The sequence below is a fragment of the Falco rusticolus genome, chromosome 8 (assembly GCF_015220075.1).
Source record: "Falco rusticolus isolate bFalRus1 chromosome 8, bFalRus1.pri, whole genome shotgun sequence".
In the NCBI taxonomy this organism is placed as follows: domain Eukaryota; kingdom Metazoa; phylum Chordata; class Aves; order Falconiformes; family Falconidae; genus Falco; species Falco rusticolus.
This window is the reverse complement of record NC_051194.1, coordinates 51,001,227-51,216,185: the sequence shown is the minus strand read 5'-3', so window position 1 is coordinate 51,216,185 and position 214,959 is coordinate 51,001,227. Positions and strand designations below refer to the sequence as shown.

The 214,959-nt window shown below is 39.5% G+C and overlaps 6 protein-coding genes across 21 annotated transcripts; 2 read left to right on the top strand and 4 right to left on the bottom strand.

The window, feature by feature from the left end:
• Positions 1–31,724: 31,724 nt before the first annotated feature.
• Positions 31,725–46,577, bottom strand: CPO (carboxypeptidase O). The gene is made up of 11 exons (XM_037397624.1): positions 46,455–46,577; positions 43,115–43,190; positions 42,570–42,694; positions 39,921–40,035; positions 38,047–38,148; positions 37,166–37,270; positions 36,400–36,510; positions 35,139–35,229; positions 34,360–34,562; positions 33,340–33,424; positions 31,725–32,121 (listed from the first exon to the last, which is right to left on the bottom strand). Exons 1-11 carry the CDS (start codon positions 46,535–46,537, stop codon positions 31,853–31,855), a joined length of 1,365 nt encoding a protein of 454 aa, XP_037253521.1. The 5' UTR covers positions 46,538–46,577; the 3' UTR covers positions 31,725–31,852.
• A 12,016-nt stretch (positions 46,578–58,593) lies between these two features.
• On the bottom strand, positions 58,594–71,119 carry FASTKD2 (FAST kinase domains 2). 2 transcript variants are annotated; one of them, XM_037397503.1, is made up of 12 exons: positions 70,728–71,024; positions 69,728–70,468; positions 69,215–69,318; positions 67,633–67,741; positions 66,035–66,158; positions 63,663–63,802; positions 63,183–63,355; positions 62,653–62,816; positions 61,484–61,705; positions 60,499–60,583; positions 59,302–59,416; positions 58,594–58,865 (listed from the first exon to the last, which is right to left on the bottom strand). In XM_037397503.1, the coding sequence occupies exons 2-12, from the start codon at positions 70,370–70,372 to the stop codon at positions 58,746–58,748; spliced, it is 2,001 nt and encodes a 666-aa protein (XP_037253400.1). In that variant the 5' UTR covers positions 70,373–70,468; positions 70,728–71,024; the 3' UTR covers positions 58,594–58,745. The 2 variants fall into 2 exon arrangements, with proteins under 2 accessions (XP_037253400.1, XP_037253401.1); XM_037397504.1 differs by lacking the exon at positions 70,728–71,024 and adding an exon at positions 71,056–71,119 and having other exon boundaries at positions 58,746–58,865.
• A 14-nt stretch (positions 71,120–71,133) lies between these two features.
• Positions 71,134–85,021, top strand: MDH1B (malate dehydrogenase 1B). Its single transcript, XM_037397507.1, has 11 exons — positions 71,134–71,229; positions 71,640–71,752; positions 72,696–72,830; positions 72,994–73,136; positions 73,796–74,298; positions 75,366–75,507; positions 76,426–76,589; positions 77,675–77,814; positions 78,530–78,614; positions 80,349–83,959; positions 84,915–85,021. The coding sequence occupies exons 1-10, from the start codon at positions 71,208–71,210 to the stop codon at positions 80,378–80,380; spliced, it is 1,479 nt and encodes a 492-aa protein (XP_037253404.1). The 5' UTR covers positions 71,134–71,207; the 3' UTR covers positions 80,381–83,959; positions 84,915–85,021.
• A 380-nt stretch (positions 85,022–85,401) lies between these two features.
• DYTN (dystrotelin) lies at positions 85,402–109,212 on the top strand. Of its 2 annotated transcripts, XM_037397505.1 has the most exons (14): positions 85,402–85,442; positions 87,576–89,478; positions 92,151–92,236; positions 93,130–93,218; positions 93,900–93,971; positions 94,319–94,482; positions 95,377–95,488; positions 97,783–97,928; positions 99,574–99,742; positions 101,464–101,534; positions 103,635–103,788; positions 105,037–105,517; positions 106,082–106,228; positions 109,105–109,212. In XM_037397505.1, the coding sequence occupies exons 2-13, from the start codon at positions 89,252–89,254 to the stop codon at positions 106,183–106,185; spliced, it is 1,875 nt and encodes a 624-aa protein (XP_037253402.1). In that variant the 5' UTR covers positions 85,402–85,442; positions 87,576–89,251; the 3' UTR covers positions 106,186–106,228; positions 109,105–109,212. The 2 variants fall into 2 exon arrangements, with proteins under 2 accessions (XP_037253402.1, XP_037253403.1); XM_037397506.1 differs by lacking the exons at positions 85,402–85,442; positions 92,151–92,236 and having other exon boundaries at positions 89,382–89,478.
• FAM237A (family with sequence similarity 237 member A) lies at positions 108,736–116,042 on the bottom strand. The gene is made up of 3 exons (XM_037397508.1): positions 115,977–116,042; positions 113,385–113,800; positions 108,736–109,223 (listed from the first exon to the last, which is right to left on the bottom strand). Exons 2-3 carry the CDS (start codon positions 113,791–113,793, stop codon positions 109,084–109,086), a joined length of 549 nt encoding a protein of 182 aa, XP_037253405.1. The 5' UTR covers positions 113,794–113,800; positions 115,977–116,042; the 3' UTR covers positions 108,736–109,083.
• An 11,706-nt stretch (positions 116,043–127,748) lies between these two features.
• ADAM23 (ADAM metallopeptidase domain 23) lies at positions 127,749–203,607 on the bottom strand. 14 transcript variants are annotated; one of them, XM_037397468.1, is made up of 26 exons: positions 203,250–203,604; positions 201,924–202,150; positions 192,308–192,384; positions 180,194–180,257; positions 175,660–175,742; positions 174,900–174,963; positions 172,510–172,582; positions 171,913–171,986; positions 170,941–171,006; positions 167,042–167,113; positions 165,270–165,436; positions 163,164–163,248; positions 162,271–162,361; positions 160,608–160,656; positions 158,506–158,605; positions 155,825–155,896; positions 154,965–155,057; positions 154,745–154,825; positions 152,762–152,812; positions 152,233–152,296; positions 150,518–150,623; positions 148,974–149,093; positions 147,864–148,032; positions 145,897–146,008; positions 142,633–142,723; positions 127,749–131,032 (listed from the first exon to the last, which is right to left on the bottom strand). In XM_037397468.1, exons 1-26 carry the CDS (start codon positions 203,428–203,430, stop codon positions 130,984–130,986), a joined length of 2,481 nt encoding a protein of 826 aa, XP_037253365.1. In that variant the 5' UTR covers positions 203,431–203,604; the 3' UTR covers positions 127,749–130,983. The 14 variants fall into 14 exon arrangements, with proteins under 14 accessions (XP_037253365.1, XP_037253364.1, XP_037253369.1 ...); XM_037397467.1 differs by lacking the exon at positions 142,633–142,723 and adding an exon at positions 137,354–137,444 and having other exon boundaries at positions 203,250–203,603; XM_037397472.1 differs by lacking the exon at positions 142,633–142,723 and adding an exon at positions 137,354–137,444 and having other exon boundaries at positions 203,265–203,601.
• Between the last annotated feature and the right edge of the window lie 11,352 nt (positions 203,608–214,959).

The following is a 214,959-nucleotide window of genomic DNA, read 5'->3' as shown; positions in this document are numbered from 1 at the left end:
GTTTTTCATTAACAGTTTCTGACCACCTGGCTGGAAGTCTTTCCAGAAGCCCAGTTGTAAGCCATCTCTGCTGATGGAGAGCTTGTGTACCTCATCAGCTGACAAGTGCTGATAGCTGACAAGGGTTATCAGAACTATGGCTTCTAGGGGCCTTCTTGTCCGTGGCTTATCCATTGACTTCAGTTTTCTGGAGATCTTCTGTCTGAAACCATAACAGGCACATGCTGTTTTCAGAGATCCTTCCTCATGTTCCCCTGCAGCATGGTTTCAGATTCATTGTCTGCTTATATTCTGGTTGGTTAATGTTCAGTGATGGAGAGGCAATAAAACTGAGCAAGATGAAGTTGTGCTATACCTAGTTAGTCTTGAGTTTAAAATTCCTCAGGACACTCTTCCAAATTCAGTCAAATTTACCTCTATCTGCTGGATTTCTGGTGGACTTTTTGGGGGTGCAGACTGAACAAAAGCATCCCAAACAGCTGGAAGGGTTACCTCAAATTCAACTTGAGTGCCTCAAATAATATGGAGTGTGGGGACTAGAAATGAAACTTCCAATCCAGGCAAACACCTTCTGATCCAAGGCTCCTATCTGATATTTTGATTTTACTGAGGTAATCGGAAGGCACTTTTCCCCTCAGGATCCAGTCTATCTGGTGTTAGCAAAACTAGGACCAGAACCAATCCTGTAAGTAGACAGAAGTATGGTTGAGTGATACCATTTTAAAAGTATTTGGGGATATTCAGGAAGGTTCTTCGAGAAATAGGAAATTTCCTGCCCTTCAACAAAAGCCTTTTTACCCTTTCAACAGAAAACCGCAAAATAAATACAAGTTCCTAAAAGTCAGTGATGAGAACCCTGGCCTTCTGAGATGAATGTTTTGGTCCCTGAAGTGTATGCTTCTTTCGATCTCTTTCCTGTGACCCTAAAATACTGTGGCTAGCTGATGGTGGCAGGAGGAGCTGCTACAAGGAAGCTAATTTGGAAGAGGAAGGAGGGCACAGCCCTCAGGATCAGAGCAACGCCTAATGCTCTGGGAAACAGCAAGAGCTGCCAGGCTATAATCTAAATGCACTTCATGAGCTCTGGCACCAAATGGAAGGTCTCAGCTACAGATCTTTTATCTCCATGTGAAATCACGTGAGTAGCTCCAAAGCATTGCCAGAAACACCCTGAAATCCCAAGTAACCATCATTAATAAATCTGTTTCTATGCTTTTTCTTTTCTGATGTTTATCTTATAAACATTTCCCTAAAACCTCTCGGGTCACTCTGAACCTCCTCATCTCTCTCCTTTTTCAGGTTTTCATGCTGCCAGATGACAGTTTCCCTCCTTAGCCCAAGACTATAACCACCCCTTTACGTTTAACTGATTAATTGATATTTAATGATTAAATTATTATTTAATGATAAACCCAGTTTTCTTCATTGCTAAGGATGAGTTACAGGCAGCTAAAGTGATCACTGTTTAGAGACCTGAGAAATAAAATTGTGGCTGGGTCGCCATGCACCTCAGAGAATATAACTTATGTACTGGTGAGTCAGTGGTGTGACACCCAAGGAATGTATGTGCTTGTCCAGTGTAGTCCTCCCTCGCTCAGAGACCCCATTCCTAAAAGGTTAGTTAGGTGTTCCCCCGGGCTACAGCACAGCCTGGATCAGGGGAGAGGGGCTCAGCGATACCCCCTACCCCCAGGAGGCAGACGGCCGCCATTTTGAGAGGCAGGGCCTGAGGCGGGGCCTCTCTGGCCCCTGCGGTGTGGAGGCGCTGAGGAGAGGCACCTCAAAATGGCGCCGCTCTCCCCTCAGGTGTCCTAGCAGCAGCCGGCCTGTCCCCTCGCGCACCTTTGGGTATTGATGGCGAGCACTAGGCTTGCTCAGTGCCTCAGCAACTGGAAATTGTCGCAGCAACAGCAGGAGCATTAAGGTTGAAGGGAAGTGTAGGGTGAAATGTTCTTCTGTCAGGTGGGTATTTTCCCGGCATGTGGAAGCGATGGCACCCTTTTTCCGTGCAGTGGTTCTGTCACCCTTCTGTCCCCATCCCATACTTCACTGTTTTGGCGTCCCTCCTGCAAAGCTAGCCAGGCTTTCTGCTGAGCCGTGAGGGTTTTCTTTTCACAGTGCTGGTAACCAAAGAACTATAAAATGCCACTGTGTTCTTCATAGTGAGGATTGCTATTAACCACTCATTTGCTTTTCTCTCAGCATTTGTGATGTTGGGTGCCTGCCCTCCCAAGCCACGACACGGATAAAAGCCAGCCACCTAGGCATCCACGGGTCACATTTTCATTACTAAATCCTACAGGGCTATAGCCTAGTTATTTGTACTGTTAAGTTGCTGGGATGGCCCTGTCAGCCAGACCCCACAACACCGCCCAGGGGGTGGTTCAGGGCTAGCAGGTGCCCAAAGGCAGCCCAGGTGTGGGCACTGTTTTGGGAGATTTTGTGGGGAAAGGTAAGAGATTTCAGTGGTGTGAGACATAAGCCATGTGGAGCCAGTCAGCCTCAGGGCCAGAGAAGGCCCCAGGTGTGTTTACTTGTCTGTGTGAATGCCACCAGCACTCCCACACAGTGCCATTCTCTCCAGCAGCTGCTGTTGGCCTCTTTCAATGACTGCAGCTGTCTGTGAGGACAGGGGGACAGGCTCACAGGAGGTGTGTCACTGTGATCAGGTGTTGCCTGAAATCAATTGATCTGTGGGGGGAGAAGATAGCTGTGCTGCTCTCGGAACACAGCCTCTGGCAGCCAGGCTGCTCTGGCTTGGTGCCTCAGATGTCTGCCACTGCGAAGAAGCTTCAAGATGGTGGCTGTGCCAGCAGTAGCTGGGATGGCCGCCAGGCTGGGCAGACCTCCTCCTTCCACTGCATGTGCTTGGTGGTGCCAGGCAGTGGGAGGTAAGCACATGCTCCAGAAGGAAGCTGGCCCACCATCGTGGGCAGGTGAAAAACACATCCATAGGCTGAACAATCTTGTTCAACCCCTGGGTAGTTACTGCCTGACAAACTTAAGGAGGGCAGTTTTCCCTTTGATGTTAGTGAGAATCCCACTGTACGCATACAAAGGGGAGAATGTACCCCTAATTAATCAGAAATCACTGGCAGCAGGTCACTGTGTCAAAAGAGTTTTGGCTGCACGTTCCTCACGGTTCAGAAGGGCCCCATTTCCACACAGGGAAGGACTTGCTTGGAAGCCGTATGAAAAGATGAAAAATAGTCAACAACTCTGAGAAAATTGCCTGTATGTTTATGTCAATTTAATGAAGAAATATACACTCCATTTTAAATGCCTTCTTCGTTTATTTTTTTTACAGAAGAGAAAAGGATGAAGAGGACACTGAAGACAAAACATGCAAAGAAAACCTCAACTCAAGTTTGGTTTTAAGTAGAGCAAGATGTTAGTGGAGCTGTATGGCAAGGAACTGTACCAGAATTTGGAAGTGCCAGACCGTACCTATACCACAGCAGATATTTTAGGTAAATTTAACTAAATATTATCGTCTTGTATTGGCTCAATTTTAGTGATGAGTTTAGTGAGGTTTTGTCCTGTGTATGCTCCTATATAGCACAAGTGTAGTATGCCCATGGAATTCACTTGCTCTATGGCTCTAGCAAACACACAGCAAGGTGTTAATATCTGCGTAAGACATTTTGCCTGAGGGATTCTGCTGTGAAAGGCTAATACTGGTTTCTTCTTTCGATGAGGCAAGTTCAATAATTAGCAGTAAGCAGTGGGGAGAGGGTTTTACTGACAGTAGCCAAGCCCAAGGAGGACAGTTTGAACTAACATTTGCTGTTACTGAATTCTTGCTAAATCCAGATTCTAGGAATTTACAATGTAGTCTGCAGAGTGTTTGAGTTGACTTTGACGCCAAGTTAGGAAAGGCACCTCTCCTTGAACAAAACCATATCCACACAACTGTATCCATTGGTTACAATACCCTTTATTATAAGTAAAGCCACCAATTTTCTCCAAGGCATGGAGTGCCTTCATTACTCCTTGTGTTGATTTTTTTCTGAAAAAAATGTGTAAATAGTTTCAGAAAAATCCATTATTCCAGTAGAAGGATATGACCCTCAGACAGCTCCATAATTTTAATTTGTCTGATTATGGTGACATGCAGTGGCATGCCTTACAGTGTGATGGGACTGCAAACAAGAAGAGTCTGATGCCAAAATCACTTTCTGCTCATGATATTTTTGGGTTTGGTTTGTTTGGGGGAAAATTATGGCTGGTGAAAATATTAGATAAATCAAGGAAGTTTATGGTTCTTCCTTCAAATGCTATGTGCTTCACACCTGACCCAGAAGAACTATTTGAAATGAAGGACTAAAACCATCTCTGCACCACTTAAATTCAAGGCTTATTAATTCTAACTGCCTTAGCTGTGCCAAGCATCGCCAGCTGTGGAGGTGGATACACATCTGTTAAGAACCAGACTAACATCTATTTTGTGTGCTGGCAACTGTCAGAGTGAACAGTAATCATCAGCAGCATGATTACCACTTTATGTGTTGTCCCCCACATATGTGTATGTATTTATGGAATCATAGAATCAAAATCGTTTAGGTTGGAAAAGACCTTTAAGATCATTGAGTCCAACTGTCGTATTTACACATGTATTTAGGGATATATTTAGGATTATAACACATGGTTTAACCTCCTGACCTTCCTGGTGGTACCATAACACAATCCTTGAGAACATTCTCCTACCCCCACCCCTGTACTTAATCGATGTGAGAGGAGAGGAACAAAGATCTTCTGAGTGTAATAATAGTATGGTGTTAAGAGGCCTTGTCTGCCAAGACAGATAATCCTATGACAATGTAAATCTGCTACTTCAGTCCAAATTCACAGGTGGAATTCAATGCCTAAGTATCTTTAGCCTCCAAGCAACTTCCTAAACCAGGAATAATAGCATTCCTCTACCAGACAGGTATACCTGCATTAATGAGAATATCAGATCTCAAAGAGACAGAAGCCCCAGACTGACTTCCCTGGCCTCACCTGTCTGTGCTAATCTGTTTATAACACCATGCTGTTCCTGGCTAATATTGCCTTCAATCAAATAATATCCTGTTAAACACTAACTTCTCCTTAGTTGACTGCTAAACCACGAAGTGGTAGCTTCAGTGGCCACACCATGGTACTCAAACACAGTAGGTGAAAGTACTGCGTTACCACAGTTCTCCTCCTTCTGTGCCTTGTGTTCTCTATTGTATTCATTACTGGATTTCTGTGATGCATCACACAGTGGTTGTGTGTATTCTGGGAAGGGCCAAGCATGTGCTTGTGAGCTGGTTGAGCTCTCCATCTCAGCGGGAGTTGTTTCTTTTCACACAAAGACATGTAAATTTAAGGAAGCGTGTGCATTTGAGTCTTGGCTGAGGCCATAACTGATGTATGCTGTGTGATACTGATACATATTTTGTGATGCCAGTGCACTATTACTCTCACCTGGGAACTGGAAGCAATACCAAGAATTCCTTGTCAAGGGTGACTGTGAGGATCAAATGTTTTGAGGGGGGCAAGTAACTGCTGGAATATTATTTGTTTGGTACTAAGCAGATTTTTTTGTTGTTGTTGTACCCATGAATTTCTGTTGCCATAAAAGACAAAAATATACCATGGCTTTCTAAGAAACTCTGACATCAGTGCTAATACACTGTGACCTGCTTGGGGAAAAGAAAGAAGATAGATATGGAAGGGGTTGTATGCTGTATATCCATGGGAGTGTTTGAGGGCATCAGTGCATACCCCAGTCTCATCCTTTCTTGGAGAATTGTAGGGTGCAGACATTAAAGTTAATGGTCCATAGATATATAGGGGAGCAAAGAAGGAAATTAGGGTAGCAATTATTCAATCTGATGTTTTCGGAAAGGGAGATCATCTCCAAAGAGAGGAAGATGTTACATTCCAGTGTGTCTGAGTAGATAGATTTTTATGGATCACTCTTCAGGGCTGAATACAGAAAAAAATACCTTTTTCTGAAAAGTTAACCCTAGCCTGGTATCTGATCTAAAGACCATTAAAGCTACTAGGCATGTTTTTAACTTAAATAGAGGTTAGGTTGCAACCTTAATTCTGTCCTGAATATGGAGATTTTTTGATTCATGCAAAACTTTCTTTATTTTGTCATACAATAAAATAGATTTTTTTAACAAACACCAACAAAAGTGCTAAAAGACAGCCAATCTAATTATAATATTTCTGTCAGCACCCATTCTTTTAGCCCCAGAAGGAGCAGACTCCTGCCACGGTTCTGCTCTTCCACATAGTTCTGATTTTAATAAGAACAGGAGGAGGCCTATAGAGAGCGTAACATTTTCTGCAGGGGACCAGTCCATGCCTCAGCATTAATAATGCAGCAAATTAATGGTCTTCTCAAAGAACTGCTCTTTTGTATGATGACAGCCCAGTGTGCCATATTTCTTACAAAGCTATAGTTTATGACTAAGATGCTGATCAGATGTTATACATACATTCATGTCACAGATTACCAAATGGCAGTAACAATGGAGATATCTTCCAAGTTTTACACAGACTTTTTCTTTGTTTCTCTTTTTTTTTTTAATGAAAAGTTAATTCTCAATCCATCTCAAGCACTCTTTTTTTTTTTCTTTCTTTTCCTCATCTAACCACCCCCAACCCCCTCCCCCACCATCAATCTGTGTGAAATCTTTCCAGCAAGACCTAAAAAGATGTGATATCCTCTTGGATTCATGTTTCATGTGGAATCTCAAGCTGAGAGAGGCCTCAGGATAGAGCACTAACTGACAGGGGGACGGCAAGGCAGTTGGGATTGTGTAGGCGTGCAGAACTGAGGAACCAGGGCTGCTCAATATGTTTTTAATGAAACTAATAAATACAGCCATTGAATGAATAGAGCTGATTGACACGGGGAGTTCCTAGTTCCCCCCTTCCATCTGCAGCCTTTTCAGTAGCAGAACAGAATAAAGAAATTTAAAAAGAAACTGGGACATGTTTTTTCAAAGAAATGTTATACAAAATTGCAAGCAAAATGCTGGATAAAAGAAAATTGTTCTTTTTCTACAAAAAGCCTAACATGGTTTTTCCCATGTTCTTTCCACAGAAAAGAATCAAACCCTCTCTCACAGTTTCCAGTGAGCCAATGGAAAGATCAGTAATGGAATAGCTGAAAAAAATTCAAAGTAGAAATTGTTTTTCATTATCCTTTTCATGACAGGGGAAAAATTGCTAGGAAAAATCAGCTCTCCCACTGCTTTATAAAAAAAAAAAAAAAGAAAAAAAAAAGAAAAGAAAAAAGTAGAAGTGAGCTTTGAAATGTCTTGATGATAAAGACTGAGCATTTCCAAGGGAAAATGCAGCCCTGATCTAATTATGGAAAGGGGCTTGCAGCCACACAGCTCTGACCTCATCACACCATGCAGGATCAGGCAGCGCATTGTCTGCACTGGGTAGGATGTGGGTAGTCAAGTCTTTGAGTAGAAGAGTGCCTGCATTTCCACATACGTTCTTTTTCCCCCATTAGCATGTTGACTGTGTTTTCAGTTCTAAAAGATGGGAACAGGGATGATGAATGACCTTGAGGACAGCTAAACTCATATCACAGTGGTGTATTCCAAAGTGGGGAGACAGGCAGAGGAGTTGTTTAAAAATAGGTAGATAGCCAAAAATAAATACTATCAATGTCTGCATACCACAAGCTTAAAAATAATAACAGGTGAAAGCAGAGTGTATGACAGTGGAAGGAGAACTTGACGTAATGGGTATTTCTGAAGAATGGGGGAGTGTCAAAAATCAATGGGATACTGTAATACTTACTATAATCTCTAGAGCAAGGACAGCAGGTTAGGTCACAGAGTGAGGGGGAGGAAAGGGACTCGGCAGTTGCAAGACACCATTGGATCTATAGAGATAAGATTTTAGTAGCTGAAGAAAACCAGATAGTAAAAAATCTATGAATTTATCTATTAATGGCTGACAAGAAGCAACTATATATTAGGAGTAAATAAAAGGGACCACAGTGTAATTCTGAGCAACATCCTCTGGGTAAGAAGCATACCAAAGAGTAGCTTTTAAAAATTTGGAAAGGGGAATTTTCTTATAAAAAATACACAATCAAATAGAGAAGCTAGTGAACAAGCCATGGAATTGCGAGTAAGGATATTCAGATCTTTAGGCTGAGCAATGAGTTATTTTCTGAGAAACTCACAGTAGATTTTAAAGACTAGATTATCTAATGCTTGTTTTTCTACCTTCCCACCTCACACCCTATTACACTGAAATATTTTCCAAGATATTCTTTCTTCTGCTGTTCCCTTTTATATCTTCCTCCCACAGAACTGTTATAGCAATATTCCAGCTGTTTTCTTGCTGCTGTGGATATGCACAGAAGACTCCCATGCCGTTGTATAGATGATAGACCACAATGCCTCAAAGTATCCCTGAGCTGCTTAACCTTATACAGTGCACATTGCAGAATTCAAGAAATTAAAGTTGTCTGGGGGGGGTGGGGAGAGATGGGGGGGCAGGGGGCTAGGGGCTACTCCACAGAGGTTTAGGTCAAAAATATGCACAAGGCTTTGTAGGAACAGAACCTCCAAAAGTCGTGCAAAAGTGAAAAAAAACCCCACCTGTATATTCATAGTCACAACAAGATTATTTGTATTTGAAAAATAATTTAGCCAGAGCCTGACTTGCAATGGCTAATATTCTTATTCCGTAACTAGGTTAGTCTTGCTGGCACTCTATTGAATCCCACAAATATCCAAATTAAACTGGAGCAGTTCAGAAGAGGTTTTCTGTAACTCTCACTTCTCCTTCTGGGTCCTAAGTAAATAGGTGCATGGTGTGCATCATGCCAAGTGGCCAGCAAAGCTGAGCTCTGACAAGTCAACTACCAATGCATGTTCCAGGGTCAAGCTCACTGGTATTAATGGAATTTTTGTCTTAACAGTGAAAGTGGATCAGAGTCCCCTCTGGGCTGATCTGTTGTGAATGCCTGTGCTATTGATAGACTATTCTACGAGGATTAGTATTTTTTAAAGGTACAGAAAAAGGAGTCGGGAAGAAAAGAAATAGTAGTAGCATGAAAAAATATTTAATTAATTAACCTGCCTTCCCCAGTTCTTAGTTCTTTTCTTTTTTCTAGGGAACCATCTATTTAATTAGGGAGTTTTAATCAAATGAGTGTTTTTTGAAGATGCAGACAATTAGTACGCTGCTTGTCACAAGTTTAGCTATCAAGTGATACTTTTCAGGACTTATGCCTCCTATAGACTATCAAGCTGGAAACTTTGCAATGAAATGAACTTTCATGAGTAACCATTATAAGCACATGAGATTATCTCTAAGGAATTGATTAGATTTCTTTCAAATATTTCAAGTGAAATACACCTGAGATACTCCAATTCATGAATCACTCTTCTAGAATTTTGTTCTCTGGAGCTCAGATCCAAAATCACAACTTCTGCCAACCCCAGGGCTGGATCACGTTTCTGTGAAAATCAGAATCATTGCATTGGCTTTACAGGCAATACATTCAGGCTCTAAATGTCTAATTAAAATGTGAAACTTATTTGTCAAAATATTTTAGAAGTATTGGCAACGTTTTTCTACATGTGGGAACACTTTTTGCCATGGTCACAAAATTAGATGGGTATTCAAAAGATGTCCTGAAGACTTAGGAAAGATAGTTTTGCGTGGTAGTTTTATTTCTTCCTCTTTTATTTTGTTTTGTTTTACTTGCAATTTGTATGGCTCCTTGGGGCTAATTTATGATTTTCAAAAATGTGGTTAAGTAGTTCATTTACAGAAGACAAACATCAATAAAAAAGCCAGGTTCAGTCTTATGTGTACTTTGTCCTCAGGCTTCCAGAGAAACTGAAATGGTTCAGAAGTACAAATTCCTGTTAAAAAGTTGGGAATGTGTGCTATTTTTATAACTTGTTCCTCCACCTTGTTATTTAAATAACTGCCTCCTTGCCTACCCACCATATTTAGGAAAAAGAACTTTGCACAGACACATTGTATATGACAGGGGGGAAAAAGGGGGGGGGGGGGGGAGGATATAAAAAAAGAAAGAAAAAGAAAACACACAAAAAGATTCCCATCTACAGAGCTGCAGAAGAGAAGACATAGCCTCCAGTTCAGGAAATACTTCCTGTTCCTAAAAAGGTGATTAATCATGTGCTTTAAGTGCACACTTATGTGCCTTGCAAATTTGGGGTAAAGGAGGAAATTGTGTGCTGAGTAGAACATCCTGGTTTTATTTCCTAAAATGTCTTCTTGTCTTTAAGATCTTGTTCTGTCTGACCAGACAACTGATAATCACAGGACAAAAATCGATCTAGGGCCTGGAGCAACTGATTGCCAGCAGGTCAGCTGAAGCGCATCCTGTGCTGGGGACTAATTGCTGGAGTTTTACAGTTGTTAGGGAATCTGCTGGGGAAGACTGTGAAACCCAGCATATGTATTTCTGATTTTATTAGTACAGGGAGAGAAATTGGGAACAGATCGTCATTCTTTACATTCATCCTCACTTGGAAGAATCTGGGTGCTAGAAAAAAAATATTAATGTACAAATTCTTATTTATATAGTGGTACCTTTGTATAGCTGGGTAGAAGAGCCTTCATTTGAGAATCAAGAAAAAAAATGGTACTGACTTTATAAAGTCATATAAATAGCTTTTCTGTAAATGTGAATCTGACCTCAAGTATTAGGAGCTCCAGAGTGAAAGTATAGCATTGTTAAAAAATAAAGGGGCAGAGAGGCTTAAGTTCAGGCATGTAATTGCTTTGCAGACATTCCGCATGCAAAAATAGAAGGCAAAAACTTCTTAGGAAAAGTAAGACAGTGTGATACATAAAGACATTTACCCCTAGGTAAATCGGGAGTAATTCTCCTGAAGTCAACAGATTGGTGTAAATTGAGTCTGGAGCAAAGCAGGAGTCTGAGATAATATTTGCCTAAGTTACTTCCCTTGTTATTGGGAGGATTGTCAGCTGCTGCCGCATGTATTTGGAGCTGCAGCACAAGAGGATAAAGGGAGAATGCTTGAGAACTAATTAACAAGTTACCAGCTGAACGTGTCTCATTATTTTGAAATGTAAATGTTTTTCTTGATTAAATGTAGACCATTAGCTCTACTCTATGATAGAGGAAGTTTCATCAGAAGTGAAAGAAGAGGAAGCAAGGAGCTTTGTGGTGTTGTGATGGACATTGAAATAGCTGATCCATTGGGAAGTGTCACAAGAATGTACAGAGAGCTGTTAGCATGAGCTTTTATATTTGAACTTATCCTCTGCAACTGGAGTTGAGAGGCTTTTACTCTCTTCAGGTTATGCAGAAAGGAAAAACATGACTTACACTGACCAGCAGTTACCAATCAGTTTAATGACAAGACAAACTCCTATTCAGCAGGATCTTGGTAACATTTCATATAAATATAAGTTCTAGTGTAGAACAGGCAAAAGTTTCTCCTCGGATCCTTACCATAGATTTTTATCTACTCCAGATGCCTGGAGTTCCTATTCATGAAAACAAATTTCTGTATGTGTAAAAAACCATGTGTAGTGGATTTAGACACATTCCCAATTGACTTGCACAAGAATAACCACCTATTTTAAACACCCACTGAAAGGCACATTTTTTTATATACAAGGTCAAATTCTATCCTGATTATAGAGCAGGATGAATGAAAAACATTGAAGTTAGCAAAACAACTATGGATAACAAAGCTGTCCTTTCAAAACTTCTGGTCCTGTGGTGTGGATTTCTAGATCTGAAATATGCAGTCAGCTTCCAAACAACCTCCTCTTGACCTATGTCAGGGAGCCAAGACCATAGCATTTGGATTTTGCAATCCACTTTTCTTCTGTCTTCTTTCCAAGTGCAGCAGGAGACTCCCCAGGTGTTTCATTACCAGAAGTCACAGTGATCTTCTGTCTACCTTGGGAGAGTGTTATATGAAATGCAGTTACCTATATATTGAATGACCAAAGGGCCAATAGAATAATCTGAAGTGTTACTCCATAGCTGTGCAGCTCAGTCACCCTGACAAAAGTACCATACTCTGTGTACTGCAACTTTCATGTAAATAGCAAGCAATATTTTTCATAAAGTTTGTGGTGAAGGCTTTGGGTAAGCTGGCCAAACTCGCAATGATGGGGTTATGTCCAGCTCCACTACAGTGGTTATTGCTCAAGTTCTTGGGCTACAGAGAAAATCTATGTGATTTTTGAAAAGATGAGCCCCCAGAACAACTGGAAGGTGTCATTATATATTGGCTAGAGCAGAAAATAATTCCTCTTCCTTGTTTAACAAGAAACCACCATCTACTTTTCTCCTCATTCTGTCCAGACACACAGTCAGGCTTCATTTTACCCATTCAACAAATAGAACCTTCACCACTAACATGAAAACATAGGCTTGTGTCATGCTAGCACCAAGAAGTAACTAGGGGCAGGGTGCCCATTATGCTAGGTGCTGCACAAACTTCTAAAGGAAACTATCTGTGATAAAGATGTTGACTTCTTGTTTAAGACAAAGCATCACTACCCTGGGTAGGAGGAGGTGGGGAGTTAGGGGAATGCATGGTTATAGAGACGAGCTTTGAGAATGTAAAATTGGTAAAGATTTTGAATTCCTGCCGTTTCTGAACCTAAGGCTCCAGTAATGGGATACCAATAGGATAGGTAAAATCGCATTCCTCTGAAATACCTTGTCTTGTATTCTGGCTTTATCAACTGGCTAGCAGTTGTTTTCACTGCAAAGTGAAACAAAAAGTGAAAAAAACCCACAGTGAGCATACCAGATGATTTTCATACGTGTTTAATAGAGCACGAGTAAAGCATTATCCAAAATGACTTATACCCTCTCAAACAATGATAGCTCTAGGAAAAAGCAAATATTGACACTTCAATAATGTTTGCCCAGCAATCAGTGAGCGGTATACAGCACTCAGGGTGTCTTTGTTACAGGAATCAATTATGAAAATGGAGAGCTGAGGTCCTCCAATTAGAAGTATATAATAAATGCTGACATTATTGAAAATGTGCACTCTGAATCTTTCTGAGGCTATGCATTTATCCACATCTCAGTCAGTACCACTTGAAACTTCCACTCCAGTTGGCTACCTCCCAGTATCCATACCTTTAATTTTAATGTTATCTCCTATGTGTGAAAATAGATGTTTGTCATGCTAGATCCACACAGCATCCACCTGTTCTGCCTTCAAAAATGATCAGTACCAGCTTTATCAGAGGACATAGTCCTGCAGCTGAGGAGATATTGAAAATATGCTCCCAGAGAATGTTTCCTCCTATTCACATTAACTGCATAGTGTCCTGACATAGACTTCATACACATTGGTTACATGACATCTGTCTTCTTCCTACAAACACTTGTTTCCTTCTCTCTGCTTGACTGATGCTAAGGTTAGCCTTCCCGTGTACCAAAACATTGAGATATGAAAATAAAGGGCTGGAGTCTTGATTAAATTTGCCTTTGCCACTTCATACCACCAGTGAGGCAAGGGGGTCAGCAGTCCCTCTACACACAGTGAGGACTGGAGTCGCAGCTCTTCTGTGTCACTGAAGCACTCGAAGCAGTTAAGAGATTAGTGACTTGAACCCTTAATGTTCAGTGAATGAAAGCTGGTTCCAGTTGTTTGTGTCAGCAATGCGTGGGATAGAACTTCTTACAGGAGAGATTCAGTGACCACTCTAAACGACTCCACTGGGGACAGATTGTTGTAACGTCTGTTTCTTGGTGCTATTTTCTGATTCTGTTAGCATTCACGAATGTCTCAACATCTAGCATTTTTCCATTACAGCCTCTATAATTTGTCACTGCTTCTCCCAGGACAAATATTTGCTGTGGAAAGATGAATCTGATTGGCTTGTTTTTAAGATCATAGCCTTTTCTTTTCCTTCTTTTCTGATAGCTTCATGATTGTTTTTGGCAGCTGAGTCACAAGAAGATGTTACACAAAGGGTATTTAAAGTATAATGAGGTTCAATGGAGTTGAAAGCTAAAGTTCATTAGCCTCACATTTAAGACTGTTAGAGCAGAGAGTCTGTAGTGAAGCATTGTGTTTGTCATTTGCACAGTGTTTCTGAAGAGCAAACAGCATAGATTCTCTGGACACTTACTGGCTTCCTTTCTGGCCTCGCAGCTGATTTTCATTTGCAACAGAGTCCAATATTGCAGAATGGAGATTGATGGAACCGTTCAGCACAGTGTCAGCAAGTGTATGTAACCTCTGCTCTGACCATCACCAAAGTTACCAGGAGAATGAATCAGAAAGGATTTGAGCAAAAGACAGTCTCGGTACCATAGTGACCATGCAGTTGCTAAGGATGTGATTAGCACTCTGATTGCAGGAACGGGAGAGTTAATTGCTATGTCCTCGTTCCATTTCTCCGGGGGAATACCTGTTTGCCAATTCTGCAAGACAAAAAAAGAAACAAACCACCCTCCTTTTGATTTTACAGCATCTGAGGCCAGCACCTGTTTGACAGTAAACATCTCCATTATGAAACTAGAATACAAAACTTTTATCAGCTAAGTGCAGCACATGCAATGCTAGCAATTTTTTTTTCTTTTTTCATTTCTTGCTATATTTTCTCCTCCCATGCACAACGCACTCTTGCTCACTTCCCTTTGGAAGTTTGAGAGCCTTTTTTTCCCCCCTGTAAATCTGAAATTCAGCTATTAAGCTGAAGAAGGCTCAGGGAAATGAACTGAAATGTCTAGTGAGAAGAAAAATGGCACTGTAAGGATGGGATAAAAAAAAAAAAGCTCAGGGTAATAGAGATTGATCACTCAATCTGTCCGTGGCCTCAAATAAAACTGAGTGAATTTAACACGTTAAGTTACAGTTAAGAAGCTGAGTTGTTTCTGTGGATATAATATAGTTTCAGATTATCATGGGGAGCCATTTATTTATTTCTGCATTTGTGAGTCATTTAGGCAGTCTCTTTATGTGAGTGAAAATATGTTTATTTTCCCACTCCCTGCTGTTGTGTGTTCTATTAATATCACACTAGTTGAAATAGATGGGCACAGTAGAAACTATTTGGTGTTGAATTTGTTTTTCAGATTTCTTTTTCTTCTCTTTCTCTTCTTCAGGCAGCTATTTTTATAAACCAGTTCAAAAGCCCCCAGGCACTTATAATACAAGTTTTCCTCCATTTTTAAAACACAAGGCTTAACCCTGCAATAACAATCCATGAGGATTCAGGAGCCTGTGTAAGGTCTATGATGTCTTTTATCCCTTTCAGACAAGATGGAGAAGATACTGTGTTTCCCTAGCTTTCCAAAACAAAGCATTGGGTACTCAGAAGTGGCTATAGTTCTGACTGCTTCTGTTTGATAAAATATTGTAAAATATATCAAATATTATAAAATATTTCCCTTATTTGATAAAAGATAAAAAGCTAGAAACTGTCCAAAGAGAAGCTAGAGTAAATAGAAAAAGAATGTTGCTGTGATATATACTGGTCCCTGTAGTTTACCAGAAACCACAATTAACATCTCCCCCTCCCTCACCAAGGTCATTCCTGGTAGATGCTGCCATAGATGCTGTTGCCCCTTTCCTCATGGCAGAAGCTAACAGGATGCTGGGATATATGCCCCTTTTCATACTCCCCATAACCTCTTCAGAATTGTTTCTCTTCTCTCTGCCCTTCCTATGGCTCCATTTGGATTTTACTCAAGTGTGGACATGCCAAGCAGTGATCTGGTGGCATGCCATGCTTGGCAGTGTAAGCAGAGACTATAATGAGGATGCTGAAGAGCTTGTTATGAGGTGAAGCACAACAGGTTTACAAAGGAAATCAGTGGAGAAAATTAATGTGAAGTGTTCCTAGCTGAGCCAAGCAGTTTCCAGCTGAGGGAGGTTACAGATGAGAGCTCAAAGTCCAGGAGCTGGTGCTGGAAGACCTGACTGTCAAATCTGACTCGGCAGTTCTTGCCTATGTTGAAATGGTGGGGGATTATAGCACCTGTACTTGATGGAGGTGCTCTCCAATTGGTGGAGGCAAGAAGATTGTACTGGGAGCTCCAGGCAGTTACCTGGGGGCTCCTGAACTCATATAAGCTGAACTGTGCTATTACTGCTGTCTGTAGCAGAAGCAGGATGGCACTGAAAATGAGATCGTCTTCACACCCTCAGCCAGCATGACCCAGTTAGCTTGCAGCAGGCATCAATCAGGATGTTTGCCTCTGCCTGTGACTGAGCAGTGAGTGTGACCTAGTGCCCCTGGCTAGGCTCTTGCTTTGCCCCCCATTTGTCTCCCCGTTATGTGTCACTCTCTCCTTTGTGCTGCATTCTGTCTAGGTAGCAAGGTATGTGCACTGTGGAAGAGGCACTGTCTTGGTTTTAAATGTCACTATCACATCCTGTCCAGCATGGCCCTGACCTCTTGGTGTTGGTCTTAAGAGCTACAGAAATAGAAATTAATACATAAATCCTCCCACCTTAACCATAAAGGAGGGGTGGGCTGGTCATGACCCCATGATGCATATTCCTACCTTCCCTAGGAGTCTGCAACCCTAGGTCATCATCCCATGATGGAACACACATTACCATCTTCTGAATGAAACCTCACCAGCTTTCTCCTTGTGGGAAAGTGCCTCTGTCTCTTTGTTCTTTCTTAATCGTATATTGTGGTTCACATACAACCCTTCTTATGTCCTTGCCGCTGCCAGTGGAAGGGCAGTAATTCTGAAAGGACATTAACATCTGTCATTTTGTACATGCTTCAGATAGATCAATGAAAGTGCCAGCTCTTTCAAAGATACCGCTGGACAGTAAGCAAATATTATGTAAAGTTGAAGAGCTACATAGACTGCTCTGCTGGCTTAGGCAAACAGATAAGAAGGCTTGAACAAGCTCCTGGAGAGGGTATCTAAAAAGACCAGTCATAGGGAACAAGAGATAGGAACAACAGACTGGAGGAGAAAGCAGGAAATTAAGGACAGCTATATTGGTGTCACTACTACTTTCCAAAAGTCCAAGGGAGATGTGTCAGCATCTACAAATAAGAGCAAGATCAAGACATGAGAACTTACCCCCTCATTGCCTCCCCCTTGCATTGAATGTGCTGGTATTATCTACATTCTCAGTCACTTTATTCAGCTGAGGAAACAAGCTTGGTGAAGCATGTCATGTCTTCCCCAGGAACAAATCCACAACATCTGAGTGTTTTTGATCTAGGACATAATTTTCCTTTGGTGTTACTAGCAAAATTGGTGGTATCACCTTATGAGTCATCTTGTACAGCAGCAGTTTTTGAAAGTGTTCTGCTTTCTAATGCTGCATATTTTTTAGTAAGTCTTTTGCCAAAGTCCTCAGGCCCTAGGAAGCCAATTTATAACACATTTCTTTTAAAATACATGTGCCAGAAACCCACACATTCAACATGTCAAGCACAGGAGCCTGACATTAAGTTCTTAAACCTGTGGCTGAGATCCTAAAAATAAGCACCAGAAATTTTAACTGGGATGAAATCTAAAGAGCTTCAATGCCACACCAAGAAATTATGTATTTAGTCCTTTTCAAAAGCCAGAAAATAACAAGAGACAGGGCTTGTAATGCAGGACTAATTTTCTAGCCTGTGTGAAATGCTTTACAGCATTTTACACTGGTTTCTCTTCAGAGTGATATCCATCCATTAGAGGACTGGACCAGGGTCCAGAAATTTTCAGCACTTCTTACTGTTGACCTGTTCTCTTGGCTGCAGTTTCACCTTCCTTCACAGCAAGGAGAGGTAGTGGAGTTGCTTTTTATGAGAGGGAGCAACTGGAATGTATCAAGCTCTTCCTAGGGGTGGATGCTGAATGAGTTGAGAGCTTATGGGGCAGGCCAACATGGGGGGCGCTGCTGTGTTTACTACAGGCCACCTGATCAGGAAGAGGAAGTTGATAAGGCCTTCTACAGACAATTGGAGGTAGCCTCACAATCACAGGCCCGGGTTCTCATGGGGGATGTCAACCTCCCTGATATCTGCTGGAAAGACAACACAGCTAGGCTCACACAGTGCAGAAAGTTCCTGCAGAGCGTTGATGATAACTTTTTGATGCAGGTGGTGGAGGAGCCAATGAGTCAAGGTACTTGTACTCACAAACTAAGAAGGACAGGCTGGGGATGTGAAGGTTGAGGGCAGCCTTGGCTGCAGTGACCATAAGATGGTGGAGTTTGGGATCCTGCGTGGAGGAAGCAGAGCAACAAGTAGGATTGCAGCCCTGGACTTCAAGAGAGCTAACTTTGGCCTCTTCAAGGACCTACTTGGAGGAATCCCATGGGCTAGGGCTTTAGAAAGTAGCAGGGTCCAAGAGAGCTGGCCAATACTCAAACATCACTTCCTCTGAGCTCAAGATAGCTGCAGCCCCATGAGTACAAAATCAAGCAAAGAGGGCAAGAGGCCTGCATGAATAAGCAAGGAGCTTCTGGCTAACCTCAAACAGAGGAAGAAAGTTTATGGGATGTGGAAAAAAGGAAAAGGCCACTTGGGAGGAATATAGGGATGTGGTCAGAACATGCACGGAGGTGATGGGGAAGCCTAAGGTCCATTTGGAATTAAATCTGGTGAGGGAAGTCGAGGACAACAAGAAAGGCTTCTTCATATACATTAGCAAGAAAAGGATGACTTGGGAAAATGTGGGCCCTCAGCTAAATGAGGTGGGTGCCCTGCTCATGAAGGACACAGAGAAGGCAGAATTATTGAATGCTTTCTTTACTTGCAGTCTTCACTGCCATGGTCGGCCCTCCAGTTTTCCAGACTCTGGAGGTAAGAGAAGGAGTCTGGAGAAAGACTTTCCCTTGGTTGAGAATGATCATGTTAAAGACACTTAAGCAAAACTGAAACCCACAAATCCATGGGCCCTGATGGAATGCACCTCCAAGTAATGAGGGAGCTGGCAGATCTTGTTGCAAAGCCACACTCCATCATCTTTGGAAGGTCATGGAGAACAGAAAAGGTGTCTGAGGACTGGAGGAAAGCCAATATCACTCCAGTCTTCAAAAATGGCAAGAAGGAGGACCCTGGAAACCACAGGCCCGTCAGCCTTACCTCCATCCCTGGAAAAGTGATAGAACAGCTCATCCTGGAGGTCATCTCAAAGCACGTGAAGGAAAAGAAGATCATCAAGAACAGTCAACATGGATTCACTAAGGGGGAATCATGCCTGATCAGCCTAATAGCTTTCTATGATGGAATGACTGGCTGGGTAGAAGAAGGAAGAGCAGTGGATGGTGTCTACCTTGACCTCAGCAAGGCTTTTGACACTGTCTCCCATAGCATCCTCATAGGCAAGCTCAGGCAGTGTGGGTTAGAGAGTGGACAATGAGGTGGATTGAGAACTGGCTGAATGGCAGAGCTCAGAGGGTTGTGCTCAATGGAGCAAAGTCCAGCTGGAGGCCTGTAGCTCGTGGTGTTCCCCAGGGATCAGTACTCGGTTCAGTCCTGTTCAACTTCTTCATCAATGACCTGGATGAAGGGACTGAGCACACCCTTGGCAAGTTTGCTGATGATACAGGACCGGGAGGAGCGGCTGATGCACCAGAGGCTGCGCTGCCGGCCAGCGAGGCTTGGGCAGGCTGGAGAGCTGGGTGGAGGGAACCCCATGGAGTTCAATAAAACCAAATGTCAGGTCCTGGACCTGAGGAGGAGCAACCCCAGGCACCAGCCCAGGCTGGGGCTGACCTGCTGGAAGGCAGCTTGGCAGAGAAGGACCTGGGCATGCTGGTGCACAGCAAGGTGCCCATGAGCCAGCAGTGTGCCCTTGGGGCCAAGAAGGCCGATGGCACCCTGAGGGGCATGAGGAGGAGCGAGGCCAGCAGGGCGAGGGAGGTGATCCTCCCCCTCTGCCCTGCCCTGGTGAGGCTCATCTGGAGCGCTGTGCCCGGTGCTGGGCTCCCCGGTTCGGGAGAGACAGGGAACTGCTGCAGAGGGGCCGGCAGAGGCTACAGAGATGGCGGGGGGAGCGGGGCATCTCCCTGGTGAGGAAAGGCTGAGGGAGCCGGGCCTGTTCAGCCTGGAGAAGAGAAGGCTGAGAAGGATCTTACCAATGTACACAAATATCTTAAGGGCGAGTGTCAGGGGGATGGGGCCGGGCTCTTTTCAGCAGTGCCCAGCGACAGGACAAGGTGCAACGGGCACAAACTGCAACACAAGAAGTTCTTTCTGAATATGAGGAAGAACTTAAGGGTGACAGCACTGGGACAAGCTGCCCAGAGATCTTGTAGAGTTTCCTTCTCTGGAGACATTCAAAACCCACCTGGATGCAACTGTGCAGCCTGCTGTAGATGAATGTGCTTTAGCAGGGGGTTGGACTAGATGATCTCCAGAGGTCCCTTACATCCATGACCATTCTGTGATTTTATAAAATTAAAGGTGGGGAGGGAGGATAAAAATGTAAGGGGAAAAGAGGAAATTAATGGTAACAAGATTTATGAAGCAGACTGAGGTCTCCTGCTGAAAATGAGGTAGAATAGCCAGCAGTTATTATGGGGCACCATATTCATACTGGATTAGGATATGTACAAATAGGCTTGGCAGAGCCTCCCCAGGAAAAGGAATCCCTGAATTTGTTCCTATATTTAGACAGGGATGCAAGTATAATTATTATAGGACTGCACAGTCCTGATGTAATGACAGGGAAATTGTGCTGTTCTATGATTCTGTCATATAACCAACCCTCTGCCCCATAAATCATTGCCCAGTTACATTGTTCTGCTGGAAAAACTCCTGTTACTGCCCTGAAAAAATTAAAAATAAATCTATACTGCCTGGCTTTTGGGGAGCAAACAGTGGCTGTGCTTGGAGAGCTACTTCCCTGGCAACTCTTTATACTAGCAAAGCATGTTCCTTCTCTGTGGGCAGATCCCAGGAGGCAGAAGCATTCAGCATTCCATAACTTGGGATCACAGTGGCAGGGCTGGGCCTTGGCTTTTTAAATTTTGTTTTGTTTGGGATGGGGGGGGGGGGTGGGGGGTGGGGGGTTGCATGACTAGCAGTCTCCTAAGCAACAAAATGGGTAGCAAGAAAAATAGCAACTAGGCTAATTACAAAACTAGGGGAAATCCCAGCCTGAGTCATTGTAGGAAAGGGAATTAGCAGTCCCCTTGAGCCTTGTGATACTTATTCAACAGAAAAAGTTGCTCAAGATTTTCATCCTGTCACCTAATGAAAATGCGGGGTATGTGCTTAATGGGTCTTCCTAATTGTAGAGCAAAACTCCCTCCTTGCCTTGCCTTCTGCTTGCTTTTAAAAAAGCAGTATTTTAACAATTAAAGAGTGAGACAGTCCTCTTTTCAGCAAGAGCTAAATTCACATAGAAACCAGATTTTTTCCCCAGATTGGCTTTAAATGGGAAAAAAAGCCTGGCATTTGTACAGGCTGGCTCTTGCTTTTCAAGCCACAAATGGGAGCAGAATCTGACTCTAGTCACTTCCATAAGGACAGCTCCTGCATAGCTTACATCTTCCTCATTCCTCTACACAGGCCTCACCTGAGATCTGTCCTAAGGCTGACACTGCTTTATCGCTAAGCTTTTATGCTGATGTTCTAAGCATATTCCTACAAAACAGAAAGTTGTTCAGGTGTGTTTCTAGAGAGTGCAGTCATCAGTTCTGAATTAACACTTCCACATGAAGCTTCAGTGCAATAATAAGGTGTTTTGGTTTGTCTGACTTCCCAAAGAATCAAAGAACTCCCAGAAGAACCTTTGGCTGAACTCAGGTACGTCCAAAAAACAATACTGATTTATGTTGATGCCACCCTTGCTCTAAATGCCCTGCAGGTTCCTTCGTATTTTTGAGGGTTTTCAGCACATACATGACTTTAATTAACATGCATATGTTATATGTTGATATTGGCTTTTATTGTGTATGACTACATATTACATGGCTTCTCAGCATTTGAGCTTCTTTTCTCATCATCCTCATGGTTTGGTTCAGGCCTTTTCATGTTGGTAATGCAATTGAGCCAGCTATGTCTAATAATCCTCATCATTTTCACAGAAAACAGTAATACAACCAAGCAGCAGAATTAACGAAGTCTAGTTTCCTCTGAAATTGTGTCCCAGCCCACACACAGTCTGTAACACACTTCTCCTCAATTTCCACCATAAGTGTGCCAAAAAACACCCTTGATTTCCTCCGCTTTCCTCTTGGAGGGGCCCCCTCCTGCTCTTTTCAAACTAGACCTAATTACTGACCTCATCGCACACCCCTTTCCCTTTTAAAGGCACTAACATGGGGTCTGTACTCCACACAGCCACCTTCTTTTACAGAGCTTGTAGAAACTTCTTACTTTTGTGACCTCTTTCACATTGCCAGTTTGGTTGAAGGCAGCTAGCTGGTTCACAAGTCATTAAGGAGAGGCTGAGAGATAGATAACATGATCTCTCAGGCCTTACACCTTCTGGGAAAGAGGATAAAACCACAAGGTATTAGAGCCCAAGTCTTTATGTATATGGACCTGGGTTTTTAGAAGTGTCTGTCCCACAGAGCTGATGATTTTGTTGAGGAGTTATGTATGCTCCTGTGTATTATCTAATCATTACATTTTACCATCATCTACTGAGGACAACAGAAATATTTTAGTATAATGGTTAATTTGTCTAGTTGGCTGTGAGAGACTGAGGACTGCATTTAAACAAGATAACAATTCCCTTCATTTTTCAAACAGCTTGGAAGTTTCCAGGGACCTTGTCTGACTCCTGATTCCCCTCCCTTACTGTTCCCTGTCTTCTAAATTGGCACATGTTGCCAGAAGTGCCTGCTGCCCAAGGAGTGGATGGCATGGCTTCCTGTTGAGCTGTCAACATAGTTCTTTTAATCAGTCAGGGATTTGTTGCTGAATGAAAGAAATCTCCCCCAGACATCTTTCAAGTGAATGGTCTTCACAGAATTCCCAACCCAAGTTGCCGTGGGAAACTGGGTAAAAAGATTTTAGAAATCAAACTCTGGTCTCAAGCATGTTCGGATTTACAGGGTCAGATCCAGAATTGCTAAGGCCAGGAGAAGTTTGACCATGGACTCAGAGAGTGCAGAATTAAGCCCATTGCCACTTAGCTACCATGGTGACAGAAACCTGAGAAATTTCTGAGACACTGCTGGTCTGCTGGACTAATTTCAAACTTAAATTTGGAATAGTCTGTGTAGCAAGTTTAACATGGCCATTTAAATTATAGTCAACTATCTTTTCTCCTAAAATTTATTAAATAAAATATATATTTACATCTCGGAGGTACATTGTGGCTTTGCAAATTCTCTTCCTTTTCATCTAGAAAAAAAATGACTGCTCAACAAAGAGGATTATTTCCCTTTAAGCAGCTTCTGTTTCCACTCTCATGTTTGGAAAATGCTGCTGTTCTTCAGCGAAAAGCCCTCTGAGACACTCTGGCTTTTTGTGAGGTCAGAACTCACCTGCTTGCTGCAGTCTGCTCCTGACACATCATCATATTAATGTTCCTGGTGGGTTTCTCTAAAGCATCTGTATGTTTTGAAGCTGAGGAAGAGGTGGAGTCAGTAATTTCACAGAGTACTATAGCACCATGTCAACATTTGAGTTTAGTCCTCTTAAGTAAAACCTGCTGTAATTCATATATAAATCTAAGGTCTCTCAAAAAGTGAACTTTAAGCAGGGTGTATTTCACTAGAATACCTGTTAAACATACTATCAAATGCTTTTAATTATTTTTCTGTAGAAAGGCAAAATGAGAAATTTGCACTACATTGCTAAAAATACTATGTAAGAGAAATGTGATAGGCACAAAATATTGATTAGCTCTAGGATGCTATGTGTTTTTAAAGTAGACCTGTGCTTAAAAACAATTTATTTTCCTTTGAAGCCATTTTTCATTTTAAAGCTCTGTGGATCAGTTTGAATGCTACAGGGTAGTGAGTAGGTCACTGACTGAGACTCCAAAGATACAGGCCCATTCTGTGTTCTGCAGTCCATCTTGCTAGGTACTCTTACCCAAGCTGGTTTTCTTTTGCCTCAGTTCACATGTGCTTTGTTGAGTAGTTTCTCGTGCTACTAAGAGTAAGACTTTCAATAGCCATGTGGGCCTCACTGTGTTAGCCTCACTGGAGGTATTATGGTCACATAAAAGGTAATATTTTTGTGTTCAAAAACACAGAACTCCAAAAGAGTTCTGCAGTAAATGTCATTGTATTTGATTGTACAGGGAGGTGAAATAAATGGTGTCTGTCCCTGGAAGTTTACAGTATGGGAAAGTGCCATTTTAGCCTATTCAGAGAAGAAATAGCTTATTCTTTCCTGGTCACTTTTGGATCAACATGGCCCTTCTGAGAGGACCTTGACCTGGCAGAGGACTGAAGAATAACATAGCTACATCAGTGGGACTGACCAGATTGCCTAATTTGAGTGATCCTGACCATGGAGTAGGTATAGAGTTAGAACAAGTTTTGTCTCAATGCAATCTTAGGCTAGAGCATTCAGCTGAAGTTCCTGATTTTCCTTGGAAGGTAGTCAGGGAAGCCAATCTTCTGCTGATATTGTAAAGGAAACATTTAATAGATACAACATCAGATTCCTGGTAACCTGGTCAAAATCCACACGTTACAGCTGAAAAAAGCTTCGCAACGATCTTATCCTTACAGTCTGAAGGAAGCGACAATTTCTGGAACTCACTCTTTTGCAGTCCCTGGGACATTGTGGGTCACAAGACAGATAATTAATGGGTGAAGCCAGTTGCTGTCTGGATCCCTGAGAGTCCATGGGATCCACAGTAGTAACTAAGACCAGTAACACTTGCTAAACAAAACAAGTATGTATACAAAAAAATACATATATATGAAAGATGTATTTCCTGTGTTGAACAGAGTCATACATACTGGAAAAGGTTAAAAACTGAAGGTAAAGAACTCCACAGTGTGAAACTGGAGATGAGAGCTGGAGACTTTAATGACGCAACTAGGCAACCACCCCCAAGAAATGTACCCCGGAGAACAATCCTAGAAGGTAGATAGTCTTTCATTGGCCTTTTTGTAATTTCTGACTTCTTTGATTCCACACATTTCCATGTCTTTTAAATAGAACAGGGCTTCTATCAATCTCTTGATCTGTTCTCCTGGCACACACAATGACAGTCCTATGTGCAGATGGAGCCAGGGGAGTTTTACTGCCTTTTTTTCTAAAAAACATGTCCAAACTGCTTTTGGATTCACTGCTTCTCCACCCCCATCATTCTGCTACCTCTTCCCATTTCTTTGCTGCTTACATTGCATGACTTTTCTCCCACTTGTAAGATATATGCTTTATTTTATAATGTTTCTCATGCACTAAAAAAAGTGCTAAGTCAAGCAGTTACCAGAGCTGGAAGTTCTAACCTTCCTCCAATTGGCAGAGCCGTCATGTAATAGCCATCATGTTAACTTTAAGTATAGATTATTATTATTGAGCTTGTATTACCTTGGCCGTTTGCCCAGCATGTCCTTGATAACTCAGGGTCACAAAAAATGACTAATACTCTGGTCCTACTCAATAAGACACAGGATCACTGTGATGAAAATGGCCTTAGCATTCAAGAATCCTCTAAATTTGGCACTCCAAATTAAATTAAAAAATGGTTTAGATTGCTTTTCATGAATGATTGCTATTAACCCTAATTTCCCTTCTTGCCCCTTCCCAAGACTATTGTTGATTCCCAGTTGCTTGGATGCTAAAAATATCCTTGGATAGTATTTTGGGAATTTAAGGCAGTGACAAGTCTATGAAATTAATGGGATTCTGTAGGTAGCAGACAAAAGACAGCTGGATAGATTTCTTCATGCAGAAGTAGCTTGATACCTGCCTCTGAGGTGGGAGCAATGCCAAGTGATGCGTTTTGGCTGTGGACTCTTGTGCAGTCATTTCCCTAATAGAATTACATTCTCCTGGTGTGGGATGGTTTGTCATCCCTAAGCATGACCCTTTTATAATATTTCCTCCTCAACCGTTTGACACAGAGCTGTCTTTCCCAGATTTCTACCTCTAGGTAATGATCCCCTTAAGTGTTTTCAAAATCACACCATAATTGGTTAAGGTCAATGTCACAGGTAACTGGTGATGCAAACAACAGCAAATTCAGAGACAGTTCCAGCATCACAAGTGTTCAACCACAAGGGACATTGCTTCTCCCAAGGAAGATTCATTTTTCAAGTAAAAGCTAAAGCATAAACTCCCTAAAACTAAATTATATATATATATAAAAAGTTAATTTGTTTCTAACTAGGTAGCTCGAGGGGAAAGAAAAGACAATTTGTAACATGCAAATTAAAGAATATGCAGAAACAGCGACTGAAGTGATAAAGAGAGAACTTGGAGTAAAGTGGTGTTTCTCATAGATTCATGTGTTTCTGTTTTGTGTTTAGAAACTAGGAACACAGATATTAAATACAAACTTTGGGTTTTTTGTGTTAGATGATGGCAGTGGATCCTTGTAATCAGTTGATTACCTGCCCTGGCACTAGCCTTTAAAATATATAAAAAACTATAGTTCAGTCTCAGGCTGGAAACCTCTGTTATGTGACATTGGCAAATAGACTATTACACCTAATTGTCAGAGTGTTCTGCCTACTCATGTGTTCCTTGCTGCCTGGTTATGCTTGTGTTCAGTATCTCCCTCGTTAGTTTTAGTCCTTCTTCCGCTCTGTGCCTCACTAATCAGAGCTAAGTAACGTTCATCAGTAATCCTCTTCCTCCTCAGCCCTCACCCAGGTAAAGCTGTATGGGTGTTTGAGAACAGGAGGAGATTGCATTTTCAAAATAAGGGCTGTTTCTTTTAGACACATGCAGAAGAAGCTAAAGCTAGAAAAAATGGCATTATTAGTCCATCTGTGACCTACCCATTTTTTCTTTCCCACTCTAAAGCCGGTGTAACTTACACCTTTGTCAGCACAATAAATTTCCATCATTTTTGCAAATGCTCTCCCTCCTCTAGGGATTTTCCGTTGCAGTTGGTACTATGCAATCCTAACCACCTCTCCCTAGATTACGTTGCCTTAATTTGAGGCATTCCCACACAATAGAGTGCAGCTGAAATGAGGATATACCTTGGGTCAGTATTCCAAGGTGAATTAAAAGGTGTGAGCATGACACTGCATTTACTCTTTCTGCTTGCCACTGGCTGTCTTGTGAATAGCACACTCATATTGTTTGCCAACTTGCAGAACAGAAGCTGGTTTTATGAATGCCTACCATGCGCATAAACAGACACCATGAGATCTGGCAGACAGAAGCAAGTGATGACAGGCTGTCATCAAATTATTCTTTTATATTTTATACTAACAAGGATCATCCAGGTTTGTTGGAAGGAGGATGCAGGAAATATGAAATGCATTTTAGATGAGATTTTCATTAAGAGTACCCGAGTATGGTAATTCTAATGCTTAATCGTAACCTCTGTTTACGTTTTCTTATTATTGGACCCCTCTCAGCTTAGTGGTAATGAAAACAAAGTAGCCTTGACCAGCCATTTATGTGGCAGGAAATTGTGAGCACAGCATGTCTCATCAAAGCAGTAGGTTCTTCTGTGGGTTTTGTGTATGACATACCTGGACATTGCATCTAGTCAAGAAAACCCAGCTGTGGATGAAGCCAAAAGAAGACACAGGGAATGAGACAAAGCTTACCAGGACCATGAATATCTACAGATTGTAAGCTGAGGGAACCCAAGACCAGCTCAGGATACTTTGATTTCCATTCAGAGCCTGACCCTTCTGTCTGAAGTAGTCCCAGGCTACTTTGGAAAAAGGGGAGTTTTGGCTAGGGGGATTTGGGACACAAATGGTTAGGTCTTCAGTTGTCATAAATCAATACGTTCCCATCTACAATAAAGTCTGGAACACACTGAGAACATCTTTCTGTGTTTCTGAGCAGGTTTGTTCCACTGAAGATGGCTTCCAATTTTCATACACAGTCTAAGATGTTGAAGTCCAAGAGTTTTTCGCTTGGAATAGAATCTGCACGAAAGAGTAATGTTTCAGTGGATTTTGGAGCATAAGCAGTTTATCAGGAAGTAACAACCTGCATTACAAGTGCTTCCCCAGAAAGGTCAACTGACAGAGGTGTTTTGCACACTTCCCTCAAAATTGTAGGTCTTTGCTCTTCCATCATGTGATGCTCTAAGAAATGAGGCTACACACGTTCATTTAATATTATAGTTCCCTCGTGATATCTTCACTTTCCTTAATGAGGGCAGTGTTGCTAACGTGTTAGGAGCCTGAGGACTGTATCAAATTAACATAGCATGGAGGAGAAATTAAAGAGAGAGAAGTTCCTTACATGAAATGGAATGAGATCACTGATGGCCCTTGCGTCAATCTTTATTTTTGTATTATAGACAAAATGTTAACAAGGATAATATAGAACACTGTTACTCAGAACAGGGATGCCTTTGTTTTTATTCAATAACCTGAATGACCAAAAGTAATTAATCCTTCAAAATACCAATTATATAATAAAGCATGCATGATTTGGGTGTCTTAACTGTGAGAAAGAAAGGGAAGGGGCATGGGTCTTGGTAAAATTATTGGGGAGAAACAATAATGAATAAAAGAATCTTTTAGTTTTGCATGATAACTTTTAGTTTTGCATGTGTTTACACATGAGTAAATTTTACACTGTTGTCTTAGTAGGATAATGCTATGCTGCTGCTAAGATGCAAGAAATCAGAATGCGGCTCTTTCCATACTTCATCATAAAGCAAAACCTAGCAAGGGTCAGAGAAAGCAATGTAGGAAAGCAGGAGAGAGAAAGGCAGACAATGGATTAATGAAGTAAGGGGAGATTCAATAGAGACATCCATACTATGTTTTTATTTAAAATTATCCTTTGCAAAACATGGTTGATAAATACACCCTCTGCAGTGATTTTTATCAGCCGTACATATCACTCCTCTACAAGCACAAAAGGTACACAGAGAAGTCAGCAAACTGGGAGGGTGTGTGAAATATAGAGCCTGTGTAATGTTTGTAAAGATCAATTTGCTGCAGCCTTGGCCTTTTAGTGGTTGTGGCTTGCTTGTGCTATCATAGCTCCTAAAAGGGGATGTAAGCACTCATTGCAGGACATCTTGTTCTGCAGTGGCAATGGGGGCAAGGTGCTGCTTCCACACAACCTTCATTTGTGGTTTCACTATGCAAAGTGGGTGAATCATTGCTGACATCCAAGGAGCCGTAAGCCCAGGCATGCTCAGTGTACTGACAGCAGCAGACTCTTCTAGATAATGACTGTTGCCAAATATCTCATTTTTTTCTGGCAAAATCTTCTCCACTTCTATGATTCTTGGATGCTGGAGGCAAAATCTACCCTCATCCCCCTGCCTAGGTGCATGTACAGGGGCATCTTCCCCTGCCTGATGGTAGTTATTACAAGAAGAGGAGCTAATGAGGGACTGAGCCAGTCCAGAGAAAACTGCTAATTAACTTTGGGGCACACCTGGTTGTATCTCTTAGTGATAAATAATTCTATCAAAAGATACCCAAGATCAGCAAAACCAGCTCCCTTCCTCTCTGGATCTAGGCATACAGGCTGTGCAATGCCCCTGAATCCAGTAAAGAAGCCCTGACCACAACATTTTTATACCAGTACAGTCATGGATTAGGTTTGGAAAGCACTTTGTGGCAGCCCAAGCTTGGGTGGCTTTGGCAAGGTGAGCGTGTGGCTATCAGTCCCCAGAGGGCACTGCCATCTGCTGCTGGTGGCGATGAGGAGCTTCTCTGCTCTGCGTGCAAATGGCTATGAAATGCTTGTGGTCAAAACCCACTTGCTTAAGGACAGCTCATAGTCATAGGCCAGATGGACTTGTCTTGTCTCTTACAGTTCCAAAGACACAGTATACAAGTGGCATCCTAAACTAAACATAAGTTTGGGGAGTGATGCTCCTGTAGGGAGAAGTGCTAATTAGTGATACCTTCTGCTACAGACCCCTGCAACAGACGGGTCTTACTGTAAATGAGTGGTTGGTCTGGAAGGACTATGCTCTGGGGATCCTGCAGGAGTCAAACAGATTTAGCTATATCAGTTGGTAATAATCTGTGAACAATGAACACAGGAGCTAAGATTTGTCAACTAACAGTACAGACAAAATGACAATAAGATGTGCTTTGGAAAAATGACAGCAAGGTTTTATCTTTTTTTTTTTAAAAATCATTTTTAACAGTACCATGGTCAAGTGATTTGCATCCTTCTCTTGGCAGCATTGGAAGAGAATTGGACAAAACAATTTTCCAGGTTCTGCCACAGAGTCTTTATGAAGGGGTCTCTGAGTCAAGTCACTGAATCTTGCTGTACTTTATAACTTGAGGACAGTAATATTTCAGTCCTCTCAATGTCCTTTATCTGTGAGTTTTCTGGCAGAAGCTCTTGCTCTGCATTTGCTTTCACTGGCCTTCAAACACTCAAGGTGGAAAAAAAGCATTCTCTTCCCCAAAGTTGGAAAGATTTTGTTGAAAATCTCTAGTTAGAATACTTTTAATTTTCAAGTGAGATCTTGAAGTTTACTAGGAAAGTCAGATCTCTCATACCTATTTTTTTACTTTACACACACTCCCCCCACCCTGCCCTGAACTCTTCATTTTCTAAGAGGGAAAAAAAATATCTATCCTATTACCTGTAATAGCCAAGCCTAGTGGGCATATTTCTGGGATGCAGGTCTCCAGGATTCAAAAGCAGACGGAGTACGGATTAAAATAGGTCGTCTCTATGTTAGTGAATGCCCTGCACCCTCTGGTGTTGGCTGTAATAACACAGAAGCTCTTTGCTTGGTGTTTCCTTTCAAATGGCTCAGGCAGAGGGTCCCTTGCTCAATGGGCTGGAATGTTTCCTTTCCTCTGGCACTCCACTGAGTTTCCAGCTTCACATGAGGATCCCAGGCAGATTTCTGCAGGCTGCAAGCTCTCCCAAGTGCTGGAGAGCCATGCAACTGGGCCCCAGTCCTTCTGCAGAGTCAGCTGGAAAGGATTAAGGTGGTTTGTAAGAAAGGCACCCCTCTGTAAATAGGCTTTCTTTATGTACCATCTGTAATGAAACCCCTTAGGATTGTAACTTTAGGAGAGTATTTGTTGCCATCAGTCATTTTTGGAAGCTGAGGATGCAAAGAAATTATTCTCTGATCTGCTCTATAGGAATAGCACCCTGTCCTCATCTTCCCTCCTTTTCCCTTTCCCTTTTGTAGTTTTGAAGGATTTGGGCAGTTTCTATCTTCACTAATCTGACTGCTTCTAAGTGACAGGGGCCACACCTCTTGCCTGTCCCCCACACGCTTGCACCAGCTCAACTCTTCTGCTTGTTTCAGGCTGCTGTTGATTGTTGTCTGATTATGACTTTTCACCAGCTTTCAAGGCTCTGTATTTTCTGGTAAATCCCAGTGTGGTAGTTTGGAGAAGGAAGGTGGATGTCAATGAAGCTGTCCAATTTTCTGTAGTGGGAATTGGGAACATTTAAGTCTCACAGGCATCCTGCTAATGCCAGCAAAACCCAGGAGTCAGTGGGGTCAGGCAGTGCGGAGAATTGTGACAGAGCAGGACTGTGGCTGACAGAAGGGCTGCATAGGCTCAGGTGAGCCCCTGAAAATATGCTCAAGAACCAGGAAGTAATAGTGCTCTCTCCCTACATGTACTCAGGCTGGCTTCTTGCAGAGCCAGCAAGTGAAGGTTGGGAAATTGCCACAGCTCTTCATCCTTCCCCTTCCCTAAAACACAGCTATTAAAACCACAAGTAGATGCTTGTATTTTGTGTGATGAGCCTTTATTGAAATACTTGACATTTAGTTCCTCTGCTTGCATAATTTTGTCTTTTCAAAGGGACATTATACTTTCCATGGGAGTCTCTTGCTGGGTTGTCTAAGCTGTTTTTAAGAAACAGTCCATTTAAGTGCAACAGTCAGGCAAAGACTCAGGCCTAAGCTGCTGGAGGTCAGCATCACAGCCCCACCTGGGAAGTACTTCTGACCAACACAGTCTATGATAGTTGTCACAGCCAACATAGTCTCCTCACATGTGGGCTGGATCTGCTCAGGGGGTAGAACAAATCCATAAGTACCATTGTCTCGCAGTTCAAATGTGTAGGAGAAAGGAATGCCAATCATGTGAGCCCAGTCCCGTGAGGAGCCTGAGTTATTGTCTGTGAATTCAAAAATAGAGGGGAGATATTTGTATTAAGCATGGTTCTTTGAAAATACTTCTTTCTATAGTTAGTGCAAGATTATACTAGAATCCCTGAACTAAGCAGTAACTGTATATCACTGTGACATGGAAAGCAGAGCTTCTAGGTGCTGCAGTTCTTAGTTATACTAAAGGTCTTCCATGGACTTTCCTAAGGGAAACAATTATTCATAAGATAGTATTGTACAATAACAGGAGATGAGTTCCAGGGATTCTGTTTGTAGCATTTTACTGTGATTAGTGTAGGGTACAAGACAGACTGGCCATTTGTCTGTCCTGGTACTTAATTTCCTATATTGATGCTGCCTGCAATTTCTTTGTGTATTTGTGTTTAAGCCTAATTATGGTCCAGTCTGAAAGATTTCTAGCAATTCCCTGTATCATTGTTCATCTGCCTCCTGGATTTTTTTCTTACCTATTCAATGTAAGTACAAACCCTGGCTCAATGTAGTCATGGGCATGGACAAGTTACTTTATGCTTACACTGCATTGCTCATGCAGTAGGTGACTCATGCAACTCGGAGACTGGCACAGACAGATGCTGTGAACAGGCAAAACCGTATGGGTACTGGAGCCACCTGCTTACTGTTCTGAGTGACTAGCATGACTTATTGCTTACTGGGAAAATATTGGGTTTACCAGGCAGTCTCTAGGGCCCTCTAGTCCTCTATGTAAAAGGCTGTCAACTAGTATCAGCTGTGATGGTGTGTTTGTGACATGGCTAACCAGTCTATTAGGAACAAGGCTGAAACCAACATACTTCACACAAAACTGCAGGCAGCTGCCATGTGATAGTGTCTGATAGAGTAACTATAGACCTGATTGGGATTTTAATTTTTGCTTGACTCCAGTGAAGACAAATAGGAGTTTTGCTGCTGACCTCAGCAGGATCAGGATGATTTATCACCAATCTCGTTCTGTCCCCTGTGATGTATCTGTGAGGAATTCATGTAGGAACTAGCTTCTGATCAATGCTTCCTTCATTCCTGCAGTCAGCTTTATAACGTACAGTGTTATCTTGTATTCAAATGACTGCTGCTTAGATGTTGCACTGAACCAGCCCATTAAATATTACTCAAAGAGGAAACTCAGCAAAACAGTACTTACTGATGCCTGTGACACAAGAATGACTCTTCTTTGAAAAACAGCAATCAAAGGGAAACATAAAGAAACTTACATAAAATTAAAGAGGTTGGTCCTACTTTATAGCTGGTCCCATACTTTTCCATCAGGGCAGCAGCTGCTTTCTCTGCAACATGCATCTGTAAGTTCAAAATAAGAACAGCATTGTCATCAGTGCCAGTACATTTGGCAATTTAGTTCGAGTGGACCAAAATTTCTGTCTCTTCCAGCTTTACATTTACATATGATCAGCTTTAAGTTTTGATATTAATTAAGGACTTTAGAGAAACCCATTAAAAATTTGGGCAAATTGTTCTTTATTTTTTTAATGTAAATTATGTTAAAATTTTACAAGTTACTCTGCTATTAGGTAGAGAACATATTTGCTTTGTTGTAAAGCTAGAGGGCTGTATTTTGGAGAATTAGAGTCTATGCTGTATAGCATATTGATACTGACTACAGCAGTGATTGATCTCTTACACTTGTTAAATTGTCATAGACTGTATCCCACCATCTTTAGAAACTGAGCCACAGACAGACTAAATGACTTCTCCAATGACTTATATGAAGTCCAAACCCAAGTCCCTCATGCTCTTGATTAATGCTTCCACTACTGGAATATTTATAAACATACATGTTAATGAACTCAAATTAGAACACTCAGAAACTGAGGGGAGAAGTTATCAAGTAGGCACCTACTTTGCTCCCATTCTCCTAGTAAGCACATTTCCAGACACAGTCATGACAGCTGTGTGTGTATAATGTGCTGGCATCCAAAAGTGCAAACGCATTCTTTTATGCAGCAAGAACTTGGTGCTCTTCTCTACTTTACCTTGCATTGCAGTAACCCTATCTGTAATAGTTCAGTTTTCCTGATTTAAGATGAAGGATTAAGATTAATTCTGAGGCAAATAAACCTTGCTGATATTGCATGGAGCAGCAGTAATTCTGGGAGCCAAGCCCCTGAATAAGCCCAGCTCCTCTGAAGGAAAGGCAAGAGTCAAATCACATTGTGCCACATGCTACTGCCTGTACTTGTTTTCTAGAAGTGTAGAAGATGAATGTTTTGCCCTACCAGTTCTTCACTGTTACTTGGAGGTTTTGTTGTGGAACCGTATGGAGTGAGGATGCACTGTCCATAGGAGTGAATTGTTAAATAGCACAAAATGTCATTCTTCTTCCTTTTGATAAACTGAGCCACAACTCTTGTCTCAGGCTCTGATTCTGGTCCAGATCCACAGAAGATTTCACTGTTGCAGTTATAAGAAACACCAACACCTGGAGCAGAATACGAAGAGTGAATCAAAGGAGAGATGTAGAAACACCAGTTCAGAGGGAACAGGGAAATTTACATTGGAGTGTTAAGGTGTGTGTTTATATGGGCAGGGAGACTAGACAGCTCAGTGGGACTTCAACATTTTACTGTGTCGGTAGCAACTAAAATTTGCTACAAGACTGAAATATTTAACACATATTTACAGGCTGGCTGCAACAAAACCACTCTGACACCACCACAGTGTACCACCTGCCAGGGAAGCTTTGGAGACTCCTTGAAATTCATGACAAACGTAAATACTGGCTGTTAAGTGACTAACTCCTAACATTGCTGCCTAGAGCTGACGCTTGCTCCTGCAGTCAATTAGGAGTGTAGTTATATAAGCAGCAATTTTCTTCTCACAAAGAGAAAGCTAGTTCAAAGTCAGTGACTTAATATTGTTACAAACCAGGTTTTTATTTTTACATATGTCTTGATGACAACAAGATTCCTTTCTTAAGGACTTCATCTTATTTCAGGGACTAGTTATTACTCTTGCTTTACACTTGTGTTGTCAATCTGAAATACTTGGAACTTACTGCCCCAGGAGGAATTGAAGTTCCGGTTCAGATCTGTCCCGTAGCAGGTGCCATTCATATATGGAGCACGGTTTTTCCTCCAGAAACGATCCTAAACAGAAGTATCTTCAGTTACATAACAACTCAATGATCCATAGGACCCAGTGATAGTACAGTGTAAAATCTCCTTTATTTTAGACTTCTGCCTTCTGACTAACTCTTGCATTGTAAGAGTGCAACTTTCTGTACAAGGGTGATAAAGCTTAGTGACAGAACATTTTATCTACTACAGCCAGGCTGTCATCTTCCCCAAGCCTGCATGCACCTTGAAATGAGCCTCCTGAGCTTTAAAGAAAAAAGTGTGCTTTTTCTGTAGTACTCAACTGCTTCCATGTGGTGTTGCACTCCTAAGAAATCCTTGGCACTGTGAGGGATACCTCTGTGTCCAAGAGACAGCAGCTGAACTTACGTTTGTTTCAGTATCAAGAGGACGAATGTTTTTTTTTGTTAGCTAATCTTGCTGCTGCTCCTTGTTTCCCTGCTATACTCACTGTTATACTTGGTTCTCTGCAGACCTTACTGCACTGCCTGTATGAGCTTCCCAGCTGAATTACCTGTGCATCTCAACTGCAATATGTGGTATGCCCCAAACCTGCCAGGGAATAAGCTGGGTGACAGCAGGATCCACATGGCGATAGGCTGAGCCTGTTGGACCATGCTGTGGTCCTGCATTAAAATGTGTTTTGACTGGGCCCAAGAGCCTGGAAACGTGATGAGAGTTGCTGAAGACCAACATTTTACATTATCCTCCGTATCAGAGAAGCAAGATTACTTGGGAGGGCACACGTATTTCAAAACCAAATAGCCCAATATTTGGCCAATTCTCCTCCTGTCCCAAGCTGAAAAGGTGCTTAGACTCATTTGCTGGTTGAGATCTCTTGCGAAGAATGACTCCTCCAGACATGCTTAACTCCATCAACCAAGCCTTGATCTGTTAGCAGGGAAGTAAGTACATCCCCCAACATGCAAAAGCAATTGATCCTGTGGTTTTGTCCTCTCTCCCCAAGGCTTATGACATTTGCTAGGAATTTTTAGCCCTGTAATCTCAAGTAACAGCTGATTTATAGAAAAAACAAAACCTCTTTGCCGTGAGATGTTTTGTGTGAGTAATAATTCTGTCCTGTTCTCTGTTTAAATATGATTGCTATGATTGTATCTAAAATTAATAAAACATGCTGTACACATGTAACTTTTGATCTAGACCTGGATTTTCACTACTTACTTTTTCCCAGGAATAGATGTAGCCATCAATATTGAGGACTGGCAAGATGTAGAGGTCCAAATTCTGCAGAAATCTGTTTATCTTTGGATCAGATTTGTAATTCTGAAGAATCTGAAAAGAAAAAATACAGAGGACTGAGCAGAGAATCTAATGGTAATAATGGGAAAGAGCTAGTTTAACCATCATCAGCAGGGAGTCACTCAGTCCTGGATATCACCATGATATCCAAGGTCTACTTGGTCCCCAGATACATTGAGATATCTACCTTTTGCCATCAACAAAGTGACAATGTTTTCAGTTACAGTGTACTTTGTATGGATACAGTCTTGCAGCTATGAAAGCTGCATGATGGCATACTTGCACACCAGGCACTTTCAGTACACATGGAACATTGCTATTTCCATGTGTACTGATTGTAAATTGTACACATGTCCATTGCTAGGGTTGATTTATTCCAAGGGGACTGGCTCTGTGATGCAGAGTGGCTTGATCCTAATGTCACTGTGGGAAACTGAGAGATTGCTATCAAGATCAGTGGCTTTGGAATCAGTTCAGGTGGAGCAAACAATGTGCTAGCAAATATTGTCCCATATCTCATCTCAAATTGTGACTTGGACTTAGGTCTCCACAGGTATCCATACTATGTACTAATTTTGAAATTCATATTTTAACAGAAAAAGCCTAATTCTTGAAGGCACAATAGAGAACTGAAATATCCAAAGTTATATGTCTTTTTTATTGTCTAAGTGGAAGAGTGAGGACTCACTTCTTTCACAAACCACTGGCAGAAGGCTGGAGAGATCCATTCTCTGGCATGAATCCCACAGTCCATCCAAATGATCTTTTTGGTTTTATCTGATGGTTGACTGATCTGAGGAAGTGTAAAAATGATCATTTGGAAAATTGTTACATTACAATAAAATAGCCTACCATAATACAGAAAGAAAAGGATGTGCCTTGATATGCCATTGAGCCATCTGAGATTATTATTCTTACAGACATCATTGTGAGAAGCTCTCCTTCCTAATAACCCCATCTCTGTAATATCACAGGGCAAGAGTTTTAAAGTGTCTGTTGAGCAGGAGTGTCAGTAAAACAGTTTCTTTTCATTTATATTAGTCAGTCATAGTACTGGTTGTTCTTACTTTGAGAATTTATTTATTTTTTTTCAGAAGAGGAAGCAAAAAGAGGTAGGGAATCTAATGTTACTCAGTGATAGGGACAGATTAGATAATAACTAACCCAATTATTAAGACTACGGTTTTTACTAGAGCCTCTGATAAAAAATGTCATAGAATACTCCTAGCAGAAAGGCTATATGCTGTAAAAAGTAAGAAAAACAACAAAACAGAAGTCTTTACCCTCACACACAGCTGTTGCCAAGCTAGTTTCAGCTTGATTTGTGTTTCTAAACAAGACTGCAGTTAAATTTGTTGTTTTCACTGGATAATAGCAATAGCAATGTTATGGTGATAGTGTATATGAAAGTTGGCAAATCTTACTGTACTGTAGAGGAGTAAAACCATCTCCTGTTATTTCGGTGAACTGGAATAAGCACTATCTTAGGAAAGATCTGAAACCTGTCTTCTCCTATGTACTTTTTTGTGAAGACACCTTTTATTCATTTTAAGAAAGTTCCTACCTTACCTGCAGATAATACATTGTTCGATTCTCAGTTGTCTTCCCCAGGTAGTGCTGAGTCACTAGCTCACTGTTGCTCTTCTGGATCTGACTCATCCATTGATAAATCTGAAACAGTGACAGAGAATTTTTGGTCCAAAGTGGGAGTTTTCTTCTCCTTCCCACCTCCATTTCCAGATTAAAGCATTTCCTTTCCGTTAGGCAAGCAACATTTTCCTCAGAGCTTATTTCAATCTGTAATCACTTAACACTCATGGAAGGCCTTCCACTTGCCTCTGAGCAAAGGCATGGTTATATCTCACTGGATGTTAAAGATAACATCACTGCAATACAGCACTGACACTCTATTCTGCCATCATATTGGGCATCTTTTTGTTGACTTTATGAGACATGGAGCCACACCATCAAATCTTCAAAACAGTATTACAGTCTCTTCCCTATTAGTACTGATTTTCCACATCTGAGTTCAGCAGCAGTCATCGTAGAATCATAAAATGGTTTGGATTGGAAGGGATCTTAAAGATCATCTAGTTCCAACCTCCCTGCCATGGGCAGGGACACCTTCCACGTGACCAGGTTTCTCAAAGCCCCATCTGACCTGGCCTTGAACACTTCCAGGGATGGGGCATCCACAAGTTCTTTGGGGAACCTGTGGCAGTGCCTCACCACCCTCACAGTAAATAGTTTCTTCCTAATATCTAACCTAAGTCTACCCTCTTTTAGTTTAAAACCATTACCTCTTGTCCTATCACTACATGCTCTTGTAAAAAGTGCCTCTCCTGATTTCTTGTAAGTCCCCTTTAGGTACTGGATGACTGCTATAAGGTCTCCCTGGAGCCTTCTCTAGATTGAACCACCCCAACTCTCTCAGACTGTCTTCATAGCAGAGGTGCTCCAGCACTCTTGATCATCTTCATGGCCCTCCTCTAGACTGTTTCCAACAGCTCCATGTCCTTTTTATGTTGGGGGCTCCAGAGCTGAATGTGGTACTGCAGATGGGGTCTCACCAGAGCAGAGTAAAGGGGGAGAATCACCTCCCTTGACCTGCTGGCCATGCTGCTTTTGATGCAGCCCAGGATTCAGTTGGCTTTCTGGGCTGCAAGCGCACATTGTCGGGCCATGTTGAGCTTTTCATCCACCAGCACCCTCAAGTCCTTCTCCTCAGGGCTGCTCTCAATCCATTCTCTGCCCAGCCTGTATTGATACTGGGGGTCATCCCCAATGGATAGGTCAAACAAATTATACATGAATATTGACTCTGCTCTCTCACTCTTATGATGTGGGTATGAGGAAGAGTATAGCTATGCCTTTGTCCAGTATAGCTATGCCTTTGTCCAGGCTTACCCACTAGTCTGTGAAACATGTCTACACACCCTGATGACATTATTCTCTCCTGAAGTGCCAAAAACCTATCCTTAAATTACTTCTTTCTACAGGTCTCCCACTGTTCACCTCATCTTCCTCCCTGGGATTCCAGAGACTACAATAGTCATTGCACTTCACATTTGGCTCAGCATCAAACATCCTGGGGCTCAAATGAATAAATGCTAGAGATAATAAGTCATAATAGGGTAGAAAGGTAGCAAAAAAATCAACTGAACCCCAGAATATTATTTGCAAAACAATATGGCTGCTTCACACAGAGCGTTTATTTTAGCCAGGGAGGAATTGGGTATTTAATCAAAATCAATGACAAATTCATGTTCAATTCAACCAGGCCAAGGTTCTAGTCAAAGAGTAAGGACTAATTCTGCAAAGAAGAAAGCCAGAAGGAGCTCCACTGACTTCAACTGAGCTTTCTGCAAGCACAGAGTTGCTCGCTATGCCATTTACATAATAGCAGCATCAAAGAAAGAAAGCAGACTTGGGTTCCTCTTTACCTCTTCCATTGGATGGTACTGGGTGTAGACATAACTTTCTGGGACCTGTCTGTGGTTGCTCCTCTCCCTTGGCATGCTCTGATCCACAAGTTTGTGCACATCAGGTATTAGGACTCTGAGCAGGGAGGGCAAAGGGGAGACAGAAAAGAAAACAATCCCAAACAGTTACTGTAGAACTATCACGGTGGGTACATTGCTTACATCAACAAGTGACAGGATTTAGCCTCTTTTGTTGTGGACTGTCTAGCAAATAAGTCACCATCAGCATAATGGTTGCTTTTATGTAAGACAAATTTCAAAGTACTGAGATTTTCACTGATTTTAAAAATAAAATAATAATTTTACCAGATTTTAAAAAAAATATTGACAATTTTCTAAAAAAAAAAAAGAAGTTCAATATCTTTCTTTTCTTTATAACTTCTACTTCTGGAAAAAACTCCAAAATAACCACCTTTTGGGAACAGGAGAAAAAGTGAAAACTTTTACATTAGTGTTTCATTGTATTTTATGGAGATATTTTCAATTTGCAAGGACTTCACAGAAGTATTCATTGCAATTTGCAAAAATTGGAACAAACCCCCTCTTCCCTTCAAAAAGCTCTTGCTTTTTAGCTACAAATTAATTCAGAAATGAGTATAGCATAGGCGCGATTCCATGATCAAGGGAGTCAATAAAACCTTCTCCTTGGCTTCAGAGTGCTTTGGATCATGCACTGCTTTCTCACTGTAATCAGCCCCTTGTAACACTGTTACAAATCTGTGCCCATTGTAAATGATTGCGATAAGACAATTGCAAAGCCAGCTTAAACACTGTTGATTTCAAACACTCTAAGTGCTAATAGGCTATTCTGCTGACAGTAGCACTGATCCGCATTTCTGGAAACTGCACATAAGAAACTTTTAAGACTGGTTACAGCTGACTTTCACTCTGAGCTTTGATGTTTATTCACATCTGAACATCAAACTAAAATTCAGGCAGGGCAAATTCCCATGAACTGAAACCACACACGCAAAATGCCTTATCAGAGCTCTGGAGAATTGAAATCCTAGAGTTTGACACAGTCAGAATATTAATGTCCTGATTATAATTTGTCATTTATGTCTCTATCATTATATACCTAACTGTCATGTTACCTTCCTTGCATGTCAACTGCCTTCTAAAAAGTGATTCCTGCTTTGAATCAGTTATAGGAACTTTAACTCTAACTTTGCCATACTTATCTCAACCCATTTGCAATACAAAGCCAAAATTTCAGCTTGACTTTAAATTACCCACCTCTTTCTTCTGTACCCTACACAAGGTAGATACAGTTCTGGCCCCAGTCCAAGGGGGGGTAGTGGTGGAGGAGCAAACAGCTAACTTCAGTTTAGACTTTTAAGTTTCCACAAGAATCAATCGAAGCCATTAGAAAATGAAGAGCCTTGATATAAATAAGAGGTTAAATATCTTCTGGAATGTTGTCTAAGTCCTGGATACCTAAACCTGATGCTAGATCATTTGTACTGGCTCCCACCTCATCTCTCTCCATCTCTGGTTGTCAGGGTATCACACTTACTAAAAAGAATTTGTCAGGCAAGATTCAGGATGTCAAGATCAGCTTTAACTCTAAACAGCTTTGAAGTGGCACCAATCCTCCTTTAACTGATCTTTGATTGCTGAATGTCAGTGTATGTCCATAGGCCGTTTGTCACCAGCCCGGAATGACTACAGGATTGTTTGTATGAAATATAGCTAGCTACTTGTTACCTGAAAAAGTCAGTTCCAAATGGGAATGGGACTGTGTGAGGAATAGATTTTATTTAATCCTATTTGGCTTTATAAACACTGTATTTGGATTAGGTCTTCAGGTTGGAAGTAAAAGCATGGCAGTTAGTGAAGATGTGTGGCTGGGTAGGTGTGATAAAGCATCATGGGCCATTTGCAGCTCATGGCTCCTAATTGTGTGTGCAGTGGGGACTTGCCACTCCAACCTTTGTCCCAGACTGGGATATCTCTGGCTGGCTGGTGGCAGAAAATTCTCACCAGCCTGGTGGGGGGGCGATAGGGATAGGAAATAGCAGCTTTGAAGAAACTGGCTGAACATTCACTTTGAAAGGGCTCTTCTCCAAACCAGAAGAGCAATAAGAGACAGGGAAGGGAAAAGGGAAAAGGAGAGCTACAGAGGCTGTTTCTCTGCACTGACACTGATTAAAACTTTGGGCTCTCCAAAATAGGGAGGACCCTGTGTTCAAGTATCCATGCTTTCCAAGAGCAAAGCATGCTTCTATAAGTCGTGTTTGTACCAAGTCTGGCTTCCTGACTTCAGGCCAACAAACTGAGTCATACATCTGAGCACCATCCTCTGTCACTGAGAAGGCAAGAGTAGGGAACAAGACAGATTGGGCTGTCTCAGATCCTGGCTCCAAATTCACAGTCCAGGCCAGTGGGAAGGTGAATAATCAGGGCATAGGGGAATGTGTTTTTAAAACTCTAAGAAATATATAGTGTCTGTGCATTGGGTAGGTCAAAGTAAGTTGGAGGCACTGGGAACAAAGGTTGGGTCCTATCATCAGTACTTGCTGATGGTTCACTGGAAAGGCCAGGTCCTTCTGTGATAACAAGGAAGATTGTTAGAGCCAGCCTTTCCCATTAAGAAATTAGAGGTTGTACCTGTAAGAGATCATATGCTGAGCTAAGCTGTCTTTCACCTCCTGCACCAGAGGGGCTGGGACCCTTATGTGCAAGTCTTCTCCAGCCCAGATGTCTTCAGGCTGAAGGGGCTTCCACAAATCCAGCTGTGCAGAGAAGAAAGAAATGCACAAATCAAGCTCTGTTTCCAGAATGAGAAAGTATTATTTAAGATAGAGTAGCTGCATATTAATAAATGGAAGTTTTCCTTCAAATTCTCCCCTTAACTATTCTCCAGCCATCTGTTCATAGAGCATACAGCACAAGCTTTAATGCTTCCATTTATTCAGACACCACTGAGAAGGAGCAGCATCTTCACAGAGCCATGCAAGGAAACTTAACTTCTTCCCATACATTCCTTCAGGTAGTGGAAGGGCAATTCTACCCTACGCTAAGAAAAAAAAAGTTAGGTAAAGCTTCTTCAAGTTTATGTTAACCTTCATTCCTGTCCAAAGTTACATGTAAATCTTTTTTGCAGCCCAAGACCCCACTCTGCTCTTTGGGCACACATGATTATTCTTACTCACCAGTAAAGTGCTGCAAAGATGCTGAAGATGCTGGACTTGCTGAAATGTTTCTGGCACAATATGCAAAACCTGATCCCTGGAAATTCACCAGAGAAACAAGATCAGTTTTAATGCCTGTTAGAGTACTCATGATTTCATGAGTCAAAAGGAGGTATTTTGTTATGTAGAAGGAAGACAGAGCATATAACTGAGTGCTGTTCCAACAAAAACATGTCTGAGTGATGAATACCTGGAATGTTTTAGCTACAAATAGGACTAAGTGATGCAAGTTTTCTGTTGCTAGAGCGTTAGGTTAACTCTGGTTCCTTGCCAGAGGCAATTCTTTATTTACCATACCAGCTTCACAGAAGCCAACTGCTCACATGAGCCTTGGTGTGTGTTTCTGCCTTTGCAGGACCAGGGCCAAAACAAGATCATTGGTAGTATATAATAAACTATATATTTGATAAGATGTCACTTTTTCTTCCCCCTGTTTGGGAATTATTCAGTTATTCCAGATAGACTTGATGCTTTCCTGATCTACTTAGGCATGCAAAAACGTAAGATAGCCATGATAAGTGAACATTGCTAGAGCTTGAGATGTTCACAAACCACTTTCCATGAGAACAGCAAGTTTATTCTGCAAATAGTGAAACGGTGGTCTCTAGAACTGTGTATTCTTAGGAAACAAATATTTCTAGTACAACATCTATCATTTTATATTTCTAGAAAAGACACACAGATCCAGTATCTGAGTATATATTTTCATGAGACCCCATGAAACTTTCATTTACTATAGGCTTAATCTAAAAAAAATATTGAAAGTTTACAAAGGACAAATTAAAATGGTTGGAAATGCAGAAAAAATAAATCTGTATGTTCTATTAAAACCCTTTTGTAATTATTTTTCTTAAATTTTTTTCAGTGTTCTTTCAGATCGGCTTTCCAGGACTGATAGCAAGTGTGACATTTCTAATGAAAGGGTTTCATAATGAAGAGAGGATTTTCACAACTACATTACATTACCGGAAGGTGAGATAGCAGTTATCCACTACTGATGTGATAAAATGGGGAACCCAGGAAATGTTCAGATTTGTTAGTAACCAATAACTACTGCTTCACGGTCTCCTTTAGTGACTTCAACAGGCCTTGGAGCCTTTACAGGACAAGTACAAAAAAAGAACGTTAAAGCTTTTGTAACAGAAATTCTTGTTGCAAAAGCCTTTCATTGCTTTTTATTAAAGCCATGGTCATTATGGCCATCAATATAATATGCTTTCATCATCTGAACTGCAACTGCTATCATTTGTGCTTCCATACACAAATATACAATTATCAGCTTAATACACATGCAAATATAATTCACTATTCATTCACATTATCCAATGAAAAATAGGGAGATTTGGGGTTTTTTGTATCTCTCTTGAAAATATCACCTTTGCTGATAGAGAAACGTAGAACTTGATAGTTAAAAAGGACATTTACAACTGGTTCAGGAGACTGTTAACATACAGGACACTCATCTGTGGGGCAAAATGATTATATTTGCTAACAATTTGGTACAGCAGCCGTAATATCTTTGTAACAAACCTTGTAGATGCAGGATAAACATCTTTGCTAGGAGAATAAACATCTCAGCTGCAGTTCAGAGTTTATTCTCTCTAAATGCCTGGGCTTGCTTTGCTCTTTGTCTGTCAGGAAGGGAAACAATATCCTGTAATATCTTTCTATCCTCATTGACATTATGTCTTAATTACACCAAATGAAAGAAATGCCAGACAGTCAGATTGCTGCCAGATGGCCAGCTCTTATTTACTGATAAACCTTTTACAATAGCCAGTGTGGAGACAAATCATTTTTAACAGTGAACTAAGATTGGAAAGCACACACTTGTTTTTGATTATGTACTAGGATTCTCAGTGGAGAAGTGCAAAGTCAGCCCATGTGACCACATGAGAATAACAGTTTTTTAAATGCTACAGTTAAGCTTTCTTACCAAATTAAAGGACTGTTCTCAGCACAAGTTGCATTTCCTTGAATGCTCATACATTAGATACTTCATTTAAGATGTTGAACAGAGTAAATGACAACAAAAATGGGCTTTACTAGTCATTTCATCTTTGTGCAGGTGCTGCCCACCCAAAGTCACACTGACCATTTGATAAGTGTGTTTTTAAATCTCATGCAAGTACTCAACAGGTTCAGTCTCAGGCAAGAATTAGAAACAAAAATGAACACTGCATTACCAAGGGTCTATTGCATTCTATTCAGTGAAATTGACAGGTTCTGACTGCAACTCTGATACTAATCTAAAGACTGAACATTATCCAAGGGAAATAACACGTTCTAAAGAGAGAAGTAGTGACTCTGTAAGCTTTGCCAGGAGCTTTGCTGGGAGAGTTGTTGAATGGGTATGCTATGAAGGAACTTACTTGCAGTAGGTATTCCTTGGTTTTCTCTCCTTTTTAAAAATCAAATTCTGGGGATATAATTAGTCTAGAGGCATTGAGCACTGGACTGCTTTCACTGTATACTTTAGAAAATTCTGTGTATAAAGTTTTATATGTGGATAGCTGGCCTCCACACTGTATTTGTGCCCCTCCTGCAAATCCCAGCTGCTAGAAAGGCAGAGTGACCTATCATTCCTTGTAAAGTTGAGGGTGAATGAAACAAAATAGATTAGATAAGCAAACAGCATAATTTTATATCATTCATTTTCTTGCAAAGCAGAACCACGAAAGGAGAATACAGCCAAACTAGACATTTCATACTTTACGAAAACATTAATCAATAATAAAAAATGTGATAATCTAATTCTCTGAACACTTAGGGGTGAATATTTTCTGGACCAACTCCACTAGCTTGTTTGTTTGTTTGTTTGTTACTGTTACAGATTGCCAACAGGGGTTCTGTATCTGAGCTGCTTTTGAGACAGCATCTTTTTCACATAACCTCAGCTGGCTTTTATTAACGGATAAAAATTTTGTCAATCACACACCCCCACCCCCCACCCCCCGCTTTATACTCAGAAAAGGCATTTTATTCCTACAGCATCTGATTTCAAAGTTCAATATGAAAGAGGCTAAGCCAAATGAATTTCAGCTAATGGAAGCAGAGCATCCTGAGGTGCATTTGAGGGGCTTTCTGTGTCTCCTATGGCTGCAGCCATATCTTTGCTGGCTTGGATATAGTTCACTCTTTCTTCATTTCCCATCTTTATGTTTTCTTTCCAAATTTTACAAAGCTTACAGCTTAGTAACCCTGTCTCCAGGTTTTCGGTTCATAATTATTATTATTCTTACACAGTTCCTGAGAATTTCACTGCATGCACAATTTTTCCTGATACTCCATTCACACTCACCCGTCATATTGCAACTTCAAGCTGAGTTTTCCAGGAATTAACGTCCCCACAGAAAAGATGATCCCAAGAAAAAGCCACATCATTGTGCAAAGAACCCAGCCCTGACAGTGCAGGACTACAGAGGAGGAGGATGGATTTGGACTGAACACTTTATTTGTACAATTCTAATATATAACCAGAGTTATCCTGGAAGAGAACCTGCCCTTGTTGAATCATTAACTTCACTTTTAAATAGTTCTACTTTTTCTTAATTCTCCAAGCTCTCTTCCACACCCCAAAACACAAAAATATACAAATAGCAACATTCCTACTGAAGCAATTCTTCTAAGAAGTGAGAAGGTTTTTCTATATGTCACCTTCAAATCTTTGAAAATGTTACATGACAAAGTTGGTAGTCATTGGAGAGAGTGTTACCTGCAAGCTCCATGGCAACTAGTGAAGATTAGCTTATAAAAATCACAGGGATGGGAAGAACAAGAGAAGAGTGGTAAAACAAGCTCCATCCTTGCTGTCCTCCTCCCTGTGTTTGTGTCTTTGTGGATCACTTCTTTGACCTCTTAACTGCAATTCTGTCACTTGCCAACCCAAAAAGAGGACATGAAAGAACCAAACAACATTCCTGTAAAAAGGAAAGATGAGGACGTCAGAGTCTTATCTAAACCACTTTCAGTTGGACCAGATCAGTCTCTGACCACAGACTATCAACTTTACACTATCATAAAAGGTGGTTTTGTTATATACTCAAAACAGTGGGCTGGTTACTATCCAAAATATTTAGTTTCTTGCTTAGTTCATACATTGAGAGTGAACAGTTGAATTCCTCCCTTAATAGACTACAGTTAGACATACAGCACAGTTCTTCAGAAAGAAATTGTTTCGCTCAGCTTCTCTTTTGCATTACCACTATCTCGTGGCGATTTAATGCAGAAAACTGCATGGATTTTGGGTGAAGAGAGTGCACTAAGTCAGTTTGTTTGTGTACATATGCAATGGACATTAACTGTAATTATGGTATCTTTGTAAATCTTTCTCAGCAAAGTATGAAGTCCTCTTGCATTACTACCAAGGCTGTCATCAAGGAAACAGGCAGCAGAACTATCCCACTATAAAAGAAGAACAGCTTAACTCAAAAATGTGTTCTTACAAAGCCAGGCTTCATGCAAGAGAATACATTCCTCTTCATAAACCGCACCAGACCCTTCCCATTTTATTTCCAGACACTATAACTTGCTCAACAGCCTGAACCTGAAAATGGCAACAGTTTCCCTCCATGTAGATATCCAACCCACAGTGACTTCCAGAAGAGCTGAAGGAAGTCCAGTTTACAGGATTAGAGGCAGCTCCATATGTGAGGAATCAGAAAAACAAACTCATGTTGGAAGACCACATTCCATATTGACACTCAGGACACCTGCTCAGATAACCTTTGCTTTTGCCTCATTTATCTCTTCTGCTGCTATGAGGTGGACTAATGTTTTGAAGTCTTCTGCAGTGTTGTGTGTGCCCTTTTAGCAAAGCTGGCTTTGAACTGGGGTTCAGTCCCTTGACAGGGACTCAGAATCTAGGAACAGGAAAAGTGGAGGCATAGAGGAAAAAAACAAAAGGCTTAATCTTTTTTTTTTTTCTTTTTTTTTTCTCTTGCCTAAAAGATGCGCACAAATGGAGCAAATCATGATTTGCACTAACATTCAACTCCAGCCCAAAGCTTACACCTCCACGCTGAAAGCGGAAGCTATTTATTCTGTGGTGAAAACATAACTCCTATGATGCCAAACAGTTACAAAGATAAGTAGGGTCAATTTTCTTAATGGGCATAGGATTCAGAAGAAATGACAGTTGCTTGCTAGGTCTTTGATTCAGATTCCTTTGAAGTCTAGTTGATTTTAATGGGCTTCAGATGAAAGTCCTGTGCAAATAATCATGGACATTTCTCACTGATTTAAAAAATGGACTTGTTTGGGGACTTCAGCAGATTTGTTCATAAGAGACAATACTTAAGTATGTACTTAACATTCAGCTTGCAAGCAGCACTGCTGAATGCAGAATAAAAGCCATTAGAGACATTATTCTGCCACCAATGCAAAAATATCTTGGGATGAGCGGTTAACTTCAACAAGCCTATTGCCCTCTTAGGCATAAATAATATCTCTCTCAGTAATAAAGTCTGTTCTTTGGTCAGGTTCTTACTGGCAGCTGCTTATCTTTCTAGCAAATGTGGAAGGCAGCTTAATCCATTTATTCCCTCCTTGAAAACTGTGTGCAAAAAGGCATGGGATGTTCCGGGGAGAGGAAAGGTCATAAACATATGGTACAAACATGCCATATGAAACCATGTGGTGTCCTTTCTTCCAAACAAGTCTACTTTTCCTTTCTTCCATACATTCTTCTTAGAGTTTCAGAGCATTTTTTTCAGCATTAGTTTAGCCTCTCAACTGCCCTGTGAGGCAAGCAAATATTATTTCCACTACTTAAAAGATTAAGAAAAAAGGGGGAAAAAGTGACTCCCCAAGGTGACATAGGAACACTGCTGCAGAGCCAGGAATAGAATTCAGATCTCCTGACTCCCTGTCTGGTGCTTCCTTAAATATATGACCATCTGCTCTCCTGCTGGAAGTATAGATACTATATGCTGACTCCAACAAGCTGGCTGCTAAGCCTGTTAGTTTATCCTCTTTTTATCCCATACTGATATCATCTCAAGCTAAGCTTTTGGCCTGGAGTCAAAGTGATTTCCAGTGTTTGAGTGATTCGACCTGCTTGTTATTGTTTTAACCTTGCACCACACATATGCTCAGTTATTTGTGACTTATCTGCATACAGTCTGTGTAGCAACAACTGCAAGCTAGAATTGATTTTTTTAAAGATTCCATACTGAAGCATATCACATGTTTTAAACAACTATCATCTAGCAGTGAGTTTGATCCTGGTAGGTGCCTGCACCCGGATTTCCTACTGAGCTGCATGTAACTTTCAAGGACAAAGAGCTTATTAAAAACGCAAAAATCTAACACACTTGTGTGTCTCCACAAACATCAGTTCATCATGTTAAGCTTTCCCAGTTCCACAGCTAAATCCCACGCTGACTCCATCTGAACTAAAAACCAAACTAGAACTAGATGGAATTCAACAAGATTGACGTTTTTTTAAATCATCACCTCGATTCTGAAAAAAACATCCTCCAGTAAATCTCCTCTCATTGCTGCAGAAAACTCACAGTATGTGTCCAAGACAGAATCATCACTCAGTAGGATCAATACAGTAGCATGCTGACTAATGTGCCTTAAATCCTAGTCTTCTGCTCCACTGAAGACGGTGGCTGGGTAATTCAGCTGTTTTACTGAAATATCCTTTGGTTATCACTGTAGCTTTACTTGGAGGAAGCACACAATGAATTGACAGTTCTGTTTCCCATTGACTTGTCATAGGAGATAGCTTATTCTGTATGCATTTTCTTTTTCTATGAGTGCTAAAAGATATTTCTGTCTTTCTGAGCAATTTTCAAAATACTCCAATTCATTCTACGATATTAAGTATATGGACTTAATTCTGTAGCATGTCAATATTCAGCAGTACATTGTGTGGTCCGCAATGTGAATCATTGCTCCCCTCAGTATACCAAGTCTTCATGTTTCACAGCTTTGTCAGAGAAAGGGTTTTCTGAAATTCTCTGGACTCCATTGTGATTTGACAGTGCTAACTGTTCTCAAGCTTCATTAGCTCCAGCAACAATTGTAGTGTAAGTGGGAATATACTGGAAGTTATGCTAAGTTATGACAATTCTCTCCTAGAGTCATTGTGCTGAGTTTTCCCTCTCTCTTTCTCTCAGGTTACACTGAAAACACCCCGTTAACCTTACATTTGAAATTTTAACATAATCTTAAACCAGAAAGAATTCCAGCCAACATACACTAGATTAGCATGACATTACTAGCAAATCTTAAAATTAGTTCCATTAAGCCAACCTTAAAAGTCCTTCAGATCACCCAGCTTTAGCTTGGTGGAACTAATTTGACAATTCGTACATGATCTGGTAATTTCAAGAGACACACATTTACAGATACTTTCAAAGGTTTCTCCATAGTTTTTACAGCATTTATACACATGTATACTGATGTATTTTGAGCCAAAACTGGAAATATCAGTGTGTTGTGTCAGTGTGGGAAATAGCACCTGCCTTTTTTCTACAAGTCCCGTAATGCAGTTTTTAGACAGCATTCTAAAGTACCCATTCAGTAAGCAGTTCCTTATGGAAGTGGGCTGAAGCAGGCTGACAAAATCTGTATTGGTTTAATTAGGCTGGCTTCCTCAGACACGATTTTCTTTAACCAGGAAAGGAGAATGTCATTAGTGTATTGTCTTTCCTTAATTAATTGCAGGTGGCCTGGGTGTTTATTTTTTCTTCATCCTTTAGACAGCAAAATGTCACTGCTAAGAAGCCTTGAGCCGGTCCTTTAATATACAGTCTGAATTTGAGAGGATATTTACTACCTGTTACTGAAAGGTAACAAACACTATTGGCTTAGTTCTAGGAGTTAAGGGTGATCACCTTTACAAGGAGTTGTGCCCCAAACCCTGCAGTAGTATACTAGTAGTATATTTCAGGTGCAACAGTAAACTTCTGAACCCAAAGTCCATAAACACAAGCTGGCTTAAAAATAGCATTATTTGTAGTTTGATCAAAGGCAAGATTTAATTTGCTGACAGTTTTTAATGTGCCTGAATCCACTGTCAGAAAGACCAGTTAGATTTTCACAGTCACCCTCTCCAGTCCTGAAAACTTTCCCTCATAAGAATACCTTCTGATGACATAATTAGAACTTATGGTTTCAAAGGTATTGCTCTGGGGGAAAAGGATTTTCCTAAGTGTTTGATGCTATATTGATGTTCTGAGTGGGCAAGTATTAGGCAAGAATTCTTGATTCTGTGAAGAAACAAAACTTCTTATAAACCTTTAGCTGTCAAAGCAATATGTTGTTTGTTTTAATTAGGCATTTTTAAAGATGTTATATAACATTAAAAGCCTATCTTGTATTTTAAAATAAAATAATTACCTTTGTAAGTAAATAAACTCATATTATTTTATTGCTACTAGCAGAACTGTAAAGGACAGCAAGCAGATAAGTCTTTATTATTGCTTAATGGTTAAAAAACAAGCTTACTGCACTGTATTCTAGCATAACCAACAATATTTTTAATGAATTCTATTACAAGCATTAAAATACTTCATGATTAGATGCAAATATGTTTGTATACGATTTCTTAGACCCAAACAATATACACTATATTAACTTTAACTTAAGTAATTAACTTTTGCAGCTATAAAACATGTTCATATTAAACTTTGGTCTCCATTCTATCAACAACGATACACATACTTTGCTTTCTGTTTAATACCAGCACTACTGAGCATAACAGTATTGCTTGCATTATGCATTTCTGTTTGTACATCTATGCAAGTTAGTCAGTACTCCAAACACCTCAACCAGCATGAGGATCTGTTAAAAATGGTTATGATGTCCCTGAGGAATCTCAGTGATTATTATATGAAACAAATAGTACCTGACAAAAGATCTCAAAGCAGATCTTGTCTGAGCCAAACAAGTCCATTCTATGTAACTTACACTCAGTAGCCAAATTTTTGGTGTATTTTTGCAAATGAACCTTAAAGAATTTATGAGCCAGTTTTGAAGTCTTCTCTGTACATATAGGTGTGTCATACAGTACAAACAGCTTGTATTTTGGTGTCTTGATTTTGTAAAAAGTCATTGCTACTAGTAGTATATTGGGAAGGGACTGGGTAGGATAACTTTGAAGTGCTTGCAGTAAGGCTATTGACCAGGCTTGCCTTGGTCACAATTTTGGGGTTCTTCAGCAAAGGGAGCTTCTATTACAATTAGCCAAGACTTTCTCCGCTCTCATGGCTGAAGTATTACCATTCCTTGTACAAGGAGCAGATCTGACACATCAGCCAGCTCTGTCTGAGAGAGCTTACAAATACAAGCAACTCAGCATGGGGACATCCCCATTATACAGACAGGGAACACAGACACGTGGCTGTACTGGGACTGCATCTGCTTCCAAGCAGGGAATTTCTTTGACTCATGGCACTACCAAGATGGGTGCGAACACCAGGACTCAGGGTGCACCATGGGGACTTCCTGAGTGACTTGCCAGTGAGCAGACAGATAAATGGTGGCAAGCAGAGAGCTGAACTCAAATTCCCCATGTCTCTGCTAATACCTTAGTGTCCAATCATCTTAGCCTCTGTTCGAAGAGTAGCTTTGGTACCCTCATTGTTGTTTGTTTTTTCCCTCCCTTCAAATACTGAGTTACTAGATTCAGCAAATGAGTATCAAACCTACCACAAGCAGTGTAAAGTCTGGAAAGTTTTCTTTTTATTCTGCATCAGCAGAAATCAAACCAACCTTCATCCTTCTCAGTACTACCTTTTGTGGGGAGTACTGCCTACTGAGAAGGAAGTCTTCTTGCTTGACATCAGTGAAGCATTCACCATTTTGTACTGTTCCTTGAGCATAGACTGATACAGAGCAAATCTCCAAACATACATGCACAAACATTTTTTTGCCTGCTTAACTTTTCTGGTGTCCATCATTTTCCTTACATTTATACAGAAGTGACCCAGACTGAAGATTCATTTAGAAAATGGTGTGACCTGGGACAAATTGTTCATTAGCAAAATGGAGCATATTCTAAAACAGCAGAGACAAATCCAGCAGCAGTCTTTGCCCTCTTCTTGCCTCATACACCACAGCTTACAAGGGATTTGTCTTCAGATTTTCCATAGAATTCTCAGTGTCAAGGAACTGTCCGTTGTTCTACTAAAGCTGATACCTAACTGCTGAGCCAACACAAAGGGCAAGTAACAACCCAGTATTGGTCTTCAGTATATATATTTTAAAATATTAAATAGTATTTTATGTCTCTCCTCCCTCCTTAGCTATTGTGTGCAATAATGTCTTAACATACAAATCTATAACCTCCTCCACAACAAGCTGCTGTATATTTCCTGAATCTCATCTCATCTGTGTCAGTAAACATCAACACTTTAGTGGCAATTCTTACCATTTACACCAGCCTCTTTGCAGTCAGAGTCCAATCCACCAGCTGTTCCCTACTGCTGAAGGATAAAACTGGACTCCGTAACAGTTCAAATTTTCTCCTTTGAAGTTGTGGAGCCTCAGCTGGCGTATATTGCTGTAATGCCCCTTTTTTTTTTTTAATTTTTTTAAATGACTTTAATTTAAACCAGTTGAATGAGCCACTCCTCCTTTCCCCACACTCCCCACACATTTCCCCACCTTTCTAAAGGGTGGTCAAGTATAGATGACATCTTATGTGCAGCAGAATCTGTACCATGAAAATCAAACAGGCAAATACCAAAAATTTAGCAAGTGCCCTTTGTGGATCGAACTGATAAGAGTAAACTATCGCACACACTTGGGAGTGACAAAGAGTGTACAGTAAATGGCCTCTCTCTGGAGGCATGGATAGAGTCCCTTACTTAATAGCAGTGAAAAGTGAAAAATTCTCCTGTTTACAAAAATTTGCATCTTGCTGCATAAAGCAAGAGCATATCTGGGTTTTGATGGGTGCCATGGCAACAATGTTACTGGTGTATAGCATAGGAGCATTTTTAGAGGGCGGGAATAGGATGAAACAAAAAGCTCACTGGTTATTTGTGGACACCAGGACTTTTGCTGCAGACCCAAAGACAGATTCTCCTTCTTCTTATTCCTGGGTGGCTATTTACAGTTACCACCACATTCATACTTTCACTTTATACTGCGATTGTCCAGAAATAATGAAAAAAAGGAAAAACCTGCTAAAACGAGAAGGACAGATCCTAAACATAGTTCAGAGTTCCGTTAGATTTGCATCACTTAAAAGAGAAGAACAATGCTACTAAAACCACTATGGTTACTAGCAAAGAGCAAAACTACAGGATTATGTGTTCAGTAAAACCTATTCTTAAATACCATAATTGCTTTAAAAATATGCATGTAGAGAACAACAGATAACCATGGCTCTGCTTTTGTTCTGAAATAACTAATTTCAGCAGATATTACCTAGGAGTGAATGCTCCACCTTTTTTGAAATCTACAAAACACCTGCAGTTCTTTTTTAATTTGTATATTCTAGTGTCACTAAAGAGGTATTGAAACTGGAACCTCATGCATGCAAGCTCATGTGCTCTGAGATTTGTGTGCAAAGAGAACAGCATTAACAAATGGCAATATGAAATAACACCTACTGCAATGACTGGGGGTGTGTGGGGTGGCGAGAATTAGAGGGAAGTCATAGTGTTTTCTTCTTCAGCAATTGCCCAGAGCCATATCTCTAGGTCACTGCATACAAAGCATTATCCAAACTCTTGCCTATGCACAAACAGTTGCAATACCTGAGAAACAGACTTTGATTCTTTAATTCCAAGCTCCAGTTTATTTCGATTCTGGTATCTTAACAAAAATCTTGTGCAGTGTACTTTTAGTCTCTCTTTTGTAGTCACTTTTGAACATCTTGGCCAATTTGAGAGCAAGGTGGAAGTTTTAAAGAGAGTTCCTGGGTGTATCTTGTGAATGAGTGGCTGGAATATTTCATACCCGGAGAAGGCTGGAGTTAGGGCTCAAAAGTATTTTTAGACATAAGCAAATCCAAGCAGGAGAGAACTACAGGCAATCAGGGTCTGCAAATCCAGCTGCTTACACTGTGTTTTTCCAAACATTCACTGTTCTCACTCTGCATTGCTTCACAAACTTTGTTTCATTTTTGCTCAGATGGTACTAGTTTATTTTCTGTTCACGCAAAAGCCTTCTTGACTCTTGCAGCCCACATCTTCTGCCTTCCTGTTTCTTGCTCTCATTTTAGATCTGTTCACACAAGAGCCTTCTTGACCCTTGCAGCCCACATCTTCTGCCTTCCCATTTCTTGCTCTCATTTTAGATCTGTTCACACATCCTGCAATGCTTAACATCATCCTTGGGCCAGTGAAATTTGCTATATAACTTACATTTGTAAATCCTTCTCACAGTGTTCGTGTGATACACAATTGATTGTGTGATACATGACAGTGATCTGAGTTTGTCACCCTTTTGTATGTTGATATCCTTCAGATGACCTGGACAATTAAAAGGATGAACAGTATATGCATTATTCTCAAGGAAAAATTTACTAGATAAGCCAACTTTATCATGGCATCTTACTGTTTTGTAATAAGATTTTATGAACCAAAAAATGTCTAACAGCAAGCTGCATGTAAAAACCAGGAATCATAAAAGGCAGTATCTGTTTCTTTAAGATTAGCAGGACAAACTTAAGTCCAGTATTGCATAGCTTAGAACGAAGAAAAGATTTGTATGACTCTGCGTTTCAGACTTCTTTGTGGCCCAGGAATAAAATATGCTGCCTTCATACAAGAATCTGGTCAAATATATGGTTGCTTTGCGCAGCTGGGTCCACTGTCTTTGAGTCATAGCTATGTAATTACTCTAAGATCTATACTTGTTTTATCTTCTTTAACAAGCCTTCAGTTCCTTGAAGATCCTCCCCTCCCTTAGCAATTTAGTTTACTTAATAGATTACTTATTTTCACTTTACACAGGGTTGAGAACCATGGCCTTGCTACAGATAGGGTAGATATACCTTTATTGAGTCAAACACCACAGCAAATGCCTGTGTTCCATCCATTAATAAGTTACATCCATAAGCTGTATGAAATAAAAGTCATATTCACCTTCCTGGTTCCTCACTCCTTGTTCAGAAAAAAATTCCAACTACTGCACTTACAAAGTGTTCCAAGTGTGAATAAAGGTTAGAAACACATGTTCTTGAGTCTGTAGGCAGACTGAAAATGCTAGAGAAAAGTGCTGCTTGCACTTGTTAGCTTCACTGGCAGGTCAGCTAAAAACACGTTCAGTATCTGTTTCACTTAAAAAGGGGGATTTTGCATCTTTTGCACTGAGCAATCCATGTGGTGACAAAACTCACAATTACAGGAGCAAAATTATTATTATTGATCTTCATTGGGAGTCTCCCACTAATTTTAATAAGCATGATTCAGGAGAGAGAGGAGAATGGTATTCTAAATACAGATTGTCATGCACAAAACAGGGGATTAGATCTCCCTTACTACATGAATCGGACACCTGAGAAACCTGGGTTTATTTCAGACATTGCAGCAGAGTAGCATTTCAACAGATGTAGATTTGAGAAATGCACAGTTCTGAAGTCTCTCTTGGCAGCAGCTACATATTGCTTGGAACTATGAATCAGTGTAGGTGACATAGTAACGACTTAAATTATTGAGTGTAAAGCAAGATATTTTAATAAGCAAGGTGATCATTATGGCAGCCTACTACACTTCCATACTGCTTGTAGAAGTTTCCACCTACTCATAAGGTGTTTAAAAAAAGAAAGAAGAGGTGGTGATCAGCTAATTTAATGTAACATACTATGCCATTTTTTTGCCTACCGGTGGCTAATTCTGTCCAGACTGCTGGCACACGAGAGGACAGTATACTTCCCTGCTTGCTGTTTTGTCCCTGAAGAGATGGGAGCTACGTTCTTGCTACAGAGGACCTGACTAAAAAGCTCGAAGCAGAGGAAGCAGGTCCCCAGCTCAGGCAAGAGCCACAACTGACACTGCATCGGCTTGATTTGCAGGGCTTCAGCTTTGAACAGCACCAAATACTTTCTCAAACACAGCTCTGAGCACTACCCGGCTCTCCAGCAGTAGTTCAGACCTCCTCCAGCACAGGCTGGGACTATGAGTCAGTCAGCCAACTCAGAATATCTGAATGGCTCTGACCAGTCTGCCTCACAGATGTAGTTGTACAATGCTTTCTTAAATCAGCAGATCCAAAAAGGGGGCACAACAAACTTCACATCAAGTCAAGCAGACGAACTCTGCTCTGGCTGTTAAGCTTTACAATTACATGAACTCTGTTTTTCTGCACGTGCTGTGTTTCAGACTGAAATGCTTAAAGGGTCTGCTTTTTACACCAGACTGCTCTGACAATGCTTCTTCGGTTGCAGTTTCCTTCATAAATGCACACCATATTCTATCTACACGTTCCGCAAGAAGTTGGGCAGTGAATTTTAAGCGCATTGTTTCTTTTCACCTTAACTCATCATTGTAATACCTTAAGCATGTGTCCATGCTACCTCTGAAAGACAAAGAACGTAGTGCTCATAGCTTATCAAGTGAAGCAAGGGCACCACGGTTAGGTAGCACACAGTCACTGTAGAAAGTATTCTGTTTCCCTTCATGCTGATTGGGCTGTGGCGATGGTACAGCAAAACTGTGACTGAAGATCTGATTATTGCACAGAAACAAGCAAGCTGTTGTTGGCAAACGTATGTATTTTGAGCATCCCAATGCTTTCACTAAGTACTTCAGCAACTCCAGCACAACAAATGGATTTTATGAGTAAATGTTACCAAGACCGGGAAAAGTCTACCAGTTCTCTCTGCTCCTTCAGCTCAAAGGCCCAAAGCTGCTTTGAAATTCTAGAACTTCACCAAGTTAATCAATTCCACCACTATATAACAGGCCAGTGGAGATGCATCACAGTATGCAGTGAACAAATCTGAGTATTGCAACACCTCTTTAAATAGCTGGCGAGACGCTAATATCAGAAACAGAGAGCAAGGGTCAGTTTATAAATACATGCCAGACCTGTGTTTTTGTAGTAAGAAGTCTCAAAATCTAGTACAGGAGCAGTGAAGCAAAAGGTTCAAAAGAAAAAGCATACAGCTAACAACCATTATTGGCCTGAACTTATGAAAACCGGGCGAGACTGATTTCTTCTCACATAACTTTGGATATTTTAATATACCCTTCAGCTGAGTTATTTAACTGCTTTACCATCTATAGTTCTGCATAAAGAACACAGGGGATGGTGGGGGGAATCCTTCTAGTGCATATTTGCAGGACAGATTCCAACAGCACTTTAAAGTCACTTCTTTTCCCTGTGAAAGTGAAGATAAAATTTCTTTTCCCTTCCTAAAGCGAAGATAAAATTAAGAAATTTCAAAAGCAATAGATGTCAGGATGCTTTTTGGATTAAGTAGTTCCTTCCACTACAGAAAACTCAGTCAAACACACATACACACACCCCTCAGCAGACATTGTTCACTATACAAACTTTTCTCAATCTGTAATACTTTGGAGTAGGCAGTTATGTATAAAACTGCTTATCTCTTCTGTTAAAACCTTACATTAATTACACAGCGAAAAAGAGAGAACAGGAGATCCAAAGTTGTTAGTTTATTTTAATTATTGTCCTGCACAGTCACTTCAGAAAAAGGGAAAGCATCTTCTGAATAAATTTTTCCTTTCAAAAACTCAACTGCATCTTCATTTGTCATTTCCTGAAACTTCTTGTTCAAGACCTGGAAGAAAGGAAAAGGAAAGGGTACATTAATTCTGTTGTCTTTAGCAAACTACTCTGTTCCACAAACCAAGTGCTCAGTGATGGGAAGGACATAGGGAGTCTCTGTATTTTGAAAACAAGTTGACTTAAATCATTCATTCTATAAATATCAGGGAAATAAGCCAAAGTCACATAGGTTTTTTAGCTACAAAGCAATTCAGTGGCTTGATTTTTTCTTTCCCCGCTGAACTATGATTATATTTATTTTGCTGATAATCGTAAGTGGTAGCTTGCCTTTCTCCCCAGTGACACCATTACTACCTTCTAAGTAGAGGTGATATACAATTACCACTCTGGAGAAGGCTCACCATTCCCTGCAAGGCCTGTTCTACCAAACATACTCATTACTGTGCAGGTAACAGGACCAAAACAAAGAGTAACAGGACTCTTCTTACCAGAATCACATGATAGCCCAGTCTATTTAGATGTCGCTTCTTCACTGCCAGCTTCCCTTGGGGGTGCGTTGTGCCCACACAGAAGGCAGACAGAGGAACAAAGAGAAAAGCCAATCTACAACCAAGAAAAGCAGGGAAGACTCCACTGTACAAATGCAGAATACGCGTTTTTAAGACTGATTCAATGATGTCCTTTAACACTGCAGAATATATAGCTGTCTTTCTGACAGGCAAAAACGTCAAGACTGCACAAATTTCATTATTCTTTTCCTTTTCCAGACTTAAGTAATTTACCCTCTCTTCCATGAGCTTCACACAAGTACCAGCATCTACCAATCAAACCAATACAGCAGAATTAAGCCCTTAGATCTCCGCTTCTCCCACAATGAGAAGGAAGCAGCTCATTCAAAACTCTACATTATTTTGACAGCTTCTGCATTTACTATGATCCTTTGCTAATATTCAGGATCAGCTACTTCCTGCCATAAAAACCTACTTGGAAGGGAGAGGAAAGCTGAATGCCTTGGAAGCCTGACAATGAGTTTCTGTTAAGACAATCACTAGTTCTCCTTTTCCCAAAAAGCAAACCATACAAAATACTTTGCTGTGCAGTGATCCAGCACACAAATGTTACATATTACCCAATTCTACTTAAGCATTACTTAAATGATATATGTCCCACTTCAGTAACTGAGAGGTCATTCTTCTACACAAGATTAAATTAATCACCTAAAATGTGGATATGATGATCATTTTTATTCAAATTATGTCTCAGCAGCTGAATTAATAGCCATAACATACCATTGAGATGCATATTTTAGAGACTTAAGAGAATAACTGAATGTTTAATTGGACACACAATACTTGGAATTTAAAAACCGTAACGTTGCAATTTTTTTGAAAGGATTTCAGTTGTACTTCAAAACCTGTACCCATTACAAAAGTATCAGATTACTGTGACATTTCCTGACTCTTTCTCTGAAATGTTAAGTTTTAGCCTCTGTTAGAAGAAGGTAGTCAGCTGCATGAGGTGTTGCTCTGAAATGGCATGGCCATTTTTGTATACTGCAGTGATTACAAATAACAAGTCAGTTATCTACTTTGCTTCTGCAAATCAGTGAACCAAAGTAGTAACTGGATGGAGTATATACAAGTAAAACTACCCTGCTAGAAAAAATACACAGTCAAAAAAGACACCTTTGAACCCTTGAGTCAGCATGATCATCTGTTGCAGCTATTGGGAGCACTTTCTTTCTGTCTGAATCCATTCTGATTTCAAAATCTGAAACAAAATAACAAAATACTTAATACTGCAAGAGGATTATTTTCAACTGCTTTAAAATGAACACCTCATTTGCAAAAGTTAACAGACACTGTCACTGCTCTGTTTCTAATTGCTGTTCTCTAATAATTTACATATTATTGATGGCATTATTGATGGCCTCCCTGCAACAAATATAAACACCTATAGTCTGCACAACTCCAGAAAAAAAACATTTATTTTTGGAAACTGCAGATGTAACTTTATGGGAATGAAATCATCATTTCAAGAAACTAGTCTTGATCACAGTCTGCCCTACCTACTCAGATCTCCCCGTAGTATGATTCCTCATTAGAAGTATTTGGGAAGAAAAGTATTACAAATAAAAGAAAAATCTGTAATCTGGGTAGCTGGCAAAAAAATAAGTAATATAAAAATAGAAAAGAAAGCAAGTGTTACGAAATGATCACCTGTGAAAGGTTATATCCCATTTAATAAATGAAAGCAGAACCCAAACCTTAGCCAGAATTTCAGAGAAGAAACAAGTCAGAGAACAAAAGCAGGCTGCTGTTTGGCTTCATTTCTAATGTGACTTTGTACTAACATGTCGAGTCTCTCAAACACAGCTGGCCATATTGCAATTATGTACAATTAACATCTGCTTGCTGTTGCTTAACAAAAAGTCCAAAGCAATTTTGTAAATAAGAGCAATCATAAATTTTTAGTAAATTGACTTAAATACTTTAACAGAAGCATCCCAGAAAGTAGATTCACCAATCAAGGGCATCATTTGTTAAACGACTGTCTTCAAAGTGTTACACTTTTAATCACTTGCACCCTACACAAATTTATTATCACCTTATTATTTTGGGGATTATAAATCTACATTTAAAAGAATATGACAGTAATTTGGCTTCATACCAATATGATATTTATATGGCAGGTGAACATTTTGCTGAAACATGTTCTCATCTCCCAGAAGTTCTATCAGTGCCTCCCGAGCCTTTCTGAGATTAAAAGATACCAATGAGGGGAAATTATCAGTCAGCACAAATGCAGGCTTTGTGAAGGAAGGGCTATCAAGTTCCATACATGCTTTCACACAGCGAAGCATCACTTCCTTTTGTTCTTTGTAAAGATCATCTGAAAAAGACACAAAAAAAATATTACATCCGATGTAGCATCTCAGATTTTTTATTATCATTTATAGTCTGTTCTGGCAGAGGAAATGAATTGCAATATAGGAATCAAAACCCAGTATTTTTTTTCACTGAATATTATTGAGTATCTTCAATATATTGTTAAATATACACCATTAATTCTCTAATTATAATAATAAAGTCCATGGCTGGGACCTGCCCATTCATCCAGTCTTTCTCTCTACTGTACACAGCTCTGCGCATGAAAACCATTTATAAAATCCAGACCACTAGAAACCTATTTATAAAACAAAGAAGAGATATCAGACTTGGCCTGTCTGTACTATACTCTGTTTGAAACTGTACTTTAAGATTACTAAACTGCGCTGACTCTAAGCAGTTACAGCTTTACAGCTTTCAGGCTCAGTCACAGCAGGCTCACAGCAAGACAGTGTTTTACTGTAAACTGGATTTCTGCTCCACTGAACTACTCTACTGGTTGTACAGAATTGTAATGTGGAAACCGAATTCTACTACAAGTTCTTCACTGTAACTCAGAGCAGTCAAAAAAACCCCAACCCTTTTACTCTAGTGATTCCAGGTACTGTTGGTTCACAAAGGTTAGGACTTCCTTTGTTTTTAAAAATGCCTGAACATCTGGCTCTTACATTTCTACCATTTCCACAAATCTCATATCCACCTCTCTCCATGTGCACATCTACTATTAAACTGTTGCTATCATGGGTCTCAAGACAATAAGCCTGATGCCCTAGTGCAGAAACAGATCACTTAGATCACCATAACTATGTTAGTTTAGTCTTGAGGACTTCAAATTTAGTATTAATCATGTTTGCATTCTTCAATTTCTAAACTTTAACACAATTACAATAACTAACGTACAGAGGCAGACTATCACTTTTAAAACAAGAACATGACAAAATAATGCCTGACCTGACAGTATAAGTTCACCCCTGTTGTCCTTTTGCAGCAGCTTATCAAGTGCACGATGAGGAAGATATCCCAAGATGCAAAGTGAATACACTGCCTTCAGCAGTTCTGTGTTGGAAATCTGAGGGAGGTATTTATTCAAGCAGCTATGAAGAGTCTCAAAAAACCTTTTCCAAAAGGAGAAGAAAAGTATCTTAATACACAAATAAGGCTATATAAAAAACAGATTTCAAACAAAAATGCAAGGCAGAAATCTTTATTGTCTTGTATAATCATAAATTCTGTAATGTCTTTGAGGATACAGCTACTATCAACAGATTTAGTAACCTGGTCAGACTAGAACCAAGGTCTCCATTTTCGATTACAAAGAAAAATTTCTATGTAGAAAAAACATGAAAAGGCACAGCAAATCTGCCTTACAGATTACTAAACCAAGATGATGATCTCTTTCACAACTGAAATCAAATACTTTGGTCAAATCTAACGACTACATGAAGAGAATGTATTACCAGGCATTCTAAGATAAAACCTACAGATGCTTTTGGCTTCTGGGAACATAGTTGAGTCGTGAATACACTCGAAGAACAATCAAAAGGTTTTTCAAGTTGAGAAATTCAGGATCTTCTGTCACCTTCTCCGCAAAAATACCCATCAGTTCACTAGGCTGAAAGCCAAGTGTCTCAAAGGCAGAAAGAAGAAGGATAATCTAAAAGAAAAGACAGTTTTATAAAGTCCAGAAAGCCAGTGAAGTGGATCCTACCTGTTGATTTCATAAAAGACATTTTTAATGAAAGAAAATTTTTCAAACTGTAACAGCCCATTTATTTCTTATTGCTGTATTTATCAATAAATATAAAAGCATTTCAAAAATTCAATGATATCAGCTTCATCAGATTGGTATTCCTAAAAAAAATCTGTTCTGCAAAGTTCAAACACAAACATGAAAGGTAAGATGGAAAGTACCCAATGATATTCTGCTAGTAGCACTACAAATTATTTGGTCTCAAACTCACCTGTCTTTTGTCCCAAAGGCAGGCAGCAGAAGTAACATAGTCTGCTAATGCTGAGAACAGTTTTACATTACGGTACTGGAGACTGCTGCAACCTTCCAGAATGAGAATTAACTGCCAAAACGGAATATCATGGACATTCTCTGTAACAGAAGAGCATAAAATGGACAAATGATACAAAGCAATGGGAGTTGTAGGTTGGAGACATTGTGGGAACAGTTTGGCTAAGGGATGGAGGAGCAGAGAAAAAAAAATCAGAAAAGGAACTGCAGAACAGACTGAGAATAGTTGGGCAAAGTCAGCTGAGGTAGAACACACTTAGAAACAAAGGCAGAGGAAACCAAGTGAGCCAGGATCAGGTTAGAAGGGATGAATCAGCAAAAGGGGGCAAATTAACAGAAGCAGCAAGAAGATTGTGTTCTCAGATTCTTGATTTTAAGGACCTCCCTCCACTCAGCATGGAAACCCTGAAACTGGTCCCTTTAGTACTGATTGAGCCTTTGGGCTGTCCACCATGTCAGCTGAGGGAGTAACAGAAAGGTGGATTCTAAAGCTGCTGATAAATCAGAAACAAGCACATGACAAAATTTACATTTTTCCCCCATTTCATTTTACAAAATGGAAAGAAGCCACGAACATGAATCTATGTCTAAAAGGCACTAAAGCATTACTGTATACCAAACTGGAAAACATGGAACCATAACACAACCTCTCGGCATATGAATGTGATGCCGATGAAGCACCAGGTGACAACAGACTTCTGCAAAAGACTGCTGCTTCATTTACTACACAAGACAGACCTACTCTTGAGATGAAAAAGATTAAGTACTGAAGAACAATGCTCTCTCCCGAACATTGCACTGTTTGCTGCAATGAGGGGCATACATGTCATAAAAGACAGTGACTGCAAGAGAACACAACAGTTACAGCAGCAAGAGCAGCAGCCATCAAAACTAGACTTTATCTTTCCCTCTGACAGAGGACTCAAGAGGATAGCAGGAGAATAACTGAATTTAACTCCTCTAAGTTGTGCTTAGTGACTTTCTAGGCTCAGCATAAATGCTGTTACTTCATTTCTTCAAGTGCAGAGTGCTGACAACTGCAATTGAAGCCAGTGAGATCTGTGCATCACAAAGTGACTTGTAATGCTAGGTACTCTTAAAGAAGGCAGGCTAACAGAATCTCGTATTACTGGACACTTTGACCTTAACCTATCTCTTCTGCATAATCAGGAAATGAATACCACCACTACTGGGTCACTCGTTTGCTGCTGCAAAAAATTAACTCAATTAGTATCTATGAAGTACACAGTTAATACAATTCTGGTCAGGTCCCCAGATACAGGAGAGGGGGCTACTTTCTTGAGAGACCCATCAACAGCATAGGACCTGGAAAACCTGATGGAGAATTCCTTTGCCCCATGGGCCTCAAAGCATGGCCCTCCCTCTTCTTTCTATTCCATGTCCAGCCTCTGATAGGGGTCACTTCTGCCCAGAAATTAATCACTCTGTCCCCAGAGCATCATTTGCATGATGTCTGGCATATAAGTCCTGAGAATATGCACTAAAAAATGCAGAAAGAACTATTGAGTAGTTCCTCACTCCGTATATCCATCTAGCCTACATACTAAGTGTGGTGAAAGTCGTATGGGAGAAGCCAGTATGTGTAATTAAAGACTGTGTCCTAACACATATGAGCAACCACGACAAATAAAGGCTGTACAAGCAACCCAAACACTCCTGGTTCATTTATGTTAAGAATGCTATTTTGCTATCTTAATGTTTTTTAGACACAAATTCAAATGTCTTTTAAGTGTGAATCAATACATACTGACCACATATACTTAAGAAATGTATTGTAAAGGTATGGGGAGAGGTGAAACCATTAGCGTTCATTTAATTTTTTTCTAGGCTACAGCACTAAGTCAGTTATTAAGCAGCATTCAATAATTAAATCCAGTTTATAAGGGAAACACTATGTTCCCTTTCGTTTATCAACTAATCACACTAAGCCACCAATCCATCCTGCGAAGTGTACACATCTAATGCAGATTTGTTTTAGAAGTTTATCTGAAATCTATTTTTTCTTGCTAGAATTCAATTCTTTTTCCTAAATTCTGCATACAGAAAAATGAAAATACATGTAATTCAGGTGAATGTTAAGAAGGGCAGACGACAAGAGCTATTTGCTTTCATTACTAATCAGTAATTTTCTGTCTTGTTGATTGTCAAATGGTTCCACATTACTATAATATCCTGTAAAACAAAGATGTTTCCTGAGTTTTAAAGGAAATCAGAAAAGGGAGATGAGACAATAATTAGGAAGAATTTGGTATAAGGAAGGGAAATTTAATAAACTTTTTTTTTTTTTCTTACCCTGGATCTTTTTACTGCAGGCATTCAGGATTGGAATGGAACAATAATTCATTGCAACAAGAGCCAAAAACACACGCAGAGCATTCGGGGAAGTCAGATGGTCTCTCTCTTTCAAAACTGCCATCTAAAGTGAATTAAGAGTTTATAAAATGCTTCATTCTTCAGGTATGTTATCAGTGCTTTCTGATGAAGGCATTTTCACCAAAACTTTCCCAAACTCCTCAGCCTGTTTAGACTTATATGAAAGAAACCAAGCAACAAACGGCAAAAGCAAAGTAACTACTCTGAATTTAATATACAATTATAGCAGATCAAGTATTCTAGAGCTGTGTCACTATACAAATTACCAGCAATTTGCCTTTATATTTTTTTTTAAAGAAGTCTCAGTAAAGCTCATTTGCAAATGCTGTGAATATGTATCCTCTACCAATTCTTAAAAAAATAGCAGAAATATAATTAGCACAGCTGACTTATTTAATAGTACTCCAAGTATTGTTTTGGATGCATGCAAAAGCTGTAAGCCTTCAAAGTGATCCAATAGCACACTGAATGGTGTATCTTTAATACAAACACTCAGCTATAAACGTGGGCTGAGGCACAGCAGGTCAGCTGTGATGCCACAAAGAGACTTCATTTATCAAAGCAGTAATTAGATTGATATAAATTACATTAAAAATGAGACTACAAAGCACAGCGACTATTAAAATACAATATTCTTACTGCATGCATATCAGAAGTTAAATACAAAATGTATCTACACCAGAAACTACACAATATTAAAAATATTAAAAATAGCACCATGTAGGCTCGGAAAAATTAAGAGCTCCCTTCAGTTAACATGTGGAAACGTTACTTTCCTCTCAGTTCCATATTGCACCACATCTTCAGATTTTAGGATTTACTTACATCTAACACACTGCATGAGCTCCCTGCACTGCTTTATTCTCGCCCAGTTTTCCCATCAGTGTTATCTTCCCTCACTTCCTCATGAATGCTACTACAAATTCTGACCTCACAGCTCTTCAGCTATATGATTAAAAATCACAAGGAGGCCCTGTTTGACAGAAGGTTTCAAATTGTCTTTAAATCAGGGGTTGAAACCCAGTACACCCTGTCATAAAACCCACAGCCTGCTCCCAGACACTGTATCTCTCAGGGGACCTTTCAGATACACAGGAAGATAAGGCCATGAGCTAGGCGAGTTCTCCTGGCACCTCGTTCTCAGTGGTCTAGCCCTGTACCACTACTGGACACAGCCCCATCATGATCTGGTTTTCTGTCTTGTCTTCCAGCCACAAGCTGGGCAAGGGAATCAGGGCACAGCCTCTAAGTGCTTCTATGAAATACCATGTGGCCAACCAAAACAAGAGGTGAGGGCACTGCTATTCCTTTTGTACCATGTCCATTGCTTTCTGCCCCCTTTCATGGTGAGATATTCCCAGCCTCCAAATTTATGTTCTTCCTACAGATATAGCTGGAATATGATTCACTTTATTATACTTTCTTCCCGAGTGTCTGGAAAGAACCATACACAATTTATAAACAACGCAAGAGCACAGGCTTTGTTGAAGTAAAAATGAGCCTCCAACTAAATTTACCTCTAATTTCTTTTTCAGGAAGACTGGAGCATCTTTTCCCATGCATTTCATCAGGTTTTGCAGTATAAAGATGTCTCTGATACTCGGAATGCGCTGCTCCACTAGCAATCTGATGAAGAAACACACACAAGGCCTTGAGCTACAGAGAGTAACTTTAATAGACCTTTCCTCATTTCAGCAGAAACAAGTAGGTACCCTCATTTTCCCTCACTGATATACTCCTAATGTAAAGCTGTAATTCTCTGCTCCTCACCCACCTCCTTTTTTGCAACATTGGCATAACTCTACATGATATACCTGCAGCACAGATATTTTGCACATGGAAATAATTACATGCTTTCTTAATGTTATCCTGATAGACGCATGTTGTCACCAATATATTAAGAGCAGGGGCACTTGACCAGACTGCACATGTGACTGTGCAGATGTGAGTGCTGTTAAGCCTCAAGGAATTAACACTCTTCTGCAGAAAAAAAAGAGATTGCACATTTTTACCATAAAATCATCTATGTCTAGGCAAGTTCTGAAACCATTAGGAAACTTGGAGACAGATACTGACAACAACTTGGTGTAAGTGAGGACAAAAACCAAACAAGCAGTGCTGTGGGCTGCAGGAACAGAAGGGGATATTGTAACATAGAGGGATCATAAGCACAAGATGGAGTTCTGCATTCCCAGCACCTCCTTTTCTGGCTCAGAAGGAGGTATTGTAATTGTTTTGTCTGAAACACCCTTAAATATACCTGCACAACTACAAAAATTTGAATTGTCGCTTTCTAAGGCACTGCTCTGAAATTCATCCCTGCAGATACAGCTTCCTACAAATGGGCAAAAGCTCTAGACATCAAGACAGAAAGAGCTGTAGGTGGATCTCCTGCTTTCCACCAATGTACAAGAATGTACCAGCAGAAACTAGTTTTTGTGTAACTAACACACCCACCTTCTCAAAACTGGACCTGACACAGGACCAAAAGTACTAATCCAAGGCAAGTTTTGTGACAGCCTTAGTAAAAAAAAAAAATCTCATGGGAGCAAGGAGATTGCTTACCCACATAAATCTCATTGGCACAGAAAAAAATCACTACAGCCAAAGAAGTTATTCTGATAAACCACTACACACAAGGCCTTGCTGGATGCACAGATAAAATCTAAACTTAATTTTTACTTACTAAATTAAAAGAAAATACTTCCTGGCTGTTAAACAGCATTTTTCATGATAAATCAAAATACTTCACAAAGTAAACTAGTCTCATTACCTTCTTTTTACACACTGATAAAACAAGAGGCATAGATATGTGAAGTGACTTGATCAACACCACAAAAAAAACAGAGTGGTGGAGCTGCAGTGAGAATATGAACCTCCTGCAGAGCAGTCTAGCACCCCATGCCATCGGAGGCCTTTCTGCTTGAAACTGCAAAACAATGTCTAAAATCCCTGTCTTGTACAGCTGTTAACTCATGTGATCATTTAAGTCCTAAAACCACAGCATGTCTTATGTGTGGACATCCACTCCATGACTTCTAAAAGACATATATTCAAACAACATTTAAATATGACACATGTGAAAGAGGTTTTTCTCACTGTAATCCAGCTTGAAGAGCGCTCACATTCTTGTCTTTATCCAGCCCTGCTAAAGCAGTTGCCAAAACTGAGATACATCGGTTATCAAGTTGATTGAGCTTCTCCTGTTAAAAAGTTTTCAGTGTCAGATAACTTCAAACCAGTAAAAGTTTCAGGAAAGAAAAACTACTCAGTCTTAATCTGTACCTGCTGCCTTTTCTTTCCCTCCAGAAGTCAATTCATAAGCTCTAATTCCACAGTGACCTCCATGGTCTCACATCAGTCAAATTTAGTTGATTTGAAAAGGGTAATGATTTCTGAGACTTCTATTAAATCTGTCTGAAATCAGGCAGTGGTTTCAAAAATGAAGGAAATTAGAAGTACACACAAATTAACTATGGGAGCCCAGTTTCCACAGAAAATGAGACTAAACCAGGGACATAACACAAAACTCTCTCTGATGCTACACAGCTTCCCAGAATTAGCCTCAAGGTTTCAGCCCAAACTCAGGAGAAGAAGGATCCTGATACTTACTTGGCACACTCTCAGCAAAGTCTGGACTAGGAGAGTGTTCTGAGGAACACCGAGGTTCACCATGGCATGCAGACTGAACACCAGATCGCCCCGTGTCATCCTTCTGGAGTCCCGCAGCAGCTGCTGACAAAGCTTGACAAATGCTGGGTGCTCAAAGATCAGCTGCTTTTCATAACGCTGCTGGTCTTCGGACAGGTTTTTAAAGAGCCTCCATACCGTAGTTAAACAGCTTGTAAAGTGCTTAGTGGAAACAGCAGACTCTGAAGCCAAGTCCAGTGCATCACAAGGACAGGTACATTTCCGGAGACTATTAAAAAACTGTTCGCTATGATCCATTACATGCTTCACTTTGAAGCTCCCAGAATCATCCAGCTTTTCAAGTTCCAAGGAGCACTGGGGAGCCTGCTGACTCACCAAAACCTCCGTACTTTTCTCTGGCTGTATTTTAGCACCTGTGCTAAAAACATCTGTCTTTTGAGATACAAATCGAAGAGATGATCCATGCAGAGAAGGAAAAATACTTAACCATAAAGTGTGTTTTCTTGTTGTGGCTGAAGATTTGGGAGCGAGCACAGAATTGCACCTATGTATGCATCTAACAGTATTTAACAAATAACTTATTTTATTATTCATTTTTGCTAGCATCTCATGAGTACATTTGAAATGCCAATTCGAAGTAAGGGATCTGATGAAATTCTACTAGTGGAAACAGTCCTGGAGAAATTGCAGAAGAGCACTTATCTGCAAAAACAATTGAAAATTATGGATTAGTTACTGGACTTACCATTCCTAAAGTTTCAATTCCATATCTATGCACATCTTTTACAGGAGTGGGGAAAAACACTTCGGGAAAAGATCCCTGGAAAAGGGTTTGCAGAGGGACTTCAACTGGGCCTCCTACGTTTTAGTCAAGTCAGCAGAAGGCGAACTCATCCTGGGTGTCAGCCCTTCGCTGTTCTAACCACGACACGTGCCGAGGGAGAGCCCTTTCCTCACCCACCTTCCACCGAGCAGACGCGCCCCCCGCCACGGCTCCGGAGGCTCGGGGCCACCCCCAGCTCCGGCGGACGGAGTCCCGCCCGGCCCGCCCCAGCCGCCCCGCCGCTGCCCCAGGGCCGCCCGGCCGGGGCAAGGCCTCTGGCTTGCGGGCTCGCTTCCTGCAGGCGCCGGAAGGCTGCCCGGGGGCACGGTGCCGGGGGCACGGTGCCGGCGGCGCAGGCCCGGCGCCTTTCGGCGGCTTCGCACGGGCTGGGGACGCCGGCCGCGAGGGCGGGCGACACCGGGGCTGGCCGCCACCCGCCGCAACCCCGCCGCCCGGCAGCCGCTACCTGGCACGCCGCGGCGCCATAACGGCCCGGCTCCCCCGCCCCGCGCGCTCCCGGCGGGCCTCGCGAGAGGGACGGCGCGAGCCGAGGGACAAGCGGCGGCAGCGGCGCGTTGCTGCGCAACGGCCAGGCGGCCGGTGGAGGGAGCCGCGCGCATGGCCAAGTGGGTGCTGGCGGGTGAGGCTCCCCGCGCGTACCGCCCGGCCCGCCCCGCACCTGCCCCTGCCCCGCACCTGCCCCTGCCCCGCGTCGCTCTAGAGAGCGGCGCCCGTGCGGCGCGCTGCCCCTGCCCCTTCTAGCCAGCCTTCTCCCCCCGGCCCCCGTCGGCGAGGGTCCTGCGTCACTAGCTGCTGTCCCGCCGGGGCGGCCTCCTCAGCCCCTTCAGCGCTGGCTGAGGAGACCGTTTCACCTCCAAAGTTATCCTTTCTTCGCTGGCTCATATGCTTGTCCTGTTTCTTTCTGGGAACTCGCGGGATGATGGTTGCGTAAGACACTTTTTTAATTGGAACAATGAAGAGACGTTTGACCTGTTACGCCCCTATCAGTCATAGTCACAAAATTTCCCGTTTGTGGTGTTGTGTTCCCAGGTAAGGCAAACTGCCCTTGCTATGCCAAGGCTGAACTCCTGGCTGACTATCTCCAGGCTAACTTGCCCAACTTCAGGGTTCACAAGATCACCCAGCACCCTGACAAATGGGAGGTAAGGGATCGTTAGTCGAGGCCTTAGTAGATGCCCCAGTACTCTACAAAGCAACGAATGTGCTTATCTGTAGTAAGTCTCTTCTTCCTCTGAATTAGTGTTTTGCTGTGTGGGTAGAGGTGTTGCAGAAGCAGCTTTGGCTGCAAAAGCTAGCCAGAGGAAAGGTTTGAATCCTGTGAGAGACTGGCATTCTTGTGATTCTTACCATGGAAGATGGGCACAAAATGTGGGTCAGCCTAAAGCTATGTTTTGTCAGTAAGAAGTTTATTATTTTTTTATTACAGGCTGCTCAGCCTGTAAATCTTTTGCACACTGCGATTGCATATGCCTTCAGAGCTGTTACTTGCCAAGAGCATTTCTGGCATTCAAGGGCTCTGAATTGCAATGAAAGTATGAAATTAAATCTCACATATTTGTTTACCATGTGGATGGGTCTTCCTGAGTACTTTTGCTGTAGACATATTGCCATGTCTACACTGTAGTCCCTATAATGAACTGAAAAAACTGCAGTATTACTTCATGAGATAGGCAGTACTATGACGTTTATTGCCTTTTACATTTTGCTTGACACCTCAGCCAAATAACTGGAACAGTTAAGTGAACAGCAATTAACTAACCTCTGCAGCTTGCTTACCTTCTGCAGCTAAATAGGAATCCTCAGTTTACTTACTATTTCACAACATTGATGTCTTCAATTGACAATTAAGCAAACTTACAGCAGTAAAATCAAGTAGAAGTAAGACCTTTTGCTGAGTTTTGTACAGTGTATCACCATGTCTTGTTTTGTGTTTTGCACCATCTTGCACACACTGGTATGTGAGTAAGTTATGAAGGACCTTATTATTACGTATTGAGGAAATAACAGGAATGTTTATAGCTGTAACATTTAAGTTTTAAAAAATATTAAAGTGTTAAAACCTTTTGGTGGGAATGTTTACGTTAGCAGTGGCTTCATGACATTTGTGAAAAGAATGGATGGGAATACAGACAGTCTCCTATCATTTGGAGAGAACTTTTGGACCGTGGAGGGAAGGGTCTGCTTCTGGGAGGAGTTAATGACTTTCTGGAATATGCTCAGGTAATGAGCTGCCTTTAATACAGTAAACACATATTTTATGTTTTCTTATAGCATTATTGTTCTTTATTCTTCCTTCAAATGTAAAATAAAACTATCCTTTCTCATGTTATCTTGCTGTGTTTGGGTTGTCATTTAATTTGAGATCATCCTTTTTTTTTCTTAGCATTATTATGGCGTCACCTCAATGAAGTTGAGTGAGGAACTGTTAGACATTGCTAAGGAGAACCTGCAGGCACACAGTGAAATTGAAAAAGAGGAGGAAGAGATTAAAAGTCTTATCAAGCCTTTGCAGATCTGGATCACCAGGTGAGAGTAAAAAGAATATCTGTAAAGTTTCACTCAGCTTCAGAAGAAAGCACTTTTTCCTATCGCGTATAACAGGTGTAACCATCTGAAGTTATACATGAATTCCTGTAATTTGCTGATTTTAATTAGGTTCTGCACCCCTGAGTATTCAGTATATAATCTAGAAATTATTTCTACTTTTGTTGCATTTTGCACTAGTTTAAGTGAGGGATGTGAACAGGCAACATTTAGATCCCAGATCACCTTAAGGAAAAGCAAGTATTTACAAAGTCAGGAATTTTGTAGCACAACTATATTGCATTAAATGTTTTTGGAAATATTTAAATAAGTCTCTTGCAGTTCTACCTTTAGAAATTTCTGTATTTCTGGTGGTACTAAAAGAGCATCTTAAATCTGGTTCTTTAAAGACACCAATTTTTAAGTGACAGTATTGACTAAAATGTATTGGATGGAAAAATCTTCAAATGAAAAGGAGGACAGAGCTGTTCTAATTTTTAACCTGTTAAAATGACAGAAAGAGAGACAAAGGAGGCAAGATAGTGGTCTATTGAAACATAACCAAATACAAAAGAAAGATCTTTGTCTTTATTTATGTAATACTTCCAAACAAGCAGTTGTTAGTCTTTAACTATGATTTTTCTATATACTTCTCCTCTTAGTGCATCAGCTCCAATCTGTTATCAGCTGATCCCTCTGTTGGCAAATGGAGAGGTGTTTGGGATGACCACAGAAATCAGTATCCATTTGCTTGACACTGACCAGTTTAAGGAAGTTCTTTGTGGTATTGTAATGGAAGCTGAAGACATGGCGTTGCCACTCCTCCGCAGTATTTCAGAGCACACTGAAATAGATGAGGCTTTTATTCAAGCCGATATTATCATTGTTCTTGATGATGTCCTCTTAAACCGTGAAGTCCAATCCCTTGAGTGCTGCATCAGGGAAGTGAGTAAGATCTGTCAAGTGTATGCTCCCTTGATCGAGAAGAATGCCAAGAGTGATGTCAGAGTAATTTCATCAGGAAAGACCTTTGTAAACCTTAAGGCGATGATGATTATGACATACGGTCCATCCATTAAGCCTGAAAATGTCATTGCCGTTGCAACATCCTGGGAAAGTGCAGCTAAAGCCATGCTGGCCAGGAAGCTAAGCATGAATGCAGCAGGTGAATACTTTTTTATTCTGGTGGCATTTGGGGAATTCAGTGGATGAACACCTTTGTGACTATGTATTTCATTGCAGAACACAGTTGATGTGCATACAGAAATGCAAGCCCAGCAGTGCCCCCGCTGAATTGCATGGCTGTACAGAGTGCCAGGGTGTCACTAGCAGGTGCTGCCATTTTCTATGCTTATCTGGGTCGGTGCCTGCTCCCATGAATGTCAATTCTTTTGCTGACTTTTGGATGCAGCCATGCCATTTTGGTGTGTATTTCATGCTGGAAATACACCAAGAAGGACTAAGCAGTGTTGCAAATCATGAACTAGGCTTCAAGATTGCACTTGCACTCTGCAGCTGTTATTTTGGAGACACACTAGCTGTGAAGAAACCTGATATCATACTGCTGTGCAGATAATGAAAGTATAATAGAACTGTGTTGTAGTATTAGTTCTGGGTTAATTAGCTTTCTTTCTCAAGTCAGTTGTTACAGCTTGGTTATATTTGCACAGTTCTGCACTGCATAGCAAAAGTGTGCTCCAGGAGCCTGCTCAGTGTTGCAGGAGTAGGGACTGGTCATAAATGAGAAGTCTAAATATTTTGGAGCCTAAGAAAACAGAAAAGAAGTAAGTTAATAGGCTGAGTAGCCTACCAGCAGATTATCTGAGAAATTCCTTTTGTACCAAAGCAGGTAGATTTAATTTATTTTTTTTAATATATTTTTTAATATTAGGCATTCTGTATTTATGTTTACAGGATTTTAAAAGTAACATCACTGTATGTTTGCAATGTGATTTTTTTGTTGTTGTTTTAAAGAACTAAGTATTTACTAGGGTTTGCCTATTATGTACAATAACATGATATAAATTAAAGTTGCTTTTTCTGTTTGTGGTGAGGTTTCTGTTATGGAGAACCTTGTTGCATTTTTCAGATCAAATAATTTCTCCTATAAAGGCAGGACACTGAATTGAAGAACAGTTCATCTTGAAAGGAACTTCTGAAGGTCATCTAGTGCAGTCTACATTGTGAAAGTATTTGTCTGTCTTTTCATTTCAGTTTTTCCTTCTGTTATAGGAGTTAAAGACGTGATTGTGTGGGGCAATATTACTGGTTCTAACTACATTGATTTGTCACATGCAAAACTTTATGGATATGACTGTGCTATTTGGGGCCCAGCTGATTTTCCACATCCTTTGTTGAATAAGATTTATGATAGGTACAGTACAGATTTTTTTTTTAAAGTAAAACTAAAAAAACATCTTTTAATCTATGTTTATCTGAATGTGTAATAAACATCAAGAAGGGTTTTTGTTTTCAAGGTTTATCTTTACTGACTAGTGCTGTACATAAAGGAAAACTCAAGTTTAAGTACTTGGATGGTAAAAGAAGTTGAGTAGTTCCTAGTGCTATACGTTGTTCTGACTCTTCTGCCAACTCCGTTTGTAACTGTATTTTCCTACACATTAAGAGTGTTTCTCTTCTATTGTATGATGAACAGCCTATAAGAGGTAATGAAAGTCCAGGTTAGTGACTTAGATGTCTAGTATGCATGAGGAAACTTTGAAATAATACTAAACATTTATCTGCATCTTGAAGTACATGAATTCCATTGAACACATTGCCTGAGCACACTAATGTTGTCAGTTTCCCAAAATGGGCAATTTGTTAACATATATAAAAAGGATATCTGGCAACTGGATGGCTTCTTGTGGAAGGAAAAGTAGCAGAGAAAGCATGGGTGCAGTGAGAGGGCAGCAGATGTGACATCCACTCAGGCCTGGCTATATGGAACTCTCCAAATCTAGAATTTACTGGACAGTAGATATTTCTTTTGTTCAATACTTTTACTGTGCTGACCACAGAGGGATTATGGTTCATGGCTGGGTTCTTAGGTTATGAGAGGTTATGACTTGGGTAAATGACCTAACTTGCATAGCTAAGCAGTGTTTGTTCTTACCTTTTGAGCCTCTTTTTGTTTCTTTGAGTGCCTTGCCTTCAGCAGTGAAGTTTGAATAAATTTCAGCTGTTCTCTTCCCTCAGGTTTAGTTATTTTTCCCTCTAGAAAACTACACTTCCTGAAATCATCTCAGGTTTTATTTTTTTCTTCCCCCCCCCCCCCCTTTTCTTGTTGTAGTGAATGGATCCATTCAGAATTTCTATCTGCACAGACTTCACTGAGTTCCCGGCTCTGTCATTATGTAGGAATGTTACCTGCTCATGCGGTAGCCACTGTACTGAGATACTGGTATCACAGCTCTCCTCCTGGGGAGATTGTTTCTGTGGGAATACTTAGTAAAGGTAAATCTACTTTTGCTTCACATATTCTTGTCTAGCTTTCCCCATATGCATAATGTTATTTTTTAGTCAATATTTTTAATTTATTAAAAACTTGTAAAACAAATCATGATGTAATGGGAGGCTGAGAGTTTGTTTCAGCATAAGAACCTCCAAATCTAAGCAGTTTTGCTCTCTAGAGCTTGTGATTTGGTACTCGCTTCTTACAATCATCTCTTAGTTTAATATTGTCTTGTTCCAAGTTGCCTCTTAGTCCTTTGGTTTAAATGCTTTTCTGGTGCATGTATTTTAGGCAAGAACTCCTTATAGTTCTTAGAGCCTAAGCTATAAAAGCATGTTCTTCTTAGGTAATGTTACAGTTCCATTATTGGTTCATGTAACTACCCAACAGCCATTTAACTCTTGTATGAAATAAAACTTTTTTTTCCCCTTTTTAAGATGTAAAATTGTTACAGCGATTCTGTTACAGCACAGGAAAGACATGAACCTGTTGGAGCAGGTCAAGAAGAGAGCCACAAAAATGATCAGAGGAATGAACACCTCTTCTGTGAAGAAAGGCTGAGAGAATTGGGGTTCAGCCTGGAGAAGAGAAGGCTCCATGAGGGACAGACTTTTTAGTAGGGCCTGTTGTGATAGGACAAGGAGTAATGTTTTAAACTAAAGAGGGCAGATTCAGACTATATATAAGGAAGAATTTTTTATGATCAGGGTGGTGGAACACTGGAACAGGTGGCCCAGAGAGGTGGTAGATTCCCCATCCCTGGACACATTCAAGGTCAGGCTGGATGGAGCTCTGAGCAACCTGATCTAGTTGAGGATGTTCCTGTTCATTGCAGGGGGGGGTTGGATTAGGTGGCCTTTAAAGGTCCCTTCCAACCCAAACCATTCTATGGTTCATGTACATTTAACTAAAAGACAAAGTTACAGTAAAAGGGGAGCTCTTCTAGTCTTTGAAATGTACACTCCATTTATACTAAGATCTTACAGTTGCAGACTTTTGCAAGTCTGTAAGACTATCTTGACACTCGTGAGGATATGTTTTTTGTTCAGAAATAATATGTTTGGGTCGTTGTTTCCCTCTTCTGCAGGTCAATTTTGCATTCCTGAAGGAATTGTCTTCTCTATGCCAGTGAGGTTCCAGAATGGTAACTGGGAAGTCATGACAGAATTAGAAATTAATGAAATGACCCAAGAAGTTCTGGGACGCTTAGCCCATGAGCTGGTTCAGGTGATTATTTTTTGTATCTAATAGTATGCCCATTCTGCCACCTATGGGTACCTTGCAATATAACTTTGTATACTGAAACCTTTGCTCCACGTTAGCTGTACAAACTGCACATGTGCATTTATGCATGATAAATACCCAGTATTTTTAAGTGTAAGGTAGTATTTATATATTGAAATGAACAGATGGTTGTTCTGTGGCTCAAAAAGGATATGATAAAATAAGTATACCTACGTAAGTGTAGAACCTGCACCCCTGAGTTCTGCATGCTTTGTGCAAAACAGAAATATTAGCTTTAATGTAATGTTTCTACATTCTGCGCTGCTGATGTTGATGTTGCTTGTGTGGTATTCAGCATAGTATGCCAGCAGATATATCTTTTGGGATCCTTATTGTGGTGACTCTGCATGAATGAAGGCCAGTTTTTACTAGAATTTTACTAGTATTTTTGTCAGAAAACATAAAATCAGTCAGCAGTAATTTTGTCATAAACTTCTTGTGAGTTAGTGAGGCAAAAATTATTTGACTAAATATTAAAATACTGAAAAGACTGGTCCCAAACTCAACATTCTAGCTTCTATCAGATTTTGTGATCTTCAGCCATACTAGTAACAGGTAAGGATTATTTTATTTTAACGTATTTTAAGTTTGTGCTAGAAATTACAGTGCATGAAAAGAATGGGTGATATTAAAATTGTGTTTTGGGTTTATTTTTCAGGAAAAGCTCATTGCGCTAAAGGAAATAAAAGAAATGCATCCATATGCAGCTGAAAAAATCACTAGTAAAAAAATTTTGCATCAAGGTGGGTTTTTCTCCCCAGAAAAGATGAGATCAAGTTTTAAGTGGGAATTTAAGTAGTGCATTCTTACTTTATGTCCCTTTGGTTTAAAATGCATGTAAGAACCTTAGGAAGGAATATAAATAACAGTGCTTCTCTGATGTATGCTGGACTGTGCCCGGGGCATGGTGATAGGAAGGGCAAGCCTGCATGGTAGCAATGCTTTGTTAAGTTTCTATTGTGTCCTTCACAGACCATGAATATAAAAGCTGAGCACAAATAATACATTTAGCATGACACATTTTACCACGGGTTATTAGTAAAAATAGTTTTAACCTAGTTGAAGTACTTCCACCATGTGTCCTACCATATGTTTTTGAAGCTGTTCTTTACTATACTATTCTTTACTATCTAACAATAATGAGTTGAATTTCTAACAGAAAAAAAAATACTGTAAATTGGAACTCAAACTTCTCATTTTTCTATCTGTTACAGTACCAAAGAGTTCATTCACTATCTTTAGTCTATAAGCCAGTCAGAAGAAGAAAAAGTTGAGACATCCAAAGACAGTAGGCTAAAAAAAGAGATATTTCTGCTTTCTGTAGAGAAGGCAATCTTGGTAAGTGGCAGCCAGATCTGCCACTTCTTCCAATTAGAACAGATGAAAGATCTTTTAGAGATCCCTACATTATGAATTATTAAGCCATTTTGCTTTGTTAATGACAAACCAAGTTTATCATGACATAGTTTTTTTAAATGTATGATGATATGAGAAATTTCAACTAAAAATCTACAGAACAACTCCGATATACCTTCCTAATATTTAGGAGCATGTGGGAGGGCTATAGGCTACATGATACTGCCATGGCAAAACTCCCCTGAATCCACAATCTGCTTTTCCTGTGCAGAATATAAAACTCACATCTTCTCCAATGTCTTTCTGTGCTGCTTTTCCTACGTATTCTGCTTTTCAGGTTCTCTGTTCTCTTAAGATTATATAAAGGAAAGAAGAATTATTCATCAAAACAAGAACAGATGAACTTTAAAGTGTGTTTTATTTTTGTTTTCTCACTTTTCCCCAATTCTTAGGTTCTGAAATCCCTGTACGTTCCCAATGTTATAGCCATTTCTTTCTACTTTTAGGTCCTACAGGCCTTTTCCCTAGTTAGTTTTCTTTCTCCCTTCCTTCAGATTCTTTCCAGTACTTTTTTATCAGCATTTGCTATACTATGAGCTGCTCTTGTGCATTAAGGGCAGGCTGAAGAATGGGGAAACTACTTGGAGCTTGATGGCCAGGCCCTTTAGTGAGCACATAAGCCTTTTGGTTATCCATGCTTGTTTCTCAGGGAAGGACTACAGAGACAATAATATTTTCTTGATAAATGCAGAGTTGAATTATTCTACTGATCATGACCAATCGTGAGGCAATTGGCAAAAGGAAAAGTTATAAACATGACCTTGATTAATCCAGACAGGAGATTCCTGATTAGGTAGGAATGTCATTCTCTGTCTGCACTCTACTTGTATGGCACTGCTTCTCTGTGTAGCTGTCCCATTCCTCTTGCGACTGCTTTAAAAACCAAGCAGAGGGCCATTCTGCTGCTAGCAGCTAACTGCTTAGTTATGGCCTACTCTTGTGACCTTAGTAGCAGGTGCTGTACTAGTTGAGTATTACCAAAGTGCCCTGCTTATCTTCTTGCATGTGTAAGTATTTTAGGAAGTTTGCAAAAATATGTGCTGTTTTTTTCTTTTTTACAGAGATGGAAGCCTTGTCTACTGGCTCATTTTAACCAGAGTTGTCTGGAGGAGAGAATGCGGAAAATTCCCATGCTAAAGCTATGTTTCCATTTCCATTGTAGCAAACTACAAAGAAAGGCTAAACATTGTCATAGTTTTTACAGTACCTTCCTCATCAAAAACCTGGAAATTGCAGGCAGAAAAATATTTCAAAACCAGTGTGAATGTAATATTCTTAATCTGGAGACCAAAGCAAAATTCCTACCGACTTTAATAAGTCTAGGATTTCATTTACATCCAACAACTTATTTCTTCAGACCAATAAACTGTTTCAAAAACAATCATATTATAATAATTTTGAATGAGATTGTCACACACAGAGTGACAGTTTTATAACTCCAAATTCTTGTTTCAGATGTAATTAAACACAATACTTGCATAAGAATATACATTCTCAGGCAAAAACAATTTTCTAACACAAAAATTGAAGTGCATACATCTCCTTAGTGACAAGATCATTTTTGTCTCCATGTCTTTTATCTATTCAATGAGTTTCATAGGGACTGTTGATGTGTTTTAAGTCAAACATGCAATTAAGTCCTTGTCTAAACAGAATTGATGAGGTACCACTGTCACTTGCATGTCTTTAGTGTCTTAAAAGATGGAGACTGTGTTAAATGAAATAGTATTGTATTTGCTAATTTTTTATCAGAAGTGAGTTTTTAAAGCAAAATAAGAAGTTTCATGTTCTTTGAATTATATACATGTAGTTGGAATAAATTCATTATTTCTGTCAAGTGGAGGTTCCAGCTCTGAACAGGGGTAACTTCTTACATGAGGAAACCAAGAGGAGTTCATCTGCTGTTTATCGGCTGATGTTGACAGAAGGGGTGTCTCACTGGTCTTAGAGAGAGGAGCTCGGCTGGGGTATCAGGAAGTTGGAAGAGTGTAGTTTCTTATGTGAAATATACATGGGAGAAGCAACAGTTACAGGAAGTGAGATATTGTTGCAGGTATCTTCATGTAAGAGTTCACATGGGAGCTGGTAGAGGGCAGTGATGTAAGAAGTCTTGAAGAGAGTGGTTAGGAATCACTCATTTCATGAGGAAGTGGTCTCCAAGGCATTAGTTTCCAGCAGTGTGTGCACAGAAAATTGGCTGAGCCTCTGAGGAGCATCTGAAGGCAGATGTCTCAGGAGAGCATAGCCAGGAAGGATGCTACAGTAGTCTTTAGAAGAAAAGTTAGCTTCTCTAATGTGTCTTTACATTTGTTTTTTTCTGTATAGATTATGATTTGGCAGTCTTTTATTCTTTGAATTCTTTTATTCTACCTGTGAAGATAGTAGTTCAAACAGACTGCAATTCAAACACCAACGCTGCACAGCTGTTAGTGAGAAGGAAATGAACTCTCTGCAATGTATAAGCAGGCTTACTGGACTTGCAAGTCACTACCTAAAAACCACAAACAAAGAATTTCGTCTCAGATGTTGGGAGGAGAAAGACAAAAAAAAAGTCTTTGACGTCTCTTGTATCCTAAATTATTCTAATTAATTTGCTTAGTGGGCTGTAGGGGAATTTAGGTCATTCCTCATGGAAGCATAATAGAATGGGAAAGTTTCTTTTCCTAGCTTTTGTTTAGGAGAGAAAGAAAGAATAGAAATAATAGGCAAGGTAAAATATGGTAACATATTCAAAGTTGGTTACAGTTGTAACACAGGAATTAATTTAGTCATCACTAAGTTTGTTTTTTCTATAAGTAGTAAGTAATTTTTTATATACATTTTCTCACAAGTTACTGAGTAATGCTATGTATGCAGGACATTCATAGCACTGATGAATCCTACCACCTGGGTGTTAGAGTAACTGTTGAAAAATTTATGAAAAAGGGCTTTAAGATAAATGTATCTACCTTACAGATATTATATATATTCTGCATAAACCCTAGCATTTGGGTGTACTGGAGAGTGTGTAAGCTTTCCGGTTGGTCTGAACAATTCTTATTTTAGGACATTACCACTAGGACTTACTATTTTTCCTCTTTGTGTAGTTGTACCAACTGTTCATTACAGCACACTGTGCTTGGTGCATTGTTGTGCCAGCTTCCACCTCATTTTCAGTCTCTATAGCAACACTGTTTCTCAGCAACTGGGAGATGCTTGGTAAAGGCCTCTCAATTTAGAAATACTGCAATCCAACCATAAGAAAAAATTGCTTTGAAACAAAGATCAAAGAAGTTTTATCTTCAATAATTCAGGATATTTATTACTAATTAATTAGTGCTCTCTGTTTTGACTGCTTAGACAATTACCTGATACTTTGATCTGGGCCTTTGCAAGGCATTTGTTGTGAACAGCTTTCATTTAAAAGCAAAACCTGTAGAACTGTGTCTTGAAATCAACTTTTAAGTGCTATAAAACTACTGGACTACTTTGGTGGTATCGTGTGACTTCTGGGCCTTTAGTAAGTAGCTGAGAGAAAGGTAAGTGCCGTTACTGTATTTAAGAGGAGACAATAATTTCAGCCTTTGAACACAACATAGGATGTTTTCACCCTTCACAGGAAACAAAAGTGATTGTAGTTTATTTTATGCATATTTAAAATATTGATCATACGTTGTTGATTTCAAAAGAAGGCAGGCCTCTGTAATTAAGTCAATTGATCTATTTGGGAGATTTCTGTCTTACTTGATCTGGTTTGTCTTTCTCTGTACTTTAACTTAATTATGTAACATGAATAAAAGTGCATTTTATTTGCTAAAGTACATACACTGAGAAACTGTGTAGGCAAACAAAATACATCTAAGTAATCAAACATGTTACTTTTCGTGCACATTCCAGTAGGATTCAAGAATAAGGCTACTCTTGTTCTGCACATAAAAGTATTTCTATTCATGGGACTGGGGTTTATAATGGTAAAAATGTATTTCCTGTACATTTGTAATTAATTTTAAAATTCTTTTTTGTTTTGTGGAAGCATTTTTAATTATTGAAGGACACATGTAGCTGAAATACAACACACTGACTGAAATAGTGTATCAATGAGCAGTTAGTTCAGATCTGATGGCAGGCAGATACTGCTTCTACTTTCATATTATGTTAATTATAAAGTAGATGTGCTACCACTGAAGTAGATCCTGTTCACCCAAGCATTCCTCCTCCAGTTAAGATCTGAGCTCTCCACAGAGTTTTGTGTATACAAATGTAGACTGTACATATGTTAATAAGGGCTTTCATAACTTTTTTGAGATAGGGTTCATGGGTATGTTGTTACGATGTTGCACAATGACAGCCAGTTTGGTAAAACACATAAACACATACTTTGAGACCATGAATACCCTAGTACAGGAGTACAGTGTTATTTATCCATGTGGGTGATTTAAAGGTTAGACATCGTGCTGTAGTGGATAGCGAGCTCATCATCTTACAGTAAGTATCAAGTGCTAATAGATTATGCATGCTATACAACTCAGTGAGGTCAGTGGATCTGTTCTTGAGTGTGCAAATTCTAATGAGTGAGTTCTAATTTAAGTGAGTTTAACTTGCATATTTTTACATTCATCTTCTTGCTTTTTTTTTTTGTGTGCCTTTGGTGGGGAGAAAAAAAGGAGGAAAACATGAGGCAAGCTGTGTGTTTGTAAGTCTATCTTTTAGGTTGCTACATGTAGCTTTCACTAAACACTTATGTTTAATTTGTTGCTTAGAATCTTCTGATTTCATTGATTTCCCTACATGGGCTTTTTCTGTCAAGTATACAGAGACATACACTGCTGCACCTATTTTAGAAGTAATTGTATAAGCAAGGTTACATGCCTATGTAAATGTTGGCCAGAACTGCAGCCTTGCAGAACCCAGGGTCGAGTCCAAGATCTAAACCTTAGTAAGGAAAAAAATAGAATAGTGAAAAAGAAACATAGTGGTATTGCTTTCAAAGAAGGACTTTTCAGAAAAAACTCTGGCATTGTGATACTTAATGAAGAAGTTATTAAAGCAAACCTGTATCACATCATTTTCAGTATTTATAAGTTATTTAGAGACCCAAACACAAAGTTGCAGCTTTCACCAGTTAAAATGGTAAGAAGCATATTTATGATAGACTCAATAGTTACAAATCCTTGAGTATTTATGCTTTGTAATTGGCTAGTATTCTCTCATGTTTGACAAATGGTCATGGACAAATGATCAATGACTCTTACTGGGAAAATGTAATAAAGTGAACATTTGGGTAAGTTCAGATTTAATACCTAATTTATTATTTAAGTCTTAGATAGTTTCCAACTATTTAATTTTTAATTATTCTAGCAATTTCCTTTTTTTCCCCACTATAAGCCACATGTAGGCCTTTGGAGTCTCATGTGGCTTAAATCTGTTATACCTAGTGTTTTTCAACTGCAATATAAACTGAAAGTTAATTAATATACTGAATTGATATTTATATTTTTACATTTAAAAATATAATGTAGTTTAGAGCATTAATGAGATAAATCCTGAGTGGAGACATTCAGATTCTGTTACTATCAGGGACTCTTGCTTTCAGGGTTCTGTAAAGAAGTAGATTCATGGTTACACTTCCTTTTTCGCTTCCTTCTCAGCTCAAGAAGAAATGATGTCAGCTCAGCTGAAAACTTCAGTTCTGTTTGAAAATTTTACAAAATAAACTTGTGAGAAACTACAACCAATGAATCTTGGGATGTCTAGTGTAAAGGTATACCCTTTCTGACCTGAAATTATACACTATGGACTGTGTCGTAATCCTGTATGTAAACACTGGATTCTTCAATAGTGAAAGATCCCATTTCCTGTACTTGAAACTGTTCTGGGGACTGTTTTCACCCTGAGACAATTATGTAGTTACTAGAGTTACTCCTACTTTATCCTGAGCAGAGAGCCTGCAATTTTCTGGAGTTTCTCTGCACTTGGCACCAAAACTATTATGTTGCTTTATGTAAGTCTGTTTAGTTTCATTTCTGAATTGCATCCAGTAAATTGTTCAGATTAAAGGTTTGATTTGAATGGTTCGATATGTCTCTGTCTAGAAAATGTGGTTTTACACTTTGGTTTGTTTCATTATAGAACGCCTAATGCCATCTGTTCATTTCAAATGGATCCAGACTTTCAGGGTAAGGATTTTTCTCATTTTTTCCCCAACTTTTCTCAAAAGATATTTCTGTGTCTTTTTGAACAGAAACTACTGAATTGTAATGAAGTCTCACCATTTTCAGAATCTCTGTGCTGTAGCACATAAATGACAAGTTTCACAACTGTGATGTCCTACCTTTATTTTTGGATCTGTCCTGGCACCTTCCTTGCCATTGTCACATTGGCTCGTGGAATAGTCACGTGCACAGGGGCCATGATCCCTAATTATAATATATTTTAAGTTTTTTTTCACATATTCTCAAATAGGCATGAATGATGGCCATAAACTCCCTTTTTGAGTGCAAAATCTTGACAGATACTTCATCTGCTACATAACAAGTAGCACAAAATACAGAACTAACAGGTAACCAGCTGGAGATGTCAGGAAACAATGCACTCTTTTCTATATGCGTAGCAATTCCTTTGTCACCTTTGCAAAAAATGGCATTTATGAGTCTTGAGGTGAAATTCTGCAGAATGATTACATGCTGGTTTTCTGTCTAAAGGGCAAGCTCCATTCCTATGAGAAATAAAAGAGTTTAGTGCCCCTAAATAGCTTCTAAACTATCATTTATTATTATAAATAATAGTCCTGAAATATTTTGTATTTTATTTGGGCTTTTTTTTCTTTGTCTGCTGTTTTACTTGTGTGCTCTTGCAAGTTAATTCTGGAACTGTGCTTGGCAGGCACAGAATGCCCTGCTTTGAGGCCACATTTTGTCTGTAAGGATGGACTTGAAGTGAGTAGCAGATGGCTACTAAAACAGATTCCCTCCACTTAGAAAGTCATCTTGCACATGGAAGGTGTTTGAATTGGATCATGTGTATGTTTCTAGCATTTGTATTTGAAAATAAGCATTTGGAATTTAATCCACAGCCTACTGAAAACTGTGGGAGTCTTTCTGTTACTTTCAAAAGAGCTTTGGATCAGTTTACTGAAGAAAGAGAACTGATGATGCATGGAAGTCAAAACTCATTTTTCACATTGTATGACATGCTATGCTACATCTCCGAATAATATCACAAAACATAGTATGACAAGAGCAGGACTAAACAGATGGTATAGCAGATATTGGCTTATTTCTATATCTTAGGCAGCATCTGGGAACCAGCAGAGCCCATAATTTGCTGACTATTAACATTAGTCTGGTATATTTGTGGGAAACCATTGCACACAGATTGGTTCATTTCCAGAGTATACAGGTAAAGAGATTCCTGAGTTGTTTCTACTGGGTTATGCATATTTGTTGCTTATCTTTGACCTTAATCAACTGTGAGTAACTCTTCTTCTCTGAAGGACAGGGAGAAAGAGTCTCTGAGGACAGGGGGATAACTGATAAATTCCTTTCTAGTTTCTAAAGCTTTGTGATTTTTTAAGTTGTTTTTTTGTTTTGTTTTGTTTTGTTTTGTTTTTGCCGGGAAGTTCTAGTTGTATGTGTAAAGTATCAATTATAGGTCATGTTCAGAGGCCCTGACTTCCCTGTCAGGAAAACATCCTTTAGTGACGTGAAAGGAATGAGCTGAAATCATGTAAGGATATGGGATTTAGTCAAGCAGCTTGAGTGGGGTTACTAAGCCGAGATGTCAAAAGCCAGTTGCTCTGGTAAATTGCTTATCTTTGCAAGAGTCCCAGATGTTGATCTTGACAGAAAATTTGTTTAATGCTTGAAACAACGTGCATCCAAAACAATAACCTTGCTGTGCAGACTGACAAACTTTTCCTCGCAGAAGAGCATCTCTGATCAAGAAACTGTTTTGCCTGAAGAAATATTATTTCATTATGATCTTGGCTAAAAGTATGCACTGTGCATATCCTTTTTTCTGGTCCATGGATAGACTTGATTCCCAAAGAAGCAGGTGTGCTGTCTATGTTAAATATTATTATTACAACTTGTTGTGTCACTGGTCACAAGAAGACCATTTTCTTCACAAAGCTACTGAAAAAAAGCAAAAGCAAAACCAAAAACTTTTTTTTTATTTTTTCAAAATTTTCCTTCAGAGTATTGTGAGTTTTGACCAAGTCCAAATCTTATTTTTAGTCAAGCACTTAGTTTTTCTTTCTTTCCTTTTTTCCCCCCCACTCTATTTTAATGTGTGTTGTTTTTCTTTCACAGAGGCTTTCAATGATGTTCAGAGCTCCGTCTACAGAACAGCCCTAAAACTACACTCAGTACAAAGTCTGTGCCGGTGTTAGTACCCGAAGAGAATCGTGTGCTTTGATAGGAAGAAGAATCTGTAAAAAAATTGTGTTGCTGTCACCATCAGTTATTATGCTACTTTGCTCTCTCATTTTCCACCTGAGAATCTCAGAACGCATCACAAACACTTAAGAGCTAGATAGTACTTCATATACAAAATTATGTTTTTCCCCCCTTTTGAATGTCAGTGGAAGTACATTAGTAAAATTCTAAAGGCATAGGAGAATCAAATTATTACTACAATCTGTAACACTGCTACATAGACATCACTGGAAAAATGAATCTTTATGTTATTCTCGTTAAACGTCAAATTCTCATGTGTTTCTTAGTAGCTGATCTATTGGACATAATCATAGACCATCAAAAATGCACTGGCATGCATTATTATTAATATTATAAGTACTAATTAGAACAACATAAAATATGATAGACCAGAAAACCCCTGGCTAGCACTCATTCTCCCTGCCTTTGAAGTGAGTGAGAACTCGGTGCAAGCAAAAATTATGGAGCAAGGCCCCAGTCACCCAGCTTGCTTTGAAATTACTGGATGTAAATTCCATATTGAGCCAGAAGGCATGGAAATCTTCAATTTTCCACCTGAAACAGTCTGTTGCTGAAAATGTACATTGCGAGTGAGGTCTTCAGAGTAGCACAGGAAAGATGACTAGTTTGTTGGCAATATTTTTTCATTTGGGCATGCTCTTCTGTGAATGTATTTAGTCTGATCTCAGCCCTGATATGGTAAATCTGCCTCATGCTATATCTTATAGCACAGGAGTACCGATTCACACAGATACTCGTTTTCATTAGCTCTGTTGCCTAGTCTTCCATGTCTCCTCTAGGCACTCATAGCACCTATCCCAGCTACTCCACCTCTCCTTGAACTCTGATGACTGGAATTGCACATGGGTTGTAAGACTGAAATTCACCAGTATCTCACACTGTTTTCCCCTCTATGCTGGCAGGACCATAGACGACATACTCTAGGTTCTCTGGTTCTTTAGCTGTCTACAAACTTTCGATCTACTACAATCTTTCTTTTCTGATATTAATACTAATTGATTGTGCCTGCGTGGTACTGAATGTGACCTTTAAGAAGCCATAGCGCTCTCTTCCCACTGGATATTAGTTATTCCATGGCACTTTTAAAATACAACCTGTTTGCCCCTTTCTTGGCCATAGTGCCTCCCTTCTCTTTGTGCATGAGGAAAAGGCTTACATCAAAGCACATATTGTTTTCACAGTCCCAGGTGAGCTTTTTTCTGAAGTACTGAATGGCATGTAGTTTATGCTATCTAGACATAGAATAGAAGTTGGGTCTATAATTTGGATGCAGTTAATCATGCTGTTTTCCTATATAATTTGGATGCAGTTAATAGTGCTATTCTCTTTCCCTCCTACCTATCCCAAAATCACATCCAGGGAATTTTAGTTGAGCTGTTCTATCTTTGTAGCCTCACAAGTTTTGCTACATCCACAAGCACAGCAAGACCTTTCCCAGATTGTTTCCTTTTTACGTTGCATACTGGTTTAGACTTCATTTTACAGGCTTGTCTTAGCTAGCTTCCATTCATGAAAAGGCAGGGAAAATCATGCATTTCTCTCATTTTTCCACAGTAGATTTGGTTGACGTTTCTCTGATTCAGCACATCATATCAAGTGAACAGAGCCAGAGGGAAAAACAGATTTCTCTGAAAGTGCAGCAGATCTCTGGGATGCTGATGAAACTGTTCCAAAGGGTGAGATTAGAAAAACCAGGCCAGGTAGATCCAAAAGCTGCTGAATTCACATTGAGCCTGCTAACTACCATGTATGACAGGTGAGAGGAAGCAAAAATGTAAATCCATCAGAAAGAACTGCTAGACTAAGTCTATTTCTACCACTCTTTCACTGTTTCTGTATGAAACACTCCCATTTTGACAGTATTTTGCTTGGTATACACAATGGAAGTAGTTCAGCTATAGGAATATGAGGCACAGAGCTTTATCAGAGAAAGAATGGTCAAATGTTTCCCTAATTAACTGGATATCTGGATTTCTGACAGTCCATACTAACTTTTCTGTGAACAGCTTTACAGAGAGTAGCTCTTCTTTTGGCTGCCAAGGTATTTTGACACACTCTTGAAAAAGAATCCATATTTGCCTTTGAATGACAGTACCTATGCATAGGTCAAGAATTTGCCAGTTGCTTTTCATTATTCATTTTTCTCCAGCTTAAGAAGTTAATCATGCAATTATGAAAACAAAACTATTGTCTCATAGCTATGATCCCTATAGATCATTATATTTGTGAATAGCAGATAGTTTATGGGATTAATAAGGAAGCAGCTCACAGAGTGTACTTTTCTCACACATTGTTTTGAATAATGAATTAATTCACTAAAGGCAGAATTGGTTTGTGGTTGTACCAGATTTATAAGACAAAGGTTAAGTTCATTGTACAATTTATTCACCACAGGTGAAATTTATTCCCTTCTACATCAGAGCACAGTTTTTTTTACTGAAAGTGAGATGTAAGTGGTCTCCAGGACTTTTTCTTGAATCACTGTTCATTAATAATTTGATCTGTACTGCTTGTGGTCCCATGTTGTGAAATTTTTTATACTTACAAAAATCAATTAAGGCTAGGAATAAACTGGTGTATGATGAAACCATGAGCCAGCAGTGTGCCCTTGGGGCCAAGAAGGCCGATGGCACCCTGAGGGGCATGAAGAGGAGCGAGGCCAGCAGGGCGAGGGAGGTGATCCTCCCCCTCTGCTCTGCCCTGGTGAGGCTCATCTGGAGCGCTGTGCCTGGTGCTGGGCAACCCGGTTCGGGAGAGACAGGGAACTGCTGCAGAGGGGCCGGCGGAGGCTACAGAGATGGCGGGGGGAGCGGGGCATCTCCCTGGTGAGGAAAGGCTGAGGGAGCCGGGCCTGTTCAGCCTGGAGAAGAGAAGGCTGAGAGGGATCTTACCAATGTACACAAATATCTTAAGGGCGAGTGTCAGGGGGATGGGGCCGGGCTCTTTTCAGCAGTGCCCAGTGACAGGACAAGGGGCAATGGGCACAAACTGCAACACAAGAAGTTCTTTCTGAATATGAGGAAGAACTTAAGGGTGACAGCACTGGAACAGGCTGCCCGGAGAGGTTGTGGAGTCTCCTCTGGAAACATTCAAAACCCACCTGGATGTGACTCTGTGCAGCCTGCTGTAGATGAACCTGCTTTAGCAGGGGGTTGAACTAGATGATCTCCAGAGGTCCCTTCCAGTCCTGACCATTCTGTGAAACAAAGCAAGAAACATCAAAAGTATTTTATAATTTGTGTGCACTGGAGGGAAATAATTTAGAAGAATCTTCTTTACAGGACTATCCTTGTCTTTTTTCCTGGTTTCTTAGAACAGTGTGTCATTTTGTTCTTGATGTAATTTCTTTAAAAAAATTTCACAAGTCTCTTCCCATGTACATAGGATAGAAAAAGCTTCTTATAATTTTCTTCTAATCGTGTTTTCTCTTTAAAGGGCCATTCTCCACTATCAACACTGGAATGTATTTCATGGCAAGAGCACATAAGGGCTTTTCCATGTTTGTGTGGTAGCTTACTTAATAAATTTACACAAAACATCATAAAGGGTTTTGATTGTATACTTTAGCTTCAATCTTGGAATTTTTTCTGTGAAAGTTCTGGAAAAACTAAATATATACATTCAAAATTTAGAAACTTTTGATCAGTAATTTCCCATGCAGCACATACTTTAGAGACCATATTGCAGCTTTATGTAGTATTGTCTGTAAAAATGCAGTATCTAAACTCTTGAAGACAATTTCATGTAATGGTATTCTGAAGTGCAATACTGCTTTGTAGAAGTGATATCTTAAATACTGAATTCCAGGATTTCCTGATTTATGGTTTCATGTCTGCCTTGTCTTCGCATAAAGAGACATTATTTCATTAGGTGCCTAGGTCACAAACTTGGGTTCCAAATTAAGCTACATTTTTTATGATCTAACGATCAAAACCAAAGTCCTGCCTCTGCATATATCCCTTTGATTAAATTGAGTTGCAGTGAAATTAAAGGGAATCATCCCAAGAGAAGCTCAGTGCAGATCTGGGGCCACAGTGAAGCTGCCTGATGATAAAATACAATAACCAGATTCTAATCCTGCTTTCTCTTCCACATTTGGGAAAGCTTTCAACAAACGAAAAGCAGAATTTTTTAGGACATGTATTGTAAATGTAAAATTATATTTTACTTGGAATGTGAGGTCTTTGAAGGAGATGCTGTCTTTTTGTTTTCTGATTGCATGGTACCTTGAACAGTTAACTCTGTAGTTATGTTTGGAGACAAAGGGTCCTAGACATAAAATATCACTAAAATGTGACATCAGTTATATACATATGAAAGGATACAAGATTTGAAGTTGTCTTCCAACATAGCAATCTTTTTTTTTCTTTAGAGGTTTAAGTTTTTACATTCTTGGTGAACGTAGTGTAACTTACATTATTTTCCTAGATCTGGAACAGGTTATATCAAAACTAGATCTGCTGCAGCTGCCCTAATTGCCCTTTCAGGAAGCACCCTACTGGCTAAATACAGAGGTGGGAAATATATGATTTTATACACTGCCTGAAATACTGAACATTGAGAAAAATCTCCATTGTAATTTTTTTACTTTAAGAGAGAATTCAGTTTTGCCACGCAAAAAGTAAATTATGTTGACTGCTTAGTTGTAGAGAAAGGCTGATGCAGAAGAAAACTTTTCTATCAATATCTGTAACCATCTTTGCATAAAGAGTAAGCCTCAGAACAAGTCATAGTAAAGTTTAAGATAAGTAGAGCTTAAAAATGAAGACAAATTTCTATTTGTCTAGCAGAAAAGAACAGAAAACTCCTAGTTTTAAATTTCATTGGATTAGAAACAATTTTGTGTATTTGAGCGAAGGAACTTTTAGAGCCCTTTTAACATTAGATAAAAATGCTTAAAGAACCAAGTATAGCAGATAACATGGTCCAGTGCAGTGTGCAGCACAAGGATTTCTGCCTAAATTAAATGCTCAAAATGTAGAACAAATGGGCCACAAGTAGCATATTTGCCTCATGCTCTTCTGCTGTATATTGTATATTTCCTCCCAAATTACAATTTGGAATCAACAATTAATGATTTAAATAGGGCATATCTTGTATAAACTTATTTAAATATTTTTCTTAAAGCCTTGAAACTGAGCCCATTGTTTCCTTCATCCATACCTGTCTTAACTACCAGGAATAAGGAATTGCCATAATTTCCTTATTTTCCTTATCTTCCCCCTGCCTGTAGGAAGGAAGTATTGTCACAGCAGTCACTGAGTACCTGTTAGACAGTAAAGGGGAACTTTCTTGAGCGGTTTATTTGGTAGACTGCAATCATCATATAGATAATTTGAGAATAAGTAGCTAGAAGACATTTCAGGCTCTGCCAGAATTGCACTTTCTTTCCTCTGGTTGTTTTCAGCTTTCTTCCATTTTTATGCTGTCCATGATGGGAAGGTGGCCTTGATTACCCGTAGTGCCCTGAGAAGCCTACTAACAGACTTAAACCAGGTAATGCCACTGCAGTGCTGCTACACAACAGATCTTGTTGGGAGTATTCTAATCTAGGAGAAAAAAATACATGGCTGATACATTTTATGTTTGATTACGTTATGGGACTGAAGTTTGTAGGGCACTATGTTGACACAGGCAGCCACCATGCAAAATAGGTAAAAGAATCAGATTCTGTAGCTTTTCTCAGTCAGAGTAACCACTTGCATCTCAGTGCCTCTGTGCATTCATTTTGCCTGAGCTTACAGGTCCTGGGAACAGCTGCATACATCTGTTCCTAAAGCGACTTCAAGCTTCAGATGTCTGTACTCACTGGAATAGCTTGCACTTGCAAAAAAAAAATGCCTAGCATACAAGTATTTCCAGCTGAACTGGTGCTCAAAATGAGATCTGAAAATGAATCCTGAGGTTCAAACCTAGTGTCCTTCAGCATTCTAATATGGCAACATAGTATGTTGATCCATTTCAGTAAGTGAGCTGGAAGTGAATCATTCTGTCACATACTGAACTATGAAACTGCATACTGATAGTATGAATATGAACAGGTTTTCTTCAGAACAGTACGTAAGATGGCATTTCTATAGATGCTTCACCATCTGTGTGCTGTCACCATCTCAGCAGAGCATGATGGGAACATCTGGGTTTTACTGAGGTGTTTCTGAGCCTTTCTTCTTGATGCAGATCCCAGCCATTGTGGGAGAAAGCTGCACTCTGTCTTGTGTGGAAAATGCAACTCACAGCTGTTTCCATGGGGTGAGTGAAGTTATGATGTCCTGGGAAATTATTCTGAATGTTGCTAGTGTATTAAAATTGCAAGTGTATCACCATATAACATCCACCAACATCTACATTTAAGGGGCAGGACTGATTATCAATCTCACAATATGGGAGGATCTATATTCATAAAAAAAGATGTTTAGTAAGATATTACTGAAGACTCTTGCATTTATTCCAAAACCTTTGGAACCCAGTAACATTTTACATGAATGGAAAATCTATGCTAGCAGAGTCCAATATCAGAGCTTTTTTTAGGAATTGTAGATGAGACACCAGTTCTTTTCAAGTAAATGGCTGAACTTGAGACATATATTTTTTTCCAGGTTCTGAATTCAGGAATTGTTGAAGAAAAATTCTTGTCTTGGCTGAGATCAGAGCCTGCTGTTCTGCTGTGGCTCCCTACATGTTACAGATTATCAGCCACAGAAATGGTTTCTCACCAAGCTAGATGCAGAGTCTGCAAAATTTTCCCCATTACAGGCCTCAGGTGCGTCAATAATTACTGTAGTCTATAGCATCCACATAAATAGTTCTTACCATTGTTCACATACCTTACAGGCTATAACTGCTGTATTAAGCAAAAAACTTTGGGCATAATCTAATTTGACAAGTAACACAAGGAGAGAGAGAACCATCACAGGCTAGTGCTCAAGCCTGCATCCTGCTTCTCTTTAGTTCGCTAACACAGACGTGATTATGGAGACTTACGGAAAGTAAACTGGCAGTTCAGTGGTAAAGCCAATTAAACCCATGTAATTTCTTAGTTCTTTGCCCCATAATCAGGTGTATTAACTGGCTAGTTAAGTTATGCATCTTAGCATTTTACTCATCTAGGTAATGGTATAAAGTAGCTTAATGGTATAAAAAGAACACTCCACACTAACCATTACCTACTGACCAGAACACTCAGAAAAGCATTTTACTGTTACTTTGTTCTCACTAATAGTAAGCTTGCAGGTTTAGTTTTTTGCAGTTTTAGTTTTATGCTAAGTTGCAAATCCTACATCAATAATGTAGTGATGTTACAGTTACATGAGAGCAGCAAACAGAGATAAGCTGGTGCATAAGAACGTGTAATTGCATGTAATACATGCAGGTGTAACTACATTCTCAAAAATGGTGCTAGAAAAAGTATTTCTTCCTTCGATTGAATTTTGATGCAGCAAATAATATCAAAATCATTTGTGGATTCTGGAGAATAGTCCACTGTCATTTGGACAAAATAACTCTTGGATTCAGAGAATGCTGAGGAAAGTCATTATTCTAATCAAGATTCTCCGCATTTCAGAACCCAGGGATCTGGATTTCCAGTAATAAAGTGCACTTACACCAGGTTCTTACTTGTGGAAAAGTAACTTAATCCTTCTATTTTCCCTTGCAGGTATCGCTGTCTGAAGTGTCTCAGTTTTGACCTTTGTCAAGTCTGCTTTTTCACTGGCCGTCTCACCAAACCCCATAAGAGGTCACATCCCGTTGTGGAACACTGTGTGCAGGTAGAGTCCCGTGGTACTGGTTAATTTCCTTGTCCAGGTTCTTCATGGAGGCAAGTAGGCAGTAGACTCTTGAACTACATTGGTTATGAAATTATGTGTGTATTAGCCATAATGGCCATGACATATTAGCATTATTAATCTGGGAACAGTGAGTCAGGGAAAGGAAAAAAGGAGGCTTCTAACCTTAGGAGTGTTTTGTTCTGAAATAACTGCCCAGAACCATGAAATGTCATAGTGCAAATCCTCTTCCCAAGGAGTTTTATGGCAAATTTTCCATTTGCAGATCATCTTTAAACCTGTGGAAAGGGCCCTCAGTGTGCCCCAGTGCTTCTTCCTCCCAATCCCGATGTGGACTCATTCAGAAATTAATTTACCCTAAAGCTGTAGAACCTGCTTTGTTTGAGAGCTTTCCCACTTTATTGTAAACCTTTTGGACTCATTTGTCTCTGACAGTCAGAGATGCAGCACAGAGAGGTAGCGTGGGCCCACCTAAGCTCACCTACTTGGGCTCCATTACAGGGGCAACCTGTGCTTTCATCACACTAGTGGTGAAGTTCAGCACTAGGAATTTGTGTTTGGTAGATGAGCTTCTCCTTTGAGCAGGAGATTCCAGACCTTTCACACAGCAGCAGACAGGGATTTATTTATTTTTTTTTTTGTGAATCTGTATAACAGTCTCTTCTTCTGTTCCAGTATATGAGCTGAAAAGCACCCATGAAAATTTCCCCCATGCCTCATGGTCTCCTTCCTGAAATCCTGTCCTTAACATGAAAGATACCTAGGTAGCCAAAAGGAAGGGCAGGAGGGATCTAACAAGGCAGGAGATGATGCAACCTAGGTCAGGTTGGTCAGGTCAGCAAGATCACAGCACTTCCACACACAGCTTCTCACAACAACCCAATCAGATAAACAAAAGATAGCCTGAAAGAAAGGACAAACTGCCATTTGAAGATGCCCTCACAAGAGCTGATGATATGAAGGTAAAGAACAAGACACCCAAATAAGGAGACAAAAGATTGCAATCACTGCCAGCTCCCAAAGGAGCTAAAGGCACATCCAAAAACCAGCGTTTGGTCACACTAAGAGGAACCCAGAAGGCTTAAGGAGAACTGGCATCTTCTTGTCTTCCGTGTCACTCTTAAGTCATCATGGCCATACCATATGTATACTTACACCTTGGTGTATGAATGCCAGAAAGGCTACTTGGACACATGTATGTTAGTGCCTGTGAGTAAGCATGAATGAGTGAAAGCAGGTTTGTTTTAAAATGAAGTTGCCTTCTATACTATTGTCTGACATTGAGCTTTCCCACATTGTTTCTGGAATATTGCAAATGGATCGCTGAACTTAGTTTCCTTTATGAAGTCCTACTCTTAACACTAACCCTGTAAATACTACTTTTGCGGCCAAAATCTATACCAAAATTTAAAAGATAAGCTACTCACTATGACAGATACCATTTTTGTATTTTTTATGTGGGACATAAAGCAATCAGTAGTAAGCCACTTTTCCCATATCTTCCACTCTTAGCAGATGCTGTTGGCTGGGTAAGTTTTCACGTTGTCTTTATGAGGGAGTGGGCTGTTGAGTGGGGATTTGAAATAATCAGCACTGGTTTTCCTTACCACGCTGACACCTTGTGGTAATGTTATTATAATGTTATTACCACGATGAGGAACGACTAGGAGTCATGCTGTATGTTTTCTTTGTGTTTTCCTGTTCAGTCTGTTGGGGCTCACGCCGCGTTGTGCAGAAGTCACTTCCTGGGACAGAATTGGTTTGTGTCCTCCTATAATACAGCTACTGAGCTTAGTTATACCCAAGTCTGACACTGCCGTGACAAATGGGAGTGTGGTTTTTACTGTGTTGTGTGAGAGGAGGACGTGAGGCACAGGAGACTGTATCTATTAGCACTTCATACAAGTATAAAGGTACTTCTTCCCATTGATCAAGAGGCAACTTAGATACTAGGCAGGTAGTACTACTGTGACTGTGAGCTTAATCACTGTAACTGTCAAAATCCTGCATTAGGCATTTCCAGACTGCCTGAATTTGGCCCAGGCAGAGTGTTTTGCTTTCCTAACAGAACTGGAGCCACTCTTGCCTGTGGTCATGCATCATCACCCACCTCAGCTCCTCTTCTAGGGCTCAGACAGCAGCCATGGGCCTCTTCAGTTGCTGAGCAGATGAACCTTTGTGTTCTTATGTCTCGCCTTTGCCTCAGACCGTGTCTACTTGTGGGCAGCACCTGTTTGAAAATTCAATCCCTTCTTTATTATCCCTCATTCCAATAGGTGTCAGCAAAGGCGAATGCAAAGCACTTTCTCCGCACCATCAGGAACAACCTATTTCAAGAGCGCTGCCGAAGAAAGGAAGCTCAAAGAAGGAGGGCTCTAGAGACAGTGGAGGAGAGGCATTTCCCTACTCACAAAAAGACTTTGTGAGTTTCTGTTTCAGATAAGTTTATAATCTCTGAATAATGTGTCAGGCTGTGGGATACTGCTTGATTATATCCTTTGAGTAAGTGATTTTGTTATGACAGGCACCATGCCACAGCTTTTCCATTAAAAAGGGAAAGCATAAATGGGGAGTTGCTACACATTGTTCTGTAGCTTAACCATGATTACCATGCTGACAACCTAATGACCAGTTGTCTTTTAAAATATAACATGCTTGTGTCTTCCTTCCCTCCTTCCTTATGTCATTTCTTTCTCTCCATGCCATTTCTTATGCGCAGTCTAGGGTCAAGCACTGCAAATATTTAGTACCTGTCACAACTGCATGGATTTTTAGGCACCTCCTCTGACAAATGTGTTGGAAATTAACTGTGAATACTTTCCACATGTGATCCACAGTGTGTTCACTGACAGACATGCTGCTCAAGTCCCACTGAATTGCAATCCCGTGGGATTACTCACAAGAGTGAGTAGCTGATCTCACCATTCCAGTTCTTTCAGATCACTTCTGTTTTGTGTGCTTATATTTAACATGTATTTCATGTTAATGTAATCAATAATGTAAATCATTACTGTATTTCCACTGATTACAGTGATTAATAGTGAGCATTGCAGGTCATGTCGTGATTTTTCCCTATAGCTTCTCCTTCCTTGCTCTGAGATTTTGGTTGATATTTAGGTGTAGAAACTGAAAGGAATGATTATACAAGAGAAGCACTACAAAAATACAAAGGGTGAGATTCCTTCCTAGTTGTATAAAGACCTAGCAAGTCACACCTTACATGTGTTCTCCAAATGAGGCTTCCGTGGGACTGAAATAGGGAAAAAATGGTCATTTCTCCCTAAAAGAATCAATTTCTTCCTTGAAAGGAAGAAGGAGGAGAAAAATCTGTTTATAAAACTTGATTGTACTACACTGCTAGGTAAGTACATTGCTATTGGATACCTATTTTTATATACATTAAGACCAATGGATGATAGTTACAGTGATTTTCATGGAGAATATCATTTTAGTGTTTGGTTTTTAGAATGTTGTCAAATGCAAAACATTTTCCATTGCTAGTATTTCTCCACTTCTATTCAGCAACAAAAAGTATTTCTTCCATTTGAATGTCTTTAATTCTTCTGTGAGCAATCAAGATTTGTCTGTAATTCTGTGGGATTTTTCTTACCTAATTCTTGGGTAGCAATGAGAGAAAGAAGAATGTGGGGATGCTGTACAGGTGTCACAATGGGACTGTAGGTATCTGGGCTTTTTCTAGCATAGAATGGACTGAACAGCAGGGTATCTGGCCCTTTGCTATCTTTTTGTAGTTGAATTTCCGAATATATTTAGCTCTTGGCTAAAGGAAGCAAAAAAAGAAAAGCAGCAAATTGTACTGATACTAAATAGGTGGAAAGAAGAACCTGTTGTTGAAATTCTGTTGAAAGAGTGGAATTTGTTTTCAGGAATCTCATGCCTTCAGCCAAAATATGCCAGCAGGCATAGCTAAACCATACTTCTTGCTTAGTCAATAGCACAGCTCTCTGTCTACTTACAGTGCATTAGTTTTATTTTGATCTTTCTGGTACAAAAGCCATGTAAGGCTTGATCCTTTCTCTACTCATTATTTCTCTGTTGGTATACAGTCTCCCTGCAGAACTCAGTGCTTCACCACTACCTGGCCCTGAAAACCTTTCTTTCCCAGTGGACAGACCTATCCTGGAGTCACCCAAGTTCATATCTGAAAACAGGATTGTAATGCAGAGGGGTGAGAATAACAGCAAGACACCAGAGCAAAGCAAGACAAAAGCCCGGGTGAGCAAAACATGAAGCTGTAATAGTGCTAAAGCTGTGAAGAAGACCTACCAAGTTAACTATCTACTTGCCTTCTAATTACCACTGAAAAAGAAATTTAATGGGCAGCTTCACCTTCCTGTTCATTTCTCACTTACGGAAAAAATGTGGAATCTGAAAACTTAGTGAAGCTTGAGTTCAATACTCTCCCAAGATTAGTGACTAACTCCTGGACTTCCATAACCTTCAGAAGCCTCTGTACAAATATTTGCTCTGTTACTTTTTTCCCCCAAAGTTGTCTTAGAGTAGCACATTAAAGACTAGCTAAGTCTGGAGTCCCTGGAGTCCTCTCTATTCTGACAGTAAAAGATGCCATCATGTCCTCCTACTGCAAGCAAATGTCAAGGAAGGATGCCGTAATTCTTATTAGACTCAGGCCATTTTTGTCACCATGGCAATAGCAAGAGGACAGAATGGGCCCTTCTCAAGGATAAACACGGAGTAGTGTCCTTTTCAACTAAAACAGCTCATACATAAAAGCTCTCCACTAAACCATTTCCAGGTTCCCTTGTATAGAAACAATGCTAGAGGAGTGGGTAGGGCAGTGTAGAAAAAAATAAGTGCATAGCAGTTTTTTTATTTCTATATTTATTTGAGAGGTTGGTAGATCTGCACATACTTGGAATACAGGGAACACTGGGTTGTGTTCAAACCAGTTTGTGTCATCCACTCATCTTGTTCTTCTCAGAAGCCAAGGGTGCAGTAACTGAGAACTAGGCTGTGCATGTCAGGTCACTTCTTTGGCTGCTACTTCTGTGCTGCCCTTTGGAAGACCTATCTTTTAGGACTCTGATGCCCAGCTCAAGGTATCAGTGCCAGCCAGCACATATCTGCAGAAGTTGTGAACAACCATTGCTTAAGCAGATAATTTTGATGGCTGGCATTTTTCATTTTAGAAGACAGCGAGATGGGACTTGCATCCCTGTAGTAGGATTCTGTCACACACATTGCTCCCTTGTTCTTTTTCTCTCTGGGCTGAGAATTATTTTTGAGCAGTTTTGTACTGATTTCCAACATCTTATAGTGCAGATGATTTCAATGTTGATTAAAAGGGTGCAGAGTGTAAGTCCAGTGATAGCTTTTAGTAGAATCCATGAGCTTGGAGGTCCTGGGGATCCAGCTCTCAATCTCGTACTTTCCTGGCAGCCCTTATTCCAGCCCAGTTTATACCATGCCTCTAAAGCAAGTACCTGGGAAGTGTTTATCTGCCTGACTTCTGGGCTACTGTCCCCTGTGTGGCCCAGAGACTGCTGCTTCCATACAAAGACCAGGAGTTTCTCTTCTTTCTTCTATATCCAGTCTCTCCCTCCATCTCCTTGTCCCAAAGCAGTTGTGTGACTTGGGAGAGACTGTTCCCAAATCAGAATATTCAATTTTGCAGGAATTCCAGGGAATAAGGTTTTTGTTCTAATTTAAAACAAAATAATTCTCATACACTTAGAATTTGTCATAGGACAAAGAATTTGTGCTGTAGAGTAAATTTTCCAGTCCATTCTAGCAGCCATCAGGAATATTTTAACGGATCAGTTGACTGCAGTTACATTAAAAAAGTTAACTAGTAACTCTGTAAAACAGACCAAATCCCAAATTTGCCATGCCCTCTTACAGCAAAATTTGCTTAGAAAATGAAATTTTATTGCTGATAAAGTTATGAACAGATACTTTTCTCTTTTTTATTATAGGCCATAGCCTCTTTTGAAGCAGATGTTTTAAAAATGCATGAATCCATCAAAAGCATTCACAATGAGAGCAGGTAGGTAAATGCAGGTAGTACAGTGGCTGAAGACTGGTGGGTAATGCTGCTCAGGTGGAGAGTTAGAAGAGAAATTATCTTTCCATACTTTAGAGATTTAGAGATTTTAAAAAACATATCCTATCAAATGGGGATGAATGATTAAAAACTCAGCAACAAAATTGTAAATGGACATCACAGGAAAAATAATTTCTGGCAAAGCACAACATTATGATTTTTTTTCATCAGCATTTCTGTAATTGTTAGTTTACATTTCTAAAGGAAATTTTTAAGGGAAAAAATATATTGCATAAAAATACCAGAGTAGCACAGGTTTTAATTTTTTTCTGTGAATAAGGCTTAAACAAAACAAATTCATAATTCATATATAGTTTTTAAATCAAAGTAGGGTATCTTTCAAAAAAATATGCTGTCACATAGAGATTACAAGGCTTAATACAATAACTATTGGTAAAAATTCCATGACTTAGATTATTGCAGAAGTCCCTTCTGATATTCAGACCTTTGACATGACAAAAGTATTAATTCCTAAACTACAGGTTTCTTGGGTGGTTTGCTTGCTTGTTGGGCAAGTGGATACTGGTGTATGGGCAACAATGCTTACCTTTTTCTTTCACTTTTGCTTTCCCCTCCTTCATCTTTGTAGGTATATATGAATGTGCTGTAGATATAATCATCTCTGTGACCACTGAAACCGATGGAATTACGGCAAAGTGTAGAATTTGATCCTGAATCTACTCCTTTTATTTCCTTCAGTATGTTAGGTTCCCTCTGTTCCTGTTTTGTTTCAATGTATAATTGCTGCTCCGAATTCACACAAGGGCACACCAAGATTAGAGCAAAACAACTGCAGTTTCATTGTAAGTCTGCATCCTTACCTCACTCTCTGTTCTCACATGGGAAAACAGAGAGATATGGCAAAGATCTTCAGCTTTTGTTTAGATCAGCCATAGTTGAGATGGTATCTGGCAAGCCTGGTCCTGAAATACTGCATCACCCTGTGACCCAGAGCTTATCATATAACTGGGTGAATGACTCACACTACTCATGGGAAACTCTTTGTTCTTATTTGTAGATCAACATCCAGCATTTATGTGCCTATTCACAGAACTGGGCTCCGAGTTACTTGAAGGTAGTCAGCATTTTACTGTAAAGATCCCTTAAATGCTGTTATAAGGGACCACTGTAATATTATTTTTAATTTTAAAAGATCTGGCTTGCTGTCCCACTTGGACAAATCTTGCATAATTCCAGTGAAACTGATGGGGCTCTTGTCTGTGAGCCAATGCATACCCAAAATAAAGTGAATCAGATTAAATTCTGGATATAACTAAGCAAGGGAGTTAGCTATTTCAGCTGTGTGATATGAAGCAGTTGGTTTATTACTGTAGCGTTAACAAACTTTTCAGTCTGTCTCCACCTCAGCCAAGGGGAAGACAAAACTGTATTTCTACCCTGACTTTTTAGAAAAATCCCAACTCTAGAACAGAGATATGGGTGGTATTTTTGTCATACTGTGCCCTGAATAGGTAATTTCTAGATCTTTTCTGGTGTGTGTGGGAGGGCGGTACTTCTCATTGCAAAAACCACAGTATCTTTTCAAGAACAAGTGGCCTGTGCAGAAACTACTGGTATCATCAAACAAGCTGCACAGAATACCGGGAGCAAGAAGGAACTCAATAAAAGGGGCAGAGGCTCCTTTTAGTCCTTTGTTGCCCAGGGGGAAGCGGTGGAATCTTTTGCAGGTCAAGGAATTGCCCTAAGTAGTTTGTGTCTAGACAGAGGGACTGCTGTAATGTCTTTCCTGTTGCAGCCACCTTTGTGTGAAAGGTAAAACCCCTAGATGCAAGGCTCAGCCCTGGCCACAGTTCCACTCAGCTCATATCTTTCCTCATCTAGAACATTCTTGTTCTTATTAGCTCAACGGATACAGCCCAGTTCCTGAAATACGGGCCTCTAACACCAGTGAGAGCTGACAAAAATTTCCTGAACTGATGAAGAGGAGAAAGGTTTTGCTATAATGTTTGCTCTTTTCCATGACTGGATATATTTGTATATGTGTGATCTAGCAAAATTCCCACCCTCCCGTGTCCCTGGCAGGTACATGAAGAAGCAGTTCAACAAGTGGAAGGACAAAATGCAACTTCTTCACAACCGCCAGGAAGAAAAAAGCTGCAAAATAGAGGCAAAGCTCCAAAGCCTGAGAGCAAGTCATGAAAACCTGCAAATGAAGCTGCAGCAGATGAAACAAGAAGTAAAGATATAGTGATAAATATACCAGGATTCTTCACAGCTATAGGCAATTACTGAACACTAACTATTCCTTTTCCTGTAGACCAGCAGTCTTGATGCTATTTTCTGCACCTTCTGCTTGTCTGCTCAGTTGTCTTAGGTTCTTGTCTTCAGAGAAGGCAGATAGGCTCTTTGCAGCAGTGATTTTCTTGTCATTCTGTATATATTTAGCATCTAGCACAGATATTCATGTCTGGGATGTTCAGATACTACTGCAATGAAAATAATGAGCAGGTATTCCAATAAGAGTGAGAAAATTATTTCCAACAGAGCTGTTAGATACTTCATTGCAGTCTTTTCTTTAGAGAACAATCCTGTGTTGGCATTGAATAATAAAACACTCTTGTTATTCCTAATCGCTGTCTTGTACTGGGATGTAAGACAGACCTCTTACAGAAAATATTTCATTTCTTTTCAATTGTACTGAAGTATCTCTGAGGTTCTGAAAAAGCCCTTATTCGTTCATACGAATGCATGCGTATTACAACCTAAAGCATTTTTGTAGTATTTTCTGCAAAGCTGTTTTTAAAGTCTTTTTCAGGTGTGGTCAGACGTAAGAGAAAAGCCAGACACATCTGCAATGCACAGTTGGTCACTTTGAAATCACTTGCACATGGAGTCCAGTATGACCTGGCATGTCATCCAATCCAGTCCTGTCACAGGCCTGTCCACAGCACAGGACTGGTTGCATACATGCAGACAGTTAAGTGTCCAGCGCATGTGCAGTCAGCTGAGTGCATCCCAGTTACATCAGATTCTGTGTTCATGCAATGGATGGTATTTGCCATCATAGTTCTGTCTAGAAAATTCCAAGTACAATTGTGACACTGACAGCCAACCTTGTTTTGGAATTTCAAATGTTAACAGGTGTGAGGTGTTTGATATGTGTTTAGTATACACTTTTTTCCCCCCCTTAGTTTCATTGTTTTTAGAAAATTTTCCTGCAAATTTACTCTCAGAACATTATTATTCAATGGCATTAAAGCATATAATGTCTTCAGATTGGAGCTGTGGAAAACTGGCCAAACTCAAACACAATGTTCTGTTTTATTGCAGGAAAATATTTGTGAAAAGAATTGGTTTAGTTCACTGGAAATTAAAAAAAATATTATTCTGACCCCAAATTATTTTTCTACCTATTTTACTACTACCAGAAAACCAAAATATCAGTTATTTTCACAACATAGTTTCTGTTTTTTGTCTATTGCAGACAGTGTTACAGTCATCAGAGCATCCTTTTGCACAGTGTCAGAATATGATGCCAAGAAATCCACATATCCTGCTGGAAAGGAGAATGCAAGGTGGATTAAATCCTGCTCAAATAAGATCTACTTCCAGAACATGTGTGGACTGGAAATCTTTGAATCCTCCCAGCTCTGCTGATAGAATGCAGCTTGTACAGATGCCTGTGGTTCCCACTGCAGTGGACTTTATGTTCTCAGAAGACCCACTGGAGTCAGTATCCCTGCAGAATGACAGATTTTATATGGGACAGTATAAAAAAGCAAAAGAGAATCAAACATACCTGCCTGAATCGACAGAAAATTCCCTCAGTGGCATCGTGAGGAATAAAGTTCTTACCCCCACTGCAGTGCAGGTATCACCTGATGAGAATGAAGTCAGTGAGGAAGAGCAACTGCAGCAGCTAGTGATGAAACTGAAGAATGCGTTGTCTCTCCAAGCCCAACCAGGTATATATAAATTCTCCCAGTTATCTAGACTGTCGTCTCCCCTTCATCCAGTTTACTCTGTAATATTGTTCATAATCATTTTATCCTCAGAGGAAACTTGGAACTTGCCTTTGCCATTGTAGAAGTACAGCTCTACACTTTAAGGTAGAACATACTCCTGTAAGGTGGAATATAGCCCCTAATATTGGGCTAATTTGAAATGGGATGAGTCAGAGCACATAAGAGGAAATCAGTCTCAGCGGTCAATTAAGGAGCAAACCTATTCTGGTGAGGGCACTGGAGGTCTTTACTGTTGCCACTTCTGTGACATTGTAACTATGACTCTAGTCCCAGGCAGGCTTCCATGAGTACAAAATCCCTTTGTAACCAATGGTCTTACACAGCGGAGTTTTGTTCAACACACAGGATGCCTGACTTTTGGTAATGAGCATGCAGTAAGGAGAATGACAGAAAAAGCTGCTGTTTCTACAGAGTTACCTTAATTTAGAGATTTATAAAGAGTTTTTTAGGACTCTGGCAGCATTCAGTTGCTCTAAAAGACTTTAAATCTGTTCTGGTTTTCAGCTCAACAGTCTGTTTTGCAGCAGGAGTTCTTCTCTACAGCTGAACGTGTTTGCAGTTCCTTTTCTGACCTCATCAACCAAGTAACTTCACCAGCTTGTAAATGATGGAAAAGACCATTCTCCTTACAGCTTCACTGAACTATTGAAGGTAATTGATGCTATGTCAGACTCTTTAAAGTGTCTCAGGTGTTGCACTGTAATAAATAAGCCAGCATAACAGATTTCTGCATTTACTGACTTCACCAGGAACCGTAAATCGTGTTAGAGAACCATGTTCCTTTTGTATTGGTGGTTTCCAGCTGCTGTGCAGTAGATGTTGGCCCAGCTGATAAAAATCAGCATGTCTTCAATACTGTTACACTGGCTTTCACAAGTGCCCTCTCTTCTTACTGCTGTGTAATTGGTAGGTCCTTGTGTTTCAGAAACATTGGTTTTTTATGAGAGTTGGCTTGAGTCAGCTGGTTTCAGTGATGTATTTACTATCACATTGTTGTTTCTTAGACTAAAAGAGACTTCAGTCAGACTTCTCAATGCTTGATATTTACATATTCATATTTTTCTGAACTACTAAATTCATATTTAAAGATGCTTTGAACATTTAAAGGCTTTAGAAGAGCCTTTCCATTATTGATTAACTTATATATTAGTATAGAATGATTAAGAAGAATGTAATGTTTAGTATAGAATGGTTATTAAGAATGTAATTTTGCCTGCAGGATCTAAAATCTGAGAAAAGTAATTGTTTTCTCTGTTACTAGCACTTTGTATTTGATAGAACATATCTAAAACTTCCAGAGTATTAAAAATACTTATCAAGACTGTACACACATATGCAAGTGCATATATGCATGTAAGTAAACATATAAACTGCACAAAATTTGTAAACAGGTAGATGATTTGCTGTAGGTAGCAGAGACCTCTCAAAGAGAAGAAATTGCCTGAGGTAGGAGTTCCTTTAGGAAATTTATCACTTGCAGGTTTACTTGCAGGTTGTATCTCCTTTTTTATTTCAGCACAATTAATAACGCAGACGGTCTCTTTTACATCAGCAGTTTACAAATGTTCTCCACAGCGTGACCTATGCCTATCTCAGTTTTCTCAGTCATTTCTGCACATGCTAATCCTTTCCTGCTCATTTCCTCAAAGGCCAAATGACGCTACAGCCTGTTAATTAAGAAGCTTGCTGCAGCGGAGATGTATTGTGAATTTAAGTTAAACATCAACTTAGCCCATAGTGGTATTTCAACATTTCTGTTGCTATCTGAAGGGAAGAAGAAAGCTGCCAGCAGTCCTTTCTTAGGAGATCCCGTGGTTACAGGTGGGACATATCTAAACTGGAAGCACTAGCCTCTTCCCAAAGGTCCCTGTGGAAAAAGCATCTGAGAAACTGTATTGGTCCAGATAATCTGTCTGGTTTTACATTTTCTAGAGCTTGAGAGCTTACGGGAACAGGTAACATCTGGTCTACTTCAACGCCATTCCTACTTGGCTGAGGCATCCAGCTGTTAACACGTTCTGTCAGTTGCCAGTCTTAATGGCTGAAGTACTGTGGATGAAGACTGTGTCCCTTATGTTGATGCAAAGTTGTGCACAATGGGGCAAAGATATATAGATGTTAATATATAATAATTCTATATTAATATAATCTAGATAATTAACAACAGTAGTACAGAAGCAAGCAGGTCTGTTGTGACAGTGCTCTTGCGTCCCTCCCACGTGGTAGCAGAGCGCTCTCACAGGCTGCAGCTGCAGGCAGAGGCAGCTGGGGAGGTGTTGCCGAGTAAACCATGTTCCTGTGCTTACCCTGCTTTAGTGTTCCCTCTTCTCTTGAACATTTAAACAGTTTGTTGCATGCTTAACTTTAAGCACAAATTCATTGCCATTGAAGCTGGTAGCTGTCTTACAGGTTTTTGTTTGCTTTCATAAGATCAGGTTTTCACCCAATGGGACTATGTTTAAGCTTTATTTTGTTCAGACCTAGTAACCATTTTAAGATTTCATTTACACATTTCTGCAAGTTGATGAACACCCAGCAACTGAGTTTTTCTTTAGGCATTTGGAAAAGAAAAAAAAACCCAGCCAAATATTATCACATTTCAAGGAAAGAAACATAGAATGCACAACCAAATGTAGTTGCCCTGGAAAGCTGAATTTTGTAGTTGCATTCAGCCAGGCAGGCAATAGAAATATTTCATTTCATCAAGGCATCAGATGTTACCTGCTGAAAGTTATATTGCATTAGTTTAACATCAAATTGTCTATTACAGCTGTAAAAAACAGTTAGAGGAAACTGGTTTATCTACAAAGAACTTATAAACTAAAGAAGAAGCAAATTCAAGTTATGTGTGAGAATTCTTTTGATTAAACACTTTAAGTGAAAATGTGTAACATTAAGTGGCATTTTTAATGACTAAAATTTAGGAAAAATACTGTAAAAATATAATGAGAAAGCAAACAGGAGCTGGTAAAACCTGTTAAAATTTATACGTTTTCTGGAAAACCAAAAACACTTTTTGAATGTATTTTTAATATAAAAACATGTACTGCTGTTCTTCAGTAGGATGACCTTTTTCAGCAGTGGTTGCTTTGTATGAGTATACAGCTATGCATACAATACGACATCAATCACCATCTTGACTCTAATCCTGTCTTGGAGCCAGTGGAGATTTTTGGCAACTTCCCTCTTTGCTTGTCTATGTCTTATTGAAGGGTCAGTTATTTCCTGCTTTGGCACCTGAAAGACAATAGTTTGAATAGTCACATGCATTACAAAATAGCCTGAGGTACACACAGATTGAAGAAGGCAATGGCTTATAAATCATGCAGTTTAATAAGGAAACTGAATTCCTAGGTAATTACAAAACCCCACAAGTCCAAGTTAACTATGAGCACTGTATCTCTGATTATAGGTCTTCTTTCACCATGTAAATTGACATCAATAGATTAAAATGCAAAAATTAAAGAGAAGTTAAAAAATATCTACAAAGATCTTGAACTAAATGTTTATATCCTCTTTTTCCCTAGCTCTCCAATGATTCTTCCAAGTAATTTCGATCTACTCTTATGCATGTGGATACTTATTAAATCTTCAAATGAGTTTTTCTTCTTCAGAACTGGTGACCTCTGAACGTGAGAAAATATCCCTGAAAAGTAACATGAAAATGCATATAAGTAATTCGTTTCTAAACAGCAAAGAACAGCCGAATACTCCTCTGTCTTTATCTGCTGCTGGTCCCCATTTTATCAGCATTGACCCCAAACCTTTTGTTTGGTGGTAGCCATATCTCTACATTCACAAGTTGCCTTTCAGTGACAAATTACTTTTGTAATCTTTTCCTCAGCATAGACCTTTTCCTTCAGTCAGTAGAGCACTGAAGTCTGCTCACAGTCTTACTTACTGGCTTGTTATCAACCTACCTGCACAGTGGATGTAATCTCTTACACTGTTTAGTAGCACATTTGTTATTTCCTTGAGGAACTATGGGGCATTTTCTTTGCAATGATCTCCAAAAGCCAACAGGTTGGCTTTATTTCTTTCAGACACATTTGTCTTCTGAAAAAGTAACTGGTTAACATAGTATCTATTTATTTACCAGACCTCAAATACATAATACAGCAGCTTTCACCCCAGTGCCCTCCCTAGCACCCTGCAGCCCAGAAGAGTCAGGACAGTAAGTTGGGTCTGCCTTGGGCCAGGTGCAAGGGCTGATCTGAGCCCAATTGCCTACACCTGTGAGGGAGTTGCACACAGCTGAGGCCACTTTGGGTGGTGAGGTGGTAGAGAGACTGCTGGGTGAGGAGAGAACAAGCATAAAAGTAGTAGAGAGGGGTTTATGTTTGTATTCTTCAAAGGTTTATACTGAGGATGTGCTACATGGCTTCTTGAGGAGGGTCATCTTGTACAGTTGCTCTTCAGGAATATTTGCTGTAAGTACAAAAGCTATGTTTTCCTTGTGGTTTTAAGTCTTATTTTGGCTCATTAAAAGTTGTTAAAGTGACAATATAAAGACTTATAACATGTCTGACTCCATTGGAAATGTTTTTATGAAACCTGCTTTTTCATAGTGCTTTGGTTTTGTTAGAGGAAAGGGATGTGTTGCTAAAGATACCTTGGCTGTGTAACTGTAAAGGACTCTTCCCAACTTGTCTCAGTTTAAAGCTGACTAATGCTCCTCTGCAGGGTATCTAGGGAAGTTAAAATGCTGCTGGGTTAAGCAGAATGTTAGCTGGCTGGAGGCAGTTTGTGAGGTAACTCATATACAGGTGTTCTGATTTTGTCATGTCTTTCATGGGTCCTGTAGAGTTTGAAGAGTTATCTTCAGATCTGTTGGTAACTACAATCAGGAACCTGGTAGGACTAGAGCAGTTCAGAAAACGGTGCTTGAACCTATAGGTTTGGACCTGGGCTACTTCTGCCGCTGTCTTGGTATATACTTGGACAGACTTGTTTCCCAGAAGGTCAAAGTATGGGCAACTGTGGGAAATGTATCTTAGATGTGATGAAGTATTTCTGTTCAGTACTGCTGAGAAGCTTCACTGCCAAGGACTTCACTAGGTTTTTTGGCTTGGAGGGCTTTTCTGGTGGTGTTTTTTTTTCTTAGAAAAACTCTGTTCCTGATACTCAATATTGGCAATGACCTCATGGGGTTTTATCCTTTAGTTCTGAAATCTGATGCTAGAATAACACCACCTTAACATCGGCGTTTCTCTGCCAAGTACAGATCTCTGTTTTGCTTTTCCAATTCAATGATATGTTTAAGGAACTACAGTGAATGCAGCTTACAGATTGCTCCTGACTTATGATCCTGTTTGCCATCAAAGAAAGAAAAAACAACAACAAACCAACCATTTTAAAATGGTGAATATTTAAAGAGGAATAAGATTAAAAACTTCAGTATGGATCAATAAAGATGGTATCGATAGTTGAAAAAGTAACAGTATAAAGCAAAAAATCTTGCTTTTTTGTTTGACTTCTAGAACAAGCCTACTGAAAGCTGTTCATAGTCAGCCATGTAGATGTGCGGTAGAGTATACAAGGTCATTCAAATGCCACTAGTGCTGCTCTTTGGGCTAAGAAAACAGGCTTGTACACCTCTACGCATAAGAAGCAGTAATTCTATTCCTCATTGTTTGCTAGGATGCAATTTCTACCTGCGATTATTAACAATTGATTTCTGCTTTCACCGGTGAAACAAGGCAGTAGGGTCACAAAGATTAAAACAGTCGGCTTTGTTAAGAAACTGGGAGACTTGGATAAGAGGTTAGATAGCTCCTCCAAAAAATAAAATTCAGGCTGTAACTGCTATAAGCTGCCTGCTACTGACTGATGTTAATCAATTGTGCAGAGGAAACCAGATTAACTGATTACAATTCACAAAGCACAGAGGTAAAAGAATAGAGAAGGGGAGGAATCCTTGTTTGTCTTAAAGTGTGAATACTTACAGTGCTTAAAATCTCTCTGTATAGGAGTAAACGAAAGTCAGTATTAATCACAAACCTCATACTTTGATTCTTCAAAACGTATGAGACTGTTACCTCTTAATCTTGAATGGAACAAAATCTCATTGTTTAGGAAAACCACAGTGTGATACAGACATGAAGAGACAGATGTAAACAGGCTAAGGGGGAACTTAGATGGTGATATTCAAAGCCACGATCTGAAAACAAAAAATCATCTGGAGTTTTAGCCTGCTGGGCACGCCAATTTTTGATAGTACTACTACCTCGTGTCTAAAGCTGTGTTCTGTTTGCACCCAAGAGTGCATCAGTCTGGTCAGGACTGAGCAACTGTTGCATTTGTGATGTCTGAGGCCACTTGGGAACCAGCAGGGGATTCCGTGCTGCCTGCCATCAGCATTTCTTGACACACATCTTCAAGCTGCGTGGTAGCTCAGATTCTTTGCAGAGCAGAAGAGGATCCACTCCTTGCTTTTAAAATGCAGATAGTGGTTGTTTGGTTTGGAGTTTAGAAACTGTCCCTGTGTGCGTTCTTCAGTGTGAGGGGATTGATTCTAACACATCCTCCACCTCCTAGCTTAATGGCTAGGACACTCTTTGTAGGTAACCGTGGGGGTAAGGACCTCTCGATCCTTCCTCTCAAATCCTATCTTTCAATACACAAACCTCTAAAATTTGTGAGCAAGAGCTGCACTTTCCAGTGGTGTAGTGTGCCTGGGATGGAAGAATCCTGAGTTCAAGTCCCTTTTATAGAGACACTCTGGTTACTCATGAGTAACTGTCCAGAGAGGTTCTTTACTATTCCCTGGATGTTCCCCTGAAGTCTTAGTAACTAAGACACTGATCAAGGAAGTGGAGATAAGTGTCTGACTTCATTCAAGTGGAAAGGCAGTTCTGCCTTCTCCCTGTGGGCCTGATGTGCTACACTGTTGGTGATGGCAGCAGCGCTTCTACCCCTCCGTCATATTATAGCACCTGTCCCTTTCTGAAAGCAGACATTCTCAAGGGGAGGATGCGTCTGTTGGTAGCGGGATCAGAACTGATGCCTTAGAAGAGACGGAGGTTTGGGAAAAACTATGCTCTATCTTCCTGCGGGGAATGGGGAGGCTAAGTGATGCTACTTTTTGCAGATCCTGCTGCTATTTGCCAGCTCACACCTTACTGCATGTGGAGACACATTAAGCCTGGGGATTCTGCTCTGGGGCTGGGAACCTGAAGATTAGGAATTACAGCATTTAGTGTCATAGGTACTGGTCTTCCTCCTGAAGCTGTAGCTGTGTCTGAAAGCCTGCATGCATCTGAGTCCTCGGTTTGTTTCCATTGTGTGTTGGGCAAAACTTACCAGTATAGAAATAGGAAATATCTAGTGGCTAACTACTAGATGGCAAATAAACATATCCTTACTCTTCTGCTGAAGGACTGCCACTCTCCTCAGCAGCACCAGTGCAACGCGTTCCTGGGGTGAGGCACCTCTCAGAATGAGGAATTCAGAACTAGCCTGTCCATGGTACAGTAGTGGTAAAAATGCTGGTGTGGAAGAATATATTTGTATGTTCAGTTGCTGAGCTGCCCTTTTTGTTTGAATCCTCTCCCGTGTTTTGCTTTCTGCTGCCCCTCCTCCCCCACCAAACTGAAACTTAACTTGGAACTCTAATGACAGCTTTTATCTGGAGGTTAAATTTTTACTGAAATCACTTTGAACATAAACGTAGCTCAGTATGGGGTTGGGGGCAGTTCTGCACACTGTCCTCTGTTTCTGTACTATTACCATATTATACAGTAAGCCTGTATCTCTTTTCTACTAGACTCTGGTTATTGCCCATGAGACGTATTAAAGGAGTAGTAACCTTGGTTTCTCCCTGTGAACTGAGAACGTAGAGTAGTGATCTTCTGTTCAGCTTCTGCTAGCTGCCTTCTCCCTAGGCCATGGGTTCTGGAGAGCACGCAGTCCACATAGATATCCCAGAAGAGCTGAGCGAGGTCCCAGAACAAAGCTCCATGTTTCAAGTTCTCTGATGATTTCAGGAAGATCATGAAGTCCCAAAAGCCACTGACAGAGTCAGAAATGCGAGGCTTCCTCATCTCCAGTAAGACAGCCGAGGAGGATTCCCAACACTGGGGATCTGCTCGCCCAAGAGCTAGTGGATCAGTTTGGCTATGGCAGAGGAAAGGTGACATGCAGAATGCTCCCATGATTAGCAAAGAGCAGATGAGTCTCATGTTGCAGTGGATTCTTCCTCTGTTCCCAAGGTCCATTGTGTCACTGAAATGTTAGAAAAGAAGCTGAAAAACTTCTCACTTAGATGCAAGAACAAAGCCCTGGTACCTTATTTTACATAGAAGGCGCTTCAGATGTTTTTAACTGTTTCTCTGCTCTTTAAACATCTGTATATGCTTTTTTGCATGTAGGAATAGAAATACTAGTGAAGTTGCATTACTCTGTAGCAGAAGCGTGTGTTAAAATTTGTTAATCATCCTCAAATCCATATGATGAACTCTCTTATCTGGAACTTGTTCATACTGAAAGTTTTTGGCCTTTCCTGATTTACAGATCTCTAACCTTTTTCAGTAAAAATCCATTCCTTTTTACAGAGAATTTAAGCCTTTAGGCAGTCTTGCTTTCCTCAAAATTTTATGAGCCCTTTAAATTAGTTCGCAGACTCACAGGGATCTGTAGACAGCAGATGGAAAACTATTGGTTGAAAATGTGTTCTAATGAATTAATAGTAGGTTGCAAAATCATCCATTCAACAGGAATGTTTTACCTGCTAAAATGCAGAACAGTTTGAAAAAGAGTACAGCCACATCATAGCAGCTGTGTTGTACAACATGTACACATGCATATAGAATCAGAATAGTTTAGGCTGGAAGTGACCTTTAAAGGCCATCTTGTCCAACCCCCATCCCCCCTGCAATGAGCAGGGACATCTCCCACTAGATCAGGTTGCTCAGAACCCCATCCAACTCGACCTTGAATGTTTCCAGGGATGGGGCATCTGCCACCTGTTCCGGTGTTTCACAACCCTCATTACAAAAAAATTCTTCCTTTTATCTAGTCTGAATCTGCCCTTTTAGTGTAAAACCATTATTCCTTGTCCTATCACAGCAGGCCCTACTAAAAAATCTGTCCCCATCTTTCTTATGAGCCCCCTTTAAGGATTGAAAGACTGCGACAAAGTCTCCCTGGAGCCTGCTCTTCTCCAGGCTGAACAACCCCAACTCCTGCAGCCTTTCTTCACAGAAGAGGTGTTCATCCCTCTGATCATATTTGTGCCTCTCCTCTGGACCCGCTCCAACAAGTCCATGTCTTTCCTGTACTGAGATTTATATATAAAAGTACAGATGCTTATTGCAGGTCACTGTAACAATTGTCTGTTATGTTAAAATTGTGAAACTTGGAAAGTCCCAGCTGTAGTGAGAGAAATCCTGAGAATGATAATATTTTGGGGACAGAATTTCTTTTCTAGTATATGCTTCTAGTATTTCTAATATGACAGTTCTGTACACATTTCTAATGTGTAAGAGGTTTGGAGGTGGCTTTTAGTGTAGCTCACCAAACAAAACAAAACCACCCCAAAAACCCACCACCAACAGATCGTTCAAACAAAGGAGTAATACTAAAATTGCCTTTGAAGGATGGTTTTGCCATCTGGTCTACACTGGATAACAATTGAACTGGTCACTTTGCTTTCTCTGCCCCCCCAGCCTCTTTGGAAACTTTCTAACTTACAGAACTGGGTAAGACAAGGACAAGTGTTCTGGGTTTGTCAGAGGTGTGAGCAAAGGGGCTGCCCCGGCAGGGAGATGGCAGGGCGCTGGTATGAGGGTGGGTGCCATTTAAGGTGTGCTGTGAGTGGCACTGCTCAGGGCCAGTAGCCAAGAGCACTAGTCCTTACGGTCTGGTCAAACTCAAGAGGCATTTTGCTGTTAGTCTTCTGCAAAGTTCAGGATTTTTTTAGATGGCTGAGAGCTGAGGGGATGCTTAAGATGTGTCAGTTTACATTGATGTCCTACCTGTGCTGCGGTGAATGCTTCCACGCAGCCACCCACTCATGCTCGCGTCTTTAGGTCCTGTCCGTAAACCCAGGTTCATGGTGCGTGCCATCTACACCTGCTGGCTCCCACTTCTTTCTTTTCCTTTTTTTTTTCTTCCCCTTTTTATTTCCTCCTCTTCTCCTCGAGTTTAACCCCCTAGTCCACTCCCCATCATGAATAGTGCATACAATAATAATACTACTAATTAAAAAGTTCATTAGCTTATTCCTTAGCTCCTAGCCAGCAGAACGGTGATGTCGCTTACGGCGGGTCGCCGGGTCCTGCACCGGACGGGTGCCCACGCCGGCCCGGTGGGGCTGCACGCCGAGCAGCCGGGCAGCGCCGCGACTCTGCCGGGCCCCGGCCGCCCCCCGCCCGCTCCCGGCCCCGGCGCCCGCACTTACCTCTGCCTCCGGCGTGCAGGGCGGGCCGGGCAGGCAGGGCTCTCCGCGCCCGCCGCGCTCCTTAAGAAGCCGTAGCGGGCAGCCCCGCTTAGTTTTTACGTCAGGGCTCGGGGAGAAGCCCCCACCCCCGGGGCCCCGGCCGCCGCCGCCGCTCCCTCCTTCCCTCTGCGGAGCTGCCCCCGCTGCGAGCGCGCTCCGCTCTCTGCCCCGCCTGCCTCCCCCTCCCTGCGAACCCCGGCCCTCCTGGGGGGCGGCGGTGCTGCCTCTGGCCGAGGGGGAGCTGTGCGCAGGGGGCGAGGGACGAGTAACAGACCTGGGCACCTGGCAGAGCTGCAGCCATCCCCTTGCCCCCTCTCCTAGCAGTGCTGCCTCTGGGGGGGGCAAGGGTAGAAAGCAAGTCCCCCACCTCGAAGCTCAAGTTGTCAGGACCTGGCTCATTCCTCAGGCATCTTGCTCGCTGCGCTTGGCTGCTGGACGTCCCTCCACCCCAGAGCAGAAGTCTTGTGGCACGACTGGAGCTATTTGCTGGCTAGGGCTCAGCCCATGCAGCAGCAGGTCCGTCTCTCCTGGGAACTGAAGCAGAGACCCAAAGAAGAGCAGAGTCCCAGAAGAAAGCCAGTAAGGGCATTAACTGCAGCAGTGGGGCTGAGCTGCTCACAGCTCTGTGCACAGAACTGTAGGTAAAGGAGAGCTGCCTTAGAAGGGTCCCGGCTACATTTTCCCTCGGGGGGGGGGGGGAAGTTGTCTATTATTGTTGCATTTTCTTTCTGTGAGGTTCTCGGTTGCAACCCCTCTCCACTGCTACCATCTTGGAACAGCTGCAAAACCTCTGTATGCATTAGGGAAACAGGCTGAGCCAGTAGGCAAGTGGAAGGAAGCCACTGGTGAAGGGGCCATCTCTGAGTACATGCAGTGTGGAGGGGAAAGCGTAAGCTCAATGCTGCCTGTGACAACTCCCTCCGTGTTAGCTGTGCCTGCTGTAAGCACCCCCTCACACGTATAAAACATACAACTTGAAGAGCTGGGTCTCTGGGGACAGGCTACTAACCAGTGTCAGGCATAACTTGTTTAACACTATTTGAAGCAACAGGGAGGGCAAGACCATTCTTTTTTTGTAACCGTGTAGTCTGTAGGCTAAGTCATGTAGCACTCTGCTGACTGTCTGAAGCCAGTGCAGCTGCACCAGTCCATACCAACTGGGCAACAGCCCATTTTTTTAAAGACTTTCACTGGCAGCTGCCTTCTGTCTTTGCACTTAGAAAAATAATCCTTTCTCTATGAAGCAGCTGTGCTTCAGTAGCACCAGGCTTATCTTTGTTGAAGTTAGTGGGGCCACACTGGTCTGTACCAGCTGGAAAGTTGGCTGTTTTTCTGTTAATCTGTATCCTTAGAATTTATGTCTCTCTGTGCATCCAGTCCATGTAAGTGGAGAAGCATGTTCCTTTCCTAACCCATAATCTTAGGATGTACCTATAACAATAAAGGCTGCTGTTGATTTCTCCTGATACTTTATTTCCTCTTCTCAGTGAGCAATCAACATAAGAGTGTATTTTGTGTAAGTAGCCTTACTTTTTAACAAAAGCAAAGGGAACTTTTTGGGAGCAAGAGAATGTGTGGCTAGAACCAATGTAGATAACTATATTGTAGGACCCGGGCAAATTTGCAAATGTTTTGTTTATTTCTGAAGTGTGGGGTTCGGAATGGGGGAATAGTGAGCACCAGCTCCTGAAACAGACTTCAGGAGGCACTGAAAAGTGCAACACCCTTGGAAGGAGCCCTTGCAAGGTGGCAGGGGGAAGCCTTTCATTGCACGTAGGATCTCCCGTGTTTTTCTCTGTGCTATCAAACGTGGGCTGTTCCAGCAGGCTTCCTTCTCCCCAGTTCTAGGGTTAAAATGATCCTTAAGCATTTTTTAAAAGTCTGCTCTGTAGGAGCTGATTCTGGGCCCACGTGCTATCTGGAGCCCCCTTGGCAAGTGGGTAACCAGTGCGCTTCTCCTAGCCTCTGTGTTTGGGGGTTGGACGGGGTGAGGGAGGGAAGGAAAGTGTGCCTACAAGACATGGGTGTTGTGATGTAACCTAAAGGCAGCTCCTGGGTAGAAAAGACTCTTGAGGCTGCTTGTGTTATTGGCTGGCCTGGGTGCAGGAGGCCAGAGCAGGACTAAGGTGGTGTAGGAGTGTTTTTTGCTGACATTGCTGGGTCTGTGGTACATTGTTGTAAGGACGCTGTCCCATGCTGTTAAGGCCAGAGCAAAAGGCTGCAGCTGGAAAGGAAAAAGCAAAATGTTTCCTGTGAGCTGATACATTTCTGGATTCATTGTTAAGAAGTGACTTTGAGTCCCCTTCTGGGGAGCACTTTATCTGGTTTTGGATCAAGAACGACATTGGTTTCATTCCAGTCAGAATCCTTCTGGTAGACCGAAGGGTGCTGAACCAGGGTTTCTCAGAGAAGTAAGAGTTGCTACTCAAGGGAAATACTGCTACAGACAAAATGCTCTGCTCCACAAATACTTCCTAAGCCCGCTATGCTTTGTTCCCTCTGAACCAGAGCACTCATATTCTATTTCTGGGAAAGAGGTTTTTTGATAATTGGATTCGGCACCTCAACCTCCTAGTGGAGAAGAAACATAGGACTGGCCATCTCATTCAGTCCCACGTACTCTCCCTTAGTAAAGCTTTCTGTGCCCTTTTTAGGCTATCACTAATCTTTCATTGCGCTGCATGATGTATTCCCCTGACAGCCAATGTTCACGTCTTCAGTCTCCATATCTTTTGCATGAATGTAATTCAAATGGGCTGTAGGTCATTTCCAGAGTCATTTGCAAAAGGGTATTTCTGTCAAGAAAAGTTGATTCCTTAACTTACAGATAAGAGAGAGAGTTCAGATCATGTAACGCTACAGAAATGACGTTATTTCTACCACGAAAATATAAAAAGAATATACAAGCAAAAGTTGATCAGGTTATAGGAGTAGAGGATGGAAAGGGAGAAACATAGGAGGTTATCTCATTAGTATTTTTATTTTGAGTAAAAGCATAAACAACTGTGTGGTATTGCTTCCTTTCTGCATTTGCTCCCTGCAAACCCTCTGATGTGGTTCAACATTAGCAGTTAATAGGCAATGGCTTATGGTTGCTTGAGCAAAGTAAGCATTTACAAATTTAAAACCAAAAAATATTAAATCCAGCACTGAGACTGAGAGACAGCAATGTGTGACGGTACATACAGCTTGCCTGTTACTTCCATAAACCATCACACCTGGGCCCACTATTAAATTTTGTAACAGAATCTGCATGACGAAAGAAACCTGTTTAGTCCTTAATCCAAAAAATGCTCTGAAGACATAGTCTTAGCTGAAAGTTTGTGTTTTGCCGAATTGGGTTCCAAATCATCCCAGCTTTATTTGAAAGCTAGCTAAGTAATAGCGAAGGCAAAACTTGTGATTCTTGGGGGGAGAACCCAAACCCAAAAGTCTGTTAGTGTTTTAAATTCATGGTACATGGCAGAGACTTGATTTTTCGTCAGAATCCACAAAGGCAAAGTGGGGAATCTAACTCCCATTTATACCTTTTCAAATTCTCTTTTAAGCAGGAGATTAAACTGTGCTTAAAATTGGCTCCCTGACAAATATACCTAAGAGCTTCTTGGAAATGAAATACTTATGCTTGATCCAAAGTCTGTGGAAAAAAAATTATTAATTTTTAAAATGATATTTAGAGGGTTTTGAGTCAGGAGTCTGAGTGGACTCAGAGTTACACTGCTGCCTAGTGAAGAACAATGAAAGCCTCTAATTGCAAAACCTGTTTGAAAACTAGAGTATCTGTTTCAAAAAAATTAATTTTGGCTAGGAAATCATAAAGGATACTGTGCAGTCTGTATCCTATTAGCAGGAGGCTGATGTTTTGTAAGTGGAAAGAGGGACAAAACTCAACAAATTCTTCACCAAGTGATTTGGTCACACCCATACTCTGCATCCAGGATGGCTTGTGTAACTCTCGATAAGTAGTCTGTATCAAAGTACTGGTAAAACCCCCATGTCTTGATACACTTCTGATGTCAAATCTTCCCCCAATTTTTTTTCCTTTTTTTATTTTCTGGTGGACTGAATCTGCAGTCACAAAGTGTGTGATGACCCCCACGCTGCTCTAAACAATCCTCTGTATCCATTCTCTGTTGAAATGGCCAACAGGAAAGTCGGTGGATGTGATGTGACGCTTAACCGGTTCTTTCTGGTAGAGAGATGTAGTTACTTAAGCATAGAAGTATTCAGTGCTATACACTATTGTTTATGACCTGAAACATCTCCATGGAGTTAGCAGACAAGACGGGGGACAGGCAGGAGACCAGTGTGTTTCTGGGCCAGGAGCTGGAGCCTGTGGACGCCCTGGGATATCTCTGACCTGTGCCTGAGAAGTGGACTCAAACCCCTGATGACTTAGGCAAGCTCTGTGGTACTCTGCTTCTACTGTTTTTCTCCACCAGGATGTACTTCTGTGCTCTGGATTTCATGGAGTTTGAGAAGTGTTGGTGAAAATGGTCCTCTGAAGGTCTGTAGATCAAACTTCTGCTTGAAGCAGGTCTATTGCCAACATTAGATGAAGTCAGCTGTTGCTGGACTCCTGGTGGAAGTTTTTTTCCTACTTTCTAGCTTGAGTTTCCTAATTTGTGGTGGCTGCCTCCTGTATGGCTCTACCAAGAAGAATTTGGTTCTGTTACCTTTGCAATTATTTGAAGGGAAGTTACAGACTTTCTTTAGATCATCCCTTAGCTACCTCTTTACCAGGCCCAACAAGCCAAGTTACCTCAACCTGTCTTCATGAGGTAGCAGGAGCCCCTCTTGGTTGCCATCTGTTGTCTGACCCAGTGCAAACATACAGCACCGCCATTGTCCAAGTGCTTCAGTATCCCACCAACAGAGCTCGTTAGTGCCTCTGACTTGTCACCTTCTTTGGTGAAACCTTGGCCAGTTTTAAGTTGCAGTACTCTGGTATTTCTTTCCTGATGCATGCTAGATAGAGCTATTTTCCTTGCCTATAACTTTAAAGGGCAGTTGTTCTCACTGCTGTTCAGTCCTACCCTTAAACTTGCCTAGAATGTAAAGTCTAATTTCTTGATTAATTTCTAGATTATTTGAATCCATAGATTTTTGTGCCCCTTCAGTTTAGAACACAGCTTGAGTTAGGATCAAATGTTTGTGGTGTTTGCCTGGAAATATCATTGGGGTTTTGCCACTTGCTGCTAACTGGTAATTGCTTGTGTAATGAGAGAGAGTGTGTGTACAGATCTTCACTGTGCGCTGGTGCTGCAGTTAGCGTTTCATTTAAGAAAACCAGGCCAAAGCCCACCTAATTTTTTAGGGCCTTTCTAGTTCTTAATCTCTTCTGGATAAATCTGATTTAGGTGATTATTTGTGTGGCATGCAAGCCATGCAGCGTGCCTTGTTTGTTCCCCTACTTGCCAGCAGATGGGTTGTATTCCTGTTCTGGTTTTTCTGCTGTGTGGCAGACATCTAAATCTTGGCACTTAGGTTTAATTCTTATTGCTAGATCGTCTCACCTGGTTTCAGCAGTGCATGTTGAGGCCTTTTGAATCACTGGTGTGTTTTGGCCTTAGCATAAACGGGTCAAGTGTGCATTCTGTTATCTCCACAGGTTTTTGCTCCCACTAGAACTGCAGTTCCTTCTTATTAGAGATCTGTCAGTCTTCATTAAAGAAGTTTTCCTACCTCTCCTTGTCTACTAGCTTTCATGTGCAAGCAATTCTGTCACCAGGGGTGTATTTGGAGTGCTTTTCCATGAGTAAATTTAGGTGCCATTAGTCAGAAGTGTGAAGTGGCTTCTTCATGGACACTGGTTTAAATTAATGTGTGAAAGAGGTAACATTTCTTGTGTTAAATAAATTTGCCACAAGCTTCAAAAAGATACCTGGAGCAGGTATTTTACAAGTGCAAGCTACGCAATGTAGGTTAAAAAATGGATGTATGTTTTTGAAACTTTAATTTGGTGGCATGTGACAGTATAAACGCACATGACTTCTGTAAAGAATGTGACTGTGAACCTCCCATATTTCTATCCAGACTGAAACATTCCAAGAAAATAATAGAAATACCCCAAACTGATTAATATAGTACCTTAAAAGTTAACTATTCATGACCTGTGGGTGAGCTGTCTCACTTTAACCATCCAGTGCAGTTTTATAGAGAGCTTTTGATTAATTTTAATAGCATCCAGACAACTACTAGTTTTTGAATGAAGGAATTAACTGCCATTTGGATGCTGCACTGATATCTCTGTGCTCAAGAATAAAGTCACTGGTTCTTCCTGATTCCCCACCACCCCTGCTTCCCTGAAGTACTCGGAGCCAATAGAGAAATCCTTCTCACCTTCAGGCACTCGAGGCAGAAGTGAGAGTCACCCCGGGTATGTCACAGTTAAAAGAGCAGTTCAGTGAAATGTGCTTTCATAAAGCTCTCATTGACATCTAAGCAAGCAAGCCTGTTATGGGATCAATTTCTCCTAGCGCGTTACAGCCAGATCTCCTGGGGAAGAAAAACACTTCCACAGTGTGTTCTTTCTTGAAGGTGAGCAGGACTGTAGTGTGGTCTCTCCTACCCTTTCTGGCCCTAAGGGTGTTCCTTTCCTGCGGCTCTTGGGAGAAGAGGGTGTCTGGGCATGCTTGCCCTAGGGCACCTTCTGTGCCAGGCCAGTGGGCCAGCCAAGCATGCCAGCCCTGCCACTGTCACGGTCACCCTGCAGCACTGGCGCTTCCCTGGCAGCCAGGACCTGATCCTGGGAGCCTGCACATTCAGATCTGAAGCTGTTTGGGGAAACTAGTCTGGAGGGGAACAAGGATATTCTGCCCCCTGTGAACGGGATGGACTTGTGGGATCTTCAGCTTTCATTAGTTACCTGCTGATTCTCAGTCCAGCAAACAATCTGCTTTATTGTATGTTCTGCTACTAGGGTCTGTCCTGGCCTAGGGTTCCTTGGCGCTCAAACTGCTTGCATCTCACCAAACCAGAGACATGATGCCTTATACATCTACTAATGCTACTGCTGTTGTCAGAGGAAAATGGTTGTTTACATGCAAAACCTGATTAGAAGTGTCAACATGTTGTCATGCATAACTTATTGGCAGGGAAATCTGCTGCCTTGAATAATTTTTGCAAGTGAAGTATACAGGATCTGTTATTTAGTATACTTAGACCACATGAAACCCATATGTTTTCAGTAAGGAACAGTGTGATAGAGGCAGATAAAGCATTATTGTTCTTCTTAAAAAAAATATTTTTAGTCTTTTTTTTTAATAGCTCAGAGCACTCGGCCTTTGAAACACCCATATTTCTTCCACAAATGTACCTTTTGAAACCTTTTCTCAAAAGGGATGCTACAAAGGTGATAGTAGGGTGGAAATTCTGTGTAGTAAGTCTATCTTTAAATCAGAGCTTCTGGAGAGACTGTAGTTTGATTTAACAGGGTCCTTTCTCTCCTGTCCTGTTCTTAATCGGGCATGCCTAAAGGGCAGCATATTTCATGAAAAACTGTAACTTTTTTTGAATGCCTGTGTGTGGAGTTGTCATAATTTATCAGCCAGCCAGCTCTGCCTAAAACCAGCTCCCTGGGCTTGGTGCTGAACGTCACCTTTGAGTAAGACAGTTCCTGTCCTAGAGATCTTACTACATTTGAAGTGAAAAATACCCAGGCAAATCGGAGGAGGGAAAACCGAAGGAAAATGTGATGGGACCTGAATCTCTTGCCTACCTGTCCAGCCCACTGATCCACCAGCATGCAGTCAGGATCCGGCCATGTGAGGGCATTATTTCTTTATTCCTGCAAGTAAGGCAGTTTTCAGTCTTGAGTTCAGGACCTCTGTATTAAACAAAGGAAAACTTAAAATCTTTAATTTCCTGAAGCTTTTCAGCAAATGTTGGAGGGCATTATAATGGTTCCAGTTTCTTGGAACTGCTTTCTCATTACACAGAAACCCTAGTCAAGCATGCACCGTCTGTAAACTATGTTATTGTTAACAATATCTGTAAGAGTAACTTACAGATAATGGAGTAAGTCTTGCAAGAGCAATACAGCGCTCAGATGTGCCTGAAAGGAAACGGGGGAGAAATGAGTGACTCCAAAGCAAATAGGCTTGCTTGTGCACTTTGCATCCATCTGATTTCATTGTTGTGCCACCCCTACTTAGAGCAGGGCATGTTGACAAGGGAATAGGTCTGGGGAGGAAATGGATGGTCAGCGTATGTCAAATGCCTACATAAATATATGAATGGAGTATGGAGGCTTAGACTTTGGTCCTTGTATTTTAAAAGTGACTTGAGCCTTCTCTTTGAAAGCGCCAACTGAGGCTGCTTAACACTACCACAAGCACTGCTACTGCAAGTTCTGTACATTCATTCTCTAATTACATAGTTATTGGTGTGTTTTGGAGCAAACTGGACTGCTATAAATTATGCTTTGGGAAGAGGTCCTTGTTAGGAAGGTAACATCTTTGCTCACGTAAGCTGAAGGTGTGAGCAGAAGCATACTTCGTGCGACTGCACTAAGGCCAGTATTTCAGGCTTTGCCAAACTTAAGCACAATAGACAGCTGGAGCTTTAAGTGTCCACAATGCTGCTGCCACGCAGCGTGGCATGCTGACCAGCAGAAAGCAGGGCGAGTGTCGTGCCAGCACACTCTGGGCTCTTCTTTGGCTTGACAGGAAAAGGTGCCATTCGGCACAGCTCCCATCACCTTCGTGTGAGTGTCCTCAGGATGTTGTCCATGGCAAGTCAAAGCTGCAGGGTCACAGGAAAATCAGTGGCTGCTGAGGGGAAGAGGGGGGGGGGTTTCTCTCCCAAGTAAGAAAATACCTCTGCTGTTACAATTAGTGTGAGTTACTTGGTTGTGCTGCAGCTCCACAGGGCATCCAGGTGCTCCCCGTCACCTGGATTAGATTTTCTGGAATACCAAATGCCCCTTCCTGGGAACAGTAAAGCTTTCATGCAGTGATTAGGAGTGTTTCACCATTCTGTGACTTCATAGCAACCCAAGTAATACACATATCGGAGTCCCTGCTAAAGAGCAGGTACATAGTAGGTATCTAAACCCTCTACTTTTACAGTCTGAAGACCCCATCTAAGGAAAACTGTCCTGAGTTAACAAGGTCAGCGCTTATTCTGTTCCGAGGCAAGTGGTCAAATTTATATACTGGATCTAACATGTGAGGGCAGCATGCATAAGGATATATTCTTGTTTCCATATAACCATGAATACGTGCAAAATACTTTCAAAGGAGTCAAATGGGGAAACTTGGAGCTGTCAGCTGTTAGCCCAGTGCTTCTGGCAATTGATAAGGAAGCAAGTTTAGCACAGCTGCCATGAAGTTACCATGTTTTAATTTCTCTTAGATTAAAGCTTATGCAAATAGTACTAGGTTTGAGGTTATCTAGGTGCTTTTCATGCTTGAGTAGAAACTGGTCATCACTTTAGCTGGAGATAGGAAACCAGTCAAAAGTACCGTTTGCTTGTGTCATTGTTTAGCTGGATACTGTCCGGGTATCTGGACAGAGAAGCAGCGTGTGTTTACGTGTGGGGACACTCCCTTTCTGCAGGAGAGGCAAACCTGGTGTTACGGAACCCCAGCATGTTACCAGTCTGTAATGCAGCAAGCATGTCGTGCGCGCACACCATGGCCATCAGTTACAGCATAGCTTCAGTAACCTGAACTTCCCTGTGTAGCTGCAGGGCTTCAAGCAACAGACAAAGCCATAGGAGTGCAGATGAACACTTACTGCTTCACAGTCCCAAAAGCAAATTCAAATCTTACAGTATTTGGTTGGATGGCTGAGGAAATCTGTCAGTGTATGATGTGTGAACAGCTGAGACAATTCTTTTAAAGTGGCGCAGCGCTGTGCTTATGAAGTCTGAGAACTGGGCTCGCACCAGGAGATTTGTTCCGGTTTCTGCCTCTCCACAGTTAAGTGTCAGCTAACGGTGGGTGTCCTGAAGAGGACCGGTGCCTGGGTCAGTGCTTCAGACTGAACCCAGCCTTTGCGGGGGGACTGCCGGGAGACCGAGGCGTTGGTTAGGTTAATGCTGACAGCAGCAGCTTCCCCCGGGTTATAGGATGGATGCTGGGCACAGCTGCACGCTGCATGCAAGCGCAGGTAAAACCGTTGTTAGCTCCTTCGTGCTCTGAGTTACTAGCTTTGGCGGGGAAGCTCAGAAAATGCCACACTAAAGCACTGCCTGTTACACCATTGGTGGTAAAGATAGGGGTGTCCCATGACTTTAAACAAAACCAAGCTCTTTTAAAAGGAAATGTTAGTAGCAACAAGTAGACTGACACTCAGTTACTGGGTTTCTACAAGTTAGGGCATCCTTAGTCATGCTACCTTCAGCAGTTTGTGGTTGCTCAAAAATAAGACATGTGAAGTGGACATCTGTGCTAGTCTGATGTGGAGTCCTTGTGCTCACCTCGAGGCCCCAGTCCTCTCACGTTACGTGCTTCTGCTAAATAACTTATCCATCAAACCTACAAAAATGTGAATATGTGCTGCTGCGATTGCTGAGTTCTGAACAACAAATCTCTGAGCTGAGTTATAGCATGTGCAGCTTTAAAATGGTTTTGTGACCTTTTGCTTTTAATAGTATTGGTCTGAGCCTCACTGCTACTAAAATTCCTAATTACTTATTTAATGTTTTTTTCTTCAAGCTTTCTGAGGGCACTTGAACAGTCTCTGCTGTACTTCTGACGGATGATTCACATTAAATTAGTTTTTCAGCTCTTGTGGGTAGGAATCTGTAGTGCATTTAGAACAAAAGAGGGTTTTTTGGGCTTGTACAACATGACTTGCTGTTGTGTTGTGGTGTTTGTTCTTAATGGTAAATGCCCCAGCAAGATTACTCTTTGGTATTTCGTGCTGTAATTGTGAAAGTTTTCATAACAATTTTAAGATATTTTCTTGTAAAATCAAAAGCAGCTATGCATCTATCTATATATTGCTTTTGTATTCATATACTGCAAAAGGCTTAACTCCTATTTTAGGAATGGCTGTCTACTACAATTATAGCCAAAATGTTGCATGTCCATATTGAGTTTACAGATAAATCCTCCTGTAGTCAAACAACAGGAAACAGAAGTGGATCTGTTAATGACAGCGTTCCCTCATTTGACAGTTCTACACGAGAAACATGCTTTCATACATAACCTTGGGAGATGCTAAGACAAGAGTGTATTCTGTTTCCCTGTCTGGAGCTGCAGAAAGCGAAAAAAATACCCATAGTTACTCGGTAACTTGTGTCATGTGTGCACTTAGTTTCCCAGGCTGGCTTCACTAGAGTTAGTCTGGCAAAAAAAACCCAAAAGGCAAACTGTGTTTCATTCCGTAGTCCATTAAAGTGATGGCCCTATTATTTGGTGGTTGAGGCCTTCAAAATGTTTTTTAAAATAATGACATAAGTTTAGACTTTTTGTAATTCCGTAATTCAATTTTTGAACTGCAGCAGGCTTCCCTCCACTAAGGCACACAGGCCTAACTCGGCGCAGTGGAGCCCCCCCGCTGCCTGCCTGGCCAGCCCTGCGCCTGGGGGCTGCACCTCGGGCAGCCTGTGGGCAGTGTCCCCTCCTGGGCAGGACCCCCCTGCCAGCTGGGAATCTTCAACAAAAGAAACCTCCGGTCAGTTTCCACTACTGTAAAGGTGGTGATATCTTGAGCACAGAAATAAAATAAAATGGAGAGAGTAAATAAGGAAAAAATGATTCAAAATTAAAAACTACTCCATTCCATGTTCATGATGTTTTTAATACTCATTTTGCTAAGATGCAGAACAAGGACTATTGAATTTCCATTCATTAGCAGCCAACAAGATATGAATGAGTATTAACTTCAAACAAAAACTGATTTATAACATCAAGTTGTGCACTTAAAAAAATAATTAATTACAAATAACTTTTAAAAGGAAGATTAACAGTGGAAGCAGTAATGAATATAAAACATGACTGATTAGGCTTAAAACATAACTTCAAGTATTCTAGGGCATTTCCTTAGACATTTGTCTTGAATTTATTTGTGCAATACCCATCTTTGCATAGTAAAGAAAAATTAGTTAAACTCCAGCCTTAAGTAATCTATTTCTTTTCACATGCACTTACACAGCTGTTAATGCCTAGCAGACTTCGCCTAGCAGGATCAGATCAAATGGGTGAGATCATGCAGCAAACCGGAACAAGCTTATACAGTGACCACAGTTTGTTGTCCAGGTGAATAGGTAAACAATGGAGCAAATGTGCAGTGGATGAAATGCAGGCAGTGCCCACTGGGTCGTCTTTTGATGCTTTGTGATGAACAAATCAATGCTAGGTGGATACGTACTTCCCAAGGCACGGCAAAGGTGGGATGTAGAAAATCAATGCCTACCAAAACCGCTTTTTTGTCTACCACCACAGAAAGCACTTCAGCCCATACCTACTCGGAGCTGTGTTGTCACTTGCGTTGTGTGCACACAGGACAGAAAGCGAATGTGTTCTTCCACGCACACGCAATGGCAGATGAGTGGAGCATAAATTCAGTCAAGAAATCATAATACCTATGAAACTGCTGGTGTAAATAAAAAAGTTACTCCAGCACTGAACATATGTACATAGTAACTGGGGACCACTGTGGTCTGATTTAAAACATCACATCACACACTAACAATGTTGTTTGTGAAATGCTTCTCACAGGTTTATTACACAGGTAGTTTATGTATATCCAGTTGATTCGACTTATTTTCATTTTTAGAATCTGCTAGTATTTCTGTTGTGGGTTACACCTGCTTAGGGAGCAGAACCCTAACAAAGCTGGGGATTATGTTCCCAAGCAAAGTACTTTTAGAGGACAGTAATACAGCTGCAAGTATTTTTGGTTTGCCGTAAAAGTATTGTCATTAAGTTCATTCTGCTTGAGGCCAGGCAGAAATTTTTCAGAATAAGATCTACAATGTGTATCAATGTTGACTACCTGTGTGCAGCACCTTTAACTCATAAGGTAGTGTCAATGTGATTACGTTAAAGCTGTTTAAAAACATTTAATAGTAACTGTCAACCAAGACAATATATTGCAGTTCTCTTGTGAGACCGTTTGATTGAACATTATCATAGTAAGAAATATAATTGAAATGAGATTTTGTAAGTCACAGGAAATCTGCAGCATTTTCTTAGTATTTTGGCTCTTAAAGCTAACTCAGGAAACGGATTTCCACTGAACAAAGACGGAGTAAATAGTGTAACTGGACTTCTGCTGTTACTAGTATCCAACCTTTAAATTAAACCCCAAACTACACAAGTTTTTAATTCTGATTGTCAGATGCAACAATGAAATTTTCAGGTCACTTTGCTGACACAAACTGCGTTACCTGGGTTTTAAATCAAGACGAGCAGGATGAGCCCGGCTGCACAGCTCTGTACTTCTGAGGGCCCTGCGTGAGACACCTCCCTGCCTTTCTCCAGCCAGACACACCCGGGCCAGCCCGGTTACCAGGGGCACCGCACTGCAGCCCAGCCCTTCCCTGCAAAAATCTGTTTGTGCACAAGGTGTACCTAGAAGTAATTGCAACACGTAACCCCCTGAAATGACATGGGATTTTGCACGCTTTGTGACAGTAACTACCTATCGTTAGCTGCGGGTCAAAGCTCTGCTTTTGCATTAGACTTTGGAAAGTGAGATGCATTGAAGAGACAGAGGGAGTGAGTTAGAAACCTCAGTCACCTTTGCAAGCTGGTTTGGGTGGGTGAGCAGAAGGCAAGAGAAGAAGCTTTTAACATTTTGTGAGTATTTTAAGGCTTATGTAAGTTTTTATTTTGCGGGATTGAGACAGGAAAAAAAAAAGCAGCTATTGTTAAAAAAAAAAAAGCTTGGCACTTCTGTGATTAGTTTGAAAGGGTGTCACTTGTCTTACACTGTATTACAGAAAACCTGTAACAGCCAAAAAACCAGTAATCCAGACTTATAGTCAATACATAGATATGCATTTATACATTTTAATTGTTTTTGGTTTCAAGCATACAAACTTCAGATCACATCTGTTTGGTGTCAGGACTCCCTGCATCTGCATGCTATTATCTGCCTTTTTTGAGCAAGCCCAGAACATCCGCTGTACAACATGCTACAGAAAAAAAGGGGAGCAAAAAGAACCCAAAACCAAACCCAACATCAAAAATAGATTTACATAAAGAATAGAACCTTTTTATATGGAAATCCTTTTCTCTCATATATATATATATTTATATATAATCTGTGAAAATGATACATCAAAATCTTATTTCCATATTTACACTTGTTCCTTCTTGGAAGAATTACACCCATCACTCGATAGCTTCCGTACCTGACAGACTCCTGGCCCAGGAGACCAAAACAAGGTGGACAGTGAGCTCACAGAGCAGGGAACTCTGAAGTCCAGCAGCAGAACGCACTGCGTGGCTGCAAAAAGCTATCAGAGCCTGGTATCGGCCTCCCAGTGGTTTGTATTTTTTGGGCTGCGGATTCTGCTTGGGGTCAGCTTGCTAGCTTGGTTGGTTGTATGTGAGCCATGCAGGTTACCCTTTCAAAATTAGCTCCTCATGCCACTGGAGTTTGGTAAGAAAAAGGAAGTCATGCGAACTCAAGTGAAGTTAGAGTGCCAGCAGGCTGGGGAAAAAAATCTTGTATTTCATTATTTTGGAGCAGTTCTCTTATTGCACTTGGTCTGTGTGTGTCTCCTCCTTTGCTTGAGGAAAAAAAACCCACCTGATTTTGCGACAGTTTGCTTGTACCACTTGCCAGTTAATGTTAACAAGAGAAAGGTGAAGAGAGGAAGTATTTTGAACTTATCTCCAAAAAGGACAGTCTTCTACCACCTCAAATCCTAACATCCCAACAATGTGTTTACAGTTACTGTTTCTCATGTTCTTCCTTACTGATTTAGTTCCTGTGCAGCGACAGCAAAGACATCATACCCAAAATCCAGTAGTGCAAAAGCAGCTTTTTGAATCGTATTTCTTCAGATAGGGCCTTGTTGACTTGGATCGAACCTTCGTTTTTTGACATTTCTTCCAGGTTGCATCAAAAGGAGGTGAAAAGAGAAAAATGCAATACATTAGTTAGATATAACAGGAACAAAGCCACTGCTGAGGTCATAGTAAAGTAAAAGGCTCACAGACAGTTGAACAAGTAGCTTTTCCAAGGGGTAACAATTTCAGGAATTTGGTGGCACGCTTTCTGTAGCATAGTATCAAGCACTGGTTTCATTATGCAGTTTAAAGATCATGCTGGCATACAGAATTCAATTATTTCCCTAGTACTTCAAGTAGTGCTCTAAATTTGTAGAAAACTTTCAGCCCACAGTACCGCGTGCATCCGCTAGGCCAAGAAAGCATGTGTACACCTACAAGGAATGAGTCAGGAGTGCCAGTGCTGGAGATACATAAGCACAGGGAGACCTGAGTTTGCAGAGCAAGTGCTCGTCTCTGGCTGTACCAGAATACTGGAATTTTGTTTACGTATTTCAGCGTGACGGAAGAGCGAGTGCCTCTGTGAGCTCTTACCAACTATTGACCGTAACTGCTGTGAATCTTTAGTAAGGTGCAAAATACAGCAAAGACGTTGCATTCGAAGGAGACTGGACAGTTTTGTAAATTGCCTGATTAGAATTTGGTGTTAACAGTGATAGCAAGCTGGTCAGTGATATCCAGTCTCCTGCGATACTGATCTCCTATGTCCAACAGCAAGACATTAGGAAGCCACAACAAAAGTTGGGTGCAACCTCCCCAGTATCTGGCTTTATGTGGGGCATCAAGCAAGGGGCTCATGCATTTAGTTTTAACGTTGGGCATATGCACCACTACCGCCACCAAACCAACATGCAAAAAATACAGAACAGGAATTCATAAATTCCCTGAAACTACATACCAGCCCCAGGATTTTCTATTTTCTGCTGCCCTGCTAACTGCTACAATATTTATAAATACACTATATACAAGGTTTGCCTGGTGGTTTAAGAAACTAATGGATGTACGCAAAAGCAACTTCTTTTTGAGAAGACCTCCAGAGACTGGTAATTCTTAGCTATACTTTGCTGCTTTTTTTTTTATTATTATTTTCCCCTTGTGTACAAGCACCTACATTTTTACAAGGTGAATGCTTAAGAATTGCTGGTTTCTGAAAGATCACGGTATTCATCTTTCAATCATTTCCCCTCCAGGAGTACTGTCCTAATGCTCCTTTTGAATTAAGCTGACATTACTTCAATATCTCATTCTGTACTATAGGAAAATTTAAGATGAGCAAGTTATTTTTTCAGGCCAACTTGCAGAACTGCAGGGTGGGAAGTATGAATCTAATACAACTTGGTTAAATGTGAGTTAAAGCCTGCTTTGTGTCTACTTGTCCTGCCAGTTTCAATGGGGAAAGGACATGTCTGCTTCTCTTCCCCCTCTTAATACTGTCTAGCCTACTTGAATTCAAATACTATCAATGAGTGAGTAATTAGTCAGTCCCCTTAAATCATCAATGCATGATGTAATGCAGGATGTAATTTGTCCTCCTCTCAGGAAAGTAGTGTATTCCTGTTTGCTTGAAGAGGACAAATTATTAGAATATACACTGAACTATGCTGTTACCCGAGCTTATTTTAATTAAAGAAATGGACTTTAAAAGTCTTAGAACAAGATACAGAGGACAGAGGCTATGATAGCTTCCCAATACGACTCTTGTAATAAAACTCATTTTGACTTTTATCCTATCAAATCTTTTCTAACCTGCTCTCTGCCTGTAAGGACCACTCAGTTAGATGACAGCTCAGGCAGCACCCATGCCATGGGGCAACAGGCAGATCCGCTGCGCCCCCGCTGTGTGGTCTGTCCAAACCATATAGTTACTCATTTCCTAGTCTTATCCAGCAGAAATATGCACTTCAAGGAATAAGATACTAACCAAACCACTGCCTTTCTTCACTTGGGATATTCTGCGAACAGTGTTGCATGAGAAAGAAATATGTGAAGAACTGAAAATAACCTTTAACCTGAGAGACTGAAATAGGGAGCATCAGGTACAGTGTCAAGAAGGGAACGTAGCACACACAAGAGCCTGCTGCAGCTCTGCTGCAGTTGTAGCACTTTATTGAGGTAGGCAGTCGGTGTTACCCTGCAGGAACTGAAATTCTGTTCTGATTCCCCAACCAGCTTGAACAGCTTCATTCCAAATTACCAACCATTTTAATACACAAATGAAGACAGTAGTCTTAATTAAGTTGGCAAATAGAACAAGTTTCTCTTTTCCTCAAGAAAATTACAATAAAGAGAAAGGAAACCAGCTGAGTATCAGGTCCTGGATATTTGCACCTCTTTATAAGGATGTATCATACTAGTACAAGGTTCTTTTCAGCATGCTTCAGGAAAATGACGAAGCAGGGGGCAAGAAGAGTCCTTGATGGACAGACACATAGCAGCATTATGCTGTTCCCTAGTTCCTTGTTGTTTTATATGGAAGATCTTAGAACATGTAAGTGCAAAAAAAGAAGTTAATGTTCTAATGCCTCTTTAAATAATGAGGGTCAGCCTTTCTGTCTGTAATCCAACCAAAAAATGTGTCTCTAACATGGTCATCTTTACAAACAAAAAATATTTCAGAGAAGAAAAACTGAGTTCAAAAAAGTCTGAATGTATGCAAGAAATACCTTGCTGCGATCCTCTGCAATTTTTTTGCAACTAATTAGGAATGTGGTTACGCAGTACGTTACTTGCAAATCTGTGCCTTTGTCTGTGATCACAAAAATACCAAGCTTTACCAAAGTATTTAAAGATTTATCAGAAAACAATATTTTAACCACTTCAAACAGCCAATGTTTTCATAGGCATTCCTAAAGCATGGTTCAAATGCTGAAGAAGAGCTTAAATAAATGATCTTTTGCCACAAAACTGATTCAAATTAACAAAATGAGGGACTAAAATTAGCAAGCTTAAAATAAGATGTTACCCTGCCATTTGTTCTAGTAGTTTGGGAAAAAAGTGAGAAAACGGCTCACATTTGATTCTACTGCTGCAGCTTGTGTAGTTGTGACTGTATGTAGGTCCATGACGCATGCTTTATGGAAATGCTGGTCAGGGACCGAAACCTCCTTCCCCACAGTCGCCATCAGCATCCCACTGCCAGAAACTTTTGGGGTCTAAATGCATCTGCACAGACCAGTTAAAAACTTGGCATCTGTTATACTGGGTAAGTCTTTGGTCTGTCCATTAATCTTCCATTAAAGGGACAGAAAACCCTGCAGCTCTTCAGTTAAGAAACCACTGCTGGAAATAGAACTGTGCCTACATTCAACCCTTCTCTGCCAGCCCCTTTTGCATTCGATATAATGAGAAGTAGCTCTTCATGTGCATTTCCCCGTCACTTTTTCTAGCACTGCCTTTTAGCAGTATTGCTTTATTACCAAAAATCGCTTTAGTGCTGTTAAAATCAGCACCAAAAGCATTTAATTTGCTTGTAGCTTTGCAAAAGTAAGTGAATATATGCTAGGAAGCAAAGCAGGTGTGGGCCACTGGGACTGTGACTGCAGCCAATGCACAGAAGAACTACTCTAGTGGTAAGAACGTTCTTCCTATATCAGTCCTATATTAAACACTGTATATTGAAATCTTGCCCAGACTTGCTACGTCAAAATGAACTTCACGCTTACGAATGCCGTACTTCTGTACATTACCCAGCAGAGTTCAGCAGAAATATGTGGGACTCCCTTATTGCAGCCTAAACACCAACAGCTTTAAAAGTCCAATGCAAGGCTCAAGTGAAGTAAAATCTATTTCTTAACAAGGTTTCCACCCGCAGCCGTTAACTCCAAGCTACCTGAAATGCGTAATGAGGCTCCATACCCCCTAAAATTGTCATTTAACTTTTTTCTTTCCTATTCTAGCCACACATTTCATTAGAAAAAGTAACTAGGATTTACTCCTGAAACTGGAATTCTTTTTTTTTTTTTACTGTTTCTCTACAAACTTGCATCAAGCCGCCTTTTACACTTCCCCTCCACCCCCCACCCCCTCAGTTCATGAACAAAGTTTGCTTAGTTGCAGCTTACGTTTGATATGGACTTGACACCACAGTACCGTATGTTCATATGAACATCTGATAACCTGTGAAACAGAAATCACATCTCCCAGTTTGTAAAGCATTAGCTACCTTCTCTCATACTTGCAGAGACTAAACATATCACTTGCTTAAAAAGGAAAAGTTAAAATCCTCTTTAATTACCCTCACCTGTCCCTCCAGATATCTCTGAAGCAAAGTATCAGGGTCTATGTGTGCTAGCCCTGTGTACAAGCTGAAAGCTTTTTCTGACCCCCAGAAGAATCATGCACTTCAAGCTGTGAGCTAGGCCAGGCCAGTGTACTTGAGGTTCTGCTACAGAATAAACATTCGTATCTTGCTCTTTTGAGAGAAAGAGCTTCCAGAGATGTTTCCAATACAGATTTTCTACAGGGATAAACAAGCTTCTGCATTTGAGCAAACAAATGACACCAGGATGCAAAGCTGAACACTTGTGAGGGTAGTCTGAGAGATGTGGAGCACAAAGACGAAATAATCAATTAAAAACCGTATTGTTTCAGACAGGGAAGGATCCTTCTACAGACCTGCGGTGCTCGTGCAAGTTCTCAAGCACAGGTGGCCCCAGCCGGCAGCCAGGCTGCTCACACAGCTGCTAGCAGGTGCTGCAACACTGATGCCAAAAAGCAAAGGTTGTTAGGGCACAAGGCAGCTTACAAAGATTCAGGGAAGAAACTGCCTGGAGTTTTTATATTTTTAACTACTTGTACTGAGTTCTCAACAAATTCCCTTCTGCAGTACAAACGTGTTATTCGGGGATGAGGACTCTGTATCTGGAAAGTATACGAACTGCGAAGTAACAGATGTGTCTGACAGCAGAAAACTGGTCCAGAAGTACAATGTGACCTTTTTTTTTTTTTTTTTCCCCCATCAAAATCTAGCTTGCTTAATTCCCATGGGAACTTGCAATATCGGTGTTCCTAACATTATTGCTTTAAATATGTATGCATTGTTGTTCTCAGTATTTTGACAGAAATGTTAATGCAAACCTTGCAGAAAACTTGGCTGTATTTATTTAAAAAGCTAATTGCAGTGAAGTGCAGGGGGAAAAAACGCCCCTCAGTTCTGCACATAACTGAAATTTTAATTTATCGCTCATGTGCTTTATTTGGGTTAAAAGACAACTCTCTCCTGTAATTTGCCTGTAGTAGGATATGGTAGAAAAACTGTAAATGCACTTGTACCTAGTTAATGCTATAGAATATGTCCAAATATTACAGAGTCTGTAAAAAAGCATTATTCCCAGACTAGGCCTTTGCCTTTACATGGAAGAAACCTTTCAATCCATCAAATGAAAAGAATCCCAATTCCTTCTTGTGTTAACATCACATGCGAATCCATGTCTGTCGCTGCATACTCTAAAATACACACCTCATTTGAATTTCTGCCTTTGGACATACATTTGATGAAAGAGCATAGCAAATTAAAAATGCATAAATACTAAACTATTTCACTGTTTATAAATATGAAAAATACAAATCTCAGCCAGATGAGATGCAATGCAAAATATAAAGACTGTATTAAAACCTTTTTAAAAGCTAATTAAAACTAAAAGAAGGAAAATATATATATATTGTCTAGAGCTGCCCTGTAGTAACTTGTAAATACTGGAGGCTGGCCTAGGGGTATTTATTGTACAAGTGGACTGAATTTATTTAACTGAGAAGAAGCTGTAAGAAAAAAGAAAACAGCAGCTCAAGGCAAATTTATCAGCAGGAATTAAAGAGGCTTATGAAGATCATACACCCATGCTTAAAGATGGATGTTTTGATACATTTTGTATTTAATCTTCTCTTACTAAAGCAGATGAGGAGCACTGACTCCCCGAGCTGATGCACACAGGTCCTGCCAACATCAAGGGGACGCGCAGGGAGCATTCCTCCCTCAGAACAAGCGTTCAGAGAAAAATCAGTGCGTCCTTCTGAAAACACCAATGGTGACAGGCACTGTAGCCAACTTCTGACAACAAAGCTACTAACTGGAGGTGAAAAAAAGACCTTGCTCCTGAAGTGTTAGGGTGAACTGATGAAAGTTAAATTAATTCTTTTATTTTCTTCAACTTTGCACCCTGGTAACATCTGCTAGTTTCAAATCAGTTTCCTCCTCTTGTTCAGTGTGTTCGCACTTCGTTTAAAGCGGTTTGTTACGGTTTAGGAGGGGAACACGACAGGATTTAACTTACAAATCTTGTAGCAGGAACTCAAAATTTAGTGATGTAAGCAAGAAATAGAAATGCCATAGCCACTGAAGAGAAGACATGCGGCATTGCTTACTTAAAGCCCCATCCTGTCCCCCCAAGGACAATAGCTGCTACCAGGATGGCACCAGCGATGGAGCCTATTATAAGATTGGTGGCACTAGGACCTGTGATAAAGGATTATGGTAAGACAGACATAAGAACCAACCACTTTATTCACATTAAGTGAAGCAACTGAAGGGTAGTCAAACAATTCAGGGAATACAGACAGCACACAAGGTGATGTCTCCAGACAATTTCAGCAAGCCCAACTTACTTATCTTTACCAGTAAGAATGAACAAAGCTGTTGGTCTCTACATTGTGCTACTTTGACTTCTACCATAGATAAAAACCAAGTATTTGACAGTAAATTCCATTGTGTCTAACTCCATTACCTAGTGAATGAACTGCCAGCTGAGGACACTAAGATATTCATGAAAAATTCCTCAACTCAAAGGAAAAAGTACGAATGCTGTATGACTACAGCAAATGAGGGGAAAAAATCAAAAAGCTTAACTTTTTTCCATTGAGATCCTGAAAAGTGGTAGAGATTTAGGCTGAGAGCACATAGCCCCACTAGCTAATCAGAGTCCAGACTCCTTACAGTTACGTCAATGCTAAATTTACAAACACTTGTTTGACAAAAGCAAAGGACTGTATAATAAGAAGCGAAAGTTGAAAGAAAAGCTTTATTCCCATTAAGCTTTCCAAACATCAAAGCATCTCTTCATCATCCTCAAGAAGCTACTTAACAACAAAGTGAGGAAGGAAAGTGAGCAGGAAATAAGAGCAACAATAAGAAGCAGCACAAAATATGTTTGTGCAATTTTCTGAAGAGGGCAAGGGAACACCTAAATAAGATATTCATAATTGACCCGTAAGTGCTCTATTTACACAGGGCGGAGGAAAACTGACAATAGGCCTGAGTAACATTTTAATTGCTCTGCACAAAACTTTCCCTATTGAGCGGTCTTTGATGTAAAGCTAATTGCATCTGAGCTCAAGGCAAAATGAAACCATCCCAACAGTTCTTTTGCAGCATGTCACACACTTTTTGTTCCAACATTTACATATTTGGGAACAGCCTTCAAAAACAGTTCTTACCTCCTATCCCAGTCTCCCCAAACCAACACTTCTACACAGCAACTGAATTTTTCCTATTTTAAATGTTCTGAAACTGAGTTTGGAAAACTGTCAGACAGCCAACATAAGGAGGAAAAAGGAGCAGCCAGACATCAGCAAAGGAAAGAGGCAAGGGCAGCTGCAAGAGCTGAAAGTTTTAAGCTGTTAGGTCAGATCACACCACCTTCTGCCCCATCCCAGATGCTACAATAAGTACGTGCCCTAAATTACAGAATTTACTGCAGTGACCTAACTTCATGGCATCCATTACATGGTTCCGATATCACTGCTTCCGCAGATCAGATTAGCTATAAGAAAACCAATTTCTAAACATTGCTTTAAAAATTGCTTCCTGCAATTCCTATGCAGAGTATTCAGGAACATGAATAAAAAACTTGGACTGAAAAGAAATACAGTGAGCTTTACAGATATGAGCAGTGCACAAATTTGACAACAATAATTACAAGGTAATTTTTCGGAATTTGGAAGAACATATCTTATTTGGACTTACCTTTAAAGTCACACCTGGCTCGAATGAACAGGAGTGAGCATGGGGGAGGGTAAATGAATGCCATTCCACAGGCATTATATTCCCAATTAAGGCGTGCTTTCAACAACAGCCTCATGAGCTACTGTATCTGACTTGGATCTATGGCTTACTCTGGATTTCATCAAATTATTGCACATAAGAAAAGACTGAAAACACAGCAAGTAATTTATCTGTAATAAATTTCAGAAGCCTTGGGAAATTCTAAAGCTGATCTCTTTCTAGCCATAGAATGCTTTCTTCCCACAAAAAAGGTACAACGACTAACTGATAGAAACATAGTCATAACGTAGCTAAGGAAGTACCAAATCACCACTTTTTTACATCCCTTTTCTTACTATGTTCCCTGGTTGTTGAGTGTTCGGGAAGTGGGGAATCCATTTCATACTGCACATCAATTTAACAAACAGCAGTTTGTTCTTTCAATACAGAAAATCAATATTGGTTTTATTTAGTATAAATATGGAAAAATTCAATCAAAATTTAAACAGAAGAGGATAATAATACAAAACAATTAGGTTCAGTTAATAGAAAAGTTACTAAAATTATGTTAAATAATAAATGGGCCCTGATAAAACCACTTTTCAGATCTGAGCCAATTTTATAAAATGTCAGTGTCTAAAGAGGTTATGTTCATTTTTAACACAAAAAACCACCCTGAAAATCAAATGCCTGTGAGAATTAGGCTATCTGCCAGAGAGAGCTTAAGAGCAGAGTAAATGATAGATGGCTGTGGATAAAGCCACGTCCATTCCTCTGGAATAATTTGAAAACTGTTTCACAGTATGCTGGGAGTGGCAGCTCATACAAACGCAGAGAAACATCTGTATTTCCCCTAGCACAGAAACTGAAAGGGCTACATTCAGCGTAGAATTTTAGTGATAATCAACAAGACTATAATTTCATTTATGACTTTAATAGAAAAACAAAGCTGGTGGAATACTTAGGATTACTAAACAGCAACCACACATTTATGAGAATGGAGTCCTCCAATTAACGAATTCCAGTTTCAAAATACAGAGATTTAAGAGGATTATTGATAAGCCGTTCTAAGACCGTAACAGACTGCGCGTAAAAGTACTTACAATGGGACTACTTTTACATGTTGTACCTTACCTTAAGGGTGTATGCCTCATGTTTTATTAAGCATTATCAAGGAAATTTTATTATTAATAAACGAGAATATTGCTACCAGTATGAAGCCCACTTTGCATCAGGTCATTTTGGTTAGTGGAATTTATGAAGAAAAGTATGAATCAGTACGGTTCAGCTAAATAAGCCTCTCTAGTCACTGGACTCAGATGCTTGACATGCAAACCAAAAGTAAGAGGAAGGTTTTCACCACCACCACACTGTGGGGTCATTTTCCATCCAGACTATCACAAGATGCAGCACTTCTGGTGTACTCGTTCTTTCCACAATACTACTGGTATGACCTGCAGACAGGCTGACCAGGAGGAAGCTCCTGCAGCTAACGGCACTGCAACACCTGGCACACCCCCCCTTCCCGCCGGGCGCTGCCTGCCTTGGCATGGCTACCGCATCATCTCTAGCCAGCTTTTAGGACCCTTGTAAAAATCCTGCCGAAGGTGTTAAAACAGAACATACCCATAATTTCAGTGGACTTCAGACCATTCCCTAAATCTTCATCATCATCAGATAGATTCTACAAGAATTACTATACACTGCTTTGCAACTCTGCTAGTTGTAGAAGGGGCAAGTTTGCTGCAGGTTGTCCCGCAGGTAACAACGCACTGTGGTGGTTACGTGTTCTTCTCTTGCCTGTCACTTTGCCAACCAAATCCTCTGGTTTAAGCTATCAAAGCCAAGTGTCCATTTCAGGATGAAATCTGGAAAAACACTACTCTGCCATTTTGTCCCTCATGATTACTAAAATAAATAAATGAAGCATTAAGAAATTAAAGTTATTTCAGCACTTTGAATAAAAGTTTGCAATTTGCAAGTGAAGTGGCGAGGAAGGAGGAAGAAGGGCAGGACCTGACATCAGGCTGTGACTAACGCAGCCTCCCCTGCAGCCTGACGGGGACAGCCACCAGGGCCTGAAGGTCATTAGGAACAGAAGAGGGTGTTTGTGTCCCCCACGTGCTTTCTTCAAAGCAAGCAACAGAAAGGCGCAGCAGCTTGCCCTAAATGGATGTTGTATCTGAAGGAACCTCCGGACAGAGAAAGGCTGATGGGGTCCAGGAGAGAGGAATGGATGGAAACAGAAAGAAGAATGAGTCAGGTATTGAGTGGTAAGAGCAGAGGAAAAACGAAGAAAAAGTGGAATTAGAGCAGGATACAGGAGCAAGAACAAATGGTCAGGGACGTGGGTCAGAGCTGAGTGGATTGAGACAGCAGGTAAGGGAAAATAAAAACAGAAGGGTACAAGGCAGAACGTAAGCAAAAAGTAAATGGTCCTCAACGTGTAGGTAAAGTCTCTGCTCCACAATCTGGGTCCCAAACCCCTACAATCTTCACAGTCTTCAATTTTTAGCAAACAGTGGTAAAAGCCACCAGTAAAACACCAATCTGATCTTTCTTGAGCAGGTGATCTATTGCCTTCTACTTGTTTTACTGTTAGCTGTCCTGTGTGAGTGCAAATGTCTCTGCTCTTCTGAGAACCTAAAATGAGTTTAATCTGACAGTCCAGTTCAGCAAAAGCTAACAAGCTTGTATCTAGGGCTGCGAACTCAGACGCACAAAACGCTGCCTAGCAAAAGGCTGCCTGTGCAGCTTTAGTTAGAACTGTGTGTGAACGTTTTTTCACACAGCCTGATTAGAAATCACAAACCGTCTTGTTACAGGTCCCCCTTCAGCGAGATGGCACTGTCACACAGCAGAGGTAAGAGGCAGCATTAGAAACACAGCGAAGCTGGAAATGTCAGAAGAGCAGAATAACTGCAATTTATTCTGTAGTTTGCACAGTAAATGCAGAATGAAGACAGAACTTCTACGGGCATTTTTATGTGGGTATATGTACACATACACACACGTATTTAAATCATAGTCGCTATCGAAACTGAGGTAATGGGCTAACACTGAAGATTACAGGTCCCTAAAACTATGAAAAGACAATAAAAATAGCTCATACATATTCTTTATATATGAATTGTGTACTTCAGCATTCTTCTGCCTTGAGGTAACACAATCCTAGCAACGGAACGTTCGGCAGCTCTGCTGTAAAACTGGCTGTCTATACTACTATCAGCAGCTTGCATCTTCCTAGCTAGATCGTGTGACCTGTTATTAGGCTGAAAGCCCCACACATCGTAATAAACAATTCCTGCATATTACGAAATAGTCCACGTTACTCAGTCTATTTTGCAAATATATAGAATCACAACCTTCCATTTCCCCCCATTGTTTTTATAATTTGGTGTAATGGAAACATTTAGACATTTAATTTTACCGTGACAATGTAAAAATTCACAAACTTATTGTTTTATGCCCCACATTATCCCAGATGGGAGAAGGTTCAACACTGCATGAGCAAACCACATGACACAGACACAGTCAAATCACATGACAAATACAGTCACCACATGACAAAGCTAACGGGGTAATACACAGAGGGCTCAGGTGCATACGGTTACCTCACACACTAGGCACCAAACATAAAACTCAAACTAATAAAAATGCTTACTCTATTCCCCACCCTGTGCCTCCAAAAATCACCCCCAAGGCCAGAATGGTCCCTGCCACTGCACCTATTAGCCTGTTAGTGGCCATGCTCACTGTGTGGAGGGAAAAGGGAAGATTTTTTAAGGAAATGATCACATATATGTCTGAAATGAAAACATGAAATAATTCCTCACAGGATTACTTTATACTATAATCCATCATCAGATAAACAATTAAAACTCCTCACAAATCTTTATTTACCAAACACTGTAGCTTTAAAAAGTCTGAAATAAGCTATATCTGATTTTCTTTGAATGCTTGCAAATACCGCAATGAGAAGTTTTCCTGTAAACGTAAGACTATTCCCTTTAGCTTGTGATTCTATTATTTATTTTAAAAGGGAACATCCTCCACCTACTGCTTACTTAAAACAGCCAAAATGTAAGTAAACCACCGGTTAGAAAACTTCTTTTTGATCACCAGAAACTTACTGTATCCATAATGTAACCAAGCAAATGAAAACTGTTTGGAAAAAGTTCCACTGCAGGAAAAGAAAACACCCAACTTTTCAATTCATTCCTTTACTAGTCATATTTTCCTTTGTAACTGCATTCATCAATAGGACTTTCTATTTATCTGTACGCCCTAAAGACAGGTGATACATTTTAAATGGAATAACCTACCCTAGAAATGTGCTTCACGTAACACTCTGGAATATGTTCAAATAGCCTCTCTTACGACATTGGCTTTATTTTTCATTTTTTAAGGGAACTCTTTTGAGAAAAAAACATCTATACGTTTTCTGTGTTAAAGATTAAAAGCTTGATAGATTCACTGAGTCATAAATAGAGCACAAGCAAGCAGCAGAATTCCCTAATGAGAACTTCTCCAAGGGACAAAGACTTTATAGCCTTCACATTGAATGAAGTCTGTTTTGAAATGGTTTCAAAATTTTTTCCTGGTTCATACATATACACACACACACACACAAACACACACTTGAGACATTTTGTATTAAAAACCAAACAAACACTATTCCAAAAAGTCAAACAAAGGCCTAATTCTGCAAATGAAATGGCAAAGGAAGAATCTTGTGTTCCTATGGAGTCCTACTGGCCAACACTAAAGTAATTCAAAGTTTCTGCAGCGGCCAGAATGTAACTGCAAGAACTCTGTGTCCTCCAAAAACTGCTAGCGTGCCGTGTAGGTCTGCTAGTGCAGGACACAGTAGGTTGCCAAGTTTAGAGTAATTGAAGACTCATGTATTGATACCAACATAATTAAGGACGACTGATTTTTTAAATCCTGAAATACAGTATGGAGCCAAAAGCAATGATGCATGATGAAAAGGTCTGAAAAGTACAGCAGGAGTAGCAGTCAATTGTCAGTTACCACAACAATACATACATAAATAGCAGTACTTCCTAGCTATACATTCTCTACCTTTAGTAAGAAAAAGGTTTGGATTTTTCACACCATAAATCCTAAGTCCATTAAGTGGATTTTCACATAATGAGTGTTCTGTTTCTGAAACGTAACAAAACTCAGATTTAGGGCTAAGGAAAAACAGGTATTTTGGTTTCTGTCTCAGGCTTGTAAACTGGGATATGACATCGGAAGTACTGGTAATAAGGGGAAAAAACATAATGGAAGCTACTTGAGTATGTTAGATCTTTACAGAAAACTACTGTATTCTTCTGACACCTTATGACAAAGGAATTCCTCTATTAGCACACCAAAAGACATTAGAGTAGCTGTCGGTATTCAGGCTCCTAAATTGATTTCTAGGTGATTCAACATCAATGAAGTACTGTAACAATGTAAGTAAAAATCATCCATCTTTTGAAATCATTGAGGCACCTTGTACAAAAACATGTTCTGCCTTTTTGCAGAGGACTGCATTGAAATATGCAGTCTAAATTTTATGTTTGTACCTACTGGCAGAAAACCACACACATACTACTCATTTAAGCCTTTTTCCCAGAATGTTTCAGCATCAACACACTAATTTTCATAAAGGTATTTCCGTTCTGAATTAGATGAGTTAATCTGAATTACAAAAATCTAACCAAGAAAAGCATACCTTCTGTGTTGTCTTTCCTATAGATCTTTTTACAGAAGAGGGAATTATTTCTTAACTATAGGATTTCAAAATAGAAAATTAATTTACTCTTAGTGTCACAACTGTAAATACTGCTCTCCTCATCCACACACAAAGAGAAGTAACCAGCTCCATAGTGCTTTTCTCCACCATTTTTTAAGACTCTGTAAGCAACATTCCACAGTTAGAAGGTTTTTATAGGAAATGGAATAACAGGTATCAAATATATACCTGTCCTCCCTTGAAACCTTGGGTATTTTAAAGAGTAATCAATTAGATTCTGACCTCCAAGAATTACGTTTTTAAACAACTCTTTATCTTCTTTCCATCAGCCTTATATAAAGGGACAGAAGAACTGGAACCGGGACATAGCAGAAAAATTTTGTTTGGGTTTCTCAGTTGTTTACTGGGAACTTTATCTGTAAATGCGTAACACCGGAAAAATACAGTCTGATGTTGGACAATGTCCCGATGACAGGAAAGACATAAAAAAACTGGACAGCACAATCCAGAGACATTCTTTGGCAGAGAAGTCAGAATCTCAAGTGCTGTTCTTCCTCTTCAAAAAAGTTTTTTGAGCAAATACTTCCTCAGTAGCTCCTCTTTGTGTTTATACTTCATATGCAGTTGAAATACCTACTAAATACATAACAGTAAGCAATAATGATTGCAAAAATAATTAAAGTCCTTAAAATCTTCATGTATTTTTTTTTCCTCCCATTGAAATCTGATCCAAAGCTTTTTTTCATGCCAGGGACACTCCACTTTTCCCTTTTTTTTTTATGCCACAGCTCTCTGAATTAGCTGAGAACAACTAAGGGAACTGGAAATTTTTAGTAAACCATAAATACTCAATTATCATATAAATATTAAGTGCTACACTTAGATTCCATTCACACAGAAAATTATTGTAAATATAAATGGAGACTAAGAGATGAAGGAAGAAACAGAAAGTACATACCATTACGCACTGAACCTTCCCCAAATTTAGGTTAGAAAAATAAGTTTCATCAATTCTCAGAGCAGAAAGACCTACTTCATCTACACAAAGCAGAATTTTACCGTCTGGGTCTAAAGAGGACTGTACAATAGTATTCTCTTCCTGTATGCTAATTCTACTGCCACATATCAACAGAAAAATGTCACAAATACTTGAAAGGACATCAAAACTGAAATCACACAAACCCTTGGGTCCTTCATCCTTCTTGCTACCAGTATCCCTGATAGGATCATCAATACTACAGTCTGTCCCAGCCCAGGAGAAATTACAAATGCAAGTGGCTTCATTACTGCAAATCTGGAAAAGAAAAGAAATGACGGCAGTTGTTTGTTAACTACATTTTATGAAGTTTATTTAACAGGTAATTAGGCATTTAATTGACGGTATAAAACTTATCCATCTATATACTGTAACAATAGCACTGAGTGTTTAGAATGATTATAATACATCGATAACCTGAAAGTTTGCTTTTACCCACTAAATATACTCAGATGCTAAGAAAAGCAGAACTGTTACCACTGGCCTCATCATCACTTGCACTACATACCTGTACAAATGTAAAACCCAGAAATTCTCATCCAAAAAAACCCCTATCTAGATTAGTTAGATCTTCACTAACCAACTGTCTAGACTTTGAGCCTGGATGTCCAGAAGGAATATAAGCATTTGCATTTAAAAGGTTGATGGTTATGCTTTATAACCACTGATTTACAGTTTGCTCCTATGTATAAAAAATAGTAAGATTGTAATTGGTTTTGTCGGGGTTTTTTTCTAAGCAGCAATGAGGAGTGCTTGCTTGTCTTCTAGAGGGGAAACAGTTCTTCCTAAGTCTACATTTAGTTGAAAGACTTCTAAAAAAGGACTTAGGACTCAGTAGAATTGGCAGTACGTTTATCAGATACAGGAAAACCTACCCAACCGACAAAACCTAAAATATCAGATCAATAGTGCGAGTTAATATCTCTAAATGTTCCGTATGAAAAAGAACACGGAATGTGTGGCTAGAAGAGGTTACTACGGAAAAAGCATGACATGAGAAACAGACACAAAACAAAGAATGAAGTTTTGATGATGAGACCAGAATTGAAGTTGATCATTAGGCATCAGCTAATAATGGCATTTTTAACATTATGTTCCAGTGTCCAAACCCCAGAAAATAACGTACACACTGATGATTACAAGTAAGTAGTACATGTGATTTTTTAAAATCTAAAGTTTTATCTCAGTCTGCTTCTTAAATTAGAAAAATCTTACCTAGGAAGCTGAAGATAAATACATTTTATGGCAGGTTTGACCAACTGAAGTATTCTTTTAAAATTATGAATTGGAATAATCCAAAGCAAAACAAAAAAGGTAATAGTTCTCTCACCACTCATGCCACTCTCCAGAAGTACCAAGATAATTTCTAGATCTCCTAGATCCTTTCCTTTCCAATTTTAAAATTTTTCTTCTTGATTTTGAACTTAACCCTCTTTGAAGCATTCAAATTCATCTTCAATTGCACATAACAAGAAGAAAAAAAACCACCCTCCTGTATAAAGTCTAGCCCCTCGTGCAAGTATCTGTCCACTGCATCCCATAGTGGAAAGATTTTATCAGTATTACAGTTAAGAAATGGAACAGTGACTCTGTTCATCAAAACATACCTAATGTCTTAGACAAATGGACGTAGGCGTAGAGTAACAGAATATAATGTGCTTTAATGTAAAATGATCGACTGCATCTGTTCAAGAAGCATGTATCGTCTCTGTTGTGGTCCAACAGCTTAGAATTTTGATTATTTAAGTCATGAGGTATGAATCCGATATTATAAAGATGACAGTATGCACGAAACAGTTTAACTGAAGATGGCAAGTAGTTTGAAATATGGGTAGTACATTACAAGTCTTTACAATAACTGATGTCAAAGCTTTTTGCTAGTAATGAAAACACCACATAGATGTAATTGCAGAACTAATCTGACAGCTTTGCTTTCTGAAATTTTACCTATGCTTCACAGAATGGCAGCCTTCCCTTGAACCTAACACTTGCATTTTCAGACCAACAGGTGTTCAGAACAGTTTCAGGTAGAGAACTCCGCAGGGTGCATTAAGATCAGACATAGCAGAGAGAGACGGAGAAGCTTAGCTGCAAACTCCCAGTACAGACTCACCCCATGCCCGGAACAGACTTTTCCATTGGAACCAACGGGACAGCTGCTTATGTTCAAGGACTGAATTGGCAGGCACTTTTTGTCCAGACACATCATGTGAGGTCCACATGGAGCTCCATCCTCCACATAACCTAAATCTGTATCATCATCTAAAAGAACGTGAGCACCACTAGAAGAAACAAGTTTTAAGATACTATTAGTATTATGACTGGAGTCTTTTGAAAATATTAAACATGTCAGTGTAGATAATAAAAGCCTCATACCTTTCTCTCATTCAAGCATACAGACAGACTCACAAAATTAGAACGTTTTTCTGTCTGTCCACAGCACTGACAAGGCGTTCCAGTTATCCAGACTTCTTTTTAGCCTTATAATGACTTAAATACTCAAAAAGGACACCTTAGGCTTTGGGGTTTTTTTAATAGTCTTTGACGGGCCATGCTTTTTTTTTTTCTCTTTTCTTTCCTCCAAATGCTATGAAATATTATTGCTAGAAAAATGTAAAAAAACTAACTTCCCATGTGATGACATTTAAGTAAAAACACTAGTGGAATAACAGAAGAGTTAAGAATCATTGTTCACTCAGGACCTAACTATGTAAAAGTATTCTTAGCATGACAGCAATGTTGCCGATGTCTTTAAAATACAAATCCAGTATCATGCACAGTAGACTAAACCTCACTTAACTTGCCCTTTAACTGAACTGCAGCTTAACATCTTATCCTGCCACAACTCCAGTTTCACCCCTTTTCAGCCTTTACTTTCCTGTAGCTATTTCTCTGAGTATTTAATAATCAAAATCATTATGTTTAATATATAAGTCTTTGGCAATTGCAATTACAATTCCTCTCCCCACCCCCGCCACAAAATATAATGCTGAGCATTAAACTCTGAACGTTAAAGGTAAGAGTAATCAGGTGGATAACCCAAATTTACCCTCTTTAAATGTGATCAAGCTTTTTTTTTTTTTAATAGAAATACCACTCAGAATAATGATTTTCTGTAAGATATTCATTATCTAAGAATCCCACAATTTTACGTTTATGTTTACTTTAATTCAATTAGGTTTGACTGAGCAAAATCACGTTGGAACACTGCATTATCTTTTACCTGCAGTCCACTATTCGTCCTTGATGATAAAAAGAATTTGGGATAATTTCTCCTTGAACCTGACCAACTCGTGGAACTCTAGTAAGATTAGTACAGAGCAAAAAGCCACAGAAAACATCACTGTAAAATGAAAACATAAATCAAAGTTACTGAAAAAATATGAAATAAACTTACAAAAAAGAAAGAGTGGCAATGATGCTACTGATCACATTAAGTAATATATTACCATAAGTCACACACGACAGACTTTCAGAGTACCAGCCTGGAAATAAAATATTGGTTGATATAAATGACAAGAGGCAGAAACAAGTAATTATTCATTCTAAGGCACCAGTGAATGTTCACATGAACAAAAAAATTATCTGTACTCTAAATACAATACAATTAAGAAAAGCCAAATTGTACAAAGCTCTGTCATAGCAGGCTAAATTACATTTCCCTATCTCCAGCAGCTTGGATGCTGTAAGTTAATGTGATGTTTGAATTTTTAGATGAATTTTATTTCCCTTGCAGGACAACAGAACCATAATGACAGTCGTTAGCATGCAGTCTGAATTTTGGCAAAGAATCTGCTTTATTTGATCTTATTTTATATCTGCAATCTTCAATAGGAGGATATCAGCTTAAAACCTCCATCTCCTGCTCTAATTGTCCTAAGTCATAAAGCAGCTGGATGAATGCTGGAAATTGTATTTGTTAAAATTACAAAAATGGTAAACGGCCCTTCAGCTAGACCACTTTTCTGCATGTTTCTACTGACCAAGAAAAGCTTTTATACAATAGAGGGTTTTAACATACATATAACAACAACACTACTTTCACCTAAAGGAAAAAAAATTAAAAAGCCATTAAACAACTCCTTTCCTTATGATCCTATCTGAAACGTGAATTACATAATAAAATAAAAAAAAGATACTTGACAAACATCAAAGAGTCAAAAGAAGGAGAACGCCATTCTGAGACTTAAATTCTTACATTCATACTTAAAAATTACAAAAAAGTAAGCAAACCAGGAGAAATTTAAGTCTATCCACTAATGGTCATTAACTTGAAAAGTAAAGATAATCAAATATCCATCTAGTAATGATCACCTGCAAATGAATCGGCTTTTTTCTCTATAGCATCCAAATGTCTAATAGCCCTCTCTGGGCAAAATAAAGGTTGGAACTAACTTCAAATAGCATAACCTGGTACCAATCCCAGAGCAAGCAAAACCAGTATGTGTACTTGCAGCCTAATTTATCCCTGCCAAGTCTGAGGTGTTTGTATCTTATGAACTTGTGACTTTTTGCCACCTTGTCCCCCAGCTCCTCTGAAAGAATTAAAGTCCCAGCACATTCTTCTGGAAATCTGAGAATCTTTGTAAGTGTATTGCTGTCACCCGTGGATTTGTCAGAATGGAACTTTTCAAGATGCCAACCTTGTGAGGGAAAGAAGATTCAAAATAATGCAAAACTGCTGAAGCATTCATGAAAAAGAAAGACAATTTTAAACCAGTATTCATCTATTTAAAATACAAATAATCTCTACCAAGCTGAACTTACTGTTTGCTACACTGAATCCATCGGTCTCCATCCTTTCCACAGTTTCCCTTTTTTGTGCCTTCCGTATTAAGCTTTTCATAACAAAATTTGTCAGATCCTGAAGACTCTGTTGATGAAGAAAGGAAAAAAAGAATGTACTTTCCACCGGCAACATGACAGCTTTAAAACTTGCATAATTTATTGCAGCAGTTCTCTGTATGTTTTTAATACAAAACACAAATCTAACCACATGTGTATGTTCACAGATAATATTTTCCAGTGACTACAGTGGGAACCTAGCAGACTGAACCGCAATACCTACAGATGGCTTTTCTAAAATAAAGCTCAAAGTTCAAAATTTGCTCTGAACTTTTAAAAAAAAGCAACCTCCAAAGTGCCTGTACTGCCTTGTGCATCTGAATTTATCTGTGGCCTAATTTTTTTCACTTCATAACAGTTGCACATAGATTTAATCTAGATGTTTTCACTGCAATTATTCCTGATCTGTATTTCAGGAGATCAAAGTTTATATATATATATATATATAAATAAAACATATACCATAAGCATATGTTCTGACATCAATATTTATTTTATATAATTTTTTAGTTCACAGAGAAAAAGTTGATCAGTCAAGTTATTTTCTATGGCTTTTTAGGAGGAGAAATCTGAACTAACAGGTTTAAAACTGCAATTATTTACTAACAAGCTCAATTGTTTTTTCTAAAATCAATTAAAAAAAGAAAGGCACAACAATTATACAGAAGAAGATAAAATATTAAAGGTAAATAAGACAGGGTAGTTTTAGTAAAATGATTTGTACAGACGGCAACCCAAATATAAGAAAGATACAAATAAATCAATTAACAAAAACACCTAATGCCTTTAATATTATCAATAAATGTGAGGTGGAAACATAAAGCTAAAATGTTGTCTTCATCCAATTTTACACTTATATAGCATCTTTGTATCGTACAAGTCAATAAATAGTAAAACTGTCTCACTCCCCTCCCAGAATGGAGTGATTCTTCTGCCCCAAACAGGCAGTGCCAGCAGCGGCAGTTAAGATTAGACAAAATGCACAAGAAAACATTAAATGCTGTAGCACGGGACATCCTGATAGTTCAGCTCTGCTGAACTGTCTCAAAGTCATTACACAGAGCATCTATCCCCTCTCAGCCACAAGCAAAATCCATTGCAACTGCAATTCTATTTTACTCAACACCTCTGGGCTTAAATTCATACTATGTATATTTAAATTCACACTAATTTTCCTGACTTGTAAGATGGTAGAGCAAAGAGAGGCAAGGTGGAGCAGCTTTAGCATGAACTATTAGCTGGGATAATGGAGTTGACAACTGTCATTACAAAACCCAAACACACCTGTTTTGAACTACACCAGAAAAATCCTCAAAACATCCTGTGGGTGTTTTCCCCCTGGTAACAGTAATTCAAAGTTGCCAATACTTTGTATGTTTTCTCACCTAATTCCACCAGAGTCCAGCACTTGCTGCCCTACCTGTGTCTGCAACCGCATCACGTCAGAACAATCTCACTGTCAGCACTCCCAAACTCGAAATTTCACTCGGCAATCAAGCCACAGTTTCTCAATGCTGTCTATTCTACTGAGCAGAAAACTTCAATTTACAGTGGCAAGAACAAAAAATAAAAATACAAAACAAAGGCAGGAATGAACCAGAAATAAAATACATTTAAGGTAGTTAAAGTCAACCTACTAGATCCCCAGATATATTTGCACTGATTATCTCTTGTCTTGCATTCACCATTATAGCAACGACCCTAAAGAGAACACAACATGTTAGCAAGGAGAACTGAACACTATTTAATTTCCTTCCCCTCCCCCAACAAACATCTCAATTTGATTCTTCACACACTTAATGGGCTATATAATAGTTTTCATGGTTTTGGTTAGAGGGAGTACACATTTTGGCCCACATTCTCAAAGCCAGTTGGTGTCTATATGTACTGACATTTCAGCAGCAGCTTTATACCTCTCATTTATGAAGTTGTAAAGAACTTATTAACATGGAGATCTACATGTAAAATGTAAAGATATCAAGCAGATTTTACTCAAAGTAGAAATTTTTACTATTCATAGAGTGCATAAAGCAAAAGCAACATCGATGTCCAAAAGACAAAATTTATGAACAAATATAGAAGACAGGATTACAAAAGAAAAAAAGAAAACTTATGTTTGGTTGATTTCTATTTGCTGATGTGCAGGGACCTTAAAACACTGCATACCTGATTAGAATCACAGGCATACCCATCTTGTTTATGAAGATTTGGTGGACACTGAAAAAAATTAAGAAATTTTTTTATCATGTGTACTGTAATAATACATCAAAGGAACACACATGTAATTTTGCCGGTTTTAAAAGACAATTGCACACCACATAAAGGGGCCAAATAAAAAGATTAGTGCAAGAATCTTTATAGCTACAAATACAAATGAAAAAATGAACATTTTGAGCCATGAAATACAAGGTTTGATTCTAACTTTCTGCATATTCCAAGTAGAAAATTAAGGAGGTAAGGCACAATGAAAAGCAAAACAAATGTGTTCAGTAACAAGGTATTTCCTAGCCAGCATTGGGTCTGTGTTTGCAACACTGTTACTGCATTCATTGCAGTTCCACCAAGAAAGCAAGCCAGCACCTAGCTGTAGCCTACCAGTCTATTGCTCACAGAGCTGCGGCTTTTTAATGATGTCAGGTTCTCTTGGCACTTTTCGGTATGAAAAGTCACTAGGTACAGAAGCCTCAGATTACTAAAGATAGGAAAAGACCATTCTCAAAGCTCTTCCTCATCAAAAAGGGACTTGTGAAGATTTGGAAAGGGTATGCTGCTGCAATGCGCCACATTTGCCAATACCTTGAGGGCAGCCTTTCTATCTTAAGAAAGCCCTTCTCTCTGCCATTAAGAATGCTCCATCTAGAGAATAAAAGATTTACAATAAAACTTCAGCAATATCTACTTACGTGTAAGTGTGGCTGTCTCAAATGATAATAAAAAAATACTTTATTGGCATTTATAATTACAACCAATACCCAGAGATATGTGGTCTATCCTGAATCTTATTCCCTTAAAGCTAAGAACTTGATGCAGTAGATTACTGCAGCAGAGTTACTAAGCTCCTATATACCCTTGATGCCAAATACTCAGTATCGAAAAGGAGCATGTATCACCTAAAGCAGTAAAGTTGCTGTGAAAATGGAAGATGTACAGAATGTTGGCTATTTAAAAGAACTCAAGTTAAAACAACCTTTTAGTTGCTGTTTCTTCTTATAGTTTTAAGTATTAGCCAAATGTTTTCAAGAGTAATGCATAAGAGCCACAACTTTTAAAATTATCATACATGTGCACACTCTTAAAAAACATAACACTTTACACAAGTCTTGTAAGAAGCAGCTGAGGGAACTGGGTTGTTTTGCCTGGAGAAAAGGAGGCTGAGGGGAGACCTTATCGCTCTCTGCAGCTACCTGAAAGGAGGCTGTCCTGAGGCGTGTGCTGGTCTCTCCTCTCAAGTAGTAAGCGATGAGAGAAAATGGCCTCAAGTTGTGCCAGGGGAGGTTTAGATTGGATGCCAGGAAAAATTTCTTCACTGAAAGGGTTGTCAAGTCCTGGAACAGGCTGCCCAGGGAGGCGGCTGAGCCACCGTCCCTGGAGGTATTCAAAAGAGGTGTAGATGGGGTGCTCAGGGACATGCTTTAGTGGTGGACTTGGTAGTGTTAGATTAATGGTTGGACTTGATGATCTTAAAGGTCTTCTCCAACCTAAATGATTCTATGAATCTACACTCAATTAGTTGTAATTTTCAACAATTATATTTAAAACTATTTTATTACGTAAAATCCTAACTGTTACTACCCTTGAATCCATTCACATTTGCAGTATATTATTAGTACTTACGCTACAGTCCAGACAAAGAGTAAAGACAGATATCTGACACAAATACTAAACAGACACACAAACCCCCATGAGTTTTAAAAAACAAATAAACCTACAGAAGTTGTATTTTGACTCTACTTAGACTACTTTTTTGAGTTCATCATAGTTTATTTGTATGTTTAAAAAATTTTGTTAGGATTAAAAAACAATACCCCATAGTTATTTTGGGTATATGAGTATGCTATTTGTGAATCTGGATTTTATTTTTAAATTGATATAAAAATTAGTAAAAACAAGTATCAATAGTGTAAGCAGAGAAAGCTTCTGCATACATACCTGGCCAGAATCTCCAGTGCAGAACTCTGCAATATCACATTCATTCACTGCGTATCGACAGTCATAGCCTCGTGGGAAAAACTAGAAAACGAAGAATATAGCTCAGGACTAAGATTATATGTACATAATCCATTCCTTTTCATTCTATATAAAACACACTTTGAACTATAACAGGCTGCACATGACTTCCACTGACAAGAACAACAGATACTGCAGCAACACTCACAAGACATGATGTATTACAGCAGGGTCCGTCACTACAATGAGCTCCATTAGAAAGAGAGCACTTCTTACAACAGTCTGCATAGCATTCCTAAAGAAAACATTAAGCAAAATTTTTAGTTTTCCATTCTAAGTAAGTTTTTTCTTCACAATCTTTCCAACAAACTATTATATACCAGCAGATAAAAGATTCAGTCCAGTACCGATGACTTGAAATTACCAGCTGGGAAGAATCCTCTGCAATGTTCAAATACTAAAGTAAAGGGAAAACAGTGACATATATGCTACAGCATATACGGGGATTCGCACCTTCTGAAGCCTCTACACAGGTGTGGCATAGCCTGTGCCAAATGCATGCTGCTTAGTTAAATAGCAGAAAAAAGAAAACTAATTATGGGTCCAATTACATTTAAATACTAGAACTAGGACTCAAATCTACAGGGCAGATTTTTGCAAAAACATTATTGGAATATTTCTACTATAGAGAAGAAAACATTTATTTCTTCTGTCAGAACACAAGCAACATATCTCCAAGGCACCGATAAGGAGTCTACCACTCCAGGCATATTATCCAGGAAAAGTAAAGGGGTAAGCACTTCCACAGTGCAGTTCAAAAATTGCTGGGCAACAGCTACATCTTATCATTACTGTAACAGGAATTGTTCTGAGGACACACTTTGGTTTTGCACTCATTCTTACTTGAAAAAATGTTTTAACAGTCTTTTACTAAAGTTGTTCCCAAACAATAAGGAAAGCAAATTCATTTCCATAAATTATGTGATTGGTAAGGGAAGGGGAAAGGTTATCTTAAAATATTTTGCAAGAAAGACTTGTGGACTAGTATATAACTCTACTTGCCATTCGGAAACCACAATCACATTCTTCTCCTGCTTCTACGTATCCATTTCCACACTCAGTGGTTTCAAAGAGCTGAAAGCAAAAAAGCCCCCCCCAAGTAAGAATACAACTAGCATCAAACGACTTTTCTGTCACACATAGCCCATTTCTGCAATGCTACAGAAACATGCTCTCCCAGAGAAAATACATGCTGTGCTACTGAAATGGGAAGGCAGCGTGTTTTTCAAGTGCTGCTAGCCAGAATTGTTCAGACATGGAAGATGTACAGCTAAATCATTAGAATGCTAACACTCTTTAGAAGGGAGAATACTGATCTCGGAGAATTATGATAAACAGAGAGACAATAAAATCATACTTAAGGGGATAACAGTTGAACTTCATTCCTATTCTACGGACTCCCATTTCTTTGACAGTTCCTCTAAGAAACCAGTCAGCAATATGATGTCAGTCTACCCAGGTACCCATACTTGCTCTTGTAACTAGCTACTGTCTATTCCAGTGTAACATGTCTGTGCACAAAAACAAAAAACATCAAGAAACACTGCCAAAATGCAGTTCTATGTGCCTTATTAGTAACTTAGAATAATGCAACCACACACAGATAGTGCTAAACGGTTAATCCTAGGACCAGATATATACACAATACAGATAAATTCTACAGTTCAGGATTATATAGATTCTATACTGGTTTCACATAATTTTGATTAAAGGTGATCTAAGATTTTTTCAGTCTTGTCACAGAAATAATTTCACAAAAAACTTGTCTGTTTTCAATATAATAATTCTACTTTAAAATCACGTAATAATATCAGGAATCTCCCATTTAACTAGGATATTAGCAACAAATACATTCATCACTAGAACATGGTTAAAATTAAAGTTCAAAGTTAAGTTCAAATGAGAACAGATAAATCTACAGTTAGATAAGGGTTAAAGGTGCAAGTAAACGTTCTTTCTCTGTGGGCTTAGTGGTAGTACCACTGTTGAGGATCATCAAGATATAAAACATAACATGTAATACAACACAGATTCGTTATAAATGTGAATGGAATTCTTCTTTGGTACTTTAGGAGGGGCAGGGAGGAATCGTAATGCCTAATCAAAAAGAAATAAAACATTGTACTTTTGTTGCATAAACCACACAGGCAATCACCAGCACCTAGAATTTTGGATGCCAGGAGCAAAACTACACTAAAGCAATACCCATATGTACTCTTCCTCACTAGCAATGTTGACAAAATTCAGAAAACCGAATTATTTTTTTTCCCTCTATAAGCCACTGTTACTACTACGCTTCAGTGTAAACAGCAAGAGATCTTATTCTAAACCTGAAATTCAGTTCTCCATCAGACAGACTTGGTTATCTGACCTATAGCCCATAAGAAAACAAAAAGGGGTCAACCAGAGAAATGCAAGAAAATAAGAGAACACACACAAAATTTCCTATGGAACCATCATATATATGTGGGAGCATAACTAAAAGATTATAATTAAAAATGACATCATGGTGACTGCTTAACACAACTATGCTTTATTACCTAAAGATTAAACACACCGTTTTCTATCTTACCTCCCAACCTCCAAATAATAGGATACTAAACATTGTAAGATTATTTCTCCCCGCCTCCCCCCCCCAAAGTATTTTAACTTCAAAGCTGGGAAACATTGACACAGATAACATATGAAGATAATTCACCAATTCTCCTGGGAGCATTTTCATGGAAATAAACCAGATTTTTATTCTGTATAATCAATTTGACAATTTGTTCACATTACCTTGCTAGACAACCATAATCAAGAAATGAAGCTGTGTTCTTTCTCCCTACTTACTCTTGTCTGTAAAAATTCTTACATTCTTATTCTGTAAGCAAAGATTGCTACCCTGGGAAAAGATTAGAAAACACTCTAACAAGCAAATTTTTTTTAGTTAATTGTTGTGCAAGGTGCTGGTCTACCAAAGGATACAGCACAGTAAACAGAACAGCCTAATAGTCTCATGTGGTATTAAATTCTACAAGGACAGCAAGTTTGACACCATGATTAAATAGAATATTAATACTTTGGATAGATCTTACTTTGCAAAAAGAGCCAAATGGAATATTTTTATACTACTCAGCTTTAGGAGGATGTCATACTAATACTGCCTTAGAAAAAATTATGACCTTGGTAAGTTTTTAGACAAAAAAAGCAATAGATGGTACAAGGAAACAGTTCTAAATTAGAGTTTGCTAAATGATGTACATCTGAAATTAAGTGAAATGAATTTAACTTTGAGAAAAACCACAAGCTGCTACTGTCTATATGAAGTAAGCTATTGATTTCTAATTCCTAGTGTGGTAGTTGGCCTTTTTAACAACCTCAGGCAAAAAGTCCACAAATTGAGTGTATGTGGAGCATGCATGACCACCTCACTTCTGGATTTACTCTGCGCTGTTTCCAGCTTAGTAAGTATTGCATTTAGGCTGAAAGGGGATGTATCTAGCTATAACAAATCAACTGCAATATTTGTCATTATTTGAGCATGAAGAATTGATAGAAAACAAGTTGCATTCTTCTTCAGATTATTTTTAAATGTTATGGGAATGACCAGTCAGCTAATTACAAACAACATCAAGAAAATACACACACAGATATCTGAATGATTATGAGAGCAGATGGGTGTGAGTGAAATTATTTATTACCTTTGTTGGCCTATTAAAAAGACAGGCACCTCCCCCACGAAGTAAAAACTCTTTGTATTCTGCAATGCTGCATTTGGAGAATTTCCTGGAATGGTATACCCTAAAATGGCAAAGAATTAGCTGAGCAAATGCCTTGAAACAGCAACAGTTACTGAAGGGGGTGGAGAGATCACAACATTTTTTTAATAATGTAAACCCCAGTTTCTTACAACCACTGAGAGCAACAGTATGTCAGCTCACTCTTATTCTCAAACAACAATATCAGAACAGAAGAAAAAGTTTTTAAACATATTGCATTTTTATATTTCTATCATATGGATCTAGAGTATATGAAACTGTAGTCTTTTAATCTTCTGAATAAGGTGAAACCACATTATCAAAATAGCTGCTATTCACCCTCTCAGTTGCATGTATAACCCAGTGTCCTCTTGAGCTTGTTTCCCCCACAGTTTCACTTTAAAAGATGGATTACATTCCAGATCCCTAATCTCATGCCAGGGTTTTAAAACTGTTCATTAATCTGATCCCGTTAATAAGGTTATTTTTTGAAGTAAAACTAATTGTAGCCATAAGAACAGCTGTATAGGGTTCAGACTAAAAATCCACTTTACCCAAATTCATCTCTGTTTTTGGCCCCGAGAATATGCCCAGGGAAGAGTAGAGAACAGAGCACTGTACTACTACTTGCAGAAAAAATTTCCAGCTTCCAACGATTTTCAGCTCAATAACTTTCTCAGAAGGTCTTATTTTGTCTTATTTAACAATCTTTATTGCATTTTAGCATCTGCAAGGTGCTATAGCAGAAGTTTCACAGCTTAATTACAGAACAATGTCATCCTGTTTTTTCTGTCACCTACTTGCTAGTCTCATTTCATGTCTCCCTAGGTCTTACACTGGAAGAAACAGTAATCATGTGCTATGTTGTTCATGGTGTTACAGACTTCTCTCATATTTCTTCATCTCCAGCTTTTCCCAGCCCGATGAAAACATACTTTATTAGTAATTTCTCACACAGAAACTGTCTGATACTTCACTAGCCATGATTTGAGATCTGGAAATGAGGATTATTCACACTATTAAATATGGGGGTAACCACGCCATAATAAGGAGGTTCTCCATTCCTTTCCTAGCAGCTCACTGCTAATGAGCTGACATTTCCCCACTGAATTATTCTACATATAAAAAATATCTTCTGGCACTGATGGAGTTAAGTGAAAAGGCTTAACACTGCAGCTAATTATTCACTCATTTCATTAGTCAGCCCTTTTTTGGATTCTGGGTGACTGGCACTTTTTTTTACTGTTACCTTATCTACACAAAAGGTTTGTTCCGCGACCTCTTCTACTGGTATTTCCATCTGAGACTGATACTTTGATGAGTTCACCAGAAGAAGGAAGCTAGTACCTATTCTGATCAATGCCTTACTTTGGATGTCAGAAGCAAACTTACTGAATAGTTTTCTGTTACATTCATATGGTGGCTGACAATTACAAGTCTACAGGAAATCCACACAGTAATTCTGCTGAAGAACCAATTTCCAAATACCACATGAAGAAACTAAGCTCCTTCTGTCGTATTTATAAATAATTTTCTCCATGATTTTTGGCATCAAGCTTCCACAGTGAGAAAGAATGCTGAGAGGAAGTGATTTATAAGACTCTGATTGCTCAAAATTAGAATTCTGAAGGAATTGGCAGGGAAAAATCATTAAAATCTAGGAAAACTGAAAATATCACTTATGAAAACTGTATTATAACACTTTTCCAGCTGCATGTAAAAAGCATAACTGGATATATTTAATGAAAAATACACATTCTTTACTTTTCAATCATTGTAAGTGCAGCAAAGCATTAGTGATCACACTGCACTGCACTTCAAAATATAAGATTTATAAATAACTTCCTAAAATGTAAGTGGCAAAGGGAATGAATTGCTGAAAACTGAAATAATTGATCTGCATGTTTGAGTTGTTCCGACTGCTTCTGTTTTTTCATTTATTAGTACTAAAACACATGGACAAAACCCAATACACAAATATTTATGTCATACTGTAAACTATGAACTAATTCCAGAGCCCTTGATTACTGATAGTTATGACATACCCTGTTTCCTCCATGATGCAACCACCCCAGGATTCAGTGCAGTCACACTCTTCTCAGACAAGACCAAAACACCACAGAAAAGGAAAGCAGTTATAAATATGCTTACAATAAACATACTCACTATATAAATGGACCTCGACTAATTAATTATACAAAGATGGTTTCTTGGCTGTACAGATTCTAGCCCTAAAAGGGAATCACGCTGACTTGAAGAGATAATAATATACTTAATATAAATGTGGTACTTTCAAATTACCATATGTGCATGTTCTTAGACTCAACACAAAGTTTCAGGCAGTATAGAAGCTAAAAATAGCTGGCAATGTTCTTCCCTACATGCTCTCAAAACAGGCAGCACAAGGGTATGTGCAGTACCCATGATACTGACAATTAGAAGTATTCACATTTCCTCCTCCCTAAAACAGAGAACCTAAAACAGAACACCCTGAATAAGAACTGTTACTGGACAGGCCATGTTTTTTTCCCTTTAGTATAGCATTATTAAAAGTAATATGTGAATCAGCCAATCAAACATTCATTAGAAAAAGCAATTGAGTGAAAATGGATTTACAGTTTCCTTACAGTTATAGCATGTAAATCAACAGTAACCAAATTCATAAAATAAAACCAAAAGGTCACCATCTTATGGTTGATAAAAAGAAGTTACAAACTACCCATAAAAATTATCTATGAAAGACGTAGCATTCTTAAGAAGAAAGGTTCTGTATTCTAGTTACTACTGCAAAACCGTATTGTTTCTCCACAGAAAATATTCAGATTATTTATATAGTTATTTCTGCTCTATGCAGGTCTTTCATTAATCATTCACTATAAAGAGTATCCAAGTAGGGAAACTAAGCTATCATTTTAAAAACCTTTATCTTACAATTAAAAAAAGGTTCTGATTTCCAAATTATATGAACTATGTTTTACCTGTAATAAAAAAAATACAGAAAATATTTTAGCAATTTGCAAGTTTACACAATTCAAAAGCAAGGCTTTACAAACCAACATTCCCTAAACTTTTCCACATTGTTTCCCAATTCACAGATTTCTGAAGTGATTCCAAAATAAAGTCAGCATAATCATTCACATTTTAAAAGAAGCAGCAAAGACAGAAAGTAGCCAAATTGCTTACAAGATATGAGTGGAAAAACTCAACAATCTTCTTTAGCCCCAAAAGGACTTTTGCACTGTATGTGTTAAGGCCACATCAGTCTAATCTGGCTATGAAGCAGCAAGGTAACACATTGAGCAAATGTCACCCTGGACTAGGTTACAGTTTCTTACCATTTCTTCCATTATGTATCAGGTATTATTTTTTTTTTAAGAAGTCAGGGATAGTTTTATAGTACTTACAGATTTCATTACGATACATAAGGAGTTCTCAGTTAAATTAATGGTGTTTTTACCATTGTACCTTTGAATGTTGGTTATGAATCTAACCTCCTGACACAGAACATCACTAAGGTCATTGCAAAATGAGTCCTAAACTGGTAGCTCTTATTTTGGTTAAACTCAAATTTTGGTGCATATATTTCCAAAAGCAACAATTCTTGTTCTACAGTCACAGCAAGTTTGGTATTTGTTTCAAATACTGCAAAGGAGGAGCTTATATATTAGCTAAGGAGGACAGAGGAAGACTCCATGTCCATGTACATACTCGGTTTCCTGGCAGCTGGCTCCCACTGTATTCCGAGGTTCTGAGCAAGACTTTGTGCTAGTTCCTGTGCCATGGCCAAAGGGAGGCCATACTGCATTGCAAGAGGAGCACAATTAAAAAACAAAAACAACAAAACCAAAGCAAAGCAAAACAAAAAACTTAAGTTATTGTAATGAACACTACACCCGCTCATTCTGGCTTACCACAGACCTACTACTTCAGTAATTCTGTATAGCCAATCACGATTCTGTCTGCATATAATGAAAGTAAACATGAGGAAGTATGCAATGGAAAAAAATCTTGTCTCTTTAACCTGAGGGAATCCCTGTCCACTAATTAACCTACAGAAAGGAGGCTGTTTGATATATATGTAATATAGTTTCATGTAGTATGATTAATCCATGTTAAAACATGAGATTTTCACTATCAATTTAACACTGCACTGAGGATAACAGTAATAATATCATCAACGCACAAGGACCAAATTTTTCTAGTTTTAATGTTAAAAAAAGATCAGTTAAGAATTACATGTCATCAGCACCTCAGAAGATGAAGCCTCTTACAGTGAGAAGACACAGAAGGATGTTCAGTGCTATATTTCAAATACTTCTGTCTGAGATTTTGGGGTCTAAATTTGTTAAATACACTAAAAGCAAGTTTAAGATGTTATGAAGAGAATAATGAGAGAATAATGCAGACAGGAGGAATGCTTTTAAAAAAGAAAAGCACAGTGTGCAGTAGTTTAATAATGATACAAGAAGGCCGGCTCTGAGAATCCTAACTTGTTAATATGTAAGTTACCTTTACAGCCCTGAATACTGAAACATATAAACTGTGAGGTTATAATCTACAGTTTCTATTTTATTTCACTTTAATTGTGAAAAAAAATTTACCTCATTCACTCCTACTCCTCTGGTCACAGAGCAAACCCCTCCAAAGTAACTTAAGCTGCTCCTTTTGTAATGAAATGTCACATTCCTTACAAACAAATAAAAATAAAGAAAAATAATACATTGACATAGGGCACCAAGAACTTATTGAAAGATCACACTTCCACACACACAATGATACACTGCATGCACATTAATCCTAATCTAGCATCAAAAGCAACTGCAAGTTTGTGAACAGAACACCGGCATCAAAAGAACCAATCAGATACAACCTTCAACAAAAATACTATTTTTATCTTTTAGACTCACAATCAGTCCCAACCCACAAACAAACCAAGCAGAGAAAGCTAAAGCACTAGATTCCTAAGAAAATACAATGATACTATTTCCTTTAAAAGGTAACAATATATTCCAAATTATAATCTGTCAAGAAATAATTCTGTACTGAAATGTATCAGTGTTGAATTATTTTTTTATTATACTCTTAATCCAAACCAATTCAAGTTCTAGTTTCAACTCCAAATGAAAGGACTGAGAAATATACCTAAAGGGAAAGTAATTCAACACTGTTCTTTAACTCTGCCTCCTTTCATTTATTCTTAATAAGTCCCAAATAATTCAGTTAAGTAAATGTAATCTGGAAGATATACATTATTCTATAAAATGTCTAGAAACTATTATGAATGATACCTATTTTAACTTCACAGGCATAATAATAAATCTGCACAGTCCTGGGCATGCATAACAAATGACCCTAATCTCTGAAAATGAAAACTTTTTACAACAGCAAAATCAATGTACCTTCCTGCATTTTTTAATGACAGGATACTCCATACAGGTATATATTTATTTTTGCAGAACACTCTGACAGGCATCAGAACTCTCAGATGACAGCTTAACTATACTAAACGCTTGAAGTTAGATGCTTTACAATAGGCAACCACAGTAAGGGCTGAGGTTGGTAGGCACTTCAGGGAATGGTCTAATTCAACCTCCTTGCTCCAAGGAAGCTCAGGTGGAAGAGGCTGTGCATGGCCATGTCCCATTGGCTTTTGAGTATCTCAAATCACGGGCACTTCACAGCCTCTCTGGGCAACTTGTTCCAGCACCTGACCACCTTCACAATGAAAGGGTTTTTTCCCCCCTATGTTTAAATGGAATTTTCTGTATTTCAGTTTGTATTTGGAATCTTTCACTGTGCACCACTGAGAAAAGCCCGTTTGCCCATTGACAAACTCTTCAGCAAGGGACACAATACATGCATAAATGTAAATAAGACTGCATCATCATCAACAGTTTACATATGTTACAAAAAATGCAGTAAGCATTGTATTGCAATGCCTGTATTAAGGCAGTACAGCTATGACAGAAGCTGAAGGAAAGTCTTCATCCCCTATTTTTATCTTCCTCTGCAGAAACTGAGTAATAGGAGAACCACACAGAAGACTTTTTTCACTCTGTCCTCATAGTATGCCATGCTGCTGGTAGAAGGCTTTAGATCTTTAAGCTGCACAGGGGACCTACTCTGCCTCCTCTTTTGTTTACAGTCCCCTGAAGTAAAAAGATACTGTTGCCCAAGGTTGATGTTGTGTCTGATGAAGTGGAATTTCCCCTCAAAATACACTGTGTCACAGAAAAAAAATCATTACTCCTCTAAAGGAGGAGACTTCCTATTAACAAATTATCACTGCAGCTACATGTGTGAATAAATATAGTAACTGGAATGCTCTTTTGGCAACACGTGATACCGTCAGTTCTGCCCTCTCCCGCTCTTTACTGGGAAAGCGGTACGTTACACACTTGATGAGCAGAACTAGCTGTCAAAGGCTCATCAGAAGACACTTCAAATATGTGACACTGTCTCCATGTTGCAAAGACATCCAAATTTCATTACAGATACATATCAACATGACTACAGTATACACTATGCCTATTAAAAATAGACTAACATGTTAAAAAATAGATTAACCTACCTAAGGCAGGCAGATGATGATTGATGTAGTGAATACCAGGCAAAAAAGTAAGCAAGAAGAGTCAGGTAGACCAAAGCAGTAAACAGAAAAGCATGTAAAACTGTAATAGTCTAAATCATTGTATAATGGTACATACGAGAGCAGGTGCACAGCATCAGCATGCTGTTTGATGTAGTGCTGTCGATATTTGGAGAAATCATGAAGCATCCGCAGAGGGTCAGGGTTAATATTAATACGATCTCTATCTGTCCAGGTTTCCACAGCAACAAGAACCACCCTGGTGTTCAGCTGTTCCTTGTATATCTGAAGGCAGAGACAGGACAGGCACAGGAGTAGAACACTGGGTCAAACATGCACAGTTAGCCAGCAAAAATAAAGCGGAAGGACAAGAGGGATAAAGCAGGAGGGAAACATGGGGAAATAGTTAGCTGGTAATGCCTTGGATTACCCAAAAGTTAATATTCTGGTCAACTTAAATTTTATGTTTTAGAGGACAAAAAAACCCCTTGCTGCTCCTTTTGTGAGCTGCTCCGTTTTCTTTAAAATTCTCATGTCAAATAATTTCACCACTGAGTTTTGCAGAAAACCTGTACAAAAATCAGCGAAGAAGAAATGTAAAGGTACACTGGGTGATGTCAAAGTAGAAGAAAAGAAAGATCTCAAAGACAATGAATAGCCAAAGCCAATTCTTAAGTCAAGATTAAATAATTTCTCAGTTCTCCAATATATCCAAAATTTAATTCACATAACGATTGGTTTTCATTTATGGTATGATCACTTCATGCTACTCAAGTAATGTGAGAAGTAAGAATATTAATCTTTCTATTAATTTTAATGTCACTGTAGTGACAGACAAGGAAATGACAATCAGGACATAATAATTACAAAACAGCTTTAAAATACCCATTTTAACTTTGTGCATGATACGGAAATAAACTGCCTCTCTCTTCAGGTTCAGGTCATCAAATGCCAAATTTTATTAACTAATATTATTCAGAACTTGCAAATCTACAAAAGATGCATTCCTTATCCAAAATAGACAGTCTGCCCATCAAGTCTTACATGGGACATGAGCAACACTTACTGATCATACTTCGTTATGATCTAAAAGCAGTCAGTAATTAATACATTGGCTGCCTAATGCATAAAATACACAAAAGGCAATTTAATTGGTCACTTCCATGAGGCACTATATGAAATAAATGCTTTTATTATCTTTTGTCAAATTACACCTACACCACACAACATAAATTGTAAATAACCTCCTGCAGTTATGACATTTACACTGAATAAACTAGCACTGACTACCATGCCAGTCTTGTACCTAGGCAGTATTACCCTTATAAAAACCTCAATGTATAATACTCAGCTTAGGAAAAAAGGCAATAAATGTAAGAGCAAGAGAGAGCAACCAGCTAAGCTCAATTTTGTCCAAGAACTCTGAAGGAAAAAATAATATTAATATGCTTCAATCTGAGGGAGACACACTGAGAACATACATAGAAAATGATTAGTGACACGTAAGAGAAATCAATAAAGTTAAACCCCAGAAATTAGTGGATCAATAAAGACTTTACTTGTGTTTGCTGAGAGAACTATTCCTGAAGCAAACAGGAAGGAAACAGATACTGAAAGCTTCTTAAAGTTTGAAATCCCCCATACCAAAGACAAACTCTGGCAGTTGCAAGCTTTGAGGAAAATGCCAAGGATAATTTGGTGGTTTCTTACACATTCACCTCAGGCTATTCTTCTGCAGAGGAAATGGAAATTAGTTTTTAAATATAATTTTTATAGCTGCTCTTTTTCTTTCTTTTTTTATCCTGGTACTTGCTAACATTAACTTTTTAAATACAGTGCTAAACTAACACAGTCAGTGACATAGTTTTCAGTAGAAACATTGATACTTACAGCATCTACAAGGTTTACCACAGACTTCGCAAAATTGTTTGTGTATGCATTTGAAGAACGGTGCTTTTTGAACTAAAAGGAGAAGAAAAAGTAGAACACAGTGAGAATTTAAATATTTATTACTAATTCTTTATTTTTACAGCAAGAAAGGAAAATGAATATTTTAGGAAAGAGTAAGAGAAAAATTCGAAAAGCTTTTCAGATCACACCCTGTATCTCATATACAAGAATCCCTGGAAGATAAAGGAAGCCATGTATGCTAGACAGCCTTTCAGATCTATAAAAGGAGCATTTAGCCACAAGAAGTATACTGCTCAGAATCAGAGTTCAAATGTTCAAGACAAAATTACAGGTAAACACGAACATAAACATGAGCTTAAAATTGAGAGAATGTTGTACCCATTAAAACTGTGCTTAACCTGACGAGTTAAATGTCAGACTGTACTAGCCACGTTCCATGACTGTAACTATGAGACACGAAGATGAAGCATTTATCACTTGTCCTGTGTACAGCTCTTTGCAAAGGCATCATTTCTCTACTATAGCACAAGACTTATGACAAGTAGCATTAGTGATACCAAAAAGCAAAAAGGAAGAGGGAATGAGTGGTAAAAGTAAATACATGTCTGAATGTGGATAGAGTTAAGATGAATATTTTAGGTTTTAATTTCAATTTCTTCATTACATTTCTATAGACTTAGATAAGCCATATTGCAAGTTCTGCCTCCTAATTTCTGTGCATGTCATTACAATTGTTTCCTGTCTTTCCTCATCCTGTCCCACAACTATCCTCTGTTCCAACTCAAATCTTCCGAAGATGTTGCTATGGTATCTGAATATGTTCAAAAAACTGTAAAGTTATAAACCAAAATTGCATTATGCAATATGATTTGCAGGCAGGAAAAATAAGTATTCAAAATTTCACAGAAAAGGAACACAAAATTGCATAGAACAAAGGGGTAAAAAGTCTTCTTTAAAAAACCCTTACTGATTTCAACTACTGGTTAAAAGCAACAGATCTCATCACCTCATGAACAAACGTTTTCAAGTTCCAGGAAGTGTCAGCTATTCCCACTCCAAAACACAGTACCCAAAGAGGCCTTGAAACAAGAGGGTCTGACTCTTCTCTGAGCAACTGAGTGGCTACTCTCATCAACTAAGTTTTATGATTAACTACCTTCCCAAATTAGAATTAAAAAACAGATAAACCCCCTGTTTTCCAGAATTATGCTTGGTGCGAAGGTCAAAGTAAAACCGGATAAAATTAAATAATTCTAAAATTAAATAATCCATTTCTCAAATTGAAAGTCAGGAGAGTGACACACACACAATCTTATTAGGTAACAAATTTTTCATCCCTTAAAATTACAGTTATTTTTGCACAAGCAATCTATTTTTATATGGACGAAATGCCACAGAGGTAACAAAAAGTTCAAACAATAATGACACTCATTCGTTTGACTGCAGGAAGAGAAATTTCTTACATATGCAGTTATTCAGTGTGAAGTTCCACAATGCTTCAGCACATCCACAGAAGACTTTAATACTCAAAGATCCTTCAGTGTAACTTTGCAGAACCCCCCTCCCCTACAACTATTCTCAAAACCAAGCACTTTCAGCTACAGTGCTAGTAGGTACTTACGATGTACACTGAGAAAAGTATGATGGGACTCTTGTTTGCTCCCTAGGGAACCATGACACCAGAACAAAATAAGGGGGGAAGGGTGGCTTTGGGTTTTTTATTTTGAGCCAATCCAAAACCTTCCCAGAAGTGGAAAGGTAAAATAACATGCTCTGGAAAATGTTTTGGTTTTCATGAAAGTATTTAAATGCCAAAATTAATAGCGATATACAACATATTATGTTTAAACACAGCTCCTCAACCAGAAATTAAGCTAAGTCAGTAAAAAATGCAACAACCTAATTAAATATGTTTAGCTGTGTCTTTAGTGCTACAGGAAAGGAAAATTTTGTGAAAATGCATAGTATTAATCACTTAACAACACAATGACCAAAGAACCTTGCTGCAGGAGAAATCTGCCCTCTACTGGTAAGCAGAAAACCTTAGAAGTACATTTAGTGATCTCCTGGATTGGTGGGCTGTAACTCGTACTTGTGAACACTTCCTTAAGTACGTCCATTTTATTCCTTGAACAGAACTATTAATCTGCTTCTGAGTCATTGACAATCCTGAAGTAAAAGTCCTGATTGCTTGTGTTCTAACAAATAAAGCTTGAGAGGAGACAACAGTTAGTGTCTGTAACAAAGGTAGTGAACAAGATGGTTGTCCTTTAAGCACATCTGTAATACAGGACGCCAGAGGAAACACACAGACATAGAAATATTTTATCTTTACATGAAACACCAACCACAGACCTCAAAAAAGACAACAAAATGTCCATAACTTCAGTTACTGTGCCCCACCCCTAAACAACTAACTCCTGAGCACTCTTAGAATGGTTTCCTATCAGGTGGCTTTAGAAGTGAAAACAGTTGAAATTTCTGTCCTACTCTTTCCACCCATTCAAAGTCCGCTCCCCCACCCCCCCCCCCCCCCCCCCCCCCGCCGAATTGACACGGCTTAAATATAGGTTATTTTTGCCCAGACTATTTCTATGATTTAATAAACAGATGAGGGAAGGTTGTATTATCTGTCTGCTCAGCACTGGAACAAGTACAAAATAACTGCATCCTGTTCTGTTATCTGCTATTTCTGGCTCTTTAAAATCATCCTTCAGTGCTGACAAAAAAGCCCACAACAACATAAAGCATTGGGAAAATATGCAGTAGAGCGAGAGATGCAAAGAGCTCTTACAAAAACTAAAAAGTTTATTTTGTTTGTACATAAAAGCAGAAACTTTTATCAACAGAATATGATTCAAAAAAAAAGGTCTTGTTCACGCAAAGTCATACCAAGAGTTCATGGTCCTTATTTGCCCCTCAGCCAATGAACAGCTGAGAAAGCTAAGTGAGACAAGGGCTGAGACAAGGCATAATCAAGCTCTTTTTAGAGTAACTCAGCGTCAGTTGCAGTATATTCTTTGTTACTATAAAACTTTTAAACCTACACCGAGTAGTTTTCCATAATAGATATGCTCTAGTTAAAATGTAGCTGTTGGACTCAAATTTGTGATGCTTTTCAAAAAGGGCCTATAAAACAGTTGTTCAGGTTTCCAAGACTTATTACTCCCCAGCCCCCTCTCTCCTGATTTTTCGTAAGGGTAATACACAGGCACTTTGATAGCTTTACCTGGCATTATTAGTGAAAGCAGTAACATTTAAGTAACAAACGTCTCTTGGTCTGATTTCTTCCAGTCATCTCTCAAGACAAAAAGGAAAAAAAAATGGGGTTTCCTCCCGCCCCCCCTCCCCCATTTTTTAAATCAAATGGCCAACTCTTTCTGAATTGAACAAACAACTTATCTTCCACTTCATTATGAATCTGGTTTGTAAGTGTGGAATAGTCAGGAAGAACAATCAGATAGTTCTGTCCACACGCTTTGCTGCATTAAAACTTAAATTAGCAAAATTGAACTCAAAGTAACAAGCTCTGACCTCTTTATTACTTTAAGGCTAGGATGTAATTTTAAAAAGTTTATAGCGTTTGTTCTGGACATAAACGTTTTGTTGCTTTACTTTGCTGGTTACAGGCATATTCAATTATCCATATGATACTAAAGTGTTTCAGACATATTTTGAATATATAATTGCTGTAGAAAAATCTTAGGTAACATTAAGCATTATTAGGTATTATGGCCTATACTGTGTCTTACAGTCCAAATGTTAGCAGCTGCTGCTAAATAAAATATTTGACCCAAAAGTAGCTGAAGCAGCACAGTGCTGTACATCAACCTACAAATTATAATCTAAAGGAAGATTACCTGAGTTGATACACTTACCATTTTATGGTCATTGACTATCATGAGCTCCAGATACTTCATTTCTTCAAAAATACCACGAGATACCTGATGGATTAAAGAAATTCTCTGAGAAGTCATGAAGATGTGATTTTCAAAAATAACTGAGCTGATTTAATAAGATTACCCATAAATATTACATAGGGTGTGTAAACCTGTAAAAACTGGGTCAGACATTCAACTAGGGTAAACAATGACAACTCCAGTAACTTAGTGAGTTATAACAAACACTAGCTGAGAATCTGAATCACATCATTAAGAATGTTTAATGTTCTTTTTGGTTCAGCGCAGAAGCCACCACTACCTCCCTCCTCCTCTCTTATTTTCATAAAGGAGAAAAATCAACACTAAAACCATTTGGTCTACTGTACTATTAATCAAAGATATAATGAGGAAGGAAGTTACTGAAAATAGATGCACTCTCAAACAATATGCTGTGGACTGTACAACTCTGTAAAGAAATACAGATTAATCTTTACCTCAATTATTTCTTGAACTGACACATATGCATGTGCAGATCATGAGGACTGTCCACTTCTGTTCTCTCAAAAACCCAGTTCTGGGTGTCCTCATTTGGATTTTTAATCATGCAACTTAACAAGCCAAATGAAATAAAGTCAGATATCTACAAAATAGCAAGACTTCATTCAGAATTATTCTTTATCCTCAAGTGGACTCAAAAATTAAAATTCTGAACTCATTTTCACTATTAAAGTTTTATTCAATTGATGTACAGTATTGCTGTCAATTTAGAAAGTTTATTCATTTTTCTCCAAATATTCTATTTTTAAAGAATAATCTTCTTGTTTTATCATTTGATAATTTTATTATGTGGCATTACGCTCCAAAAGTATTTGTTTTCCAAAGCCTACATTCTCTGAACATTAAAAAATCTGGAAATTAGTGGGTTTGGGTTTAAATATGGTCTTAACTCAAGGTCACACTTCTACTCACTGCTCTCTTTCTTCTCTTTCTCCTCAGCCACTGTAGTTCAGACAGAAAGGGCCATTCAGAACTAGATTCGGTGTCTGTACAAATTACAATTTAAGAATTTCATGGCATTATTTTAAACTGCTTATATACACTGTCCAAACCAAAAGTAGATTAAGATCACCACAATTAGAAGAGCCTTTGCTATCAAAAAGTTCATTTTTTAAAATACACAAAATGTAAAATATATCAAAACTAAAGTAATTTAGAAATCTGAAGTTAAAAATAAAGCATGCAAGGGGAGGTGAAGAGATTGTAACTTCAGCTTAGAATATATGTTTTCTTCCATCTTGTGTCCTCCATAGCATTAATATCACTGATTAAATTATTTGCAGCAGAAAGCAAAATACAACTCTTCATGGAGGAAATCTTTCAGCTGCTTTTTGACAACTAAATTCCATCGCAATAATTGTGAAACAAGTCAGGTTAGTATCTATTTTTCAAGTTTTTCTAAATAATCAGTAATTTTATATAGATTGCTAGCCTGATTTTCAATTTTTTCAAGTTATAGATACAATTATTTCCAATATTGAAAAACTCATAACATAAGCAAAAACATACCAAGGTCCTGCAACTGCTTGGAGGCTTGTGTTTCATAAGTTCTTTGGATGATATGTGGCCTACTTTTACTTTCCTGATAAGAAAAAAATTTGACATTTTCTTCTAATTAATAAGGCCAAGTGAAAAGTGAGGCACTTCTTTCAGTACTTATAATTTATATTATTTTTTCCATAAAATGCAAGCAACCATAGTACCAATCTGGCATAGCACTAATTTGAAGCAATCTACCTGCAATCCTGAGCAAATCACGGAGCCTCTCTGCTTCAGCGCATTTACTAGCCTACAAAACTGAAGTATCACAGATGTCTTAAAAGCCTTAGTGTTAGAGGACACAGACAACTGAATGCAATAAATCAAATGAGAACGTATGTATATAGTTGAAATCTTCCTCCCCCAGATGAAAAGCAAGTATTACTATTTATGACAAAGATCTATCTTTCTAATTGCAGCAAAATGCAAGAAACTAATCAACATGCTATCTTTAAGAGGATTATTTCACCCAGTTTTACTGGTGTATACAACACTTAAAAAGGAGAAGACTTTTAATGCATATATTCTTTAGAAGTCTGACATGCCCCAAATTACTACATTTTGGTATCTGTTCTAGAAAACAACTCTTTTTTTTTTCTGTAACACCTCCTCTGCAGAGCCTGCCAAAACAAGCAACTCTTTTCAAAGGGTCGGATGCTACTGTTCTGTAACTACCATAAGAAATACATAACGCACTGAAAGAAAATACTGCATATTTTTGCTGAGAGGTTTTTTTGGGGGGGGGGTGGAGGGATTTTAATACAGTATCTACTACGGTTAATCACCATTTAAGATTTATAACAAACAAACTACGTGTTGAAGGCTGTGTCCAAGATATTTATCTCATATAGTACAATCAAAAAATGAGCCTCTGAAGCTCTCTGTACCTGTATTATTTTGATCTTCAGTGAGTTTGGAAAAAAATTCATCTTCTCTGTCTTACCATTTAGAACTCCATGTGAATCCTTTGCAGAGCTGGCAGATGGTATCTCACTTTAATAACTAGAACTTTTGTTCTACTTCCAAGTTTTACTGAAACATCACATGGAGATCCTGGTTTCCTTTGTCCACCCAAGCAGAAAAAGTTAAGTTCTCCTCTGCCTACTATATGGATATTATTGTATAAATATAATATCCATGGATGTACTGTATCTGTGCTGTCAGTGTTCAGCTTTACAACCTTTATTAATATCTGCTATGTCAAAATGCATTATATAGCTTAACACATGGCATGCAATATTGGTCCTGAGGAGACTGAGAAATCTTTTGGGATGTACTATTTTCCTGCGTCTCTACAGTTTAATTCACAGGACAGTAACTGACTATCCAAATGATACTGATTCCTCTGAATGTTGATCCAGTTTCTTTTAAAGTATCAGGAGTAGAAAGATTTTCCAGAACTTTCTTTGGACTGTAAGTTAGCTTTATAGTCACTAAAATATATCAGTTCTGCAGCATTACATTACTTGTCATATACTGGGAAGTACCAGAATGAGACAAGCTTGAGAGCTGTTATAGAGCATCAGAAATACATCCTACAGACCAAGCGGGGTACAAACCTTAAGAATTCTCTGTTTTGACGTTGCAGTCATTTCACTGAAAATTACTCCAATCAATGCAAGAGGTAGAAATTTACCTGGTTTTACTGTCTATGAAATCGAGTCAGTTCTATTAATAACTAAAGTTTTAGGAACAGCTGTATTACAATAACAATACTTAATATATTATTATTTTTGTACTCCAATTATCAAGACATTTCTGTAAATGCAGTCCTACATGCTGATCCAGCATAGTCATATATCTGAATACGCTGGATCAGAATCATTTAAGCTATACAGTGACCACTGACTTAACAGATATGACCACTGACTTAACAGATATGAAGTTTAAGACATCCAGATATAATAATCTACTTCATTAAGCTCTTTGTGGAAACATGGCAGGTCAAGAGCAATCTGATCCAACTATGTAGAGATGGATGAATAAATGAATTCCAGAGATCCCTTCTATGAATTATAAATCCTTTAGTTCAAGTACTAGAGTGAATTGATAAACACTTTTTGATAGTCCATAACCATTTGCTATGGAAACAGTCTTATTAGTCTACTTTTAACATCTAAATGATCAACAGTAACTAGGAAAAGAAAGATTAAAGAGAAGCAGAGAAAAATCTTAGGTAGTTCATACTTATATAATTGTTGCCTTACATAAATTCCAGTCAAGTGTTTTAAAATACTTTTGTTTTTCATATGAATGTATAAGAGAGGTCATTCATTTATTGATTATTCTAACACTTTCATTTGCTATTCCTTGAGCACTCTCTTTCCCAAACCAAATAAATTACGTAAAAATAAACTTACTTCACTGTGGGTCAGATCCATCGGTTCTATCAAGTACAAATAAGTACTATCTTCAAACATGCCACTAGAACATGGAGAAAAAGAAGTGATATTTAGGATTACATGGCAATTAATTTCACTCCAGGATAGGATTTTTGACAAGTTAAAACCAAACTTGGGGCTGAAAACCTGATCAATATTAAAATACATTCCATATATGTTCACATTACTGCATTAGGCTAAAGCTAAGAATTTTTTTCTAAGAGATCAGGTGCATTTTAATGAACTAACACTGAATGTAAAGGCACCAAAGGGTAAAGATTTGACCTTGGAAAGGGGAAGACATTAGCATGCAGAATATAACCAATAGCTGAGTTGCACTTAACAGCAACTAATCCTAATAAGGACTAATTTCTTACATTTTTCCCTTGTACAATGTAACAGATCAATTTGTCTATTGGCTGACAGAATCATACATGAATACTGAGTATGCAAACTGCTGAAGTACAATTCTTGCTTAACTTTTACCATAATAAGTCACATGGTGAAAGATTTATTTGCACTTACCACATGCAAAGGTTTCATGAGGAAGCATCAAAAGATTTTAATCTCAGTGATACTAAAAACAAATGCTAGCAGCCTGGTATACCTACTAATGGCATTTCAAAACATGAAAAATCTTTAGGCCTGTAGAATTTCAGTCCCTCACATATTAAGAGATAATACTGAAGAGTATTCATTAGTGAATAGCCTTGTTTGAAAAATGAGAATGTGCACTTACTGAAGTCCATTACAAGTTGAAAGAGCAGCTTTGGAATCCTTGACACCTCTGATATTTCCATGGTAGTAACAATGCTCTCCACCCTAATAATTTTTAAAACAATCACACACATAAAATTACACTGATTTAATGTCTGTTGCTTAAAACGAAGGAAAAAAAAAAGATCTAACACATTAGGTAAAATTTCAGAGAAACCAGTGACTGCTAAAGTAAATACCAATGACCAGACCTAGTTGCTTGGAAGACAAGAACTGTGCCCAGTGAAGGCTATTTATAAGTCTTCAAGCCATAACATGGGTTATTCTTTTGTTGAAGTCACAGCATTCTTGATCATTTGTTAAGTGCATTTCTTTGTTGCAAACCAATTCTGTAAAAATATTATGCAATGTATGTTACATGAGCATCAAATCATTTCTTGAAGCCTTCCAGGTCTGTTAAAATTACAAGTGATACTGTCAGTGTTCATCAATCACCTGGCATGCATTTGACTTAGAACTGGATTCCACCAGTTTTGTCTTAGTAAAAATTCATCAATTAAAATGTTACATCATTAGACTATAGGTACCGGTATCACTAATGATGAATGAGCCAGAAAGTGAATCCAGTGCAGCAACACTGAAGCATACAGTTGCATTTATACTATACTACAAGTCAACTCTTGTTAACTGCATAAAATTCCAAATAGATGCAAAATCCAAATCATTCAAAAAAGGCATGATTTTTGTGTTTCTCTAAGTAAGTTGGAAATCATGTTTTAGACAAGGTCCTGCCTTTTATTTAAAAAATAGTAACATTTTAATTACCTACAAGTGTGTTTAAATTTTAGACTTAAATAAAACCCCCAAATTAAGCAAACTACATCCAAAACTGCAATCCAAACCCTCAGTTCTCAAAGGGCCTTATGATATAAAATAAGGGAGACACTGCTGAATGCTGCAATGCAAGATTCAAACAGTCAACTGATGCAAGGATTAGGCTGAATAGAATTGCTGCAAAATGTGCTACCAAATGGGTGTGCAATAAAGCTCTGTATAGTCTTTCACTTCTCCAAAAGAACGTAAGGGAAACTACAACATGTGTAATACATGGGAGGGGGGACAGCACAGAGCAGGAGACCAAAATACCACAGAGAAGAACTTAAAATATTAATGTTCTAATCCAGAAAAAACTTGGTCTGATGCCAGCTAAACTCTAGTGAATGCTACACATCCTCCTCTGAATTAAAAGTGCAGGTTCACTGGACCTGCCTGGTTCGCATCATAGGATGACCTAAATTGAGCTCTCCTCTCCTGAATCAACTAGCTCCTATCTAAGCCCTCCTTAAAGTGGGCAGACAATTTAAAGTGTGCTCAGAACACAAGTAAGACAGTGACAAGATGGATCCTCACAAAATAAGAGTTGCAGTGGCTTTCTTTTCAAACTATTGACCCTTACATGTCAATGTTCCTCTCTGGCTAATAACTACAGCACTCATCCCAGGTTTCCCAACTGCCGAACAATTTTCCCCATCACCTTGAGGAGAGTCAACTTACATCTCCTCATCTTCTAAAAGTGTGCTCTGTCTCCAAAGCTACTGGCTACTTTGTGTCAGAGCACCCTACATGAATCAAGCTAAAGCAGTGTCATTTTGTAGAAAACACAAAGATTTATGAGGTCAGAAAGAGGGAGCATGATTCTGTACCCCAGAGGCTAGGAAATTCTAGCAGGAGGTCTTACTTAACAGCAGACTACAATAAACAAATGATTCACATGAGAAATGCAGCGATAACTGTTTTATCAAAGCATCATCTATCTACTCACATACAAGAACTGCTAGTGTTACAATAATTTTGTTAAGATCTTTTTAAATCTTCATTTTTTTACTGTCTGTAGTTTCACAGTTTGTTGTTTTTCTCTGTATGTTGTAATTCTCTTCTATGTAATACATTTGTGTGACTTAATTTCTCCATGTAATCAAAGTAGAGTTCTACTGGACTATCAAGATTTTTGTATTATGTGATTTTAAATAGCTAAATATGTATAAAAATCTAAAATCTTTAGTATATTTTTAGCATTTCATACTACTGGCAGCCACATGGCAAATATTAAATCCTTTATCTCTATTCTGATATAGAAACTAATTCTATCCTTATTGCTGGATAGCAGAATTACTAATCCCTAAAACTTCACAAATGGCTGAGGAATAAATTAATTTGCCTGTTAGAAGCTTACAGAACTACTTATCATGACTAAGAGTAAAATAAACTGGCTTCATAGGAATGTTTCAACTGAGTAAACAAGAGCGGTATGTGTATATCCTATGAACAGAAACAAAGCATCAAGAGCAACATTAACAGACTGTTCAAGCTATGAATGTTTAGAAAGAAACAAAGAAGCATTACTTTGGCTTTTCTAAAGAAAAGGACTAGTGAATTTAGAAGCTGTTAAACACCAGAAATTCTGCTGCTATAGGTCAGTGAAGCTAAAATGAGGAAAACTGAATGATACTGATTTACCTCATTTAAGTAGTTGGTCTTTAATGTCTACCAACAATAACCCCAGCTAAACTAAAGTTATACTAAAAACCCTTAAGTATGGTTGGCTCTCTCACACACTGTTTGAAAAACCTATCATTGATCATCAAAATATTCTTAATTCTGGTGTCGTGTCATCTGAATACCAACAAGCATATTGCATGCATTCCTTCTGCAATTATTAGAAGTCAAGGAAGTACCAAATTCGCAAGTACTCTTTGTTTAAGTATGCACAGCATTACTTGCATTTTGCATCTTACTTAATCTTATTTAATACTTAATCAAATTCCTAACAGACTGTTGTGCATAATTAAATCAAAGTACTACACAGAAAGTAATCACTACATACTTAGCTTTCCATCAGTGAGAATGCATACACCAATTTTTAACAACTAAATCATGATTAACTTTCTCACACAAGTAGCTTTCCAAAAATTTTTTGCAAAAGAGAGTCATCCAAGTAAAGAAATTGCTGCTTGTTCTTCAGTGTTTTCACTCTAGTAATAAACTAGCCCTTTCTAGAAAATACTTTTCATCAAGATCTCACTTCTTTACATCCACATCAGGAAACAAAACGATCTTTTACTTACATAGGTCTAAAAAGGGTTGTAAGATACTGCAAAAGACCACGATACAGTCCTTATTTGATTTCCTACACAAATGGTGTATTTTTTCTGAACTTACAATGAGGCCTTTTACAGATTAATGTGACCTCAGGAGCTCTATTATTGTTTCTAAAGAAATCAGTTCCAAAAACATCCCCTAGGAAGTTTGTATCAAATTACTGCAGCTCACAAAGGTAGTCCCATTTGCTGAGTCTAAAATTCTAATATAATTTTCCAGTCAGATTCATGATTCAGCAACCGCAGTGCTGTATGCTAGTGCTGCAGCTGACAATTGCATGAGCTTGTCTAAATGCCAGAGGGAATTGTTTTCTTGCATCATTTAGCATTTTTGCCTATTTTGCAGAGTACTGAGTCTTAATGAAACAACTTTCTTAGTATGTTACATGAAACTGTTTTTCTATTTTCAGTGGAAAAAAACAGAACAGCATATTGCAATCATTGTATTGCAATGTAATTGTTTAATTTTGCCCTCATCTGCAGTATATTGTTTTATTTGTGATTCTCTATAACAAGGGTGAAATAATGAACTAGACTTCTAATAATTGGACAAACAGTCCTGACTTGCTAAAGGCATAAATGCAACTTGAATGCTTGCTTCCCTTCACTCTAAGTAGAGATGTATTTCACATGTAATAAGCTCACAACAAATACTCCAGCATTCATACCAAATATTAAAGAAGTCATTCCTGAAAACATAGTTTATAACCTTCCTAGGAACCCACCAGTCCTCATTTTGTTATTACAACAAACAAACAGACTAATCTGGTTCCCTTAGGGCTGAACTATCTTGCATAACTTTAATCTCTTTGTCTTGGGATCAATAGCCTATGGCACTAAATGCCATTTGGGAACTAGTTTGACAAATAAATTTGATTGGATGTCAAGGAATATGCTGGTTTTGTAATAACTGAAACATTAACCTCTGGAGTTAAGTCTTTCATTTTCTGTTTCACAACTGTATAATTCTTACAAAGAAAAGTCACTGCAAGTTCTTTTTGTTTTGTTCAAATGTCTTACATTACCATTATCCCTTTCCCTTGCTCTTCGTGCTAAGGACATGTAAATAATTAATGAAGACTATACTGATGATGACTTCAACCCCTCCACCCCCTACATTTTACAAGATGCAATTGTTCTGGCAGTATCTGGATCATCCTCACTACCAACACCACCTACCACTGCCTACCCCCCACCCTGACACACAGCTTTCCTTTCCTGTACAATTCTTCTTGCATTACTGAGGTATTCTTCCAAGATTAAATCAGTTACCTTGTATGCACGGAAAAAGGCTTCTGGTGGTTTTAAGTCTTGCAAAACTTTTTTCCATTTTTTTAACATTTTATTGGCATTATTCCTTCATAAAGACCATTCTGACAAATTTTAGGGGCACAGTACCTTAGAAAACTTCTGTTTTCCATCTTCATAGTGAATCTCCACATAATTGGAAGATAACAGGTCACTATCAAAGAAAGGAAAAATCAAGATGAGAAAAATCTGAATATTCTTTCTGTTGCTATAGATGGCTTCAGGGTTTTTTGTTAGAATTTTCAAACCATTTTTTCTTTCCTTGTAAATTAGTTTAAAAGAAATCAAGCAGCTTCCATCCATTAAACTATTTATTGAGGCACTGGAAATCAGAGTGTGTCACAGAAGGGGGAATTTCATTCTGCAATCTAATCCCCTGTATTTTAACTTTACAGTATCAGCCTTTTAAATATGCAAAAAAAATCCCATGGCTTTAGGACTTAGTTTTCTTCCAGTAACTGGTACTGACGAAATGTATATTTAGTTCATTATTGTTTTTAAGTAAGTTCTGTAGTTTATCTAAAAGTTAAACAGAGCATAAGGTTGAACAAATAGATACACAATTGTTCTGAAGACAAAAACACATACTTTACCCGTACCTCACTTTCACAACTGCAAATACTCCGGGTTTTTTTACAAAAAAGTAATATTCTTTAAAAAAAAACAACACCCCCAGCCTCCCCAATACTCTTTTTCTTCCTTTTGCTTTTTCTTCTCAGATTCTTATTTTTATCCTAACTCTGACAAGACAAATTTGTGAAGCATAAAAATTTCCCATACTGTATAATTTACAGTTCAAATTTCTTTTTTTTTTTTAATAAGATTAGCTAGCCTGTATATATGCTGGGATAACATCAATGCCCCATTCACCTCTCAGCCCGTTATAATCAGGCCTGCAGCACAGCGGCCCAGGGAGAGCAAAGCAATTAAATATGTTAACTGGCCCCACCATATACACAAGATAAGCATTTTACTTAATGTGGTCCAGAATTCTCAGCATTTTTCAAGCCTCTAAGAGTGTGCACCCTTCCAAATTTAAAAAAAAAAAAAAAAATCATTAAAGAGTCTGATAGTGGTACATATATCAAAACAAAAATACTGTTGCTATGAATAAAAACCACCATCATTATGGAAGCCTGGTCTAACAAAATAGCTCTGATGGGAATTCACAACTAGCAACAACTTATGATAATGGATATTTCAACTCAGATTAGGCTATTAGCAATCCTGATAACACTTCTAACTATAGGACTACTGACTTATAAAATCAATTCTTCATGCCACATTTATTAGACACGACATTTATCAGAGAAGGTTCTGCAGAAGTCAGTTACCAGTAGTTCTCTTAAAAAGTACTTTTTCATGGAACCAAGGGACCATGTTATGGGCACCCTGTGCCTGCAAAACCAACACGAAGAGCCATAAATAATTACTTAAGTCTCATCACTTGTCTTAAACTTCATTTTGATAGCAATATTTAATAGATATATTTTTAAAGTGCAGATTTAAAAATAAATCTAGTTGCAAAAAATCAATTAACTTTCTCTATTTGTATCATAGTAAGCTACAAATTTTATGCAAGAGAATACAAACACTTTATAAATAGTGTAAGCACTTGACTACAACGCAAACATCCACTTCTTCAATGTGGCAAGGTTTGAAGCTTCTGAAAAGGATTACGTATACAAAGCAATTAAACTTTAGAGTGTTAATAATGTCCTTTTCTTCTTTGCATTTTTCATAGTTATTATGAAGCATAAGCACTGTCGTCTTCAGTACTTAACAGGTTAATATAGACAAGACTAGAGGTAACCGCTTGAATTCACAGTGACCATTTGATTTCCTCAGACCAATTCCAGTATCAGGATTTATCCGCCCATTTCCAAGTCAAGCTCACAATCCCACACCCCTCTAGCAACCTTACGCGACTGATCTCAAAACTGCTATCAGTGCTATCTAGTGCTTTTGGTATCTTGTAAGACTTATAGTAGGTGACTTCCAACTGTGTCTACTGACACACAAATAACTGTAGTTTAATTACTGCATTCATCTCCTAGATTTATCCCATTTCATGTGACATAAGGGCTGATCAAAATTTCTTTACTTCACCTTTTGCAACCTTTGCCGTTCTTCAGCTTCTCATTACTTCCAGCTGCAAAGGGATTTCTGATTCAAGTAGTAAATACAGTGTCCCACACAATATCTAACATGGCATGCTTATGATGGAATACTCCTATATATGCGTTACAAGCATAAAGCAAGGATGCAGCACAGTGGCTTTTCCAGCAGTCTCTACATTTTTTTCATTGCTGACTTTCCAATGCTACTGCCCTGTGAGATCTGCTGAATATAAGGCACAATGATGAAATTCTCCATAGTAAACAAATTATAGCCAGAGAAAACTGAGGCGTACTATTCATGACATACTGTTCAAACGTATGCCATAAACAAAATGCACCTGTAATTTGTGAACCACCCTTTTGCCAAAAGTAACACAGTATCTACCACCTAGAAGTTGGAGTAGAAAATCTATTGTAAGACTACTCTCTTTCACAAATCCATTTTCATGCTACACTGTAACAAGATATTTAACATTACTTTCTCATCATTATTATGTTACGCTGGTCACACAATCACCAAGGTACTGCAAGGGTATTTTCCTCTTGACATTTCCCACAGGGTAGCAAGAATTTTGAACTTCCCATTGAAAAAAAATCAGCCAGCTTCTCCTTAAACTGTATGCCTCTACCTTGGTTAGGTACCCAGATTCTGTACCTTGTATCACTTACTCTTATCTCAAGTATCTGTCTACCCTAGCAAACATCTTAAAGAAGACCTTATTTCCAATCATCCAGAAATCTCTCAAGTCTTTTAGAAATAGCTGATCTGAGACAACTATGACCTTATTCAGGGGAATAGGGGAGAACGGGAGGGGGACAGTATGTTTACAGGCATTTCCAGCACAGCTCTGCCAGTACACACAACCAGTCGCTTCTGTAACAAAGCTAGTCTCAGTCCTGTTCTCTGTATTTGTAGCAACATCAGTACAAACACATCCATAACTTATAAATGGTTAGTATTTAAGTGTGACATTGCAGAGTAGTCTAGGATTGAAAAAAATATTTGAATACTGCCACAAAGAAAAATCATAGAATTTGAGTAAAGGAGTTTGTTCTGTATTTTGCTAAAGCTCCAGGAATAACAACAGCTGTAAAAATAAGCATAAAGCTGCTACTGCAAATTTTCCCTACCACAACTTTTACCTGTTATTAATGCTGACAAATCTGACAAAAGACAGGAGAAGTTATTTAGAAAAGAAAAAAAAAATGAAAAGAACTCATTTTTTTCTAACACGAAAGACATACACAGAAGAGCACTGTAATTTCACCAGTAGGTGTGATGGGAACCTTTATGCAAGCGGCATCAAAAAAAAAGGCCCAGAATACACAGAGCTCATGCAGAAGTACAAGAAGGAATGAGATACTGAACTCATGCATAATGGGTCTCCACATCACAAAATAACTATTATTCCTTCATTATCGTTTACAGAATGTCTAAATTTACCTCTGAAGGGCAGCTCTGAATTTCAGAAAATACATTTGTACCTCATCTACAGTGGAATGTGTTTTGTCACCTTTCAGTTGGTCCATTTACATTTTGATTGAACAGAAATGCATCCAGTACAGCAAATTTGGCTTTGCTCAATACTATGAGCACCAGAAACAGTGCAAGCTTTAATTGAAATAATTGTGTAAGTCATGATCACTTAAGTCAAAAGCATACTTAGGCTAGCGACACATTAGTATGATGCTTTACAGTGAACACATCAAATTGCAACATTCTTAATGAATGCATGAGAAAAAAATTTTTTTAGTCTGCCATGTCCTTTTCTATAGTTCCTCCCATCCTGCCTTGGTTGTCTTAAGAGAACTGGTGATGCAGGACAGCTGAATAAAAACAACTACCTATCTGAGTTACATTGAGAGATGCTAATAAACAGCAAAGGGATATGCCATTCCCAGTAGCTGTTGCCTTTGAAGACACAGGCCAGCTGTTAAAAGCAAACAGCAGATGCTTTCTGAAGAACTCACATCCACTTCCCTGGCACGTATATTTCACTGCTGCTGTTTTCATTAGCAGGAGAGCTGCAGCGTGAAAAGTGGCTTACCTCAGCTGGCATCTAACTATCCTGATGAAAAGCATTGACTGGGGTAGGTAAAGGCTATGAAATGACTAAAAAGTTACCTCAAGTAACCAAGTTTGCTTCCAGGAATCTAGTACGCAGACTGCAGGAAATCAGACTACAGCTGAATTACCTTTCTTGCATGCAAAATAATCTTTATACTAACCTACTCCCAAGCAATATCTTTTTAAGTATTCTGAAATTATTCAAGTACAGTATGTACCAGTGTCTGAGCAACCTAGTTTAGCTGAATTACTTAACTGAACACACATCAGATGCTTCTGTCCATTTGACAGATATAGTTTAGTAGCACATAAAGATGTGAAAAACAAATTGAAACCATGTTACAGCATTCTCTTTGATCATCAAGACACTGTCACCTAATGAAGTGGCCATTTGTAGCCTTGTTTCTATTACCAGTTTCAATTATATCCACCAGCTTTGTTGAAGCAACTTTTCTTACAGGAATTTACTATTATGTTTCCAGTATGTATTTTGAGTAGTCTTTACTTGATTGTTGTCTTTGAAGCTACTCTGACAAGAGTGTCTCCAATGAATAAATATACTGCAAATATTCATTGTTATTTTTTAAAACACAGCAAGGTTTCACTACTTACTACCTTGAAGGAGCTTAAAAATCAAAATGTGGTACTGGGATCAAGCATCTGTGTTTACAATTACAAGCAATTAAGAGAAACAACTGATGATCCAGGTGTACAGGTAAACTTTCTCATAACTATGGAATCAAAGAAGGTCCACACTCACTTCTGCTGTTAATACCATAATGACTCTTTAACAGTGAGCAGTACACTTCTTTAAAAATCACTTCTTGCATAGTCTTGCTCTTGTCGTTTGGTTTTGTTTGGTTTGTCTTTTGGATAGAGAAAAGGATGACCTGACAACAAATTTACTAAACTGAAATTACCTAGGTGATACTTTAAGTATTTTTTAAGAGGTCCTCAAATGGGGAAAAGTCCAAAAAAGACTGACAGGAAAGTGTGTTCTGAAGTCATATAGAATGGTGCAGGAAATACTCCTGATTGTTTTCTGGACCTGTCTGCCTCCCTCAGTGCAAAAAGCACTGAGTCAGTTTAAGGGAGTTCAGACAAATTCTTCATGATCCTTTCTCTCATTATGTCCTGACGCCCTCCATATGAGAACAGAGCGTGTTCTATTTTAATGCCTACTTCAGCAAGCATTTTAAAAGTAGGAGCTTGAATATTAAGAACATTATGTTGCTCAGTTTCCGCCGTATTTACCTTTACCATAGCAATGAAGATGATACTATGTGTGCTATATAAAAGGATATGAAGAAGTGAATAACAAGATGATATTACAGAAGATACAAGTACTGTGTCATGGGAAACACCTCCATAATAACTTGCTGATAGAACTTTCCCACAAAAGCAATCGACAAAATAAAGATTTCATTTAAACAACTTTTCAAGTTCATTCAGTGTTGCATTTTAATTGATCCCTTTCTTCCACCACCAGCTTGAAAAACAGGTAGTTTTGAATTATCAGTAAAAATTTTATTAACCTGTAGTGCAAGGTTGAGGGCTGCCATCTGTCTTTGCCAGAATGGTCTCAATCAGTGGTAACCAGTATTTGCCAAAGATTCCTTCATTTAAAGCAAGCTGTTTTACACACAAAAGAAACTTGGGTTTCTTCTCCTCTTAAAGAATTCACTAAATGTTGGGCATGGTCTGATACTTTGTGTCTAATGTTAATTTAAACCAACTCTTACTACCAAGGAAAAATCCAATGAGATGAGGATGTGGGGGTTTTTTGTTACATTTTACTTCTAATACTAAAACTAGTGACATAAATTTATTTATACTTATAGAGAGCTGACTTGAGCACTTTCGGACTAGATTAACTACAGCAGAATCAGAAATACATTTTGGTTCTCCAGCAAACTAAGAGTTGATTTTTGTTCCCTTAATCCATGCTTCCATGTTGAACTATATTGCATGACTCTAGCTCTGTCATTGAATCAAGTTAAGCTCAGTGACATAGGCTCTTAGGAGCTAGTCTGATAAACTTAATTACATGTGAAGTATATACAGGCTTTATTCTAGCTCCACATGCAAAGATTTCAGCCCAACTATACCAGAATCTGAGAACCTAGTAATTCACTTCAGCATAAAGACCTCACTATTGAGAAGACTGGACAGTCTCAGAAAGACTAAAAAATCTACTAGATTAGAAAGATAACAGTTCTTCACCACTGACACATCACAGTGATTACATGTGAGGAAAGAGTAAGAACATAACCTAAGAAAGGATGCATCAAGTCAGACAACTGCTTTGCATGTTTGACAGCAAATACACACATGCAGCTATTTTTGAGGGAGTTTTCTCAGCACCCAGTGATCTGTGACACCAGGATTTCATTAGTGTCACATTTCATTTGTGCCAGTTAGTATAATTGTTTTCAACATCCCCAGCAGATTTCTGTAAATTCTTCCAATACTTTAACTCTTGTAAATAATTTAATGTGCAGTATCCTGTGACAAGATTTGCATTTTAATTTTTTTCTGTGAGAAGCATCTCCTTTCAAAACTCTTGTATTTGATACCTGTCATTGTTACATGGGAGAAGGAATAAACACCTTCATCCTGCCACACAGAATTTTATAGCATTGTCATATTGCCTCAGATGTGCATTTACCTTGCCATGAGCTTGCTGACCCTAACAATTCACCAAACCAACGGCTGTGTTCACATCTCAGCTGACAGGCATTCAAAACCCTGTTGAGGTGGGTGTGAGACCCACAATTAAATCCAGGATCAGGAGGGCACAGAATAGCCTTTTCAGTCCATAAGCAAGAAGTTTGACAAGAGGGCTCATGTTCACAACACCAATGCCTCTGCATTTCAAAAGACAAACAGCATGTCCTCTCAGGTTTTTGGTTGTGGGGTTTTTTTCACTTGGTTGGTTTTGGGGTGGGGTTTTTTGTTTTGTTTGGGGGTGGGGTATGTTGAGTTCTTTTAGTTTGGGGTTTTTTTTTGGTTGTTGGGGTGTGGGGGTTTTTTTTAGACAAATTCTTTAAGATGCCTCCCAGATCCCATGTAGGAACATACATCCCAAAAGATCCTACATCAGAAAAAAAAAAAAAGAAAATTGGAATTTCAAACAAATCAGCTTACACCGAGTTTCTTATAGTCTTGTTGAAATAAGCTTTGCTGTCAATGATTTTATTGATAGCCATTCTGTAGAATACAACTTTATCCATGCATTGCACAGCAGGCACAGGGATATTACTTAATTACTACAGGGAAATCCAAAACTTGAATGCTTGAAAGTCAGGGACTGCAACATTGATTTCTGTAGCTACAGTTGTAAGTTCTCCCCTATATATAGAAACAGACATATATACACACTTTTTATTTTAGAAACATTTCCTAAAGAGAAGGAGATGAGATAAGAAAAATGAGATCAGAAGAGAAGAAAAAATATTACAAAGACTGATCTGTAAAGTTATAGGAGGAATGAAAGAAGCAGATGACAAGGAGCTGGAAATACTGCTGAAAAAGAAGTATTTGAGACATTGAGCTCAGAGTACAAGCCCTTGATCGGTGGCAGGATTGGTGCTGCCTCCTACCGTACTCCTGGAAGAGTGAATGAGTAAAATACTACAGTGCACATTAGTGAACATACAGAAGTGCATGCATACATAATACTATAGAATACATATTTTTATCATAACCTTAGTGAAAGCATAGAAAAGAACCCTTGAAGAGACTTGTACTAAACACTTAAAATTACAGAAACAAAATACTAAGATAAAACAGAATAACTGCTTATAATGAGTGCTTTAATTTACAGCTGAACACAGTAACTGAGAAGGAAGCTTCTTCATACCATCATGTTTTTATAATTTTTAAAACAACAAAAGAAAGCTTTTTCCCATGCCTTAAGAAGTCTTGAAAAATATGGAGATGTTTTAGTATCTATGTCTAAGTCTTTTTACATGTGAAACACCTACTGATATAAATGATAACTTAATAGGTTGCCTCCGGTTCTGGGAGTGACAAAGGAGGCAGTAAAGTTCTGTTACCTACAGCTGAGACACTCAAGACTGCACTTACAGGAGTACACATGCATTCTTGTAAAATCCTAACACTGAGTTCTTTGCATCTCATCTGTAACAAATTTTAAAAGGCAGACTAGAGTTAAATCTTGCCAGAGTAACATTATCACAGTTAATTTACACAGCTTATGTATATTATAGGATCTGTTCAGTACCCTAAATGTTTAAGCTTTTATTTAAGAAAATGTTATAAATATTTAACGTTTCCTTCTGGAAAACTGTAACTAGTTTTCTCATCTCCATTAAAGATTTTTCAGAAAAACCAAAAATCAAATAGATTCTCAAGTAGTCCAGTTACTGCCCTACTGGTTTTTAAATTATGCTAATGATGTAATCTCCTCTGGGACTATTCTCAGGTTAAATTCAGCCCTAAGAAACATACACCACAAGGAGTACACAACAATTACAAGCTTTAAACTGATGAATAAAAATCAAAATTGGCTGTTACATGTTGACTGTAACACTGCACATGAGACTGACTTTTCACAATACTCATCATATGTTAACGTCTCTAATATTTAAGTCATGTTACAATCAAGTGCGGCAGGCTTTTTGTTTTGTTTTTTTCTCAGTTCATGCCAAATATAACATATTTTTTATATGATCTCTTCAATGAACAGAAAATCCATTTCACTGGAAATGGATTTTCCTGGAAAGCTGGACTTCTATAGGGAAAAGAAAGCAGAAACATACAAGCTGGGTCTAGTGATTTCCTCCCCCCGGCCCTGCTTCCCCTAAAATCTGAGATTTTGAGGAAAGTTTTCAGTAGGAAGGAGAGAATTTTTTGCCTTCAGTTTTTACCTTATGTTTCTGTCCAGCTCAGGTACCTAACTTCCCATTCCTTGTATGTGCCTCAGCCACCACAGTCCCCATGGGGGAAGGCTCTACATGGCCCCAGCCTCCAGTGCTGGAGGAGACTCCTTTATTTAGAGACTGGTGCTAAATCATCAGCTGAAAACTGCCAGACAATACACCCAGCTTCCCTCATCACTAAAAAAAACTCAGCAAGTAGACTTTTTTAATTCACTGCTTTTGGTAGTATTGCTCTCTAATGTGTTTTAGTACTACACCAGAACATAGAGACCGCTAGATTTAAACAAGACATAAGTTACCTGCAGAAACACGTGTTTCTGCAACACAACAGAAGAACAGCAATTTTACATGTTGGTGGAAAAGAGATCATTAGCAAGTAATTTGTCAGCACCTCACAGACATCTTTTTATGTATGTAATATATAAATGAAAAAATAAGAAATTTTTCAGATATACTAGGATCATTCATTACTCAAATACTAATGTAATGTATTAAACAATTACAACAAATGAATTGACAGTATTGTTTGAGGACAAAAAATGAATTTACTTAAGTTAATGAACACTTTTAAAGGATTTTTATATAAATTGGGTTTTAAGACAATGCTACACGTTGCTTATTGCATAGGGAATTTATCAAGTTTGAGCAGACAATTATAGCTAAAGTCTAACTTTTCAAATAGGATTAATCGTTACTCCAGAGTACCTTATAATCTTTCATTTTTGTACCAAGAGCGTTAACCAAGAGATATGAGGAACGTAAGGCTGTCAGGTTTGTAATTGTTGGCTAACAGACATTCAGCATAAGAGACTAGGACAGGAAAAGCAACCATAAGCAGAACACACAAACCCTAATGAACAGAAGCTAAGAGTTCTGGTCTTTGTTAATTATCTCTGTTAGGTCACTGACTGACAGGCCACAGAAGGAGCCACTCACGCATGGCCTTGAAGAGGTTCAACCAGAACTTTTGAACAGATAAGAAGTGGTAAACAATGTCATCATGGGTCTCCTGGGAAAGAACAAACTTATTACAGCATGCCTGCACGGGCTTGTGCAAATGTGCAAACATTTTTATTGGTTGTTCAGGGGAAGTGCCAAAAGTGGGGAAGGTGAATGAGGACACAGCAAATGCGGGAAAATGGAGAGGAAGTGGCATAAAAAGGAGTCATTTGTGTAAGTTGCAAGTTAGTATGTTTGCTTGGTCCAGCCCTGCACCTGATCTCTACAGTCTGACCTGTTTTTATTGAGTCCTACTTGTAATGTTTTCTATGGGACTTTGCTCTCTATTCTGCGCAGGTCCGATACGCAAACAAGCTTCAGAGTCAGTCAACAACTATGAGGAGACCTGTATCTGGAAAGACTAAGGTCTAAGCTAGTGACCAAGTAAGAGACTTGAGGCCTAGACATGAATGTTTGATGAACTTAAAGCCTGTGTTAACATTTGAGTCTGTGAACGTGGGCATGTTTGTGAATCCAGAGAAGGCTGGTGCATGTTTTTCACTAGCAAACTTCCAATGCTCATCAGCTGGAGAACTTTATCAGGCTGTTTGTAATATTATTCACCCAAGTCCTGTTTGTTTTTATATGGGGTGCCAGTAAAGGCAATGTTTTTTTCTCTGTGATGGTCTATGCAACCAGCCATATCCTACGTATAGTGCCACCTTGTGAACGTGTGCTCAGTCCCTCTACTGGCTGACGTTCAAACAGGAACAATGGCAAGCAGACCAACAGGAGAAATTCCCTGTAGCTTAGAGGCCACTAGGCATAGATTCCCTTCATGAATACATCATGATTACTCCACTGGAATTACTCTGCATGAGTCCCACTCCAGCTCTCATAAAACAACATAGTCCTGCCCTACACTATAGTTCTTCCAGAGACTAGAGAACACCCAAGTATCTTCAAGCCTTCTTCCTCCCTCCATTGTCTGCACCATTCCCTGCCTTCCTATGAACTTATCTTATGCCAGCCACTCAAGGTTTTGTGTCCATTTCAAAATACGGAACTGCAAGCGCAATCTGACTTCAAAATCATGCATGGATGAAGGAAAATGTTTCCGGTTCACCTTAACAGCAAAACATCTAATAACTCATAGCCAAGCAGCAAAATACATGAATACATCAGTTCAGCAAATTTTATAAAGCAATAGCTTCCTGCTTTAATTTAGATTTCATAAGCTTGCATTTTTCTCCCTAACAAAACTTTCATTACACAACAGTTCAAATCAAAATAAAACCTCATACGGTCCTCAAGACCAGAGGAACACAGAGGTTTTTTTAAACCAATATGCAATTGCTTCTGTAAATTTGTTTCTCCTTTAAGTGCGCTGAAAGGCTCAAGGGCAGAAGAAGGGGCAAATGTACTTTTAAGCAATACTGTAGAAAATTTCACCTGTCCAGCATTTAGTACAGATTTTATACTTCTACCTTATTCTTGAACTTCCTCAGTGTAAACCTTTAGTGGCAAAAAAACCCACAGCGTCATTAAAATGTTTAGAAAAACAGATAGCTCCATATCTTCAACTGGGGATATAAATAGACATGATACAAACAACTAAACCACCATTGACCTGTATTACAAGTCAGATCTTCTGGACCTGATGATTAAGTAAAATCGTCAGCCTTACTGGTAAACAGACTGTAGCTGCATCTTTCAGTAGAGCAAACCATTAGAAATTCCTGTTGAGGTGGGAACCCATTATTATAGTGATAATAGCATGTTTTCTACATCATTAAAGATGAGCCATTCATACAAGTATTTACAATATTTCTACACACTGACTTGAGCAGCTAAAACAACATCTGTGTGACAGTTCATCAGTAAGTAAAAAAATGCACAAGAAAATCCACACTTTTCAAGCACTACTGGTACTGGAATCTCTCTATCATCATTTATTTTATCATGAACAATAAAAATTTTAAAGGTATTTATGTAACGGGCATCAGCAAGGGTAACAGTTACCTCGCTTAAAAAGGCTAAATGTTATTTTGTATTAAACTTGGATAACAGCATATTTTTTCACAGATCTTGAGATTTCCCATGCCCTGACCTTGCACTGTAAGTTAAAGACAGTAAGAGCCAGAAAGAAAGAAACCCCAAATTTTGTACTTACTTATTCAATGTGAGGTCAAGGATGAATTTGGAGCCAAAGGCCTCAATCTGGAAACTCGCCTGGGCCAGATGTACAGCCTGTAAACATGAACACACAGGAGTACTCTACACTTTTGCAGAATAACTGAAGCTGTCAAAAGAATCACCGAGCTTTATATACAACAAATATGTGATAAAGACCCATGGAAAACAAAGTAATGGAAAACATGCTTATTTTCATGAATCTCAGACATATGATAAGCTCTGCCCTTGTACCAAATTCTGATTCAAAAGGAATCTTCCTTACCTTTTTAGACGGTAAGGAAGAAAGAGAAGCAAATGGTACCTGAAAAACATGCTTTCAAATACATATTCATTCCTCACAAAAACAAGAAGGAAAAAAAAAAAAAAAAAAAAAAAAAGACCCACATAAATGTCTACATTTTGCCATAACCACATGGCTATGTAACAAAGTATAAGTAATGTAGTACACTGTTCCTTTAATTATATTAATGCATTCATTCACTTTAAAAGGCCTGAAATAATTGAAGCATTTGTAATACATAACTTCAAATAAGAAAACCACAGCAAGACTTTCATTACATGTTAAGAAAGTCTCCTTTCAAAGTAATCCCTTCACAACTGAAGGCTTTGTACTTGGCACCATAGCCAAACGAGTGTACAGAAGACTGATGCTGCCCAACATACAACCACCACCAAAAAAACCCCAACATTGACTTGTCTCGCATAGGGAGTTAACATTAACTTCCACAATATTCAATTTTTTTCAGATATATAAATATTATTCTTTAACCTATACTGTTTTATACTGAAGCCAAAGACATTGAAAACATGCTCATCTGCTTTCTAGAAAAATAAGGAGATTAGATATGATTCAAGAATTTCTTTTTGTGAAGACACTGTTCGAGCAGGGTGGAGGAGATTAGATCTGAATTTCATAGAACCTCTTCCCTGATAACGTTCTAATCAAATCATGCTTACTTATATACCAATTTGATACAGCACTAATAATTACATGAAGTTGGAACATTATGAATAAGACCTTTAATCAAAAACTCAAAAAAGCCCCACTTTAATTAAACACCACAATGAATCTTCAGGTATGTCACAAAAACTATATAAAATTAATCTCGTTTCCAGCATAATTTAAACAATATGAAGGCTAGCTTTTACAGCCCCAAGGTCTAGAATCTCAGTTGAAATGCATACCTAGTAGGAGAGGCTTTTCACTCCCTGCTCCATTTTTTTTGCACAGTGAAACCAAGGAACAAGTGTCACAAGCACCTTTTCAAGCACCTGTTTTTGTTGCAGGAAAATGGTTGGAATGAGTTTTGCCCACTTAGAATTATTTTTTTTTATTTTTTTTTTTTTAGAATTACAGGAGCTGCTGCTTTCTGTCTTCTCCACATGTAATGTTTACCTAAAATTGTGTGTCTTCATATATATGCCACAAACAAGACTTCAATATTAACTATTTGGAAAGTTTAAAAGCATGTGCTATTCCATTAAGATCATTCTGAAACATCAGAAATAAGAACCACAGAAATTTCTTAAGTACCTAGCATTTATTATGTTTTATACATACATATCTATATATATAATCAGTTTGAAAGTTTTTCAAAATATCCTGCTTGAAGATAAACATGGTAATTTTGACCATGTTGCATTTTTACATACAAACCATGAAGATTAGGTCTTACCTTTAAGGTAAGATTATCATTTACAGATCTGTGACATAACATTCCTGACACACATAATGTGGCAAAAAGTGACTGCCTAACCAGGATTTACTCAGTGTAGTATATCATTAATTATGTTACCAAGTCATTTTAGAAACAACACTAACTACCATCGAACCCAAAAACTATATTTAGCCAAGCTGAGCAAAAGGGCAACATCAAAAGTGACTCTGTACTTTTTCCAGGGTTAGTTTAGAAATAAAAATACACTCTTTCTTTACAGTTCGATACAAGTGCAGCTTTTCTTTCACTTCTCATTATGCATTTTAGGTAATGCAGTCTGTTTTCTTTGAAACACTGTTTGGAACACAAGCAGCATTGAGGCTAAATAATCACCTGCAAGAGAGATACCCAAGTATTCTGTCTCCTACTTTAAATTTTTGTTTCTGTTACTACTGTGGTTCTGACTGCCAATTCCAAGCCAACTAAATAAGCCAAACTCTTGAATATCTTTCCTTTCAATAAGCATTTTCTTCATCAGTTAAGTAGATTGAATCTTAAGTGTGGAGGATGACATACCACCTCAAAAAATAAAACGCACTTCAAAAGCAATCATGGTGTACTGAAATGTGACAAAATCCTGAAACTTCAGCATATGACATCACAGATACTAAAAATGTACATGTATTAAAAAAACCCAAAGGATAATCTCAAGATCAGGAAATCCCATCAAGGGCTATTAAATCCAAAAGACAACTTCTGGTTCCCAGAAGATCCTGAGCCACAAATTGCTGGAGTCTGGGAGACCAGTCGAGGAAGTAGCACCCCACGACTGTTACACGCCTATATCCTTCCCCTAAGCACCTGCTACTGATCGCTCTCAGAAACAGCTAGGTGGACATCTGACATGATCTGCTATAGCTTTTCTTTTGTCCAGTCATTTTGTCCAGTATACATTCAATGATACATGTATATCATCTTTTAAGTTTCTAAGACATCAATCACGTATTCTTTATCTTTCTGCAATTCAGTATTATTTAAGTAATTTGCATTCTCGGCCTACAATATCCTAAGAAAAAGTAGGTTTAGGTGATCCTGTAGGTTTAGACAGAATATCATTGCTAGTTCTGAAAACAATTACTTCTGTATATAAAAGCACCATTTGCTATCTATTACTGTGCCTCACAACAGATGTAGCCTGTACACATAAGCAATTGCTGCAAAGCAGCTGACACTCATTTGCTACCCTGTAGCAGGGCATGTTCTCCACCAAACTCAGCTCAAACCGCTGGTTACAAAAAGAACACTGGATTTTAATACTGCAATTTAGCAAAAACACTGTTTTGATTCAGGTCAGTGGGACACACCGCTGCTACAGGAAAATACATATTTTTTTAATCCAGTTTAATAACAGATAACCACCCATGAAAGCTATAAACCAGAAATCTGGTGAAGGTAATGAGGCTGAAGTATTCAATCCTGAAACTGACATTTTCCTGTAACAACTTAGCACAGAAAGATACCAGGGAAAAGTCACTAGGTGTTTTAGCGTTAACCCTAATGTACCATCATGATGGGAGGAAGCATTTCAGAAAAGCATCTGTGGAATTCTGTTACACAGCTCATCATTTCACACTATTTTTTTATCAGCCACTGTGTAATACAATGCCTAAAGTATAATCTGAAATACAGTGTTCTCTGATTGGCACAGAAATATAAATTCAAACAAGAATATAATGTAGATCAGCATATATTATGAAAAATATATATGGGCTGGATATCCTACCATGTCTAAACATCACCTTCTTGTACCACTTGTATACATGCATACGTTCACATCTGCATGAGTACTCTTTACTTACATAAAAAGGAGACCAAGTTCCTTTGTACATGTTTATAATTTAAAAACCTCTGTAGAGGTTCCCACTTTGACAGCATAAACTACTCCCATGGCAAAGCTGCAAAATTACATGTTTTTTCTGCAGCAAAGACCTACTGATGATATATAGAAGAGCTGGTTGAAGGAGGGTCTGAGACTAAAACTTTTCCTGCTCCAAACCCAAATTTTAGATGGGGGTGGGGTGGGGGAGAAAGGTCTTTTTTCACTATTCCAGAAGCTCAGATTACTAGTGTGGTCACTGTAATAAGAGTTTCTTCATACTAGGGACATACTAACACTGCTGTAGCTGCTGTGCAAAGCAGTAGCTCTCAGGGTTTTTTCCAAGCTAAAAATCCATAAAGAATTCCAGTTTGTTTCACATCAGTCATTATCTTGCTGTAAGTTTCAAGATAAAAATGGATTAGAAGGCTGTAACTGGAATCTCAGTTCTACTGATGCTTTTCACAACTTGAACACTTTAATTGTTTTCATTATTGCATTTGGGCATCATTTGTCCATAATCCACTTTCTCCAGACTTTCTATCTTTACTTTTATTGATGATAGTTATAAAAGTACTATATTGGTTTTACTTCCTTACAGTAAAACTATGCCACATGTAATAAAGTGTTATCCCTTCAAAAATAAGTTCTGTCACAAGTCTTTAAACAAAAGTAACAGCATTATTTAACTGACTGATAGTACCTATGGGTCTTTTGCTATATTCATACAGATACGATCTCCAAATGACAAGCTCATTGCTTTTAGAAATCCATTTTTGCATATAGTTCTGCTGACTAAAATAATGGCCAAATCTGCCTCCCTCATTTCAGCAGCTGGGCCAAGGGGTTTCATCACTGCCATTCTGGAATTAGAAACCTAAGTCAGATTTAGATGGATTTTACACTGTTAAAACATATTTTTGATCTTCATCCTGATAATAGTACAAGTTTAGTCACAAATCAATGTGATTTATTATATATTAGTTCCTTACTCTTCTTTTAGCTTGTTTGCCTATGCCCAGACTTCATACAAAAGCCATCCTTCTTCAGTGTCTGGAAAACACCTACTGTAAGGCACATATACCAAGATAACCTTCCGGTATTCATTGGAAATAAAGCATTTCATACGGGAACAGCATACATACATGCCACTGCAGCATGTAAAAACTCCTGCTTAAAACATACAGTATTTCAGGAAAGTTCATGTTGATGATTTATTTCTGGTTACTTTGAAGCACTTGAGTCTCAAGCCTTGAAGACTCTTCTTTGAAAGAATGGTTGTCAGCACACAAACGAAGGCTCAGGCCTACCTCTGAATGCAAGCCTAATGTTGGTCTTTTAACCACACAGAACAGAACCCACCATTCTCTCCCAACATGACATACTTAGTGACACTGACCTCTAAAATTCACATCCCCCTTGGGGTTTTGTTCGTAAGACTTTACAAAGTAGTGCATCCATATCTTGGGCCACTTTCCTGCAGTATCCAGCTTCCCCCAAATGCTAGAAAACCTATGAACTTTTTTACTTCAGAACAAGGCCTAACAAGTGCAAGTGCTGCACTACCTAACACTTCGCAACTTAAACCTTTTATAGGTTATCACTTGAAGCTCATGAGAGGACCCAGAATTATATTAAAATGGAATTTTTTTAAAAAGTACAAAGTTTTAGAAATACCACAACCCACATCTCAGCTAGGAAACCGATATGTGGTTCTACTTGAGAAGAACTTTGCATAAGGAAGACAGCCTTCTACTCCCATAAACCAAAGATAAGAAGACCTATTTCAACTCTCCTGTTAGTAACTACTGAAGATGCAGAGTCCATATAACCCTTCTGCATTAATATAAATTAAATATAGACTAGGAAACAAAACAAAGTACACAAAATCACCCATTTGCAAGTAACGTAAATTGAAGCTGCACCACAGAAAATTCTGGGGGGGGGGGAAAATGCAAAGCCGGCTGAAATACTACGAAGATTCTCCAGCAGTCTTAAACTCATACACATAAGCCACAAAATGCAGTCATTATTTTGACCAGTTTTCATTACATGGGGATTAAAAGTGAAGATCTGGCCTAATAGAGGCAAGGGAAGGGAAGAGTGTAATTAATGCACAGGATTTTTACCTGGATTTTAGTAAGAATTCACATGATGTCACCTCTTGAGAGATTGTTAACCCTATCTTTCATCTTTTACAAAATGAGTTTGCTTTTTCTTCAATACCATCTCCTTTACAACAACGATACCACTGTTTTTCATTTCATCTTAAGGATGCTTTCCCTCTCAACTTTCATACACTACACACCAAAGTTGCATAATGGACTGAGGCAGCACTGTATCTCGAAGTTTAAAGTGGGGCAACACAGCAGGAAACACAGCATTCAGCCTGGCAGGACTACATTCTCTATTTAAATGACAAACAGCTGAGCTGAACAGAAACACCTGGGATTTTCACCTCAAGAAAGATAGCCCACAATGAATACAAATTTTTTGGGGGGTGGGGTGGAACTGTCTTCACAGTCAAAACTAATATAATACTTCCCCCTCCCCAGTCGTTAGGGTCTGCCACACAGTCTTCTTAATAACTCCCTCCTCCCCAAAATTACACAAACAGCTTAGAATTATGCACAAAGACACTGCTTCTTTATAGCTTCTGAGAATTTATGATTCAATTATCTAAAAACAATTAGAAACTGTCCAGCAGATAGTCTTCCTTCATATGCAACTCATTCAAGCTGTTTTTCACTCAAAATTTGGTAAGGTCGCCCTAAGCTGTGTTTCTCTGGCAATCCTATTCTCTTGAGACCCCATCTTGTGTTGCAAGATTTCTCCCCTCTGCTGGCAACCATAATGACTTGCTCCTAGCCTTTTGTGACAATGTGTGTCCCATGCAGTCCTCTTGCTAGGTCCTAATAATCTTGTATACACAGTCTGAGAAAATAAATCAAAAGAGTCATCTGGTTCAATAAAGAGATTACCAGTTCATTCAAAATGCTACCTCCATCTGCAGAAGTTTAGAAAGAGAACACAGGTGACTCAGACCTCTTCAGCACGTTTAAGAATTCTTGTCAGCTTCTTCAGTGTGTTTTTATAAACAGATGCTCATTTTTGAGCACTTCACACTAAAAATAACTTCAGAACTCAAAATCAGCTAGCCTTAATTTGACTATGAGGAAACAGGTATACAGTTTTTGGAGTCTTCAAGTAATATGTATTTAAAATATGCTTTTTTTAGAGCACAAAGATAAAATAGGTTATAGACTAGAACTCTGTCCATCTTGGAGATAGACCACTTAGTCAAAACTATGGTGAACATCCCTTTTTTTCCAACAGCGAAAAAAAGCTTCCGTGAAGAGTAAGAAGAAATAAAGGAGGTTCCACCAACAGTTTAAATCACATACACCCTCTCATTATGACGGCGTTTCACCGAATGAAAAAAAGGATAAAGAGGATCAATGCTAAGAAAGCGATTTATTATTTGAATTTTTGATTCTCTAGTACAATTTTCTTCTGCAGCCTTTTGTTTCTACATATATTTCCTGAAGAATGTTGCAAACCCTTACTTTGAGGAAGGGACTTTAAAAACCAAAATATTTTAAATCATTTTATGCAATTGTATTTCTCTAGCTTTACCTGTTTCTTCCCACATGCACAAAATGTCCTGTACTCTTCCCCTTTCCTTATAGTGAGTGACTCAGCATTTCTGAGGTATTCAGGCCTAATCCCACAAACTACCCATATGGCTTATATGCTTCTAGCCACTATAATGAAGTTCCACAGAAAGGTGTCTACTGAATAATGTCCATAGGGAGTATATCCACATCATATGCCTATAAATGTTATATTAAGGCTGACAAGAAAATACAGGTTACATGATGTATGGTTCCAAGAACAGTAAAAAAAAAGAAAAAAAATAGTATTTTTTCTTCCTCAGCTGTCCACTGTGTATGTATAATAGGTCATCATACTTGTCTTTACTTTTTTCACATGCTAAAAATCAATCCTAAATATGGACTTCTTTGTTTACCTAACCGTAAAGGTATTTTGGCTATTTCTTTTTATTACCAATGTGGGAGACAGCAAAATCCTGCAAGTAGGATTCATTACAATACAGCATTTAATTCTGGGAAAGGATAAAAGCAAGCACTAAAAAATTACAACACCACCACCCAAAAAAAAAATATCAAAACCTTCTTGTATCTTTCACAATCCAATTGCACCATGTTTTCTTTATGGGTTATTTTCCTTTTAAATCCCAGGCAGTCTCCCTGCTCCCCATTACTTGCATGAAGAAATTACTTCATGCAAGGAAAAACACAAGATGAAAATCTGCAGCAGGAGGAAAGCCCTCCATGGTGCTCTGGAGGCAAGACATGCAAAAATCAATCCAGGCAAGGAACATAATCAGCCCTTTCCTTCAATTACATGGATCAAAGCAATAGAATTTTCATGCCAGAAGAATGAAGTCAACATAATGTCACTCTCCACGAAGCCCCAAGCTTAAAGAACTCTTCCTGTGGGAAAAACTGCAGTGTTAGCATTCTCTGCGCTTAAAAGGGACACAGTAAGTAGAAAGGAGATCCTCTTTACACAATACTCAGCAGCAAGCATACCCAAGGAAATCAATACCGATTCTGTCAGCACTGATTTCTGCAGAGCTTTACCCCAACAGGTAAAATATAAGGTAGGGCATAGGAAGGATAGGCAACAGCAGCAATATTCTTGTGGGCAATGCTGGGTGAGCGAAGAGACTGGCAGACATTCTCCTCCATGGATTCCCAAGAAAAAACTCATGTAGAAATACAGAGGAAGCACTATTCCCAAAGGCAGGTCTGCAAGCACTTACAAATCTCTTTCTTCCCACACACCCCTCCAAAGAGAACAGAAAGTCCCTAGTTTTTAAGTTTATTTAAAAGAGTGGTCTCACTTTAAAGGGGTATTAGTTCTGAATGTAGTATCCTCCTAAGTAGCTCCAGATACCAACAACTGAACAGTTTTTCTGTGCCGTCCATAACGTATTGGTCCATTCAGATGCATCTAGAGGTGCATACTGGTATGGCAAGTTCAGTAAGCTAGGAAGCAACCTTTCTTCCTCTGAAAACATCAAAACTATACAACCATCTCATCTTTTTTTCAAAGATTACACAGTGCCTCCGTATTAATTCCACGTCTGAAACGGTACATAATCAATATCAACACAAAGTTCAAAAAGAAATGCAATTCAATAGGTAATACCATACACACTCATGGGCTTGCTACCTTTTCTACCACGGCAATCTACTCCTATACAAACCATCTTTACCTTTGCTTTACCTTTTTAACCTGTGGGAAGAAATTAATTTTTTAAATAAAAATCTATAAAAACAGGATGGAATCACTTTAAAGGGTGTCTCTTAAGTGATATAGTTTAGAATAGGTTTACTTCTTGCCAAGTTATTTCACAAAACCAAAATTTGTTCAACCCCATGCAATTTCAGAAAAAAAAGTTACTATCTGCATCTATGTAAAATGAAATATTAGATCTTGTCATTACAAATGAAAAATACAAGTATTATCTGACAAAACCCAGTAACATTTTACAGTGGCCTTCACTGATCATACACTGGCAGGAAACCAATACTGCGTTTATTAGGTAGTGCATGATACACTCAAAGCCAAGTAACTCGTACTGTAAGTTCAGGATTCTAAAGAAACTCCTTATGCAGACATTTTTGCAGTGTAGAGCTATTTTGGAAGAAGCACTGAGTTGATGATGGTATATCGTAAGTCAAGACACAAGATTCTGTGCTGATCAAACAAGTCAACTTTACATAATTCCCATTTGTTTTATCTACAGTTCAGTGTCTGAACCATCCTGAAATTCAAAATAATTATTTTTAAATTAACACAAGGGAAATTATATTCTTGTTTAATTACATGTCCTCCTTTAATTCCTAAAAATGGTGGGAAGGACCACCATAAAGTCTCAAAGATCTACATAACAAAACATTCAAACAGTTCCACCATCACATATTACAATTTTGAAAACTCTGCAGATGAGCCTCTTTTTACCCTACCTTGTCATGTTTCTGCTGGTGCCTTGCCCTGGTATTCAGGATATGGTAAGGGGTTTCAGAGTCTCTGTTGATGTAATAGATTAGTCTTGAAGGCAGTGTGACTTCTTTTTGGATTACATTGCTGTAACTGTTATTTTTACTGTTACTGCTTTTATTCTGTTGAAATGTATTCTCTTCATCTGCCAGTACTCCTTCTATATCGCCTGCCATTTCATTCCAGTGCAGGTCTGAGGAAGAAAGATATGCCAACCATGAATTAGATGGCAGAATGTGTTTGCTTCCATAAAAAAGCTACATAATTCAGCTTGCAGTATTCTAATCACTTAAGCAAACAAAAAGATAGCTTACTCATTGAGCTAGATCTGATTCACTTTTCACACACAAAATTATTTCAGGAATTATTTATTTAAATGCATATACATTTTCATATGCAGTCATGGAGTATAAATATTTTAATGCCTCAACCTCCAAGAGGAAAAAAAAACCAACTTAATGGATATGTAATTACCCCCTACACCCTCTTTGATAGCCAAGCTGGTTCTCTTCTCTCTCTCAGACACACACAAGCAAGAAAAAAAAAAAAAAAAACACCACAAATGTATATCTCCAAAAGGCTAAGAACACTCCTCATGTTCTTAAGAAAAACTGAATTCACAGTCCATGGACACCGAATGCTAATCAATTCTCTTACATAATACGAAGTTTTCTGCCTCTCTCTTTTTAACTTTGTCAAGAACCCTTTTCTTCAGTGGCAGCTTTTCAGATGAAATCGGTAGCCTTTCTCATTAAAATTTCAGGATGCAGTCAATCAACGAGCAACGCAACAGTAATAACATGATGCACAAACCGACTATACTCAGCATTCCATATATATCTCTACATGCAATCAAAAGCAAACAAAAAGCAAGCCCAAAAAAACCAACCCCAAACAAATCAATTAGCTTCCCAGCCAGATGCCCGTACAGATGCACCCCAACACACACAAAAACCACCTAAGCCTTTTTTTTGTCGCATATCTCACCAGCGTGTTTCACCCCATCCTCTACCCGAAACACTGCAGCACTGGCTTCAGGAGACCGGGGGGGAAACCTCACATTTCTCTCTTTTTCTGTGCACATGCCAGCCAAGGAAACATTCACCGAGCCCCGTTTTTCTACACGCCGAAACAGAGGCGCACACAGAGCTGGAAGGGGCGGAGGCAGACACCGTTCAGGGGAGAGGGATGTTACGGGGGTTTATCCCCCGGGGCGGCGGCAGCGGGGCCGGGGAGGGGGCGGACGGGCCCGAGGAGCAGCAGCCGCCTCACGCACACCAGCACACACGTACCCCCGCCATACCCACCGGCGGCCGCTGCAGCCGCGCGGGCCCGGGGGCAGGAGGAGCCATGGAGGAGCAGGAGCAGCGAGACGAGGCGGCCGAGGAGCGGCAGGAGCGCGGGACGGCAGGCGGCGGGGAGGCGGCGGCCGCAGCGAGGCTGCCGCAGGGAGATGCTGCCGGGCGGCTTCATGGCTCATAGCGCCCCGGGGCGGGGCGGCGTGGGGGCGGCCGGCCGGGGGGCAGCGCGGCGCCCTCGGCCCAGGAGGGGCCCGGGCGGGCGCAGGCGAAGCGCGGCGGGCGGCTCCCCGCGGCGGCACCCGCCCGTCTGGCTCCTCTCAGCGTTACGGGAGACCGTTACCTCAGCGCGAGGGCGGGCGGGCAGCGGCGCGCGCGCACCTTCCCCTTCACACACACATCCCCCCTCCCCCCCCCCCGCCCGGCTCCAACCGCCAACCCCGCGGCGGGCGCACGCGCACCGACCTCGGCCCACGGCGGGGCCGCGCAGGCGCCGTCCGCTGCGCCGCCGGGCGGGGGCAGGCGGCGGGGTGTCGGGCCCGGCCGGCGCTGCCCGCGGCGGGGGCAGGCGGCGTCCCGCACTGCCCCGGGGGGCGCTGGGGCTCGGCCTGGGGCGGGCAGGGGGCACGCGCGGGTCCGCGGCCCCGAAGCAGCTGCGCGAGGCGCGCTGGGAAACACCCCGCCGCCGCCTGGAACGCCGTGCAGAGCGGGCTGTGCAAACCGGCCCCGCTGAGCGAGGCTCGGCAGAGCCTGCGAGGGATCGGTCCCCTGAGGGCAGGGGCCGGGCTCCGCGCCCGGGGCTCAGCGGGGGACGGGCGAAGGGGGATGCAACGCACTCGCAGCCCGCTGTGCGGCTGAGACTGCGGGGGGCCCTCCCCGCCACCCCTGCCCCTGCCCTCCCCTCTGCTCCCCGCTGGTGTGGAGAGCCAGGCTCCCCTCTGCTGCCCCTCAGCGCTGCCAGCCAACAGATCGTGCCTTGCTTCCCCCTGCTTCCGTCCCTGTGACCGCGGCCAACCCGCGATGCAAGGGCTGTGGCAGTGAGAACCAAGCGTTACCAAAGCAGCGTGTCTGTACTGACACAGAAAATGGACGTGTGCACAACCAACACAAGACGAGCAGTGCAGGAGGGTGCACGGTCTGCACCTGGTGTACACCTACCCGTGCTCGCTGCGCACAGCAGCAGACACCGGACCATGAACAAAAAGACGTAGCAGTACATTTCTGCACAGTGAGTGGTATCTCTTATACTTCAGCATGCCTGGGGTGAGCCACCACTATGAAGAATATTTGCAAGGATAAAAATAACTTCAAACACATACGAGAAGATTAATCTGCTACTTTGTATTTGTTCCATGGCTTCAGGAGTCGGAAAACCTGAAGCTCAGTTCAGAGGCAAGTTTAGATACCGAGTTCTCAGTGCACATTTTGTCCAGCAGACTTCTAACACTCAAGAATAGATAGGTTTTATTTTGGTGAAGGTCTCACTGCTGAGGAAATAAAGATGTTTCTCCTTTTTGTCTGGATATTGCTTTTGTCAGTTTATTCCTTCTAATCTGAGTCTTCTGTGCACCACGTGGATTTCCAGAAAGATAGGAATTTTCTCTGCTTTGCATAATTTTCTTTAGATTCCAGCCAGAATTCATTATAATTGTTAATTTAGAAAGTACAAGCAGTTTAACAAATCATTGCTGTGTAGACTATTTCATAGAAATACTTTAAAAAAAAAAAATTAATTCTGAATTCTCATCCTGGTCCAATAGGTGCTACTTGTGGAAGCTCAAAATCTAAGCACTCAACAGCAGACAAACGCATAGAAGACACAGACCCATGAGATGACCAGGTGTGAAAAGTAACAGAAAACATGCCTTAGGATTCCTCTATTGTCTGGGTCTTGGGAGAAATATGTACCAGTTTTCTGTATAAAATGGCCTTCCTTATGCTTACACTCCCAGACACATTTCATGCAGCCCACATAGCCCAGCTGTTCCTCATCATTAGATATTACTAGAACAATTCAAGCAACAGCATCTCCTGTTCTCCCCATAAACAGATAGAAGGACCAGTCATAGTCACTGCATGTCAGTGCATCTAGCTCTAAAATAAGTAAATACAGTTTAAGAAAATATTTTAGAAGCAAAGAACAAAAGAGTAGAATGATAATACCATCAAAATAATAGAACCCAGAAACTAACTTTCACCAAACAACAAAAATGAACAAATCTAGCAACAACAAATCCCAGAAACACCTGCTCTCTGAAATGATCAGTTCTTATTTTTGCTGTCAAGATTTCAAGGGGAGAAAATAATGATTGCCTCTTTCTACAAAAGTTGTCTAGGGCAAAGATTTTGTAAAGTTCTTTTAATTCATGTACAAGTCTGCAACAGAAATAATCACCTGAATAACCATCTGAAGCAGACATGCCTACTCTCCCAGTTGCTGATGGACACGTAACTCAAGCTGTGTCTCATAAACCTACAAACCATCAAATACTCACACGCAGTTCACAGAGGGCAATCAGCTCAAGATAAAATTCCCCAATAGCAATGACAGCTGCTTTTTTTTTTTTTTAAACCTGCTTTCATCTCTGAAAGACACTATGAAATAATCCCAGATAGATTGCACTGCAGATGTCTGAAAACAAAATACCAGAAGCATGGATTATCATAGCAGCATCTGTACCAAATGAAAGAAAAGGGAAAGTCCATGTCAGGCACACAGGAAACTGCTGGTAGTGCTTCAAGACTGGTGAGGGAGCAAAGGCAAACTATGCAAGGTATATACATGCTGTCAATCTGGGTGATAACTAAACTTCACATCACATCTCCAGATGATTGTCCAGAGCTTTTAAATTCCCTCCTCCTTTACCAGGATGGGGCGCGGTGAGCACATGGCGTGAAATCTTGTAATGCTACATTTCAAAGTAAAACAGGTTCAGATGCAAAACTGCTGATAATTGACAGGCAGTCGGGAAATAGTCCAGGCTCTGTTAACCTAATAGTAAAGATACAGCCATCCAACACGATCAAATGCCTTTTCTGATACCACCTGAAAAAAGAAGTCACCTTATCACTTGACTTGGGAAAGCCTCTATGCAGAATACATTTTTAAAGAACTTACCCCTTTGCAAGGCATAAATAATATTGATCTTGCTGAGTGAGCACAGTAAGACTGCGTCTTCCTAGGTAATAAAGAAAACTCATAAATTTCAGCAGTAGTCTCTTACCTAACACTTATTTCAAGAATCCAGTTAGGGCCTTTAACAAATGAGCAGATGGGATGTTCCTCACAGAGACAAACTGTCTACCATTTTAATAGAAAGGGGAATATTTCTGTTGCAGATGGAATATGAAAGAGACAAGTTCAGGAGATACAAACATGGGTGACTCATTTATCAAAAAATTCTTTGCAAGGATGCTGTAAGTACACTGGCTATCAAGTTTACAATAGTGATGATCATTACAGAAGAGGAAACCACAATATCAAATATTCAGTCTAACAGGAGGTTAAGCATAGAAGACTCACATAGTTACTTTGGTGATAACAGGTGATACCACTTGGGCAGCTCAAGACTGGCCTTGGGTGATGAAGGATGTAACACCATAGGGAACAGGCAGCACAAACAGCAGAGGCAGCCATTGCTGGAATCTGCTATCAAGGAAGTGCAGCTGTCAAGTATAATTATGATTTATTCATATTACCATAGCATGAGCAGGCTCAGCCATAGACCAAGGTCCCGCTGTGCTCTGTGCTGTAAAGACACAGGACAAAATGGCAGGCCTGTTAAGAGACATTTCCTTTTGATTTGCAATAGTAAATAACCCAGCCAGTGCTGTAAATAACAGAAGAAACATAACAACAGCTCTAGGAGGGGTACAAAGCACACTACCGGTCTAAAAGGTAACTACACAGGGGACACTGAACAACAATAGGACCTCATTAGCTGGCACATAACTAATCCACATAAGCTGTAATATTGCATGCAAAAGACTGTGGTAGCCATTCTCTGTTTCTCAGCAGGGGCTTAATAGCTAAGACAAAGCTATATTGAAACTTCATGCCACTCGTATTTCCTTACTTCATATCACATGCAATGTGAGTACAGATAATTTACACTTGGAAGAAACATGGTAATTGCAATGAACAATGCATTACATCGGTATAACTTTTTCTTAATCATACCTGTTTGAATACTCACTGATTCTCCATATTCAGCTATTCTCAAATTGCTCCTCAGTCGTCACTGTGAGAATATTTCTATATGGTTATTACAATTTTTTTTTAAAAAACGTGATCATCTCTTGCTATACATCCCACCACCTAACAGCTCAGCAGCAGCCCAGCATTTAGTCAGAGAAGAATAAGTACTTTTCATTTATTTTGTTTCTTTTAGCTTCTTTAAATACTTTTTAGCAACTGGGGGGGGGGGGCGGGGAGCACAAGTGTTGCAGTAACACAACAAACACATACCACAAGACTCAGGAAACAGACCACTGGCTCTAGATTCTTCTGAAGCAAGCATCGCTTTCCAAACTATAGATCCAACAGAACAGGGTTTCCATGCTCTTCACTTTTCCATCTTCTTTATTTCAACCTTGTACTCTTCAGAGGAAGAGCTTTCTCCTGTTACTGTGTAGTTCAACAGAGCCCAAAACCCAGCTTTCCCCTCCAGGTACAATAGTGGAACAATGTACAATATCAGGCACAACACTATTTTAAACACAGTAATACTATAAAATAGAATACAGTAAAAATGCTGTTTCCCCATCAGAACTGCCATTCATTTGCCAAGATCTGTGTGCACATCATCGTTAACTACTCCTCTCACTAGTGGTACTACACCAATGAACTCATTTGCAAGTACCATATGCTGCAGCACACCAGGTTAGAATATACATACTGGTAAGGATATACTTGCCAGCCCCCTCCCCACAATATTGTGAAATGTTATTGATAAGGTCAAGTGAAGAAACTAAGATGATAAAAAGAACTTATCTTACCAACATTCAGCCAGGAAGAGAACACAGCTGTGCTGCTAATAGCAAACAAGTTGGAGGTTTTATTAATTGCAGTTCAATTCGTATCTAGGTATAACTTAGCATCAGTAATCTTCTGATTGGGGGAAAAAAAATATTTTAATAAACCACACCAGACTAATTTCAGCATTAATTCACAGTGTACTCTTGGATAATTAACTAAGCATTCACAGCCAAAGGATTTTACAAGTTGTTTAGTAGGATCCCTCAGCAACGTTTAAACAACTGCACATAAGTCATTGTATACAAGATACCGCAGTGAGGTATTTTTGCTGTCAGTGGAAATAATATGATACTAAAGGCTCCAGTTATTCACCATATCGTCCAATTTAGAGCAGCAGCAGAAACATGCTGGTCAATGAGGCTACCTAGAACACATTTGTCAGCTGTTCTGATACAGCTATACCTAGCAAGTAAAACACATGCCACCAGCAGAAAAAAAAAAATGCTTCTCTTCTAATAAGGAAGCACTTCTAAATGTGGCTGTGACATCAGCCTGCCCCTTGCTGCCCTTGCTGGCTCGTTTCACTTTTGTGAGTTAAAACGTGAACATAGCATCAAGAAAGAAAGATGGGGCGACAGAGGAAATCTTGCTTAAATAGGTGCTTTCATTTATATTTCCTTCAAACTAAAACCATGGAGTTCACATCCCATGGACTTGCCACAGCGAGCAAACACTTCCAGTTGGTAGGTTGTAAAAAAGCAGATTGCAGCTATTCCAGCACAGCGTTGCAAAGCGGAGGGAAGATATCATCACTCTTCCCCTGACCCACTTGCACATGCACAGAGGAGGAAAGGGCTGCACTGGATCTCTTGAGTTATCAAGTCTAGCCCCCAGCTACCACTGGCTATTCCGTCACACAGTTCCTTTCATACATTGCATTTAAAAGCAATTGGGGTTTCTGCCCTTCTACTACCCACTGGAAGGCTGTTCCAGAAGCTCATTATTAGAATCACTAAGTAAAATCCTCCTACCTCCCAGCCTAAATTTATTCATGCCTAACAGAAACCCATTTGTTCTTGTGCCAACACTAGCATTAATAGCTCATTCCCCCTGCTGGTAGAAATTACTAGACTCTTGATGCTTACAGCATCTAAGCCCAAGTGATAGGCAAAAATTTCATGAGACTGTAGTTGAAAACATAAAGGATGTTACCTTCAGCACAGAAATGCCCCCAAATAGCAAGGACTGCATTAGCTTGAGAAGCAGAAGGAACATGGCTGTGCCAGTACAATGTATGCACGAGCTACTAAACCTCACCGGGAAACAGAATTTACTAGCTACAGCTACTATTTACTACTTGGAAGCTGGTTCACTGGGCATGGACATGCAGCATTTAAAGGTTTTGTAGTTGCTTTTCTTATGTTCACCCAAAAATAAAATTAAAAAATTCTTCTTCTAGTAATTTGCAGATGCTAAGGCTGCTGCTCAAGTAAGAGACTTCTACACAGCCTTGCCTTCAACAGAGACACCTGTGCTGATGCTGCTGTCATCCTATGCTATAAAAGGTAGGTAAAAATGCCAAGAAGTAGCAACGTTAGTCAGATGAGGAAAATCCTGGCATTTCCATAAAGTGCAGCCCTACGAAATAGGGGGAAGAAAATAAATACAAACTGCTATATCCAATTAGGCAACCTGCCTTTTCTCCATAGACAAACTTGGACCAGTTTCCTTGCTCCTTTCCTGATTAGGCATAGGGATGAATCAGACATGAAACACACTATCCTGAAAGATTGCTATTTGAGGGTGTATCTACCATTTGGCACTGATTCCTCTAGAAAGCCATTTAGCTGTGATTTCTCTGGAGAGATGGTCTGAATTTTTGAGAAAAATCAATGCAAAGGTTTATCAAAGTGTTACACTAAAGTCCTAGGGTGTCCCCAACATATTTGAGTTACTAGAATATATTTTTTTTCATGTAAATAACTTTCAGTGTTGGATGCGGATCACAGATTGATGTGTTATCATCCCCCTCACCAAAGACCTTCTAAACGAATTTCCTTACAAGTTTGATATTCGACCACAGAAAGTCCTCTTTTAGCTTTTCCTCAACAATCAGTCTGGACCTATGGATTCCCAGATTTTAGAGGTCAGTCACAGATCTGGTGATTCTCATGACCTATCTGCCAAAGACAGCATCTGGTAATGTCAACATCACATCAAAATTATGCGCAGATCCCAGTGAATGCTTTGCATGATTTCTGCTATTAATACCTTGAGCAGATTCTTGCTTTCTAAGGAAGCTCCATTAAATTTTCAGTCTCCCAAAGCACAGAAAGAATCACAGCCCAATAATATTTTACTAGTTTACTAGAGCTGAACAGCCAGGGCCATAATGCAGCTAGTAATAACGCAGGGGATTAGTTCTGCTTTGTCAGCTTGGTACAAAGGCAAATAAGACCCCAACAGTCTTTCCTGATGCAGTGTGCACCCCTCAGTCTTCTTGCTAATTTTCTAGACAAAAATCTCAGCCACAAATCTCTAGAGCATAAAAACTTCGATTAATCCCCAAGTTGTCACAACCATGGAAGCGGATATTCCTCTCTCACACCCACAGAAGCCACACACAGCCTGACCATGTGGATTGTCCTTCAAGAACCCGCACTTGGGGGTGGTGAAATTATGCCCTTTACCTCGCTGCTTCCGTTCTTCCTCTCACCCACATGAACTCACACTTAGTCACCCTTCAAAAATCTTATTATTTCTCTATATGCATATGTTCCCCATGATTTTCTGGAGTTGCTTATCCCACTAGTTAACTATAAGTTTAAACACACGTTATTAGTTGTTACTATGGAAATGTACCTTTTTTTTTTTTAAGACCTCCTTGGAAATTAAAGCAGCAGTATTTTATCCTGCATGGAGTATCTTTGTAGCATACATGATTGAAAAAGTGCTCGTTTTCCTGTACTACCCCCCACAAAGAATGCATTTATTATTCAAAAGCCATACTTCCAAACTAACTTTTTCAATTATTAGTTACAAAACTGCTTCTTATGGGGAATTAATTTGCTTTCCTCTCTTAAATTCCATCCATATCTTATGGCTAAGATATGCTCCAACTTTGATCATCTTTCAATTTCTCATCCTTTTCATCCTGCTTGTGAGCACCAGAAGCCCCATAAATAAAGAAGGAGGTCACTTTCTTTCTCAAGACTGTTGCCTTGAGAAACCAAAGGCTTCAATGCATAATGATGCCAGGACAGCTTCTTGCTGCAGACGAGCTAAAATGGCATGGCAAAATTGTCTGTATGCATACATGTGCCAGCTAATGTTTGAAGTGAGACATCACCGAAAGCAGTTCACACCTCCAATTAAGGTTTGGTTGCACCAACTACACTATCACAGTTAGAGAACTTCACATAAATGTTAAGAAAACTATAGGTATACATTAACATGCAGCAGAAAATATTTGCTCATTGTAAGCAACTCCAGATAATTAGCTGCTCCTACTTGTAGCTGAAAGGGATCAGTTTGCTGATAATCAAAGCATTGCAAGCGTCAAGTGCCTGAGCAAGAACCGAAATCAAAAGAAATCTCACCTCTGATTAAACTGGGTTTCAGACCAAACCCTCTTCCCATAACAAACGCATACACAAAACTTGGATCACAGGGCTACAAAATAAAGAGTTTAGTCACAGAAACTTGAATTATTCTTTATTTTTATTACTGTTCTTATGTGCTGATACTGCATGTGGAGCTTAGGGTGCAAAACAATTTCTTAAACAAACAAACAAATACACTTCAACTGACAGAGTTTGGTGGATTGAAGCATTAAACAGCAGGGAAGCATGCCCAAAGGTACACAGCAGATTAGCTGCACAGTCCAAAGGACAGTCTGACCTCTGCAGGCCAAAGGCAATTCAAGGCCCTTCCCACTGGACAGTGTTTTCCTGCCTTTATATTATTTTAGCCCCATCCCAAAATTTATGTTGCTGTCCAACACAGTTGCATAATCAATGAACTTCCATTTACCAGAGATCCTGCTGAGCACAAAATGTCTCTTTTTCTTCATTCTGCCTACAGATAAATTGACTTTTCTTGTAGCAGAGAAAACTGCTTCTAAACAGTCACTGCCATCCGTTGGTTTGGTGACTGTTTAAGCAATACAAAACTCCTTCACAACATGGTACCTCCTACAGTCTTTGTGGAGGAAATAACAGCTGAATGGATATGGAGAAAGAGCATCACTGTAATAAAAAAAACCCAAACAACTTAGAATGAAAGCAATGTAACCAGAGTTATATCATCTCTTACATTATTTTGCCAATTAACAACGACAAGAAATTCATGCAATTCTTTTTCTGTTTTAAGGAAGGTTGGCCACTCAACAGCATAGCTCAAAATGTCAGCCTGCTTTATGATAGCTAAAGAATGACCCTAGTTTCTTGACCCCAGTTGTTTTAAACTTGACTTTCCCACTCTGCACTGCAGTGCAGCATCCAGACCGGTGTAAAATAGCACAGGTTACCACCTGGGAGCTGCCCTGCTTGAAACCTCTTCCTGGTTTCCACATGCATTTAATGATTTCTAGTGTGAGAGCAGCCCTTACAGATGTGGGCATATGGTAACAGCCCTCAGTCTAGGCTTAGATAAGCACTTGAACAGGTTTAAGTGCCATTTAAATACTGGTTTCTAGAACCCTTCTAGAATCTGTACTGGTAGCACTAATGTGTTTATCCAGTCAGGCTATAAAACATTATTTGGCTTCTATGAGCTGCCATGCAGCTGAACTGCAGAGCTCAATTTTAAAATATTTATGATCGTCCTAGCACTCTTATCTTTCCCCCCCCCTCCAAGAGAGAAATGAAGAAAGAGTCTTACATTTTTGGATGTAACTGTTTTCTAGAGGGAACCTATGCACTGGGCTGCCAAGCCTGACTCATCCCTACAGACATATTTCTAGAAGAAGCGTGCACATAGGACTGACAGCAGATCACAAGCTACCTCTTAACTTCCACAGAGATTTTATAGGTTTTCAAGCAACCTAGTAAAAATAAGACACAGTAACCTTTTCTTTACAGTGGGGAACATTAATAAAATTCTCTGTTGCTGTAGTTATGAAGAGGGAGGACTTTTTTATTCATAAAACTAGGTTACTGAGAAAATAATGTGCTCACACAGCAGAGGAATGCTCTCTGAGCGTGCAGATAGCTTATTTCCCAGCTTGCTACCACAGCTTAGACTGGACTGCCCCATTTGCCTCTCAGCTATTCCCATCCAGTTCTGGTGCTGGACTCGCAGGGCACCCAGCAGCAGTGACACAGGCCAGGGGTGATGGACCCTGAGAGCTTCTCTACCAGTATCACCATGAGCAGAAATGCGACCTTCTAGAGGCAAGTGAAAAGAGTCAGCACTGAAACGTTAGCAGCTGGTATGTTAGGAGCATTAAGAAGGGAAACAGCGGGTGGTAACAACAGTAACTTCTAAAAAGCGCAAATAGTGGGTAAATAAGCACCTTCCCTTGGGTTTTTTTTTTTTGCTAATGCCACAGTATCAGCCAGAATGGGTTAGTATTGCCCATATCACCTATAGGCAGGGAGATCCTCCCAGCTGGCTTACTGTCACAGAGGAGCTTGGAGGAGCTCACAATTGCTGCCTCTCCAGAGGCTGGGTTGCCACGTGGCATCCACCTTGGGCATGGGATGGGAGGGCTTGTCTGGTGCGAGTCATCTTGGCAGAGTAAGTCCCTGGGTAAAAGACTCCAAGGGTGTGTAGGGAAAAGGGTTAAGCATCGTGCCCGAGACCTGCAGGGTTTGGGTCTGGTGGCCTTTGCAGGAAATACAAAGACAAGAATGTCCCCAGGTGACTGGCTGCCTCCCAACAGCCCAGAAGGCTCCCCACCACACGCTGGAAGGTAGGTATGTGGGCCAGGCACCAAGCTCCTTCTCTATTCCCACTGCCATCTCCAGCCTCTTCTTTGGAGGAAACTTCACAGCCAGCTGAAGATGCTGGTCAGCATTTCTCCAAATTCCCCAGCTCCCTGCTGCCAACCAGATCAGGCGCCAGCACCCCCAGCAGACTTGCTGTTGCAGCAAGGTCACCGGCACACTCACTGCGGTGCTGAGTGGCAGGGCAGGGGCAGGGAGGCTCGGTGGCCGCAGCAGTGGGGTAAGGGCAGCCAGGTCTCTGCAGGTGCCAGGGCGAGCACAGCGTCCCTTTGTCTTTCCCATCCCTTGGCTTCCTGTCACGTTGCTGTTGGAACTGAGGCACCTGCGAATGAAGGTTTGGGTCAGTGTTAGGAGTGCCTACCCTCTTTGAACAGCTGAAGGAAGGGGAGTTTGCTGTTGCTTTCGTGGTGGAGCATCTCGGTTCCATCAAGTGATTTTTCCTGCATTGGGCAAGTGGTGTTTTTCCTGGCCTCTTTCTGGCTCCTCTGCTGCAATGCTATGTTGTCACCTCGATGGAACTGCAAATGAGACAAGAAGTGCCAAGTGCTCATCCAGTGACCCTCATACCATGTCTTTCACAGGTCTCAGCTGGGTCAGGAGGAGACACAGAAAGATCCTTTGCTGCTTTCCCTGAAATGTGTTTTGATGGAAGCAGCTGTAATCTCTTCCCACGTATCCTGCCAAAACCAACCTCCACCCAACACAAATCCCTGGTGGGATCTGAACTAGGCTGACAGCAAGCCCTGTTACTTTTCCAATTGACATTTGGAGACAGTAG

Coding starts and splice junctions, on each gene's coding strand:
- CPO (XM_037397624.1), bottom strand. CDS start 46,537: ATGATGTGGCTTTTTCTTGGGATCATCTTTTCTGTGGGGACGTTAATT. Junction 34,563..35,138: donor CTTCAATTCCTCCTGGGGCA/GTAAGTTCCAAG, acceptor ATTCTGCTCCAG/GTGTTGGTGTTTCTTATAAC. Junction 32,122..33,339: donor ACCAACCTCTTTAATTTTAT/GTAAGTTTCTTT, acceptor TTGAATTCACAG/ACAATAACTCAGGCTCCTCA.
- FASTKD2 (XM_037397504.1), bottom strand. CDS start 70,372: ATGCTAGCAAAAATGAATAATAAAATAAGTTATTTGTTAAATACTGTT. Junction 67,742..69,214: donor GCTCTTCAAGCTGGATTACA/GTGAGAAAAACC, acceptor TTTCTTCATCAG/ATTGCTAGTGGAGCAGCGCA. Junction 58,866..59,301: donor TGGGCTATCATGTGATTCTG/GTAAGAAGAGTC, acceptor CCTTTCTTCCAG/GTCTTGAACAAGAAGTTTCA.
- MDH1B (XM_037397507.1), top strand. CDS start 71,208: ATGGCCAAGTGGGTGCTGGCGG. Junction 74,299..75,365: donor GCTAAGCATGAATGCAGCAG/GTGAATACTTTT, acceptor CTTCTGTTATAG/GAGTTAAAGACGTGATTGTG. Junction 76,590..77,674: donor TGTGGGAATACTTAGTAAAG/GTAAATCTACTT, acceptor CCTCTTCTGCAG/GTCAATTTTGCATTCCTGAA.
- DYTN (XM_037397505.1), top strand. CDS start 89,252: ATGCATTTCTCTCATTTTTCCACAGTAGATTTGGTTGACGTTTCTCTG. Junction 89,479..92,150: donor CTAACTACCATGTATGACAG/GTGAGAGGAAGC, acceptor TTATTTTCCTAG/ATCTGGAACAGGTTATATCA. Junction 93,972..94,318: donor CTCACAGCTGTTTCCATGGG/GTGAGTGAAGTT, acceptor ATTTTTTTCCAG/GTTCTGAATTCAGGAATTGT.
- FAM237A (XM_037397508.1), bottom strand. CDS start 113,793: ATGGACCTTGGGAACAGAGGAAGAATCCACTGCAACATGAGACTCATC. Junction 109,224..113,384: donor GTTCACAGGGAGAAACCAAG/GTTACTACTCCT, acceptor GTTACTTTTCAG/GGATATTTTCTCACGTTCAG.
- ADAM23 (XM_037397468.1), bottom strand. CDS start 203,430: ATGAAGCCGCCCGGCAGCATCTCCCTGCGGCAGCCTCGCTGCGGCCGC. Junction 155,897..158,505: donor TTTTTAATAGGCCAACAAAG/GTAATAAATAAT, acceptor TTTTGCTTTCAG/CTCTTTGAAACCACTGAGTG. Junction 152,297..152,761: donor ATGCCTGTGATTCTAATCAG/GTATGCAGTGTT, acceptor TGTTCTCTTTAG/GGTCGTTGCTATAATGGTGA.